The sequence below is a fragment of the Labeo rohita genome, chromosome 7 (genome assembly GCF_022985175.1).
Source record: "Labeo rohita strain BAU-BD-2019 chromosome 7, IGBB_LRoh.1.0, whole genome shotgun sequence".
In the NCBI taxonomy this organism is placed as follows: domain Eukaryota; kingdom Metazoa; phylum Chordata; class Actinopteri; order Cypriniformes; family Cyprinidae; genus Labeo; species Labeo rohita.
The window spans coordinates 43,007,425-43,265,148 of NC_066875.1; the positions used below are offsets into that span (position 1 = coordinate 43,007,425).

The window sequence follows — 257,724 nt, forward strand, 5'->3', positions numbered from 1 at the left end:
AAAGGTCCGTCCGGTGGGGTCAAAGGTACACATCATGGTGAAACACACACTGAAGATGACCAACCAGTTACAAACCACAATTCCTGTTGAAAAAATAAATAAATGAATGAACAAAATAAAACAAACTCATTTAAATGTACCATATACATCTTTATTTGAAGCTTATAGATACAGTTCAGCAGGAAGCTCTTTACTGTAAAACAAACCAACTGTCTTTTTTTCTTCTGTGTCTCGTATAGACAGATGATTGGCATGGAAGTGAAGTGTGCTATTATGGGATGGGGGTGGACAATGAGCGACACTGATTCATGGTCGGCACAGACGTGTCGAAAGCTACACTAGGCGTATTGTTAGAAACCATGCGTTGAGATTCCGAGACATAAATAGCTATAAATGATTTTCAAATTTACAGGAATCTGCTGAGATTAACAAGGGGAGGCTTCATGAGATTTTAACACGCCACATAAACATGCCTGGACAGCCTCATGCTGTAAGGACATCACACGCCACATTCTTTGAAGACTATTTTGTTTTTTCAACTTGCTGACGATAGCGGTGATGGATGTTAGGGCTCCCAATCCCACAAAAATATTAACAACACTGACAATAATTAATAAATGAGTACCAAAGATAAATAAGCAGCAAATCAGCATACTAGAATCATTTCTGAAGGATCATGTGGCATTAAAGACTGGAGTAATGATGCTGAAACTTCAGCTTTGCATCACAGGAATAAATTACATTTTAAAATAAATTCACATAGAATATTTTTTTTTTTATTAAAATAATATTTTAAAATATTATTGTTTTTACTGCATTTCTAATGCAGTCTTGGTGTGCATTAGAGATTTTTAATAACATAATCTTTCCAAACTTTTGACTAATGTAAGTTTGTGAGACTATTAGTGGTAGGTCTGCTTTAAAATATTTAAACGTAAGAGTGATGGATAAGGGCAACATGAAAATGTAGAGTATGATGTGTCCCAGTTTAGCTTTTCACTGTTGCTGATCGACAATGCAACTTGCCACATTAATACAGAATTTAAAAGAGCTTCAAACATGGCTCGGATCCCAGACTTATGATACATTTGTTATGAATAATCTTATCTTTTGGTCTGCATTCATGCAAATTAAAATAGAGAGAAAAAGATCAAATGAGATACACTTTGATCCAAAGCGAGGAACAAAAGCAATCTGCGAAGGAGCCAACTATATTCATAATATACAATGACAGGTTTATTTGACAACTAGATTAGGAAGCAAGTTAGAACCTTTAGTTTAATTTACTGGATTAGCCAAAAATAAGCAGTGGTTGTTACAACCACATGGTTGCTACAATCTAAACTAGTAACTAGAAAACAATAATATTAGTATACATACACTATTAAGATGATTAGAATATTACTCATACCCTCGGATTCACAGACAAGGCTTAAGCTAAAGTCCCTTTAAGGCAAGTCGTTTCACTCAGCAGTCATCTTTGAACGCTGACTGTTTCCATAGCAACCGGGCGTTCTAACGGCAGCTGCAGTGATGCGCTGACTTTACTAATCAACAATTGGCTCTTATATTAAGAAGGCGGGGCTTCATGGCCGTAACGAGTGTTGCATTGTTCCCCATTCAAAACTATACGAGAGACAAGTCTTGGGTAATCCATAGCCTTTGGCTTAAAGGGGTCACCGGATGCAAACTTCACTTTTACATGTTGTTTGAACATTAATGTGTGTTGGCAGTGTATGTAAAAATCTACCTTATAATGATAAAAGTCCAGTGGTTTTTAATTAATCTGTAAAAACATTATCCCCTTTTTCAAATCGAGCCATTCTCAGATGCCTGTCGGTGTGGCGTCACACCAACAGAGGCCACTCCCACAATAGTTGATTGACAGGAGCGTCTTACCTCAGATCAGCTGTAACAGTCTGACCTCCATTGCTTTATTTATGAATCTCTGCAATCACCTTTTCTAATAACGTGCAAGTTAGCAAGTTTCGCGGCTAAACGCGCTAAATGTGGCTAAAGTAAACAATCTCTCAGAGCAGCAAAACGAAGAGAGGGGCGGGCCGAGCAGAGCTTGTTTGCATTTAAAGGAACAATCCATTAGAATGGGATGATTTTTGCAGAGCTCATTTTGACAAGGTAAAAAGGGTGTTGTTTTACACAACTACTGAGAATTTTTAACCAAAGTACATTATAGACTTTTCATTAAGACCCTAAAGAATCATATCAACTTGTGGAAAATTGGCATCCGATGACCCCTTTAAGCCTAGTCCCAGACTACAATGCAAGTCTGAGCTCTTTTAACTGAATGAAACTTGCACTGATTGATCTTAAAACATGGCTTTTTTGTTTTGTCTCAAGATGCACACCAGTAATGTTTTTTCTAAGGAATGTTTATAAAAATTTCCTAAATGTCCTAATTGAACTATGGCCTAATCCTGGCTTAGTCAAAGCACTGCCTGTGAAATGTCAGACGTCAAATGCCATAATGTCAGAATTTTATCTATATGTCACTTATTGTTTTTTTTATTATTGTCTTACCCAGGGCGAGATTCTTGGCGGTGATGTCTGAGCAGGGCTGGTAGTACTGCACCAACCAGGCGATGCCCACCACTGCATATACCAGCTCCACAAGCAGGATGGCTGCAGAGAGGAAAAACAATTAATGTCAAGCGTTAAATGAAGGCCTAACCACACACAGTATGAGTTTTTCACTGTAAATTTGCAATGAAACAATGTGCAACCCAAAAAAAACTGTCTTATGGTAAGCATCAGTATTATTATTGCTCATAACTTGTTTATTTAGCCAAACCTTAAAACCTGGTCAAATGTAAGCTTGTTTCTGCCAGGGGACAAGAAAAAAAACAAAAAAACAAACTAATTAACCTTCTTTCTTACAATTCAGATTTTTTTCCATCTTAATTTTGAAAAAGTCTGAATTGCAAGATGCTAAAGGGGCCATATGATGGGATTTCATGTTTTCCTTTGTCTTTGGAGTGTTACAAGCTGTTTGTGCATATATAAGATCTGGAAAATTGCAAAGATTAAAGTCTCAAACCTAAAGAGATATTTTTTATAAAGGTAAAGTCACGCCCTCTTAAAAAGGCTCAAGCAGCGCCAACAGACTTGATTAGGGGATAAAGCCATATTAGGCTTAGTTCGTTTGACTGACACTTTGCCAAACCAATGGCACAAAACACAACGTTAAAGCCGTTTTATGTTAAAATGAGCAGTATAAATATAATTTCGGTTTATTATGAAACTGTGGCAGGCCACCATGGTCTAGTTAATGAATGGGAAACAGTTAACACTGTTTCAGAAGAGCACAGCTCAAATATCAGAGTGTGTGCAGAGCATTTTATGGAGGAATGTTTCCTGAAACCGGGAGAGTAGCCTAGAATGCCGGCTGTGCACACTATAAAGTGGGGCAACTCCAACTTTGCAAGGACAGTCTGGCACTTCTGACTCACAGCCTGTAAGTACATTTTCATATGTAAAGAATTTGCTACTGGCTATTTAAACGTGAGTTTTGAGCAGTGTAGGGTAGTGCTTGTTGTTTGTCGTTTGTATGATCACAAATGCAGACATGTTGTTATGTTACGCGGCGTGACAACGCAATTCGTATGAGTCATTGTAATCAGTAATTATTATTATTAATAATTATTTATAATGGGTTTTATTGTTTTTGTCATCGCGTCATTCGGCCAATCACAACGAACCGAATAGCTGGTTAATCAGAGCACACCGCACTTTTCAAAATGATGAGCTTTGTAAAAATCGAAGGTGGGGCAGAGAGGAGCAACAATAACGTATGTGGAAAATAACTTAAACACATTGCATTATACCAGATACTCTTGTTCTTTTTAGCAACATCATATGACACCTTTAAGGTCTAATCATTCACAGTATGAGTTTTCATCGTAAAATCATGTTGCACTGTAAATTTTCAATGAAACAATGCAACCCAAAAAAATCTTCTTATGTAAATATCAGTTTTATTATTATTGCTTATACTTTGCACACTGATTTGGTCAAACCTTAAAACTTAGACAAATGGAAGCTTGTTTATTATCCATGGGATAATAAAGGGTTGTTGTGAATCAACCTTTCTCAATTTTTTTCCTCACATTGTTTTTTCAATATTAGGAGGGAAAAAATCTGAATCGCAAGACATTAACTTGCAGTTGCAAGTTTATAAGTTATAATAGCAACACAAACTCACAATTCTGACTAAAAAAGTTGACAGAAATATGCAATTACCTTTTTTTTAATTTTATGGCGGAACCAAAAAAAGATGTAACCTCAAAAATTCTGCGAAAAAGTCAGAACTGCAATAGGTAAACTAAGAAGAATGGGAATTTGCACTTGCGAGAAAAACAATTTTGAATTGTGACAAAAAAGTCGCAAAAACCTTTTTTTCTGTGGCGGAAACAAAAAACAACTCAAAATTCAGGGGAAAAACAACTGAATTGTGAATTCCATTGAAACTTGGGTAAGAAAAAAAAAAATCGAAATTGTGAGATATAAACTTGCAATGGCAAGAAACAAAGACAGAAATGTGACATTAAAAGTCGCAATTATATTTTTTAAAATTCAAGCAAGCTTCCATAAACCTCTGATCCATGTGTGTGTTTTAGAAAAAGCGCAAATGCATGCAATCACTGTAGAAAATAGTCCATTTTAATTAGATTGTTAGAGTTTTGTCCATAGTTTTGATATTAAGAGTTCATGATTTTTTCACTGAGCTCACTGCAATGCATTCTGGGATTGTGTTCTCCACGAAGGAGAACACATCCATGATGCCTCACTACAGCCTATGCGGGTTGGTTATGGGATTATTTTTGTGCCAATAAGAATGAACGTAACTTTATAAAACTGAACGTAACTTTCCAAGAAAAGATCAAAAATATGCCACTGCAAAAGAAGAAAAACACAATGAAAATGAAAAAATGAACTCAGTCGCACGAATTTAACATGCTCTTCAAATATGCTTCATTCTTTGTTAATGATTTTCAAAGAATCGTTTTCGCGAATCATGGATTCTGAATGCGTTGCCACAACTTTCGCTTACGCTGCGCAAATTTTCGTTTGCTGTTTTGGCACAAACCTCTCGTGGGGGCGGGCTTAACAGCGATCTACTCTGATTGGCTAATGAGCTTTTGATGGACAGTTGCTCTCTGACCTGGAAGCACGGACGGTGACGTCAGTGGCGCACATATTGGAAAGTTGTTGCGGTGTGCAATACGTCGTGCTTTGTTTATAAGTATTAATGTTATTAGTATTTCACCTATGGTCGTCTCTTAGTTTCTAAAGATGAGCTCCCAGGAAAGACACGGAGCAGCATCATCTTCCACCTCAGCTTGTCCCTCAGGGCAGCTTGAAGTAGGTTCGTGTTGCTAAAGTAACGTTAATCAATAACATTGATAAAAGTTTTATTCATGTACAGTGTGCAACAGTTCTGATAGTTTCTATAAACAAAGCACGACGTATTGCGCCACTGACGTCACCGTCCGTGCTTCCAGTTCAGAGAGCAACTGTCCATCAAAAGCTCATTAGCCAATCAGAGTAGATCGCTGTTAAGCCCGCCCCCACGAGAGGTTTGTGCCAAAACAGCAAACGAAAATTTGCGAAGCGTAAGCGAAAGCTGTGGCAACGCATTCAGAATCCATGATTCGCGAAAACGATTCTTTGAAAATCATTAACAAAGAATGGAGCATATTTGAAGAGCATGTTAAATTCGTGCGACTGAGTTCATTTTTTCATTTTCATTGTGTTTTTCTTCTTTTGCAGTGGCATATTTTTGATCGTTTATTGGAAAGTTACGTTCAGTTTTATAAAGTTACGTTCATTCTTATTGGCACAAAAATAATCCCATAGTTGGTTAACAGAGCTGACGTATGTACAGAAAGAACTAATGCAAGTTTTTTTTCATGGTAAATGTGCAAGTGTGTGTCTTACCCAGCCGTATATAGAGCACATACTGCACTGCTTCTCTGGGTTGTGTATACAGGATGCTGCCTCTCATGCTCAGCCACATGATGGCGCTCTCGCAGATCAGACAGCTGACCAGGATGCCGAGGTAACCGCGACCGTGATCCACCAGTGTGACCGAGCATGATTGCTCTGAACTGTATGGCAGCCCAAACAGAACCACGGACAGAACCACCAGCCTGCCGAAAGACCACAGCCACAACATCATGTGATCACACACACCTCAGAAATGTAACATTTATAACATAAGCGTTAAAGAGATTTTCAAAATACACGCTGGGCAATTTCATATTTTACATTTTTTTTCCACTTTCCAATTAAAATTTTTAAGTTAGTTTATAAAGAGCCAAAGATTACATCATACAACTGATTCAGTATCTGTGTACTTAATTATTCTCATGCTGACACAGAGAATGATGGGAAATGTAGTTTGACTGCACGAGGTTAACATCACATCATTGTGGAACATCATTGTGGGTCATTCAAATGTTTGGGAACCTCTGTTTTGCATGACAGAAGTGTGCAAAAATGTCTAAAATCACCTTTTATGACTTCTATTTAAGTCAAGGTGCTGGCTATTAGAGCTTGTTTCTCACTGGTCTGATAGCTTGATTCATGCATAAATGTAAAAGAATAAACTGTACAGACAAACACAAACATAGACTCACCATATGCAGTGTAGTATGAACAGGAAGAAAGCCGGTAACACCAGGTCATCACTGCCGACTGACCAGCGTCGCCGAAACAGTACCATGCCCGGCATCACTGCCCTGCAACACACACACACACATAAACACACAAGTTACAGACCGCTTGACACACGCAACTCACACACATACAGAAAGACTTCTCATTTACCACTTCTTCAATTATGCAATAAAGATGAGCACAACTTAAGGCCAAAAGAGAAGAAAAAACCATAGAAGAAAAAAACTCAGCTTATATTCTTAACAAAACAACAGCAGCTTTTCCACACATTTCACATTACAGCACAGGAACATATTCTTGTAATCTGTGACTTAAAAGAAATAGTTCACCCAAAAAAAAAAGAAAAATCTATCATTTACTCACCCTCATTTCATGACAAAAACACCATTCAAGTATCAATTCATTTTGGGGTGATCTATTTTTTAAATCAGTTTTATAATTGTGCATCAGAGATTGAAACTGAACCTGGTCTGATAGGAATAAGACACTAGAGAGAGAGTGAGAGAGAGGATTGAGGGAAATTATGAAAGAGGAAAAGAAAGCCAAAGAGGAAGTGACCCATGAGAATGAAGACAGAAAAAGAAATCAATATTTGTTAAATGAATTGGGAGTGAGAGTTTACCCGTGCTATCCTAAAGCATAATTGCCTACTAGTTTTTTTGTGTGAGTGTGTTTAGATGGTTGCCAGGGCATTGTGATGCAGTTGCTAGGGCATTCTGGGTGGCCAGTCAAGTCAAATCATGTCACCTTTATTTATATAGCACTTTATACAGCACAGATTGCTTTAGACTAACTTTACAGTATTTAACAGGAAAACTGTGTTTCAATAATGCAAGATAATGCAATAATGCATTGCTATACAATTGCCAGAGTGTTTAGGTGGTTACTAGTGCATTGCTAAGCAGTTGTTAGGACATTTAGTCCCTCAAGGGACTCACCTCAGTTGTGGTATTGAGGGTGGAGAGAGCGCTGGTTATTCACTCCCCCCACCTTTAATCCCTGCTGGACCTGGGACTCGAACCCGCAACCTTTCGGTTACAAGCCCAACTCCCTAACCATTAGGCCACAGCTGCCCCCGTAAACTGGATGGCCAGTGCAAGAAATTTTTAGGTGGTTACTAGGGTGGTGCTTTGCAGCTGCTAGGACATTTGCAGCTGCTAGGTGTCCAGAGCATTGCTATACAGTTGCTAGAGTGTTTAGGTGGTTATTAGGACATTGCTATGCATTTGTTTGGGTGTTCTGGGTGGGCAGTGCATTGCTATACAATTGCTTAATTGTTTAGGTGGTTACTAGGGCATTGCTATGCAGTTGCTAAGACATTTTGAGTGGCCAATGCATTGCTATCTATTTGCAACAGTGTTTATGTGGTTACTAGGGCATTGCTATGCAGTTGCTAGGGTATTCTGGGTGTCCAGTGCATTGCTATACAACTGCCAGAGTGTTTAGGTGGTTACTAGGACATTGCTACGCAGTTGCTAGGACATTTTGGATGGCTAGGGCATTGCTATAGAAGTGCCAGAGTATTTAGTCAGTTGCTAGGGCATTGCTATACAGTTAGTAGGGCATTTTGGGTGGCCAGGGGATTGCTATACAGTTGCTAGAATGTTTAGATGGTTACTAGAGCATTACTATGCAGTTGCTAGGGCGTTTTAGGTGGCCAGTGGATTGCTATACAACTGCCAGAGAGTTTTATTTGATTACTAGGGCATTGCTATGCAGTTGCTAGGGTGTTCTGGGTTGTTAGGTGGTTTTTAGGGTGCTGCAGTGCAGTTGTTTGGGTGTTAAGGGTGGTTGTTTGGGTGTTGCAGTGAAGTTGTTAGGATGTTCAGGGTGGTTTTTAGGGCATTGCAGTGCAGTTGTTTGGGTGTTAAGGGTGGTTGTTCGGATGTTGCAGTGAAGTTGTTAGGATGTTCAACGTGGTTTTTAGGGTGCTGCAGTGCAGTTTTTTGGGTGTTAAGGTGTTTGTTTGGGTGTTGCAGTGCACTTGATAGGGTGTTTGGGGTGGTTTTCAGGGTGTTGCGGTGCACTTGCTAGGGTATTCAGGGTGGTTGTTCGGGTGTTGCAGTGAAGTTGTTAGGATGTTCAAAGTGGTTTTTAGGGTGCTGCAGTGCAGTTGTTTGGGTGTTAAGGGTGGTTGTCCAGGTGTTGCAGTGCAGCTGTTAGGGTGTTCAGGGCTGCTAGGGTGTTCAGGGTGGTTTTCAGAGTGTTGCAGTGAAGTTGTTAGGGTGTTGCAGTGCACTTGACAGGGTGTTCAGGGTGGTTGTTCAGGTGTTGCAGTGAAGTTGTTACGATGTTCAAGGTGGTTTTTAGGGTATTGCAGTGTAGTTGTTCAGGTGTTAAGGGTGATTGTTTGGGTGTTGCAGTGCAGTTGTTAGGGTGTTCAGGGTTGTAAAGGTGTTCAAGGCGGTTTTCAGGGTGTTGCAGTGCAGATGTTAGGGTGTTCAGAGTGGCTGCTTATTGGCCCAAGTAAAAGAGTATCTTGTTCAAATCTCTGAGCTAGTAATAATGCTTGCCTCAGCAATCAACACTAACTACAAGATAAAAACAAACAGAGAGAGAGTCTTGCGGTTGTGAACGAGGTCTACTGATGGTTTCCATGGATACCGCTTTCAGTCCAGACACTGTACCGCTCTGACCCAGCAAACTTTCATTGTGTTGCAAAATCGCTCTATTTACAACACAAATCTCACTCAAAACATTTTTATTGATCAACAGGTACTTTCAAAGAACACAGATGATGTCCTTGTTCTTCTGTGTAGTGGAGACAAAACGAGACAGCTGATGTATAATAATACAGGATATGACGACCACATGTTTTGTTGATCTTTTTGTGGATCAGGGTAAAGGGATACGCCCTGGCAAAACACTTCCCCAAAACATTTGTGCTTTTTAGTGAGTGGTTTGAAGCAGAGGTTGCAGTCAACATGAAATCAACATTTACTTCCTTCTTCTATAGTTCACTGGCTTCAAGATCCAAGTTTGTCCAAATCCCAAACCCAAAGTTCACACAAAAGCCATCTTCACGCTCAGGACACTGATAATGAATGTATTTAAACAGGTTTATTAATGCGTTCCGTCAATGTTTATTTAAACAAATAGTCCCGCCCCAAACTCACACAAGTGGTCGAGCCAAAATAACATTTCGAACCCTTTAAACAAACACAGCCATGATTCGAAAGCTCTCATATGGAAAATCAACATAAACGGCTGACCTGTAGTTGTCTCTGCACATTAAAATACTACATATTTTAACATCAAAAAATGAGTTTGCACTTTTAAACCAGTAATCTTGAGGTGCAAGTTAATCATTCTCCCGCCCAACAGAGCTGCCTGATAAAACGACAGATTGTAAACGGTTTCACTGCAGCTGTACAATAACACACACAGTCTATCACACTGTTAGCAGTTCATCAGTTCTCGTCTTCCCATTTCTCTTCACACCTGCGTCTCACTGTTTCTCTCGTTTCTAGCATACATCTATCTACAAAGACACATCCCTAAAACCAAACACAAATATGAAGCCTGTCTGGACACCAAAAACACTTAACGTAAATGCAAAACGATATTCATTTTCATCATATAAACATCCTGCTCACATCCTCAGGAAGACAAGAAGAAGCCCATGAGACTAGACAGATATAAATACAATTAATACTTTTGTTCAGCAAGGATGTATTAATTTGATCACAAGTGAGAGGAAGGACATTTATAATGTTACAAAGGATTTCTATTTCAAATAAATGCTATTAATTTGAACTTTTTTTCTTTTTTCAAAAAAAGTATCACAATTCTCACAAAAAATTATATTATTAAGAAATGTTTCTTGAGCAGCAAATCAGCATAAGAATGATTTCTGAAGGATCATGATTCAGATTTGCATCATAGAAATAAATTACATTTCAAAATATATTAAAATAGAAAACAGTTCACTTAAATTGTAAAAATATTTCACTATATTACTGATTTTACTGTATTTGTTCCTAAATAAATGTAGCATTGGTGAGCAGTGGTTTTAAAATGCATTTGAAAAATTATAGTCTTTCAAATTAAGCAAAATGAACAAAAATGCAATAATGATTATATCACAATCCTTATTCTTTTGATCCAATCACACACTGTCTAAAATATGAATGTCCCTCCTTCTAATACCACCTGCCAGGGACTAACAAATCCAAGTAGCTAAACTTAGTTTTGTCCGTCAGCATAAAACATTGTGTACTTCCTGCCACTATTTCCTGTGTTAACAAAAATACAATACAATATGTGTTTTCCACATGTGGCATTTTGAGGGGACCTCTAAAGGGAAATGGCTCTTATCATGAGAAATCACCTAATAGATAAAGACAATAAAAAAAATAACATTTTAAACCAGAGGAACCATCATATCCAGTTATTATAATGTCTATTAATGGCAAATGAGTGTGTAAAGTCTTTTAGGATTCACTGAAACTTTCTTATCCAAAGACAAACTTTTACAGTTTTACAACTTAAAATCCATTTTTAAGATTCACCTCAAAAATCAGTGGAGGAATCTTTGATTTTATACAATTCAGCATAAGACAGCGTGTTCACACTTACTCATACACATTCATTCAAAGCAGACATACATCCACAAACACAAACACACACCGCAGGTGGAGCTGGAAGATGTTGAAAGAACCGAGTGGGCGGCAGTGAAAGTGAAACATGATGAGGATGCAGGGAAAAGGAGGACTAGCATGAAAATTAGGAGAAAAAAGACAGAAGGCAAGAGAGAGCAAGGGTGAAGGAGGAAGAGAGAGAGAGAGAGAGAAGGAGGGAAGGAAGAATCTGGAGCAAGAGATGAGAGGAGAGGAGAGGCAGGGGAGAGTGGGTGTGTGTAGCACATGGTCCTCAATCTAAAAAAAGGACGAGAGCGGTTGAAGCCAAACTCGGAGTATGGATGAGCGAGATGAAAAGGAGAAAAGACAGAGAAAGAGGGCTGCAGCTACACAGAGATGGTGAAAACACAAGGACATTTCACTGGAGAAATGAAAGAGACGGAAAATGAGTCAAGTAGGGAGGAACCCACAGGATATTAGAAATATGGCCGATAGTACCAAATGGTAACTTTTCAATCTGCACATTAAAGCCTTGATTTTTATAGGGCTGGGCACTGCAAAAGATTTTATGATTTGATTCCAAAGCAGATGCTCTTGATCTGTTTCTTTGAGAATATTTCATATTTCAGGTAAAGTTTATGTCTTAAATAAAATAAAATCCTCCTGGTACATTATACTTGATACATTTTACTGAAAACAAACTATTAAATATTAAACTTATTATAAAATATTATTATTTTTTACACATAATAATTAAAGAAACAACAAAAAAACAACACTCAAATTAAAACAAACATTTAAATTATTAAAAAAAAAAATGCCATTTGCCATCAAAGTCATTTTTTACACCAAGCTGTTGTATTTAAAAGGTGGGTGACAAAAAAAAAAACGTGTTTTTAAGAAAGATTTATGCGAACATACAATAAATAAGATCTTTATTTTGTGTTATAACTAGTAGTAACTTTTGAACTGAGCTGCATAAACTGAGATGACAACAGAGATTAGTCATGCCAGAATAAGGAGCATCAAAATCTGTGATAAAAAAGATTTTTTTTGGTTTGTCAAAAATAAATAAAAATGTATTTAAAAATAATAATAAAAATACATTAGAGTCTGGAAATCTATTTTGTCAAGAATTGTATATATATTTTTTATTGAAAAAATTGCAAAAAGAAATACATAAATAAAATAACAGTAATAATAATAATAATACAATTTATGCATTTATATACTTATATTTATTTTTGTAAACGTAAATGTAAAATCAAGCATCAAAACACACTACAGAGAACACTTTCTTCAAGAGCTCCTGACAACACAAAACATTATTTATTTAAAAAAAAAAAAAAAGTAGGAATGCTCAGATCGGGATTTTTACAGCCAATAACAATGATATTTTGGTCATCTAAACTATCCTAACCACCATTATTTAGCTATTTTATTTAACGCTGTCTATTATTTATTGACACACACATTGCAGGTTGGTTAATTGATACTCAAATCAAGCTCAAAATATATTTATCTTACATCTAAACTTTTTAGGCCTAATAAAAACACATAGGCTTAAACTAAATGTTCCATTTGAGGATTTTCCTAAGCTTTTTAACAAAGAAGTTTGATGATGCACTTATGCGTCATCAAAATGTGATCGTTTACAGTAATAAGCAGTGAAATGAAAATGTCTTTAAAAAAATGTCCCTACGCTGGAAAATGTGCCATTAGCTCATCTATAAAGTCAAAAGTTATGAGGGAAAAATCATTATGTTTGTGACTAACTGTAACTCAAAGTGGAAAGACTGAATGGAAAACACCATCAGAACTGAGAGGAAGGTGAGGGAAAAAAAAGAACAGACATGTGGTTGAATCTGGTCAATAATTGATACGCTAGGCACAAAAAGAAAAAAAGACAGAAGGTAACAGTTCAGGAAGATTGTCATAAAGTGGAAAAATTCAGCGTTTGGCCCTGAAACACATTAAATAAAGTGTTGACTTCATAATGGAAAAGAGGGATTATGTATTGGCATGCCGAGGAATGAGCAGGGGGTGGAACGCAGCGTGTTGAAAAATAAATAGGGCATGACAGGGGGAAAAAAGTGTTGAGCGTGTAGCAAGGAGAATGAGAAAGACAGAGCAGAGCAAAGCAGGATACAGTCAGCTGGTTGCTTTCATGCTGCTTCCTTGTATCAACACTGTACTTGTTGTAGGACTGAATATTTGTCTTTGTGCACTCTGGAGACATTCACACGGGACATGTACTTGCGCTCTGCCTGTGCTATTTTGCAATCATTGGTTTATGTACACATATGGCAGATAGACATCTTTGGTTGTGTTTCAGCGTCTCCTGACAGAAGCACGTCACAGCAAGTTAAAAATACTTGAGACATACAGCACATCATCTCAATTTCAGGGCACTGCAAATTAATTGGTGGCATGATAAAAATCAGATTATACTGAATTTTAATAATGACGTGAATAATCTTTTCATACATATACATCCATTCTAAACATATACATAACTTCTAAACACCCTTATGATATATAAATATATTTAATACAAAATATATAAAAACATAAATGTAAAAAGTATATATAAAATATATATACGATTAAAAAAAAGTGTGTGTATATATATATATATATATATATATATATATATACACACATAGACACAATATCATATAATTCATTGTCACTTTGGAAAAGGATCTTATAAATATTTTAATATTTAACAAACATAAAATATATTGCTTAATATTATGCTTAATCAATCGCACAACATTTCTTCTGTTTTTAATTTTAATAGTAAATCCCCCTTATTTGCCAAAAAAAAGTTTGCTTAATTTTCAATAATTAATAGATCAATGAAATTAATGTTTTATGCCTTCATTTGATAACTAGAAAAATTTAAATACACAACACAGAATAATTTCTCAAATAGTTTAACATGCTAAAACACAGAACTTGATAACAGTAAAATATATAGTGAGAAAAAATACAACATTTCATAGGGCCCTAAACTTGTAATTTTTGTTAAACTTTTAATAAACTGATGTGAAATTGTACAAGTTTCATCATTTTAATTAATTATACATGCTTTTTGATTAGTAAAATTTTATTTAACCATTAAAAAAGAAACAAATCCAGCAAAATGAAAATGGAAAAAACGGAATTTGTGAAAAAAATAAAACAAATCTCATAGGGCCCTATGGCTCTAAGTGAAAGTATCCTATAGCATAGTATGTTTCATTTGCGTCATTCACAGTGCTTCATGGGATGATTCGTTCACATACTTTTCTCATGTGTTATGCTTTTGTCTTTTTCCTGATTTTCATACATGACCGAGCTTGAATATTTGCACAATACTTAATGCATTAAATTAAAGGTTGTAATGTTATGATTTATCTCTGAGCTAGCTGGTTTGGTTAGAAATTCCTATGGAGAGAAAATAAACAGGAAATATACTTCCAGAAGCAAAGCCACAAAAAGTGGGCAGTCACTCCTGCGCTCTCCTGTGTGTGCAAATTAGCAACCGTGTGTAGTTGTCTGCAACTAAAAAACGAGTCTTGTAGCCTGTCAATCACCTTCAGACTGCCACACCTCCTCCAGAAATATCTGCTCCATGACTATGCAAACATCTCGTAATCACATAATCTACTGCTTCTGTGGGTAAACCACACTTGAAGACAGAAAATTTCACGACCAGATCACACATATTTCAAACAACCATCCTGTTGTAAGATGGGATTTCGGATGACTTCAAAGTCATACAACCCTGATAAAGTCTCATTTAAGCATCAGTGGGATACCATGACACCCACTTATAGAGGCCCCCGAAAAGTGCTTGAGCCACACTTGAAAACATCTGAATGTCAGTGCATTAGATAGCAAAATAATAGCTTGTGAAATGCTTGTAGAAGTGCATCCAGCCTCACTCAGTGGCCTTATTAATATGAATGATATGCTAATGCATGTATTATGAGATTGTACATCCATAACACCTCATCCAAATGAGTCATAAATGAAAGCAGCCTGAAGTGATGAGAAAATATTTTACTATTTTTTTCTGGTCTCCGTGTTGTCCATCTCCAACGCCGACTATAATCAAACCGGTAGCAGCTCACAACGAGACGTTTTTTTTTTTTTATATACATATTATATACACTACCAGTCAAACGTTTTTGTACAGTAAGATTTTTGATGTTGTTTAAAGTCTTTTGCTCACCAAGCCTGCATTTATTTGATTCAAAGTACAGCAAAAACAGTAAAATTTGTAAATATTTGTACTATTTAAAATAACCGTTTTCTTTTTGAATACATTTTAAAATCTAATTTATTCCTGTGATTTCAAAGCTGATTATTACTCCAGTCATTTAATCCTTTAGAAATCATTCTAATATTCTGATTTGCTGCTGCTAAAAAAAAAAAAAAAACATTTATTATTATCATGTTGAAAACAGTCGAGGATAATTTTTCATGTTTCTTTGATGAATAGAAAGTTCAAAAGAACAGCATTTATTTGAAATAGAAATATTTTGTAACATTATAAATGTCTTTATCATCACTTGATCATCACTATCATCAATTTAAAGCATCCTTGCTAAATAAAAGTATTAATTTCTAGTTTCTTTCCACAAAAAATGGTAGTGTATAATATTACAAAAGCTTTTTTTTATATTTTATATTTCAGATTAACACTGATCTTTGGATCTTTTTATACATCAATAAATCCTGAAAAAAGTACTCAACTGCACTCAACTGTTTTAAATATTTATAATAATAATAATAATAAAATGTTTCTTGAACAGCAAATCAGCATATTAGAATGATTTCTGAAGGATCATGTGACCCTGAAGAGTAATGATGCTGAAAATGTAGTTTTGATCTAAGAAATAAATTACATTTTAAAATATATTCAAATAGAAAACATTTTTTTAAAGAGTACAAAAATGTCAAAATTTTACTGTTTTGCTGAACTTTGGATCAAATAAATCAGGCTTATTGAGCAGAAGAGACTTCTTAAAAAAAAAATCTTACTGTTCAAAAACATTTGTCTGGTAGTGTATATTATATTTGTATGCACATTATAATTAATTAAAAAAATGTAAAAATACAAAATATATATAGCATTTAATAACAAAATAAACAACACGAGAACAATTAATGACAGCAAATAAAATGCACACAAAATTGCTAAAACAAAATTAACTGTGATAGTAAAACTGCACACAATATTTATTCTAAATGGCCATTATCCACCAATTCATTTGCTTCTGGGTCTATTTTTGGACATGACGCCATATAAACCGTTTGGGAGACAATAGAACACATGCAACTCAAATGAACCCTCAATACGGTGTCATAAAAATGTGACACTTACTATGTGAGATGATTAAAAAAACACTGCAAGCTGCAAACAATGATCTGTGACGTCCGTCTGATGCATGTGTAAACAAAAAAAAAATAAAAACAATTACAAAATAGTGCAGACAGAATGCAAAAACGCACAGTCTCTTGTTCTACTTAAAGCACGGGAATATTTCTGCGCTATTATTATAAGCTTTTTCGAACACGAACGCACTTTGACACATGCATGGTGATAACACCAAAGAAAACGTCAATCAATGGACTGATTCATACATGAATCACTTTATAACTCAAGACATTGACTGAAAAGCCTGACTAGAGATGTAAGAGCCAGCACTGATGGAAATCCTAAATAATCCGTGCCCATTATAATCAATGTGAGGTGATGATTAACCCCCAGAGTCAATTACTTTAAAATAAAACACAGATTTGCCTGAACAGTTTCATGCTGTGAGATGAACAAAGTGCTAACACAGACTGTTAAATTCAACCTGTTGAACCGAGAACAAACAACAATGACCCACATTAAAAAAAATCCATATTTGTCAACCACTAAAAGCAATCTAGTTTTTCAAAATTTAGGATGCAATCAGTTACGTTAATAAACTTCAAAGCGATGAACTTTTGCAATTTTTTCACCGTGCCATGGAAGACATAAAGGAAGAGCTGTGATTAAAATTTTCTGAGGCCTGAAGATCTACGCATTGCTCAATAATGTATTACAGAAGCTAATATCATTTTAAACAATACAGCCGCTATATTTCTCTAGGCCGCAAGCAATTTTTTTTTTTTTGTGAGAGACTACAGGATGTTCAGGGGACAATGTCTCTGTTGTTCTTGCAGAAAGCTGTATTTTCGGGAACATTTGCATGCATCATATTGCACAGACTGGACATCACATACACACACATGACATCAGTGTTTTATCACAACAGATCTGCAAATGTGAAAAAGGTTGTGAACTGCTTAAGATCAAACACTAACATTGGATTTCATTCATGAAACATAAGTGAACCAAACACATGTATGAATTGTTCAAATTATTCTCATTTAAACTGTTGCAGTCAAACTATTATTTTACAAAAAATATTTGCACTAAATTTCATTTTGCTTGGGTTTCAACAATGAGGCCCAATAGCAGTTATTACAACACTAGTGATTTTAATGGTTTTATTAAATAACTGAAAATTATTTTTTATTTTATTTTTAGTAAATGTATAATTTGTAATGAATGTGTAAAAAAAAAAAAAAATCTAATAAACGTTTTATTTACAATTAGCATTGCTATAAGCATTACTTCTCCAATCACCATACAGGGTGCACCAGGGGAAATGCAATGTAATCTTGCAATCATTTCTTAAGTATGTCTGTTGCATGACTGTGAGCAAAGACTGGAAAGACCCAGGTCAAAATAACAATTACTCTTCATGAACTGTATCATCATACAAAGGGCATCCTTTGATCGGACGATTGTTTATGCTGTGAGAGGCTTGACTGGCCGGTTGCAACTGTGCTCTGTGCAGTCCAATATTGGAGATTACAAGAGAGGTATATAAGCCTGCTTCAGAAGGCCAAGTGGAGCCTCCAGGCGATTTCAAAACCCAATCTACAACTCAATATGCAGTACCACACAAAACATTCAGCATCTGATTAAAGAATAGCGTTGTTTTGCTTGTTCTTCAAGGAGGATGGTGGAAAAGCAGGGCTGCATGATAAAGGTTAAATCATCTCCTGATTTATTACATTTAATGCATACATTGACATACTCTCTACATTATGAAAACTGGTAAAACCCTCTCTTAAAAGCAAAAACACTGAAATTTCTTATATAACTTCCAATAATTCCAAATTATTCAAATGCTTTTCTATTAAAACAACAAGAAAGACTTTGGATTGTCACACAGAGGTTGCGTAAGTGCATTTATTCAGGAGCCACAATCGCAAACATATTTGAGATTCGCATTTGGATTTATTACAGTAAGAGTACGTCATGGAGAATGTTTGCTTTCAGATTTAGTTGCAGCAAATTGCGCAAGAACCTCGTGAAGGAACACAGACTGGCTGTACACATTCATTTGAGCAGAAAATCGCAATGGAGATCGCTAAACTCTTGTGCAGACAAATGCTTGTCTGTGTTTTCAGATCATCAGCGCTGTTTTGATATGCGGTCGCAAGGTTGGGCAAATCAAGTAAAACACGGGGTGGAAACTAAATCGGTTTAAGAGGAGAGACCTGATTGCGGGATTTTTAATTTCCAGTATGTTTAATTAGTCCATCTCGGGTTTTTGTACATGAAAGGATGCTTGCATATCATCTTCTTCCACAATGTGGTGAATTTCCAAAGTAAAAATAGTACAAGAAATTGTAGAAATTTTAATGCCATGTCAGCAGCTGAGGCTATAACTATGGGAAGTCCCATTTAAGATGTAAAAAAAACAATAAAACCGAACAAAATAAAATAGAAAAATACAATATATTAAAACTGCATAGTCTTTTTAAATGTATAAATTATAAAAATAATTTTTAAAAGACAAAAATGTTTTCCGGAAGTCTTTAAGAGATCTTACTAAATAAAATTGTTGTCTACGTCCATTAAAAGCAAAGCAGTCCAATAAGATATGCTTAATAGAATTTTCACAAGAAAAGCATGAAGAGTTTATCTGCAAAAACAGATAGCTCAGTTTTTGTTTTTTTTTAATTTTCAAAAATCATGTTTTTATTACATTATCATGTTTTTATTGTGTTAGTTAGCTTTATTTTTACCTTATAAAAATAACCCAACTGCAGTTTGATTGAGATTAACTGGAATGCACAATGAAAAAAAAAACATGATATTTGAAAATTGTTAAAAACTGAGTTATCTGTTTTTGCAAATGAACTCTTCACATGATATTTCCAAGTAAAACCGGGGGAAAAAAAACGTAAGGTCTCAATTTTATCCATCTGGAATTAATTGGACTGTAAAAAGTGGGCGTTTTATACGAGAATGGAGCCACACCTGAATGAAAGTTTCAGAAAAATAATACTTTTTAAAGACAAACTGTTTTTAAGATCAGGAACATGTATTAAAAATGTATACATAATCAAATTTGATTAAAGTTAGTTCACATCCTTAGTACACATTACTGATCTATATCAGCCCAGCAGATTAATCACCTGATATTTGGCCATACCTGCATCAGTTTCAATTAATGTAAGTAATGCTTAGAATCATTTGTGCTTTCATTTTAGCAGCAGTTTTGTATGCATCTTATTTGCAACTTATTTCCCCATATCCGTCAACAGACACCCTGCTCACTAGATAATGGACATTGGCCACTGAAGATCCCATAATCTGTTCAAATACAGCTCAAGGGTTAAATCAGCTTAATGACACATCAACAAAATGATCCTAAAACATGCTTTTTGTCCATATACAAAAAGCCGCACTCAGTAATTAACAGCAATTTCCTCTCTCAGCGAGCATGCATTTGCTGGCCCCTTCAAACCTCTGATGGGCTTCGTCCAGCCTAGAAGATGCAACCATAACCTCTCCATTAAGAATTAAAAGCCTCTGGTTCTGAACTTCACTGTCCTTTTCACACCACGTCTGTGCTGTAGACATGAAGATCTGCAATACCGCTGTCAAACAAGCTCAAAACAAGCAAGAGTCAAAAGACAAACATCCTTATCCAGCATCTTATCCATTAAGTAAAACACTCTAATTCACCACAATATACTGTAGTTACTTGGTCATGTATCAGAAATGCTGGGTGCGCTCACAAGCCTGCAGCAATGCAAAACTCTTTCTTCATAAACACACTGTTACTCATACAGGTTTACAAAGTATGACTTTAAAAATTACTAAACAGTACAATGGGTATCACTAAATCTGGGCAAAACACACCAGTATATTCAAAGAAACACCATGGTAGCACGTTCAAACATTTCTGTGCAGTAACTGTTTTAAATATGATATTCTGTTAGAATGTATGTCTTATGAATTTCATATTCTATATGAAACTATGGTAAAAGTTTCATTGTACAATCATACACTATGGAATTTAAAGGATCTAACGTACTTCTAAGAACACCATGTTAGTACCACGGTACGTGTAAAGACATGGTAATTTCATAATACTCTCATATGACTTACTGTGGCATCAAATGGTACTTTTTGTAAGTAATTTAACATTGTACACAGTGATTACCATATTCGCATACCATGCTATTAGCTCCTCAAAGAGGATACCACAGTACTACCACGTTATATGGCCGAAAAACATGGTAATTTTGGTGCGGTAACAGTATTAACGGTTTTCTGAGGTAATCAGGCTATAGTTATTGTGGTCAAGTGTTGTACACAGTCACAGACAGATGACAGTACCACAGTACTGAATGTACTCAGAGCGATAAATGTGTAAATGTACAATATCCAAACAAAAACGTTTGGGTTTTTTTTCCGTTAGCGCAATAACTGTAGTAACTACGCTTTTCTGGCGGAAACTGCGGTTACCATGGTAAATTTTCATATGGGTCGCCCGTACGGAGACTCACCTGTAGTATGAGTGCGTCTTCCCGAGACCTTCTTCTGCATGGACTCTCTTAAATCTCCCATCCTCCGCCAATACACACACACACCGAGCCGCAGAACCGACCCAGATGACGGTTCCGAACCAGCCACAGGTCTCAGAACAGCAACAGTCCCGTTAATGCGGCGTCCCGTTTGCATTCACACAAACACATGAAGGAGTGAGGATGTGTTTAATTCGGGCTGTTCCTGATGTCCAGAAACGGATTTTTTATTTCATATCGATCGCCTCAGTTTCATTGACATTCCGCCGTAACGTCACCGATATTTTCACGCCTTTCCAAGCGCGCGTCGCGTCACAAGCCGCTCCATATTCCCTTCAAGACCGCAAAAAATGTTCACGCACACACGAATCTAGCATTTATTCCCCAGGCTCGGTCGTGACATGCCCTCTCCACGTAGTAAAATCGTGCGGTAAGTCCAGGTCCCGCACTGTCCGCAGCAGCAGCAGGTCCCAGTCAGATTGATTGCTGTGTATCTTCGCTACGATCTTTTTTCCATACAAGCAACGTCGTTGCGATTCTCCATTCCAGTTGCGCATACTGGACTCGGATCCCGTTTCCTGCCTGCGCTCCTGGCGTGTCTCACGTCATCCATTGGTTGCCGTAAGAGGCGCTGCGCTATTGACGTACGACGCTGCAATTTTCCGCTGCTTAGGAACCACTGGCACACTGCTGGGACGGGCTTAGTGAATACAGAGGAGACTCCGAAATAGTATGCTGGGCGTGGAACAACGTCATTTCCTGAATTTCTTAAGCCTTTGTAATCAGCAGGGAGTGCCAATAGATAAGAAACAAATCAATTAATCAATTCATGCATTTATATAATACTTCATTGCATAAAATAGATAGATAGAAAGATAGCTAGCTAGCTAGCTAGATAGATAGATAGATAAATAGATCATTTATAAACACAATATATATTCACAGACAGTTTATGTACACAATATATACTCTAGATAGATAGACAGATAATATACAAAATATATACTCAGATAGATAATTTATAAACAATATATACTCATTGATAGATAATATATACTAATAGATAGTTTATATACACAATATATACTCATAGATAGACAGATAGATAGATAGATAGATAATGTACAAAATATATACTCATAGTTTATATGCACAATATATACTCAGATAGATAATTTATACACAATATATACTCATAGATAGATAATATATACTATTAGATATTTTATATACACAATATATACTCATAGATAGATAGAAAGATAGATAGATAATTTAAAAACAATATATACTCATAGACAGATAATTTATGTACACAATATATATTCTAGATAGACAGAATATATATATACAAAATATATACTCATCATTTATATACATAATATATGCTCAAATATAGATGGATAATTTAAATACAATATATACCCATAGATAGTTTATATGCACAATATAAACTATCTATATATTGTGTATATATACAATATATACACAATGTATAGATAGATAGATAGATAGATAGATAATATATACTCATAGACAGATAGATAATTTATAAACAATATATATTCATAGATAGTTTATATGCACAATATATACTCATAGATAGATAGATAATATACTCATATATACACAACATATACGCATACATAGATCATTTATATACAAAATATATACTCATAGATAGATGGATAGATAGATAGATAGATAGATGATAGATAGACAGATAGATAGATAGATAGATAGATAGATAGATAGATAGATAGATAATTTATATACACAATATATACTCATAGATAGATAGATAGATAGATAATTTATATATACAATATATACTCATAGATAGATAGATAGATAGATGGATAGATAATTTATATACACAATATATACTCATAGATAGATAGATAATTTATATACACAATATATACTCAGAGATAGATAGATAGATAGATATTTAAGGTCATGATCTGGCTCTTTAATTACATGAACAGGTTCATACCAAACAGTCTTTGAGGTGTGTGTAAATTTGACGTAACACATCTTGACCAACACTGCAATGCAAGCAAGCTTGTCAAACAGTTCTCGCCAGGTAAAACCTGTTCAGGCACTCCCCAAAAATGCACCTTCTCTTTTGATTAAGGAATGTTGCCCCAGGACAGTAAATGTCTGTTTGCAGCGGACTGTGGCACCTATATGACGTCAATAAAGTAAAATTAAATAAAACTTCAATGTAACAACCATTACACCAGTTCGAGCCAAACAAAAGCACACGCACCCCAGCTGCACTGCGCTCCCCCTGTTCTCACTGATGGAGTGGTACATCCCAGTGCCTCTTCTCCTCCTCCTCCTCTTGCTGCTGTGTCCTCCATCACTCCATTTCCTTTGATTCTGTTTCTCCTTGAGGACGGATTCAGGCCTCCCTGCAGAACGTATCTCTTGGTTTCTCATCCTCCGTCTCTCCACCCTTCTTTGAAAAGAAGAAGAGGTGAGCAAGGATTTTAAGACAGCATACAGAAGGTACGTTCCATCAATCATCATCTTTCCATCCATCAAAACTGGAAAAGAACATGATGCGCTGCTGTGGCCTGTGCAGCCATCATAACTGCATCACTACAGAAATCAGATCTATCCATCGCATGCTCTATTAACCTGTTTTTTAGTCCATCTTTTCAGGTTATACATTCTCTCCATGGCTCTGCATGGCCTCAGTCCTTTTTGTATAGCTTTTATGTATTTTTAATGTACAGTGCTCCCCTCCCTTTTACCTGTGTATGACTCATTCAGATTCACAGGGATATTTCTGCATGCTGCAGATTAACTCCTGCACGTTTAATGCCACGGAAACATCATGCAGTATGTTTGGTGGGTGCATAAGGTTACATCAAAATGACTGATGTTAAGGGTTACTTGTCACTTTTGTCCCACATACCCTAAAAAAAGAGCTCCTACGCACAAACGACGCACATGCTTTTTTAAGGAAGCAACGACTAATGGATGCTGCTCTTTGGCTGTCTATGACAAGCATGTGATAGTCAGTAGGCCACTGCATATAATGTCATTGCCATATCAAGGTCAAAGGTTCAAATGTTTTTAATGTGATGTACTTCTGTTTTGAGTGACAAAAAAAAAGTTAACTTTTTTTTTAATTCTAAACCCATTTGCATTTTCTGTGAAATACAAAAGGAATTTTTTTAAGGACTTTTTAGACAGCTCTTTATATATATATATATATATATATATATATATATGTATGTATATATATATATATATGTATATATATATATATTTATAGAAATAAATAAATAACAAAAGCAATCCATACTATATCCATCTATATTTTAAGACTTCTAAAATATTTTTTTTGTTTTATTTTGTTTTATTATTATTATTATTATTTTTCCTTCCCATAGCACTTGAATAATTTACAAATTAGATGGAAATTAAAATAAATAAATAAATAAAATAAAAAAAAACTGTCTTTAACACATGAAACTACATTTAATGCCACTGATGCAAAAATTTCTGCTACTTTTATAATGCTTTTTGGAGCTTGACAGCCATAGTCATCACATGAAATTATTAGAATTTTACCAACATGTTTTTTTATTTATTTATTTTTTTTTAACGTTTTTTTCTTGTATCATTCTGCATATCATTTTTTCATAGACTACCGTTTGGAGTTTAAATTTTACAAATAACTGCTGTTCTTTTAAACTTTCTATTAATAATAATAAAAAAATAATAATAATGGGAAAAATATATTACAGTGCACCAAATATTAAACAGCACAACTGTTTTCAACACACACACATATATATATATATATATATATATATATATATAAGGATGATTGTGCACATGGAGAAATGTAAAAACTCAACCTCTCTCTCTTCTTTATATTTGTATTCCTAAAAGAAACCCCAGGAAAACCTGACGGATCCCTTGACCCCTTGATCCCACTCCCACATGGAAGCAAAAGCCAAAGGATCATCAAAGTCTGCCTCCAAAGCAGAGAAGAAGGAGGCAGCACCACCTCCAAAGCCAGATCCCGTCTCTGCTGAACCTGCAGAACCCGAGAAGCCGGCGGAAGATGGAGCGACCAACCAAGAGGGGGCGGCGGAGTCCGCAGGAAGTTGCTGTGAAACCTTAGAAAGTTTGAAGCCTTTCCTTATTGGAGGAGCTGTTATTGCGCTTGGAGCTGTATTGGTGGGCGTAATCTTGTTAGCCAAGAAAAACTGACCTGAGGCCTATGATTGGTTGTTAAACAGTGGGGTTGATCAATTCACAGACTATTCAAAGTTTATATAAAGGGGTGGGGAGTCACTAGTAGAGTGAACATATATCCTCTTTGTCCTGGACATGTCCTGTTCAGGATTTCTAAATGGCCTAAAATGCCCAGGTTTTGGCTTGACTGAAATGTAGTTTGACCAATAGCGTGCAGGCATTGTACATCATCGACCAATTGCGGCGCACGAGAAGAGACTGCACCAATAGGAAAACAAAGGCAAAACCCTGGCATTTCAAGCAATTAAGAAATCCTGGCCAGGACATGTCCTGGAAAATGAGTACGTATGGTCGCTCTACACTCTAGGCGTCTTAATTTTATGCTGTATTTTAATTTCAGTGCTTGTGGTGACCTTCCCGCCAGCTATTAAAGCAAGCTAGAATTGCATTTAGGCCAAACACTTTTTCATATAACATTAAACAGTCGTAGCCGATGCACAATTACACCACAATTTCATCCTAGTCACTTTGCCTGCTGGTTGACGCTCAGAAACATCCTCATCCATGCCATAATCTTGATATAAAACCAATTATCCAAAAATGATTTCAGTTTTTCAAGCTGGACTTCAATAGCTGAATCCACAACTGCCAACTGTAAAATAAAACAACACTAAGATGCATGATTCAAGTTTAAAAAATACAGACGTTTTCTGTCGTTTATAAAAATGAAATGCTATTTATGTCTTGATACTAAAAAAAGCAATTGGTTTCATATTTAAATGCTTGTGCAAATCCATATGTACATATCAAGCCACTGACATCTATTACAGCTAGGCCTGTATTGTTGAAAGAAGGCGTAGAAATGTAAAGAAAATCTTAGTTTCAAATAATGTATATTATATGTGTTCATTCTGTATTTGACATCACCTTCCATCAAACAAACACAAGCCATTCACTAATTCAATAATCTTGCCTGTGAATTTGCATACTGTAGACCATGTGTGCCATTTCAAAATCCTAGTTTCTTGTCTGAACGACGTTGACGATTTTTCTGAAGTGGGCCAATGGAAATAGATGCGTGATGCAACATAGATGCAACGTAGATTATGACGGCTCTCGGCCAACAGCTTTCAATTTCGCAGTTACACTACGATGAGCGCTACACACAACAGAAACAATCCCTAAATGCATGCAGACACAGACAATATACACTCACACGTCACATGACATACTGTTACAGAAAATTACATTTTCTTTAAAGTGCGTATATAATGCAATAATTCAAATAGAACTCTGTATTTAAAAGAAAGAAGACTGTGTATTAGTTGTGATACTGACGGTAACGACGCGGAGGGTGACGTGGCAACATGGCGGTTGTCTCGGTGGTAATGATGACGATGATGAGTGATTATGATTTTATTTGTTTGTTCTAATGAAGTCTACCTGTTCCTCTAATGTGGCCCCTTTCCTCCTGCCATATGTATTTATTTTGCACACAACCTCGCCTGCTGCCTTTCTGCTGTTCCTCGTGTGAATTAAAACAAGATGGCTCCCTTGTGACTTGATGACCTTATTAAAGGACAATGAACCATATTTTCCCAGACTCAGTGTGGTTTTTTCTCCAGTTATTTTTGGACAGAATTCAATACTTGTATCCTATTTTTTCATACTTGTGACAGATGTCTTTGCTATTTTTCCTTTCTCGTATTTACTAAATGAAGCACAGTGACTATTAAGTCAAGCTTTATTGTCATTCCGCTACACGTGTGCACATACAGTGGAACGAAATGTCGTGTCTCGCAGGACCACAGTGCTACATAAACATAAATATGAACATACATACACTAGACGTTGAAACAATTGTTTAAGCCTATACATGTAACTATACATATACTATAAATAATTGACTATACACACACATAACCTAAGACAGACTATACAAGTAGTTTACATAACAACTGTGCATGATAATGTGCAGAAGAGATATTTAAAGGTTAAGAAGCAAAATAGTGCAATATGATTTGTGGTGCACTGACAAGTAAACATTTGTTAAGTCCTTATTAGGTCCTTGTAACGTGGAGTGTTAATAAGAAAGTGTCTGGTGCATAGAGAGAAAAGAGTGTTTCTACAGGTGCTTTGTCTAGCCCACTCACCTGTATGTAGCACACTCAGAGGTGCACAGTGTTTTCTGCGTACATGTAGTGTTTATAGGAAAGTGTCTAGTGCATATAGAGATGAAAGAATGCGTTACTACAGGTGGTTTGTCCAGCCCACTCACTTGTGTGTAGCACACTCAGAATTGCAAAAATTGTGTTTTGAGTTTTCCAACAGTTTACATTGTGGATAAGGTTTCAGAGGAGGGTGAGGTGGTTGGAACTGAGGGCTCTCACAGCCTGGGTTAAAAAGCTGTTGAGCAGTCCTACAGAGCGGGCTCTGATGCTCCTGTAGCGTCTTCGTATTAACAAGGAATTAGTGAATCTGGTAATATAGACATGCATCTATCACTGAGAAAAGGGAAAACAACAACAAAAACATACAAAGGTCAGAGGTGATGTAAAATACTTTACCCATCAAAGGGTAAAAATCAATCATCAAAGGACTTATACAGCTGTGTTTAAAACTCTTGCTGCAATCTCACAAAAAAAATATCTGTAAGTAATTTTTTTTAAAGTACTGACTGAATTTGACACTATTATAGATTCATACGGTTTCTGAAGTCATGAGATAAATTGTGATTATTTTATTCTAGCCCTAGTTTTTAAAATAATTAAATTATATTATTTTAACAGCCCTAGTTTTTAACAATACAAGACAATAATAAAATAAACAATAAACAAACAAACGTCAGAACGTTTGACCATCAGAAACTGCTGATGTAGAGAAAGTAGCAACTGGCTAAAAAAAGCTAAAATATAAAACACAATATTTTTCATAGTTTTATGCATGTTGTTACAGATATCGGATGACTCTAATTTATTTACAATTACTGTAAAATTGCTTTAGCGGATGGAAGAATGAATTGAAGATATTTGCGAAGTCTCTTGATTACATGACTGACAGAATTTTTTATATAATTTTAACACCTTTCCTATACCTATACCTTACCTATAACACCTTTCTTTTTCTTTTTTCCTGTTTTATTCAGCTTTTTTTTTTTTTTTTTTGTTGTTTTTTTCAATTTGGTATATCAACATTATTAATCTGTTTTCGGTTTTTGAAATGTGCCGTTAAAGTGTATGCATTAATAAAAAAATTATTTACACCAGTTATTGTAGCTTGACACTGTAGCTGCTCACTTATGTACTTCAGAAACGCACGGATCGCGTCTCCTGACCTTGCTTCCGTCCGTGCGTATTTGACAAGCGCAACACGGAAATGACGCAGATGTAATGCGTTTGTTTTAAGCGGTGCAAGAGGAACGTGTGTAGCGTGCGAGATTGTTTTGGTAATGTTTCTTACATTTTCTGAATATCTTTGAACTTTTTGAAGAAGAATAACCGGTTCTAATTGTAGGAGTTTAGTTAAGGATTCATAACTAAGTATATCGATAGTTATGTCGAGCTGAGCGGCACTATTACACATTTTACTGTCTGCTTCAAGCTGCTTACTCGGTTTTGTAACGTTTTCGGTAAATATTATTTGAAAAAAATCAGCAAAGACAGTACAATTTTTTGCTGTAATTGTATTGTAATTTATAATTTTTTTTAAATTTATTTCTGTGATTTCAACTGAATTTTGTAAGTGTAATATGCTGATTTGCTGTTAAAGAAACATTATTGTTATTATTATTATTGTTTAAAACGGTTGAGTAATTTTTTTTTTCAGGATTTTTTGAAAGTTTTTTTAAAAAAGATCCAAAGATCAGCATTTATCTGAACTAAAAAGCTTTTGTAACATTTGTTACATTTTGTAAAATGATACACTATATCATTCAAAAGCTTGGAGTAAGTATTTTTTCTATAATAAGAAATGATAGAAATTAATACTTTTATTTAGCAAGGATGCTTTAAATTAATCAAAAGTGATTATAAAGACATTTATAATGTTATAAAACATTTCTATTTCAGATAAATGCTGTTCTTTTGAACTTTCTATTCATCAAAGAAACCTAAAACACATCTGCTTGGCTGCTTTTTAAAAAATAATAATAATAATAAATGTTTTTTGACCGGCAAATCAGAATATTAGAATGATTTCTGAAGGATCATGTGACTGGAGTAATGATGCTAAAAATTGAAACATGGAAATCACAGGATTAAATTCAATTTTTAAATGTATATAGAAATCAGTTATTTTAAATAGGAAAAATATTTTTACATTTTTACTGTTTTTGCTGTCCTTTGGATCTAATATGTATGCTTATTTTAATTCATTAATATAATAAAACCATTGCTTATCTTAATTCAAAAGCTTGTACCTGACATGCAAATGGAAAACCTGCAATCGCTAGGAAATTCTAAAAGTCGTTATCTGATAATTAGAAAATGACTGGAATCATCTAGTCTAAAACTGTGGAAAACATATGCATGTTGTCTAATAAACACTTACGTTTTCTTCATTTTAGGCCTCTCGTCCTTCACCATGATTATCCCCGTTCGCTGCTTCACCTGTGGGAAGATTGTTGGGAACAAATGGGAGGCGTATTTAGGTCTTCTTCAAGCAGAGTATACAGAAGGGTGAGTTGATGAAATTTCCATTTAGGTTTGATTTCTCTGCATGTTTTACTTAAGCATTGAACTAAATCTCACTTTGCTTATTTTCACAGTGATGCTCTTGACGCTCTGGGTTTGAAGAGATACTGCTGTCGCAGGATGCTTCTGGCTCACGTGGATCTTATTGAGAAGTTGTTGAATTATGCACCTCTGGAGAAGTGAGGAGCTTTATGTGCAGCTGAAGATGACATTTAGCCTCTCCTCATATTTTCAAAGACTTGATCCTAATGGAAGAGATACAAGTGTTGGGTTCAACCCAGACATGGCTGGTTTATTTGACAATATCTGAAGAAAGCTTATGATGTTGAATTTTTTTTTTTTTTATTAGCATTTTGTTAAATAAAGATTGAAATGTATCTGTTGGGTGGTTCATTACATTATTTAAAATTTCACAATATATTGGAAGAGCAAGTATAAGCTGGATACATTCTTTGCTTCTCTTCACCTTCTTCTACTAGTGGTTTCAATACATTAAGGAAATACAGTGTGGACTTCATTGACTCTACAATCTAGTGTATGTTTTTTTTGTTTTAAAAAAAGAAATATCCCAAACCTTTTCCTAAATTTGTCTGCTGTTATTTTTTCTGTGTAACACAAAAAGAGGATTTTTAAGAAAACTTTTGCAGGTCTTCATTATATAACAACGGTTCATGTCGACACATCTGTTAAGTGTTGGAATGACAAAAAAAAAATTAAGAGAACAGACTGCAAATTAAGTGATTTTCACTGATAATCATACCATGTTGCCTTTAGTAATCTCATTATTAACCAAAACTTACAAACACACTTTTTTCAAATGAAAAAGCTGAAACAAAAAATATAAATATTAGATTAAAATTTTAAAAAATTATAAATGTTGCTTTGCCAAGTTTAAGCTGAAGCACTAAAATGAAACTGGAAATAAAACTAAAATAACAAATTATCTTTATTTACCAAAATGGTAATATTTAAACAGCAACATTTTAAAAACATATTAAAATGACTAAACATTTAAATGAAAACTGAAAATTTTAAGATAAAAATTGTAGGCGTATATAAATAATACTAAAATAACTGCTATGTGTGTTGCCCAAAACTTATTTGAACATTAATGAAATCCATGTTTACTTATACTCGGGTATTAACAAATAAATGTAACATTTGTCTAAACTTTTAAAACAGACCGATAAAGTCAAGAGCCTGAATATTTACTCATTAAAGTAAGTTTTATGAACAAATTTAAGTCATTACGACCAATGTAATTTGTATTTTGGAGACTGATTAAACTGTAAGTCGTAAAAATAATAGTTTTAGGCATGAAATATAATTTAAGTTCATTTAGTTTTAAATATTAAATAGGTTTTGTGCTTATTTTATAATAAACGTAAATCAAATGGAATTAATATGGGATTACTGTCTCTTTAAAAATTTATATAACAAAAGCTTCTATCCGCTTTCACAAGTGCTCACTGAAATACATTCCCCAAAAAACAAAACTTAGCTTACAATATGTTTTACTTTTATTAAACGCGTGTCAGCCCAAAAATCAAGGACAAACTCAAAGGTTAAAATACACACCTGGTACGTCTGCACGACATAGAAACAAATAACTATTCAAAGCAACATTCAAATAATATTCAAATAAAAAAGTGACCTTACCAACATGGCGTCCGCTGCGCGGCGCTTCCTGCTTTGAGTGTGAAACAGTTGCATAAACTCTCCTTCAAAAAAAAAAAATTCTCAGACAAACACCTGCCCGGTCACACATCACTGAAGATACTCCACGATAACATGTTTTCAGCAATTGTCGCACGAAAGGTACGTTTTTTTGTTATGAATTCATAAGTGTCGACGGGTTTTAAAGATCTCATTTGACCTCATGTGTCTGAAGTGAGGTAACAAGGTCCTTATGCTGCAGCTCATCATGCTAATATTATACAGCTGATGTATAACGTCCAAATAAACACAGGGGCTTGGGGAAAACTCTGTTGTTGGATTTACATCCTTTTATCTTATTTTGTCTGAGCAAGGTCAGATGAGGACCCTAACACAAACTGTGCTTCCAATTCATACATAAGAATGATTTCAGTCTTGTTATAGAAGACATGTCCTGAGCAGGCGTTTTTACTTGTTAATGAACAGATACTTAAACTTTTGAGACCCTTTTTGTTTTTTACACAAACCAGGGTTATTATAATGAACCAAAACTATATATTCCCAGATTGTTCATTCTGTTTGCCGGGCATCACTTCGTCCAGCTGTCAGTACAGTGATTTCTCGGGGATACCGCGGTGATGCCCCAGAACCGACTATCATTGAGATCCCTCTGCCTCCATGGCAGGAGAGAACAGGAGAATCCCTGGATATCAAGAGAAAGAGACTCCTGTACGAGAGCCGCAAGAGAGGCATGCTGGAGAACTGCATCCTTCTGAGGTCAGCAGGTCAAGAAGACATCTAGATAAATGCCACTGACTTAACAGACAACAAAACTTACTTTAACAGGAAAAAAGGAAAAGTCTGAGCAACAACATGTAATACTGCCAAAAAAGTGTATTTATGTTCAGGATCAGAATCAGAAAGAGCTTTTATTGCCAAGTATGCTTGCGCATATTAGGAATTTGTTTTAGTGTCATTAGCTTCCAGTACACAGAGACAACAACAACATACAGACAATAAACATAAGATGAGAAAAAATACACACATGTAAATAAAAATAGACGAGCTTAGAAAAATAAGATGAGAATAAAATACACATATGTAAATATAAATAGACAAAAATGTGAAAAATAAATTGAGAAATAAATAAGTGGCATGTACAGTTGTGCTATAGATGTCAGAATAGAATAGAATAGAATGGAATAGAATAAAAAGAGGTAGAGATGCAGGGATGTGCTAGGATGGGGGTGGTAACTAATAAATAAAAAGTTATTGCACATTATATTGCACAATGGGGGGAACATTTAACTGTTCATAAGGAGAATTGCCTGGGGGAAAAAACTGTTCTTGTACCTGGTTGTCCTGGTGTTTGGGGCTCTGTAGCGCCAGCCAGATGGTAAAAGTTCAAAGAGATGATGACTTGGATGTGAGGGATCTAGAGTAATTTCAGAGTGATTCACTCTGGATGAATACAGTTCTTGAAGGGTGGGCAGGGGAGCACCAGTATGAATTCTAGTGAGCTGTATACACTAAATACTGCATACTTTTTACAAATGTAGTCCAAAAATAAGCAAAATACTATAGAGGGTTTGCACTTACATCACTTTTGGTCAGTTACCCGGATCTGTAGCCTTATTGGCAATGCTTGGATTTAAACAACAGCATAGACTGCATGGTGTGGAAGCTGCTAAATCATATAGAGAAGAACTTAGTAATCAGGAATTGGTGCAATATGTTAACAAACTAAACTTAAATGGTGGTAAAGATACATACAAGCAGTGTTAATTAAGATATTAGCCTAATATTTTACCTACCTGACTAGAAATAAGATCAAACACAAATTTTGTCAAGATTCTTGCCCTGAAAATCCTTGTTCAGTTTGGCCAACCACAAACGCCTTTTTGTTCCTCAGACAGTTTTTTGCACTCTTCTTCTTGATTCGTTATAACTTTTGGCAGTCTATAAAACTCCAAATGTTTTTCCCGGTCTGACTGATTAGTACAGCCATAATATTTTTAGAGTGCATTTAAGTTTGTTCAGGATGAAATCTACTAAGCTGTATACACTGAATACTGTTTACTTTTTACAAACGTTGTCCAAAAATCACCATAAATCTTATTACTACACTGACCAAAATTATAAACGCTACACTTTTGTTTTTGCTCCCATTTTTCATGAGCTGAACTCAAAGATCTAAGACTTTTTCTATGTACACAAAAGGTCTATTTCTCTCAAATATTGTTCACAAATCTGTCTAAATCTGTGTTAGTGAGCACTTCTCCTTTGCCGAGATGAATGCGGTTGTGAGGCCGGTTGGATGTACTGCCAAATTCTCTGAAACACCGTTGGAGACGGCTTATGGTAGAGAAATGAACATTCAATTCATGGGCAACAGCTCTGGTGGACATTCCTGCAGTCAGCATACCAATTGCACGCTCCCTCAAAACTTGCGACATCTGTGGCATTGTGCTGTGTGATAAAACTGCACATTTTAGAGTGGCCTTTTATTGTGTCCAGCCTAAGGCACACCTGTGCAATAATCATGCTGTCTAATCAGCATCTTGATATGCCACACCTGTGAGGCGGATGGATTATCTCAGCAAAGGAGAAGTGCTCACTAACACAGATTTAGACAGATTTGTAAACAATATTTGAGAGAAACAGGCCTTTTGTGTACACAGAAAAAGTCTTAGATCTTTGAGTTCAGCTCATGAAAAATGGGGGTAAAAACAAAAGTGTTGCGTTTATAATTTTGGTCAGTGTATATACCAGGGTTCCTCAAATCTTGCCCTGAAGGACCAATGCGCTGCAGAGTTTAGCTCCAACCCTGATCAAACTCGCCTTCCTGTGATTTTCGAATGATCCTTTGATCCACTGATTAGATGCTCAGGTGTGTTTGATTAGGGTTGGAACTAAACTGCAGGAAAGTGGATCTTGTGGGCCAGATTTGAGTATCCCTGCTATATACTATATAACTATTCTGACTGTTACTTTTTTTGTTACCAGTCTTTTTGCTAAGCAGTACCTGAACACAATGAGTGAATCTCAGCTAAAGCAGTATGACAGACTCATCAATGAACCCAGCAATGACTGGGACATCTACTACTGGGCAACAGGTATGTATGAATGGAAATCTTATCTATTGATTTATTCTTTATAATAACATGCATTGGTGTGTCATGCACAATAAGACCAGGAATGTGTATAAAGGAAGTAAATGCGGTCTAATATGAGTTTGCACATATTTATAAATACCGTCTTCCTCCCGTCAGAGGCTAAGCCGACACCTGACGTGTATCAGGGTGAGGTGATGGACTTGCTCATAGAGTTTGCCAAGAACAAGGATATGGAGCAGCGTCTGGATGCACCGAATCTGGAATATCTGGACAAGAACAGTTAAAACTCACCTTTCTGCCAGAGACTGTCATAGAATCAGAACTGAACTCACCTCAGACACGAGACATATTCAAAATCTTTTTTCAAGGATCCTGGGATTAAATATTTCAAAAGTGGCTATATAAAATGCACATCATATATCGGACCGTTTGCATGCACACATAAATAAAATATTCAACAACTTCTATCATCATACATGTAAAAAACAGATCCTTTGATTCATATTCATAATATATATATATATATATATATATATATATATATATAAATGTTTGTTATATATAAATATATATAAATAAATATGCATAAATATTTTATACATATATACCAGTCAAAAAAGTTTTTTTTAAATAAGTCTTTTCTGCTTACCAAGCCTGCATTTATTTTATCCAAAGCAAAACAGTAAACTTTTGAAATATTTTTACTTTATAAAATAACTATCTGAATATATTTTAAAAATTATTATTATTATTATTATTATTATTATTATTATTATTATTATTATTATGTTGAAAACAGCTGAGTAGGATTTTTTTTCAGGTTTCTTTGATTAATAGAAAGTTCAGAAGAACAGCATTAATCTGAAATGGAAATCTTTTGTAACAATAAATGTCTTTATCATTAGTTTTGGTCAATTTTAAGCATCCTTGCTAAATAAAAGTATTAATTTCTATAATTATACTGACTCCAGGTTTTTAAAATGGTATAGAGTATAATGTTACAAAAGATAAATGCTGCTCAGAGAATCCTGAAGAAAAAGCACAGTTTCAACTCAAATAATGTTTGAACAGCAAATCAGCATATTAGAATGATTTCTGAAGGATCATTTGACACTGAAGACTGGAGTAATGATGCTAAAAATAGCTTTGATCACAGGATTAAATTACATTTTAAAATGTATTCAAATAGAAATCAGTTATTTTAAATATTACAAATACCAATATTTCACAATATTACTGCTTTTGCTGTATTTTGGATCAAATAAGTGCAGGTTTGGTGAGCAGAAGAGACTTTAAACATTAAAAATGTTACTCTTCAAAAACTTTTAAATTAGTAGTGTATAAAATGTTAAATTATCAATTATATATACTGTATATATAAATATTTAATAAATTATATATACAGTAAACATACACACACACATATATATATATAAAACAAACTGCAATTCAGATTTTGAATAAACTGTGTAAAAGTGACTGTGATGTGAAAATACCAGTTGTATTAAAGTTTCTCCTAATTGATGACACTAGTGTTTATGTTTCAACACGTTTTATAACAGCCACAGTAATAGTACTTTTAAAGATTACTGTCACTTAAATATATTATTTCTGTGTGTCACGACATGGAAGTGAAGTTGCGTGAAGTTCATTCGATAAAAGGTTTTACAGTGCTTCGCTACAGGCATTGAAAAGTTCACAAGCATGAATCATGTTATTTTCTTAAGTAGCCCAATTTACAACAAATTAGGGTGTATTCAAAGCTCATGCACAGAGTTGTGCTAATGCACCATTTAGCTCTGATATGCCTGAATAGAATAGACTGATTGCATCCATTTGTGTAGTTATAATTTCAAATAATTGACATTGATTTGTCCATACACAAAATGTGAGTCCTTGAGACGTGAATTCAAGATTTAAAAGGGCTTTATGCACAAAAGAGACCTGATGAGATCTAAAAGGTGCTTAAGACACTTCAGACAGTGTTGTTGTTGGTCAGAAATATTATCACAAGATGTATTTGGTCATTTGGCACACTTAAAAATAAATTTCACTGCATCTTTGTCAAATGCAATTACATGCATATCTATATATAATGTGTTTTAAGTCTCTACCAGAAGATGGCAGGCTTTTCCTTGCTAATAAGATGAATGTAAATAGATGTGCAGCCAGCGACTAATGCCGTTTCCTCCCTGTTAAAACGCATCCAAGTATTTTGACTAATCGAGTCTTTGACATCACACTCAAGCAGCGGTTGTTGGCCGCAGGAGCGAGCACGCTTCGCACCAAAACCGATCCGACACTGCCCTGAATGCTAAGGTACACAGACGTCAAAGGGCATAGGATTTGATGGCAGTGAGTTTGTAGTCATGACAGTTTTCGCCTTTAAGCGAGCACTGTCCCAGATATGTGTCTGTACCTGTGTACCCTGCATTTCTGAAAATGACTAAACACAGCCACTCTCACTGCTAAAAAGCACAGATGCCACTGGGATGTGGTTTCATTCACATAACAGGCTCCAGAGTGACAACATATCAGTTTCTTCAGAAAATACTTTATTGTTCTTTATTGGAATCGATGATTCCATAAATAAACTCTAAATTAAAACTAAACCTTTTCAATGCAAATGTTTTTAAGCGGTTATTTAAGACCCCCTGTAGTGACAATTAGGGGAGAGCAGGGATGGTTGCAATGAGGGGCAGTTTCAACATGGCTTAATTCTTCAAGCAGGAATAAGCTACAGTGATGATATTCATACTCTATGCTTTATTGCCCCCTCATCCTTCCTGGAGGAAATCAGCCACGTGTGACCATTCCTTCTACAAAAAAAAAAAAAAAAAAAAAAAAAAAAAAAAAAATAAATAAATTCATGGTAATAAAGTATTTTTTAAAAGATCAGATTTTTGGCCATAGTGTCTAAGTCAGGAGTGCTCAACCCTGCTCCTGGAGATCTGCCTTCCAGCAGAGTTCAGCTCCAACCCTGAACCAACTAATTAGGACCTGAAGGAGCACTTGATAATTACAGACAGGTGTATTTGATCAGGGTTGGAACTAAACTCTGCAGGAAGGTAGATCTCCAGGAACAGAGTTGGGCACCCCTGGTCTAAGTTGTTTGTGTGATGCATTGTAAAAACATAACATTTTAATCAGTGTTTTCTGAGATTCTAATAGGCATAGCTAATATACCAAGTTTTATCATGGCTATCAGTGTAGGGACATGCTGTCAACATGCAGCAACATGCTGTCCCTTACCGCAACATTGATTTAAAAGCTTGCCATAACATTACACAATTGTAATTTCATAGTTTAATAATGAACCCCTTTCAATAGTTAGGTATCCTTTTTAGTGAATAGGTTAAAAATCTACTTGTTACTTGAGAATCTTTTTCCATTTACTATTCTTTGGTTTTATACAGCCAATTTACCTTATTGAAGACCCTGTCTGTGCACATATAAAATAAATTGCAAAATGATATTTAAGAATGATTTAATTCATTTTAATAAATGTTGCAACTGTCCCCTGTTGTGGGGTCAGATGCAACATTTCACTTTGTCTATTGTATACATACAAGTGTAAATTGTATGTATATTATCATATGAACACATTGCAGCAATGTGGTTAAGTAGCTGACAGATGTGGCTTTATTATAATTTTGGCTTTCTAATACAAGCAGTCTCTGAGACTCTAAAGGAAATGCAAAAAGTGTTGTAACCTTCCCTGCTCTCCCTAAGATTTTGCCATTGTTTACACGTTTATCTGGTGGTTTTAATGTGCTCAAAAGCAATCCATGTACAAATTCATCAGTCTACACAATTTCTGAGCATTTTCTCCTTAAAACTGCGCTGCCTCAAAAATGCATTGCAGTCTTGTCAACTTGCAGTTTTGGGGATTATTCATTCTACCTGAGTATGGTGGTTTTTAAAAGCTATGTTTCTGAGATGGCAAACGAGAACATGGTTTGTGAACAATAGCAACACATTATTAGCTGTTTGATAATGTAGTCAAGGCAAAGGCTAATGATAGGCCTATCAATTACTGTTACGTGCTTGACTTTGTGGAGAGCCATACATAAAATGTATTACCTTTCTGATACGTGGACACGTGTAGACTATGGGATTATTTTTGTGCCAATAAGAATGAACGTAACTTTATAAAACTGAACGTAACTTTCCAAGAAACGATCAAAAATATGCCACTGCCAAAAGAAGAAAAACACAATGAAAATGAAAAAATGAACTCAGTCGCACGAATTTAACATGGTCTTCAAATATGCTTCATTCTTTGTTAATGATTTTCAAAGAATCGTTTTCGCGAATCATGGATTCTGAATGCGTTGCCACAGCTTTCGCTTACGCTTCGCAAATTTTCGTCTGCTGTTTTGGCACAAACCTCTCGTGGGGGCGGGCTTAACAGCGATCTACTCTGATTGGCTAATGAGCTTTTGATGGACAGTTGCTCTCTGACCTGGAAGCACGGACGGTGACGTCAGTGGCGCACATATTGGAAAGTTGTTGCGGTGTGCAATACGTCGTGCTTTGTTTATATTAAGTATTAATGTTATTAGTATTTCACCTACGGTCGTCTCTTAGTTTCTAAAGATGAGCTCCCAGGAGAGACACGGAGCGGCATCATCTTCCACCTCAGCTTGTCCCTCAGGGCAGCTTGAAGTTCGTGTTGCTAAAGTAACGTTAATCAATAACATCGATAAAAGTTTTATTCATGTACAGTGTGCAACAGTTCTGATAGTTTCTATAAACAAAGCACGACGTATTGCGCCACTGACGTCACCGTCCGTGCTTCCAGGTCAGAGAGCAACTGTCCATCAAAAGCTCATTAGCCAATCAGAGTAGATCGCTGTTAAGCCCGCCCCCACGAGAGGTTTGTGCCAAAACAGCAAACGAAAATTTGCGAAGCGTAAGCGAAAGCTGTGGCAACGCATTCAGAATCCATAATTCGCGAAAACGATTCTTTGAAAATCATTAACAAAGAATGAAGCATATTTGAAGAGCATGTTAAATTCGTGCGACTGAGTTCATTTTTTCATTTTCATTGTGTTTTTCTTCTTTTGCAGTGGCATATTTTTGATCGTTTCTTGGAAAGTTACGTTCAGTTTTATAAAGTTACGTTCATTCTTATTGGCACAAAAATAATCCCATAGTAGACGAGCTCTTTCTCTTTGGAATCAGTTCCTGGTTTAACCATGAATGGCCGAATAATGCTGCATTCACGCCATGCCATAATTCCGAGATGAAAACACGTGGCATTCTACTAATTATGTGTTTCTATGGCAACACTATCAACGCCATGGCTCGCACGTGCTTCTGAACTCGTAATTACAACTTGTAAACTCGAAATGTTCTGAGACTTGGACCAGTGACAGACGTACCACGTGACTGCTGCCAGGTTCATTTTGGCGCTAAATATGGTGCGTTCAAGTCATGTCGGATAGATCGTATTTACGAGTTGAACGCACATTAACGCCACCACAAAGTCGTTATTAAGAGTGGGAAACTAATTTTATTTAAGCCCAGAGTTTCTGATTTGGGGGCGTGTCACCCTGGTGAGAAAAACCAGCATATGCTGGTAGGTATGTTTTGATGCTGGTTTATGCTGGTCCTTTGCTGGTTTATGCTGGTCCTTAGCTGGTTTATGCTGGTCCTTGACCAGCAACATGACCAGCAAAAACCAGCAAAGGACCAGCTTAAACCAGCATCAAAACCTACCTAACCAGCATCCCAGCATCAAAACATACCTACCAGCATATGCTGGTTTTTTCACCAGGGCAGTGAAAAAACGTGTCGGATGCAATGGATGCATCCAAAGACAATAGATATGCAGCGTCCGTATTGACCGTAAATTTGTTGAAATTAATAAAATGAATTTTCTGGTGAAAAAAACAGCATATGCTGGTTAGGTATGTTTTGACGCTGGTTTAACCTGGTCCTTTGCTGGTTTATGCTGGTCCTTGACCAGCAACATTACCAGCTTAAACCAGCAAAGGACCAGCATAAATAATTCAATTAGCTTCTTTAGCTAATTGAAACACATCCCTGTAGCAACCACCTAGCAATGTGCTGAACTCCGAAATTCTTGTGAGTATGCACTTATTTTGAATAAGTAATTACTTTGCATGTTCTATATAGTATGAATGTGTGTAGTATAAATGTAATCTGGATGTATTAGATTCGTTGTCATCGTCACGTGAGCTTCCAGTGTCAGTTGCGTCGCTTCACTGCCATTCACAAATCCTCTCTGGTGGCCTCATGTGATAGTAAAGTACCTACTATTTTATGAGTTTTTGAATTTGGATATACTTCTTTTGTCACATACCATTTTCACTTACTATTTCACCTACTATATCCACCTTTTTCTTACCATATTATTTTAACGTATTATGACACTGGTTTGTAGTGCAAACAGTTTTAGTGTTTGCTGCATGTTGTTAGTCTTCTTGTTATTTCCCTATAGCCACAAATGAACTGGAAGTCTCACCCATAGGCTTATTTCCGTGTTGAAGAAAAAGGTGGACAGTAGGGACGTATGCGATTTCGGATGCAGCCCAACTCTGAACACCTCCGCAATGACATGGCAATGGCCTTGCGAACACACACAATGCCAGCACTGACAATATAGGCAAGCAACAGTCACAGAAAATGTAAAAATTCACTGTTTTGCTGTTATTTTGAGATAATGTATGCCGTGCACATCACCCTAAATCCTGGACAGGAGCACGAAGGGAGGGTGAAATTGTTATATAGCTTTAGGAAGGAACTGCTAGAACTGTTGCCAAACTGTAGAGCCATAGAAAATGAAGAGGAAATAGTGGAAGAAGAAGGGAAAAACATATACAAAGAAAAATTAAAGAGAGAGTGTGTTTCTAAAAAGTTTGGGGATGGTAAGATTTTTTTATGTTTTTGAAACTTTTATGCTCAACAAAGCTGCATTCATTTGATCACAAATACAGTAAAATTGTAAAATGTTATTACAATTTAAAATAACTCTTTTCTATTTGAATATATTTTAAAATGTAATTTATTTTCTGTCATCAAAGCTGAATTTTCAGCATCATTACTCCAGTCTTAAGTGTCACACGATCCTTCAGAATTATTTGAATATGCTGAATTTCTGTTTAACAAACATTATAATTAAGTTGAAAATGGTTGTGCTTAATATTTTTGTTTTCTTCTCAGGGTTCATTATAAATGTCTTTCTGGTCATGTCTGATCAATTTAATGCATCCTTGCTGAAAAAAAATATTACAATATGCAACATTAACATGACATGGCTGAATTTGAACCATTGTAAATGCAGAAAAAACAGCAGAAGTGTGATTTACCAGCAAACATACAGTACAAGCATCAGTAAGAACAGCAGCATATGACTTCATTTTACTCAGTGTCCGTCATCTATGTATCTATTTTTGATTATAAGTGTATAATATAAAGTTTAATTGAATCTGATTTATATCTTTGACATGCTTTTACTGTGAAAAAGAGACCTCTGAGACCTTGTTGTCTTATAAAGGACACAATCTTACATTTTTATGAGAGCCTGGTAGACCTGGTATGTATGCACACACACACGCACACCTCTCAGACAGCGAGTCTGTGTGATACCTGGCTCACAGGTGAGCTCTGCCTTTATATAGCATTGAAAGAGCCTGCTGTGTGATCTCGCTGACCTCTGCCATCTGTCTCTATGGAGATGAGGAGAAATGGAGCCGGCGAGAGCTGCTGCGTAACACGTCCACATATAACCACTGAAGACATGTACTGCAGCCAAACCATCCAACACTACAAAAACTTCGAAAAAAACACACACACACATAAAAGTGCTTTCTGAAGGTTGGGTACTGTGTAGGTTTTTGCAGAAATACTCACCATATTCTGAGAACTGCATTAAAAAAATATAAATTTTAGAAGCAAAAATTGTTCATGCTTTTTCCATTGTATTATGTACAAGGTACAGGGATGTTATCACTAAATAAACCTAAAACCATAAAAGAATTTTTACTTAAAAAAAGAAAAAAAAAAAAAACAACAACAAAAAAACTATAAATAAATTTTATTTTAGCTATAATTGGCAAGGCAATATTTTTCATTTTTGTTTAGTTTAACTTAAAAATACTAAAGTGAAAATATATATGATATAAAAATATATAATGTAATTAAAATATAATAAGTAAAATGTGTAAAAATAAGTGAAAGCTGAAATATAAGTGGCTAAAACATAGACATATATATATATAAAAAAAAAACACTTTAAGTGAGTGAAAACATAAATATGAAAAAAAAAAAAACAATATCAAAATCAAAATAATAACAAAGACTGTAACTGTACATCAATAATACTAATATAACATTGGCATGAAATAGCCTACATGCATTATTATATATTTAATTAACAACATGCCTGTGTATGGAAATGTGTATTTGATGTAAACTAAACCATTTAAAAATTGTTACCTGAAATAAAATAAATGTTAAACTTATTTTATTTTAGATAGCTGGGAAACATTTTAAAGTTTCATTCAGTTTAACTTGATGTACTAAAATAACAATAATTAAAATAAATAACCCACAGTTTGAATGAAAAATGAATAAAAACTATATAGATATTTTTTTAGAAAAGCAATGACTATTAAAAATGACAAAAACACAATACACTTACTAACACTTTGCAATTAAAATGAAACAGAAAATGTACAATGGAATGGAAAAATAAAAATATATTTAAAAATATATATAAATAAAATGAAAAAAAATATATATTAAAAATATTAATTAAAAAACTATAATAGTATCTCTATGATAGTAAAATAACAGAATCAGGGTAAATGCCATACTTAATTTGACTTGAATGAAAATGTAAGAAAATGCAAAAAGGAATAATAAATAATCTAGTTAGTGAAGTAAAAATAGAGCACCAACATTATTGATCTCGTTGACGGCAAAATGGTGACGAATGAAGAGTTTAATTAGTCATATAATCAAGAATGGAATGGAGTTTCATCTGACCTTGCACTGAGATGACTGATGCATCCTCCTACTGCAGACCACTGACGTCAGGTAAAGTAAAGAGATCTGTTTGAGCTTTCTTAGTTTGAGTTAATGTGAGTGGCTTTCAATCATGATGCGTTGAGATGCCGTCATTACCTGTGAGACCTGCTTCTGAAGTGCCAGCCATCGCAAGAACAGACTGATGGTTTCTTTGTGTGATGTGGAAGACTGCGGTGATTGTTCTTGTTAGAGAACCACATGATAAGAAGTGTTTTGTTTGAAGTTGTACTTCTGAGACTCAGTAATGCTGTTATTTTAGGATGGGAAATTGCATGTTGACAAACTAACTTTTAAGTAGTAGTTGTTTACTTTGGAATCACATTGAAATTCAAGTGGTTCTCTAATGTGAGTTTTAACTTACTATTGTAGTTTTTTTTGGTCATTTATTTAGTCAGTTACCCAGATGCATGGCAATATTGGCAATACTTGGATGTAAACAACAGCATGGATTGCACGGGTAATGCAATACGTTGTTCTGCTAATTTATGCATGGAAAAATCGTGTGGAAGCTGCTAAATCATATACAGAAGGACTAGTAATCAGAAAGGGTGCAATATTTTGACAAGCTAAAGTTAATAGGTGGTAAAGATACATATGAGCAGTATTAATTAAGATATTAGCCTAATATTTCACCTACCTGACCAGAAATGATAAGAACAAACATGAATGTTGTCAAGATTCTTGCCCTGGAAATCCTGGTTCAATTTGGTGAACCACAAATGCCTTTTGTGCACTCTTTTTGATTTGTTATAGATTTTGGCAGTCTATAGTATTCCGAAGGTTTTTCCCGGGCCAACTGATTAGCACAGCCCAAAACATGACAATAAATGATCATTTTCAGCAGCAGTAATAATCAGCAAAATATGCAATATCACAATTCAGACTTGTTTTTTAGGAATTGTGAGATATATATAGTAAAATAAATTGCGAGATATAGATTTGGAATTCTCACTTTTTATCTTAGAAATTGTGTGATATAAACTTGCAGTTCTGAGTTAAAATCAGGATTGCGAGACATAAACTATGGAGTGAATTTTGTGCCAATATTCATCAAACAAATCTAGCGTTTTGCAAACAAACAAAATCTGCTTTGCAAAGAAAAACTTGACTTTCAAACAAACACAAAGTGATTTGCAAACACAAATCTCTATCTGAGAGAAAATGCAGCAGTATGGAGAAATATATGTATTGTGTATTACAACTGTGAGACTCATTTGCCTTTTTATGAGGAAACGGCTTGATTTTCTCACAAATGCATGCAGGCAGATTTTCTCACAAATGCAACTGAGCAACTTCCTTTTCCAAAAACAGCAGATGGTGCTGTCGGTCCATTTACTCTAGTCTCCTGAGACCCGAAACACCCACTTACCTTTTCAGGGAATACAGCAGACCAACAGGAGTGGAAAACGTTTCTGACTTACTATATCTATAATTAACCATTTAAATGTTTTCAAAAAGCGACCCTATACTACAATGTCAGTGAAATTCACAGTAAGTGCTGTAAAGTTGTTAACATGATTGATTTGGTCAAAAATCAGTAGAGACATGGCTAAACATTTAACTACGCAGTTTTGTATTTGCAAATCACTTTGCGTTAGTTTGAAAGTCAAATTTTTCTTTGCAAAGCAGATTGTGTTTATTTGCAAAACGCTGGATTTGTTTGATGAATATTGGCACAAAATTCACTCCATAATAAACCCACAATTCTTTTTTTCTCAGAATTCAGGTTTATATCTTGCAATTGTGACTTTTTTTTTCCCTCAGAACTGCGATGCATTTACACTCAATTGCGAGTTAAGTCAGAACTGTGAGATATAAATTTGCAATTCTGAGAACATATCATTCTTTTTTTCCCTCAAAATTGGACTTCATAAGTGCGAGTTTATATCTCACAATTCTGAAAAAAAGTCAGAATTGTGAGAAATAAACTTGCAATTGTGAGAAAATGTTTATATCATGCAATTCTGAGAAAGAAAGTCAGAATTGTGACTTCATATCGCAAAATTCTAAGAAAAAAAGTCAGAACTGTGTAAACGTCAGAACTATGTAAACTTGCAATTCCCTTTTTTGTTTTTTAAACAGTGGCGGAAACGGGCTTCCATACTATAGATTTAAACTCTTTTTTTAATGTATTTATTTATTTTTAAAAATCTTGTCTAGTTGAACCTTATATAACTTAAGTTAAAATTGGTTAAGCTGCTTTGTTTAATGGAAAACATCATACTGATTATAGAATTTCTTACAGTATTACTAGTCACTGACAATTTTCATCCCACAAAGCATTTTAATAGGCAATAAATAAATAAAATAAATAAATTTAATTAAATGTAACGCCACGCCAGCAGAGGGATCCCTCAACCATAGACTGTCTGTTACCGCTCCATCTGCTGCTTCTACAGTTACTTCCTGTTTGGCAGCCATATAAGGCAGGCCATGCCAAACAAACCCTGCGAAGTATTGTTTTGCTGTGTGGACTCTACTAAGCGTTTCTCCTGTTTCATTGCCCTGTTTTGTTATTTTCCACAGTTTTGTTTCTTGTCATAGTTTTGCGTTGTTTTTGCCATTGTTTCGTTCTGTTTCTTAGCCATAGTTTTGCCTAGTTTCATAGCCTTGTTTATTTTGCTTCCTTGGACTGCTCACTTGGACTTTGACCCTCTCCCTGTTTATTTTGGATTTTGCTTTTGTCATTGCCTACGTGTTACTGTTCGTTTGGAGATCGACCCTGCCTGTCTTGACCACGTTGTATTCATTAAAGCTCGCATCTGGATCTATTACGCTTCTCACAAGTCATCGTTACAATAAATTAAATGTTGCCTTTGCAACTAAAATAAAAGATTAAGTACCACAATTACTAAACTAAAACTGAAATATAAATAAATTAAAACTAAAAATGTTACAAAATGGCAAAAGCACATAAAAATTACTACAGCTTAAACTAAAATAAAAATAAAGATAAAACAAAAAAAATCAAATTAAAAGCTAATTCAAAATATTTATAAATACTACAATATGATACAAAAATAATATTGATAGGGTATTTTTGAAAAGTAATAAAACTTCTCCTTAAAAAAAGCCACATGATTTGAGGTTATACTGAAAGTTGTTACAGGCTATTAATTATTTTCTTCCATTTAATGCAAAAGAAGATATTTTAAAGAACGTTGCCACTAAAACAAAATTGGACCCCATTGACTTTTTGATATTACGTACAAAAAACATCTGTGACCCCGGACCACAAAACCAGCCATAAGGTCAATTTTTTATAGATTTGAAATTCATAAGCTAAATAAGCTTTCTATTGATGTATAATTTGTTAGGATAGGACAATATTTGGGATACAACTATTTGAAAATCTGGAAAGTTGTAAAGTTGTCCAAATGAAGTTCTTAGCAATGCATATTACTAAACAAAAATTAAGTTTTGCTATATTTACGGTAGGAAAGTTACAAAATATCTTCATGGAACATGATCTTTACTTAATATTCTAATGATTTTTTGGCATAAAAGAAAAAAACTATAATTTTGACCCATATGTATTTTGGCTATTGCTACAAATATACCCGTGCTACTTGAGACTGGTTTTGTAAATATCTTCTTTTAGACTATAAGGAAGTAAGTCATGCAGGTTTGGAACAACACAGGGTGAGTAAATGATGACAGAATGCTTATTTTTAGGTGAAATATCCAGTTGGAAGTTTGTTCAAGTCACTAAACCCACATATGAGCAATACTAACAGCGAGCACCGCTAACAACTTCCGATCTCAACAGCGTCTCCAAGGTTTCGGCAGCCCTCTTCATGGAGCTCTAGACATCAGCTGGTGGGCGTCTACTCAAGACAAGTTAAAAACAGCTTCTGCACTAACCAGCATCTTGTGCGCAAACTCTTTACATAAATGCTCAGTATCCATGGAGAAGCCATTATGCAATTGTTTCTTCCACCAGCGATTGGCTGCATCTCCACCTGTCTGTTTCCCTTGATCACTTCCCAAACTTCTCACTTCATTTGTTTTTGTGTACACAAATTGCAATTTCTTTTTTCCTAAACACACACCTGTGGATTTAAGGGTAATAGTGTTGAAAGCACGCGGCAGATTTCTGCGTTTGCCTACAGCTTGTTTGGTGTGTGGATCTGCCGTTCGCCCACACATCTCTCTGACATGTTCCTGTCATCCTCCACCGCGGCGAGCATGTGCGTGGTCTGTGTTTGAGTCGTGACAGCCGTGTATTTCATCGTTTGCCCTCGTCTCTCTCAAAATTGCTCCTCTGTTTCTCTCTATCCATAAATATGCAACACTCTTTGCTTGGTTTGCTGGTGTAAATTGTGTTAATGTTCCTCTGGTGTTCACTAAACATGCAACGGAGTCAGACGTGAGAGGCTGGATGGGAAACGCAGGGTTTTGTCAATTGTTTCTCAATGTGTAACACCTAAAATCAACATGAAATCAAAACATTTCTGCTCGTACTGTGTGTAATTCATCAGTGCATGTGTATTCTAATCAAAGAAAGAATAACATGCACTTGTTTACCTCAAAAATGGCGTTTTTTGATCAACATCTTGAATTGCTCATACTTTTTAACTCTTTTTCTCCATCTGCTTGGCTTTTATTCTGTTATGGGTGCCAATTTTCATGATCTAAAACCTATAGGAAATATATCAGCTTTGGATGTACAATGGGTTCTTCTCATAATCTTCTCATAAACAAAATCACCTGATGTTTTTATTACCTCAGTTACTTTTTCTAGGCGGTGAAATGAAATAGAAAGATTTGCTTTGGCATCTTAGATTTGTCTCTTGAGGAAAAGACAGCAGTGTTGTGTCTCTTAAAGATCTCAACATCTCAATCTGTGCTCAGATTTGCCAAGATACCAAAGATTGTAGTCAAAAGTGAAAGATCTGAGCAATAATATTCACATTAATTTTACAGCTCTATTCTCTCAGGCACTGTTCACACAGAATACATTGTTTTTTTATGTTAACATGCACTAAATGTATGTGCTTGACCATTGTGCTTCTCACAGAAGTTTTCAGATTTAAAAAACAAAACAAAACCTGTTTTATGTTTTTAAATGCAAAAACATGTTCTGTGTGAAGGGCATTCCACTCTCAACTGTTGTCTCATTTGTGCCTACTTTTACCCTCAGGAAATTTTAGGAGAAACATCAAAGACAGTCAATGTGAAATGCTTTTCACAACCCATTTTACAGTATTTTCCATAATTTGAGACTTCACCCACTGATTTTACAACAGATTTCCAAACAACTAAATATTCACAAAATAATAGGATGAAACTTGACTTTATCCATCCATCCATCAATTTCGCAACTCATTTTATATCCATAATTTGACAAATTCAGAAATAAAAAAACTAAATATTCACAAAATGTAGGACTGAACTTGATTTTATCCACTTGCCCATCAATTTCACAACCCATTTTACTTTCATAATTTGACAAATTTTCAAACAAAACAACTAATATGCACAAAATGTAGAATGAAAAATGACTTTATATATATGCCCATCGATTTCACAACTAATTTTATATCCATAATTTGACAAATTCTGAAATAAGCAACCAAATATTCACAAAATGTAGGATGGAACTTGATTTTTCTGTTTACCTATCTATTTTGCATCCCATTATATATCCATAATCTGACCAATTTCTAAATAAAACAACTAAATATTCAAATATGAAATTTGATTTTATCCATCTGCAATTGATTCTGCAATCAATTTTACTTACATATTGCAACAAATTTTCAAACAGATATAAACAAAATATAGGATGAAACTTTACTTCCATAATTTTACAAATTCCAAAAATAAGCAATTATAGGATTGATTAATTATAGCAAATATAGGATCAATTAATAGGATTGTACATTATTTTATCCAACTCCCCATCAATTCTCGCAAATTTATATCCATATGTTTTTATCCAGATAAAACAATTGAATATTCACAAAATATAGAATGGAACCTTTATTTTTCTCTCTGCCCATCGATTTCGCAACCCATTTTACTTCTTTATAATTTTGACAAATTTAAAAAAAAAAAAAAAAAAAACCTAAATATTCACAAAATGAAGAACGGAGCTTGTTTTTACCTATTCATCTATTGATTTTGCAACCAGTTTTACTTTAATAATTTGACTAATACAAATTCCAAATAATACAACTAAATATTCACAAAATGTAAGATGGATCTTGATTTTTTCTGTCTGCTTATCGATTTTTACAACTCATTTTACTTCCATAATTTGACAAATTTTCAAACAAAACAACTAAATATGCACAAAATGTAGGATGAAAATTGACTTTATACATATGCCCATCGATTTCACAACTCATTTTATATCCATAATTTGACAATATCTGAAATAAGCAAATAAATATTCAAAAATGTAGCATGGAAATTTTATTTTTTCTGTCCACCCGTCAATTTTGCAATCCATTTTACTTCCATAATTTAAAAAATTTCCAAACAAAACAACTAAATATGCACAAAAAGTAGGATAAGACTTGACTTTATCCATCTTTCTATTAATTTCACAACTCATTTTATATCCATAATTTGAAAATTTTCCGAGCAAAACAACTAAATATTCACAAAATGTAGGATTGAAGTTGATTTTATCCATCTGCCAACTGATTCTGCAATCAATTTTACTTCCATAATTCAACAATTTTCCAAACAAAACAACTAAATGTAAACAAAATATGAAACATGACTTTATGCATCCATCCATCAGTTACTCAAGTTCATTAAATATTTACAAAATATAGGATTGAATATTATTTTATCCAACTCCCCATCAATTTAGCAAATGTATATCTATAATTTGACAAATATTTGAACAAAACAACTAAATATTCATGAAATGCATTTGTCTATTGATTCTGCAACCTACTTTACTATAATAATTTGACTAATTCCCAAATAAAATTAAATATTCATGAAATGTAGGATGGATCTTGATTTGTTTCTGTCTGCTTATCGATTTCACAAGCCATTTTTAATTCCATAATTTGACAAATTTCCAAACAAAACAACTAAATATTCACAAGTGTAGGACAGAACTTGTTTTCAACCACCCACTGATTTTGCAACCGATTTTAGTTTAATAATTTGACAAATTTCCAACTTAAACAACAAAATATTTACAAATGTAGGACAGAACTTGTTTTTATCCATCCACATACTGATTTTGCATCCATTTTATATCCATAATTTGACAAATTTCCAAAGAAAACAACTAAATATTTACAAAATGTAGGATGTAACATTATTTCATCCATCTTGGCCTCAACTGCAATTTTATATCAATAATTTGGCAAATTTATTTTGTAGGACGGAACTTCTTTTTATCCATCCACCCATTGATTTTTCACAACCCATTTTACTTTAATAATTTGACAAATTTCCAAATAGTAAAACTAAATATTCACAAAATATAAGATGTAATTGGACCTTATCCCTGCGTCCATCCATTTCGCAACCCATTTTACTTCCATAATTTGACAAATTTCCAAACAAAACAACAAAATATGTGGTTTCATCAATCCATCCATCAACCGGGTTGTGAAAAGTGAGTGTTAAAAACCAGAATCAGATGGCTGGAGTTTAAAACGAAGCATTTTGGAAGTCAGCTGAAAGGAAGAGTTGTTTTGGGCACAAAGTAAGTGATTTCATTTTGGTAAAAGGTTATGAACACCCTTTCTTATTTGGAATAATGTGCAGAGATAAATTGTGCAGAAAGTGTATTAAGAAAGTAATAGCATCAATTTCAATCTCCATTATGTTTCCTGAGTTATGAAAGAGCGACCTCTGAGCAATAAAGCTTTCCTCTGGGTGCATCCATCCAGGTTATTTTCTACTCGTGATGTGCGTCAGCGAGGACAGGTGTAGTGCCCTGGATGACCGTCATGAGATGAAAGCCATTCGTCACAAACTAAAAGAGGATGTGTGTTTTCCACCAATTTCCGTTTATTAGCATCAACTTTATTCTCTTTCAACAAAAGACAGACGAAAACTCTGATTCATTTCGGATGCTGGTAGCACTGTTGAAGGGTTACAATTTGGGTCATTGTAAATGAATCAGAAGAACTCAAGAGTCAATTTACGGCAAAAAAGGTGGTGCAACATCGCAACAATTGTCTTATTTTGTTGAGTCCGAAACACACACACGCTCACACGTTATTTCTTGAACTGAACAATGCTTTTTTTTTGTATTTTTTGATAGAAAAACCCTACAGAACATCTGTGCAAAGACAAAATCAGATCACACAATATAACAAAAACAAGTTATTTAAAGAAAGAAACAAAACCGATTCTATCGTAGAATTACTATCAGAACTGCCTTTTTAAGCAAAGTGAACTCATTCTCTCAACTTGTAAATCAAGAGACTCCAAGAAACATGTCAGTTTCCTTTTTTTATATACAGGTTTACATCTATTTACACTGTACATTTATGCCAAAATAAATCATCAGTATGTCAAATCATATTGTGCACACCACAGAGATGCTGAGAAACGTCAGGGGTCTTGGTCAAAACTCCCCAGGTAACATTAATTTTTTTACAAGCACACACATAAGTTCACACAACGTCTTTAGATGGGTTGTCGTCACACACGTTAGAGTTCATTTCCAACTCAACTTCACATTCAGATGTCCGTAACGTCTCTGTGACGACAGACGTGACCGTTCCAATGCTGGTTGTTTCAAACCTGGTTTGGCATTTTGTTTCGTAAGGTCAAAACATCTGCAACCAACAGCTAAGAAAAACGAATTTGAACGCAAATTTGTGGATACGACAGTAAAACAGACAAGCTCACATTAGCCGCCTCACCACGGTGAGTCACACAACTAGACGAGACAAAACAAAGCATGCCGCTTCATGTATTTCATTTTCACGTCAGGTGCTCGTCGTTTTCAGCTCGCAAAGCAAAACTCACTCAGATTTGGACTGTAAACACAGGACCGTCGAAACCTGGAAAGGTTCTTCAGTGAAAGAGGAAAAAACTAAGCAAGATATTTGATGTTATTCTGTTAAACTCCTTTGACAATATTAGGGGCATAATGACACCCTTTTTTATTTAGCCATGTTCTAGTTTTTGTTGTTACTAAAAAAAAAAAAAAAAGTTAAAAATATATATAAAAAACAAACAAACAAACAAACAAACAAAAAAAATATATATATTGAATATATGAATATATATGATGAATACACACATATATATATATATATATAAAACCAGTAATAATAAATAAAAACTAATATTCATACATATTCCTCCTCTTCTTATTCTTAATAATAATAATAATAATAATAATAATAATAATAATAATAATAATAAGTACTTTAGCTTTAGTTAACTTTAATAAAACCAATATTAATATTTACATATTCTTCTGCTTCTTCTTAATAATAATAATAATAATAATAAATAAATAAGAAGAAGAAATGTTGCCATATTCCATCTTCCAGTTTTTGTTATTATAAATAGTAAATAAATGAAAATTATCTTAAATAATAATAACAATAATAAATACTTAAAGATTAAATATAAAAAAAAATCTTAATAACAGTAAGAAGTAAAACTAATATTAATAAATATTTAATTGTATATCTTCTTCTTCTTCTGATAATAATAATAATAATAATAATAATAATAATAATAATAATAATATCACAAGACTATATTTAATATTTTATCTGATGACTTCAGTGTAAGTTAACAACATTTGTGACATAATTTGCCCAAATCATCCATAGGTTATTATTATTATTATTATTATTATTAGTTATAAATAAATAAATACATATTTGAATTTAGTATTAATAATTACAGCTACATTTCAACTTCAACAACTTCAAAACATAACTTGACACATTTGAGATTTAAAAATGTGCTTGGATTTTTATTAAAAGCAATGAACTTTATATTATTAATTTATTCTTTATTTATTAATTAAAATATGATTTTTTTAAATCCAAAATTGTCCTTTCTAAGGTGGGGATACTGTTTAAGGTGGATGAACATCTGGTTATAAAATAAAATAAAATAAAATAAAATCTCCATTGTAAATCTGGACATTATGCCACAAATGCTGTCAAAAGACATTAAAAAAGTAAAAAAAAAAGTGTTTGTGCTGCCTTAAAATTTGAAGTTTAGTCAATGTGAAATGTTAAGTTGTACTACATGCCAACTTGAATATTTGAATTGAGAAAATGTAAAATTTTAAGGTGCACAAACACTTACTTTTTTAAGTTGAAACAACTTTTTTTTTTTTTTTATTTTAGAGTGTATGTGATCCAGAACATTTTTAAAAAATGACACGTTACATGAAGCAGAATTTGTACCATTAAGATCGCACTGTGGGCGGGGCCACTCAACATAAATTCAGACATGTAACAGAAAACGTGCATCGTCTGATGCTTTATCAAGTCACAAATTCAACTACGAGTTCAAGCGACGGTCCTGCTCACAAGTCCAAATAAACGAATCCACACACATTTTCATCCGTCCTCTCTATTTTCACTTTAGTTACTTCTTTTGAACCGACTGGGAAACACAGTACACAGTAAGTTTTTCTGAAGTGCTTGAATATTTTTTTAGGTCTTGCTCTCACTTTGGTCTGTTTTTTGGCCTTTAAACTCTCGCCTCCCACTCTTCCTTTGTGTCTTTGAGGACGCGTCTGTCACAGCGTGTTAGTCGGGGGGAGGACAGGCTGTGAGAAACGTCTGGCAGTGATATTCACGTCGAACGTCTGCTCTGACACTAAGAGCACAGGCATATGGAGGGGAGAAAGGTGATGGATGTTTCGCTTCCTGAAGCACTGCGTGTGTGTTTGTATGTGTGTTTCAAGTCGAACGAATATGAACGGATGTCCTAACCCTGAAGTTAACCCTTACATTACTGTTGTACAGAAATATTGCTTATCTACGGTACATTGCCTTATGATTTCAAGTAAGCAGCTTGCTTCTTCGAAGAAGTTGTGTCGTCTGGTATAAGAAGTATAGCTATTTCTCCTAATTTAACTGTTGACATGGTAACAATTTGAAGTCTTCCCTTTCTATATTTGCCTTTTCTCTGTTACATAAGTAACACATTAGGAGGCGACAGAAATCGCAAACGCAGCATACAAAATGTTATTCAAAAAGCAAAATGTGATAGTATTGCTATTATATCCTGCGGACCTGCCATTTATAACTCGTATCATCCTCAGCGCCAAGCTAATGCTGCCTTCAAGTCGTGCCGGAACGATCGTGTTTACGAGATGAGACCGTATGAACGGTGTCGCAATTAGCGTAATTATTTTCATTGAGCGCACACTTTGTGAGTTGAGGGCATGTTGATTCAAGAATTATGCCAGAATCTAATTGCCATCATAATACGCTCTGTTTGTGAATGTTGATGGTATAATTCAGTTTGCGCACTGCTCATGAAGAATAAACAAAAATAATACTCATTTAATTGTTTTATGAGCTGACAGGTTTGTGCAGCTAAATGACATTTTATTTGACATTCATTCTCTAAAGCAGAAATTTCAGAAACATTTTAGTCAGCTGAACATCTTTGATCTAAAATATGTACTTAAAATACCCCTGAGATTTTTAGATAACACATCAAATAATTAATCATTGAAAAATATATTCGAATGATCATGGTTTTGTGATGAAGGTTAATGGTCGCATGATAACTTTACATTTAATTAATTATTAGCTTTTCCCACATTGGGAAACACTGATGAATGCTCTAAATTAATGCACTGAATTAATGCTCTAAAGCATTAATTACACACATTTCCATCCAAGTTAACTTGAGCAAAAAATAAATAAATAAATAAAAAGAAAAAAAGAAAGAAAGAAAGAAAGAAAGAAAGAAAGAAAAAATAGTTTTGTTTTTTATGTTTGTTCAACATATTTTTTGCAACATTCAGATTTAATTTAATTTAATTTAATATAATTTTGGCACCAAAATAGAACTATTTTCTATATACTATTTTTATAATAAACTTAAATGTAATGAAACAACAACAAAACAACAAACAAAACCATAAACAAACAAACCCTGAATATTGCAACATTCAGAATTTAATTTAATTTAATTTAATTTTCAATACTTCTGTCACCAAAAAAATAATAGAACTATTTTCTTAAATGCAATAAAAAAAGAAAACCTGAATAATGCAAAAATAATTGTGAACAAAAAGAGTTTTGTTTTTTATGTTTGTTCAAAATTATTTTTGCAAGATTCAGAATGAAATGAAATGAAATGAAATGAAATGAATCAATACTTCTTGCACCAAAAATAGTATAACTATTTTCTGAAATGTAATACAAGTAATAAACAGAGCTGTTCTCCTAAATGTAATACATTTAATGATTCATGATAATGAATAAAACCCTCTTTATGTAATATATATATGTACAGTATGCAATATTGGTGTGCATATTGAAACTAAAATTAAATTATTTGTAAAAATTTTTGCACAAAATTAAATAATGAATACTAAAGAATTTATTAAGCAAATGTTAGTAGTTTCCATCATAGTTTATCAATGTCTTATATATATTTAATGTCATTTTCATGCTGTTTTCATCCAAGTATTTAATGTAATACCCTAAATTTCACTTAAAATGTAACACCTGGATGGAAACCCAGCTCTTTGTACTATAGTTTGCTGCTAAAACCTACTGGAATAAACTTTATGACTATTTTATTTCAGCTAATATCATGCTGTAATTCTCAAAAGTCACACAAAGGCTTGAAGGCAGCATAAGTACGATAAGGAACCAATGGAATGGCCGCTGTGATCCAATCCTCAACACATACACAAATACGAACAGCGACAGACGCATACAAACACACACACTAAGCCAAAGACGCACAAACAATTACATAACTTACTATATTTTCCAGCTTCTGCTCTTTTTCTTCAGTTTAGTTAGGTTCTAAATTGCACGTCTTATTTTGGAGGGACACTAAGAACTTCTTCAGCCCTTTTGGAAATGAAAAGAAATGAATTGCGTTTTGGCAGCGTTGAACTCACATTGGCAGTGTCGTTGCATACTGGTTAAGTGGTTGATGCAATCCTCTGCAAGATGTGTACGTTACATGAGGAATGCTAGTTTAGATAAAAGGATCTCAGTGATTCTGCTTCTAGCACAGCGGCGTATGTGCCGACACACGGGCTTCAAACACTCACTCCTATCTTATCCATCGCGTTTCGTTTTAGAAGAAAAATCTGTAACTACGCAAGTACACAAATGCTTTGGCCAATGCATTGCAAGCACAACATCATGATATATATTTATATCACAATGTTATGGGTTTGCAGTGGTAAGAAACCTCAAGGGGGTGATAGAGTTCAGATGCTTGGGCCAATAAACATGAAAACGTGAAAGAGGAAACTGACAATAGCGCCACTTGTGGTAACACTGCTAATGCTATGTGTTCTTGTATTGTGTTACTAAGGTCCTATTTACACCTGGTATTAGATGCGCTTTCATTGATCCAATCACAATTGAATGAAGTTAAACACGGGTCTACAACTTTTGAGCATGTCCACTTTCAGTAACACAAACGAGACAAAGTAAAGCATGCTGCTTCACTATGAAGTAAATATTCACTATAAAAGCAGGACTGTCAAAACCATGGAAGTTTCCAAGAAAATGCAAAGCGATGAGACACAATCAAAGCCAATAAGATTATATTTGATATTATAAGTTCTGTATAAAGTTAAACTCTATCGACAACATTTGGGGCTGAAATCGTTCAGTTTTCATTATTATTATTATTAAAATAGTAAAGAAATAATATTTAATTAATATTCATGTGAATAATAATAATAAATTGCATAAAAGGCATAACTATAACCAGTCAGTAAATATTTGGTGTTTAAAGACATGTTGTGAATTCAGTATAAGTTAACTCCCAGTGGGGAATAATGGCTAAATCATCTTGCAGTTATTATTATTGCAATAAAAATATATATAATAAAATTACATGCATTTCGCAATTACTAAATTCAAACATTTTTTTGAGCTTGTCCACTTTTAACGACTTCAAGAAGTAGTCGATAATACATTAAATCAGACTGCTTTCGTTGTGACTATCAAAGTTTTTATTAATATTTTGAGGCAGTTACTATTTTTATATTTTTTCTTTTCATTTTAGTTAGTTTTAGCCAATGCCGATACTGATTATTACAGATCAGGTAGGCCGATAACCAAAATTTTGAACCAATATATATATATGTCTAGCGTAAAAATAAAAATTAATGTCAAAATTCAGAATAACAAGGGCTCTGACAAAAACTTCTTTAAATGTAAATTTTTAATTATTTTAACAACAATCCGGTTTTGAAACCAACCGATAACCATAAAAATGCTTATTATCGGTGCTGATAATTAGCCAAGCTGATATATAAGTATACTGTAAATATACACATTGACTGCTTTTGTCATAACTATTATAGTTTTTATTAATATTTGGAGTCAGTTATTATTTTTGTATTTTTTGTTTTCATTTTAGTTTTAGTAGTTTTTGTTTTATATTTCTATATTCTTTTAAATATATTTTTTTTAAACGTATAGTTCCGGTCTTTGATTCTGACTGGCTGAGGCACATATAGAGGTATATATATATATATATATATATATATATATATGTGTATATATATATATATATATATATACAGTACTGTGCAAAAGTTTTAGGCCACTAGTATTTTCACCAGCTAAAAAATGGTTTAAAGTAAGTTATTTTTATCTTTTTCTGTAGTGTGTCAGTAAAAAATATCGGTTTACATTTCCAAACATTCTGTTTGCCATTAATTGTAATAATCCAGTGAGATTTTTGTTTTCACAAGGAGTCTGACAACAGCCAGTGCTCCACACTGATCCAATCTCATCATCATCCAGTCTGTCTGGAATGACATGAAGACTCAGAACAAAGTGAAACAGAGTAAATCCAGAAGAACTGTGGCAACGTCTCCAAGATGCTTCAAGAGACCTACCTGCAAAGCTACCTGAAAAATTTTGCGCAAATGCACCTAGGGCAAAAGCTGCTGTAAACGCAAAGAATGGTCGCACCAAATGTTGATTTCATTTAGTTAATAGAAGGTAATTGATAAAGAAAATCTATTTATGACAGCATCCTCATTTTACAGCATTTTTACACAAGTGCCTAAAACTTGTAACAGTGCTGCAGCTTTGCAGGTAGGTTTCTTGAAGCATCCTGGAGACTTTGTCACAGTTCTTCTGGATTTAGTCTGTCTGAGTTTGTTCTGTTTCTTCATGTCATTTCAGACAGACTGGATGATGATGAGATCAGATCTCTGTGCAGAGCACTCGCTGTTGTCAGACTCCTTGTGCAAACAAAAATCTCACTGGATTATTACGATTAATGGCAAAATGAATGTTTGGAAATGTAATCTGATATTTCCTACTGACACACTACAGCAAAAGGCCGACTTTAACTGACTTTAAACCATTTTTTAGCTGATGAAAATACTAGTGGCCTAAGACTTTTGCACAGTACTATATATATATATATATATATATATATATCATTAGATTTTTATTTTAAAATATGTTTTTATGGTTTAAGTTTCAGAATTTTCAGTTCTAGTTAACCATCCTCCTTTATCTTCCTGTCTGGCTTCCGGTCTCATCCGTGCCCAGCTATTTTTAGCTACAAAACAGCTTGTTTTGCTGCTTGATATTGCAAACTGGTGTGTCTTACCATTTTATTTTAACATAATATTATAATTATGAACACACTGGTTTGTAGTGCAAACAGTTTTACCGTTTACTGCACGTTGTTATTCTTCTTGTTTTTTCCCTATAGCGGATAATGAACCAGAAGTCTCATTTATATGCTTTCTTTTCTTATTGAAGAATAAGGTGGACACTGCTGGTGCAGACACTTGTACGGTCGAATGTAATCAATTCAGACTTCACTATATTGTGCTAGAACACGCAGATTATGATCAAAATCTGTTACCATTCATATGATTTCCATTTGCTTCCTTTCCAGCTCGTTTGTAAGCAGCATAATGGCTTCTTTCATTCAACAACAGTATGTGTGTCATTCTCTGCGTTTCTGCAAAAGCAATATAGGAGTAAACAACTGTGATCGGATCACTGAAAATGCATCTAATATCAGGTGGAAATGCATTTAAATAAAACATACATGGCATTCATGCATTCATGTACTTGCGTAGACCCACTAATGAGGATTGTTACAATTCTCATTTTTTTGTCCCTATTTTGTTTTATACACTTGTTGGAATGTTCTAAAACGTATTTCCCTTACGCACTTGAACTGATCCAGTCAATTAAAGTGAGTTTGAATTTTATGTTTTTCTCCGTTTTTTTTTTTAAACAAGACCTCTTTTTTTCTGTCACATAACAGCACCCACAGCACATACAGACGACGAAGAGTTCCAGCGAAATTTCTACACTGTTCCGAGAAAAACATCAAGAGGTGACGAAGTCCAACACACAACACGTTCATCCCTCTTTCAGCTAGGTATTGCACTGTGGTTGCGATCCTTTCCGGATCGTTCCGTACGCTCAGAGGGACGGTGAGACACAAACATGGCAATAGAAGGGTCTGTTCGGGAGATTGTTTTCAGCCGTTTCAAGTTCAGCGATTGAAGTTCGATGATAGAAGTCACCCTGTTCCACGGTCCAGCTGTTCAGAGAACAGTCGAGTTGTCAAACTTTTTTTTTTCTCAAGGAAGACGAGTCTGTTTACCTCTCTCGGTTACGCAAGACTTTCTCTCCCAGTCTTCTTGGCAGTGCTTAGCCTCTTTTTGGTGGGAAAAAATAAAAGCAGTGAATAAAGGAAGGGTCTCCATAAACAAACTGCAGGAAAAAAATTGAGAAGGGAGGAAGAGAGAGAGACAGAGAAAGACAGGGAGAGAGAGAAAGAAAGATAGTTGGATGGCTTTTGGTACCCGTGTTTAAACTTGTGCATATCAACAGGGTTTTGAAGGTGTTGTTTACTTTTGGTGGGCGGGTCCTTCAAGCTTTGAGAGCGTGCCATTGGGCAACGGCAGTGCGCGGATGACTCATCATGTCTTTCCAATGCTTTACCTCTGCTGGGCCACTCTTCCATGACAGATAGATCTAGAAATATGACATGAAAAGAAAGAGAAGGTGGAAAAAAAATAAAGATTGTGCTTTCACTGAAGTACACTGCCATTCAAAAGTTTGCGATCAGTAAGATATTTTAATGTTTTTTTTAAAGAAGGTTTTTATGTTCATCAAGGCTGTATCTATTTGATCCAAAAAAAAAAAAACTGTCATTTTGTGAAATATTCTTGCAATTTAAAATAACAGTTTACTATTTTAATATGATTTATTCCTCTAAAGCAAAGCTAATATGCTGATTTATTATTTATTATTAATGCTGTGCTACTTAAATTTTTTTGCGACCTGTGATACTTTATTCAGGATTCTTTGATAAATAAAAAGTTATAAGGAACATGGTTTATTCAAAATATAAATTTTGTGTTACAATATACACTTAAATTTTCAGCATTTTCGCATCCGTCGAAAACATTTTGAGAGGTGTTTTGACACCTTGAGGTTCTGTGCGTGACGAATTTTGATGAATACAAAAAAACGCAAATTTTGGACTCAGTGTGCAATGATCTTAAGTGTACAATGACTTTGAGTCCGAAATTCTCATTTGAAATTTTTGCACATTAAAAAAATAAATACAACCCGTTGTGTTAATCATGTTTACACACTGCCTGCTTAGATCAACATTAATTTTCTGCGTTTCCACATACGTAGCATCCATTTTGAGAGGTTTTTTTGACACCTTAAGTTTCTGAGCGTGACAAATGTTGACGAATACAAAAAACTGTATACAAAAACGTCAGACTAAAGGTCACTGCACACTGAGTCCGAAATTTTCACATGTGCTTTTTCAGTTTTTTCGTATTCGTCATCCTTTTCTATCAAAATGCTTGTTACGGATGCGAAAATGCAGAAAATTGAACCTGATCCGAACTTTCTTATGATTGACGAAAATTTCGGAGGCAGTGTGTAAGTGTGACTGACACAATGTGAGGTTGTATTTATTTTTTAACATGCAAAAATTTCGGAAAAATTTTCTTGAAATTCTCATTCAAAATTTTTGCATATTAAAAAATAAATACAACCTGTTGTGTTAATCATGTTTACACAGTACCTCTCAAACTTTAATTTTAACTTTAATTTTCAACTTTTAATTTTAACTGTAAATTTAATTTGAATTTTCTGCGTTTCCGCATATGTAGCATACATTTTAAAAGACGTTTTTTGACAAGTTTCTGTGCATGACAAATGTTGACAAATACGAAAAAACACACATGAAAATTCAACTAAGTGTGCAATAACCTTGAGTCCAAAATTCTCGTTCAAAATTTTTGCACGTTAAAAAGTAAATACAACCCGTTGTGTTAATCATGTTTACACAATGCCTCTAAAATTTTCGTCCGTCATAAAAAATTTGGATCGGGTTCAATTTTCTGCATTTCTGCATATGTGGCATCCATTTTGATAGTTTTTTGACACCTTGAGGTTCTGTCCGTAACAAATTTTGGCAAAACGAAAAAACACACATGAAAATTCCAGACTAAGTGTGCAATGACCTTGAGTCAGAAATTCTCGTCTGAAATTTTTGCACGCTAAAAAAATAAATAGGACCTCACGTTGTGTTAATCTTGTTTACACACTGCCTCACACCGCATCCGCAGCAAGCATTTTGAGAGGTGTTTTTACACATTAAGATTCTGTCCTAATAAAAAGTGATAAAAAGTAAAAAAAGAACAGTGTTTATTCAAAATATATATTTTTTTTCTTACAATATACACTACTATTTTAAAGTTTGGGGTCAGTAAATTTATTTTTTTTTTTTAAGAAATTAATACTTTCTTACAATACAAGGATGTGTTGAATGGATAAAAAGTGATAGTATAAGACTTACATATTGTTAAGAAAAGATTTTATGTTATTATGTTATTTGTAACTTTTTATACATCATAAATCAAAGAAAAAAGAATCCCAGATTCTAAAAAAATATTAAGTAGCAAAACAGTTTCAACACTGATTAAAAAAAATCAGCATATTATGATTTCTGAAGGATCATTTGACACTGAAGACTGGAGTAATGATGCTGAAAATTCAGCACTGCATCACAGAAATTATCATATTTTAAAGTATATTAAAATAGGAAACCAATATTAGAAACTGCAATAATATTTCACAACATTACTGTTTTTTCTGTATTTTTGATCAAATGACGAACATAACAGACTCCATTAAAAAGCATTAAAAATCTTACCGATCCCAAACTTTTGAACGGCAGTGTAATTTACCAATAAATCTACAAACTGAAAAACACAGTATAGTTAATTCCCATTATGTACACTATAAAAATGATTTTTTAAAGTTGTAAGTAAAACCAAGATTACTGGAGCACATTTTACAAGAAAATGTTTTGTCTTTTAGATAATCTTCATTACATTTAGTAAATTCAAGTTATCTTCATGAATTAGTATATACCACCAAAATACCAATATTTACTACATATATTTAATAAACAGGATTATTTACCAAAATATAGATTAGGGGTTGACTGATACATGTTTTTCAGGCCGATTATTACAGATCAGGTATGTCTGATCCATATGTCTGGTATAAAAATGAAAATCAAAGTCAAAATTAAGAATAACAAGGGCTCTGACAAAAACTTTCCTTAAATTTAAATTTAAATTCCGATAACCGATACCGATACCCATACCCATACCAATAACCATAAAAATGCTTAGTATCAGCAGTGACAATTGGACAGGCCAACAGATATGTACACTGTAAATTATAGCTGTAATTTTGATTCAAGAGTTATGATTCTTCTTCATGAATCAGTAATAAAAAATACATATATAAATATAACATATCTATTTATATAAGGTTTTTTTTATATTACAGTGAAAACAGTAATATTTTGAATTATTACCATTTAAAATAATGTTTAAAATATAATCTATTCCTGTGATGGTGAAGCTGTTTTCAGTGTCACATGATCCTTCAGAAATCATGCTAATATGATGATATATTATCACTGTTAAAAATAGGCATATTATATTTTTTTTCTTTGATGATTCTTTGATTCTTTATCATTTCTATCTTTATTCATTTCTTTAAAAAAAACTAACTAAAAAGAAAGCAACAAACTTTTGAATGCTAGTTTATATTGTTACAAACAGTTTCTAATATTCCAATATTTCTGTGTAGTTTGTGACATCACACCTTTCCTATGACATCATTGCGGCTCAGTCTGTCCTTGTCCATGACTGTGATGACGATGGTGGTCTCTCTGAGGACGTGAGCGGGGACATCAAAAGGAAAGGATTCATTAAAGACAGGGTTCAAACACCTCTTCATCACCACCGTCTTCTTCTTCTCCACTCGTTTATCTTTGTTCATCAGCCACACTTTGACGTAGGGGTCTGAAATGCACACAAACAAAAAGTCGAGTCGCGTCCAGGGAAACAGAATTCCTGCAGTGAATTCTAAATTACACCAGAGACGATTACTGCGCAGATGGCACCTTGACAAGGACATTTTCACAGAAATCCCATAAGCACTCAGTGCAGTATAACTATATTACATTCATTTAGCAGATGCTTTGTGAAATAACTTACAGTGCATTGAAGGTAAACATATATACAGTGTGTCCTGTGGGAATCAAACCCATGATGATGTGCTAGTGAGCTACAGGAATATGACTAGAACATAAAATGTTAAATAAACAGTGATGTTTTATTGGGTATGTTAATACCGGATGTTCCCCCGATGTCCATGGCTTTGAGATTGCGTGCCTTGATGATGCTCACAGTGATGGTGTTGGCAGTGGGATTGTAACACAGAGACACAAGCAGGTCTCCTCGACTTCCCTGAAGAAAAGAACACAGTAGGTCAGTACCAGACTGGGTCGTCGGTTCAAACCTCACTGTCACGCAAGCTGGTTCATATGAGGTCAATTCTGAGAAACATGAAAAACACATATAATTCTAGAAATTTTTCGACTAGTCAGTGTTTCCCCTTTATAGCATTTTCAATGTTTGATGCTGATTTTTTGTTGTTTTGTCTATTATTATTACATTTGAATAAAAAAATATAATTATTTTATTCAGCTTTACATTGTTGTGTACACTAAATGATGTACTTCCATTATATATTCACTTGCATTTAATTTATATTAATATACTTCATTAATTCTGTTTTTTTCCTGACTCATTGTATTATTTTGTATTTCACAGAGTGTGTCATAATTATATTTTATTATTTCTGCTACCATGTCTTTTTGTCTCCACATATTAAAATAAGTAAAAAATTATATATATATATATATATATATATATATATATATATATTATAAACACATACTATTTAATGATAGCAAGTCAGACACACAAAAGCTTAAATTACATTTTGAAATTATTTTTAAATGAATAACTTTTTATTTCACGTTCATTTTCTTGTTTACATTAAAATTAGTATATTATTCAGTACTAATATTTATTATGTATGTATATATACATATACATACAGTGGTGTGAAAAACTATTTGCCCCCTTCCTGATTTCTTATTCTTTTGCATGTTTGTCACACTTAAATGTTTCTGCTCATCAAAAACCGTTAACTATTAGTCAAATATAACATAATTGAACACAAAATGCAGTTTTTAAATGAAGGTTTACGTTATTAAGGGAGAAAAAAAACTCCAAATCTACATGGCCCTGTGTGAAAAAGTGATTGCCCCCCTTGTTAAAAAATAACTTAACTGTGGTTTATCACACCTGAGTTCAATTTCTGTAGCCACCCCCAGGCCTGATTACTGCCACACCTGTTTCAATCAAGAAATCACTTAAATAGGAGCTACCTGACACAGAGAAGTAGACCAAAAGCACCTCAAAAGCTAGACATCATGCCAAGATCCAAAGAAATTCAGGAACAAATGAGATAAAAAAAGTAATTGAGATCTATCAGTCTGGTAAAGGTTATAAAGCCATTTCTAAAGCTTTGGGACTCCAGCGAACCACAGTGAGAGCCATTATCCACAAATGGCAAAAACATGGAACAGTGGTGAACCTTCCCAGGAGTGGCCGGCCGACCAAAATTACCCCAAGAGCGCAGAGACAACTCATCCGAGAGGTCACAAAAGACCCCAGGACAACGTCTAAAGAACTGCAGGCCTCACTTGCCTCAATTAAGGTCAGTGTTTACGACTCCACCATAAGAAAGAGACTGGGCAAAAACGGCCTGCATGGCAGATTTCCAAGACGCAAACCACTGCTAAGCAAAAAGAACATTAAGGCTCGTCTCAATTTTGCTAAAAAACATCTCAATGATTGCCAAGACTTTTGGGAAAATACCTTGTGGACTGACGAGACAAAAGTTGAACTTTTGGAAGGCGCGTGTCCCGTTACATCTGGCGTAAAAGTAACACAGCATTTCAGAAAAAGAACATCATACCAACAGTAAAATATGGTGGTGGTAGTGTGATGGTCTGGGGTTGTTTTGCTGCTTCAGGACCTGGAAGGCTTGCTGTGATAGATGGAACCATGAATTCTACTGTCTACCAAAAAATCCTGAAGGAGAATGTCCGCCCATCTGTTCGTCAACTCAAGCTGAAGCGATCTTGGGTTCTGCAGCAGGACAATGACCCAAAACACACCAGCAAATCCACCTCTGAATGGCTGAAGAAAAACAAAATGAAGACTTTGGAGTGGCCTAGTCAAAGTCCTGACCTGAATCCTATTGAGATGCTGTGGCATGACCTTAAAAAGGCGGTTCATGCTAGAAAACCCTCAAATAAAGCTGAATTACAACAATTCTGCAAAGATGAGTGGGCCAAAATTCCTCCAGAGCGCTGTAAAAGACTCGTTGCAAGTTATCGCAAACGCTTGATTGCAGTTATTGCTGCTAAGGGTGGCCCAACCAGTTATTAGGTTCAGGGGGCAATTACTTTTTCACACAGGGCCATGTAGGTTTGGATTTTTTTTCTCCCTAAATAATAAAAACCATCATTTAAAAACTGCATTTTGTGTTTACTTGTGTTATCTTTGACTAATAGTTAAATGTGTTTGATGATCAGAAACATTTTGTGTGACAAACATGAAAAAGAATAAGAAATCAGGAAGGGGGCAAATAGTTTTTCACACCACTGTATATATATATATATATATATATATATAGAATATTTTTACCATAAAAATAAATATTATAGATAATAATACATGTATTTTATATACACTTATAATTTAATAATAGTAAATCAGACACGTAACAGCTTAAATTACATTTTAAAATAATTTTTATATCAATAATTATTATTACAATAATTATTTATTATTTCATATTTTATTTTCTTGTTTACATTATTTTTTTTATTTTACTAATATTTACTAATACAGCACTAATATTTATTATGTGTGTATATTTTACTATTACAGTACTAATATTTGTTATGTGTGTATATATAATCAAAATAAATATTATAAATATAATTTTTACAATAAAAATAAATATTATAGATATTAATAAAAAATGGGTCAAAGACTTTAAGACGTCAAAAGAAATTTACAAAAGTGATTTTATGTCCATAGAAAGCGTGTCCAAGATTTTATGTCCAAGTAAAGTGTCTACTTTTAAAGTTTCAAATAAGTTTTTGGAGAATAAAATGTCAAAATTTGGTAGAAATAATGGTACATTGTCATTCAGTGTAACACAATGTTTATGTAAAAATTCAAACAACATGCTTATTCTGACCTGTACATATTAAAATATATAAAAGAATAAGGATAAGCATATTAAATTTTATTGTGTTTTAAATGAGTAAAATATTCTTACTGACAAATGGGCAAAATCTAGGATAGTGGCAAATTTTAAAAACATAGAATTACAACTAATTAGTATACGGGGTGAAAGTAATTTGTCTTTTAATATGTCATAAATTGATTTTTGTTGTAAATATGCCTGACAAGACTGTTACACTGAATGACGTTTTAATGGGTGTCTTCTGTAAAATTAGGGCAAAAAGAATTTGTATTTATTTTTTTGCTAAGAAAAACAAAAACACAAGTAAATTAAACAGAAAACTTTTTAATATATATATATTTTTTGGAAAAACAACAATTTAAAGCAGTATTACATTAACATTAACATTGTTTTATGCTTAAAAACTTTTTCATCTTTGACCCATATACTATTTAATGGTAGCAAATCAGACACACACAAGTTTAAACTACATTTTTAAATGCTTATATGAATTACTTTTTATTATTTCATGTTTTAGTTTCTTGTTTACATTAAAATGACTACATTGCATTATATTCAGCACTAATATTTATTGTGTGTGAATATATAATAAAAATAAATATTATAAATATTATTACTAAATACAAATTAATCAGCTAATGATAAAAAAAAAACGTTTAAATCTGACCAAAAAATTGTCTTAAAAAAGTACAAAAGTCAGCCAATTAATATATATCTGAACCATATATGGTCCGTTACTAAAATAGTGTGCAGCAAAATCTTTCCATTCCCTCCATAATGATCACACATGCAGTCCTAATCACCTCATATTAACTGAGTGACTTCAACTGCATTTCACAATTCATTTGTCACACCACAGGACCATTTCAAAGAACTGCAAAGTTTTAGTCCAAACCCTTTAACTTTAAACACCAATCACAGCACCAGCAATGAACTTTCACGCTGAAATCAATAAACCTGTGGGAGATCTTTTGGACACCTCATGCCAAAAAACCCTACCTGGAAAACTTCAAAAACCCTGTATGTTAACGACACACTCGTGCTTCTCTTGTTCTCGTGTAAAAAGGCTAAAAAGGGCTAAAACATTTGACGGCACCCAGCGCGCCATTACTTCAGGCTCTGCGTGTCATGTTCTACCCACTGAACAATTAACATTGCATTGTTCCTGTCCCTAGCCAACTCCTTTCAGTCACTTCATCTCTTTGGACGCTTTATTATTATTGGCGTCTGCTGCTCCCGCTTTCGGTTTCTTCGGCTCCTTCCTCCTGCCTGTGCAGAACTTTCTTTAAATGTCATAATGACAGAAACGCTCATTTAGTAGATCTACTCACACTGCCATCGCTGCAGGGTTTCAGCTCCTTCCAGAAGGTCTGCATGTGGGCCAGATCGATCTTGTTCAGTGGGATGGACACCTCTCCTATAGGGTCATTCCTGCTAAAACGGTCATAATCTAACACTTGCAGGTACAACGTGCGCTGGACCACCTTCTCATACGGGAACCCTGGGAGGGAGAGATGAGAGGAGGATAATTTTAGCTCACTGAAATTATTTACAGCTCAATATGGGGTACAAAAATACTGTGAACCAGCCCCTTTCATTGACCGTTTGATCCATATTGCATGCATAATTGCATACTTTTGTTTCTGCTGGGAAATGTTTCCTGTTTAGAAGGTGCTGCTATGAGCGCTAGTGAGGAAGAACTAATACACAACTGATGATTTATTTAATATACATTCATTACACAACACATTTGTCGCTAAATGTCGGGCAAATGCGATGTAAAAACCTCATGGTTTTGACTTGACACTTCATAGTGAAGTAAAAAAAATCATTTACATATCTGATCTACATACTACTGTTCAAAAGTATGATTAATACTGTAATACTTTTTTAATAATTCATATTTAATACTTTTACTGAGCAAAGATGCAGTTGAAAATTGACCAAAAGTGACAGTAAAAGCATTTATAATGTTACAAGAGATTTTTGTTTTAAATAAATTATAATAATAATGTTTCTTGAGCAGCAAATCAGCATATTAGAATGATTTCTGAAGGATCGTGTGACACTGAAGACTGGAGTAATGATGCTGAAAATTCAGTTTTGCATCAGAGGAATAAATTACAATTTAAAATATATTCAAATATAAATCAGTTATTTCAAATAGCAAAAATTTTTCAGAATATTACTGTTATTGCTGATCAAATAAATAAATGTCTTTATAAATGTATTTAGCTGCAATGTGAATTTAGCTTTTTAATGCCAAGTCAAAAGTCTGCCAACATGAGAAATCACAAGACTAGGAACTCTAAACACATAATAATGTACTGTAGATGAGATATCAAAACATATTGACCTTCAAACAGGAAGGTCTCGTTCCAGTGAGGGTTAAGGTTCTTTCTTTTGACCTTGGTCTCAAGTTTGTGCTTCTTGTCTGGCAGAAGGTAGAGTTTGACGAACGGATCTGAAGTGCCGGAGAAATCTTTCGCAGGTAGATCCTGACCCTTCAAGATTTTCACTGTCAGTGTGGAGTCCTGAAAACTGTATCCCACGCTAAACTGGATGCGTCCCAGCTTCTCACACACGGGTCCTTCGTGTTCCTCTTCCTCAGAGCCTGGGGACAACTTACAAACCAAAGTGGACAAGAGCGTCATTAAACAGCTTAATCGCTTTATATTAAATCATATTAACAAAACCACATTTCATTGTGTCCTGCACCATAACTGAATTGTGTAGAGTGGCTAAATAAATTATTTTAACATTATTTGTATTACATTTTATGAAATAAAAGACTGGGTACGCATAATAATACAAAGAGTGAATTAAAACATCTTTCTATTGTGTCTTTGCTATTAAAATAGTTTTTGTTGACTGAGATAAAGATGAAATAAATATGAAATGTAATAAAAAAAAGAATTAAAAAAAGACATGAAATAAAAATCTAAAATAAAAACCTTTTATAAAATATTAAAAAAGGTAATAAATATAATAATTATTATATAAAAACACATTTAAATAAAAGAATAAAAGATGATTCCAAATATTAATAATTACCATCAGCAGTATATAATACTAAATAATGAATCCGATTCATAAACAGATGACTCTTATGAACAGATTCTCTTTTAATGAATCAGTCAAACGCACTCACAAACTCAAACGTTTGCGATACCAAAGCATTAAAAAGCATTACATACTTGCCAATTATGAGACAAAAATGTTACAGGCAAAGAGACATAAAATAAATTAAAGTAATAAAATTACTAAAACTGAAATAAAAATGAACCTAAATATAAATGTTTATAAAAAACAAAAAATAATTAAAAAACCCCACATTATAACATTACTGAAACTCCAACGTTAAATAAAACTGAAAAGCCAAAAATAAAAGGCAATTCAAAATATTAATAAATAGCAGTATATAATACTAAATAACACCTCTGAATCTGCTTCCTGAACAGACGACTCTTATGAACAGATTCTTTTAAAGAATGAGACAAAAGCACTCACAAACTCTTAAGATGTCAGTTTAATAATACCAAAGCATTAAAAAAAGTGTTAAATAGTTGCCAATTATAAGACCAAAATGTCAAAACCTAAGAGAAATAAAATGTTAAAGTACTAAAATTACTAAAACTGAAATAAAAATGAACCTAAATAGAAAAATTAATAAAAAACGAAAACTAATAAGACAAAAACAACTAATAATCCAACCGAATCTTCAACTAAAAATAAATTTGAAAATACAAAAATAAAAGGCAATTCAAAATATTAATAAATACTAGTACATAAACAATACTAAAATAAAATCTGATTCCTAAACAGATTTACAAAAGCTAAGAGAAATAAAATACTGAAATTACTAAAACTGAAATAAAAATGAGCCTAAATAGAAATATTTATAAAAAAACAAAAATAAACAAACAGTCGAGTTTCTTGTGCTTCACAATATTTACATGTTAGTAACTACTGGTTTGAACCAGGCTTACTAATGCAACAGACTCACCTGCTGTCTAAAAATGACCAACGAAACACTACAGGTGTCAAATATAAGACAAAAACATTGGCGGGATGCTCTCTAACGAGTTGTGAAATGTTTTTGTCTTCACTTTAATATGTGGTGAAGGGCGAAAAGTTGGGAACTGGTTGGTGGTCTTTACAAACACCTTAGTGATCCATCACTTGAAGTGGTCTGACAAGCAGCAGCATATCGAATTAATGAACTCCCATCCGTGTCAGGACCTTGGCTAAAAGTTGGGCTTAATTTGACATGCCATGCCCCGACGCCCGGATCCCCCCCAGTGGGATTCAGAGCTGCGAGAGGATGGCGCTTACAAGAGCTTCTGGCACCCTCTTAAAGAGGAAGCACCATCATTAGCCCTCATCACATCTCTTTAAAAACGCCTTACCACCCACGTAATGACACGTAGAACCTGTGAAGGCCGTCGTCTGCGTCCCCACAGCACATTGTACCAGTTCTAATTACGGGGGCTTTTGTGGAGGTAAGTTCCCGTTGACGCATCTCTCTGTGTGACTGACTGCAGTAAGGGAGAACACCAATTACACATGATGCATCCCTGTGTTTAAAGGATTCACATCAAAACTAGTGCTGCTTTAGAGAGGAAAACAAGAAGAAAACTATAGCTCATTGCCACCATGGAATACAAATATAAAAACAATTTCTTGCAATCTTGACTTGCAGTTGTGAGACATAAACTTGCAATTCTGAAAAGTCTAAATTGTGAGATATAAATTTGCAATTGTGAGATAAAAAAGTTGGAATTGTGAGATGAAGTAACAATTAGCTTTTTAATTTTTATTTATGGACATAATCTCAGAATTCTATGAAAAAAGTCATAATTCTGAGATGTAAATTTAGAATTCAGAGAAAAAAGAAACAGTAAACTCATGATTACAAGTTTGTTACTTGAGATATTTTGAGATATAAACCGACAATTGTGGGGAAAAAAAACACTCATGATTACAAGTTTGTAACGACTGAAATGTGAGATATAAACAATTCTCAAATGAAAAGTCAGAATTGTGTGGAAAATTTGAAAAACAAACAAACAAAAAGAGAAAAAAAGAAAAAAGTAAAAAAAAATGTGAGAAACTCAGAATTAGGAGAAAAAAGTCAAAATTTTGAGATGTAAACTTACAATTACAAGTTTATAACTTGCAATTTTCAGATATAAACTGGCTATTGTAAGAAAGATGGAAGATATGAAGATCTGAAATGCAAGATATAAACTTGCAATTCTGAAATGAAAAGTCATAACTGTGAGGAAAAAAAAAGTCATATCTGAGATAAAAAGTCAAATCATCTTTTTTATTCAGTAGCAGAAACAAAAAACAGCGAGAATGTAATCGAGATGCAATCTCAGATTTTAAAAAAAAGTCAGTTTCAAGGTTTAAACTTGCAGCTGTGAGATATAAACTCAGAATTCAGAGGAAAAAGGAAAAAGTGTAAATCAAACTCAGAATTAGTAGAAAAAAGACAAATAAGTGAGATGTAAACAATTACGAGTTATAATTTGCAATTGTGAGATATAAACTCTCAATTGTGAGAAAAAAGTCTGAATTGTGAAATAAAATTCACAATTACCTTTTTTTAATTTTTATGTCATTGCAGAAACAAAAAAGACAGACTAGCCAGATGTAATCTCAGAATTCAGAGAAAAATTAGAGTTTTCAGAGTTTTCTGATGTAAACTCACAAATACAGTTTTATAACTTTCAATTGTGAGATTTAAACTCACAAAAAAAGAAAGAAAAAAGAAAAAAAAAACAGAACTGTGAAGTAAAATTCACAGATTTTTCACACCTTTTTTATTTTTACTTCATGACAGAAAAAAACAACAACAGCAAGATGTAATTTCAGAATTACATCTACAAAAAAAATCTGAATTATGAAATGTAAATTTACAATTTCAAGTTTATAATTTGCAATTTTGAGATATAAATTGGCAATTGTAAGAAAGAACTCTTGCAATTCTGAAATGAAAAGTCAGAATTGTGCGGAAAAAGTCAAAACTGAGATAAAAAGTTGCAATTGTGTTTTTTATTCAATAGTAGAAACAAAATAACAGAAATGTGAGATGTAATCTCAGATTTTGAAGAAAAAAAGTAAATATTTTGAGGTGTAAACTTGCAATTGTGAGATATAAACTCACAATTGTAAAAAATAAAAAAAGTCTTAATTGTAAGATAAAAGTTGAAATTACCTTTTTGAAAAAAAAAAAAAAATAAATAAATAAAAAAAAAAAAATAATAATAATAAAATAATAATAATAATAATTATTATTATCCTGTGGCAGAAATAAGCTTAAATAGAAAACAGTACACAACCAAAAGTTCACGTTACCATCAGCATATCACTGGTGACAGAGTTGGCCAGGTCTGAGACGGAGGAGTTAGCGTCTGTCCGGCGACTGCTCTCGTCTGGGGTCTGACCTTTGGGGCTGCTGCCTGGTTTATTAGATCTGGGGAAGAGCCACAACAGAAAAGTGTCACTTTTTATAGCATGTAGCATTAAACACTTCCTCCTGTCTTATGCACCTCATATGCACAGAGAACAGCAAGTCCTCTGTTGTCTCCAGCACTGTCTGTATTATTTGCTAGAAACTGGGTTTTGGGTTGCACTGCATTGTTAGAATCTGCTGGTTGATGCTGTAACTACAGTGCGTTCTAACAAAATAAAAAACTACATATAGTACCGTTCAAAAGTTTGAGGTTGGTGTGATTAATGATTTAAAAAATAATTTATTACATAAGAAATACAGTAAAAACAGCAATATTGTACAATATTATTTAAAAATTAAAATAACTGCTTTCTATATTAATATACACCGACCAAAATTATGAACACAACACTATTGTTTTTGCCCCCATTTTTGGATCTAGGACCTAAGACTTTTTCTATGTACACAAAAGGTCTGTTTCTCTTAAATATTGTTCACAAATCTGTCTAAATCTGTGTTAGTGAGCACTTTCTTCTTTGCCGAGATAATCCATCCACCTCACAGGTGTGGCATATCAAGATGCTGATTAGACAGCATGATTATTGCACAGGTGTGCCTTAGGCTGGTCACAATAAAAGGCCACTCTAAAATGTGCAGTTTTATCACACAGCACAATGCCACAGATGTCACAAGTTTTGAGGGAGCGTGCAATTGGTATGCTGACCGCAGGAATGTCCACCAGAGCTGTTGCCCGTGAATTGAATATTCATTTCTCTACCATAAGCTGTCTCCAAAAGCATTTCAGAGAATTTGGCAGTACATCCAACTGGCCTCACAACCGCAGACCACATGTAACCACACCAGCCCAGGACCTCCACATCCAGCATCTTCACCTTCATCGTCTGAGACCAGCCACCCGGACAGCTGCTGCAACATTCGGTTTCCATAACCAAAGAATTTCTGCACAAACTGTCAGAAACTGTCTCAACCTGACTGCAGTTTGTGGGCAAATGCTCACATTTGATGGCGTCTGGCACTTTGGAGAGGTTTTCTCATCGTGGATGAATCCCGGATTTCACTGTACAGGGCAGATGGCAGACAGCGTGTATGGTGATGTGTGGGTGAGCGGTTTGCTGATGTCAGCGTTGTGGATTGAGTGGCTCATGGTGGCAGTGGGGTTATGAAATGGGCAGGCGTATGTTATGGACAACGAACACAGGTGCATTTTATTGATGGCATTTTGAATGCACAGAAATACCATGACGAGATCCTGAGGCCCATTGTTGTGCCATTCATCCACGACCATCACCTCATGTTGCATGTTGTAATTTATTTTTGTGATGCAAAGCTGAATTTTCAGCATCATTACTCCAGTCTCCACATGACTCTAATATGCTGAAACATTTCTTATTAATACCAATGTTGAAACAGTTATGCTGCTTAATATTTTTGTGGAAACTGGTATGTACTGTAGGTAGAAGACAGCAAAGCAGCTCATTTTGGAACAGAGCCTTAGTGAAGTCACAGTGAGCTGAACTGTCTGGAAAGCTTAAAAAATACTGCCATAGTTGTAATACAAGGACATTACAGTTCTGTGGAGATTTGGAATAAATAATAAATGCAAGACAAAGAACACAGAGTGAATCTGACAATGTTCCGCTTGAGTTGAAGTGTATGAAGAAAGGACACAACCAAAATGCTGTTGTGAGACAAGCATTACGTCCACTGTTTACTTAGTTCAGAACAGTGAAGAGATAAAAGGATGGAAAACCTGTGGGATAAAACAGTGCTTTTCATAATATTTTTTGTATTAAAAAAATTTGGATCAAAAGAAAGCCAAAGCACAAACATGATTATCATCACAGCTAAAGGCTCTAACATACGAATTTTGATGAGAAAACAGTAACGGATAAATTGGAGTCTAAAAAACAGAGATGTCGGAGGCCAGTATGTTGAGCTTATGCAAACGAATCTGTCCTGCATCATTTAATGTCCTATTTCTGTTCTCCTATCAGTGGCAAAAAGGCAAAAAATAAAGGAAACAATGAGGTAACTAACAAAACAACTGTGAGAATATGTAGAGCAGAAAGCAGAAAGTGAACAGACACATGGACACATTAACAGATCAATAAAAGCACGGATGGGAATTGAAAGGAATGTAATGATTCCATTTCAATTTCCAATTCCACTTACTTATTTCTTAATGATTTTCAAGCAACTTAAGGGTCCCTAATGATTTCATTAACGATCCTTTGGTGCTTTGGAGGAAGTAATTCGGTCCTAACTATACACTAAACAAAAACAAAAGCGAATTGCTCCAATAAACACCAAGGCTTTGTTCAAAAACCTAGTGAACTGCTTATGCAAACAGCATTTTTAAGGCACTGTAAGTGCGTTCTTGAAGCAAAAGGCTTTAAAAAGTAGTTTGCATGAGCATGCTGCCTTCTAAGATGCTATATTTTGGTCCCAACTTTGCACTATGAACCAAAAGCAAATCTAATATAATTAAAAACATTTTTGGTAATTGAAATAAAGCTTAAATTTAAACAAAAATGAGAAATTATTAACTGAAATAAACGGAAAAAAATACTACTAATCAAAAATGACTGAAATAAAAATATAATTATAAATATTAAATCAAAAAAAAAAAATCACAAAGCAGATAACAAAATTACTAAAACTTAAACTATAATTAAATTATAAAAATAAAAGCAAGTTCTAAATATTAAAATATCTAATACTATAATAGTATATAAATGATACTAAACTGAAATAACTGAACTAATTCAAATAAACTGAAATAAAGTACTAATATGACTAAAACAACAAAAATGACTGAAATAAAAATATAAATATTAAAGCAGAAAAATATGACAAAAGCAGATAACAAAATTACTAAAACTTAAACTAAATGAAAATATAAAAATAAAAGCAAATTCAAAATATTGAAATATTAATAAATACTTTAAAAGTATATAAATGATACTTAACTGAAATAACTGAACTACTAATTGAAATAAACTGAAATAAAGTACTAAAATTACTAAAACAAACAAAGAAACAAAATCACAAAAGCAGATAACAAAATTACTAAATACTAACTGAAATAAAGTACTAAAATTGCTAAAAGAAATTCAAAAGCAAAGTCAAAATATTAAAATATGAATAAATACTATAATAGTATATAAATAACTGAACTGAAATAAACTGAAATAAAGTACTAAAATTAAAAAAAAATAATGAAATAAAAGTATAAATATTAAAGCAGAAAAATATGACAAAAGCAGAAAAAAGATCACAAAAAAGGTAACAAAATTACTAAAAACTTAAACTAAAATTAAAATAAAATTTAAAATATTAATATATAAATAAATGCTATAATAGCATAGAAATTATACTAAACCCGAGACTCTCTCTTGCTATAAAAGCACATAAATTTACTACAAAACTAAAATTAAAATAAACATACTTTTAAAGAACTTTTGTCATTATAGTGATGATTAAAGCACATTACAAAATTATTAAAATAAATGCTTCTAAATAATAACTAAATAATACTAAACTAACATTTAAATGAACACTAACCACTCAACAAAACTCAATAAAATCACAACAAACAAAGAATTGGAATTGTGAGAAATCTAACTGTAAAAATTAAATAAGGTATAAAAAGCATGGTTGCAATTCCAGTTATTTTTTTTAATTTTACTCCATTTATTCCATCAAAACTTGTTGTGAACGTGTACCTTTAACTACATATTAACCAGTCAGATTTGATCCCAAAGCCTTGAGTAAACACAACACAGTAACAAATCTAGTTTGATTTTCAAGCTTATTACATTTCATTCATTTAAAAGATGAGACATGAGCAAACAAATCATTCACAAATGAATGCTAGAAACACATTTTCGTACTCTTTTCAGAAGATAAATGCACACATTCACAAACCAGCATTTCTGTAAAAACTGAAGCCAGGAAGCGGTTGATGATTTCCAACTATACAGAAAAATCGGTGCGCAAATGCGTGCTAACACTAACGTCACCCCTCCAGTTATTACGAGTCACAGTGGAAATGAAGAAGTCCAGACCTAATAGACCTATGATGAGTTTGTACTAATATGGCTGCCAGAGGGGGGAGACGAATAGCCGCCTTTGACTTTTCATCCCCGGGGAAAGAAAATGAGAAGAAACAAGTGCCGTTGGCACGGCAACGGCTGGGGAGATGGCGAGTGCACCTGGTGTGTGGAATGCTGGGAGATACGGCTGGAGTGACAGGCAGACTCATGACGGGGAAGACAGACATGCCGTCTGAAGAGTGATGATCCACCCACCCACAAACACGTCCTCATGAGACAGCCACAGTCATTTCATAACACCCTGTCTGAATTTGTCTCTGTCAGAGAAATCCTGCAAGAGTAATTTCCTCTCGCTGTAATGATGATCAGAATGACACGGTCAGGGTCTGAGGGGTTATAGTGACCACAGATGCTCCTTACGTTCTGACTGACATGACAGAAATCTTTTCAAAACTCCCAGCCGTATGTTTCTATTATACAGTACAGTCCTATATGTAGTTATGATTTGGATACTACTTAAAGGAGAAGTCCACTTCCAGAACAACAATTTACGGATAATGTATTTACCCCATTGTCATCCAAGATATTCATGTTTTTCTTTCTTCAGTCGTAAAGAAATTATGTTTTTTGAGGAAAACATTTCAGGATTTTTCTCCATATAATAGACTGATACGGTGCCCCGATTTTGAACTTCCAAAATGCAGTTTAAATGTGGCTATAAACGATCCCAGCCGAGGAAGAAGGGTCTTATCTAGAGAAACGATCGGTTATTTTCATAAAAATACAATTTATATACTTTTTAATGTCAAACGCTTGTCTTGTCTTACTCTGCCTAAACTGTTTTTTTTCCGGTTCATGACAGTTAGAGTATGTCGAAAAACTCCCATCTCATGTTCTCCCTCAACTTCAAAATCATCCTATGTCGCTGTTTTACCTTTTTGTTAAGGGTGTTTGATCTTCTTTGCATGTTCACTTTGTAAAGACTGTGTCGGTACTTCTGCAGTGATGTAGGATGATTTTGAAATGATTTTTGAAGTTGAGGGAGAAAATATGATTGGAGTTTTTCTAACTGTCTTGAACCAGAATACAGAGTTCAGGGAGAGCAAGACAAGACGAGCATTTGACATTAAAAAGTACTTTAATTGTATTTTTTTTAATGAAAATAACCGATCGTTTCTCTAGATAAGACCCTTCTTCCTTGGCTGGGATCGTTTACAACACAGTTGCGAGATGTAAACTGGCAATTCTGAGAGAAAATGTCATTGTGAGTTCATTTCACAGTTCTTGACTTTATTTCTCAGAATTGCAACTTTATTTTTTAGAATTGCGAGTTTATATATAAATAGGATAAATTCAGATCTCGTAGAGTATTTTCTTACTAGACAACACTGATAATGTTTCTTTCAGCCTTTCCAAGACATGCATTTAGTTGCACATCAGTGTTCACGTCCCAAGTTCCTATATGTTTCCTCCCACCATATCAATTATGCAATATCCAAGGTTTCCTGTGGATTTTTACATAAGCATGAGTGCAGTAACCGCAGGGCAATCTGGAACACATGCGGCCTTTGTTCACATCCATACTTAAAGTTTTTATATCTAAAATCCTTCCATTGGTGGAAGATCAGGAGGTCATCGCAGCCTTCACTGCATTAATGTCTCCTGCAGGGCTGGATGGAGATTGTGTAAGCATCAGATTTTAACCAACAGACTCTGCTAAGGTTGTTATAACCTTTGAAAGCATGTTTAAGAAGTTCTATTGTGATACCAAGGTCAACATTGGACTAAAAGCAAAACAAAATGATTGCATTTGCATTCATACTCATTTTCTTGGCAGGTGGTTTGGCCAAAGTGACCAACGGGGGAGCATACATTATGCTATGACAAATACATCAGGTACCAAAATACAGTCTGGATCTAGATTGACGTGTGGCTCTCTGGGTGACAGGAGACGGCCAGCTGGGTGATTATTTATAAACTGTGTTGTGCACAATTCAGAGGCAAAAAGATTTTTTAAAACTAACATACTGAGCAGCTTGGAATAGCCTGACATTATGACACTGCCATTATTTCAGTGCTTTATACGGAAAGAATGATAAAGCACAAATAAGGTCTGAAACGCTTACAAACAGAATTAGAAGTAGAACAAAAAGAGAATTCCTCGCTTCTTTTTTAACAAATAGCCAGTGAATGAGGCACTTAACTTCCCAAAAATATTGTTCGTCAAACTCAGGTACTAAATTTACCATCTAAATTTTATGTGAGCCATATAAAAATAGCAACAACTGGAAAATAGCTCAAAAATCATTTTGTGTTCCAATTGAAAATAATACAGTGTGAAATGTTATGAGGCTGAATAAATTATTTCAGTGCACTAGCCATTTAATCTCAATCACAAAAACAAAACACACACTTCAAACTTTCCATCAAAATCTGAGCACTAAATTTCTCCACAACAAACAACATCAACACATAGCTGCTACTAACTCAGATAGATAGATAGATAGATCTTATAATACATTCATATTTTTATTAAAAAATATGAAAAAAAATCAGCTTTGTATCACAGTAATAAATTACTTTTTAAAATATATTAAAATAGAAAGAAGTTATTTTAAATTTTAATAATTGTAATTGTAATTATTACTGTTTTTTAAAAGTATTTATTTTTTTAATTAAAGCATAAAAGATTTATTCTAAATCATAAAACAAATCTTATAGACCGTAAACTTCTGAACATATATCTATATCTACAATACCAGTCCAAGGTTTCTGAACAGTAAGAATTTTAATGTTTTGAAAATAAGTCTCCTCTGCTCACCAAGTCAGCATTTATTTGATCCAAAGTACAGCAAAAACAGTAACATTTTGAGACATTTTTAATATAAAATGTAATGTAAAATTTAAATATATTTCAAAATGTAATTTATTCCTGTGATTTCAAAGCTGAATTTTTAGCATCATTACTCCAGTCACATGATCCTTCATAAATCATTCTAATATTTTGATTTGCTGCTCAAAAAACATTTATTATTATTATTATGTCGAAAACAGCTGACTAGATTTTTTTCAGATTTCTTTAATACATAGAAAGTTCAGAAGAAATAGAAACCCTTTGTAACACTATAAATGTCTTTATTATCACGTTTGATCAATTTAAAGCATCCTTTCTAAATAAAAGTATTCATTTCTATAACCCCACCCCAATCCAAAAAAAAAAAAAAAAAAAAAAAAAAAAATACTGACTCCAAGCTTTTGAATGGTATAGTGTATAACGTTACAAAAGCTTTTTTATTTCAGATAAACACTGATCTTTGGCTTTTTCTATTAATCAAGGAATCCTGAAAAAAAATGTACTCAGCTTTAAACATTGATAATAATAATAATAATAATAATAATAATAATAAATATATCTTAAACAGCAAATCTGAATATTACAACAATTTCTGAATACTGGAGTAATGATGCTGAAAGTGTAGCTTTGAACACAGGAATAAATTACATTTTAAATATATTCAAATAGGAAGCAGTTATTTTAAATTGTAAAAATTTTTCACTTGTAAAAATATTGCTGTATTTTGGATCAAATAATAACGTCCCTGTAGGATGCTGTTGTTTTTGCTTTATTCTAATGTTTTGTGGAAACCTTGGAACTTATAATTGCATTTACTGTGTTTTTGTGATCACTGTAACACTTGCTGAATAGAAGTATTACAAAAACTGCCCAGCCTCGTATTTGCTGAATAAAATCTAATACTTGATCCTTACTAAACCTGAGGAAAATTGCCTGTTTTGTCTTACAAAATATGATTTTTGCTTTCAACAATTGTTTGTAAGGTGAAAAAAGTTTCATATTATCTCTTAATAACTAGAAAAACTGCCACAAAGACATGATTCTGAGCCAGGTTACAACTATTTGTTCAATTATGATCCTGCTTTTGCTGTATTTGGATCAAATAAATGCAGGCTTGGTGAGCACAAGAGAATTCTTTAAAGGGGTCATCAAATGCCCATTTTCCACAAGTTGATATGATTCTTTAGGGTCTTAATGAAAAGTCTATAATATACTTCGGTTAAAAATTCTCAATGGCTGTGTAAAACAACACCCTTTTTACCTTGCAAAAATCAGCTCTGCAAAAATCATCTGGTCTGGTCGAGGCTGCTTTAAATGTTAATGAGCTCTGCTCGCCCCGGCCCTAGCCGCATTTAGCCGTTAAACTTGCTAAACTGCACGTTATTAGGAAAGGTGATTGCAGAGATTCATAAAAAAAAACCTTATACTCACTTCTGCTGTAAGTGAAGCTGGATCACAAATGATTTGCGCGAACATAGACGCATTTATGTAGACTGGGAGGCGCATTCCATTCACAAACAAACTTATGCCACCACTATGTTCCTTATTACATCCAGCAACACAACACCTCAATCGCTCAATCAGAGATATTCTTGTCTAACTTACGCCCCTGCTCCGGCATCGAAACAATGGAGGTCTGACTGTGACAGCTGATCTGAGGTAAGACGCTCATGTCAATCAACTACTGTGGGAGTGTCACACCGACAGGCATCTGAGAACGGCTCGATTTGAAAAATGGGATATTATTTTTACAGATTAATTAAAAACCACAGCATGGATTTTTATCATTGTAGAGTAGATTTGCACATACACTGCCAACACACATTAATGTTCAAACAACATGAAAAAATGAACTTTGCATCTGATGACCCCTTTAAAAAAACATTAAAAATCTTACTGTTCAAAAACTTTTTTTTTGTTAGTGTCTGTCTGTCTGTCTATCTATCGTTTCCCCCCACATATATCCCTCAACAAAAACTCTCAAAGTGCAGTCTCTTAGAAATGAAATCAGTTTTACAGATTATCTTAAGTGACGCAGTGATCTGCTGTGTTTGTTTGTCACAAGTATATTCAACAGGAACAGCAGCAATCCCACTTTTAGTGGAAAGTGTCTCGTAAAACTCATGCAAAACTGAATTCACCTGCCGCTGGCTGGTGTGACAGTTCATTTCAGACTCCATCTGCACCTGTTGAGAGCTATTCCCAAAACAAACCAAAACCAAGCCCTGAAAGTTGCATCCCAGGGTCATTTGGCAATCCGTCAAATGCTGTTTTCCTGACATTTACTTAGAAGCAACACTTCCAAGTACCCACCAATCATTAATTCAAGGGAGTAAATCTCAGCCATGCTCCATGAGTCTGCAATTATCATCATCATTACTGCCAATTCGGCCACACAGCAGAAAGGCGATATCATTTCACTGAAACAAATGTCAGAAAGAGTGGGTGAGACAAACAGAGGAACAAACCCGGTAGAGCATCATTAGAGTGGCCAGCGCTCTTCAGTGGTGATAATTGTGAGGATGGTGCAGAAGTGCTGAGGATGTGTGTGGGAGGAAGCCGTGTGTTTTTCAGAATATTCCAGCTTCTGCTTTAAGCACATCGGCGTTTGGGATTTCGAACAGTGGATTCATTCTCGTCCCTCAAGCAGAATATCAAAGCAACATTTTTAGCAACAGGCTAGAAACGTCCCTGTGGGCTTTAGTGGTTAAAAACGCTGATATGTTTCACTGGACTCCAGACTTTGTCTTTTTGTCTCTGAGAAACATTTTTATTTAATTTACAGTTCACTAAAGACAAATCTAGAAAGATGCTGTTGTTTTTGCTTTATTCTAATGTTTTGTGGAAACCTTGGAACTTATAACTGCCTTTACTGTGTTTTTGTGATCACTGTAACACTTGCTGAATAGAAGTATTACAAAAACTGCCCAGCATTGTATTTGCTGAATAAAATCCAATACTTGATCCTTACTAAACCTGAGGAGAATTGCCTGTTATGTCTTTCAAAATATGATTTTTGCTTTCAACAATTGTTTGTAAGGTGAAAAAGTCTCATACTATCTCTTAATAACTAGAATTCTCCTAATAACTGCTACAAAGACATGATTCTGAGCCAGGTTACACTTATAAAAATAAAGATGCTTCAAAACGTTCTTCAAACGATGCCATAGAAGAACCATTTTTGGCTCCACAAAGAACCATTCAGTCAAAGGTTCTTTAAAGAACCATCTCTTGCTTGCCTTTTTATAATCTTAAGAACTTTATTTGCCACAAAGAACCTTTTGTGAAACAGAAAGGTTCTTCAGATGTAAAAGGTTCTTTATGGAACCATTTAGACAAAAAGGTTCTTCTATGGCATCGTGAAGCACCTTTTTTTAAGTGTACAACTATTTGTTCAATTGTCAGCCCATTTTAAGGACAGAATTATAAAAGAAAATGCATCAGGAGCAAAAACATGAGTCATGACTACATCTGAACTGTGACAGAAAATTACAGATTTAGTGAAAAAAAAACTATTACTTTAAAGTTCAGTGACATTAAATAGAGTTTTTGAACATATTTTTCCACCCCTTTGTTGACTGTAAGTTAAATGACACATTTTGAATACTTTTATCTGGAAGTAAAATCAAAACTTGTGACATTTGTCTGCTTTTGTTATTTTGTTAAGTATATTAAAGCTGACATGCACATATAACTTGAAAAATCTTTTTAACCGATTGGCTTAAGTGGTTAAAATCGCTGATGTGTTTCACTGAACACTAGACTTTGTCTTTCTGGTCGTCTGTTGCTTCCAGACAAACATTTTTATCGCTCAGCCATCACTCTTTCAGCATGGTGCTGTTCACTAGAGACAAGTCTAGAGAGATTCTGTTGTTTTTGCTTTATTCTAATATTTTTGTGAAACCCTAAAACTTATAACTGCCTTTACTTTGTTTTTAACACTTGCTGAAAAAAAACATTGTATTTGCTGAATGAAATCCAATACTTGTTACTTACTAAAACTGAGGTGCTGATTCAAAAAAAAAAAGCCTGTTTTGTCTTTCAAATATGATTTTTGCTTGCAACAATTGTTTGTAAGGTGAAAAAGTCTCATATTATCTCTTAATAATTAGAAAAACTGCCACAAAAACATGATTCTGAGCCAGGTTACAACTATTTGCTCAATTCTCTGCTAGTTTTCACAAGTGTGACATTATTTTATGCCTTTTCCTTATTTTAAGGTTACAATTATAGAAGAAAATGGAAACATGAGTCATGATTACATCCAAACTGTGACAGAAGATTAGAGATTTAGTTTTTAAAGTTCTTTGACATTAAACAGAGTTTTTGAACATATTTTTCCACTCCTTTGTTGATTGTAAGTTAAATTACACATTTTGAATACTTCTATCTGGAAGTAAAATCAAAACTTGTGACATTTGACTGCTTTTGTTATTTTGTTAAGTATATTAAAGCTGACATGCACATATAACTTGAAAAATCTTTTTAACCGATTGGCTTAAGTGGTTAAAATCGCTGATGTGTTTCACTGAACACTAGAATTTGTCTTTCTGGTCGTCCATTGCTTCCAGACAAATATTTTCATTGCTCAGCCATCACTCTTTCAGCATGGTGCTGTTCACTAGAGACAAGTCTAGAGAGATTCTGTTGTTTTTGCTTTATTCTAATATTTTTGTGAAACCCTGAAACTTATAAATGCCTTTACTTTGTTTTTAACACTTGCTGAATAAAAGTATTATAAAACTGCCCAGCATTGTATTTGCTGAATGAAATCCAAAAAAAAAAGCCTGTTTTGTCTTACAATTATGATTTTTGATTTCAGCAATTGTTATTTTTATTATATAATTTATTATTTTTATTATATCATATTATCTCTTAATAATCAGAAAAACTGCCACAAAGACATGCCAGGTTACAACTATTTGCTCAATTCTTGGCCAGTTTTCACATGTATGACATTACTTTATGTCTAGTCCTGATTTTAAGGTTACAATTACAGAAAGAAGTGCAAGCATGAGTAATGACTACATCCAAACCGTGACAAAAAAAAAGAAAAAAAAAAAAAATTACAGATTTAGTGAACAACAACAAAAAAAAAAAACACTCCACTAAATGGAGTATTTGAACATATTTTCCCACTCCTTTGTAGACTGTAAGTTAATTAAAATCAAAACTTGTGACATTATGTTGCTTTTATTATTTTGTTAAATGCATTAAAGCTGACATGCACATATGTGACCCTGGACCACAAACCCAGTCATAAGGGTGAATTTTATGAAATTGAGATTTATACATCACCTGAAAGCTGAATAAATAAGATTTCCATTGATGTATGGTTTGTTACTATAGGAAAATCTGGAATCTGAGGTTGCAAAAAAATCAAAATATTGAGAAAATCGCCTTTAAAGTTGTCCAAATGACATTCTTAGCCATGCATATTACTAATCAAAGATTAGTAGTATATATCATTAGTTTTGATATATTTATGGTAAGAAATGTACAAAATATCTTCACGGAACATGATCTTAATATCCTAATGATATTAAGAAAAATCAATAATTTTGACCCATACAATGTATTGTTGACTATTGCTACTTATGACTGGTTTTGTGGTCCAGAGTCACATATAACTTGAAAAATCTTTATAACTGGTTGTCTTAAGTGGTTAAAATCGATCTGATTTGTCTTTCTGCTCATCTATTGCTTCCAGACAAATATTTTCATTGCTCAGCCGTCGCTCTTTCAGCATGGTGCTGTTCACTAGAGACAAGTCTAGAGAGATTCTGTTTTTTTTTTTTTTTTTTTTTTTGCTTTATTCTACAACACCACCTTCTCCTCTCAGTTCACAGCGGTTTCTCTGGGATCGTCTGGACATGCTCAGTGGCCCAATGTGGCCCAGCTGTCTTATTGAATCCATTAAACAGGGTCTCTGTTCACCTTACCTACACCACTGTGAGGGTGAACAGGCGGGACGCCGGTCTCCAGGACTACAGTATGGTTTGGATGTAGTCCTGGACAGACCTGGATTCACAGCCTGCACAAGGATTCAGAAACTGACACTCAGTAAATGATTGTTAATACGCATTTTGCACTGCTTAGTACAGCATTAGAAGCACTGCTCGCCCAGACCAGCTGACTTACACCAAAATTTTCTTTTGTTTTCTTTGGGTCCGGACACAACATGCCCCAGGGTTTGTAGCAATATATACTTCCTCATTACACTGACATTTACTCATTACATTCTCATTCATTTGAAATGATTAATTAGTTTGCATCCATCAAGTTACAAATAAAAAAAGAAAAAGAAATAAATATAATGGTAACACACTTTACTGTAAGGTTCACCATAGTGAACTGCATTATTTAACACGCACTAAGAATGAACAATACTTCTACAGCATTTATTAATCTTAAATAATGTTAATTTCAGCATTTACTGATGCATTATTAAAATCACAAGTTGTGTTTGTTAACATAGTTAATGCACTGTGCATGACCCCTTATTGTAAAGTGTTACCAATATAATAAACACGAAAATAACCTTTTTAAAACACCTAAAGGTTTATAATATGAAAAATATTATTTTATTATTAGTAAATCAGCTAATTCACTGCAGTATTACGTCAAGTAATTTTTGCTCTTTTATGCTCACCAAGACTGCATTTATTTAATCAAACAGTAAAAAAAATTGTAAAATATTATTAGAACTTAAAAGACTCATTTCTATGTGGATGTATTTTAAATTGTAATTTATTTCTGTAATGCAATGCTGAATTTTCAGCATCATTACTCCAAGTCTTCAGTGTCACATGATCCTTCAGAAAGCATTCTAAAATGCTTTTTAAGGATTCTTTGATAAATAGAAAGTTCAAAAGAAAATAACTTATTTATTATGTTTTTTGAAGAAAACATTTCAGCAATTATCTCCGTATAATGGACTTCTATGGTGCCTGGAGTTTGAACTTTCAAAATGCAGTTTAAATGCAACTTCAAAGGGCTCTAAATGATCCCGACCGAGAAATAAGGGTCTTATCAAGCGAAATGATCAGTCATTTTCTAAACAAAAATTTTAATTTTTATACTTTTTAACCTCTAATGCTCATCTTGTCCACAGCTGGGATCGATTAGAGCCATTTAAAGCTGCATTTAAACTGCATTTTGGAAGTTCAAACTCACGGGCACCATAGAGGTCCACTATATGGAGAGAAATCCTAAAATGTTTTCCTCAAAAAACATAATTTCTTTATAACTGAAGTAAGAACAGCATGAACATCTTAGATGACAATGAGGTGAGTACATTATCTTTATATTTTTGTTCTGGAAGTGAACATTTCCTTTAAACAGTCAAAACAATCCAGTCACTGGGTTTGTCCATATTTCATCCAGCACTGGGTTGTTTGTAACCCAGCATTTTTAGAGTTTAGTTTTTGTGATTAATTTAAAGCACAATTTCTGCAAGTATTATTATTATTAATAAAAGTACTTCTAAAAATCTTTGACCCCTGACATTATCGGCCGATGCAATAACCTAAAAATAGCCATAATCCAGCTGATATATCAATCTATCTTTAAAGTACTGTATATGACAGACTTATGGACACAGTCTGTGACAAGCAGTACATATTACACTGCAGTGCATATAAACCTGTGGCCATGTGGTTCTGTGGCCTTCAGGTGGGTTATCTGTAACTGTCATAGTAGCAGAATCACAGAAACTAATGAGGTGTTTACTGTATCGGTGTACATATGTGTGTTTGTTTCCTCAGAGCTGTTTGAGTGTCCTGCTCTGAACTGAAGGCACAGATAAATCGCTCCTCAGCCTCGTGGGCCTGACACTCATGTGGCCTGACAGCTCACCGCCGCCGTAACATCAGCCGCCATTCAGTGTGCCAACAGCCACCTAGAAGGGTCTGATCTTCAGTATAGCACAGACCAAAACCATTTAAGTAATTTTGTGTCACTGGATTTTTCAGAAAATATTGTTCTTCTTGATGGAAAATCAACAAAAAAAGAATATACACTACCATTCAACAATTTGGGCTTTGTAAGTTTTTTTTTGTTGTTGTTGTTTTTTTGATCAAGGCTGTGTTGCTTTGATAAAATACAGCAAAAACAGCAATATTGTAAAATATTATTACAATTCAAAATATTTGTTTTCTAATTCGACATATTTTAAAATGAAATTTATGTCTGTGATTCAAAGCTAAATTTTTAGCATCATTACTGCAGTCTTCAGTGTCATGTGATCATTCATAAATCATTCTAACATGCTGATTTGCTGCTCAAGAAACATTTCTTATTATTATAGATGCTGAAAACTTGGATGCAAACCAAAATAAAAAGATTATTCACTTCAAATGAATGATAAGTTTGGCATCAGTGCAAAAACTTTCAGTGCTTCACATTGTGAAACACTTCAGTTTAAACACAACAAAACTAATATTATAAAACAGATGCATTTCTAGTTGGATGAGTCACATCTGAAGCTGTAAAATAGCTGATATGTCAACAGAACTCTGTATTAATGCGCCAAGTTGCACCGTGCTGTGAGATGGGAGAAAATGATATACATTTTAGAGGAAGAAGAAGTAGGAAAAGACTAGGATGGATGACTGAAGGGTTGGGGTGGGAGGAAATGAGAGCAGTGAACATATGAGGCAGGCACGGAGCGAGAGATGAGCATGACAATGTGGAGGCGTGTTGATACACACGTGCATGATGCATGGAGCTAAACTGTCAACATGTGGACAGACTGGGGGTGAGACGCCAAAGATGGTCACTGCATGATGGATGATGCTCCCATGAATATCCAACCGCCTGTGGAGAACAGAAACCCACATATGAGTGAACTGCTGGATCCACTGGTGCTAAACCACATCATTTCTTGATGGATGGAATGATATGTGGACAGTTTGACAAGTGTTTCTTTCAGCATGGAGCTCATGGCACTAAAAAATAAAAAAAGCAGCGCTCTTATCAAAAAAACATAACGTGTTCTGCATTTGGTCTAAAACAGAGATACTTGCTGAAATCTTGATGCACTTAACAGTGTGAGACTGTGCACAGAATACCACTATACTGCATGTACTATTTCTGCAGTGTGCATGGTAGGGTTGCAACAATTAAGCAGTAAAGCTTTTAAAAGAAATTTAAATAGCAATTAATAGCATACGCATGGAAAACATCCATCAGCCACATTCCTTTACAGGTGCAAATAACTAATTTCTATTGACAAAATCGAAAAAAAAGTGCAAAAGTTTGATTCAAAAGCATTTGATTCATATTTTTCTTTGTTTCTTTGTTTTTTCCTTCTCTGTAAATTTTAGAAAAGACATGAAATATTAATGATTACAAATTAATGTTAAGTTAATGCTAATGCATACTGAACACAGTATTTGAATTTTCTGTATGTATAGAATATCCAGGTCACCTAATATGTGACCCTGGAGCACAAAACCAGTCTTAAGTAGCACGGGTATGTATTTGTAGCAATAGCCAACAATCAAAATGATTGATTTTTCTTTTATGCCAAAAATCATTAGGATTTTAAGTAAAGATCATGTTCCATTAAAATATTTTGCAAATTTCCTACTATAAATATATCAAAACTTAATTTTTGATCAGTAATATGCATTGCTTAGAACTTCATATGGACAACTTTATAGGCGGTTTTCTTAATATTTTGATTTTTTTGCACCCTCAGATGCCAGACTTTTAAATATATGTATCTCGGCCAAACATTGTCCTATCCATACATCAATGGAAAGCTTTTTTATTCAGCTTTAAGATGATGTACAAATCTCAATTTTAAAAAATTGACCCTTATGACTGGGTCCAGGGTCACATGTATTTGCAAACATGTGCAGAACACAATGCATGGAATTCTGTATCCCACAATGCAACGTGCTTAAACATCGTTGGTGCAATAAACAAACAAATCAGATGTAGGCCTAATATCAGTTGTATTTTATCAGTTGTATTTTTTCTCCTTGATCTGACTGGCAAAAGAGAATTTGAGTGACTTTTTTACATATAGTTTGCCTATAAACAGGGACGCTCAAACAACAGTCATTAATAGTGCAGAAATCACACATTTCCCCCTTTGAGGTATGTTCCTCAAAATTAATTTAAAAATACAAAATAACTGGATATCACTTGCTGAATTAAACATGCATAATGAGGTCATGTAACAATAATGTAGGATTCTACTGAAATGTTCATCCTGGAATAGCACATATTTTCATAGTCTTCAAAGTTGTAACAGTAGGCATTATGCAGTAGACTAGTATTCTATTTCTGTTGCTCTAAACTCAGATCGGGTTAATCCAGCCTCTGCGGGGGAAGCCTTCAGCCGCTTGTATTACCCGAGGAATTTCTCACATGAATTAACAAGCTGAAGTTTGATTCTGTGATCTAGTTTAAGACTTTTCTGTGTTGCTCATCTTTTATTGGGCCCATAGCATCTCACTCTCTGTTAATTAGTGGTTTCTGGTGCACAAATCACTGTTATAACAGCTCATATTTAGGTTTAGGGGTGTGAACAACTAATCCAAAGTATTAGAATTCTGCATGCACCTTGTGCTCGAGATGAATGATCTTCACTTTAGATCAAGCAGCATGCTGAAGTGAGGACAGCTGTTACTTTTTCAATTGATTAGACTTACAATGCTCACTTGGTGGACAAAACAAGAGAAAACTCACATAGAATTACGGTGAAGCTGTATCTATGGACCATAATATCACCGAGACTTAAACTTAGAACACAGTGGCAACCACCAAAAGCAACCCAGAACACCCTAGCAACCACATAGCAACATTCAAGCAGAACACATTAGCAACCACCTAGAACACTTTAGTAACCGCACAGCAACCATCCAGAACAAAACACCTCAGTAACCACCCAGAACACCCTAGTAACCATCCAGAATAAAACACTTCAGCAACCACCCAGAAAACCTTAGCAACTACCTACAGTAGAACACCCTAGCGACCACAAAAAACACCCAGAACACCCTATCAACCATCCAGAACAAAACACCCAAGCAACCATGCAGAAAACCCTAGCAACCACAAAAAACTCCCAGAACACCCTAGCAACCACCTAGAACACTTTAGTAACCGCACAGGAACCATCCAGAACACCTTAGCAACCACCCAGAACACCCTAGCAACTACCTACAGTAGAACTCCCTAGCAACCTTAAAAACACCCAGAACACCCTAGTAACCATCCAGAATAAAACACCTCAGCAACCACCCAGAAAAACGTATAGCAACCACAAAAAACCCACCCAGAACACCCTAGCAACCATGCAGAATACCCTAGCAACCACAAAAAACTCCCAGAACGCCCTAGCAACCACCTAGAACACACTAGCAGCCACACAGCAACCATCCAGAACAAAACAGCCCAGCAATCAGCTGGAACACCCTAGCAATCACATAATAACCACCCAGAACACCATAGTAACCACCTAGATCTCCCTAACAACCATCCAGAACACTGTGGTTACCACATAGCAACCATCCAGAACCCTAGCAATCCCAAAAAAAAAAACCCAGAACACCCTAGCAACTACCTAGAACTCCCTAGTAACCACATAACAACCACCCAGAACACTCTAGCAACCATCCAGAACAGAAAACCACAGCAACCACCCAGACAACCCTAGCAACCACACAAAAGACCATAGCAACCACATAAAACCACCCAGAACAATCTGGCAACTACCAAGAACTCCCTAGCAACCACATAACCATCCAGAAAACTCTAGTAACCACATAGCAACCATCCATGACAAAACATCCCAGCAACCACCTAGAACACTCCAGCAACCACCTAGAATACCATAGCAACGATCTAGAACCAAGCACCCCAGCAAGCACCCCTAACACCTTAGCAACCACCTACAACACCCTAGCAACCACACAGAATACATTAGCAACCACATAGAAACCACCCAGAATAAAACACCTCAAAAACCACCCCAAATACCCTAGCAACCACATAGCAACCACCCAAAACAGAACACCCTAGCAACTACATATCAATACCCTAACAACATGGTGATGAGTTTTCCACAAAATTCTATGCATTTTTACCCACAAATTCATAAGTGACACATCAGTACTGTCCTTTCAAAGATGCAGTTTCCATCATCATTACGAAATAAGAACAAATTATAAACAGAAGCGATCAAAAGTAACACATCTTCTGCAGCACTGCTGTTGTTGAGCGTCATATTTGATGTGTAATTGTCATTTGTGAAACGCTGTTGGATGAGTGTGTCCAGAGAGCAGCTGCAGGAGTGTAAGGATGTTTGGAGACATGGTCAAGACGCCGCTGACATCTCCCCGTCTGCTGCTCTCATTTGATCATGCTGCACACCTCATTTACAATTCAATTAGTCTACGTTCCACCGCAATTAAACGCCCTCTGACACCAACACACACACACACACAGTGGATCCTTAAAGTCACAGGATTATGCAACTACTATTAGACTTGGGTTTTCTTTTGGCATAGAAGGTTGGAAAAAAGACTGATGTATCCACCTTATTCTTTAACGTGCAAGTAAGCCTATGGGCGAGACTTCTGTTCATTAGCTGCTATAGGGAAATAACAAGAAGAATAACAACATGCAGTAAATGATAAAACTGTCTGCACTACAAACCAGTGTTTTCATAATTAATATAATACATTAAAATAATATGGCAAGACACACCAATTTGCAATATTAGGCAGCAAAACAAGCTGTTTTGTACAGTTAAAAATAGATGACACTGGAAGTCATACCCATAAAATTTACAAATGGTCACGGGACTATTCTTATGGGAAGAAAAGGCAGATAAATTCTGTGTAATTCAGAATACTATTATATTTCTCATCAATAACACTAGCATAAATCGAAATCCTAGATTCTCTAGAAAATATTTATGTCGATTGTGATATGGACAATGTGATCCACTGTAAAAAAACAGCAAATATAAGCCTGTACTGTAGTTTCACAGCATAATAAGGGCATTTAGGTGAATCTCATGAAAACATAGTGAATACTATTATAAATACGATTATTTATTAATAAATAATAAAGGAAAATTGTAAGAAAATGAAGCCATTTGAAGGAAATTTAAGACCATTTTGTTTTTTTGCAGTGCAACAATACCTATGTTTCCATCACCCTGTGTTTATGCGCATTTTGAAGTATCGCATCAGAAATGACAACAATATTTGAAAAAAAAAATCCCATAATTTGCAAAAAGTTTTAACATTTGCTTGAGGTGGTTTTTGAATGGTGCGAAAAAGGGTTAATGCAAATAACGAGAGATGGAAAAGCATTTTGCGAATTAATTCCTCCATACGTACCAAAAAAGTCATGTGACTGGGTTATGGGACGGGATAACTTGACTAACTGACAGCATCTGAAATGTTGTTATGGTCATTCTAAGATGCCTGAGCAAAGTCTGCCATCAAATCATTTTTGTATAATTGCCTCAAACTGTCTTACAAGACTGCATTACCAAACAGCTGGCATCTGCCTCTGAAAGCAATGACCGCATATATTGTTTCGTCTGCTCTTTCTGAATTGCAAGTAATTTATTATATGTGATTTATTATATTTAGTGGCTTCTCCTACTTTTCTTAGTGATATGTAGTGCCAATTTATCAGGAAGTGACGATATTGTTCTCTTTGAATGATATATAATGCAAATGTAACTGTAATTTTAGGGTAAAATATAACCCGAACATGTTCTTAAAAGATTTTGAGATATTTGCCAATTTGTCTCAAATAATACTGAAAATAAAATCTTTATTTACCCTAACGTATAAACCTTTAGCAAAATCAAAAGGGCCTGCATGTGAAATGTCACCTGTGTAATAGTCCAGTAATTAATTTTAGTATTTCTGGAGCATTTTTTGCCTACCAACTTTTGTTTTATTTCCTTGAGAAACCATTAACCACTACAAAACACTGCCTTCAGCAGACAAATTTAAAAGGGGTGCTATTATGCTTTTCACTTTTTGAACTTTAGTCAGTGTGTGGTGTGTATCTTTGGGCATAAAAAAGATCTACAAAGTTACAAATCTCAAAATCCACTCCAAAGGGAGATATTTCGTTTTTAAAAAAAATCCCTTTTCAAGAACTACAACGAACGGCTCCTTTGGACTACAACATTTTTTTTTCCTCATGCAATGATGTCACAACGCGGTCCATTAGAATATCATTAAATTAAATCCCGCCCATGGAAATTCGAATTGTTGTTGGTGTAGGAATGAGGTGGGGGATTACCCTAACGATGCAGCGCGGAGAGCCACGAAAACACATGCCGAAGCCATGGTGTACTCCGATTGCGCGTTGGAGCCATAATGCGCCGCAGACATATGCAGTGTGTGGTAAGAGATTTATTCATCATACAGTGTAGATAACGTTAGCTTCACTTATAACGCAGCTGTTTTTTAAAATGCATAAACGTGCACTAGAATAGGCTAGGCTGATCAGTGATGATGTTCTTTGATAATGTTAGGCTGCTTTTAGCCTTATGCTGGAGCTGGTTTCGGGCAATGAAACTAAGTTTGTAAATAATTAAATACATTAGCACGATAATATCATGTATTGGCGATCTCGCAGGCAGATGATAGGACCCAACACTACTGTAGTGCATTATTTACTCACCCTCCATGCATCCTAGGTGTATATTCCTTCTTTCAGACGAATGCAGTCGGAGTAATATTAAAATTTGCCTCACACAGCTCCGGGGGGTTAATAAAGACCTCCTGTATCGAATCGATGCGTCTTTGTAAGAAAAATATCTATTTTTTTTAAACGTAAGAATCACTTTAATCTAGCTTGCACTAACAGTTGTACACAGAACTTGCTTCTTTGACAAGGGGCGAGGCAGTATTGAAACGCCGTCTAAGCTGTTGGCCAATCACAACGCAGTGGGACAGCTAACCAATCATAACACATTTCATTTTTGGAAGGCGGAACCCAGAACTAATCGAGTCATTTGTGCCAGGCTGGGAGAAATGTATTGTAATAATGTAAATTATGTGAAAAATAATGTGTTTTTTGAACTACCAAGCATGAAAGCATGTTCTAGTACACCCCCAAAACAAAATCAAGACTGTTAAAGAGCATAATGGCCTTTAAGGCCATACAATAATAAATAGCTTTAAAAATGTGAGCTTTTACAAAAGGCTAATTATAATGTGCCAAACTTAAATGGTCATATTAATCATAACAAATAAATTCCAATTTTTGTACAGTTTCACTTTTTAAAAACTGATCATTTTTAATCTAATCGACAATCACAGACTTCAACAATAAAAATGCTTTGTGAAATTAAAAACCTAATGTTCATCTTTCTTTCCTTGTGACACATACATTATTCATTCAAGAACAGTTTGTATTTCTGTTGTGCATCTTTCTAGGGAGCTTCTCCTCGGCACTGTTGTCTTCAGCTGCTCACTGGGGTTTTATGACTTTATGATCTGTTTGGAACAATATTCATTGTGAGAAGTTCAAAACATATATTTGAATTAAAATTTGTCAGGTTTATACAGCTAACATTACTCTGAATGTGGGTACAAAAAAGATGGCAACATAAATCTTGCAGATAATGTCACACAGCACAAAACAAGTCTCAGAAAAATGGTACAAATGCTGTCACTGGGGTAGTACCTTTTCAAAAAGTGCACCTTTTTTGCAATTTCTAATAAGAAGGTGCAAAAATGGTACACACTAAGACCTTTTGAAGGTGGAACTGACCAACCTTTTTTCTGAAAGTGTACATAAAAAGGCAATAAAGTTCGAGAATGCTTGATCTAAAGCACTAAAGCTGTGAATGATGTAACAGAGTACATCGTATATCCTAGACAGACACAGTCCAGCACACCAGACAATCATCCCTTATAAAAGCTGCCGATGGCCTGTCGGACACAGATGCAGCGCGCACCGTTGGAGCGCTGAACCATATAGCCTAGCGCACATTAACCCGTCTTCCTCCATGAACCCTGTCGCCAAACATGCGGGAGAGAGTCAAAGCTGTATTTATGTCGTGTGTGCGTCTTACTAAGCCCAATGCTGTCATGCTTGGCCGCTCTTTATTTCCATATCACTAGGAGGGTGATATTGAGCCGGCCCGGCCCAGCCTCTCTGGCTGAGCGCTTCCATCTCTATCTGTGCACGTGAGAACGCGAGAGGGAAATCGTGAAACGCGCGTGTGCGTCTGACAGTGACTTAAGCTGTCCGTCTCAGCACGATGCTTCTGCTCTGAAATGACACACAGCAGTGAATCTGGCAACAATGAGGAGGACAGTGGTGAGGAAGATTTTTCTCGAGATCTGTGTCTGATCTTGTGTAAGACTGAGATTTTACCTTCATTAACCTTTGGAATGACTGATCGGATTGCTGAAGCTGACAAAAGGGTCAACATTTAATAGCACTTGAGCTTATTTTTGTACTTTTGATAAAAGAAATGCAGCCTTGGTGAGACTTATTTCAAGTTTGTTTTTTTTTTAAATCTTACTTCCAACGTTTAAACAGTTTCTGAAAATTCACGTGATCAACAAACAAAAATGTAAATAATTATTTACTGAATTTCTTTCTTTTGACTACAGCAGTAATTGAAATCTTTATCAATCAAAAGATTCATTGAAAAGATCCAACTCAAAAGAACAATTATTTGAATCAGATATTTTTAGTGATTCTATTTGATTCATTTATTTTTAGAAATTGTAATAATATTTTACATTACTATATTTTTGATCAAATAAATGCAACCTTGGTGAGAATAAAAGACTTCTTTCAAAAACATTTTTAAAAATTATATCAACTCCAAACCTTTAAACAGTTTCTGAATATTCACATGATCAACAAACAAAAACATAATTAATTATTTACTGAATTTCTTTCTTTTGACTACAGTATGTAACTGAAATCTTTTTAAATGAATCAACAGATTCATTGAAAAGATTCAACTCAAATGAACAGTTATTTGAATCAGATCTATTCAATGATTCTATTTGATTCAGTTCTTATTACAAAGTGCAATAATATTTCACAATATTACTGTATTTTTGATCAAATAAATGCAGCTTTGGTGAAAATAAGACACTTCTTTTAAAAACATTTTTAAAAATCCGTTTTGACTCCAAACCTTTGAACAGTTTTTGAATTTTCATTTGTTCAACAAATAAAAATGTAAGTAATTATTTACTGAATTTCTTTCTTTTGACTACCGTATGCAGTTTGAAATCTTTTTAAATGAATCGAAAGATTCAATGAAAAGATTCAACTCAAAAGAACAATTATTTGAATGAGATCTTTTCAGTGATTCTATCTGATTCAGTTCTTATTAGAAACTGCAATAATTTAATCATATTTTTGATCAAATAAATGCAACCTTGATGAGAATAAGACAATTCTTTCAAAAACATTTAAAAAAAATCATATCAACTCCAAATCTTTGAATAGTTTTTGAATCTTCACATGATCAGCAAACTAAAATGTAAGTAATTATTTACTGAATTATTTATCGAAATTCACTACAGTGCATAATTGAAATCTTTTTAAATGAATCAAAAGATTCACTGAAAAGATCCAACTCGAAAGAACAATTATCTTTTCAACGATTCTATTTAATTCAGTTCACAAAAGCAGTCTGAATAATTTGTTAAATGATTTGGTTATTAAAGAAATTTAATAACATTTCACAATATTACTGTTTTTACTGTATTTTTGATCTAATAAATGCAGCCTTGGTGAGCATAAGAGACTTCTTTCAAAAATATATATATTTTTAGGTCTTACTGACTCCAAACCTTCAAACAGTTTTAGAATCTTCATGTGACCAACAAACAAAAATGTAAATAATTACTGAATTCCTTTCTTTTGACTACAGTATATAATTAAAGTCTATTTAAATGAATCAAAAGATTCATTGAAAAGATCCAACTCAAAAGAACAATTATTTGAGTCAGATCTTTTCAACATTTCTATTTGATTTAGTTTAAAAAAGTAGTTTGAATAATTTTTTCACAAAAATCAGTGATTTAGTTTTCAAGTTAACCAACTTACACAATGATTCAATTCAGAACAAATTGAGGACAACTCAATTTGGGTGTGTTTGTCCCTTTAACCCCATGTCTTCTGAAGATTTATGGACTACATTATGATGATTTTATGGTGCTTATGTGTGCTTTTAGATCATCAAAAGCTCCAATGCCTATTCTCTGTAATTGCGACATTATTCAAATTACTCAGAGCACATTATTCAGAATGTGTCTTTTTGTGGAAAAACGAAAAGTCATACAGGTTTGGAACAACATGAGGGTGAATAAATGATGACAAAATGATCATTCTCTTTAAACTGCTCAGACAATATCAATAAAAACCAGAATACAGTAAAAAGATGTGTGTTATCAAGCCCTTTGTTCTTACACTCCTAAATCCCACCTGCGGTTCGCTCAACAATGGCAGAATATCTAGGGATCATCGCTTGTACCCAGCCTCCCGTGTACCAATCAGTGCGTCTCCGCTGCAGTGATTTCGGCAGCACAGACAAACAAAAATACATGACTGGAACAGCAAGCTGGGAAACGACACACACCTTAAAACACTTCAAATCCATTATGTCACGATGCAGTCAAGGGCTCCACTTCAGGGACGCCTTGAAAAGGAAACTTCTCTTGTTTCTCTCTCTCTCCACAGACACAGACTGAGGCTAAAGCAGACGGCTCTATTCCTGACTAATGGCATACAATGGTTTATTCTGTGCAATTTTAGCGGCACTTTATGATTGCTGCCGTACAAATGACTTCACCGCAATTAATCGGCTGTCACGGACACTCTGCAGGCGGGCCATGGGTGGTCGTCTAGTGCCGCCAAGGTGGCTGGCTAAAATAACTAATTTCCTTTAGTTACATCATAAGAGAATCAGCACGCATATCTAGAGGATCACGCCTACTCTGTATATCACTATGTCAGCATCTTAGGTGGTGGTACATGAAATAAATACAGATAGTGTGTAACAAATTAACTTTTACAATACTGTATTAAACAAAATATTGTATGAGTTGGCCAAACAATATGTTTGTCATATATTGTAAATGCGATTTGGACTTCTTATATTGCAGCTGCTTAGATATCCAGAAAAAAACTAAAACTAAAACAACAACAACAACAACAACAACAACAACAACAACAACAACAACAACAACAACAAAATTCACATTGCAAAGACTGAGGGATTGCAAAACCCCCCACAATGGTTTCTACAATGTTCCCTCCAAATTAATCTTTTGCTCACATTCTTCTGCCAATACCATTAGTTACTTTTTAAAAAGTGTTTTTTTTTTCACTTTATAGTCACACTGTTGTTGTAATAATAATAATAATAATAATAATAATGACAACAACAACAACAACAACAACAACAACAATATAAAGCATTTGTAATTACATAATAATAATAATTATTTTTTTAATTATTAATTTAAATTATATATTTTAAATTACATATTTTAAAAATATTATTATTAAAAAGTAAAATTGTAAAATAAATTATAATATTAATTATTATATTATTATAAAATCAAAGAAATATTATATTACAAATTTAGTTATAATAATATTATTGTAAAATTAGTCTAATATTATTTTAATATAATACAATTCAAAATTATTAATAATAATTTTTTATATTCATATTATATATTGTTATTGTTATAAAAATACAACATATTACTAATGTAAGACTACTACTGTACTATAAAATAAATGTAAATATTTATTAATAATAATAATAATATTAAAATAATAATATTACTACTACTACAGTTATTATAATAAAATATATTTGCTTATTTTTAATAATGATTGAAATAGAACCATTGAAATATTAAAATTTTACTGTAACTTTACTGTTACTTTTTAATAATAATAATAATAATAATAATACATTTTATTTATTTTTAAATTAATATTATTAAAAACTTATCATAAAAATAAGAGAAATATAAGTAATATTGCAATATTAGTTATATATTGTAATAGTATTGTAAAATTAGTCTAATATTATTGTAATAATAATAATATATGCTGAAAATTTCCAAATTATTTTAATAATTATACACATTTTGTTTTTAATATTAATATTATTATTGTTGTTGTTATAAAAATATAACAAGTGTATTACTATTTTAAGATTACTATTGTACTATAAACTAAATTAAAATATTCATTAATAATAAAATCATAATAATAATAATAATAATAATTATTACTACTACTGTTATTATTATAATAATATATATTTGCTTATTTTGAACAACTACTGAAATAGAACCATTAACATATTAAAATTATACTATAAATTTTAATATTAATAATACATTTAAATTTAAAATTAAAATTATTAATACTAAAAAGTAAAACTGTAAAATAAATTATAATAATTATTATTGCTAATTAAAATATATTTCAAATTAATGTTATTGTTGCTGGTGTTAAAAAATTACTATTAAATTATTACAAAAATATATAATAATAATAATAATAATAATAATAATAATTATAACAGTTTTATTTTATTTTTTAATTTTATAGTACCATAGTAATATTACAATAGGTATACAGTATATCCTCACTTTAATGAGTCAAGGCCTCCTTTTTTTTTTTTTTTTTTTGGCTTCTGCACACAAAAAAATATTTGAAATATGTAAAAAGCATGTGAATCTGGCACTCTGTGTTTCAATTCATGGTCACACATGTGTCACATGAATGTTTGATTACTGTTTCACTATTATGTTTTAAATGTGGTAGTCTTGTTTTTTTTTTTTTTCTTTTTAAGTTTTATTCTGTAGAGCACTTTGGTCACCCTTGGTTGTTTTAAATGTGCTTTATAAATAAATATTGCATTCTATTGTATTGTATGAACGGGACATATTGTTTGGGAAAATAACCAATGCTGTGCCTTTTCCCAGTGGTCCCCATTTCACATCACATCACTGTAGCTCAAACCATCATGAATCACAGCACTGTAAGCACACGAGAGACGTGCAATTGTGTGCACTGCACAATTAACCGTGAAACAAATAAACTCCGAATGCATGAGCACTCAGTAGGGGCCACCGGCGGTACAGACTACATCTGATGCCCCGCTGCTTGATTCACAAACCCGAATGGCCTTTGCGACTCAATGGCGATCCATAAACGTAATGCGGCTTCGTCCTCTCATGAGCACACATCATCCGAATGTGCTTTCTGCTATTATAATCATACTCATAAGTGGCTCACACAGGACAATATAATGGAAAGCTATAATTGAGCTGTGGCAGGTGGATATTGATACAGATGCATTTCTCATATTGCGCGAGCGTTACGGCCGCGGCGTTATGCTGATGAATGGCTTGTTTTTCAAACAGATTGATTCGGCGGGGCTCCTGGGGAGTGGCGGCGGTCGATCGAGAGGCTTCGGGGCGCTGTTACACCGTGATTCATTTCAAACTGGGCCACGGGAGGGCGGAGGAAAGAGAGCGAGGGATGAGAGCGTAAAGGAGCATGATTATTTTAACACGGAGAGTACAAGCGCTTTGATGAAGAGCTCGGGTATCGGGGGAGCAGGTTAAGGCACCGTCTGAGCGGATCTTACTCACTCTTCCTCTCTGGTTTTATCCTCAGAGGAGTCAAGTTCGTCTCGCGCTTCTCTTTCGCTGTGACGTACAGGCTTTTATGAGCCGTGTGTGAGAGACAGAGACAGCGCTAAATACTGTAATGGAGATCAGGGTTAGGGAGTTTCTAACTGAATAGCAAAAGGTAAAGAAGTGACGCTATTAACACACTGTACTTTCTTTTCAAATGCAATGCAAGTGTAAATGCTACAATGTTGTTTGTAAAGTTTGTAAGTTCAGAATGTTCAACTTAATGCAGTAATTTAAAATTATTCATGTTTTTATACTTACAGTTAAATGTGTTTAATAAAACACTGATTTTTCAACCAGAATATGTGAGTGTGGTGGAATGAAAGCATAATATCGTCAGAAAACTAATACTATTTTTATTTATGCATTTATTAATTTATTAAAGATGCAATACACTGATCAAAAAAGTAAAGATGCTTAATTTGCAACAAAGATTCTATTGTTTCAAATAAACTGTGTTTTTAAAACTTTCTTTCAATCACAGAATCCCCAAAAATGTAACACTGTCTCCACAAAAATATTAAGCAGCACATTAACATTGATACTAATAGTAAATGTTTCTTGATCAGCATATTAGAATGATTTCTGAAGGATCATGAAGACTGAAGTAATGATGCGCTGAAAAATTCTGCATTGCATCATGTGAATAAATTGCATATTACAATATATTCAAATAGAAAACAGTTATTTTAAATTGTAAAAATATTTTACAATATTACTAATTTTACTGTATTTTTGATCAAATAAATGCAGCAATATGTGAGCATTTAAAAAAAAAAAAAAAACAATCAAAATCTTAAAGACACCAAAAATTGTAATGGTAGTATTATTATTATTATTATTATTATTATATAATTTAATTTGAAATATAAAAATAAATAAATAATGACTATTATTATATAATTTAAAATGTTATATATTATTATATATTAAATGTTATAAATGTTATATATTATTGTATATAATTTAAAAATGTAATAACATTTTACAATATTACTGTTATTACTGTATTTTTGACCAAATAAATACAGCCATAAGTGAACATAATTCTTTCAAAAACAATCAAAATCTTAATGACACCAAAATTTTAATGGTAGTATATATTATTATTATTGATTATTGATTATTATTAGTATTATTATTTAATTTGAAATATAAAAATAAAAATAAATGAATAATGAATATTATCTAAATTAAAATGTTATATATATTATTATTATTATATATTATTATATATTATAAATACATACAGCAATAAGTGAGCATAATACTTAAAAAAAAAAAAAATCTTAATGACACCAAAATTTCAGTAGTATATATTAGACATTGATTATTATTATTATTATTATATAATTTAATTTGAATATAAAAATAAAAAGAAATGAATATTATCTAAATTAAAATGTTATATATTCTTATATATTAAATGTTATATATTAAAATGTTCTATATTATTATATAATTTAAAATTGTATATTTTACAATATTACTGTTTTTACTGTATTTTTGACCAAATAAATACAGCCATAAGTGAGCATAGTTCTTTGAAAAACAATCAAAACCTTTATGACACCAAAATTATAATAATTATTATTATTATTATTATTATTATTATATTTAATTAATTTAAAATAAAAATAAATGAATAATAAATAAAAATGCATATTACAAACATACATACATAAAAATACATCTGTATCTTTAAATATCTTCGTTAGTTACATTTAGGTACGTTGTACTCTCAAATAAGGTTTGCAATACACAACACTGAACTGCTATATTGGAAGCAATGTCTAGTTGTTGGTGTTAATGTGCTGTGGTGTTGAAACAGGAGATGCAGGTTAGATTCTGACCTACTGCATCCCATTTTCTTCCTATTACGTCCCTGTCCTTCTCTGCTATGTCAATTAACAAAAAGCAGGAACTCCATTAAAAAAAAAAAGAGAGGAAAAAAAAGACAAGGTTGATGATTGGTGGTTTGTGTGTTGTATGATAATGGAGGCTGGTGGGTGTGACCCTGCTGTTGCCCTAGTGACAGTGCTCTGGCTACTGAGTGGAGTGATTGAAGGCAGTTATTAGTAGAGCAAGGACACTCTCCATGGCGACCATTCCAGACGGACCCTGGAGGGCCAGGGTGAGCTTTGATCACAGTCTGATGCTTTGACAGGCACCCTACCCCAACAGAGTGCCAGACACACAAAGAGAAACACACAGAAAACTTGAGGCATGTTCCAAAACCCAAAAAAAGCCACATGTTAAGGTATCTATAGTTGAGGTCAAAAGTTTACATACATCTTGCAAAATCTACAAAATATTCATTATTTTACCAAATTAAGGGATTGATGCATGTTATTTTTTATTTAGTACTGACCTGAATAAGATATTTCACATAAAGACATTCACATATAGTCCACAAGAGAAAATAATAGTTGAATGTATAAAAATGACACTGTTCAAATGTTTACATACACTTGATTCTTAATACTGTGTTGTTACCTGAATGATCCACAGCTGTGTTTTTTGTTTAGTGATAGTTGTTCATGAGTCCCTTGTTTGTCCTGAACAGTTAAACTGCCTGCTGTTCTTCAGAAAAATCCTTCAGGTCCCACAATTTATTTTGGTTTTTCAGCATTTTAGTGTATTTGAACCCTTTCCAACAATGACTGTATGATTTTGAGATCCATCTTTTCACACTGAGGACAACTGAGGGACTCATATGCAACTACTACAGAAGATTTAAACACTCACTGATGTTTCAGAAGGAAACTTCTTACGTTTTAAATATGGATGTTTTTCTTACAAAAACGCATCGATTCGCTACAGGAGGCCTTTATTAACCACTCAGAGCCATGTGAGGAACTTTTTATTATGGATCAATGCATATTATTGGACTTGTTTTGGACTGCTGAGGAGAAACACCCGTCTATGTTATTCTAAAGCTTGGGAGTGCCAGGATAAATTGTAATACAACACCGATTGCATTCTGAAAAGACGGAAGTCCGGAGTAGATCGCGGCTTCAGCATGCGTTTCGACCCCCTGTACTGCACAAGTCTGCGGCGTGTTACTGCTCTGAAGTGGCCACTCTAGTCAACGCTTGTGTTCCGCGCTGCATCGCTAAAGTTAGGCTAATCCCCCACCTCGTCCCGACCCAGTCCCCAACAATTAGAATTTCCGTAGGCGGGATTTAATTTAATGATATTCTAATGGACCGCGTTGTGACATGATTGCATGTGGAAAACAAACGCTGTAGACAGAAGGAGCCGTTCATTGTAGTTCTTGAAAAGGGATTTTTTAAAAACGAAATATCTCCCTCTGGAGTGGACTTTGAGATTTGTCTTTTTTATGCCCTAGGATACACACCACACACTGACTAAAATTCAAAAAGTGAAAAAGCATAATAGCACCCCTTTAAATTTACTTTGATCTTCTAATTCAATTTTTTACCCCCTGGCTCTTAATGCATTGCGTTTCCTTCTGAAGCATCAGTGAGCGTTTGAAACTTCTGTAATAGTTGCATTTGTGTTCCTTTAGTTGTCCTCAGTGTGAAAAAATGCATCTCAAAATCATACGGTCATTGTTGGAAAGATGCTGAAAAATCAAAGAATTTGTGAAACCTGAAGGATTTTTCTGAAGAAAAGCAGGCAGTTTAACTGTTCAAGACAAACAGGGTCGTTCAAAATTCAACTATTATTTTCTCTTCTAGACTATATGTAAACGTCTTTAAGTGAAATATCTTATACAGGTCAGTACTAAATAAAAAGTAACATGCATTTTGTATGATCCCTCTTACTTTGGTAAAATAATTAACATTTTGCAGATTCTGCAAGGTGTATGTAAACTTTTGACTTGAACTTTAAGTACTGAGTGACTGTATAAGCATACAAGCTGCTGTCCAAGTAGAGTCCCAAATCAGTCACTTATGAGGTCCCACTTCTGTCAGGACTGATGCTTATGCAGACAGTAAGAAACAAGGCAGTTCACTAAAGTTCGGAACAGCTTTAGTCAAGATGTCAATTGTTCTTCAGCGTGATTGGACACAGAAACTCTGAGTGGGCGTGTCTGAGATGTTGTTGTGGATCTCATCCAGCTTGCCACAGGCCGCTGGGTGTTACATTGGTGCTGTTGTGTTTCCTTAAAGGAGTCTAATACGTCAACATAAGGCAGAAGGACAGGCCGTCGAGAGGCGAACTTCCTTCGAGGATAAATGACTGGGCTTGTTAATAGGTTTGTGGAAAACAATAGCTGAGGGCAGTCAGTTCCTGACACACATTTTCGTGGGGAAGGACTGATGCAGGATAGAGCTAGTCAAGACTTCCAAAAACTGTGGGACCACATTAGGTTTGCTTCAGTGTTATGAGCGTAGTTATGAGAGTAGTTGTTATTTCGTTAGTTCTTCAATAATACATAAGTGAAGGACAGTTTCCCTGTAGCGTTGGGACACACTTCCATGAATTAATTATTTTGAAATGCTTTGTTCATTTAAAATAAGAATCAGTGATTCTTTTACAACTAGAGTTGAACTGAAAAATAACATTGTGACACAATTTAAAACCTGTAAGTCTTCCTTTTGTGAAAACCAGATATAATGTCAATATAATGAAAGTCAATGAGGTCGAGTGTTGTTTTAGACCTTATTGATATCTAAAATATTTGATTTCTTTTGAGTTCCACTGACAAAAGAAAGTCTTACAGATTTGGAACAACTTGCATGTGAGTTCACGATCAGCGTCCTGAAATCTTCGGTGCACAACATGCTGTTTACAGATGGTTATTTAAATTATTTAATAGTTTTCAATAACTTACACTTTCCTGTTTACCTTTCAAAAAATATAACATGCAAGCTCTGTTCCAAAGCATACTAAGCTGCCTTGCTCTACATAGGCTACATGCCTTCTAAGGGAGCATCCTGACTGAAATGGAACCTTAAAAGTGAGTGATTTGGAACTCTCTACAAAGCAACCCTATTAATCACAGAAATATAACTCCACACATAGAGTGCACAACAATAACAACTGATTTGAATGCAAGCAAAGCGAGAGGAACAAAAGTAATGCTCTAATATGCATAAATATACAGTTGTCCTCCAAAAGTTTTGAAACGCCCTAGGCAAAGTGGGGTTTTGGACAATATCAGCATAAATCCTTGTCATTTTAAATGACATTTCATTGAAAAATGAAAAAAAAAAAACTTAAAACATATTTTATTAAATAAAAATGAATGAAGAGAAAACATAAAATATTTTTGTACTTATGCATTTATGCCAAAAAATGATTTATGCTGATTTTATCCAAAACCAGACTTTGCCTAGGGTTTTCAAACATTTTGAGAACGTTATGACGTTTCATGGGTTTTTGATGGTTTTAAGATATTATATTTAATAATAAAAATAATACTACTACTAATAACAACAACAATACTTTTAAAACAATAATTTTTAAGCAACAAACAATAGCAACAATAATAATAAATAATAAAAAAACTAATTATGACCTTTTCTTGGAGATTAATGTTGTTTTTTTTATAAAATAAATAAGTAGATAAAATAAAAAACAAACAAACAAACAAACAAACAAACAAACATAATATTTTCTTCATGCATTTACATCAAGAAACGATTTATGCTGATTTTATCCTAAACTATTATCCTAAATTTTTGCCTAGGGTTTTCAAATATTTTTATTTTCCTGGAAATTAACATTTTAAAACAAGACTATTTTTTATATTTCCAGGCTTTTCTTGATCAAGAAGCAGTATAAAATAAATAAAACAAACATAATTTTTTTCTTTATGCATTTACTTTAAGTAAATAATTTATACAGATTTTATCCAATACCTCACTTTACCTAGGATGTATCAAAACATTCTGAGAGCACTTTTTATGTCTTTACAATAATTATAAGATTTTATTATTTAAGAAGAAAAAGATGATGAAGACGTATGAAGAAGACAACGAAGAATTGTTGTTATTATTAGCAGAATAGTAGTTGTATTGTTAGTGTTATTATTAAAAAAAATATATGACTTTTCATGGAAACTGGCATTTAAAAATGACCTCACATTTCCAGGTTTTCCCTGATCACGGCAGATTGTGGGAATGGACCTCGACAGAGCAGACGGGATGAAATGATTATAAATTGGAAGCAGATGGACACATAGTAAAATTCCCGGGCGGGTGGGGAATGAAACTTGCTGGGCTAAGATGGAAAAATCTGTCCTGTTGCGGACTTCTACACTCCAGTTTAACTAGTCTGAAGCAGAGAGACTGTATGAACTCCTGAGAGTGTCTGATATAAAGTGCTGTGTGTGTATTTGTGTGGGTTGATGTGTGTTTAAAGAGTCAAGACTTATTCTCCCGGCAGAAGCCAGAACGGGGTGTGTGTGTGTATGATACGTGTCTCAGCCAGACGGAGGAGGGTGTATTTTTAGTTGGGACTACACTCTCTTATAATGAGCACACCCCCACTGCGATCCCGACACCTCGCTGAAACGCGGATCACAGTGAGAGAGAGAGACAGAGAGAGAGGGCTACCAAAGGGAATGTGTGATGATAGCAAAAAAGTTTAAAACGACAGACCAAATGAGCCAGACGAGGATTCAAGAACAAACTAGCCAAAAAAACAAAAACAACTCAATAAGATTACTCACATTAATAATAAAAACCAACATTAGGAAGAGCTCATATGAATATTTTTAGCATGCAACCCAACAAATTCCAGGAAAGTCACAGTTGTTGCTTATACTTCCTGCATGAGACAAGAGTCATTATAACAGGAATAGCTCACCCAAAAATGAAAATTTGCTTGATTTACCCTCAAGCTAGATGTAGAGGAGCAGATTTGGAGAAATTTAACACATGAATACATCACTTGCTCACCAACTGATCCTCTGCTGTGAATGGGTGCCGTCAGAATTAGAGTCCAAACAGCTGATAAAAACATCACAGTACTCCACACAAAACAAATCCATCATTAAGGATTTCAAACCACTGCTTCCAGGTAAAATATTAGTCCTCTATCCATAAAATTGCTTTCTTCAGTGAAAAGTTATCTAAAATATTTCAGGATTTCTCTCCATATAGTGGACTTCTATGGTGCCCTCGAGTTTGAACTTCCAAAATGCAGTTTAAATGCAGCTTCAAAGGGCTCTAAACGATCCCAGCCGAGGAAGAAGGGTTTTATCTATCGAAACGATTCGTTATTTTCTAAAGAAATTGCCAATTTATATACTTTTTAACTTCAAATGCTCGTCTTGTCTTGCTCTGCGTGAACTCATTTTCTTCTCCAACTTACAAAATCATCCTACATCGCTGCACAAGAACCGACCCAGTGTTCACAAAGTGAACATGCAAAAGAATATCAAACGCCCTTCACAAAAAAAGGCAAAACAGCGATATAGGATGGTTTTGAAGTTGGAGAAGAAAATAAGATGAGTTCACACAGAGCAAGACAAGACGAGCATTTGAGGTTAAATAGTAAATAAATTGTAAATTTTTTTTTTTTTTTTTCAGAAAATGTCCAATCGTTTCGCTAGATAAGACCCTTCTTCCTCAGCTGGGATCGTTTAGAGCCCTTTGAAGCTGCATGTAAACCGCATTTTGGAAGTTCAGACTAAGGGGCACCATAGAAGTCCACTATATGGAGAGAAATCCTGAAATGTTTTCATCAAAAAACAATTTCTTTAAGACTGAAAAAAGAAAGACATGAACATCTTGGATGACAAGGGGGTGAGAAAATTATCTGTAAATTTTAGTTCTGGAAGTGAACTTCCCCCTTTAAGCAAACTTTTTAATTTTTGGGTGAACTATTCCTTCAAGACAAAGTCAAACGTTGAAAGCAGAGGGAGTAAACTCACTGGTACGACTCATTGACACCGTGATTGATAACCGGGTAGGATACACAAGGACGACCATTGATTTTGTGATAAGCTTGTGTGGATGGAGTACTTCATTAGCAAAAAACAGACCTCGTACTTCAGGACTTGCCAATGACTAACTGCTGATTGGTCACGTCCACTTCCTGTGGCGCTAACCAAAAGCTGAGACGTGACATCAAGGACAAAAGCACACACAGACACAAATATAAACTCATTTAACACTTTAAAAGCGCTCCAAAAAAAAAGAGAATAGCCCACTGTAAAAGATCTACTATGATAGAATAAAATATTCTGCATTGCAAGAAAATTAGCTCATCTGTTTTATAGCCCAAAAAAAAAAAAAAGTCATTAAAAAAATGGAACGGCTTATTGAACCTTTACACAAAAATTGTATCATATTTGATAAATCAGGCTTTTATGGCTCACATAGTGTGACAGTGAGAATATGAAGCTTGTACTTGAGGAGGAAACTTAAGTATTTGAGTTCAGAGGCTCAAACTGAGCAAAAAATACAATTTGGTGCAGATGCTGATGTTTATATGGGCAAAAAGTAAGATGAAATTCTGTTTGTAATGTAAATCAGTGAGATCTTTATAACAGTATATCAGACTTGCATAAAATGCATATAAATATCAGTTTGTGCATATAAATATCACTCTGTATCTTCCAATAATATGTCTTAGTAAGACAATATTTAGGCTCTGTAGTTAAAAATGTACAGTATAATGCAATGCAATACAATGATGATTGGGAGATGAATGAATAAATAACTGTTCCTCAAAAGCCTTAAAGGAGAAGGAGGTCACTTCCAGAATAATAATTTCCTGATAATTTACTCACCCCATGTCATCCATGTCTTTTTTTCTTCAGTCGTAAAAAAATAAAGGTTTTTGAGAAAAACATTCCTAGTGTTTCTCTCCATACACTGGACTTCAATTGGAGCCAACGGGTTGAAGGTCCGAATTGCAGTTTCAGTGCAGCTTCAAAGGGCTCTACATGATCCCAGCCAGTGAATAAGGGTTTTATCTAGCATTACGCGATGTTGAAAAGGTCACACGTAGACGGAAGTACATACCAACTCAGTGTTTACAAAGCGAAAGTGCAAAGAAAGTCAAACAGTCTTTACAAAAAAGGCAAACGATGTTGGACGACAAAGGAGAAAATGACATGAGTTTTTCACCCTACCCTACCTTTTTGAACCAAAGTACACAGATGAAGAACTAACCACATGTGACCATTCCAACGTGATTGCGTAATGTGTGAAGACGCTAGGGCTATCCCCTGATAGTCGACGAGCAGAGGCTTGGTCGACCAAAATTGTATTAGTCTCTTAGTCGCATAAAAAAATATTCCACAGGAAGTGGTGAAGTTGCAGTGACGGATAGATCGTTAACGGCTAGTCTATGTAGTAATATAATACATCGGGCAGGACATCCAAAGGCTCACCTATCATTCATCGACCTCAAATATGGCTTTACAGTTAAGAGTAATACATCTTTCGCTTCTGTAAAGACTATGTTTATTTGTGTGCACTCACAATAACAACGAAACGTTGCGCTTTTGTAAAATAATTAAAGCAAACAGGGTGTATTTTCGGCCGTCTTGGTCTCTGTGCACTGGAGTTCCAAAATTTTGAAATTCTGTGTAAATTTGCATTACAGAGTGAAATATCTACTTTCAAATTAACAAATTCAAATAGAAAACAAATAATCTCAGATTATGTAATCTGTATGAAACATGCATACAGGCGCATCCACTACTGAGGAGATGACAAGTCAGTGTTGCTGCAAAGAAAGCACTAGTTTATTAATAAATTATTAAAACGTTATTGCAGTCTCCTTGCTGTTTTCCCCAGACACATTCATAATGATTATATCTGCCAGTGCACTATGGCAAGTTTTTTTTCTTGCACTTGAGCGCTTATTAGGCTATGTAGGCAATTAAAGGCTCATTATTATGATTTATATGGCTTATTAATAAACGTGAGACTAATAGTCGACCAAAGCTTAAAATGAACGACTACTAGTCGACCAGAAAAATCTTTAATCCTAGAAGACGCAAATGCGCATCACAGAGCTAGTGCAAACTGAGCATTTGTGGTTAAAAAGTGTATTATTGTGTAATTGTGTAAAAAAAAAAAAAAACTGATCATTTCAAAATCATCCTACATCGTTGCAGAAGTACCGACCCTGTCTTTGCAAAGTGAACATGCAAAGAAAATCAAACACCAAAGGTAAAACAAAAAAGGTAAAACAGCGATATAGGACAGTTTTGAAGTTGAGGGAGAACATGAGATGGGAGTTTTTCGACATACCCTAACTGTCATGAACCGGAGAAAAAAAACATCCAGGCAGAGTAAGACAAGACGAGCGTTTGACATTAAAAAGTATATAATTTTATTATTTTTATAAAGTTAACCGATCGTTACACTAGATAAGACCCTTCTTTCTTGGCTGGGATTGTTTACAATCGCATTTGGAATCGTTTGAAGCTGCATTTAAACTGCATTTTTGAAGTTAAAAATCAGGGCACCATATCAGTCCATTATATGAAGAAAAATGCTGAAATGGTTTTCCTCAAAAAACAATTTCTTTACGACTGAAGAAAGAAAGGCATGGACATCTTGGATGACATGGGGGTGAGTAAATGATCAGGACATTTTTATTCTTCTCCTTTGACAGTCTTTTTTGATACTCACTTTTAAACATGATTTTTTCCAAAAAATGATACATGGAAATTTACTTGCAATCCAGTAGGTGTTAATCTTGAAATTAGTAACCATATAAAAGCTATTCTTACATTTACTTCATTAAAAATCTGTAAAGATTTTACAGCAAAAAGACACATGAACCACAAGCTGAAGGTGGACATTTGTACAATTATACTAAAAGGCCTTTTACTTGCTAGAAAAGTATAACCTATCAATCAGACGACAGAAGGCATGTAGTAGATTATGTGCAGCCATTTCTTCAGCCACATGTTCATAATTTAGAGGTCTTTAGAGGAAATGCATGTTTCAAAAATGATACAGTAGGCCTTATTAAATGTCCAGAAGTGGAGAAATATGGCTTTTATACCTCCCCAGATGGCGCACTTACAGCATCTACCAGCAAGGGCAAACTGTCAAACACCAACAAACCCCTTACAGAAAGCACTGTATTGGACAAAAACTGCTCATGGACAGCAGAGGATGTCAATGATATTTCTAGCCCAGAGAAAGCAATTTAAAATGTATTTATCTGCTTATTTTAAGACTTGCATTTAACAGTTAAACCAGCCATTACCTTTTGTCGGCAGGAGGTGTTTCTTTGTTGGCTGGCGCCTCCTGTAGATCTGGAAGGTTGGCGAAGTCGTCTTGTTCGGCCAAACCGATCGCGAGGGACAGTACGACCATCTTCCCCTCTCTGTCACAAAACACAGAATCACACAAGTGGTGAGGAGAAGCCATTATGAACTAGAAAAGGAAAACTGAAAATGAACTTGAATGCTGACTTGACAAAGTCTGACTGAAAGCTAGGAGAAAAAAGTTTTAAAAGGCTTCAAGTGTAAAAGAACAGAAAGACAGAAGGGATTACGGTTTCTAAAAATAGAGATTGTACAATAACCGTTCAACTTTTTTTGAAGGAATTTAATACTTTTTTATTCAGCAGGGATGCATTAAATTGATTAAACATGACAGACATTTATAATGTTACAAAACATTTCTATTTCACATAACGGCTTTCACATAAATATTAAAGAGTGCACCCATTTTTGACATTGATAATACTAAGAAATGTTTTTTTGAGCATCAAATCAGCATGTTAGAATGATTTCTGAAGGATTGTGTGACACTAACGAGTAATGATGCTGAAAATTCAGCTTTGATCACAGGAATAAATTACATTTGAAAACATACTGAAACAGAAAACAGCTATATTAAACTGTAATAATATTTCACAATATTACAGATTTTATTGCATTTTTGATCAAATAATTGCAGCCTTGGTGAGCAGAAGAGACTTAAAATCAAAGAACTTATCAACCCCAAACTTTTGAATAGTGGTGTTAATGAGTTCTCTCCAGTATTTTGATTTGAGACAAAGTTGATGCAGTCATTTGAGACAATTTATGTCTCTGAAATCTTGTAGGAAATAAAAATTAAAAATGAAACAGCAATTAGAGTAAAAGAAGACTTCAACAGAGATCTCAACAATGTCTCAAGCTGTGTTCAAATTTGTCAAAGATGCAAATGCATGCAATAAAGAAGTATGATCTATGCCTCTTCTACAAATTCCTAAAAAAAAAAACATCTGAGGCAAAGTTGATACCTAAATGAAACATAACTGAGAAGCAGTGTTGGGCATGTTACTTAAAAAGTAACTAGCTATAGTTACTAGGGGTGTGACGAGACACTTATCTCATGAGACAAGATGAGACACGAGACGAGAAGATTTTTAAACTTTTCTTAAGAAATCCTTAATGATGAAATATATAGGGAAAATACTCTTTTATTCAACTGAAAAAGACAAAATGCAAAAAAAAAAAAAAATAAATTAAAAAAAAAAAAAAAAAAATTAAGGTGCATTTTGAACTTTATGAAATGAAACTTCCATTTTAATGAATTATACGCAGTAATAAACAACATTTAAACAAGAGCTTCACGATTCTGGATAAATTGAGAATTCCAGTTGTTTTTAATAAATTGGGGACCATGATTCTCTCATGATTCTGGAGAAAAAAAGATAAGAAAACTAAACAAAATAACGTCATTTACTAGTGGCTCTGACAAACTGTTCATTGCTTAAGTCCTTTAAAAACATATTAATTTAAACAACAACAACAAAAAAACATTCAATGAAGGAGACACTGTCTCATTTGGTTAAGACTTGTTTGACTATTGAAATCTCCTGAATGAATGATTCAGTGACATACTTTTTTTTTAAACGGGCAGTTGTCGCCACCTACTGGCGGAAGAGGATAAGCGTTACTATACATACAAGTGTTAAGATACTTTCGTTTTGATCGCTACTGTAGACAGTGTGTTTATGTCTACAGTAGTGTTTATACCCAAACTATAAACTTTTATCCCAGTACTTCTATTATTTAAATGTCTGTAACACAGAAATAATGATTATAATGTGGTTGAAAAGACTGTGTTGCTCTTTCTGCTTTCACATTTACCCCGACCCTCTGATTCATTAACATTAAGCGACAAAACGTGCTTCTCACGCTCCACTGACACTCACAATGTGAAACAGTCCTAATAGACATAGCTAAATAGTTGCCATTCAGGAATAAGATCGCGTGGATGTTTGAATCGAGATATCCATATTTTAATGATTAATGGTGCAGCTTTAATGTAAACACTGCTAAACGTTTTGCGAGGATATCGTCAGGAGACCAGTCGGATCTCGTGAGACACATCGGATCTCGTCACATCCCTAACAGTTACTAGTTTCTTCTCACAAATAGTAACTGAGTTACATCATTACAAAAGTAACTAATTACCAGGCAAAGTAACTAGTGTTACTTAAAAAAAAAAAAAAAAAATCTTCAAATATATCAAACAACTTGGATGCCCCCAATGTTAAATAAATAAAATTTTAATTAAATTAATTAAATTTTTAGTATTTAATTTTTATATATTATTATTATATTATATAAAGCTTAATGGCACAGTTTTTTTTCAGTCAAGCTTTACAATACGAGATTATGATCATTTAGCATTAAAGAATAAGAATATTAGAATTATTATTATTATTAGAATAACCATGTATGAATACTTATTTGTCATGTTGACTGAACTTAGGACTGGTTGTGGTGCTTAAAATATTGTCTGTAATTTAGTGTTCCTATAAAATTAGTCCCGCCTACTACTGGAAAAACCGGCAGTTCTTAAAAGCTAAAAGAAATTCCAAAGGAACTCTTTTATTATTTTGAGAGGAAAATACAGCAAAGAATATTGTTTACATGTAGCGTGTCAATTCTGCATGGTATATAGGACTCTCTCACTATGTATCTTTCTTTGCATGTGTGTGAGACAAAGCAACGACTAGTCGTGTACCTTCACACTAAAGTTTACGGTTCGTCAAATACAGGTATGCTGTGCATCAATTTAGATGAACTAAAAAATAAACTGATAATAATATAATAAATTATAGTAATGCCACTTTTCATTGTCAGTAACTGTAACAGCGTTGTAATGAGGGAAACAGTAATATGAGTCATTAAAGTAATAACAACGCCGTTATTCCCATCACTGCTGAGAAGTGTATTTTATCTCCTGAGCACTGAAAGAGCAACCTCTGAGCATTATCCTCCATCTCTCTAACTACAAATGTTCCCCTTTCTTTCAGACACCATTAATCAACTGATTTTATAACGATTTACGCTCATAAAGAAATCAGCGGACTGGCATGTAAAACATGCCTTGCTGCGGGCTACGACAGAATCAGTGTAACGCAGGAGCGCATTAAACCCACACACACTCGTTTATCGATTACGGTGTGTCTAAAACATCACCCTTACAAGGGCTGTAAATGGCCTTCACAAGAGCCATCAGCTCAAATTCACAGCAGGGTCCTAAAGGGAGATCCACACAGCGTCGACAAGATTCGTGTCTCTTGTCTGATTTCATCTCCAGATAGCGGCAAGTCAAACACAAGAGGGGTCAGGGCTGGGAGTTTCATTTGAAAGAAGTGATTGAGTACCGCACACAAAATGGGATTGGTAAACTTAAAAACAAAGGGCAAAAATGCATGACAAAACAGCAAGAAAGTAATATGATTTTTTTTCCAAAAATATTTTAATATAAATGTACTAGTGTCATGCTGCATTTTAATTTTTTTTTTTTACATAATTGCTTTTAATAAATCTTTTAAAATATATTTTTCAAGTATTTTTTGCATTTTTTAAAATGTTTTTGTTAAAAAAGAAACTGTTGCACATGCATTTCATGTTTTCATTTTTGTTTAATTTTTAATATATATATCTATATATATTATATTTTAATTATATATATAAAACTTGCAATATAAAACTTGAAATATTTTAAAAACCAACCTTATTATTTTTTACAATTATTTTTAGCTGTTTTTTAAAGTAGTTTTTAAGTTGTCTGAATGTTTCATGTTTCATGTTTCAATGGAAACTTTTTTTAAAATAATTATTTTTGTTGCAAAATACAACCTGAAAAACTTGAAAAGGTCCTGCAAATGTATTTTTATTTTTTATTTTAAACTTACCTTTTTATTTGCTTTTATGTTTTTAAATTTTAAAATAGTTATTTTCCATCCATTGAAAACAAGCATTACATATTTTCACTTATGTTTAATTTAATTTAACCATTTTTAAAAACAAATTGTTTGTTGTAATATAAAACTTGAAATATTTTAAAAACCAACCTTATTAATTTTTTACAATTATTTTTAGTTGTTTTTAAAGTAGTTTTTAAGTTGTCTGAATGAGTTCAATTTTGCAACCTTTTTTTTAATAATTGTTATTTTTGTTGCAAAATAAAACCTGAAAAACTTATATATTTTGTTGTAATATAAAACTTAAAAATGAAACTTACCTTATTTGCTTTTTTGGAATAGTTTTAAAATTATTTTCCATCCATTGAAAATAAGCATTTCATATTTTCATTTTTGTTTAATTTATATATATATATATATATATATATATAAAAAAAAAAACATTTTTAAAAACAAATTGTTTGTTGTATATTCTTGAAATATTTTACATTAAGTAATGTTTTCAAAATTCAAATTTGCAATCTTTTTTAAAATAATTGTTATTTCTGTTGCAAAATAAAACTTGACAAACCTCCTGCAAATGTATTTTTATTTATTTGTAATTTTTAAATAGATTTTTGTTGTAACATAAACCTTTAAAATGAACCTATTTGTTTTTTTTGTTTTAAAATTGTTTTAAAATTATTGTCCAGCCATTGTCACTGTTATTGTTACAAAAGAGCCAATTTTTTTTTAATGCAAAATAAAACTTGAAAGATGTATTAAAAGTATAATGCATAAATACATTCGTAAGGGCTTTCATTTCAATATGTATAAATTTGTATTATTTTTCCCATGAATACATTTATCTGTTTTTCTTTAAATATGAATGGGATGCTTTCTTTCTTTGTTTACATTCACAGAATCTGTTTATCACTCATTTGTTATTGTGTGTGTTCAAATCAATAAAGCGCAGCACGGCTATAGTCCACTAGAGTAAAACGTGAGCGCTCATAAGCCCAGAGCTTCACGGCTCCAGCGCTACAGCACAAATCACTCACGTCCCCTGAGCAGGCAGCAGCTTAATTGCCTGTCAGACAATCATGGTATCAGGGAATTAGAGCTGGAGCCGGTTACAGTTACACAATCCTGTAAAGTGAAAGATTATTGCCAGTGTGCTAAAGGATATTAACTCTGCTGGAGATTAAATTTAAACTTGTTGCACACAAATATCTATTGAATTTGAAGTTCAATCTACACGCCTCACACATTCACACTACCAGTCAAGAGTTTAGACACATCCACCCAATCTTATGTTATTGCTATTTTCAACAGTTTGGGATAATAGTAAAGCCATTAAAACAAACTGAAGTATAAGAATAATAAAGAATGTTAAACTAATTAAAACTCTCTTATATTTGGGCTTCTTATTCATCTAGATTACAGCTTGGCTCACTTTGGATATTCATTTAACCATCTTAATTAAGTGCATCTTGGAATACTTTTAAACTGTATTCAGTGAATTACCATTTGTTGGCTTTTTCCTTTCAATAGCTGGTTCAGACCATTCATTTAGAAAGAAAGAAAGATTAAATAAATAAATAAAAATAAAATTAACAAATTAAAATAAATACAATTTAAATAAACAAAATAAATAACTAATTAAATTAAATAAATACAAAAAAAAAAAAAAATAAATAAACAATGTAAAATAAATTAAAACAAAAACTTATATTATTTAAAAAGTAAATAAAATATCTAAATAAAAATAAAATAATTAAAAAATAAATAAATAAAATGTAAATAAACATTAAAACAAATAAACAAATACATAAATAACGTACAACAATTAGATCAAATATGTTTTTCTTTTTTCAAATACAAATTTCAAACCATTTATTTAAAAGAAAGAAAGTTGAAAAATAAAAATTAAATAAAAAAATAAAAAAATAAAAGGAAAATTAACAAATAAATACAACTAAAATAAAAAAACATAAATAAATAATAAAATATAAAAACAATAAAAACTATAAAAAAAACTATAAAAAATAAAAATGAAATAAAATGAAATAAAATAATAAAATAAATAAATAATAAACAAAACATAACAACAAAAAAATAATTAAATGACAAATAAATACATTAAAATGTAAATGAACAAATACGAATAAAGAAACCTAACAAATAAATAATAAACAACTGTTACATCAAACATGCTTTTCATTTTTGTTTTCAAACACAAATTTTAAACCATTTATTTAGAAGAAGCTGATAAAAAAACGAAAATGAACAAATAAAAATTAAAATAAATAATAAATAAATAAATACAAAATAAATAAAATGAAAAAAATATTAAACAAAAAATGTAAAAAAAAAATTAAACATACATAATAATTAAATAAATAATAATACAATAAACAGGTAAAATAAAATAAAACAAAAAATATTAATTCAAAATAAATAAAATTGTAAATAAAAAATTAAAAATGAAATAAAACAAACAGATAAATAACTGTTAGATCAAATATGTTTTTCAGTTTGATTTTCAACCACAAATTTCAAACAAACACAAAACGAATGTATAACTTGTACACTGTAAAAAATAAAAAAACACAATTTGTTGAGTCAACTTAAAATAATTTGTTACCCTGCTGCCCTAAAATTTTAAGTTCAGTCAACTCAAATTTTAGTCAACTTGAAATGTTAAGTTGTGCTAAGTAACAACTTAGATATTTGTGTTTGCTAAACTTAACAGATGGGTAAGTAACCCAGCTGCCTTAAAATTTTAAGTTGAATCAACTCAAATATCTAAGTTGTCACTTAGTATAATTTAACATTTCAAGCAGAATTAACTTTTTTTGAGTTGACTGAACTTAAAATTGTAAGGCAGCCAGGTAACAAATTATTTTAAGTTGACTCACCAAATAGTTTTTTTACAGTGTAGTGTGAACCACCAGGATGGTTAAAATGACTTTCTTTTAAAGACGGTAACTGAAAGGTAGAGCACAGCTTGTGCTCTTCACTGTTCCCTCAACTAAAATGGCAGAAACCTTAAAGCAAAGCAAAAAATGGCTTTTCTTTAACTAAATGGAAATTGTACTTGGTTCCTCAGACCTGGCGAGAACCGTCTCTTTCTCTTTACTCCTCCATGACAGTTAATCATGGTAGTAATGATGGTGAGGACAGGAGATCAATGCTGTGTAGAGTTGATCTGCCAGCAGACAACACATACTGACTTCTAAACCACTGACCACCCACACACACACACACACACACACACACACACTGTGTCAGCTATAGGGATTGTATGCTGCTAAATGACCTTGGTACAGATACACTATCAAACAGGCTTGTGTGTAAGAAAGCAGGTGCACAAACACACACACAACTGAATTGTAAATACTGTGAGTTGATAGAAAAACAGTTACTTCTTTCTCCTGTCTCTCTTCCTTTCTCTTTTGTCCGACAGGAGGAGCGTTAAAAATCACTGAATGAGTTTCATGAAAGACACTGGATATTTGATCTAGCCATAGTTGTTAAGACCTGAATTTCTGAGCTTTGCTTTGGATCAGTACTTCTAACTATACAGTGTTTACTGCACCACTATTCAACATCGGCAAACAAATAATATGTTGATTTATTTTATATTTGTCTTGCACAGTCTGAATTGAATGTGATGAGAAAGACTGAGTGTGGCAAAATAATTCAAAGAAACAATATGGCTATTTATTTGCTGGCTGCATGCAAAAACAAACATACGATCAGTCTAGTCTGATTCTTGAAGAAATGACTGAAAAGTCCAATGTCAGTCTAACAAATGACTCAGTCAGAGCGGTTGCTGAATTAACATCCAACTCACTCATTGACTGTATGTTTGTCTGATATTGTGCAGTTAGAGGTGAAGTGCGTCAATTCTGCACCAGTAGGATCAACACACAGAACTGCAAAAATAATGGCTAGTTTCAAACAGGTAATAAATACCCCTCATCCGCTATTAAAATAAAATAAAATAAAATAAAATAAAATAAAATAAAATAAAATAAAATAAAATAAAATAAAATAAAATAAAATAAACGTTGCATTGGCAACTAGCTGAAATTAAATATATTTAAGATGAAGTACTAAAATTACTAAAACATAAAAATAAAATATAAAATGAAATGAAAACCCTAAAATAATAATAATAAAAAAAATGTTACATAAATAAATAAATAAATAAATAAATACATACATTTTGCCTTGGCAACAAGCTGAAATTAAATATATTTAAGATGAAGTACAACAATAACTAAAAAAAAATAAATAAAATAAAATAAAAACTGCTACTGTACTAAAATTGCTAAAAAAATAAAAATAAAATAAACATTCAATGAAAACCCTAAGCTTAAAAAAACATGTTACATAAATAAATAAATAAATAAACAAACAAATAAATATATTTTGCCTGCAAACTGCAAAAATAATAGCTGGTTTAATAATGGCTGGCTCGCCAGTAAAATAAAATAAAATAAAATAAAATAAAATAAAATAAAATAAAATAAAATAAAATAAAATAAAATAAAATAATAAATGGCAACATTCAAGGAAAAAAATCAATGAAAACCTGAAACTCAGAAAAAAGTTATATAAATAAATAGATAAATAAATAAACAAACATTGCCATAGCAACTAGCTGAAATTACTACTAGTTACTAAAATGACTAAATCTAAGACATAATAAATAAAATAATAAAATAAAATTAAAATAATTAAATTATTTTATATAGCAACTAAAACATAAAATTAAAATAAAATAAAACAAATATGTACAAATATATATATATATATATATATATATATATATATATATATATATATATATATTTTTTTTTAAATAAGGTGAAGCACTAAAATGACTAAAACATAATAATAATAATAATAATAATAATAATAATAATAATAATAATAATAAACAATAAAAATTCAATGAAAATCCTACACTTAAAATATTAAACTAAATTTTAAAAACTGTTGCCTAAAAGCTAATTCAAAACATTAATAAATAATATAATACTTCATAAATAATGCTAAAAAAAAACAATGCGCCAAACAAACAGCACTAGTTTGGGAAACATTGCTGGTCAAGATGTTTGATCTTCTAATTTTTTTCATTTTTTTGCAACTTTAAATTATTATAATTTGGCATTGTTTATGCTGTAGATAAATCCTGATTCATTTAATCAATTAACTAGCATATCATGCATATTTAATTCAATAAACAATTAACTGTCAACTTCAACATCTACAACATTACACACTTCACCTTTAAAGACACATTCGCAACAGTGATTAAAAACACATTGTTAGTTATAGATTAGGCTCCAGAACAACACAGGTCCACTTCATTAGATTCAGTGGCTGTGTTTGAACAGCTAGTCAACTCAGACGTGGATAAACACTCATCGATTATGTAAAGAGATTCCCTCCTCTACGCCACAGACTGAAATCTGTGTTCACTTAAAGATAAAGATAGACACGGTTGAATAATCCACGTCCTCGGGCTCCTCTTCTACCCCGCGGCGTACAGGTGACAGGTGTAGAGCCATGAAGAAGACGACGCTCAAACCAAACAGATGGGCAAACAGAGAGAGAGACAGAAGGGCACAGAGAGAGACGGGACGCGATCAGGCATGAGTAAGTGACGGAGCACGACGAGAAACAAAGAGCCCGGGCAGACACGAGCGTGCAACAGTGCGTAAGAGAAATCATGAATCAAGCATGACCAAGTGACAGAGCGTAAAGAACGGACGGCGCATGATCGGATGGGACACAGGCCTGCTCAAAAGACGCACATGAGGTGTGTTTTGGATGCTGGTGTCTCCATCAGGCTTCTTAATAGCTTAACCAACACAAGGGAGACATTTCATCAACAGTTTTGGCTATAATGGCACAACAGAGCGAAACCATCATGGATATCTTCGCTGGTCTTTTCAGCAGAGTGAACACGTTTGGATGCAGTAATGGTGTCCTAGACATGAATATTATGAGGATTCGCTTGAGGGCAAAAACATCAATTACATTCAGCGTTCATTAGAAATGAAGAAGTTACTATGGAAGCATTAATAAAGTGATTGGTATAGCAACCCACAGTTCATCAGATACACGTGAAGATCACGGAAAAAAATTTATATTCACACAAAGAGAAACGCATGCTAGACTCCAGAAACAGGACTATCTAGGGACCCTTTTTCTATCTTAAAAAAAAAAAAAAAACAAAACATTAAAGCAATGCTACATTTTTTTTATATACTTGCTATTATTAACTTTTTGCACAATATGAAGCCTTATAAAATTCAGAGGATCAAAACAATTTTACAAATAACATACTTATACAGTACGCTAGAATGCAACAACAAATAGCAAATACCTTTTGAATAAAGCAATAAATGACTTATGAGTAATTTTACTGCTTGTAGCAAAGATAATTTACTTTTTATTTTATTAATATTTTTTTTATTATAAATAAACATATTATAAATAATTATAATAAAATAGTTAAATTCCAGACTGATATTTTTATTCTAAATATATGATGGTTATTGTGTGTGTGTGTGTGTGTGTCTATATAAATATATATACAATATATGTAATAATATATATATATATATATATATATAAATATTATACAAAATAGAGGTAAAAAAAGCAACATTAAAAGCGAATACATTTTGAATAAAGCAATAAATGACTTGTGAGTCATTTTACTGCTTGATTCAAAGATAATTTGCTTTTTACTTTGTAAAAAAACAATAAAATAAAAATAAATATATTTTTGATTATAACTGTGAAAATAATTAATTATAAATAATTCTAACAAAATAGTTACATTTTTATTATATATATATATATATATATATATATATATATATATATATAATAAATATCCAAACTAGAGGTAAAATAAGCAACAGCAAACGACTCATGAGACTTAATTGATTCAAAGATAATTTGCTTTTTACTTAAACTACTACTACTACATTTTGCTTAACTATATTTTTGATTAGAATAATAATTGTGAAAAAATATATAATTAAATAGTTAAAATCCAGGCTGATAATTTATTATCTTTTTTATCCGTTCATCAAGTTACCCGTTCTTATCTTAGGATAACTTTGATGAACACTTTTTTGATCCACTTCAAATGCTGACTACTGTATATACATATATACATATATATGATCCAAAATAGAGGTAAAATATATGCACCCTCTCTCTGCCTCTCTGTCATCCACTTAGAATTTTATAATTAATACAATCTTATTTGAATTAATATAATTAAATACACATTATGCAAAATACAGTTTCAAAGTGGATCAAATTTATGCACCCCCCCTCTCTCAACTTTTTTTGAAAGCCCGACATCGACATAATTTTAATTGTATAATTAATATAATCTTATTTGAATTATTAATAATATAATTAAAGCTATGCAAAATATAGTCTCAAGGGGGGCAAATATATATGGATTCTCTCTCTCTCTCTCTTGAAATCCAAACCTCAGCTTCAGCATAGGTCTACTGTATATAATATGTCTTATACTATGGATTATCAAAATAGCAGTTCATTATAGCCCAAAACAACCACGCCCACCATTACCACCTGTTCAACACCCCTGAATGCAGTACAATACAGTCTTGAGGACTTGAAGTAAAATCAACTAATCAACTTGTAAGATGAGCCCCTAAAACTGAAGATTTAACAGTGGCAGAAAGCAAGACAGCATCATGGGTAAGTCCACTTAGATTGACTAAATAAATGCATTTTAGTTTCAAGGTGAAGTGTGTAACTTCATACCTGTACTTTCTTACTTTCTCCAGTCCCTGTTTAGTGTGGAGAGAAAACTTATGTAGCTCAGTTTGTCTGAGCAAATTTGACTGACTGCCTGGAAACACTCATAATAATTACAATTCCATTTGATGCCACTAGTGGTGCTAAAATGACACACTTCACCTTTAAAGTGCCCCTGTTATGCCATTTCAAATGTTACCTTTTTTGCTGTGTATAATGTAGCTGTGAATGCAAACAATCTGCAAAGTTGTACTTTGATATTATATTGAGTATTGTGACATCCCTAATAAATACCCCTCATCCGCTATTAAAATAAAATAAAATAAAATAAAATAAAATAAAATAAAATAAAATAAAATAAAATAAAATAAAATAAAATAAACGTTGCATTGGCAACTAGCTGAAATTAAATATATTTAAGATGAAGTACTAAAATTACTAAAACATAAAAATAAAATATAAAATGAAATGAAAACCCTAAAATAATAATAATGATAAAAAAAAAGTTACATAAATAAATAAATACATATAAATGTTACCTTTTTTGCTGTGTGTAATGTAGCTGTGAATGCAAACAATCTGCAAAGTTGTACTTGGAGCAGACGCTTTGAAGTAGTGCAGACCATGCACTCACACAAAAGTGACCACAACAAATTTTAACTCACACATTTTAAAAAAAATTGTTGCAAATGCGACCATTTTGGTCGCAGTCTAGAGCCCTGCTGTACGTCACGTTGTAACATATTTGCATAATACCTGCTTATGTTCTACATTGGCCAGCCGTTAACAACTTGACCCGCCCTCAAACACGTAATTTTACTGACGATTGCTCCTCTAATCTCTGAAGGTTCAACGTAAGAGTCACAAAACGCTTGATCTTAAAAGATGGCTTAGTACCCAGTTTATTTTGACCAGCTGTCTCCACTGAATCACAAACTGTAAGTATGATAAATAACAGATTACAGTAGGTGTATCGTTTCTGACACATGCTGTACACGATAGACCAATTACAACAGACTGGGCCATCTGTCCAATCAGAGCAGACTCACAAAAAAAAAAGGGGTTTAAAGCAGTGGTTCTTAATTCCAGCCCTGGGGACCCCCTGCTCTGCACATTTTGCATGTCTCCCTTATTTAACACACCTGAGTGAGACCATCAGTTCGTTAGGGGAGAGATCCATGAACTAATGAGCTGATGATCTCAATCAGGTGTGTTAAATAAGGGAGACATGCAAAATGTGCAGAGCAGGGGGCTCCAGGAATGGAACTGAGAATCACTGGTTTAGAGAATCTTTGAACTGCTTTGAATGAATTGTTTGAGAAATCTCTGCAAAATGAGATTTCAATATTAGGAATATTAGGAACTTTAAAAAGGGGCACTTTAAGATCAACATTTGTAAAATCAGTATGAACTGGAAACTGATACTCACAGGAATGACTTGACGTCCATGCCTCTGTTCCGGATCTGTCCCATCACGTGGTCCCAGCTTCCGGGATTGGAACGCGATCGTGCCCCTCCACCCGACCTGTAGCGGGACGCCCCTGCCCCAGCCGGGCTACCACGCACCCCCCGCGGGCCCCCCCGGTGGCCCCCACCCCCGGGCCCAGTGTGCAGTTGGCCCAGACTCTGGGAGGTGGCTGGGGGGTCGTTGGGGCCTGGCGGGGGCTGGTGGGTTAGGGGCTGCTGGAGGCTTTGCTGCCTGACCAGGGGCCTGGGGCGGGCTGCTGAGGACGGGATATGCTCCAAGGTGGAGGTGGTGGAAAGAGAGGGGTCCCCAAAACTGGCACCGCATCGTATGAATGGGGCCGAGTTGTGGGACGAGAAACAGGGAAGTCACAAGATAAAGGGAAGAGAAGGTAGACACGATTAATGAAGACCAGAGAGACCCAGGAGGAGGAGGGAGAGGAAGCCAGATATGAAAAGACGACAGAATGAGGAAGAGTGTTGGGACAAGGAAGAGAAACAAACGAGATCGCAGAGTTGAGGGAGGGAAGGGTAGAGAACGTGAAGGAATAGACATTTTAGGACGTCCATTGGGGGGGACAAATGCATGATGAGGGAATGAGGGAAGAAAAAGAAAGCAAAGTTAGCCAGCAACATTGGCAAAATATAAAACATACACTACATTCCCCCCGCTTTTCCACTGACAGGGTGATGGTGCTGGTACTGGAGTTGCATATTTTTTAATCAAAAATGTAGTAAGTTATTGTGATCTTGTTTAGTGGCACCAACACCAAGGTCATGGGTCTGATACCCAGGAATTGCATGAACTTGCACCAAACTGGTTCTGATGATGTTTACAGTTACTCAGGGACAAGCCCCTGCACCATTTCAATGGAAAAGGGGCAGTTGTGTTTCTTGAGGCATAACCAGACAAAGGCGTACGTCTTGTAAACCCAACTTCCTTCTGCTAAAGACCTCTCTACATCTTCCAACATCTCGATTCAATTATCATTTTTATCCACCCCTCCCTACATCTTCCTTTGCTCTGCGTCATGTCTGATTAGTGCAAAGTCCCGTTGAGCTGTTCTGTTTGATGCTAATGCTCTGCTGGAGGATTTACTGCACCGGGGTTAAGCACCACACACCCCTATCAAGGTCCCAGTGCTGTAATTCTGGCGTCCCTGGTGAAAGTATTTGTGAAGGGGATGAATGTCAGCAATAACTCAAACTCTGCTACTACGCTACTTTTTATACACTTGTCAAGGTTGTGAAAGGAACGGCGGCATGTTAATGGACATGAATACATGTAGATGAGTTAAATGAAGGAGTTACTACTGTAGAGTCTGTGATTGTTCTTTGAATGTTATGATGGATAGCTAGTATGATTATTAGAGTTAGTGAGTAGGCATTTTTTACTGTAGGGCATGACGTGATTTAGCCAAGTAGGACGTGTTCCTGAATCAACATTCTTTGTCAAACTATTACACTGTATAAAGGAGATTATGATCCTATATTAAGTAATTTAACAGATTGACCAAAATAAAAAGATCAGAAGTGACGGAAGAGCGCGGTGCAAACGGCTTACTGAAACTATTACACTGTCTCATGGCAATTTGTAACTATTTTATGGTTTTGTGAATATTTGGTTAATTTGTATCAGTTTGTACAATCTTTTTTTACACCAGGGTTTAGATACTGTAAAATAAAATTTCAGGACTTTCAAGGACTTCTTTTTTGATTTTCAAGGACTTTAATCAGATATCTCACTTATGGTTTGATGTTTTCTACTGTTTAAGAAAAAAAAAAACAGAAAAAAAAAAGTCAAATGATTCACACTCTACGCTCCTTCCGATCTAAAGCAAAAGATTTGCGAACCCACTCCAAAGTTGCAATCTAAATCAAGTAATTTGCGATCCACACTCTGAAAGCCCGATCTGAATAATGAATAACCATCATTTCATATCAGGACTTGGAGCACGAATCGCGGAATTTGCTAAATGATTCAAGAACATGCTACAAAGTCCCAATCTCAAATCAAATGATTTGCCATATGCAAAGTTCCGATCTAAATCAAATGATTCGATATGCGACTTGAAGTTCCGATTTAAATCAATTGATTTGTGATGCATTACAGCTCCGATCTAATTCAAATGATTTGTGAACCCGCTCCAAAGTCCTGATCTAAATCAAATGATTTGTGATACGCGATTTGAAGGCCCGATCTGAATCAAATGATTCTCGATCCACGTTCCGATTGATTCACAAACCATAATTTCAGATCAGGACTCGGAGCGTGGATTACGGAATTCACGGAATGATTCAAAAACATGATCCGAAGTCCTGATCTGAATCAAATGATTTGCGATACGCAAAGTTCCCACCTAAATCAAATGATTCATGAACCTGCTCCGAAGTCCTGATCTAAATCAAATAATTCGCAATATGCGATTTGAAGGCCCGATCTGAGTCAAATGATTTGCAATACGCGATCCGATTGGAATGCTACAGAACAGTGAATCATGTTGTGATGCAATGTTTTTTAAAATCATTACAAGTGATGTCGAAATTTGAAAATGAATGGCTCTTCTAATTTGATTGATTTTTGCTAGTGAATCGCTTGAAATTAAAAGAAGTCACGAGTTTGAATCTATCGGAGCGGTTCCAGTTTAAATTATTCACTCAATTGATTGTTTTCCTATGTTCCTCTTATTGCGTCTTCAGCCATGTTTACATGACACTGTCAGTACTACTTCTGGCATCAAAAGGTGCACTGAAGCCCTGAAGTGAGTCATTTGAAAGTGTCTTTAGCTAAACCCTCAGCTATAATTTGATTGGTTAATACAAATTTTGGTCTAACAAAGAAGTTGGTTCATGCACACGTCCTATTTTTAAATCACATTTTAATGCCACAGGCATTGCGACGGCACTTGTTTCACACATGATTGTTAGATACCATTCCATACATATATCCATATATGTACATACAGTATATATGCATGTATGTAATGCAGTATATCATCCTGCACTTACACCCATTACGCAGCTTGAGCTGTCATTAAGTATCTTACATTCCCCATCTACTCGTTTTCTCATCTCATCTGCTTCAGTTCTGTGTGTTATAAATAGGTTTAGAAAGCAAGGACGAAAAAGAAGCGTGTGGGGGTTGAAGACTCCGTCGAAACAATGATCAAAGCGAGAAACACACAGAAGCAAAAGAAAGCGTCAAAGAATGAAAGAAAAATACAGCTCTCCAAATGAAGTTTTGCTGTCTTTAGAGGGAAAAAATGAAAGGTTTTTCTCGTTGGATTCGTCTAGCCTCTAGCCCTCACCAGACATGAATACTGTGTGAAATTCAACATTAAAGTACAACCGCTTTGTTAAAGACTGGGCTTGAAAAACCAATTTTAAGCAATTTTAGGCCAGTACTTCCTCAGATGAACGTTAAATATTCAGTGGCAAACTGAGAGACTGTGCATCACATTACTGATGTTTCTGTCACATCCTCTGTAACGCAGCAGCAATTTCATATTAGAAAGTTATAAGGTTCTTATCCTCTCAGGGCTAATGCTAAGTTTAAGGTGAGACTAGCAAGCACACTGATTTAATAAAAGGAATAGTTCAATAATAATAAAAAAAAATACTGGCATTATTTACACACCATCCACTTTCATTATAAGGAAAGGGGTGGCTAGGATATTTATTAAAAATAAAATAAAATAAAATATGAAGGATAAATATCTCAAATAAAAAATCCTGAAGAAACATGCCTAAAATAAAATAAAATAAATAAAATATGAAGGATAAAGGTCTCAAATAAAAATTCCTGAAGAAAAATGCTTGAAATAAAATAAATAAATAAACAAACAAACAAATAACTAAAAAAAATAATAAAATAAAATAAGGATGATAAAGGTCTCAAATACAAAATCCTGAAAAAAATATGCTTAAAATAAAATAAAATAATAAATAAAATAAAATAAAATAAAATAAAATAAAACAAAACAAAAAGAACAAAAATCTCAATACAAAATCCCGAAGAAGCATGCTTAAATAAAATAAAAGATAAAATAAAATATAATAAAATATGAAGGACAAAGGTCTCAAATAAAAATTCCTTAAGAAACATGCCAGAAATAAAATGTAAAATAAATAAATAAATAAATATAAAATAAAATAAAGATGATAAAGGTCTCAAATACAAAATCCTGAAGAAATATGCTTAAAATAAAATAAAATAAAATAAAATTAAATAAAATATAAAGGATAAAGTTCTCAATACAAAATCCTGAAGAAGCATGCTTAAATAAAATAACATATAAAATAAAATACAATATGACGGACAAAGGTCTCAAATAAAAATTCCTGAAGAAACATGCCTGAAATAAAATTTAATAAATGAATAAATAAATAAATAAATACAATACAATAAAATAAGGATGATAAAGGTCTCAAATACAAAATCCTGAAGAAACATGATTAAAATAAAATAAAATAAATAAAATAAAATAAAATATAAAGGATAAAGATCTCAATATGCTTAAAACAAAACAAAATAAAATAAAATAATATAAAGAGCACCAAGTGTTAAAGGTCTCAAATATAAAATCATGATAAATTATTTTTGAAATAATAAAATAAAATAAGATAAAATAAAATAAAAACAAGTAAGAAAGAAAGAAAGAAAATGTGGTCTTTATCTGAGCTAAATATTTGATTTGTGAGGAAATAGCCTATATCTAATCTTTGTTGTCAAGAAAATCATTTTCTAGACTGCTCTCAAAGCAGTCTTGACAAAAACTGACATTCTGATCTGCACTTATCCAAACACGGATTGAAGAAGTAGTGTTGGCGATTCTCAGAGTCCTCCAGCAAATCCTTGAGCTTTAGCAGAAACCTGTACCTGCTTGTTATTACAGAGCATCAAGACGTCGAGTGAGAGAAACCCTGATGGAGAATGTGTGTGTAAGATGGCAAGAGGAGGAGTAGAAAGATATAAGGGGAAGGGTCGCAACTCTTACCTACCCAAAAATAGAAACCAATTATAGGTCGAAAATGGGAGTGGACGGGAACATGAAATGACAGAAAGTAAAGACCTATGGAGGACTGAAAAGAATGTGACTAAACAGAAGAAATAAACAAACAAATGGTTTTAAATGGCATTTATCGGCAAAATAAAATGTTCTACATTTCAGGTGAATCAATTTTTAAGATGCTTGGTGATGTGAGGAAACACTGCCTAATCAAATTAAGCGACATTGTGAATATAATGGTTTTTAGTTGCCCTTTAAGTTACTTAAAGACCATTTTACATCATTTAAGAGTAAATAAATACATAAATATACTGTGCAAACATCTCAGTAAACATCTTAAATGTTCGTCTTATGTTGTATTTCTCATATAAAAATTATTGCAATATTTGAAAAAATCCTACTTGCACACTAAAGCAAAAGATATAAATAACCATCTTAAAGCAATTGTTTTTTTTGTTTTTGTTAAGCACTGTTGTCCCAGGGCTGAAAGATTTCATAAAATGTATCATTTTCTTAGATTTAGCACCCAGCCCTATCATGTCCATTAAAAGCCTCCATTTATCCTCCAGTCAGCTTGCACTGAAAACAATCTAATATGGTTTATTTCGCTGTTGTGAGTGTAGTCACAAATCACACTTTTTCAAATATTTGAAAGCTGCAATTGACAGCTTAATGTCATCACTCAAGGGCCGTTCACAGCTCAAAAACAGATAGACCGAACGTAATTTAATTAAACACAAGGCGTGTCTATAGGTGCATTAACTCATCACTAATATAAACCATTGTAAACACACATCTAGAAATGTAATTATCACAACCTCAAACTCATCTGAGTGATCCATTATTTCAAAACTGACATTGATTCATTGTGAGTCAAACACTAAAATATTTTGATGGTGTCTGACACTAAAAAAAAAGCAGTGTTAATGATATTTACATACCGACAACTACTATTATCATTTATTATTGTACTGTTGATGTTTAAGTCAATGCAGCTCTATTTTTTGTCAGCTCCAAACAATAGTACCTTGGTTTTATTCCATAAAATAGCTTTCTACTCACATAGAACTAAATTTAACAACGTACATTTAAGTGTTTTAACTATTGTTTGTTATTCAAAGAAATAGTTCACCTGAACATTGTATCATTATTTACTCATACACATATTATTCACATACACTACCATTCAAAAATGTGGGGTCAGTTAGACAAGACTAAAAAAAAAGGATCACTTCCAGAATTAAAATTTCCTTACAATTTACTCACCCCCATGTCATTCAAGATTTTCATGTCTTTCTTTCTTCAGTTGGAAGGAAATTAAGGTTTTTGAGGAAAACATTATAGGATTTTTCTCCACATAGTGGACTTCAGTGGGGATCAACGTGTTGAAGGTCCAAATTGCAGTTTCAATGCCGCTTCAAAGGGCTCTACACAATCCCATCTAAGGAATAAGAGACTTATCTAGCGAAACAATCAGTCATTTGTTAAAAAAATATATTATTTATATACTTTTTAACCAGAAATGCACGTCTTCACGTACGTAATCACGCTGGAAAGGTCATGGGCGGTTCTTCACCTGTGTATTTAATAAAGGTAAAGTAGGAAATAACATCATCTTATTTTCTCCTTCCGTCTACAGTTGAGGTCAAAAGTTTACATCCCTCTTTCAGAATCATTAAAATGTTAATTATTTTACCAGAATAGGAGGGATCATACAAAATGCATGTTACTGTTTGTTTAATACTGACATGATTCAGATATTTCACATAATGTTTACATATAGTCCACAACAGAAAATAATTTAAAAAATTCAAAAGTTTACATACACTTCATTCTTAGGTTCTTACCTGAATGGTCCACAGCTGTGTTTTTTTGTTTATTGATAGTTGTTCATGAGTCCCTTGTTTGTCCTGAACAGTTAAACTGCCTGCTGTTCTTCAGAAAAATCCTTCAGGTCCCAAAAATTTTTTGTTTTTTCAGCATTTTTGTGTATTTGAACCCTTTCCAACAATGACTATGATTTTGAGTCCATCTTTTCACACTGAAGACAACTGAGAGACTCATATGCAACTATTACAGAAGGTTCAAACGCTCACTGATGCTCCAGAAGGAAATGCCATCCATTAAGAGCCAGGGGGTGAAAACTTTTGAACAGAATGAAGATGTGTACATTTTTCTTATTTTGCCTGAACATTATATTTTTTCATTTAGTACTGCCATTCAAATGCTAGAAGAAAATACGTGCGTGTTTCCCAGAAGACAATATAAGTTCACTTTACCCTGTTCTTCAAATTCCAAAAAGTTTTCACCCCCCAGCTCTTAATAATTTATTTTCGACTGAAGAAAGAAAAACATGAACATCTTGAATGATATAAGGGTGAGTAAATTATCAGGAAACCTTTATTCTGGAAGTGAACCAATCCTTTAATACTTTTATTCAACAAGGACTCACATTAAATTGATCAAAAGTGACTATAAAGAAATTTATAATGTTTAAAAGACTTAAAAATCAGCCTAATATAATGATTTCTATAGGATCATGTGACACTGAAGACTGGTGTAATGATGCTGAAAATTCAGCTTTTCATCACAGGAATAAATTACATTTTACGTGTATTAAGACAGAAAACAAAGATTTTACATTGTATTAATGTTACAAAATATTTCTGTTTTTACTGCAATTTTTGATCAAATAAATGCAGCCTTGGTGAGCATAAAAGACCTTTCAAAAACATTTAAAAAATCATACCATCTCCAAACTTTTAAATGGTACAGTACAACACGTGCCAATGCCAACTAGTCTTATGACTTAAAATAACTATTGGCTATTTTTATGGTAGCTTTCTGTTCTTGACTGTCGCGGTATAGAAAATAGTTCACCCCAAAATTACACCATTATGCTGTGCACAACCGTCATGTTTTCTTGCCCCAAACACCTCAAAAAGAAAGGCAGTCAGCCTCTGACACTCACTTGCTGGGTCTCAAGCTGCCGGAGTGCAGGTGGCTCTGGACAGTTTGCCACCTCCCGGACTTGCTGGTCCCTGCGCCTATGCAGCTGTCACTGCGACTGGGACCCCCCACTGCCCCCCCACCCACCCCACCCTTCTCCAGCGATCCGCTGAAAGAGGGAAGAGAGAGATCAGGAGATATGCAAGAACAAACGACAGGAGAACGAAAGATTCAGGCACAGACTGTTCAGCAACAAGGAGCAGCTCGAGCCCCAGCTGTAAACCAAGCAGGTGTGACGGGCCCGTAAAGCGTGCGGGGACCGCCGTTTGGGTGCTGGGAGAGCAAGCAGGTGGGTCTGATTTACTGGGAACGTGGGCGGACAGTTACAGGAAGGAAGATGTTGTTGGAATTGCTGCATCCTATTTGTTTGCTATGTCACACACCTAAGGAAAGTGATACTGATGTGTAACACTGTCCCTGCTAGAAGCCGAATAAATGGCACAGCGAGAACTTGATTAAAAGATCAATTTTTCTTGGTCTGAACGAAATCAAAATAACGTATACTACAGTGTAGCTGTTATTTCTTCTATACAGGGCTGCACGATTTGGTCTTTAGTGATTATTATACAGCTTAAGGCTGTGATTTAATGCATTTAGAATGCAGTTATTTGCATTTTAGCTGTTTATAACCACTAAAATGGTAAATGCTTTATGACCCAAAATCCTACTATAGCAAACATCTTTTTACCATCATCTCACTGTCTGTGAATCAAGTAGGACTACTGGGTCTGCTGAATTTTAATTTTATGACTATGTGTAATTAATATTCATGAGCAAGAATGAAACATTTTATAATTGTGTCCTACTGCAATTTTTATTATTTATTATTTTATTAAATGAAAGATTCAAGCCCTATCAAAAAAAAAAAAAAAGCTTAATCCAGCCTAAGTTAGTTTGCTGGTCTGGTATAAGCGTCTCTCTGGTCTCTCAGCGTAGCTAAGCCAATGCTGTTAACTACACTAAAACTATTACAAATTATTTCAAATAAAATAAATTTTACATTGAAATGCAGTAAAAATAGTGGGTAAAAATTTTCTTAATTTTCATTCAGGTTTTTTTTTTTTAATTTTATGATGAAATACTAAAATTACTAAAACCAAATTGGAAATATAATGAAATATTATAATATTGATGAAAAAATACATATATTCTTATAGGTTGCTTTTTACTATCCCAATCTCTTGAGATGATTTCACATGAATTTTGACTTTGAATTTCAGACTTTGATTTGTATGAAAATGTAAATTTTTTTGAAAAAAATGTGGCCAGGATAAAATAAAATAATAAAAATAAAATAAAATGAAAACTGAACAAATAAAAATGAAAAGTAATTAATAGATGAAGTACTAAAACTACTAAAACTGAAAGCAAAATAAAATAAAATAAAATGACAGGCACAAAACAGAATTACTAAAACTTAAAATTAAACTGAAAACAATTTAAAACAAAGTGAAAACATCTCATATGAATTCAGACTTCGATTTTTTACACTTTTGAAAACGCAACATTTTTTGTAAAAAAAAAAATAATAATAATAAAATAAAAAATAAATAAAATTTTATAAAATAAAATAAAATGATAGGCACATAACATTACTCAAATTAAAATGAAAACTGAACATATAAAAATGACATATAAAAATGAATTAATAGATGAATTACTAAAACTACTAAAACTGAAAACTAAATAATAAAATTAAATAAAATTAAATAAAATTAAATTAAATTAAATGACGGGCACATAACAGAATTACTAAAACTTAAATTAAACTGAAAACTGAAAATCTAAAAATTCTCAGTTATCTCAAAATATAAATAAATACTATAATTGTATATAAGTAATACTAATATATGGCCTGCTAGACTGACTATCTGAAAAGCTCCCAAAAGCCTTTTAAAACCTGTTAACAGACCCAGAACTAACCCGGCTGTTTTTTCACCAGCAGGGCGGGTGAATGCTAAGAGAGCTGAGAGGGATTTCATTCGATGCACTTTTGGGTCAGCTGAAAGAGACAGGATGAGAACTTCAGCATAGAGAGTAATTTGTTCTATCATCAGCAGAGCGTGGTTAATACACAACTTCATTTACAGCCTTCATGTGCTAGTTTGCAGTTTGCACACGCAGTTCATCATGAGAGCTGCTGTTTCAATGAGATTTCATGGCTTCAAAATCTCAGTATTTGTCAGAATAGTTGAAATATAATCATATATTTTCCAAATTGTGCAGCCCTACTTCTAGCATTTAAAAATTTGGGGTTAGTAAGACTTTCATTTAGCAAGGATGCATTAAGTTAATCAAAAGTGACAGTAAAGACATTTTAAAAGATTTTTATTTCAAATAAACGTTCTTTTGAACTTTCTATTCATCAAAGAGTCTTGAAAAATAAATATTAGCAGCACAACTGTTATCGACATTGATAATAATAAGAAATGTTTATTGCGCCGCAAATCAGTATATTAGAATGATTTCTGAAGGATCATGTGACACTGAAAACTGGAGTAAAGATGCTTAAAAAATTCAGCTTTAAATCAAAGGAATAAATTATATTTTAAAATATAGTTACATAGAAAACAGTTATTTTAAATTGCAATAATATATCACAATATTACAAATTTTACTGTATATTATTTACTGTACTATATATATTTTTTGGATCAAATAAATGCAACCTTCATAAGAGACTAAAATATCTTACCAACCCCAAACTTTAAAATACTACATTTAATCACAAACATATTTTGATATCAGTCATTTCTATCAGTACTACATACTGTAAAATAGATATGAGCCACCAGGTCATATTGTGTTTCCTATCATGTATGAATCATTCTTGCTTTCCCTTCATGTCAGACAAGGACTGACGTTCACTAAATCTGGACAATACAGTGACAGAATAAAACCGCTTACACAGAAACAGACCAAAGGTTAACACTTCAAACACAGGTGTCGTGACTAGCATAGATAGCAACAGATCGACGACAGCCATTTAAGACACAGATGACCCAGAATGCAACATTTGTGCTTTGAGCTCAGGGGGTGAACAGAAACAGAGGGGGCTTGACATTTGTTAAAGCAGATGGCAAGGTTGCTGACTGCTCCAAGTCGTGTCTTAATCTCTTTACCTTTATTCTCTAGTCTTTAAATATCTCCTTATTAAAGATGTTCACACTGACAGTGATTTGAGCGACAGGTCAGCGTGAATGAGACCTTTTTTTTCCCCATCAAAATGGTGGGAAAAATGCCAGCATTTTCAATAGGATTGTTATTTTTAATAAATTTAAAACTATTAAATATATTTTTCATCAATTGAATTAAAGCTGAAATAAAAATACTAGATCACAATTTTAAATTTAAAACCTAATAAAAAAAAATGTAGAAACTAACTTAAAGTAAGTTTAAGCTGAATTACTAAAATTATTAAAACTAAAATGGAAATAAATATAATTAATATTAAACATAACTATAAAAAACAGTAATTAAAATATAAATTAATGAATTATGTAAAATAACAATAGTAATAATAATAATAATAATAATAATAATAACAATAATAATTTTTAAATAATAATAAAAGCTGAAAAACATTTCTAAAATTAAAAATTTAGAAACTAACTAAAATAAAATCTTTAAGCTGAATTTACTAAAACTACTAAAACTAAAATGGAAACAAAAATTAATTCTAAACATATATATAAAAAAGCTAATTAAACATGCATTATTTAATTAAAATAATAATAATAACAATAATAATTAAAAAAATGTAAAAGCTGAAATAAAATATAAATACTAGACAAAAAAACTTAAATTTTACAAACTTTTCTAAAATTAAAAATGTAGAAACTAACTGAAATAAAACACGTTTAAGCTGAATTACTAAAATTACTAAAACAGAAATAAAAATTACTTAAACAAATAATAATCACTAATGACTAATAACAAATTAATAATAATATGTATTATTATTATTTAAAAATAAACTAAAAAGCTTTTTTTTAAACTTAAAATAAAATTTAAATTCTAGATGAAAAACCTAAATTTTACAACCTTTTCTAAAACGAAAGCAGAAATAACTGAAATAAAATATGTTTAAGCTGAATTACTAAAATTACTAAAACGGTAATAAAAATTATATATAAAATCTAATTAAAAAAAAAATAATAATAATAGTAATAATAATAATAACAACAACAACAAATGAAAATAATGAGAATAAGAGGAATAATAATCATTTTAAAATAATGTAAAATACATTTAAACGGTAAAATTAAATAAAAATATAAATAAATAAATAAATAACCAAAATATCTAAAACTAAAACTGAAACAAAATATAACAGAAATATAAAAAGCTAATAAATTGTGATTGTGCTAAACATTCAGTTCATTTTATTCAGTCATTTTTAAATGAATTAATGCTAAAAATATTTGTAAAAAATAATTAAAAATATATATATTTTTATAAATAATAAAATTATTTTTATTTAATTATATTAACAATATTAATATATTTTTATAAATAATAAAAAAGTATCACATAATTGTTGTCAATGTAAACACACCTTTATGTACAGCATAATAATAGACATGGAAACGCTTCTACTAATAGATTCTACACTATTAAAATTCAGTAAACATAAGGTGACTATGATAAGTAAGATGTAAAATAAATGATATCTCTTACTAAAAAGCAACTATGAAGAATAAAGAATAATGAAAGGTAAGTGAAAAAATGAAGTTATCAGAAGCAGATCTCAAATGTGAAGATGATACTGATACTGTGTCACACGGGTATATAACAGTACTGTACACACTGAGAGTCAAACTACAGTGGGGAAGTGAGGGGTGACTGGAGAGACAAATACAACAACTACCATAAAGCCACAACAACAACACAGCAACACAGCGCTATTGTTAACGGTCAACCCTCGACATTCAATCAACACCAGATAAGATGGTGAGACACCAGTGCACCTTCAATCAACATGTTCTTGAATGCATCTAAACCTTTAAGGTCAAAGGTCAGAGATGTCGAGGGTTGTCCGTCTCCATGGAAACCGTCCAAAGGCTGGGAGTGAAATATTAGCGGTTAGAGACATTAGTGCTGCTGGCAGGGCTGTAGTGAACAGGGGGCTTGAGAAATGAATTGGGCTATGTAAATGTTTCAGCGATCCATCAGTCAGAACAGTTCACCTGAACAATTCAAATATTGTTATCATTTACAATCCTCTATTTTGTGTAAGATCTGTATTTACTGAATGCACAAGATAAAAGTAGTGCATACGAGTTGTGTGCTGTATTCCAAGTCTTCTGAGGTCACATGACAGTACTGTGTGAGGAACAGGCTGAAATTTAAGTCGTTAATCTTCTCTCAAACTTCCTCTGCAGTTGTAGTTTCAAGCTTGCCGCATCAGAGAACCAAAAATGAAATTTGCAAATGAAATTCGAGAGCTCTAGTGGAAATCCCACATGAAATCTGTGCCTGCTGAAGCATCCACAGAACGGGATTGCACATCTATCACAGAGTTTGCCAAAATCAGCGCAGAAAATGCTAAAAATAAATCTCGCAGATTCTGTCTGTCCACATACGCGTGGCTTTTGAAATCTTACAATACAACATACAAGTCATATATGGTATATATTAGTAATATAGACCGCTTTTTACTATCCTGATCTCATGAGACAACACAAGTATTTTACGAGCTGCCGATTTCTCATTAATTCATGGTTTGATTTGTATTTCATTTGTATGATAATGTAAAACTTTAGCAAAGAAAAAAATGTGGCCAGGACAAAACAAAAGCAAATAAAATAAAATAAAATAAAATAAGCATTAATCATAAGCAAAAAAACCCCCAAAAACAATAAGCAATAAAAAATAAAAATTAAATTAAAAAAATAAGCAATAAAAAAAGAAAAAAGCAATAAGCAATAATAATAATAATAATAATAAGGAAAATATAACAAATTAGCAATAAAAAATAAAATTAAATCAAATAAAATATTGTGCAGTGGATGATTGAACAGTTTGTGGGAGGGATTGGCATAATTATTGATATTTTGAGTTTGTAATTTCACACAAATTTGTCTAATTTGATTTGTACGGAAGTTTTAGAAAAAACAATATTTTGCCAAAATCAGCGCAGAAAATGCTAAAAATAAATCTCACAGATTCTGTCTGTCCACATACGCATGGCTTTTGAAATCTTACAATACAACATACAAGTCATATATGGTATATATTAGTAATATAGACCGCTTTTTACTATCCTGATCTCATGAGACAACACAAGTATTTTACGAGCTGCCGATTTCTCATTAATTCATAGTTTGATTTGTATTTCATTTGTATGATAATGTAAAATTTTAGCAAAGAAAAAAATGTGGTCAGGAGAAAACAAAAGCAAATAAAATAAAATAAAATAAAATAAAATAAAATAAAATAAGCAATAATCATAAGCAAAAAACCCCCAAAAAACAATAAGCAATAAAAAATAAAAATTAGATAAAAAAAATAAGCAATAAAAAAAGAAAAAAGCAATAAGCAATAAGCAATAAGCAATAATAATAATAATAATAAGGAAAATATAACAAATTAGCAATAAAAAATAAAATAAAATAAAATAAAATATTGTGCAGTGGATGACTGAACAGTTTGTGGGAGGGATTGACATAATTATTGATTTGTACGGAAGTTTTAGAAAAAACAATATTACATGGAAATAAGTTGATAAAATAAAATAATAATTAATAATTAATAAAATTAAATAAAGAAATAATAAAACAAAGCAAAGCAAAGCAAAACAAAACAAAATAAAATAAAATAAAATAAAATAAAATAAAATAAAATAAAATAAAATAAAATAAAATAAAATAAAATAAAATAAAATAAAATAAAATAAAATATTCCACAGTGGATGACTGAACAGTTTGTGGGAGGAATGACATAATTATTGATATTTTGAGTTTCTGAGGCAATTTCACACTAATTTGTCCAATTTGATTTGTATCAAAATGTATTATTTTAAATATTGATATTTTGAGTTGGCAGCTTCACACAAATTTGTCCATGATTTGTATGAAAATGTATTTGTATGAAAATGTATTATTACTAAAATGTATATTACTATAGCATTTTTATTATATGAAAATAAGTGAAAAAAAAAAATTATAAAATTAAATTTAATTAAATTTTGAGTTTTTGAGACAATTCCACACTAATTTGTCCAATTTGATTTGTACGAAAATCTATTATTTTAGAAAAAAATAGCATTTTTAATATATGGAAATAAAATAAGATAAAATGAAATGAAATGAAATAAAATAAAATAAAATAAATTGAATATACGATTCTACAGTGGATGACTGATCATATACTGTACTACACAACTGATGTTATTTGTGGGAGGGAAAGAAGGGAATGTAATTATGGTCATGTGCATGAGAAGTGGGCAGGAACCTGCAGTCTGTATCTGTCTCCTATCAATTAGATTCTGATTTATCCCAGGAATTAATCCAGAAAGACTACTTCCCCTCGAAGATAATGACTTCAATTATGCAATTAAAACTCAAGGAAACAGCAGACTGAAGCGAAGCTCACGAGCCTCTGTGGAACTCAAGCCACGTCTCGCTGAGAGTGATGGGCTGACCTAAAGATTGGACATTTCATCTCGTTTCAGGCTAGATTGTGCTGTACGCTGAATGATAAAAAGCCAACTAGAATGCTAGAAAATGACACGGACTGCCCTAGATATAGCTCTTATAGATGGGGTCAATGGGAAATACGACTGGTGCGATTCACAGGCTTTGGGCATGTATTGTGGGTCATGCAAATTGACCTTGAAGAAGTAAGATTTTAAAACAAGTCAACTTTTTCCAGCCTAATTTTAGTCTGCTAAATGACTAAATGTAAATGTAATTTTAAGCATGAGATCACAGGTAGATTTCACAAAACCTAACCTAAGAAAATATGTAATATTTTACTCCAAAAACTGAAATAAAAGATAAGAAATAATATTCTGCATGTTGTTTTTTTTTTTTTTTATAAAAACGTAAAAATGTTAAAATAATTTTAATTTACACTTAATTACATTTTTCACATTAATTATCATTACTGTTATTTTATGAGAATTTGGTGTTTTAAATGTTCTCAATTATCAAAAAACTAATGCAAAAAAAATCTTTAAATTATTTCTTATAAAAATGTCTATGAAAACCACAATCAAAATCATTAATCCTTTAATCATTGTTTTTATAGATGCTAGATATGTATGTATGCATGTATAATAACATTTTAATATTACATATTAATGCTATCATTAATAATATTACATAATATTAGTATTTATGTATTATAGCAACAAAAGGGGATTAAACCATGCTTAACTGTCAAGAAAACAATGCAAAAGTAATATTTTTTTCCTGTTGCATAGATTATATAAATATTAAATTCTATAATATTTTTGGTTGCATAAATAAATAAATAAACAAATAAAAAAAGTGCTCAATTATTAAGAAACTACAGCTAAAAAATCTTAACAAAAAACAAAACAAAAAAAAAACTAAATCATAAAAATAAAAACAACCTATTACTAGGGCTTGCAAAATACAACCAAAAATTATAAACCATTTAATAGTTGTTTTTAGAGTTAGTAGATGTATATGTATGCATATATGTATAATAACATTTTAATAGTACTACCATAATATTATTATAATAATATTACATAATATTAGTATTTTTGTATTATAGTAACAAGAGTTGATTAAAAGAAAATAATTCCAAATGTAATATTTTCTGTCATGTTGCATAGATTATATAAATATTAGATTATATAATGTTATTTGTTGCATATATAGATATATAGACAAATAAATAAATAAATATGCTTAATTATCAAGAAACTAAAGCAAAAAAAAAAATCTAATTATTTTTTATAAAAACATATATTAAAAACTATTACTGGCTTGCAAAACACAATCAAAAATTATAGACCATTTAATAGTTGTTTTTTTAAATGCTAGATGTATATGCATGCATATTATGTATAATATCATTTTAATATTACGTTTTAATGCTACCACTAATTATAATTATAAATAATATTAGTATTTATGTCTTATAGTAACAAGAAGAGGTTAAAACTTGCTTAATTGTCAAAAAATAATGCAAAAATAGATATATTATATATATAATTTTGCTGCATAGATTATATAAAGATTATATAATAGTATTTATTGCATAAATTAATTAATTAATTAATTAAAATGTACTTAATTATCAAGAAACTAAAGCCAAAAAATCTTGAATTCAATTCAAATAAAATATTCATAAAAATAAAAACAGCCTATTACTACGGCTTGCAAAACACAAGAAAAAATTATAGTCCATTTAATAATTGTTTTTTTAAAGATGCTAGATGTATATGTATATATATATATATATATATATTAATAATAACATTTAAACATTACACATTAATACTATCAAAGAAAATAATGCAAAAAAATGGACATTGCTTTGTGACATTCACCTTTATAGGTTTCAAGGGACATAGATTAGTCCCTGTAAGCTGAAGAGGATCGCTGAAACTGAAGGTCAGGACAGAGAGGACTGAATAGACTTCCCCTTTCAGTACAGCCCTGCGCAGAGAGAAGGGGTCCCTTACCAGCCATAACCAAGACTCACTTGGGCGTGAGGCGAGGGTCTCCGTAAGGGGCATAGGGGGACATGTTGAGAAGGAACTCTTTGGGTGGATAGGAGCTCCAGCGCTGCTGCACAGTGCTGCTGTCATTGTTATTCCAAAAGTCCCTGTCAAGATCACTGCGAACAGACAGAAAGACAGTTGAAACAGCCACAGTGTATCTTCAGGAAGAGTCAAACTGAGAAAAAAACCCTGCAGAAACATAGTTAAGACAGACAGACCGTCCAGAGAGAGAGAAAACACTGGTGTAAAACTACAGTAACCGGCTGAGTGGAACGATCCGGCCACAGAGAGACTTTTTAAGAAAAGCCTTCTCTTGTCTAACAGTGTTCCACAGCTCCTGTGTTTTTAAGTGTCACGAAGTCTTGAAAAAGTGAAAGATTTCTGAACACGAGAGCTGATGTAAAAATAGCTCTAAGGGTGAGATTAAAGGGAGTTTGAGATGGATATCTTGCACAAACAACTTAAAGTCATATTTATTCGCTGCTGTCAGAACGCTGGATCTGACTCACAGAGGATCGAGCCTTTCATAACGTACTGAATTTCAACTTCTAATCTCTATAAAAACAACAGAACCAACAAATACAGAAAAAGAGAAAACACAGAGAAATAAGACACCCAATTAGGAGTGAGAAATCATATATGCGACCCTGGAACACAAAACCAGCCAGAAGTAGCTCGGGTCTATTTGTAGCAATAGCCAACAATACATTGTATGGGTCAAAATTATTGTTTTTTCTTTTAAAAATGTTTTTTCTTTTAAAAAATTATTAAGATATTAATTAAAGATCAAGATCCATGAAGAAATTTTGTAAATTTCCTACAGTGAATATATCAGAACTTTATTTGGACAAATTTATAGGCAATTTTCTCAATATTTGATTTTTTTTTTTTTTTTTTTTTTTTTTTTTTGCACAATCAGATTCCAGATTTTTTAAATAGTTGTATCTTGGGCAAATATTGTCTTATTTATTCAGCTTTCAGATGACATTTGTGGTTTTGTGGTCCTGGGTCACATATCATAACAGTGCATCAAACTATATAGTTATTCGTAAGTAAATTAAGCAAAAAATAATCCAGAAACTGGCTGTCACTATCAGTTGTTTCAGTAATTGAGTAATCGGTTGACAGTCAACAGTTTGACGATTGTTTTTACACTTCAGCGCAATCAAATCCTTGTTTAATATTGACTAAACAACACTGAATTCAAATGTCTACCTAATCTTTAATATTTGGCCATTTCCTTATTACGTAAATGCTAATTTCTTGAATATCTGGATATCAAAACTCAGAGTGTTTAAACTTTTATTTTGAAATCGCGATGAACAGTTAGCAAGATGTGTTTGCGTGGGTTTCGAAATGATTTACCTTACAAATCTGATGAAATGGCACACGTTGCGTTCCTAGATAAACGTTATAATAATCCCAAAACTCACAACGATATGCAGAGATGAAGTTTGAGACGCTCCACACATGTAAATGATAAGTGTTTGTATGAAGAAGTGTTTACTGCAAACAGAGCCTTTCTGAGACACCACTTCCTGTATTTTGCAGGTCAATGATTTTTTAAAATCGAGTACTCTAACTGAATCGAGGAATCATGACAGCCCTAATCCAGTAAATACGGTATTTTATCTCATTTTATCATTTTAGAATTTCTTCTGAAACATAATGGATGGCCACAAACCACCGCATAAGATGATTAATAACAAATGGAAAAGTCTGACGTTACGTAACGTACATAAAATACTTTTCCAAACTTTAGCATATTATCCACATTAGAAAGCAATTAAGTTAGAAATGAAGTATATTTTCAAATGGACCATGCTGTGACTTAAACACTGGCAGTCGTGATGTTTAGTGCTTTCATCTGTTCTGACAATGTCTGATTGGTCTCTATTAAAACTCGAAGCCATATAAATGGATCTCCCATTTAATATTTAATTTGGGTCGATGGAGGCATTTAATATGATAATAAAACTCTGAACGTACTGGAGGTGGTCCAGGTACTAATTCTTTTACAACAGTCACACACACACACACACACACAGACAGACAGGGGTACATTAAAACACATGCAAACATACATATAAGTATACACATTTAATACACATAATCTGCACAGAAAGTTAACAATAAACTCATCAAACTGGAGTCATTTTTGAAAGTTTTACACACCAGCTGGCTAGTAACTTGTTTATTTATTTACTCACCATCTGCTTGATAATACTTTCAGTAACTGTCGCATAATATATGATTTAAATCTTATTTTTCAAATGATGTAATGCTACAAAGTAGCAAATTTATATGGCATCATATTTCTGCCAACCAATTCTGAGTAAATTAAATATACTGGTGTTTTAGTGATACTTAAAAAATAGATCAAAATTAGATAAATAATTTTTTTTTTAGATTCATCTCAATTTAGGCCTTTAAATTTCAAGAAACTCTAAAAATATCACTACTTTAATCTAAAAACTGTTATTTGTTGTATGGTAAATCATGTAAAAATATATATTATATACTATATTGATTATAAATATAAATTAAAAGATTAAATATTAAATTAATTAATTGTGATCAGCTGGCAAAAAACTAATACAAATAATAACAATAATAATAATAGCTATTATAAAGACAAAGTACAAAATCCAACACATTACTACGGCTTGCAAAATATAGTCGAAAATTATAAATCTTTTAGCTGGTATAAATGTATAATGCAAACATCTGAATGGTTCTAAAACATGTTTGACTTTCTTCATGCAAAACATAATTTTTTAATTATTATTAAATTTTAATAACATTATGATATTTAATCATTAAAATTCTTATTTTTGATATATTGTTAACATTTTAAAATGTACAGAATATTAAAATTATTATTAAATAGCATTAACACTATTATTATAATTAATCAATAAAAATTTTGATTTTTGGAATCATTTTAAAGGAGAAGTCCACTTCCAGAACAACAATTTACAGATAATGTGTTCACTCCCTTGTCATCCAAGATGTTCTTGTCTTTCTTTCTTCAGTCGTAAAGTGTTTCTTCAGTGTGTTTTTTTGAGGAAAACATTTCCATATAATGGACTGCTATGGTGCCCCGACTTTGAACTTCCAAAATGCAGTTTAAATGCAGTTATTTTCATTAAAAATATACAATTTAAATATTTTTTAATCTCAAAAGCTTGTCTTGTCTTGCTCTCCCTGAACTCTGTGTATTCTGGCTCAAGACAGTTAGGGTATGTCGAAAAACTCCAATCGTATTTTCTCCCTCAACTTCAAAAATCATTTTAAAATCATCCTACATAGCTGCAGAAGATACATAGCTGTACAGACCCAGTCTTTGCAAAGTGAACATGCAAAGAAGATCAAACACCCTTAACAAAAATGGTAAAACAGTGATATAGGACAGTTTTTCGACATACCCTAACTGTCATGAACTGGAAAAAAGGGAAAGAGGTCGGGAAGAGCAAGACAAGATGAGCGTTTGACATTAAAAAGTCAATTGTATTGTATTATTTTTATAAAAAATAGCCGATAGTTTTGCTAGGTAAGACTCTTCTTCCTCGGCTGGGACTGTTTACAATCACATCTGGGATTGTTTGAAGCCGCATTTAAACTACATTTTGGAAGTTCAAATTCGGGGCACTATATCAGTCCATTATATAGAGAAAAGTCCTGAAATGTTTTCCTTAAAAAAAACATAATTTCTTTACGACTGAAGAAAGACAGCCATGAACATCTTGGATGACAAGGGGGTGAGTACATTATTTGTAAATTGTTGTTTTGGACTTTTCCTTTAACATTTTAAAAATGACAAAAATCTTAAAATCTCATTATTTCATTATGCTACAGCTTTATTTTCAAAATGTTATGACTTCATTCTCGAAATCAGAGAATTTTTAAAATTTTAATTTTAACATGACAATAAAACATTAGCATACAGTATCATAACGTATACAAATGTTTCACCTGGTGCTGTGGGCTCATCTCTTCCTTCAGTAAAGCAAATCTAAATGTCTCATTTGCAGGCTGAGGAACACAATGAAACGTGTGGCGGAGCGGCTCTCCCTGCCCTTGCGCGGTCACAGGTGATTAGCTGTCTGGCCTCTTGCACTGATATAAAAACAGTATCCATCTGCTGCGAGCTGCATTGGTGTCTAATTAGAGCATCGCCTGATTAATATTCAGGCTGCAGTGGTTACCAGAGCAAGTGCTCCAAGTGGACCAGTGCTGTAAGTGTGCTGCTTCGCACTGCTGACCTGATAAACATCATCAAGTGTGTGAAAGCCATCATTTCACACACACTTACTATTTTTAAAGTGCTTCGAGTTTATTCCTGTGGTTTGCGCAGAAACACTGGCTGTGTTCAGAATGAAAAAGGCTTTAGAGTTGGCCTGATACCAATATTTTAGGTTTTGTAGCAGTTTTGGTACCTGATTTTAATGGCAAATTGATACGCAAGTATGAACAGCTGGTAGGTAGACCACTGAATATGCATGATAGATTTGCATATTATGTAAAGGGAACATATAAAACCAATGACTAAGCTAATAAATGGCATTAGCCAATTATTGTATAATACCAGTGGTGTTTCAGTATCATTAGCCCTATTCGGACGGTAAATGTTTCTCACGTCTGTAAAAAATAAATTTAAATGGCACATCAGTGATAAAACTCATGGATTCAGATTGCAATTTATTCACAGTGAAAAAGCGGGTTACAACTTTTCAGAAATAAATATGCATGCTAATTACAGCAAAGTAAAACAGTTACCATGTAGTGTTCAGCAGTAGTCAAAAAGGATTTAAACAGTGAATTCAGTGGAGATGTGGAATCAGAGGGCAATTAAAGGGGTCATATGACGAGATTTCATGTTTTCCTTTGTCTTTGGAGTGTTACAAGCTGTTTGTGCATATATAAGATCTGTAAAGTTTCAAAGATTAAAGTCTCAAACCCAAAGAGATATTTTTTTATAAAAGTTAAGACTCAGCCACGCCTTCCTAAAATGCCTCATTCAAACACACCCCCAAAAATCTAAGTCACTGTGTGGGAAAATGTGCATAACACCGCCCAAATGTATATGCAAAGAAAGAAGATGTACCTATTATTCTTGCTGTCTGTAGTATTGTTGCAGCCGCTGCCATGTTGTGGACACGCTGTGTGTTTCGTTGCGAAAGCAAAAGTACTTTGTTTAGCCTTCCACATAAGTACACAACTAGAAATCAGTGGATAAGTTATATTTACAATACTGTTCCAGAACAGTGCAATGCAAATATTCAAGTGGGTGCAGCGCATTTTACGGAGGACTGTTTCCTGAACCTGGGAGAGTAGCCTACAATGCCAACTGTGCACAAATGTTGTTTCTATAAAGTGGGGCAATCCCAACTTTGCAAGGACAGTCTGGCACTTCTGACTCACAGCCTGTAAGTACGTTTTCATATTTTAAGAATTTGCTACTGACTTTTCAAACGTGAGTTTTGAGCAGTGTAGAGCAGTGCTTGTTGTTTGTCGTTTCTACAATCACAAATGCAGACATGGTGATATGTTTAACATTGCACCGCGTAAAAAGACAGTATGAGTCATTATAATCAGTAATTATGTCCCCACTGGATGCAACAAATGCCTCATTTATAATGGGTTTTATTGTTTTTGTCTCATCACAACATGGTAAGGGGCATGACATTTCAGTCACATGCTAAAGGTATTTGGCCATTCAAAACACCAAATACACAAAATAATGTTCTTTTTAGTAACATCATATGTAACATCATACCTTTTAATTACCACACGATCTTGGTGTTTGTCAAAAAACAGTAGGTAATTTGGCCAGGGATTTTTATGCGGGTGGTGGGAGAAAGACGTTCTGGATTCGGATGGCAACAAAATCATGTTGAGAGATATGAGAAATAAGTATAGTTTTTATTTTTTGAATTAGTTATTTTTATATTTTCTGTTTTCATTTTCATTGTAGCTTTTGGATTTTTTTTTTTTTCTGAAATATGTCTATATTGTTTTAAATCAGTTTTATTTTCACTTATTTTAGTACTTCAAATGAAACTGAAAGAAAATGAGAAATTATGCTTTGGCAACTAGCTAAAATTAAATTTAAAGTTAACTGAAATACAATTATTTAATTTACTTAATGTAACTTCTTAATTGTAGTTGACTGTACAATGCTATACAGTATAATTATAAACAAAACTGGATGAGTGCATTCTCTTAAAGTGACAGCACTTTCTTAATATTAATCATACAGCAATAATAAGGAAATCACTCACTGCTCTTGACTGAATAGCTTTTGTAGCTTTCATAAAGATTAATCTTTAATTTACACAGTAAAATATATGCAATGCTATTTTACATTGATTACTTTATTCAGTTTATGTATTTAAAATCTTATGTTACACCTAGCTAAAAAAAACCCTGAAAATCACTGTTTATTTTATTTGTATCTTTACTTTATTGTATTTATGTGTGCTGTTGCTTGTGCTTGTAGTTATTCTTATTTTCTTTATTTTTATTTGACAGTATAGTTTTTCCCTAAACATAGCACATTATATTGTAGCCATATCATCAGCGCATAATGAAAATCTGCATACTGTGCACAGCAAAGAAAGAGCATACTGAAAATATGAAATTATTGTGGCAGGATGGCATTAGCTAGAACATGAGACCATAGCCTGTTTCTGATATTTGCAAACAACAAGCCAGTGTTATCCATAGTACTGACCACGACGAGAGCCACAGCTGTTGTGAGAATGAAATATAACACTTCTGAAACTATAAATACAAATTAACACTCCTGAATAAATTACAAATAAGCAGGGAATATGAAACAGGTTTAAAACATATGAGCATCAATTCATTACAGTTAATAATGACACATTTGCTGTAAGGTAAAATTCCAACATAGGTAATGCTTGGAAAAAGCAAAAAGTGTGATATTTCAAATATTTCCATGCACAAGTATGTGAATTTGTGTTGATATGACAATGAAAAATGTGACCCTGGACAACAAAACCTTAAGCAGCACAGGTATATTTGTAGCAATAGCCAAAAATCCAAAATCAAAATTCAAAATGATCGATTTTTCTTTTATGCCAAAAGTCATTAGGACTTTTAAGATATTTTGTAAATTTCTTACCATAAATATATAAAAACTTAATTTTTCATTAGTAATATGCATTGCTAAGAACTTTATTTGGACAACTTTAAAGGCGATTTTATACTTTTTTTTTTTTTTTTTTTTTTTGCACCCTCAGAATCCAGATTTTCAAATAATTGTATCAACCATACATCAAAAGCTTATTAATTCTGCTTTCAAATCATGTATAAATCTTAATTTGGAAAAAATGACCCTTATGACTGGTTTTGTGATCTAGGGTCACAAATGTAAAATAACACTGTATTTGTTTGGCGCACATGCATACTCAATTTTTGAAACGAATGTGTAGTCTTCACTGTATAGACCAATTAGGAGTAGACGTCACAGTTACGTCACTTGCAGCTGTGCACGAATAGTGGTTGCAGAAAAACACTGCTAACAAGTGGAGGTAAATGGGTAAAATCCATGGAATAAGAGAAAAAAAAAAAAGTAAGCTAAACGCATACGTTTAAACGGATATACTATGAATGAAAACTGCTATGATTACTGTACTTTTAAATCATAAATTTGATTTAAACAATAGGTCTATATAATATTCACATGTGCTGTTCATAGGGGACGTATTGTATTAGCCCTACAGTTACAGCATGACATATTATTTAAACATATTACTATTAACATTTTTACATAACATTTATTTATTTTATCTCAATTCCGACTTTTTTTTCTCGCAAATGCACGTTTATATCTCCTAACTCGATTTAACTTAAAATAGAGAAATCCGAGTTGTTTTTCCTTATTAGAATTGTGAGATATAATTTTGGAATTGCAAGAATAAAGTCAGAATTTTAAAATATAAAATCAAATGTACCTTTTTTTTTTTTATTATTATTTTATTCCATGGCTTTATAGATTGCCATTTGAAAACCATAATTTTCTGTCACCAGATAGGCTCCGCCCACAAAAAAACGTCATCCCTGTTTCGGATCTGTAAGACTGTCCCACTATTTAATGTCAATTTCGCTGAATAACAGTGCTTAACGCTATGTGACAAGCTCTTGTAATATGCAGAGAACATTTTGAAAATGACATCTAATCAATATAATCCATAATCTTTTTAAATGTAACTCTTTTGTGCCGTATCCATGTAATTCTCTAGCTGTAAAGGCTATCTCTCCAGGGTTTTTCTGCAACCATGATGCGCGCGCATCTCGAATGTTTACAAACCGATAATTGGTCGATACTGTGCAGTATGCAGTATTCCATTCGGAACACAGACTTTTGGATTTTCAGTTCTATTACTTTGAGTAGCACAAGAATCAGCGTTTTCCTCTCATTACAGAGACATTAACTGCAATAGTTAAGCCCTGCAGGAGGCACCTACTTGATGGCTTTATTTTCTCCTCGTCCTCTCCCCGACACAGACACCGAGTCTGGGGTCCCCGCTGTCTCCACCCCCGGCTTATTCCTCATCCCCTTCAGAGAGAAAGAAAGAGAACAAGACAAAATGGATGAGAAATTGAAGAGTTCCTAATATAGTTTCATCAGGTGCCATATTTCAGCAAATTCTGTGCAACTGCTGCAAGTCACACGGTTTAATTAATCAGTAAAGCCAGACAGATGCAGTGATAGAGCTAATACACGCCATCAACAGCCAAAGAGGGGTTTTACGCAGACATTAATGACAAATCTGAGACCCTCGGGGTGTTTACACACTAGAGAGGCTCTGATGGAGTGTTTGATGGATTGGAAGGCATAAGATGCTCTTTGAAGATGTGGAAAGAGCAGGTCAATCTGCAAACAAGCGGGAATACAGGGAATTGGATCTGCAAAAGCACGAGCGGATGCCTACATCAGAATATGTCACAAACGTTTACATTTTCTTCATCCTTGAGATGCTCTAGTAAACGCTCTTTCTAAGTAGTGGAGTGAAGAAATGTTTATATATTTATATATATATATATATATATATATATATATATATATATATATTAATATAAAAATATTATATATATATATATATATATATATATATCAAATTTATATTTTATTTCAGGTAACACTTATTTTATATATAACAAGGAAAGTTGTTTTAATGTATTAACTATACTTTATGTGTTAATGTATGTGTTAACTATATAACCCTGGTTTACAGATAAATATTAAAATTAAACTAAACATTTATTCGAAAGAAAAAATTATAATCTTCATTTAAAAAAATTAGTAAACAAATTTGATTTTAATATATATCTCTTTTTTCTATATAATTTACTGAACAAATTAGAGCAATAAAGCACTCCTACACCATGATCAATAATAATATAATGAGACATATATAATAAAAAAATGTGGTAATATTTATTTTAAGCAACAAAAATGTTTTAACAGTTTTAGTTAACTATAACAACCCTGGATTACAGAAAATATCAGTATTTAATACAATATTTATTTATTTAATCTAATAAATATATTCTTAACATTTTTAGTTCACTATAATAACCCTGGCTTACAGATAAATATTAGTATTTAATATACTATTTATTGACAAAAGAATTGATAAATAATCTAAATAAATGTACAAAAAAAATGTACTAGATAAAAAAATATTTTTAGATAAAAAAATTATTTGATTATTTGTTTTTCATCTGAGATATATACACACACACATACATACACAGACACACACCCTGGTTTACAGATAAATATTAATAGTAATTTTTGTAATACTTTTTTTAAGATTATTTAATTATTATTAAATATTTATAATTATTAAATTAATACAATTATTATTAATAATTTATACTTATTTATTATTTATATTAACATTAATTCATAAAATGAATGATGAATTTGAAATGAAATTTAAAATGATAAATTATCATTATTCAAATATTTGAATATACTGACTATTAAATATTGAGTAAATTAGAGACAAAAAGTGCTCTTAAAATAAAATGTTTAAATTCTATAAAATTCTATCAAAAATTAAATGTACAGTATATAAAATATATATATATATATATATATATATATAGAGAGAGAGAGAGAGAGAGAGAGAGAGAGAGTATGTATATAAATTTACTAACTACTAAAAACTAAATTAGAGAGCAATAATATGCTCTTTCACCATTAAAATTTATTTTGACTAATAATGACCTCTTGAATGTGCCTGTGACGCCTAGAAACACTGTAGAAAAATGTACAAAAAACAGACTCTGGCAAATGCTGTGCAAACCCACACTCAGACGAAGTCAGACATGCATAACTAGCCCTAAAACTGAAAAGCTTTGTTTCAATGGACTTTCGAGCTAAAGGACTACAGTTCAGCTTGAGAAAACACTCATATGCTTCCATAACGCACCATATGCAAACAGTTGTTGTATTGGCAGACAACTGAGACAACTCTACTGATCGATGCAACCAATTACATAAAGGCTAATTACATCATTTCCTGTCTGTCAAAGATGCACTCCTCCCCACCATCTCTTGATTGGCCAATCCATCTCAAAGTGATTCTGCAGGTGGAGTATTCATTACAAAGTCCTCTGAAAGCCATCAGCCGGCAGCAGTTGTGTAAGAGATGATAAATGATCCGAACGGGAGGAAGAAAGAGCAGCGTCTTGGCCCGGGTGCAGCAATAGCCTGCCAGTTTCAAGCATTTAAATTACGCCGCCTGCCAGCGTGCAGTCGCTCCTCTGCCATGATCTGTCTACCGACGTAATGAATGGTAACAAAAGAGGAAGTGAAACAAGCGTGTTCATACACAGGTACAAACATCTTGCGATTTGCGACACAAGCACGCTCATTTGCATTAGGAGACATGAGCTGGAACTGGAATTTGTGCCACACCCCACAGGAAGTGGATTTAGGATTGGAATTGCAATGACAGGAAGAAGAATTTAGTAAGAGAAATTCAACAGTCACAGAAGAGATTACATATTTTTCAAAAAATAAAAAGGCACCATTCATTTTGACTAATTATGACTATTCTCGAGATATATAAAACACAGTCAACTGTCAGCATCTGTGATGTACTTTTTTTTTCATATAAATTAGATGTTAAGTTTTTATATTCTCCGTTCATTTGAATTTAAGTTAAAACAAATAATAAAAAGTAAAGCTAAAGCGGTCAAACAATGTTAACATATATTTCAAGTAACTGAAATGTTTTTAACAGTTTAGTTAACTATAATAACCGTGGTTTACAGAATAATATTAGTATTTAAAATAATATTATTTGGAAAAAAATAAAAATAGAGTGTTGTGCTAATATGTCAAACACTGTTAATGTGTATTTATCTCAAGTAATTAAATATATATTTATAAAAGTTAATCATTCTTTTAACTTAACTATCATAACCCTTGTTTACAGACATTTGCACCATCCATTTTGACTAATTATGATTATTATTAATTTTTTTCCCCAAAACAGTCAACTGTTAGCATCTTTGATATACTATTATCTTTTTCATATTATTTTTTTAAAATTAGAGTTTAGTTTTTATATTCTCTGTTCATTTTAATTTAAAATTGTACAGATTTTGTTACATGTTTTTGTCATTTTTAAAAATAGGTATATAAATAGGTATACATTTTTATTTCAGGTTTAGCTTTTTATTGCAAGTTAAACTAAATAAAAATGAGAAAATGTTACTTTTTGTTGTTTATTTATTTTATAAGATTTGATTTAAATATTAAATTATTAAATATTTATAATTATTAAATGAATAAAATTATTCAATAATTTAAAAGATGAATGATACATTTAAAACGATACATTATCAATACTAAAATATAGAAAAAACAAACAAAAACAACAAAAAAAAACCAAATTTGAATATACTGATTATATCACATATTGAATAAATTAGAACAATAAAGTGCTCTTTCGCCATGACCCATAAAATAAAATTTGATAATGCCATATGCATCAAATATACAGTATATAAATTAAATTCAATCTTAAATACAGTCTCTGGAAATGCCCCATTTAATGTGTGTATTTATGGTTAATTTACACACACACACACACACACACACACACACACACACACAAATTAAACATGTTATAAAGAACTATACTTACTGAAGTCGTCTGAACTTTTTTTTTTTTCCATTTCAAATCCTTAAATTACAGTAATGCAAAACCATTGGTTACACATCCATGAGAGATGTACTGAACTCAATGCTTTGCCTTTGAAAGACCTTTGGCTTTTGAAATGACAAAAGTTCATGCAGTACTGGAAACTGGCTAGTGTGTAGTTGTGCTAATGTAAGGTCAACTTACACTGAGAACATACAATTAAAATTAATGAAGAATAGCTGGTCTCATACATATTACCCTGCTCATTAACACTGGGTCAACTTCACATCCAGCTATACTATTTTAGAGTAAAAACAAAGACTGTGCTGAGAAAGACTGTAAAAATAAATCAAAGCTGGCTATACAGTTAAAACAACTTTCACTTGTGTTACTGTTACATCCTCGCATCTGCGCGATTCGCTTTGTGTATGTGCATGTGCTTGTGTGTATGTGTGTGTACAGGTACCCTATTGGATGGACCACGTGGTTGGTGAACTTGGAGCCACCTGATAAAAGGGCGGCGTTTTCAAAACATGGCGAGCTCCGGATTCCAGCGCTACAACGGATCACTGATTGTTTTCTTTTGATTTGTTTAGTTTAGTGTCCGCATTCTGTTAACTTATATCGTATAAGATCTATTCTGTGGTTCGAGCTACAAACCGAACCCTAGTTTGTTTTGGAGGACATTTGTTTAGTTTGCTTGAGATCTTGGAGCGTAGGGGTGACCTGCCCTTTTATTTTTGAATTATTTTTGCGATGTGTTTTCGTTTAGGGAGGAAGGGAAGTTATTTGTAATTTTATTTTCTTTATTTACAGGTTATTTATATGACTTTATTTTCTAGTGGATTTTGTTTGTTATTTTGGCCTTGGTTCACCCTGAAACCATTGCTCCATTTCTTTATATAAATATATTTTCTTATCTATTTTCATTAATAAATGATTTAACTTTATAGTTTTGTGTTTTGGTGATCTGTTGTATCTGGAATCCCGTCACTTACATGCGCACGCGCATCTAACCCCTAGACAACGGGTCGTAACAGTTACTTATGCATGAGAACATGTGTATTATGGAAGTAAATAGAGGTAATTATTATTTCATGTTGAATTTAAGACTAATACTATATGCAAAAACGAATATATATGACAAATGATATTCAGTTTCTGTTTTGGTTCCATAAACGAAAACAAAATATATAGTATGTCATACTTTCTGCACCTCCACTCACGCAGACACAGTTGTTTAAGATAAGAAATACTAGTGTAGATGTCTGACAGGCATGCAGTACGCTATCAAGTGTGGGAAAAAAAGCAAAGGGAAAGAAAAAAATCAAGGAGAAAAACAGCAAAGGCAGAGTAGGAGTGGGTTTTCAAACAGAATTCACAATCACAAAAGAAAGGCGAATGAGCATGGGGAAATATGACATCATTGGCTGATAGAGAAAGCCAGAGAGAGGGAGGAGATCTTTCACAGGTGGTCGCTTCACAACAGATCCAGCTCTTTCTCACATGTTAAGAGCACAGAGAGAGAGAGAGAGAGAGAGTGCTGCATCCTCAGATCTCCTCAGTGACACTCTGCATTCCTCTCCTTCATCTTATTTACATGATTTCATAGTGAAAATGATTCCCACCAGTCACATCAGAAAGAAAAGTGTTAGACAAAGAAAGATGGACAAGAATCTATTAATATAAATGTAATTTATGAAACGGTGTACGATAGAATGAGTGATGAGGTGAGAGAGATCGACAAACAGAAAGATAAACAAAAAAAACATAATGACAACAAAATGACAGAACGATAGATACACAGAACAACAGACAGATGAATAGATAGGTGGATACACAGAACAATGTATAAATAATGAATAGATGGATAGAACAACAGGTGGAGAGACAGATGCAAAACAGCACAGCAAATGGATAGATTGATAGGCAGAATGACAGATGATGGATAGACAGAACGATGGATAGATAGGGGGATAGACAGAATGACAGATCATGGAAAGACAGATGGATAGAACAATAGATGGATAGGCAGAACGACTAATGGTGGACAGATAGATGGATGGACAGAATAACAGATGATGCATAGAACGAAAGATGATGGACATATAGATGGACAGAACAACAGATGATGGATAGGCAGACGGATAGACAGAACGACAGATGATGGATAGATAGATGGATAGAACAATAGTTGGATAGGCAGAACGACTGATGATGGACAGATAGATGGATGGACAGAACAACTGATAGATGATGCATAGAATGAAAGATGATGGATATATAGATGGATAGAACAACAGATGATAGATCAGAACGACAAATGATAGATAGATAGTTGGATAATGGATAGGCAGAATGACAAATTAATGGATAGAATGACAGATGATGGATAGATAGGTGGATAGATAGAATGACAGACAAAAGGATAGATAGGTGGATAGAGAGGATGACAGACGGATAGACAGATGGATGACAGAATGACGAATGATGGATGGATAGGTGGATAGACAGAACAACGAATAATGGATAGATCTGTGTATAGAATGAGAGATGATAGACAGATGGATGACAGAATGACAGGTGATGGATAGATAGGTGGATAAATAGAATTACAGATAGATGATAGATGGATAGACAGATGGATAGACAGAATAACATGATGGATAGACAGAAAGACAGATGATGGATAGACAGAAGACAGATGATGATAGATGGATGACAGAACGACTGATGATAGAATGACAGATAGATAGGTGGATAGATGGATGACAGATGATGGATAGGTGGATAAACAGAATGACTGATAGATGATAGATAGATGGATAGACAAAACGACAGGTGATGGACAGACAGGTGGATAGACAGAACGACAGATGATGGACAGACAAGTGGATAGACAGAACGACAGATGATGGACAGACAGGTGGATAGACAGAACGACAGATGATGGACAGACAAGTGGATAGACAGAACGACAGATGATGGATAGACAGGTGGACAGACAGAACGACAGATGATGGATAGACAGAACGACAGATGATGGATAGATCGGTGGATAAATAGAATGACAGATAGATGACAGATAGATGGAAAGACAGAATGATGGATGATGAAGAGATAGATAGATAGATAGATAGATAGATAGAAGGACAGATAGAGAGATAGATAGAGAGATATATAGACAGACAGATAGATAGATAGATAGATGGACAGACAGAAGGACAGATGATGGATAGATAGATAGATACATAGATAGATAGATAGATAGATAGATAGATAGATAGATAGATAGATAGATAGACAGATAGATAGATAGATAGATAGAAACTGAAAATAAGTCATTATGGATGTAAACATGGATGTATCGATGGTAAGATGGATATAAGGAAAGGTTGAAAGGCTGTAAATAAATAAAAACAGAAAAATCTTGACAACAGACCTTTTCACAGTATGAATGTAAAGCATTTGATGTGCAGTATATAATTTCAGCAGATACAAGACATCAACTTCAGCAGGCTTTCTGTAAAATTTCAACATGCTGATGTCTCGTCTCTCAGCATTCTCCAGATTCCCTCTGCTCAGGGAGTCAGAACTGGATCAGACAGAGAGAAACTCTGTAGTCTTGACCTGAAACCGCCCAGCACTGTCAACTCTATTTGGGAGGAGAAGGAGAAAGCAGGCAGTCTGTCGGCACGGAGCGTGGGGTGTTGTGGGCAAAAAAACATATGAATCATTAGTGAGCCCCGCGGCGTGGCAGTATGAGGTATGAGAAACATAAAGGCCAGGGAGACTCTCGCTGTGCTGCCTTACATAACACATCCCAGCTTATTCACTCATTAAGGATCTGTTGTTCTGCTGCCGTTGATCAAAAGACTGACCGCAGACGCTTTAATTAAAACAACAACACTAATCCCTATTTGCAGCAACAGTCAAAGTCAGTTTGTAAAGTGGTTTGGATAAGGACGACTCATCAGCAGCTTTTTGCTTGAACCAAGGAAATGTGTTGTAGGACAATTACGCTTTCTGGATTGTGATATTATTTATTTGACACTCAAGCACATTTTACCCTCAAATTGGCATTACTGTCATGCAAAAAATCTTGATGATAAATAAATGACTGTAATGTCAATATACACTACCAGTCAAAAGTTTTTGAACAGTAATATTTTTAAGTTTTTTTTTTTTTTTTAAAAGAAGTCTCTTCTGCTCACCAAGCCTGCATTTATTTGATCCAAAGTACAGCAAAAACAGTACAATTTTAAAATATTTTTAGTATTTAAAATAACTATTTTCTATTTGAATATATTTTAAAATGTAATTTATTCCTGTGATTTCAATGCTGAATCTTTAGCATCCTTCAGAACTCTTTCCAAGAATCTGATTTTCTGCTCAAACATCATTTACTATTATTATTATGTTGAAAACAGCTGAGTAGATTTTTTTCTTCGATGAATAGAAAGTTCAGAAGAATAGCATTTATGTGAAATTGATCACTTCTTAAGCATTCTTGTTAAATAGAAATATTACTTTCTATTATTTCTTTATAGAAAGTAATACTTGTATTAATTAAAACATTAAAAAAAACTTTTGACTGGTAGTGTAAATAAATAAACAAGGTGCAGAATTTATACCTACTTTTGACATTTATACCTTTAATTTTGCTGATTTGCATAAAGCCCCTTTTTCCATCAATAATGGTAATTATAAAAACTCAAAAGCAAAACATCTGGATGCATTATGATAATGAGAATTTGCTGTGAACATGTGCTTAATTATCATGAACATAATGTCTCCATGCAAAAAAACAAAAATACTTAATGGTCCTAATCAAAGTATAATTGGGTGTTTCTTCAACAGGACTTTTATTATTTATTTATTTATTTATTTATTTATTTATTTATTTATTTATTAATATTATTATTATTACATTTTTTTTTTGTTTGTTTGTTTTTTTTTTACAAATTACAAAAGTTAGAAAATGTTGTTTTGGCTAATTAAAAATACAATATTTATGAAATATATTTTATAAAATAAAACATATTTAAGCTCAAGTACTAAAATTAATAGAAAAAAAAACAGAAATATAAAAAAAACTAATACAATTGCATTAAAATAGAAATAAAAGCTAATTAAAAATATTAATAAATTCTATAACAATATATAAACCTTACTAAAATAAACAACCACATTCAAAACAGAAACATTCAAAACAGAATCCTTCATGTAATTTTCCTGCATTTCTTATATGAATATTATCCTATTATATTGTATTAACATATTAAATATGTTATTTTTAGATTATATTGTTTTACTCAGACTTTCAATCTTAAAGTACAAAAAAATAAGGAGTATGATATTTAACTTGTTTACCAAATAGACAAGATGAAATATGAAAGCTGTAAATGTCAAATCTCACTAAAAGTGCGTTATTAGAATAAATATCATTCTAGCAAAGAAATTAACCTTAGCAAGACAAAGGAGCCGTACATTTTATTCCAAATATATATATATATATATATATATATATATAAAGCACAGAAAATGACTACATTTTCTTGTGAGACATTCATGTTCACTTTTGAATAATGTTTAGAATGTAAATACATTTGAAGTTGATGAAACACCCATTTTTCATGAGTTTCACACAAGAAATCAGTCACATATGTAATTTTGCATTAATAATCACTACACTGTAAAAAACAATTTGTTGAGTCAATTTAAAATAATTTGTAACCTGGCTACCTTAAAATTTTAAGTTCAGTCAACTCAAAAAAAGTTTATTCAACTTGAAATGTTAAATTATACTAAGTGACAACTTAGTTGAATCAGCTTAAAATTTTAAGGCAGCTGGGTTACTTACCCATCTGTTAAGTTTAGCAAACACAAATATCTAAGTTGTTACTTAGTACAACTTATCATTTCAAGTTGACTAAACTTATTTTAGTTGACTGAACTTAAAGTTTTAAGGCCGCAGGGTAACAAATTATTTTAAGCTGACTCAACAAATTGTGTTTTTTTATTTTTTACAGTCTAGGTTTTGCCAAATAATTGACACAGTTCCCAGGACAACAATCTCAAATTTTCCCCAGTGACAGGCCAGGTCCACACCAAGAAGCTCTAAGTGTGAAAACATCATTATTTTGATGCCAAAACTATTTTGCTAATAATTTTCCGTTCACCAAACAGCAATGAAAACAGAGGCGGGGGAACAATAACATTCTGGTTTAGATATGAAAACAAGCAAAAAACGAGGACGAGCAAAAAATGCATAAGAAAATGTGACAAATGTGAGTTTGTAATCCCTCATTGTAATAACATTAAGACGGTAGATGCCCGCAGGCCCAGGCACGTGGTGGGGAAGCCATTACTGAGTGTAATTAAAGCTTGAAATCTCTTTTTAGCCACCCTGCAGTCTTCCCGTCTGCCTCTCACTCCTCCTCTCATTTCCTCCTTTTCACTTCCTCCGTCTGGCCTGCACTGACCAACTCAAAACCCATCACTTGTCTCAGCTGACGAATGCAAAACGTGGATTTGTATTACGCACGTGTTGTGAACCCATGCCTCCACGTTCGGCCGCTCTTCTAGGCAAAAAGCAAGTGGCACATTAAATGTGTTAAAGGTAATTAGTTTTGAATAATAGGTGATCTGTTTATTTTGGGAAGAGGGTAATTCAATTAAACTGAGCACAGGTGATTAATTCTGTTTGTGGATTCTATTTATCAACTGGCTATTAATCAAAAAGTGGGTGTAGTCACATTTTCATGTTGATATATAAATCATTTAGCCTAATTATTCTTTTTCCATAATACACGTTCTTTCCTCCCTCACGATTCAGTCTCATTTGGCCGCCTTGCACTGAATTGCTTTACATGAGTTGAATGGCAAATCTTGTTTTGCAGATGCTGAGGCTGAATGGAAAACTACAGGCTCAACGACTAATTATCCAGACAGAAAATAAGATTTACAACTGTTGAAAGGCAATCTGGATCGAGGTCTGATGTAAACACAAACTAGGGCATGTCATGCCCCTCCTCCTTCTGCAATACTAACAATACGGCATTTAAATCCTTTCATTACGTTTTTGGTTTTCCGTCAATTCATTTGTGTGCAGAACACCAATTTGAAGAAATGGGAAGCAAAAATAATTAGATGACCCCAAGGCAACTCCCTATTTTTTATAACTGAGCACGCGGCTATAGCAGGTTTAAATTTCAAACTTGATGACATCATAGGTCTGTTCCAAAACCTAGGGAGCTACCTAAATAAGCAGCTGTCTTCTAAGGCAGCATTCTGACTGAAACTGACTGAGTTGGGAGTTACAGTTGAGGTCAGAATCTGCAAAATGTGAATTATTTGACCAGAATAAGAGGGATCATACAAAATGAGACAATAACAGTCCACAAGAGAAAATAACAGTTGAATGTATAAAAATGACCCTATTCAAAAGTTTACATACACTTGATTCTTAATACTGTGTTGCTACCTGAATGATCCAGAGCTGTGCTTTTGTTGTTTAGTGATAGTTGTTCATGAGTCCCTTGTTTGTCCTGAACAGTTAAACTGCCTGCTGTTCTTCAGAAAAATCCTTTAGGTCCCACAAATTCCTTGGTTTTTCAGCATTTTTGTGTATTTGAACCCTTTCCAACAATGACTGTATGATTTTGAGATTCATCTTTTCACACTCAAGACAACTGAGGGACTCATATGCAACTATTACAGAAGGTTTAAATGCTCACTGATGCTTCAGAAGGAAATACGATGTATTAAGGGGGTGAAAACTTTTGGAATTTGAAGATCAGGGTATTTAACTTATTTTGTATTCTGTGAAACAAGTGTCTTCTGTAGCTTCTGAAGGGCAGGACTAAATGAAAAAAAAACATGATATTTAGGCAAAATAAAAAAATGTAGAGATCTTCAGTCTTAAGGCATCGTTTTTCCTTCTGAAGCATCAGTGAGCGTTTGAACCTTCTGTAATAGTTGCATATGAGTCCCCAGTTGTCCTCAGTGTGAAAAGATGCATCTCAGACTCATACAATCATTGTTGTAAAGGGTTCAAATACACAAAAATGCTCAAAAACCAAAGAATTTGTGTGACCTGAAGGATTTTACTGAACAACAGCGGCCAGTTTAACTGTTCAGGACAAACAAGGGACTCATGACCAACTATCACTAAACAAAAAACACATCTGTGGATCAGTAACAACACAGAAATATGTAAATGCATTTTATGTAAAATATCTTATTCAGGTCAGTACTAAATAAAAAACAACATGCATTTCGTATGATCCCTCTTATTTTGGTCAAATAATTAACATATTGCAGATTCTGCAAGGTGTATGTAAACTTTTGACCTCAACGGTAAATACATTATCATGTAGAAGTTTGTGGTCTGTAATTTGTAATTATTTATTTACTTATCTGTTTCTCCTTTTTTAGTCTCTCATGCTCACCAAGGCTGCTTTTTTTTGGTGAAAAATGCAATAAAATATTGTGAAAACATATTAGAATCTAAAATAACTTTTTTTTTTATTTTAATATATTTTAACCCTTTCAGACCCTGCATCTATTGAAATGGATTTCTTCATTAAACCAATACAATTTTATGTTTTTATAATATGAGCAATGCCTGGTCACTAATTGGTCCCTGATCAACCAATCACAATGAAGATTTGACTCCTAACTTAATCTGGTTGAGCTAAAGACATCACAAAAGAGAGACATGATAACCAACTAGATAGAAAGAGGAGGAAACCCACATTTTACCTTTTATATGCAGAGTTATGCAGTAAAAGTTATGTTAACAAAATGTGTTAAAGTGACCATTAAAATAAAGTGAAATGGAAAAAAAAACAGTAGAGTATATTGTTACAAAAGATTTTGAATAAATGCTGTTTTGTTTTGTTTTATTCATTAATTCATTCCTCTAAGAATCCTGAAGTGCATATCACAGGTTCAGCATATTAAAATGATTTCTGAAAGATCATGTGACACTGAAGACTAGAGTAATGACTGATGAAAATTCAGCTTTGCATCACAAGAATAAAGGTCACTGCACACTGAGTCCAGAATTTTCAAATGCGTTTTTTTTTTTTTTTTTTTTTTTTTGTATTTGTCATCCTTTCCTATCACAATGCTTGAAAATGCAGAAAATCGAACCTGATCTGAATTTTTTATAATGGACGAAAGTTTCGGAGGCAGTGTGTAAACATGAATGAAATGAAAATTTCAGACGGAAATTTCGGACTCAGTGTGCATTGATCTTAAATTATATATTAAAGTGCATTAAAATAGAAAACTGTTGTTTTAAATTGCAATAATATTTCACAACATTAATGTTTTTACCTTTATTTTTTATCAAATAAATGTAGCTTTGATAAGCATAAGAGACTTAAAAACATTAAAAACCATACTGATCTCAAACTTTTTGAAGAGTAGTGTAGTATACGCAAATAAAAAAATAGTTAATTTTTAATTACATTATTTAATTAGAACTAAGGCTGTCAAACGATTAATTGCGATTAACTGCATACAAAAAAAGTTTGAGTTACTGTGATTACTGCGTGTAATTATTATGCATATAAATACAAACACATTCATGTATATATCTAAGAAATATTTACAAGTACATGTATTTATTATAATTTTATATCATTTATATTATATATATATATATATATATATATATATATATATATATATTTTTTTTTTTTTTTTTTTTTGTTCATAAATAACATATTTCTTTTAAATATATGCATTAATTTGTGTGTATTTATATATACATAATAATTACACACAGTACACACATATATTAGGCAAACCCAAACTTTTATTTTGTCTGCAGTTAGTCGCGATTAATCATTTGACAGCCCTAATTAAAACTGTTACCAATACAACTGAGGTTAATTAAATGTTTTATTATTATTATTTTTTTTTAATGAGCTTGTTGTACATTGCATTCTCCACAAGACATACTTGCGAAGACTGCCTGGAATCTTAGGTACAATTAAACTGCCTTTCTGTAAATGCTAGGATCATGTTTACAGTGTATTAAAATGTTGCCTACATGGTCAGCCTACTAGGTTTTGGAACAGAACACATGCATTTTTTTATGCATTCATCTTTCAGATGTTAGTAGATTGTTGTCAGGGTGTATTAGACAAACAGCCATGAAACTGAAGACACTACATAAGCATATCAGCTCTTACATAGCTGACTGGATATGCAATCTTACACACTAACAGATGTCAATGTCTATTATCACATCTGTTTAAGACAGTAAAAATGTCCTGTTGTGCAGGAAGTGACATCACTCACCAGTTTGCGTTGGCACCATCCACAGACCCCGCATAGCGCCACCAGCCACACGACACACACGGTTAAACCCACCGATACCAGGAACACACTCAGAGACAAAGAACCTGCGGAGAGACGATTGCTCAACATTAGAGCTGCTGAAGTTAATGCATTAACGCTGCATGTTGCCGTTAACTTGTTAACACATTTATTCAATCTGAGTCATGTCGATGCTGCCTATGCAGAGCGTTCCAAATCAGTCGCTGGTGAGGATCCATCTTGGTTAGGATGCTGCTTTAGACAGCAAGGCAGCTCACTAGGGCCAAGCTTATATTTCAAAATAGCAGCGAAAATGTTTTCAATTTTTTAGGAAATGTTTCGATGCTTAAGGGGTCATTTAGCATTTCAGGGGGGGCACATATTTAACAGTTTATGCACACATTTTTAACTAAATGAAATTTTGCTAAAATGAGTGGCTGTGTCATCTGAAGGACAAAGTGACTCACAGCTTTCTTAGGCACGTATATCCAAAAAAAAAAAACAACATACCAAACTCTCTCTCTTTTTCTTTCTCTTGAAAAAAATAATAAATAAAAATAAAAATAAATTATACTGCATATTCAATTATACTGAACATGCTTCAAAATACATATAAAACAAATAAAAAGTGTGTGTAATGTGACGTTTAAAATAATAAAATAATCTACATTTAAAATGAATAAATAATCAAATAAATATAAATATTAAATGAAAACAATTAGATATATTATATAATAAATAGAATTTGAGTGATGGTCTCATAAAATTCTAAAGAAATGTGCTTTATAATAAAATAATATAAAAAATAAAATATTAAAATAGTGTATGGGTAATAAAGGTCAGGTAAAAATCATAAAGAAACATGTTTAAAATAATAGAATAATCTAAACAAAAAACAAAAAATATATACTGAAATATAACAAATACGCCAAATAATTATTAATTACTTATGAGTGATAATGGTCTCAAGTGTTTTATAATGTTTTATAATAAAATAAAATAAATTAAAAAAAATTAAAAAGTATGCTTGATGAAGTCCATAGTACTCTAAATATATATATATGTATATATATATATATATATATATATATATATAATAGAGTTTGAGTGAAAGTCTCAAATAAAAATTCTAAAGAAATATGCTTTATAATATAACAATATAACAAATAAAATAAAAAAAACTGTATGAGTGATAAAGGTCTCACCAACAAAATCCTGCAGAAACATGCTTAATAAAAGAATATAAAGTATAAAAGTATAAAAAAAAAATTATGAGTGATGAAGTACATAATGAAGAAACATGGTTTAAAAAAACAAAACAAAAAGTTTTACAACAAAATAAATCCTAAAAAACATGCTTTAAAAAATAAAATAAAATAAATATTGTATGAGTGATGAAGTTCTCAAGTACAAAATCCTGAAGAAATATGTTTTATAAATAAATTATATAGTGTATAAAGTATAAATAATTATAGTAATAATAAAAATTGCAAGTGAGTGAAAAACATCTCAAATAAAAACCCTAAAGAAACACGCTTAATAATAAAATAATATAAAATAAAATAAAATACTGTATGAGTGATGAAGGTCTCACATAAATCCTGCAGACACATGCTTAATAAAAATAAATAAATAAATAAAATTAAATAAAAAAAAAAAAAACTAAAAATGAATGAATATTGTATAAATGAAGTTCTCAAGTATAAAATCCCAAAGAAAGCTTTATGATAAAAAAAAGATATATATAAAAAATAAATAATAAGAGTAATAATAATCATAAAAAATGCATGTGAGTGATAAACGTCTCAAATAAAAACCCTAGAAAACATGCTTTATAATAAAATATAAAATAAAATATTGTATGCATGATGAAGTTCAAAATCCTGCAGAAACATGCTTAATAGAAGAATATAAAGTATGAAAAAATAAACAAAAAGCATATGAAAGAAACATGACGAAAAGCACAATGAAGAAAAAAATAAATAAATAAATAAATGGTTTAAAAAATAAATCAAAAATAAAACAAAATAAAATATAAAATCAATATTGTATGAGTGCTGAAGCTCTCAAGTACAAAAGAAACATGTTTTGTAATAAAAAAAATAGGGTATAAAAAAATAAAATAATAAAAATAATAACGTTTCAAATAAAAACTCTTAAGAAACATGCATTATTATAAAATATAACTTCACTGCATTAATAAATGTTTATTAGGCATGGAAGCACATCTAATTCATTATTTGATTAAGTTGACCTGTGATATACTGCCTCATTGGCATTTTTTAATTAGGTGAAGAAACTTTTTTGAAGGACAAAAATTGATTTAATTTCTGTGGTGCAGCAGTGAAGTGAGAGGGGGCGGTGAAATAAAACGCAGGCAGCTGCTCACAAAAGTGATTCATTTTCACTGAGAACGGAGAGCGGCCATCTAATTCAGTTAAACTGACTAAAACACATGTGAAATATATAACCGTCTGGTCAAATATAAGCGAACTGACCCCGTCGTGACATTACAGTCCATAAGAGTTTAGGTGAGGTCTGAGTCACAGAGCGTCCGTAAGACGTTCAGAGCTGAGGAGATTTAGGTGGGAGGTGAGGAGATGTGGTGTTGAAAACCACCAAAAGCTCTGAAAGAAAGCGATCGCCGCTTTCTTATGTCCTTTTGAAACTGGTGTTTGGAAGCACAGTTGAAAAGTTTGAAGTTTGGAAGGGTAATACTTTAGATCCAGAAAAAAGTGAAGAGAAAATATGACAGTAATCCGTGAACTGAGAAGGCGGAGAAAAGAGGGAATAATATATATTGTGGAAGAAAAAAGAAAAAGAACCGAAGAGTTTCTGTCACAAAGGGGGCGGAAGGGAGCAGGATAAATGATTTTATAATGCCTCTAAGAAATATAAAAATGAGCAAAATTACAGTGAGAGGAGGAAGAGGAGATAAATGTGTGTGAGGGAGAGTGTGTGCTGAGGGTTATGGGAATTTTTCCAGCCCTTTATTTAATGTTATCAGCTTATTAGTCTTGTGTAGTCAGACGTCTGACTAACAGCATAGTCTGATTCACATCCCAGCTCAGAACCGCCCACTTAAACAGGAAAAACCGTTTGACTGCACTGCAAAAAATTGCTTTTGTAATCAGTATTTCATGTGTTTAGAGCTAAAACATGCTCATACATTTACTGGAGAAGTAAAACTGTGTTAAGATAATAGACTTTTTAGGACTTTAAAACTATAATTTTTTACCCAATTGTAAATATTTTTCTTGTTTTTCACCATAAATGTAGCAGAATTTATTAAATAAAAAAACATTTGCCAAAGAGGTAAGACAAAAAAAAAAAAAAACGTATTTCAGGATTTATTCTATTACAACAAGTAATATCTATTAAGCTATTTTTAGCAAGTAAATGTATCTTTTTTAGGTATTGTAATATGTAATAAAAAATGTATATAGTATGACTGGTATGACTGATGAAGTACACAATAAAAAGACATGCTTTAAAATATTAAAAATAAAACATAAAATAAAAATAGTGTGTGAGTGAAGTACAGTAAAAGAAACATGCTTTAAAAATAAAATATAAAAAATAAAATATTAAAATAGTGTATGCCTGATAAAGGTCTCAAGCAAAAATCGTATAGAAATACGCTTTACAATAGAATAAAATAAAATTAAATTAAATAAAATTAAATAAAATTAAATTAAATTAAATTAAATTAAATTAAATTAAATTGCCTCAAGTTTAAATCTGGAAGAAACATGCTTTATGAATGAATATGAAGAATTTAGAAGAAACATGGTTTAAAAAAATCAAAAATACACACACACACACACACACATATATATATATATATATACACACACACACACACACACACACACACACACACACTATATGAGCACTGTATGAGTAATGAAGGTCTCAAGTACAATTCTGGAAGAAACACGGTTAAAAATAAATAAATAAATAAACAAAAAACCCGTGCTGAATGTCTTACGTACAATTCTGAAAGAAACATGCTTTATAAAAAATATGAAGAATTAAAAAATATTAAGTATACAAAAATCTACTAAAACATGGTTAAAAAAATAAAATAAAATATTTAAAAAATAAATAAATAAAAGCATGCGAGCAATAAAGGTCAAGTAAAATCTTTAAAGGAGAAGTCCACTTCCAAAACAAAGATTCACATATAATGTACTCACCCCCTTGTCATCCAAGATGTTCATGTCTTTCTTTCTTCAGTCATAAACAAATTAGGTTTTTTGGCTTCAAATGATCCCAAATGTGGTTGATCCCAGCCGAGAAAGAAGGGTTTTATCTAGTGTAACAATCGGTTGTTTTAATAAAAATAATACAATTTATATACTTTTTAATGTCAAACGCTCATCTTGTCTTACTCTGCCTGGACTGTTTTTTGTTCCTGTTCATGACAGTTAGGGTATGTCGAAAAATTCCCATCTCACGTTCTCCCTCAACTTCAAAATCACCCTATATCGCTGTTTTACCTGTTTTGTCAAGTGTGTTTGATCTTTTTTGCATGTTCACTTTACAAAGACTGTGTCGGTACTTCTGCAGCGATGTAATGATTTTTGAAGTTGAAGGAGAAAATACGATGGGAGTTTTTTGACATACCATAACTGTCTTGAGCCGGAATACACAGAGTTCAGGGAGAGAAAGGCAAGACAAGCGTTTGAGAATAAAGAAGTATTTAAATTGTATTATTTTTATTAAAATAACCGATCGTTTCACTAGGTAAGACCCTTCTTCCTCAGCTGGGATCGTTTACAACCGCATTTGTGATCGTTTGAAGCCGCATTTAAACTACATTTTGGAAAATCGGGGCACCATATCAGTCCGTTATATGGAGAAAAATGCTGAAATGTTTTCCTCAAAAAACATAATTTCTTTATGACTGAAGAAAGAAAGACATGAACATATTGGATGACAAGGGGGTGAGTACATTATATATGAATCTTTGTTTTGGAAGTGGACTTCTTTAAGAAACACGCTTATAATAAAGTAAGACAAGACAAAAATGCTGATTAATACTGATTAAATGATTTACATTGCAAAGAGCACTTTTTATGTGATTTGAAAAACATCATGTCTGAAATAGATCACATCAGAATGAAAAACCTGTGTGAGAGAAATAAATAAATTATTTTGAAATAACAGAGTGACATTCAAAAAAAACACAAATATGCATTAGTGATCGTAGTGATAACCATTTCATCTTTTTATCTTCCTGTAGACATTTGCATTCACCTGTGGATGTCTTCGCTTCTGTTGGTCTGCTGGCAACACTCACTGTACCGTAAAAGACAAGAAGCTCCTTCAGGTCTAAAGTGTCTCTGTGGGGTGATATCTGAAAATCGCTCCCTATTGACTGCACCATTAGCAACTTTATCTATCATTCTGGCCTTTTAGAAGCAGAAACAACGAGAGAGAAGACAGGAAGCAATATGGAGAAGATGACCTAAAACGGACAGACTCAAATTTGAATGCTTACTCTGACAGGGCAGAATGCAGAAATGAAAAACTGGCTCCTGTTTAATTAATAAATGTGTGTGCAATTTATTCATGTGATGCAAAGCTGAATTTTCAGCACAACCCTGGTCTCTGATCTGTGATTTGCAATTAGAGTCTGATGATATGACACGACAACAGCCAATTAGTGGCTTAGTGGAAATCACTGATCACCTTTAAATAATGTTGAGAACATCCTCTTGATAAAGTCTGTTATGAGACACTGGCCCAAATAATAACATCCCTGCGGCCCGGCGCATTTTGGGTCATGGCACCGTGTGACAAATGGGGCCGTGTCGTGTCTCATCGGACATTTCTCAAGCAGCGGCGGGAAGGATTCTGACAGGGTTGTGCCAAATATCTGACAAGATTATTTGTGGGTCAGATCCGAAGCAAAGCCACAAGAGCAGATCCTTCACTCGTGTGCGATGGGACATCTGAACGTGTCTAATGGTACTGAGTGATAGACAGCGACGGATTTCAGTCATACTTTCACAGCTGATGATGTACAGTAGGCACATGATTGTTTATTTAAAGTGATTTAAAGGGATAGTTCAGCTGTTTCTTTATCAGGATCCATCTAGTGTATCTCCCTCCTTCAGCCACACAAACTATTAGAATAACAAGGACGAATGATTAAAACTCATTAGGCCTCTGCAGCGTCTGCTGATAAACATTTGCATTTTTGGAACGAGCCCAATCATACACACTTGCTCATCCTGGATGGCAAAAACAGGCTTTTTAACTCTCCTGCTGTGTAAAACCAATCGGCTAGACGCTTGTCTGAGAGCCCCCTATGGACGTCTCATTGAATATCTCAGATCACTACAGCGGAGAGTTCAGGTAATCAAATAAGAAGCTTCTTGGTATTGTTTCAGAAACAAAAGGGGGGAGTTTCTTTTAAAACGAGGAATGCAGCGATCTCAAACGGTTTTGAATCTGATATTGCACATATACCATTGTTCATACATAGGTATTTCATGGAATTGCATGAAATATGCATGGAAATGACAATTTTAGTAACAATATAGCATTGAAAATATTTTTATAGTCACTAATCCCACTCCTACCTCAAAACCTAACCATAACTACTTCTGTACAGTACGAAAAACTTGACAGAAAGATAAACGCACACACAATTCTGATAGAAAAAGTCAGAATCACGAGTTTATTTCTCAAAATTGTGATACAAATTCGCAATTGTTTTTTTTTTTTCAGAATTGTGAGTTTACATTTTCTAATTCTGACTTTCTAACACGCAATTGTGAGTTCACGTCTCACAATTCTAAAAAAGATTTAAACTGCGAGTTTTAATCATGCAATTCTCAGAAAAAAGTTTGAATTGCTAGTTTTAATCACACAATTCTGAAAGACAAAGCCAGAATTGCGAGTTTATATCTCAGAATTGTGTGATACAAATTCGCAGTTGTGACTTTTTTTTATCAGAATTGTGAGTTTATATTTAGTAAATCTGACTTTATAACACACATTTGTAAGTTTATACCTAACAATTCTGAGAAAAAAAGTTTGAATTGTGAGTTTTAATAAGGCAACTCTGAGAGAAAAAGTCAGAATTGAGTTTATATGACAATTCTGGGGAAAAGCCAGAATTGCGAGTTTATATCTCACAATTTTAAGAAAACAGACAAAATCGCAAGTTTAGGGTACATCTCAATTCTGAAAGAAAAAGTCAAAATTGCGAGTTTATATCTTAGTTCTGAGAAAAAAAGTTGCAAGTTGTGATTATATAATTCAGAATTATATAAACTCACAATTCTGAGAATTTTTCAGTTGCAAGTTTATATCTGAGGAAAAGTCTGAATTGAGAGTTTATATCTTGCAATTATGACTTTATAATTCACAACTGTTTATATTACACAATTCAGAGAAAAAACTTCAGAATTGCGAGTTTATATCTTACAATTGCGTTTACATCATGCAATTCTGAAAAAAAAGTCAGAATTAGAAGATTCAATCACGCAACTCTAAGAGAAAAAGTCAGAATTGCTAGTTTATATCTCACAATTCTGAGAAAAAAGTCAGAATAACATGTAATTGTGAGTTATTAATTCAGAATTGTAAAATATAAACATGCAATTCTGAGAACATATCAGTCTTTTTTCAACTGCGAGTTTATATCATGCAATTCTGAGGAAAAAGCTCTGAATTGAGTTTATATCTCGCAATAATGACTTTATAATTCACAACTGTGAATTTATATTACACAATTCAGAGAAAAACGTCAGAATTGCGAGTTTATATCTTACAATTGCGTTTATATCATGCAATTCTAAAAAAAAAGTCAGAATTGGAAGTTTCAATCACGCAACTCTGAGAGAAAAAGTCAGAATTGCTAGTTTATATCTCACAGTTCTGAGAAAAAAAGTCTGAATTACGAGTTTATATCTCAGAATTGTGTGATACAAATTCGCAATTGTGACTTTTTTTTTTTATCAGATTTGTGAGTTTATATTTAGTAAATCTGACGTTATGTTAATTTGTAAGTTTATACCTGACAATTCCAAAAAAAATGTTTAAATTGTGAGTTTTAATCATGCAATTCTGAGAGAAAAAGTCAGAATTTATATCTCACAATTCTTTCTAAAAAAAAAAGGCAAAATTGCGAGTTCAGGGTATATCTCAATTCTGAGAGAAAAAGTCAGAATAATACGTAATTGTGAGTTATTAATTCAGAACTGTAAGATATAAACTTGCAATTCTGAGAACATATCAGTCTTTTTTAATGGCAAGTTTATATCATGCAATTCTGAGGGAAGAAAGTCTGAATTGAGAGTTTATATCTTGCAATTCTGACTTTAAAATTCGCAACTGAGTTTATATCATGCAGTTCTGAGAAAAAAAGTCTGAACTGAGAGTTTATATCTGGCAACTGCGTGTTTATACTGTATCATGCAACTCTGAGAGAAAAGGTCAGAATTGCTAGTTTATATCTCGCAATTCCAAGTTTATCTTACAATTTTGAAAAAAAGTCAGAATTGAGAGATGTAAATTCACAACGGTGAGAAAATAAGTCAAAATTGTGAGATAAAAACTCTAAATTATATATTTTTTTGTTTGTTTTTGTTTTTATTCATTGATGAAATGGGCTTCCATAATTAAAGTAAAAAAGTAGAGTAATCTATCTATCTATCTATCTATCTATCTATCTAATCTATATGCACAAAGCCATTTCAGATAGTATTGTATCACTGTATTGCACCATATTGTATCACATCCAAATGGCTTCACTTATTATTTATATGATGTCTTATGAACTCATCCCATTCAAGTGTAGTGGTTGAAATGCATTAGTACATTCTAGAACAATGCTTTCAGGTTGTGCACCGGTTTCAGGTCCACAGGGAAGCTATTAGTAAACCATGTAACAACAAATGATGTGAGTGCCCTTAAAGCAGCTAAATTACAGCGAGAACTGGGCCCTCTTTGATCTGATCAAAGAAAAAGTGCAGACTGCGGACAAAACGGGATAAAAGCCACAGCTAAAGATCATGAAGAATCACAGGGCAAAGGACCAGGCCCAAAACGCCAACCCTGACAGCGGGTCAGCAGCGAGCACCGCCCAAACAGCAGGAGACGGGAGTGTTCTGGCGCTCTGGGTCTCCAGCAACCTACTTTACAGACGGGCCGGCAGAGGCTGGAGCGGATTCACAGCCCTTCATGTCTGCGCAGCACGTCAAGAGGCTTATTTAGGCTAACTCGGGCCCCCCGCGCGGTCCCCAAAGATCCAGCTGTCTGCTGGTGTCATCAACTTAGTGTCTATATGAGGAACTGTGTTTCTCCATCACTGGGAGATGGGAAAAAACTGGAGCAACTGAATGTGCTTTAGTTCTAGTATTGAAAAAAAAAAAACAGACAAAAATAGAAGAAAAAAAATGGAGCAAACAAATGTTTTTTTTCATTCATATTTGACAAAGACAAAGTGTACAGCAGCCTGCTGTTTTTACTATTTTATTTATTCACTCTTTATTTGTTATTTTGGTATCATTGAGATACCAATCTTTTTACTGGTTGTTGTTTTTTTTTTTTAATTAATATTTTGAATGGGTTCATTTTTTCTATTTTCTATTTTTAATTTTTATATATTTTTTAATATTGTTTTATTCATTTTTATTTCAGTTTACTACATTAGTTAATTAAATTTAATTTAATTTTGTTATAATATGTCTAAATATTTTTTATTTCAGTTTTAGTTTATTATTTAGTCAGATTTACTTATTTTAGTACATTAAGTTATTTTGGCAACCTCTTGGATGACAAAATAAGCTTTTTTATAATATTTTATTTCAGTTGATATTTATTTTATTTCAAGTTGCAATTTTTTCAATAGTTTTAGTTAATACTGTTGATGAAAATCTGATTAGGAAAAATTGTTTGAGAAAAACGTGAAAAACAAAAATGTTTTATAAGACTGGAGTTTTTATTAATATTATAATATTATTATAATATTACATTACAATAATATAATATAATATTTTATTTTATTGTTATTTTTAATTGGTGTTTACTTAAATATTTAACATTTTAATTTTAATTTTAGGTTAATCCTTAGTTAACTAAATTTAATTTTGTAATAATATCTATATATTTTTTCTTTTTATTGCAGTTTTAATTTATTATTATTTAGTCAGATTTACCTATTTTAGAACAATAACTGAGATAAAATATTATAAAAAAGCTTATTTTTTTTCATCCAAAAGGTTGCCAAAACAAGCTTTTTTATAATATATTTTATTTCAGGTAATGTTTATTTAATTTCAATTTACAATTTTTTCAATACTTTTAGTTAATATTGTTGATGAAATTCTGATTAGGAAAAATATAACACTGGAGTTTTTATTAACATTTTTATAATATAGTTTGTATTGTTGTTTTTAATTAGTGTTTATTTAAATATTTAATTTTTTATAATTTTAGGTAAATATTTATTAAATTTGTTGTTATTTTATCAGTTTTATGTGTGTGTGTATGTTTATATAGTTTGTATTATTATTTTTCTTCAGTTTTAGTTTATTATTATTATTTAGTCAGACAGGTTTACCTATTGTAGTACATTAAGTTATTTAGGCAACCTCTTGGATAATAAAATAAGCTTCTAAAAAATGTTTTATTTCAGTTAATGTTTTATTTTATTTGATATAACATTTTTTGTATAGTTTCAGTTAAGCATAATAACCCTAGTTATTATTAAGTACTGTTGATTAAAATCTCATTAGGACAAATTATTTTAGAAAAAAAAAGTTCTGTAAAAAGCAAAATGTAAAAGAGCACATAATATAACTGTACTATCCTGAGAATTTCTCCATCATTGGGAGATAGAAACTGGAGCATCCGAATTTTTTTTTTTTTTGTTCATATCTGACAAAGACAAAGTGTACAGCAGCCTGCTATTTTTACTATTTTATTTATTCACCCTTTATTTGTCCTGACAGGTTATTGGGAACACGTTGCCTTTATAATAACAACCTGGCTAGCAATCTGAAACTCTCTCGGCGGTGATGAAATAGATGTAATTTGCCACATGCTTCAGCAGGGCCGGCTCGGTGAGAAACGTCTGACCCAATAAAGACAATCAGGATGAGCCAATCAGAGATTATGTAATACGGAGCTATGATGCCGGACAGCAGCCCGGACGATCCGGCTTTGCATTACAAGATACTTTCCATCTAAAGATGATCATATTACGTCAAAGAACTTCATCTATTTTTAAAGCAAAATGTCCTGCTGGGGTTTCAGCAGTCATGGGTATATTGCTTGAGCCTGGATGCTCTTACTACATTTGGGATTATTATTATTACGATTCCCAAACACATACAGTATGATTGTACTATGCTGAGAATTTGCCCTGCAAAAGTATACAATATATGTGGACCACAAAACCAGTCATAAGGGCCAATTTTTGGAAATTGAGACTTATACAGTACATCAGCTGTAAGCTAAATAAATAAGTATTCCATTGATGTATGGTTTGTTAGAATAGGACAATACTTGGGCAAGATACAACCATATGAAAATCTGGAATCTGAGGGTGCAAGGAAATCTAAGTATTGAGAAAATCACCTTTAAAGTTGTCCAAATGAAGTTCTTAGCAGATTTCGGCGACACACCAGCATGAGGATTAGCACTATTTTGGTAAAAAGCTATAACAGAGAACAGTTGGATACACTAAAATTAAAATTCTACTTTTAAATGTTACATTTTATTATTATTATTTTATTATTATGTCTAAAATGCTTGTTACACAAGTCTAAATGTATGTAATATTGTAAACTATGTTGTATTCACCCAAATAAATTCAATTTGTCTTGTTTTTTGTCCATGTGTTCTTGCATAATAATAAATGTGTTCGGTCCCATATTTACCCAGTGCTGGGTTGCCAAATAACCCAAGTTGGGTTGTTTTTAACCCAGCATTTTTTAGACTGTGAGAGTCAGAATGAATCATGAATGTCATTGTCTCTAAATCAAGGATTTATAAACTTTCTTGGAAATATGCCATGAGACTTTAAGTTAATATTTCAATCATTTAATTTTGCACGTTCACAGACACGGTTCTCTGATGCGGGTTTATGATCACATGACATGCAGGTAAACACATAAAATATTTAATCTTCTTAATTTTGTTTAATTTTGGTAGTTATGTTAATTTGATTTTTTAAGATTTAATTATGACCTTCTAAATTGAATTACTTAACTAGAATTAATTACTACTTTCTAAAAGTTTAAAAATATATGCTATTTTATGGAATTTTCAAGACAAAAAGGAAAAAATGAATACCGCTCAAAGAGTGTTGGGCTGCTCAAAAAATAAATAAATAAATAAAAAAACGTCCGACCTGAAATTGCTTCCCCTTTTCTTCCTCTATGAGCAAGACCCAGAAACACAGATTCTCACAGCTTGCACTCAAAGATGAAGCAATGAATGCAAAATAAGTTAAAACTAATCTTTTTAACTAATTTCAAACCACAACTTAACACAAAAGGCAAAGCACGTACATATTAACTTGTTCTCTAGGTTTGGGAATGCAGGTATTTCATAAGCAAACAGTGTATTAATATTACATTTACATTACATTACATTTACATTTATTCATTTAGCAAGACGAGGCAATAACGAGAAGTGCAAGCAATGCAAAGTTTCAATCATCATCCAGAATAGCACAAGCTAGAACAGGGAGTTATTAAGAAATAGTGAAAGCATAGAAGTAGTCAGCAGGATGCAGTTAAGTGCTCTCATTATCAACTGTATATTTTTCATCTAGTGGTATGTTATGCACACTCATTCAGGTTATGAATGGAAAACAGTGGACTGACAGCTGTGTGAGTGCAGCTATAAAGCAAACGCGCTGCTAGATCATGAACTGGAGGCGACCTGCCAGCCCGTCTCTGCGTACAGGACCCCTGAAGAGGCCAGATGGGAGCCCTGCTGCGCCCCCCTGCAGTCACGACATGCACAGCCAGAATATTCCTGCACAGGAACATCTCCAAATTTACAGCTTGTGCTTATTCTGTGCCACCTTGTGCTTTTCATAATCCATGCTGAAAAATGTGGGTTAATGTCTTAAGATCCCAGTAAATTACTTTACAGATTAAATATACTTAACTTCAGGTAATTATTTTATCTTTAACTTGATGGACCAGAGTTACTGTTGTTAGCTAAAACAATGAAAACATTTCTTTACTTGAAAAAAATGTTAACTGAAATATCTATTTATTATTTTATGTCATATCAGCATTAAAGGCTATATTCCTGGCAAATGCAAAAATAATATTTAAAAGTGACATAAAATGAAAATTTGACTTTTTTTCACATTGAAGTGCTATAATCGGGTCCCCGGTGCACCTACCATCCCAGAAAATGTGAAAAAAAAAAGAACAAACCAGTAAATTTTTGGCAAGCCTTTCTCTGTTTGTGAAAAAAAAAGAGCTGTGACGTAGAAAGGGGATCTTATTATAATATTACCGCCCCATAATCTGCACGTTTCCACCCACGGCACGTCATTTTGTCACTTTGTTTTTGCAAGTCACAACGATGTACCATTTCTAACAACGTGGCGAAAGTTTAAGCAAAGCATGCTAACCATTCTGTTGTTGGCTGCACAGACAAGCACAGAACACTATTTAGAGTCCCAGCCTCAGATGAGACAAGAGAGCAGTGGATTTATTGATTTATTTACTGTATATTACACTGCTGCCACACAGATCTAATATAAACATGCATTTTTTTCCCAGCTGTTTATGTTCACAGCAGTGTTGGGCATGTTACTTTAAAAAAGTAATTAGTTATAGTTACTAGTTACTTCTCACAAATAGTAATTGAGTTACATCATTATAAAAGTAACTTATCACCAGGGAATGTTACTTAAAAAAATGTTCAAATATGTAAAATAAATTGGATTCCCCCAATATTAAATATGTTGAATGAAATTGACATGAAATGAATGAAAGTTTATTAGTTTACACACCAGACTAATATTAAATATCTGATATACTATTATATAGTAGTCCACATTTAAAGTGGATCAAAAAAGTTCATGTAAGTTGTCCTAAGACAAGAATGGGTACTGTATTGGTTTTAAAACAACTTTAATGAAAGGTTTTGATCCCCTTTACATGTTGACTAGCCTACTATACATATATAAAGCTTAATGGCACAGTTTTTTAAATATCTAAAAGTATTATATTATGACATTATGATAATTTAGGTAACAAAACTACTACTAATTCTACTGCTAATAACAACATAAATTGCACTAAGGATAAATGAGCTGCTGGGTTCATGAATATTAAACACGTTGTCTGCATTCGCTTGAACTGATTTGCTGAAATCAAAACAGGGACGATAATAGGTGAGCGACAGCCAATGAGATTACTGTTTGCGCATTAGCTCCAGAGGAACTCCGTTATTTTGACAGAAAAATACAGCAAAGAATATCATTTACATGTAACGCATCAATTCTGCAGGGTATGTAAGTCTTTCTCGCTCTGTATCTTTCTTCTGTATCTTGCGTGTGTGTGAGACAAAGCGACGGTTAGTCGTGTGCCTTCACACTAGAGTTTACGGTTCATCAAATACAGGTACGCTGTACATCCATTCAGATGAACTGACAAATATAATTATAATATTATAATAAATTATAGTAACGCCGCATTTTATTGTCAGTAACGGTAACGGCGGAAACAGTAATTTGTTTGATTACTCTTATATTTATAACATTTATTTATAACACCATTATTCCCATCACTGCTTAACAGACATATCCGACTGTTTTTGTAGCTTATGTTGTTTTTAACAATATCTTTTGTGTATTTGACAGTTTAAGCACAATAAGGCATGAAAGAGAACTTAGTTTAGTACTCACATGCTGTGTGAAAGCCGCTTTCTGTGCATGTGGTTTGAATATGTGTGCTCAGAAAAACATATATCAGAAGTTTAAACTAATATGTTTCAAAACGCATTTCAGCATGACAGACATGATAATCAAAACCAAACTGATATTTTTAGTAGAGTATCTGATGTACGAGCTATAAAGAAGGCAGGGAGAAGCAGCTCATTTGCATTTAAAGAGACATGCACGAAAACAGTGTGTTTCCACTCAAAAGGCATTTTCACAATGATATAATAAATGATCTGTGGGGTATTTTGAGCTGAAACTTCACAGACACATTCTGCGGACACCTCAGACTTACATTACATGTAAAAAGAGGCATAATAGGTCTCCTTTAACATAACAGTATTTAACATAATAACAATAATTCAATTAATTATACAAAACAATTTGACACTATTATTTTCACAAACATACAAAAAGAATAAAAAATAACTACAAATAACAATTATATACTATTGTTAATCAAAACTGATATTTGATAAATATTCTAATTTTTAAAAGATAAATCTGTAAAAAATGCCCATTAATGTACTTTAAGTAAAAACATTGTAAGTTTACAAAGTAACAAACTAACACTAAAGAACATAAAAAAAAATAACATTTGCTAGATGTCACAAATCCTGTCCGTGGTCTTCCGTCTGTTAGCCACCAGAGGACGCCTTCTCACACCATACAGACTGTTACCAGGGTTTCTGCAGGTTTTATGAGGTAAATTTAAGACCTTTTTAAGACCTTTATAAGACCAACTAAATATAATTTAGGGGGATCTAAGGGAAAACAGTATGGCAATATGTTACCTAAGTATAGTTCGAGTTTTACTTTCACTTTCAAATTAGCAGCAATTCAGCATCTAGCAATTTTTTTGTCTTTAGTTTGTTTGAGTTTTCCCTCTTTTCCTCGCTTTCCTTCAGTTTTAAGTAGCTTGTAAACAGGGCTGCTGCTGGCCAAATGGGTTCCCTAAGCAGAATTGTTTTGTTGTGTCCCCTCCCTCATTATCCGGGTTGCCAACTCTCACGCATTTGGCGTGAGACACACGCTTTCAGGCTCTGTCTAACACTCTCACTCTGCCCATGTACATTTCACGCCAAATTGGCAATCCCACTTGCGACATGAAACAAAGTGTCAGCTTTCAAATTTTGTACGTTTTACTAAATTCAAACCATAAATACCGTTTTGGCGCACTTAAGGTAGCGTCAGATAGTTTATTGAATTCTTCAAACAAACCAGCGTTGACAATACATTTGAATGAGTTTAAGTAGGACAGACGACAGCTTCACCATACAGGCAGCAATTTTTAGTAAACATTACAGCATATTATGCATTGATTATTACGTGGATGACATTTACAGTATCATTTTATTCTGGAGAGTGATTGGAAAGGCAACATCATTTTCATTTGCAATGGCATGGTTTTTAAATGTGAAATTTAAAAAGTTAATAACTTACATCCTTTTTTAAATAATACTCGTATATGTACATACAACGAATGCATGCAAATACTGAATATAACCCAATGGTGCTAAAACAGGCATTTAACAAAACATTTTTATCTCCTTAAATGTACAGTATATGAAGAGTTCAGATGTAAAACCAGCTAAATCCATCTGACGTCTTTCTTTAAAAAATGCCTTTTTATAAGGTTCAGATGTATAGGTTTCTATGTAAGTACCGGTACTTCTGATTGGGCTGAGGCTGGTATTTTAGCGAGTTTGAAGAAAAAGTATTTGATGGACATATAATATGTGTCGAGAGCATTCACTCTGCATCATTATCTCATTTTTGACCGAGATGGCTTTTAGCTGGTTTTGCATATGAACTCTTCATATATTAATTGATATGAAATCGAGATCAAAATATCCAGAAATCAAAAATTACACTTTCACTTCAATGAAACACATTAAGAAACAATTCCTTTCCGAAAATTAATGCCATGATCATATGAATTTAAGACTTTCTGCTCTGACCTTTTCAAGGCCTTAATTCACGGAAAAGCGATTTAAGACTTTTTTAAGACCTGTGGAAACCCTGCTGTTACATATCACCCTGGACTACATTTCCCATGCTTCACTTCACTGACTATACTCTCACCTGCAGCCAATCACACACACCATAAATATTGTACATATTGTAAGCGCTTATCGCAGTATAGCCGATAGCTACATTACAGAGCCAGATCACAGTCCTAATTTTCAAAGTCTAGTCTAGTCTTGTTATACCTGTGTCTTGATCCTAGCCTGTTTATCTCGTCTTGTCTGTCTGCTGTCTGCCCTGCATTAATAGCCTGTCTTGGACTTCCTCTCTTTGATGTCTCGGACTCTGTTTGCACCTTGTCTGGACTATTGCCTGTTTCTGGATTCCCCGTTTACGTTCGCCGTCGATTGACCCTTGCCTGTCTTTGGATTACTCTTTTGTCTTGCCCTCTGTGTCTGATCCTTGCCTGTTTTTGACCACGTCTGATAATGAAATCTTTGCTAATAGATCCGCACACCTCTCGTCTCAGTCATTCTGTAATCCTAGACAGACTTAAGAAAACTAATGAAACTGACAAAACAACAAAAATGACAAAAACTTTACAATTAAAAATCAAATATTGAATTCAATTGTTTAGACTATTATATTGTAATTAATTCAAGATCAAACGAAAAACAATGAATTTGGGAAAAATAAAATAGAATTTTAGAAAAATAGATTTCACAGAACCCTGCTTTTCTCAGAAGAAGCAAGTCACTACTGGCTCTTCACTGAACATTACTGCTAGCTGCGAGATACAACTGAGACATTAGTGACATTTAATATGTGATTATTCTTTCCTAGGGGGTTTATCTTCTCAGACCAAGTATAAAGAAATTAATTCATGAGTAATTAATAACATTCACCCTATGGAAACCTACACACCTCTGCACTTTCCTTCCAACCAATTCACTTCATTATCCTTCTGCAATATTTGCATTCATCCTCATCCAGTCTCCATTTATTCCCTGTGTGTAAGCCGCCAAGAGGATAAAACCGACATTAAATTTAATGCTCCAGGATACAGTCGCACTGATGTTTATTTGCAATACTTGTAAAGCTTTTCCTGTCTTTACACCTAAGCAAAACCTAACACATATGATGCCAAATCCTCTCAGTTTCTCCACATTTTACACACCACGCTTCTGTAGCAGACGACTCGCTCGGCTGCTTTATTCATGCGCTTGTGACGGTCCGTGTTTCAGAGCGGTCCGTTCATTCAGACAAAGTGAGCTAATCAAACACAGCCCAGCATCCCGGTGTGACTGACAGCCGGCTTTATCAGAGCGCTTCACCAGCATTTTGCTCCATGGTTTGCATGTGTGCTCAATGAGGCTTGTAAGCCTTACCCTCGAGGTTCCCACACCTTTGGACAAATCAATTTCCAAGACCATTACTGGCTAAAGAGTTTCGACTATCAACTTCTCAGTTAACAAGTCCAGAAAGTTTCTCTAAAAATCCTTAGGAGAGTGAACTAAAAATAGCCACAAATGAGACTGTAGTTCACATTCAGTAAGAATAGAGAGAAATGAAATTAATGAGTTCACACTTAAGCCGAGTATACTGGGAAAAAATACAATGGAAATTATAATTTTAAAAAGAAAAAGAAAAAATATGTTTCAGTGGCCGGTATTCGCGGTGCTAGCAAATTTTCTTGATTACTTTAAAATGAGCAAATTCTAGAGCTCATATTAAGGGAAAATCAAAATGTCCAAAATGGTTTGTCAACAATGTTTCCATAACATATTTCAAATTATATTTCTATAATATAACAACTGCAATATTCAAAAAGCAAATGAATACATTCTGATTTTTCAGACATTTACAAAAAAGTATAATATAAAAATATAATAATAATAATAATAATAATAATAATAATAATAATAATAATAATATTATATATATATATATATATATATATATATAATATATATAAAATATATTATTTATTATTAGATTATTTTATATATATGTATATATATATATGATGTGTATTATTTTAACTTATTCTAGATTCAAATAATAGAAATACATTCAAATAATATGACATAAATAAAAATAAATAAAAACATGATATATATATATATATATAAAATTTATCAGGTTTTTATTTATTTTTATTTTTTACATCATATTATTTGCATATATATATATATATAAATTATTTTCATTTATTTTCTATTTAAATAATATAAGTTTTATATTTTTTTACATTATTGTTTATTGTTTTCATTTATTTCCTATTTAAATGATATAAATATTTTAAACAAATTTAATATAAAATAAATAAATCCAGTGCTTTGTTCTTCCTTTGAAGTGCTTATTTCTTCAGCACGGTAAAACCACTAATAATAAAACCTGCATGTTGTTACACCCAGAAGCAACATAAAGTCAGTCAATTGTAACTGATCATGTCGGTCAGCACTTACTATTTCTATGGACTAATAGCGTATCGCCTGGAGCTGATACTAACTCCATATTAATCCACTAGCTATACCAGCGCCAAACCAGCCTGGTCCATGTTTGTTTTAAAAGAGGGTGGGAAACATCACATCTTCAGAGATAGAAGGAAGGGAGTGTGAACATCAGGAGGAAAGGTAAGTGAGAGAGTGAGAGATGAGTTAAAACAGACAGATGCAGGATGGAAGATGAGATGAAAAGGCCTGAAGTTAAGACAGTAAGTGCTGTTGAGGATGGAGGAGGGTGGGAAGGTCAGCTGGGAGTGGAGGATGAAGAGGACGGGGGGATGAAAGAGAAAGAAAGTGAATTAAGAGCAGGAGGGATGTGGGTAGAGGACACACCGGAGCGAGAGAGGAGAGAGAGAGTGATGGCAGCTCATGAAGGAGTATGACAGATGAGACACTGAGTGCCACTTGAGTGACAGAATACAGAATGAGAATGAAGGAGGAATGAAGAATGGAGGAAATAAATTAGTGGGAAAGGAAAGCCTGATGCCTTCAGTCTGCTGTATGCCGTAAACCCCAGCTTCTGTAGAATTTAACATGCGTCTGTGTGTTTATATGCTCTACTGCAGTTTAGTCACCAGGAGATGAGCATTAAGAGTGTTAATAAGGCTGTATAATGGTGTATATAATGTGATGGTATAAATGTGTTATACCACAGCAGATATAGATTTGAGATATAGATTGTGAAAGTCATTAAGAAACAAAGAGTACAGCAAAAAAATACAACTAAGGAGACAGGATAAGTAAGAAGCATTTTTAAGTGCCCTCAAAACTACGCAAATATCTATATATAAATATCTATCTATCTATCTGTAATGAGGACTCGTCAGAAGCGTATAAGATCCAAGTGCGAGCTTTTAATAACAGATCGTAGTCAAGACAGGCAGGGTCGATAAACAAACAAACAGTAATATCCAGGGCAAGGCGAGAGCGTAAATCCAGTAAACAGGCAGAGTCCAAAACCAAAGAGAGCAGTCCGAAAAGTAACAAATAAACAAGGCAAAGAACGATGGCAAAACTAGACAGAACTATGGCATGAAACAAAAGCAAAACTATGACAATAAACAAAACCGTGGCAATGACAAAAACAGGGGAAAGGAAACAGGGAAAACCGCTTGGTAGAGTCCGCATGAGCAAAACAATACTTCGTGAAGCCTGTTTGGTTTAGGCCTCCTTAAAATGGCCACCAAACAGGAAGTTACCAGTGAAGCAGCAGAGGGAGCAGCAACAGTCAGTCAGTGGGTGAGGGCTCCCTCTGCTGGCGTGGCGTTACACTATCTATCTATCTATCTATCTATCTATCTATATATATATATATATATATATATATAAAATAAAAAGTTTTATTCTAATGTATTTCAAGATCACATAAAATAATAAAATAAAATAAATGTTGCATGGAAAAAAATATATATCTAGACATGCAGTAAAGCGAAAATACAATACACACTATAAATCTTAGTGAAATTTGTGTTGTATGCAGAAAAATGTATTTTTATTTACTCTGAATTGTTTGAAATGCCTGTCAGTTTTAATAAATGGATATTAAATGTGGTATTTGCATATCAATTTTTTTTCAAGTCAGAATCAGACAAAAATAAACAAAAATGTCTTGTTTGAAAAAAATGTTTGATTAAAATACATATAATAGTCTGAATATTACCATCATTATATTTTATAAAAAATAAAATAAAATAAACATTAAGTGTGCATGTTTATTTTGTTTAAAATATCTGTGTTCCCAATTAGACTTGCTTAAGGATTCAAGTCACAACCCAACATAATTCCAAAATCATACAAAACAAACAAAAAGATGTCTTTTATACATACACACACACACACACACATACACACACACACACACACACACACACACACACACACACACACACACATATATATATATATATATATATATATACACACACATATATATATATATATATATATATATATATAATGTTATTAAATTATATTATTTTAAAATATATTTAAAATATATATATTTAAAATAATTACAAACGAAAAGATGTCTTTTTTTTTATTAAATATTGTGTTATTATATTATATTTTTATGAAATATATTTTAAAAATATTTTTTATGCTCAATTATCACAAAAAAAATTAATTAATTAATAAAAAAAAAAAAAAAAAAAAAAAAAAAAAACACTAAACACAAACCAAATTAGTAAACCTGTATTTAAAATCCAGTCTGGGTCATATTTTACTTTACCTTGTGGTTTTCTCATATTTATGGGGGGAATGAGAGTATGGTCACACAACCCATTAATTTGGGATCTATCTAATTAACCAGCATAAAGTTTGACTGTCATCAACAACAAAAGAAATGGGGACCTTTTTCTCCTCACTATTAATGTTGCATAAGCCTGTTTTAAATATGCACGATTCTAAACTCATTTTATTATTTGCATCCAACATTGTTTTTTCCCTGCCATCCCAATTCAATCATAACAGAACAGTTAAGAACCAGTGATTTATAACACACTTAGAAAACACTGTAAACTTGGTAGCATCAACCTGCAGCATTATTATGGAAAAGCAATCAGATCTGACATTTCACCATCTTCATATAATGGCTAGTGGCTCAATAATAACAGATGAAGCGGGACGTTCTTGTAATTTGAGGAAATAACACCGCCAATGCTGTATTGGGAGAACGCGAGCCTGTCACGAGCAGTTTAAGAGATGTCGTGATGATGCATTGCATGTTGAATTTGAGGACACATCCTTTGAACTGATTTGAATTGAATGAGACAGACTGGAATGTTTACAAATGTCATTTCACAGTCGACTCGAATGGCTGCTGAGAGCAAGATGCCGCTCGTTTATCACCGCTGCACACTCGGAACGTGACGTAAAGACGTTTTTTTAGCTGTTCGTAACAGATATCTGAAATGATCTCACCGATCATGGTGACTGCTGAAAAAAATCAGTGTTTCAGAGGGGCTTTTTAAGTCACATCTGCACCGTGAACACAATTGTAAAGTGTGCGTTGACAGAGTGTTTAGTGAACACATGAGCCCACGACTGCCACATAAGCTTCGGCAAAAACAAAAACACACCCGAGGGTGTGAGCGTGTTACCACTGGATGTTAAATTGTCTGTAGAAAATGTGAACGGTGTTTGTCAGCGCAGAACTCACCGGCATGATGCCAGAGTGTTGCTAGGGTGCTCTGGATAGTTGCTAAGTGGTTGTTTATTGGATAGGCAATCGGTCATGGAAAATGTGCATAGTGTCACTTAAAAGAATTTTTACCCATCCAACAGGAGCAATAATGAGAGTTATGCAACAGGAGAAAGTGGCACAATATTAGCACACAAAATTAATGCTTTTGCCTTTTTTAAAAAATAAAAACTACACTGGTAAGCAGAAGCATATATTTACCAAAACGTTAAAAAATATAGCTGCAAGCAATCGGGGTTCAAGCGCTTTAAGACGTGTACTGTAAAAAGGAGTTATGTTTTATTATACTATAAATAGTCAAGACCATTTACAGCCAAAACAATCAAATCACTAAGGAAATACACTGTTTTTAAAGTTTTTAATCAGTTATAGTGCCACCTATGGTCCAATCTCTATGGAACTCTGCATGCTTGTTTAAAATTATGTTTTGGATGTGCTCACCTATTTTTGAGTGTTTGTTTAGGATTTATAGGCTTTGGGGTATATTTGGCTGTGCCTCTTTTCTAAACTAATTTGTTACAGTTACCCAAAGGGTAAAGTTCAACTTTTTCAAAGATTTTTCAAAGACTTAACCTGGAAAATGTCTTCAAAATTGTATGTAAACATGACAGTTAGAGAGTTAGAAAGTGTTACTTATATGCGTGCTTGTTTAAAATCATGTTTTGGATGTGCTCACCAATTTTATTAAGTTTTGAGTTTAGGTTTAGGATTTATTGGCCATGCCTCCTTTCTAATCGGATTTGTTATAGTTACCCAAAGGGTAAGTTCAACTTTTTTTTTTTTTTTTGATAATCATTGATCCAGAGAGTACAGAGAATTGTACAACAGTAGTTTTATTAAGGTTGAGCAAAGAATAGGACTAGTTCACAGGTTTTTAATGTAAATGAGAATATTTAATGAATCATTTGATTGACAGCAGTGGTTCTTGAGGTAAAGTTGCTCAGTATGAGGAGATCTATCAAATGATATGACTATTGTGTGGATGTGTGAAACACCACGTGATTACAGAGGCGTAAAACTTGTTAGCACCACCTACTGGCCGATTTCTTTCTAAATATTTGCTGACCCTCTAGGTGCCAATGTTTTCTGAGATATGCAAATGTCCTCATAGACACTTGTAGCACTTCGGACAAAGACAGTGCATACCAATTTTCAAGTCAGTCGGACTAACAATTGCACCAAGTGGCCAAACTCCATGTTTTTTTTTTACTGTAACCTCAGATTGAGGTCTTACATAAGTGTTCAGAGTTTGACAAAAAACTGTCCATTCAAGAATAATAAGCGTTTTAGTAAAAGTGGCTCCACCCGTTATGAATGTTTTGGCATTTGGAGTCGAAAGTTCAACTTTTTTATAATTATTGATATTCACTCTCCAGATAATCTTTCTGTACTGGTTTGATTCCAATCGGGTGAAAAACCTATTACTAGTCCGCAAAAAAACCCCCAAAATACCAGAATGTTTTTGGTGGCAATCAACTTATTCAATTAGCTAGCTAGCTACATAAAAACCACCTGTAGATTGAAACAGCTTGCTGGATGACAGAGTTTCAGACTCAGTGTATAACAAACTGGTTGTGTGTTTTCTTTTCGTTTTTTCTGAGCTGGCACAAATGCCAGAAACCTAACTAAATGAAAAAAAAAAAAAAAAAAAAGCTAAAAAGGTAAAAATTTCAACTGATGTCCCCTTTAACAGGCAAACAAACAATAAGCGGTTATGTTATTTGAGTGCCTCAAATAAAACTCTGGATCTTTCAAAGACTTAACCTGGAAAATGTCTTCAAAATTGCATGTAAACATGACAGTTAGAGAGTTAGAAAGTGTTACTTATACGTGTGCTTGTTTAAAATCATGTTTTGGATGTGCTCACCAATTTTATTACGTTTTGAGTTTAGGTTTAGGATTTATTGGCCATGCCTCCTTTCTAATCGGATTTGTTATAGTTACCCAAAGGGTAAGTTCAACTTTTTTTTTTTTTTTTTTTTTTTTTGATAATCATTGATCCAGAGAGTACAGAGAATTGTACAACAGTAGTTTTATTGAGGTTGAGCAAAGAATAGGACTAGTTCACAGGTTTTTAATGTAAATGAGAATATTTAATGAATCATTTGATTGACAGCAGTGGTTCTTGAGGTAAAGTTGCTCAGTATGAGGAGATCTATCAAATGATATGACTATTGTGTGGATGTGTGAAACACCACGTGATTACAGAGGCGTAAAACTTGTTAGCACCACCTACTGGCCGATTTCTTTCTAAATATTTGCTGACCCTCTAGGTGCCAATGTTTTCTGAGATATGCAAATGTCCTCATAGACACTTGTAGCACTTTGGACAAAGACAGTGCATACCAATTTTCAAGTCAGTCGGACTAACAATTGCACCAAGTGGCCAAACTCCATGTTTTTTTTTTACTGTAACCTCAGATTGAGGTCTTACATAAGTGTTCAGAGTTTGACAAAAAACTGTCCATTCAAGAATAATAAGCGTTTTAGTAAAAGTGGCTCCACCCGTTATGAATGTTTTGGCATTTGGAGTCGAAAGTTCAACTTTTTTATAATTATTGATATTCACTCTCCAGATAATCTTTCTGTACTGGTTTGATTCCAATCGGGTGAAAAACCTATTACTAGTCCGCAAAAAAAAAACCCCAAAATACCAGAATGTTTTTGGTGGCAATCAACTTATTCAATTAGCTAGCTAGCTACGTAAAAACCACCTGTAGATTGAAACAGCTTGCTGGATGACAGAGTTTCAGACTCAGTGTATAACAAACTGGTTGTGTGTTTTCTTTTCGTTTTTTCTGAGCTGCCACAAATGCCAGAAACCTAACTAAATGAAAAAAAAAAAAAAAAAAAGCTAAAAAGGTAAAAATTTCAACTGATGTCCCCTTTAACAGGCAAACAAACAATAAGCGGTTATGTTATTTGAGTGCCTCAAATAAAACTCTGGATCTTTCAAAGACTTAACCTGGAAAATGTCTTCAAAATTGCATGTAAACATGACAGTTAGAGAGTTAGAAAGTGTTACTTATACGTGTGCTTGTTTAAAATCATGTTTTGGATGTGCTCACCTATTTTATTACGTTTTGAGTTTAGGTTTAGGATTTATTGGCCATGCCTCCTTTCTAATCGGATTTGTTATAGTTACCCAAAGGGTAAGTTCAACTTTTTTTTTTTTTTTTTTTTTTTGATAATTATTGATCCAGAGATTACAGAGAATTGTACTAGAGTACTTTTATTGAGGTTGAGCAAAGAATAGGACTACTTCACAAAAGTAGGTTTTTAACGTAAACGAGAATATTTAATAAATAATTTGATTGACAGCAGTGGTTCTTGAGGTAAAATTGCTCAGTATGAGGAGATCTATCAAATGATATGAACATTGTGTGGGTGTGTGAAACACCTTGTGTTTAGAGAGGCGTAAAACTTGTTAGCGCCACCTATTGGCCGATTTCTTTCAAAATATTTACTGACCTCTAGGTGGCGATGTTTTTTGAGATATGCAAATGTCTTGCTTATGACAGAGTTTTAGACTCATAACAAACTGGTTGCATGTTTTCTTTTCATTTTTCCTGAGCTGGCAGGAATGCCAAAAAAAAAAAAGCTAAAAAGGTTAAAATTTAAATAGTTTAAATGAAATATCTGATGTCCCCTTTAACAGGCAAACAAACAATAAGCGGTTATGCTATTTGAGTGCCTCAAATAAAACTCTGGATCTTTCAAAGACTTAACCTGGAAAATGTTTTCAAAACTGCGTGTAAACATGACAGTTAGAGAGTTAGAAAGTGTTACTTACATCACAGTTATGTTGTCCACACTGGATGCTCTTTAGGTCTATGCATTTCTGCTTCGTGACAGACTTTTAAAATCACACCATCTATAAACTATGGTAGAAATAGTACAACTGCATAAAACATTTCTCCTGTCACTGTTTTATGGTTTCATTATTGGCATGGTGGCCAGTGGGAATGTGTGCATTTGTGTCTAGCAGCATGTTGATTGAGTGACTGTGAAGGCTGAGTCCATTGCAAAGAGACTGAAACACAAATACATCTGTGGTGATCAACCTATGCCTGTCTGCTTTCTACAGTATGTGTCCTCTAGCTGTCTGTCTGTGCTCCTCACTTGGGGCCCCATAGGGCCTTACAATGCCTGAAGACTAGAAGTAAACCTACAGATATAGAGTCAGCTGCTTCTACCAACAGCCACAGAATATCCGCATAGAATGAGGAATAAATCTGAAACTTGAGTAATTTAATGCAACACGCATTTAAAAATACAAAAGTGAGATGGTGCATGGAGAAGCTCTCAGCAGGTCAGTTTTTATACAATGAGTGCAATGAATATTAATGCATTTTGCATTTAAAGCAGAGACGGATCTCCTCTGGAAGGTTTCATGACCCATCGTAAAGTTTGTATTCACACAAAGGTCAAACTTGTGGCAGACAATCTGTTATTATCTGCTTATTAAAGTAATAGCTCAAGCAAAAATTATAATTTCATTACCATTTACTCACCTTTATGTCATTTGCACCATTTGCTATTTTTCTATAGAAAACAAAAGGAGATATTAGACAGCAGATGCTGATTAAAGGTCAAATAGGACAAAAAAGCATCACAAAACTAGTCAATTTGACTCTATTTTCTAATTCTTCTGAAGTCATACAATGGCTTTGTCTGAGAAACAGATCGAAATAAGATGTAAAATGTTATTCATTGATAATTTCCCTCTCCGCCAGAGCTCATAAACATTATGGTCCATTGCAATCATAACTGAATGTTTTATAACATTACCCTTGCTGTTTTGAACTGATGCCAAACTTATTATTAATTACTGCTTTCTTCGACCAAAACAAAACTGCATAGATAGCCGGCATCTCTCAAAATAACAATAGACTGAGTTCTAGAAAAAATATTTTAAAAAAAAAATGTTTAAAACCAAAAAGTGTAAAAGTGTACTATGACTTGAGAAATGCAAGTGTACTCAATACTTCAGAAACTGAAAAATATTGAGCAGAACAACCTTTTCAGCTGTGCAAATGATTGAAAATCTTTTTTTTGCAATAATTTTTTTCCAAGTGGGGGGGGGGGAATCTGTAAAAATATGTAATATATATTAAAAATAATAATAATAAAAAATAACAATAACAAGGTTATATACATATATAAACAGTGCAATTCACTGTTAAACTCCCCAACTTTGACTCAATCCTCAAAAACCTCTTTTTTTAATGCAGTACGGCTGATTATCATCAGTGTACCACGTACAAAAAAGAACAAACAAACGTATATTTTATGGTAACCAGATCCTGATTATGCTATACCATGGTAGCTGATCACGCCTCTCCTATTGTATCTGCGGCACAAGCTTCTATTACACTGAGCCGCGATGACCGTGAGACCAGCGAGTGCTCAGCCCACTGCAAATTATATATTATTATCATGATAAAACGGCTGATATCATACCTCTGAATCTTGAAGAGGACATTTCTGTAGTCTCAGAAATGAATTATTGTAATAAACTCTCAAATCAACGTCATTCTTCACCCGCCACACGGTGCACCAATTATCATAACCATTCGGCAAAACACACAGCGTGAAATGATAATAATAAACCATGTGGGCACGGATAATCCCGTCTTTCTGTGATGTAAGAAACTCTCTGAACACTAAATTGCTTCTAAATTGGCCCAGATTCCACATGCGAAACAACAGACAGGTGAGTTAGCTTAGCATGACTAACAGCATGAATAAATGCGCCCGTATCAAAGGATACAGAGTACAAATTCAGACACAAATCAGAGCTGAATGCAGGATGTAACAATGAATGCCGTAGTAGCACATTAGCTCTATTTAAGACAATATTTTAATGCTACGCTAATCCTGTCTACAAGATCAAGTCATTTTATCTGCTGCTGAAAGGTAAAGCTTCATATACACATGACAGAGAAATCTGACTACAACCAGTGAAACTTGATGTACAATATGAACAATAAGGGTTCTGTTTCAAGTGAGCTGGCTACATGGCAGACATGCTAACTGAAATGGAACTACATAACAATATGAACCAAACCTAACCTAAGCAAAGCCTAACTTGCCTTGGCCGCTTTTATTATTTTCTAGAATGGGATGCACTGAAATTAATCAGCACTGATATATGGGTCATTCCTGTTCTGCAGCACTATTAGACCTCTCAATTTAAAGAAAAAACACTTTCAAGAAAATGAATATGCAGAGACTACATTAATCATATCTTGACAGATTATTTATACAACAAGAAAATGAACAGGATTCCAAACAGAATTGAAATAAACAGTAACCCATGCAAGCTTAAAGGAGAAGTCCACTTCCAGAACAAAAATTTACAGAAAATGTACTCTTAGTTTTTTTAAAATTAGTTTTTTGAATTCTGTTTGGAATCCTGTTCATTTTCTTGTTGTATAAATAATCTGTCAAGATATGATTAATGTAGTCTCTGCATATTCATTTTCATTTCAGGATTTTTCTCCATATAATGGACTGCTATGGTGCCCCGATTTTGAACTTCCAAAATGCAAAATGTAAACGATCGCAGCTGAGGAAGAAGGGTCTTATCGAGCGAAACAATCGGTTATTTTCATTTAAAAAAATATGATTTAAATACTTTTTTAATCTCAAACGCTTGTCTTGTCTTTCTGTCCTTGAACTCTGTGTATTATGGTTCAAGACAGTTAGGGTATGTCGAAAAACCTCAGTCAAATTCAACTTCAAATTTGTGGACATGCAAAGTGGACATGCAAAGAGGATCAAACACCTTTGGTGATATAAAGCGATTTTGAAGTTGAGGGAGAACATGAGATGGGAGTTTTTCGACATACCCTAACTGTCATGAATTAAAAAAAAAAACAGTTCAGGCAGAGTAAGACAAGACGGGTGCCTGACATTAAAAAGTATATAAATTGTATTATTTTTATGAAAATAAATGATCGTTTCGCTAGATAAGACCCTTCTTCCTCGACTGGGATAATTTACAACTACATTTGGGATCGTTTGAAGCCGCATTTAAACTGCATTTTGGAAGTTCAAAATCAGTCCATTATATGGGGAAAAATCCTGAAATGTTTCCCTCAAAAAACACAATTTCTTTATGGCTGAAGAAATAAAGACATCTTGGATGACAAGGGGTGAGTACATTATCTGTCAATTTTTGTTCTGGAAGTGAACTTCTCCTTTAATAAAGCAGTGAGTTATCTCACATACTTCATTATTTATTTATTTATTTCTTTATTTTAATATATTAATGTAATTTTCTGTAACTGTATTACATTGAAGACAATTAATCAAATTCACTGAAAATTTTTTTAAGTAAGGTAGACTTTAAAAACCAGACAGAAACCTATATAAATGTATATAATTCACAGAATATGTTACCCTGGACCACAAAACCAGTCATAAGGGATTTATACCATCTGAAAGCTTAATAAACAAGCAAAAAAGGTGCAAAAAAATCTAAATGTTGAGAAAATCGCCTTTAAAGTTGTCCAAATTAAGTTCTTAGCTATGCATATTACTAATCAAAAATTAAGTTTTTATATATTTATGGTAGGAAATTTGCTAAATATCTTCATGGAACATGATCTTTACCTTCTAAAGATTTTTGGCATAAAAGAATAGTTGATAATTTTGACCCATACAGTGTATTGTTGGCTGCAGTATTGCTACAAATATATCCGTGCTACTTACAGCTGGTTTTGCTTTCAAGTCATATTGTTTTCCAATTTCATAACTTTTAGAACATACTCTGTCTGAAGCATTCAAATAAGAAAATACTAAAAAATGCCTAGAATATTTATAAATATACCATTTTTTTTGTTATCCTGGTAGGAAAGGGGAAAATAGCTTAAATAAAATTGTGAGTTTTATATTTTATCCAATGCACTAAAATATGATGAGGACATGAAAATGGACTGCACAGTAGGAGTGACCCATATAGCACTAGGTTTTCATTCATATATGATCCTAAAAATCACAGCTAGAATTTTAGTTTAAACTACACCAAGAGATTTTTAACAAACTTTTGAACAAAGGGTGTCATTTATACAAGGCTTATTTACATTTCTGCACATAAACTCTGGTACACACACACTGGTGCACTTTTACAGTATATAGCAACATGGTTTGTAGATAAACAACAACAGTGTAAAAACTCTGTAAATGTTCTGCAGCTCTCAGCACATTGTCGTACACCTGAACAGAGAATTTAATAACGAGATGCAAAACACCTGCTACCTACACAACACAAGCCTCTGTGGTCTTCAAAATTATTTTAAATTGGAGGCAATTCAGGACAGTTGCATTTTATGAAGCATCATGCCACTGAAGATTATGTTTCATTCACATGTTATAAAATTATAATGCTTGAGGATATGTATATTGTCCTGAGTCATAAAATTAGTCCAATTATGAGCACATTAAAGCCTCACCTGGAGCTAAGCATCATTTCTTGGCATTTATCTAACTTCATTACCCTGTCTCTATTAGAACACAGTCTCAGGCAATGAAGCCCCTGAGCTGAGCACACACACACAAAACAACAGAAAAGCCGACTTAAAACTCAGAAACAAGAGATTTAGCTAGAGATTCATAAATGAATGGGCAGCACTTCAACTGGAGTCTATCCACATATCCATTGATTTTCGGTATGAAACTAAAGCCATGTGAGAAATCTTGTGCTGAAATACACAAAGCTGGTTCATTTGTGAAACAAGGAGAGCACAACTTACACTAGCAGAGAGATTTTGTAACCTAGCCCAAGTATTTGCGCACACACACACACACACACATTAAATACAAAGAAAAGAATGGGCTGTGCAATTTGGAAACATCATGCATTTACTGAACAAAAATATTAATTTATTGAAAAAAAAAAAAAACATGCCTTTTTGTCAATTTATTCCCTTGAACTTAAGAATTTAACTGTATATAAAATATACATAAATTATATTATTAAAACAAAAAAATAAACAAAATACTTAATATATAATAAATAATTAAATAAATATAACAATGATAAATAAAAATATAGATGCCAAGCACTAGGCAAGCAACAATCAGAGCAACTGAAGCAATGAGTAACTGAAGCCATGTTAAGGCGATTTTAGTCAAAACGGGTGAAAAATAATAAAAACAACCACTAGTAATGTGATTTAATGGGTTATCACTTTTGACCAATAGGTGGCGCTGTTATCAAATCGATGAGGTGTGTTCAGTGGGAAGTGAGAATGACACACACAAAGTTTGTCAACGTTTTGCAAAGATAAAGCCTCAGAGTCATTTTGGCATCATTGCTCACATTTGTTGCATTGCTATACAAAAACGGTTTCGTCTATCGACACAAAATCCATAACTTTGTGTCAGCACAGTCTGAAGATGATCTGATTCTGAGTGATCTGAGTGAACGGGTTATGGAGGAGTTTGAAAAAGTATGTTTTCAACATAAATGAAAATGGCAGACAGGAAGTTAGGCCAACTATTGAATAATTGGTATTTCTGTTGTCGGCATGACCCAAGGAATATTTTGAGACCAGTTTCATTACAACAGGCTAATGCAAACAAAAGTTATTAGCATTTTTGGAAATGTCATTATTAATGTTTAATGAATGGTGCATTACACACATTCATTTTTAATGTTTAATGAATGTGTGAGTTTTGGCCAAACCATTGAGAAGTTGACTACTCCTGACTACTAGGTGGCACTGTGCTGAAACACTGCAGGTAACCTCAGGTCATGCTTGTTACAACACAAACCAAGTTTGGTCTTAATACGCCAAACCGTTATGGAGATATAGCCTCACGTCCATTTTTGTGTGCTTTTCGTAGAATTAGTTCACACATTATTCGAGAACGGTTGAATTCCTTAACTTTTCGCCTGCATGGTCTGCAAGATGATCTGAACCAATTTTGGTGAAAATCAGACAAACCGTCTAGAACGAGTTCGAAAAAAGTAGGTTTTTCAAACTATTAAAAATAGCGAAAAAACGAAACCTTATGATTTTTACATTTTGATATTCATTCGACTCGGCATGAGCCAATGATTCAGTGGAAAGAAGAATTTCATCCTACTTTTATCCAGCCTTACGGTTCAAAAGTTATTAGCATAAACATGAGTGAAAATTTGGACAAGTGGTGGCACTACAGAGTTTGAGTTAGAGACTCCAAACTTGCTCTGTTTAATGTTGAGACTGTCCTCTATCTGTGTGCAAAATTACACAACTTTCCCGCAAACGGTTCTATGGGCTGCCATAGACTCAACAGCGGAAGAAGAAATGGAAACGGAAGAACAAGAATAACACGAACACCAATGGATAAAAAAAGGTGCTTTCGCACCTTCGGTGCTTGGTCCCTAAATAAGTAGGGTCAGCTATGTTGTTGTAATGCAATTCCTGGCCTACTAAAAACTACAAAACATTTAGGGAGGAGCGAAAGCCACTGTAAAGGAAACGCACGCGTTGGCTTTATAACATAAGACAAACCACAAAATGCAATATGGCACAATACTTGTTTTATCTTGAATATCTTGTTTCAATAATCATTAGAAGCCAAAATCGTAAAATAAAATTTGATTAATTTCCCTTCTCCAGTGTACAGTGTGTAGACACATAAAATACTGTTTCTCTTAATAATAAGTGCATGGCTTTTTGGCTGCCAGCTGATCCACTCTGACTCCAGGGCTGAGACAGCCATGCCAGAGGCCACTGTGAAGTAGCCCTGGCATTTGAATTCTTCCTATGAATCACTGCTGAGTAATCACAAACCCAAGAAAACATCCACAAACAACAGCCATTGAATCAGTGTCCATCCGCCGAGAGATGCACTGGAGCTGTCATTCGCTAAAGGACAGAAGTGCTTACGACTAACCTCATATAAAAACAGTATTGCACATCAAATTTAGGTCAGAATTTTAGGGGTGTATCACTGACTTAGCAAAGGCTGATACTTAATATAGAGACTCAACTATGACAACAATAACATCTGACTTGACTTGTTGACACATGATGATTTTATACACACTACCTGCCCTTATTTTGCAAGCATCGGGGTTTGGGGTGGGTATGTTTTAATATTTTTGAAAGACATCTCTTAAGTTCACCAAAGCTACATTTATTTGATTAAAAACAAAGTAAAAACAGTAATATTGTAAAATATTATTGCAATTTCAAATATGCGTTTTATATTTTAATATGTTTTAAAGGGGTGCTATTATGCTTTTTCACTTTTTGAATTTTAGTCAGTGTGTGGTGTGTATCTTTTGGCATAAAAACTTCAAAGTTACAAATCTCAAAGTCCACTCCAAAGGGAGATATTTCATTTTTAAAAAATCTTTCCAAGAACTACAACGAACGGCTCCTTTGGACTACAGCGTTTGTTTTCCACATGCAATGATGTCACAACGCGGCCCATTAAAATATCATTAAATTAAATCCTGCCCATGGAAATTCAAATTGTTGGAGGGAGGGTGGGTAGGTACGAGATGGGGAATTAGCCAAACTTGGCATGGAGATCCGCTTCAACAAGCACCAGCGTGGCAGGTATAAACACAAGCATTGACTAGAGTGGCCGCTTCAGAGCTGTAACGTGTCACAGACATGTGCAATACAGGGGGTCGAAACACATGCCGAAGCCGTGATCTACTCTGATTGCCACGTCGAAGCCGTAACGCATCGCAGACGTGTGCAGTATTCATCATACTGTGTAGATAGCTTCACTTATAACGCGAGTGTTTTTTACAATGTATAAACTTGCACTAGAATAGGCTAGGCTAATCAGTGATGATGTTTTTTGATAATGTTAGACTGCTTTTAGCCTTATGCTGGAGCTGGTTTCGGGCAAACTTTCGAAAAATACACAATTTGACTGACTAATTTTCTGATTGGATGCCATACACAATATTAACAACACATATGCAGGTGTATCCATCCATTTGACTTAATCGCCATAGATCATTAATCTCACAATCATTCAACCAATCACAAGCAGGCACATATCGATTAGCCAATCAGAACGCTGTGTTCTTTACCAGCACCTCATTTGACATCTAAGTCTTATAAGTCATACGTTATCTGTCACTGCATGCCTAGAGGGAAATTATTCAGTTACGAGGGCCATTTTTAGCCCAAAATATCCTCACATTTCTCTCTCACTTTCTCACCCATAAAAAGTAAATTAATTAAAACACACACACAAGCTTAATCATACTTTTTCCTTCACTTTTCTTCCATTTGTACCTTTGCCCCTGGCAAAAACACATCATCAAACGCACATGCAGCATAACACACATGAACACATGCACAAATACACACGTGGTAAACATACACAAACTCCCTGGCAGGCACGAGGGAATGCACTGTGTGCAGCAGATATAGGCTTATTATTCACAGCGGACTGCTGCTTCTGCCGATTAGAAGGTCATTTCCACTTCTGTCAAAGTTTCATACCTTCTCCAATAGTTCAATCAGTAATGCAATATCATTTTCTTTAATATCCTTTCAATAATTTCCAGGCAAATAGCGTAACGCTTTTTCCCTCTAATCATTGCAAATGGCAAGATCCATATACGTGGCATAATGGCTCTGTTCCAAAGCAGCCTATGTAGACAGCATTTTAAGTCATCATATTGATTATGCCGCCTTTTAAGATAGCTTCTTAAGGCCAAATTCTGAGACACCATTTATCCTTAATGCACAAGGCATAATGCAATGTAATGCTAAAAAAAAAAAAACATCTAAATTGCATAATTCAAGGAATCACACAAAAAAATCTGAAATTGTATTAAAAAAATATTATATTACTCAATACGTGCACACATTTTTCATGCTTATTAGAGTATCACATGCATAAAAAACATGTTTCAAATCAGTCGCTTATGAGTTCCATTTAGACAAGGACGTTGTCTTAGAAGGCAGCATGTAGGCAGTAGGCAGCTTACTAGATTTTGCAAACAGAGCCAGTACTCTGTGGCTACACATAACAGCAGCCTGAAATGATATGCCTTTTATGGTGTAATCTGTAGAGTCCTTAAAAAGCCTCTTGCTAGATTCCCTGAATAATTCACTGATCTTCAATGAGCACCAGCATCTGCAGGCCTTTCACAGACCTCCACCACATCCTCTCCAACGTGCACATGTGGCTCAACATGCACCAGCAAACACACACACACACACTCCAATAATTGGGCTACATTTGGAATTGCATACTAAAATACTCTATAGTATAGAGGGTTTTCACAACGCATCAACAATCGACCATATTGGCGGCAATAAACATAATGCCACTGAACCAAACGAAACTCACCTGTTTTACTGATTATTGATACTGAAAATGGTCAATTATTGTCATGTTTTGGGCTGTACTAATCAGTCGGACCGGGGAAAACATTTGGAGTACTATAGAACACCAAAATTGATGATAAATCAAGGAGAAGAGTGCAAAAAACTGAGGAAAAAAGCATTTGTGGTTGGCCAAACTGAACCAGGATTTCCAGGGCAAGAATTTTGACAACATTCGTGCTTGTTCTTGTCATTTCCAGTCAGGTAGGTGAAATATTAGGCCAATTTCTTAATCAACACTGCTCATACGTATCTTTACCAGCTATTAACTTTAGTTTTATTAAATTATTGTGTAAATTCCTGCTTGTCCTTATCTATATGATTTAACAGGTTCCAAACATTTTTACCATGGTTTAGGTTATAAATTAGCACCAAAAAAAAATATATATACCGTATATATGTATATGTATTTAGTAACATTAATCATGCAATCAATGCTGCTGTTTACATCCGAGTATCTCTAATATGGCCATGCATTCAGGTAACTGATCAAACCGTGACGTAAGGGCTAACCCTCTATTAAAGTTGCAAATTTAGAGTTGCAAATTGCTATTTAGGCTCTCTTTAGATATATTCATCAACACTCAAATAAAACCACTGTAGCCTGTATAAACATTCAAACTTTCTAATGATATAATTATGTTTCTACACTGATTTGTTATTAAAATATAAACAGTTAAATGATGACCATCCTAAAAACTTTATTAAAACACAATAAAGTTGACATCACTAACAGACTAAGTAAAAATATAAAAAACACAGTGCATATTCAGCAAAATGCTGCTGTCTAGATTTATGTTTCTTTGCTAACCAACGAGTTATGGATACTGAACAGCTTAAATAAAACAAGTTACGTGCACATTGTTAACAAGCTGTTTATACTGATATCTTTCTGCGACTGAATCACAGGTTGAGCAATTATATGTGACACAAAACATTTAATGAAGCTGTACTTTTTCTTTCAACATACCTTTTGATGTTCATCCGTGTTTTAATTTGTGTTTAAACTAGTAGTAAACAGCCAAAAAGATGATCGGATGTATCCGTTGACTTGCGCGCCCTGTTCAGGGATGCCAGGTTTTCACAACAAAACCTGCTCAATTGCTACTCAAAATTAAGGAGAGAGGTCCCCTATTAAAAATCGCATTCTGGGGTGTAAAATAAACGTTTTTGTCGGGGTTCCCCCGGTAAATTTGCATTCCAGGGGATAAATATGAAGTTATTGGGGTCGGTTCAACCCGCAGACATAAAAACATAGGCCAACAACAGTGTTAAAGTAGCCCAAGTCCGCGGGAAAACTGCGGACTTGGCAACACTGTCCATGCTGCCGCTTAGACTGCGCCACTGCAGTGACAGTCACGTCACATTAAAGCGCGCCAAAACGGTATTTATTGTTTGAATTTAGAAATAAAATGGACAGAATATGAAAGTTTATACTTTGTTTAATATCAAAAGTAACAGAACAAAGCTTATTGTAAACGAAGATTTGTTCACGCATCAATACAAAAGATCAAGAATCAATAGTTCATTAAAATAAATACATATTATAATCAGTGTTGTCAACTTAGCCCCAATGTTTAATTAAGACTTCGAGCTTAACCATTAACAGCTTTTTCAAACAAGTGCAAATTATATAAGATGTTAGTGCATGTGAGTGGATGAGATTTGTTTGCTTAAAGATTCCTTTACATCTAAAACATCAATACAGACATACAGAATGAACAGGCAGATCCTAGATGTAATTTTCTGTTTCTTCTTAAAACTGAGGGTTTTTGTGCATTGTGGATTCTAGACAGAGAGAATAAATTCATTAGGAGGACAGAATTGAGAAGTCAGAGGCGGTGGGAGAAGGAAAGGTTGTTTTGGTCTCTCTGTAGACCACCCTGTTTTACAGTAGTGGCAAAGCAAACAGCAGACGATAAGCAGTGTGTTCCAGCAGTGAGCAGACTACTGATGAACCTCGGGGAACCGAAGGGGTCCACAACGGCGGCAGAGATTGTGTGTGCATGCATGTGTGTATGTTTCCAGCACACATGGTGGGGATTACCAAGTTGTTGTCTTTGGGTCTGTATAGCCATTTCATGCAACATTTAATATTGTGCTACATTGACAAAGCCAATGTAATGTTATAGTACAAATCTATCTAAAACAAAATCACTTTTTAAATTAGAATTTTTTTAGTCTAGTTTTCCAAGAATAAAACATCTAAACATCTTTATGAACAGATACCGTTATTGAAGAAAAATGGGGCAAAATAGTAAGCTTTTTAAATTATTACGGCCCGAGCACTGATGGGAGGAACTTGTTGGAATTGCTCAGATTCTTCTTCTTCTCCAAAATGAATCACATTTTTGAGAGCCTAAACATGCTTGAAAACTCATGAAACTTTGCACACATGCCAAAAGTGGTGAAAATTTACATCTGCTATAGGTTTCGGAAGTGGGTTGATAGCACCAGTGATAGGAAGTTCGGATCATTTTACCAACTCAGACCTTTGAGTCTCGTTCAGCAAAATGAACAAATCTTTTTTCGAGTCATTTCATTCATTTAAATATAATTTAAATGTTACGTGTTACCTCCCTAACACATCTACTACTTACACAAACGTTGATCACACTACAAACAAGATAAAACTATAACGCTATAAGACACAGAAAAGATTAATTCATTGTTTACTTGGGTCTTTAGTCTATGATTAGCTCACCTCACCTCTTATCTGACAAGTTTTCGGGTTCGAGTCATTCGTTCATCACGTGACAGCCCCATCAGATGAACGAACGACTCCAAAAACCCAAAGACTCGAAGCAGGTGAACTAATTCCAGTACAGAACCTAATAGGATGTTGCGCATGCGCGACTGAACGAATCACTCCCCGAGACGACTCGTTCGTCCCGAGTCACATTAAAGATTCATTTAATCGTTCAAGAACACCAATCGTTCAAGATAGCACCACCTATAAAATTTCAACAAAGCGCTCCCTGAGCTGTGTTTCACATACATGTACAAAATTCGGTAGATACACAAAACAAAAAAGTCCCCCCGATACAAAGTCCGAAATCCAACAGGAAGTGTTATTTTGAATTTTCTCAGCAAGTTTTGTGCCGCTTTTGTCATTTCAGGCGTTGTATTTAAACAAACTCCTCCTAGAGAATTAAACAGATCAACACCAAATTTGGTCAGTCTAATCTAAAGCCCCTTTTGATATTAAATTGTGAAGATCTTGAGTTTTTATTGAGGGGTGTGTCCATGGTGGCCTGACAAACATCGATGTTTCGCCATGAAAAAAGAAGTTGTGGCAATTCAGGCATACAATGACCAATCTGCACCAAAAATTCATATGCTTGATAAGAGTCCTGTCTTGAACACATGCCAATGACCATATTCAGTTACAGACATTGCACCACCTGCTGGCAACAGGAAGTGACATGTTTTACGCTTTAACAAACTCCTCCTAGAGATTTTATGACATCAACATTATATTTGGTCAGTCTAATCTAAAAGCCTTTGTGATGTTATATGGCAAAGATCATAAGTTTTCGTTAAAAGGCGTGTCCATGGTGCCGTGATAAATTCGATGTTTTGCCATGGGAAAGTTGTTGTAAATAAAAGCCATAAAATGTCTGATCTGCCCAAACTTCACATGACTTCTACATCTATTCAGTTACAGTCATAGCACCACCAGCTGGCAGCAGGAAGTTTGGCACATATAAATGACTTTGACATATTCCTTCTATATTTACCACTTTAAATGCATATTGTTCACCATTCGCTGTTTTCTTAAAGCCACCAGATGGCGGTGAGCCCGTGTGTGAGGGCCCTTTCAATGCTGCTTGCAGCTTTAATTCAACTTTATTTTTTTGTCCTAAGGGCAAATGGATCACTTGTTTTTCAAAAATGAAAATAAACTCAATTTAAAATCTATTCTCTTTTGACATGTGTCTTCATAGTTTTAAGCTATTTTAAGCAATTAATTTAAAGAATCACCTGCAGAAAGAGGAACTTACACAAGTAATGCATTCTGGGGGAAAATTAATATATTAAATACTATGAAATATATCAGCTGAAGACAAATTTCTATAGGCATTTTAAACATCTATCTATGTGCAACACCTCAGCAATCTCTTAGTAATGCCTTTGGGGTCAAAAAGATTTTTTAAAGCTGAATTTTTAGCATCTATACAAGTCTTTACTGTCACGTTTAGTCAATTTAATGCATCTTTGCTTAATACATATATTCATTTTGTGTCAAAAAAAAAAAAAAAAATAATAATAATAATCTTACTGACCCCAAACTTTTGAATGGTATAGTATACAAACTAATGATTCCCTAATAGTTGAATGCTATTAAAACCAATCAACTGAATCTCAAGTCAAAGCCATGGAAAAGTAAGGCCAAATGACATTCTCGTTATCATCTCTAATTGTTCTTCCTAAAAGTCAATAATATATTAAAAGGAGTGGTAAGAGGAGTTAAAATATACTCAGGTTTGCTAAGACACCAAAGTCTGCAATCAAAACTGAGCTCAAACACAAAAGCTTAGCAATCAACATTAATTTTAAAACACTGTACAGTTCCTGAAGTTTCCAAAGCTATGGGCCTTTACCTCTAAGCAATAACATTTTCATCTCAGCATTTGTAACCTTTTCGGAGTTAACTTACTCGAAACACATTAGTTTTTCAATCACAGTGGAGAGTTTCCATATTGTTTTTATAAAGAGCTAATGATATTTTCTTTCTCCTAACCCTACACTTCACGCTCACAAGCCTGTCTATATTTTTACATTTTCATTAAGACACTAATTAGTATGTTTATTATGAAGTTTCTCATGGGGACTGTTAAGTTGGTCCACAAAATGTAGGAAATTTACAGCCTTTTGGGGGAACAATGTAAACAAACCTGACCAACACACACACACACATAATCAGTCAGTAATGAATTCAGGTGACGTCAGTGATTGTTCATTTTTATGATTATACAATTAGCTATAACTATGTGTATGTGTGTGTGCAAGCATTTGTCTTGTACTTTCACAGTCTGTGTTCGTATACCTTGCCAGCCTGTCTGAGAATAGATGCGTCTCACCATCTGTTTCTTGACAAGGGTGAGTGTGTGCATCTGTCTCTCAGTATATAAGTGTGTGTGTGCGTGTGCATTGATCAGAGCTCCTGTCCACTGTACCAGCTTGTCACAGGAGCAGAAGGCATGACCAAAATATCACAGTATGAATTTAATATCCCCAAAACGCCATGTAACAAAATTGTTTATTGGGTTTTTTTCCTGGAAATTCAAGAAAATGGTTTATTTTTTTGGTAATGTCTATTGTTGAATCATCCGGTGAAATAAATCATTTGTTTAAAGGTCAGTATTATTTTGTTTCATTTGGAGTATATTTTTACTTAGCAAATATGTATTAAATTGATCAAAAGTAACAGTAAAGGCACTTAAAATGCAGTTCTTTTGGCCTTTTACTCATCAAGAATCCTGAAAAAAATATATCACGTCTTACACAAAAATATTAAGCAGCACAACATTGATAATAAATATTTATTTGAATCAGCATATTATAATGATTTCTGAAGGTTTATGAAGACTGGAGTAATGATGCTGAAAATTCAACTTTGCATCACAGGAATAAATTACATTTAAACACATATTAAAATAGAAAGCATTTATTTAAAATAGTACAAATATTTCACAATTTTATCTGCATTTTTGATCACATAAATGCAGCTTTAGTGAGCATAGAGGGTTAATATATAAGTATAAATACATTTTATTAGCCTAAACTTTTGAACTGTAGTATAAATACTTTACAAATGAAAAATTATTAATTTCATTTGAATTTTTAGTGGTTTTATTTAGAATTTAGATGCAAACTACAAGATTGCATTTAACAATGGCCATTAAAAATGGTGTTGTAGCACTTCGCCTCTACTGCTTTATTTTAAATGAGTATGTTTTGGTATGTATTTTCATGAACTGCATTCTGAATCCTCCTTGTGTCAATGCCATTTGTCATTTTCTGCTATCTGTGTGAAATTTACAAAGTGCCCATAATTTCAAGCTGCCCAAACTGTGCTACTGACCTCTACTTGGGCGCTTTCTCCTTTTCTGTCCTCCTCTCACTCCTGCTGCCTGGTTTACAGATAAGCGTTCGCTTGACCGGGTTAATTTCCATTCAGAGGATTTTACACATACTTTGAAGCCCATAGCTGGAATCCTTACAAATGTAACAGACATCAGAATGGATTACATTTTATGGAATAATTTCCACCAAAAATGAAATTTCTGTCTTCATTTAATCACCTTCATGTCACTCCAAACTCACATGGCTTACTTTCTTCTGGGGAATACAAAATACAAAAATCACAGTTTACCAAAACAATATATCAAGAGCTTCAATTCTGTTCTGTTTTTCACAAAAAAGATCTTGGAAAATACTGCACACAAACCATAAACTTTTATGGTGTTTTTATCCATTTTGGAGCTTAACAGTCCATTTAATGCTTTGACTATATAGAAAAAACAGCATAAACATTTTTAAATGTAATTCTGTGTTCCGCAAAAGACAATTTACCATACAGGTTTTGGACAACAGAATTATTTTATTATTTTGGATAAACTATTCCTTTAAGGTGAGACACTGCAGGTGAATAGGGTAAAAAAAAAAACAAAAAAAAACAAAAAAAAAAAAAACTAATAGTCATCACCTTACTTACCCAGCTGAATGATAACATTGATAATTGCAAACATTTTTTGCAAGTTTTCTAAAATGTTAGGTTTAAATATGCAAATGAGGCGTTATTTAATGAAATATGTGCTAATTTGCATACATTTATAGTACAAGAATCTAAACACTGCATGAAGTCAGTTTCAAAATTCTTTTTTAATTTTTTTCAACATATTAGAGTAAAATGTTTTTACAGTGGGAATTTTGGGTATCTCATTTTTGTCAGTCCATAATTCAGAAATAGAAAATTATATTATTTTCACAATTTTGGGGGGGGAATAAAGTATATAATCTAGCAAATTATATATGAACAAATCCCTCTGAACAGGATATAGACAGGAGTAAAAATGTAAAGTTTGGTGTGTTTATAGTTCAGTGTAGGAGAAAAAACTAATTTTGCGAAAACGGCCTTTAAAAATATGAATTGTAATTGAAATCTATTGACGCAAATAGATAAAGTGCTATAAAAGAAACACTTAACAGTGTCTTTTGATTGTTTTCTTTCCATTAGTCTGAAAAACACTTTATGAAAAAAAAAGCCCAAAATCTCAAACTTGACAGGTGCATGAAAAAACTGTGTTTTTGCCTGCAGTGTCTCTCCTTAAAGGTGACGTGTGTCAGTTTTGATGTTAAAATACTTAAAACAAGTAAGCCTTTTGTACAATAATTCCTATAAAAAGTATATAAACACTGTGCATCCCAACCAGCACAACAGCAACACTGGCTCAACCAATAGCATTCGTTTGGGGGCGGAGCTATCTGTTTGTCAGACCAATGAGAAATGTAGTGAGTGTTATGGAAATCTGCACAGAAATGACACACTTTACTTATAAGACAAGCACATGTGAATTGTTTTAATATGTTAGAATACCCTAAAGATAAACCTTCGGCACTCACAGCCACTTGTGTTCTGACAGACGTTCATTTATGGTAGAATCTCATCAAATATTTATCGCTACTGACATGACAAATAACACCAAAAACTGGCAGATATTACAGTATGCTGAATTTTGTCACTGAATTCACTGAGTGACAGTACAGCCTCATTTCTTTCCTAAAACAAATGCTTGAAAATTCAGCGGTTCTCTCTCACATAGTGCCTCGAAAATCATCAATCCCAGACTCCCACTTCTTGAATTTCCCTCATTGCCTCCAAACTCCTTGACATGAAGACAAAATGCCACTCGCATGGCTTGAAGCTTTGAACAACCATTTTCTCTTTCTCAATCCTTTATATCACTATTTGTTTTTCTACAGTATTTCCATCTGATCTCTCCTGTTATTTGACCCCAGTTTCAAATATCACGATTTCTGAAGACTGCGCCATTAGACAAGTATTGCAAGACTTTTTTCTAAAATATGACTCAAGTAAGCAATTATGAGAGCTTAATGCAGATGTTATGACAGTAAAAATGGCATTTCAGGTGTCTGATTCATTTCCATAAATGAACTGATTCAAAACTCTGATTCAGTGATTTATTACTGATTGATCACTGCTCAAACATGCTCACATTTCAAGTCTATGAGTGGCATTTTTTATTTATACAAATGTTCAATAAATAATAATAATAATAATAATAATAAATAAATAAATAAAATAAAACTAGATTAAAAAAAGTTTGTCTATCTATCTGTCTATCTATCTATTTGTCTGTCTTTCTATCTATCTCTCTCTCTATATATATAGGTGCATATACATAATAATATAAAAAAAATAATACATTTACGTAGTTTGAAACTGTGTTGAAAACATGTCTTTATTATTTTAATAGAATTTTTTAAATGTTTTAGATTTTAGTACCAATGATTGTTAAAAAATAAAATAATCAGTATGTGTTTTCAAAGCAAATACATAAAATTAAGATTATAATTATTATAACTATTGGCGTAATTGACATAATTATTGCCATTTGCTAAAACAAGCATTATTATTGTATATTCCTAAACTTTGTCTAACAAATCCTAAACATAACTCATCCTGCACCGTTTCTGCTATGGACATGAATGGCACATACAACCAAAAAAAAAAAAAAGGGGATCGACAAACATGAACATTCTTGTGAACACAAACAAACAGCCCTCACATTTGCTTGAGGATATGACCTTGCTCCCGTCCTCCAATATGAATCGTCTCTTTTTCCATAACGCTTTTCTCTATGCTGTCATTATTCATCCATGGTCTCCCTGACACAGTAATGGTAATTTTTATTTTCACCATAAAAAGTCGAAATAAGCATAGACAAAAGGAGGGCGACAGACGTGCTTGCTTGGAAGATAAAGAGATCAACAAAGCAGAGAGAAACTGGGCTGTGCCGACGTACAGAAACGTATCCCAGACTCCCAGTGTGACTGAACTGATCTAGAGACGGTTACGTAATAAGACCAACACACACACACACACACACACACAGATGTATGCACTCAGCCTGAGATCTCTCTCTTTCTCGTCCTCTTCATCCTGGGATCCAGAGGCCCAGCTCTTGGATAATGAATGAGATGAATGTAGTGAACTACATCAGACCGCTGTGTCCTTTGGAGAACATCTTATTAAATGGATTGGTAAGGGAAGAAGGTTACAAATGTCAAAGTTTATTCTAAAAAGGTCCACTCACCAAAAATAACTGGACAGAAATCAGATTTTTCTACTTGGGTTTCAATTCCAATTCAACTTTTGTTCTTTTGAGGAAGCAATTTTATACAAAACCTGGAATTTCCTCAATTTTTCAATCAGACGAACTCCTTTGACCTAAAATTTTAAAAATACCCCTGAGATGTGAAGTTAATATTTCAATAATTTAACAATGTATTCTCATGTTCACGATTCTCTGATGTCGGGTAATGGTCAAATGACATGCAGATACTGTTGTTATTGTTAACTAGAACTAAAAGAATGAAAATCATTTTCACTAATCAAAATAAAGCTGAAATAAAATTAACTAGATGAGAAGTGTAGAAATGTTGTAACTGAAATTAATTTTTATTCAGTCAGTAAATAAATTAATAATTAAATCAATCAATAAATACATTTTTAATTTGAAGTACTAACATTACAGAAACAAAACTATATATATATATATATATATATATATTTTAAATGCAATTTCAACAAAAAAAACTAAGTAATGCTGAAAAAAATTAGAAAATTTTGATGGAAAACTTAGAAATGTTTAAATGATTTATATATATATATACACACACACACACACACACACATTACACTGAAAATTAAAAATGTAAAAAAAATTAATAAAAATAGTATATTATATTATATTATATTATATATAATTAATACTGATACTGATATATATATATATATATATATATATATATGCACACACACATATTATATATAAAAATAAAATAATTATAATATCAATATTATAAATATGATAAATATTTATAAACAAATAAAATATATTATAGAATTATTTATTTGTGTACTATTTAGTTTCATCACTAATAATTGTTACTAATAATTAATTTAATGATAATTAACTAATAATTAATTTCATCATAAAAAAGGGGAAAAAATTATATTTAACAATCAAAAAAAAAAAAAACACTTATTAAAAAATATGACCATTAACCAACTTCAGAGAACTATAAACATGCAAATATTAACTTAAAATCTTAAAATTACTTCAAATAAGTATATTAGGTCAAAGAGATTTGTCCAACAAAACTTTTTGGACTATAAGACCTCTTTAGACTTAAAGTCAGTGTAAAGCTAAATCTTTTCGCTCTAATTTCAGAATAAACAAGGAAAAATGATAAATGTGCGGTTTGTGAGTATAATTCACCTTGTACAATAATTCTTCACTAAATTAGTTTGTGCTTCACTAGTTGTTAATCTGAAATATAATTAGACTAAATACTGCACTTTTTTCACAGTCATCACAAGTTGCGCTAAAGGATAAAAATACATTTGAGACAGCCATTACTCACAGCACCTGACTAATCGCTGCTATTGTCTCTATCTCGTGCTCCCTCCCTCTCTCCGTCTGTCTGGTTGTACCTCACGTCACTCTCATTTGTCAGCAAAGCTACTACTCGAGCTGTTTGCTTCTCGCTCGCTCCGTCTCTGAATGAAATATTAATAGGACCTTTGACAACAGGACTGGAAACAGCCATTAACACGCAATTACCCAGAGACGTGATGTGTACAAACTACAAGGTCAACCTGCGTCTGTGTTTTTCTTCCAGTCTCTCGCACTCGTCTGTCGTCTTTGTCTTTCAGCCTCTGACCTAGACTGGCAGGTTTATCTCAAGCGCTGCACTCACTGCATGATGACCGTAACAACTGCACCTTAAACCACAGCCATGTCTGTAGATTTATAGCGGTGGTGAGGGCTGGAGGACGGTTTCGCGATAGCATCTTTACGATATGTTACTTAGGAGGTCTGTCAGTCACCTTGTAAGTGGACAAAGATGAGACACTACATAACACCAGGGCCCAATCAAGCTCTGTTCTGCTGAAGAAAACGCACAAAAAAGTAGCTGTGAGAGCAGGATAATGTCCGAATCACATGATTATCAAAACTGTCTGACTAGACTTGCGTTAAACACAAGTTGATGGCATAAAACTAGACTGCTCCATTTATAATCAACAGTCTTCAAAGTTTACATACGCTTGATTCTTACACTGTGTTGTTACCTGAATGATCCACAGCTGTGTTTTTTTGTTTAGTGATAGTTGTTCACGAGCCTCTTGTTTGTCCTGAACAGTTAAACTGCCTGCTGTTTATCAGAAAAATCCTTCAGGTCCCACAAAGTCTTTGGTTTTTCAGCATTTCTGTGTATTTGAACCCTTTCCAACAATGACTGTATGATTTTAAGATCCATCTTTTCACAATGAGGACAACTGAGGGACTCATATGCAACTATTACAGAAGATTTAAACACTCACTGATGCTCCAAAAGGAAACACAATGCATTAAGAGCCATGGGTGAAAACGTTTTGAATTTGAAGATCAGGGTAAATTTTGTCTTCTGGGAAACATGTAAGTATCTTCTGTAGCTTCTGAAGGGCAGCACTAAATGAAAACAATATGATATTTAGGCAAAACAAGAAAAATGTACACATCTTCGTTCTGTTAAAAAGTTTTGAGGAGCTAATTTTAAGTTTTAGATTAATGTTGGGCAACAATTATTTGCGATTAATCGCATCCAAAATAAATGTTTCTGTGTATAATATATACTGTATGTGTGTGTACTGTGTATATTTATTATGTATATATAAATGCACACACTTTCATGTATATATATATATAAGAAAAAATGAAAAAAATTATGTTTATATATTAAATATATTTATATATAATATAAATTCTATGAATATAAATATATATGTAAATATTTTCAAAATATATATTGTATGTGTTTGTCTTTGTATATATGTAATAAATATACACAGTACACGCACATATATTATGTACACAAAAACTTTTATTTTGGATGCGATTAATCATGATTAATCATTGCCCAGCCCTATTTTAGATATTTTTGTTTTTGCAATTGTGTAAGGTTTTAATATGTCTATACAGACTTTAAGTATTAATTTTTAGCTTAAGTTTATTTAGTTTTAATTATTTTAGTACTTCAACTTAAACCAAACAAAAATGCAAAATGTTGCTTTGGCACCTAATTAAAATATTTTTATATATTTTATTTTATTTTAGTTAATTTTTTAAAACAAATTTGTATTAGGGCTGTCAAACGATTAATCGCAATTAACTGCATACAAAATAAAAGTTTGAGTTTGTCTAATATATGTGTGTGTACTGTGTGTAATTATTATGTATATATAAATACAAATATAATTTATATATTTAAGAAATATTTAGAAGTATATATATTTATTATAACTTTTATATAATTTATATTATATATATATATATATATATAAAAATATTTTGCACATAAATAACATTTCTCTTAAATATATACATTAATTTGTGTGTATTTATATATACATGATAATTACACAGTACACACACATATATTAGGCAAACTCAAACCTTTATTTTGTATGCGATTAGTCGCAATTAATCGTTTGACAGCCCTAATTTTTATGTATAAAAATTTTGATTTTATTTAGTTTGTATTATATTTTAGTTTATGTTTTATTATTTCAGTTAATTGTATTTTAAGTAATAAATGTTTTTTAAATGGTTTTAATTAGTTAACAATAATAACCCTGCTCTAAAACAAGTATTGTAAAAAGCACTATATAAATAAATTTTGATTTATGATTGGATTCATAAATCAGTTTTGATTGAATTGGGTTGATTTGATTTTAAATCATCCAAAACTTCTCCCCATTGCCTCCATTGTGTACACATCTCACTGCAACCTCTATTTTTGCTTTTTTGAAGGAAACAAGGACGACTCAACATTATTTTTTGTGATAATGCTCTCGATTGAGTTTGTATTGAACCTAGAATATCCTTTACGTCAGTAAAGCCATTTTCAGTTTTCAAAGACATGGGCTGGAAACACAAACTGGTTCTCAAACGGGTCTGGTGATCAGTTTGGCTGAGCAGATCATTTTGGCACAAAAGTAGCAACAGAGCTCACACATAGGCAGCTTTCATTAAACTCTCAAGAAATATTCTCACAAAATGCACAAATTCATACAAGATGCACAGCACGCTCTAAATGCAGAAGCATCATCTGATCCCTAACTGGCCATCCGAGATCATCGACGCAAGCTAAAAGCATTACAAACTCACAATGTCACTCCAATCTGAGAGGAAGTGATTGGCGAGCCTCCAAATGCACCTGTGCGTCCGTCGCATCCCTCCACATTCTGCCTGCTCAGTCCAGAGGTGTCCTTCGCCAAACCCTCCACCATCCGCTTTGCGGCCGCCACTTGACCTTCTCGCTGTGTTTGTCTTATCACGCCGCTGCTACAACATCAGAACATGCCAGGAATGCCAATGACATTAAGATCCTATCCAGGAAACAACCCCGCATCCAGTTTCAACTCTACAATATGTCAAAGCTCTTCTGCTATCAGCGGTCTGAAACAACTGTTGTTATCGCCTGCAAACTTCAAACGCTATGTGTTTGGGTTGGGAGCACATAAAAGGGCTTCTAAAAAGTACATACAGAGCAATATCACAGTTTCCGTGCTGAATTAGCTAGACGCGTCGTCACGTGTAAGGACGTCTAACGCGGAGACAGAAAGATGGCTTAAGGGGTGTGAAATTATCTGATGTGATTGAAATCTTGCCTCTGTCAAAGATTAACCCTTGTCAGTGTCTCATATATATACGTTCTTATCGTTCGTTGCACAGCGGCACTGCAAAACCACCGCTGGGCAGGTCTCTGCGAGAAGTATCCTTGAGCTGTCAGTTTGATCTTCAGCTGTCCTTAAAGGAACAGTTCACTCAAAAATGAACATTTGCTGGAGCTTTACTCACCCTCAGATCATCTACAGATTCGGAGAATTGAGCATTGCATCATTTGTTCACCAGTGGATCATCTGCAGTGAATGGGTGCCGTCAGAACGAGAGTCCAAACAGCAGATAAAAACATCACAACAATCCACAAGTAAGCAATTAATGTCTTGTGAAGTGAAAAGCTGCATGTTTCTAGAAAACAAACCCATCATATTTGACCTGTGCATATTTCTCTTCTGATTCAGACCAAATTACTTATTCACTGGAGAAAGCAATATTATGGATAGAGGACTCATATTTTAGCCAGAAGCAATGGTTTGAATCACTTAATAATGGATATGTTTCTTACAAACAAACAGCTTTTCTCTTCACATGGACTCTCATTCTGACGGCACCCATTCACTGCAGAGGACTGGTGAGCAAGTGATGTAAAATTTCTCCAAATCTGTTCTGATGAAGAAACAAACTAATTTTTGTTTGAAGTATTCCATTAAACATGTTATTATGGTCATACAATTAAGAGTCCAGTTGCCTAGTCAGTGTTTTTGAAGCCAAATATCAGCATTTATCTCTCTAGATGAGTCTGTTTTCACTTTTAAAAGCATTAGTCTTCATGTCTGTCTTTAAAAAAACGGAGGAAATGCTTCTCTGCTCAGCTGACTGGGCTAAGCATTTCTTCAACTGGATATTCCCAAATCCGTGCTTACAAAATGTGCTTTTGTCTAGTACAGCATGAAATCTCTGGCAATACATTCAGCTTGAGATTCCCAGCTGAATTCACATTAAGACGAACTAAAGCTGATTACATCCACAGTGCTAATAAAACTTCTAAAACACATTTGCGAGCCTTACAAAAAAATACCACGGTAGTGCAAATAGCTTATGTTTCTACAGTTAGTTTTACTATGATGTGGGAACATGATATTATCCACCAAAAAGAAAATTAATTAATTAATTACAGAATGCAAACGTGTTCTCATATTAACCTGCCTAAACTACATTAACTATGTCTCTGATACACAAAAATATTATGCTTTTTTATTTCTACTCTAAAAGCAGCCAAAAATGACAATCAATCGATCAAAAAAAAAAAAAACATAATTATTTTTTTTAAAGTTATTTAAAATGTGAATTAAAATAGACATTAAGTCTGAACAGTACAAAGACATTTGTTTGTGTGAGAAAACAGAATTATAAATACATTTTAGATTCAGGTTGTCCCTGATTAATGCATCTTGCTCAAAAAACATACAAAGTTTAATGTCAAGACAGAAACACTGCTGAAATACCTCTGTTTATTTATTTATTTTTGCTTTTGTCAGGCATGTCTAGTGGTCTTGACTCAATTATGGCAGAGACTGAAGAAAAATTGCAGAAGGATTATTACTGAAATCACATCTGTCAGCTTTACAGTAATATTCAGCACACCTCTTGTGCTTTTGTTGAGACCCATTGTCCATTATAATGGGAAAAAAAAAAAAAATCCTGCGTAAGACATGTAGCTCTAATATGTGACTCCGGACCACAAAACCAGTTCAAAATTTATTGAGATTTATACATCACCTGACAGCTGAATAAATAAGCTTTTATGTAATGTATGGTTTGTTAGAATAGGACAACATTTGGCTGAGAAGAGATACTATTTGAAAATCTGGAATCTGAGGGTGCAAAAAAATCTAAATATTATGAAAATCCCCTTTAAAGTTGTATAAATGAAGTTCTTAGTCATGCATATTACCATTCAAAAATTAAGTATTGATATATTTACGGTAGAAAATGTACAAAATATCTTTATGGAACATGATCTTTACTTAATATCCTAAATTTGACCCATACAATGTATTGTTGGATATTGCCTCAAATATATCCGTGCTACTTAAGACTGGTTTTGTGGTCCAGGGTCACATATGATATGATATAATATTGCCACACAATTATGCCATATGTTTTTGACTTGTGTCAGAGTTCAAATAAATATTTATGGCATTGCATCGACAGGTTCCACTTAGTTATCCTTCAAGATTTGGGTGAGACAAATGACAAAAATCATTAAAAATGGAGTCAATAAAAGAGTTGTATCAAATGTATGATTCATTTAGAAATCAGGCATCATTATGCAGCCCATTTGAACAGTTCATTTAAAAGAATCTACGCAAAACAGTGATTCATTCACAAACAAGCATCGCTAACTTTGATTCTAAGCAGCCAACAGAAAATATAACACACTCACAACATGATTAATGAAATACTGTCTAAAATAATGTTTCTTAGATACAGTATACAGTGATCAACCTTCTCAGACAAGAATAAATCAGTAAAATTAGATGAAATTGGCTTGGTAAATGGGTTGACCGTCATGACCGCAGGAACCGTGGGAACAACGATTGTAGAAAGAATCTATGCTGTTGAGGTGGAAACAACAGTTACCATGGTAAGAAAAACCAAGGCTACGGTTTTTAATGCAGAAAACACTTCTCACAGTAAGTTTAAGTATTGCCGTATAGCCACATATCTTGTAGAAACAGCTTTTTTTCCCTGTAGACTTCATGTTGTAAGGCTTTTCAGCAAAATTAAACAGTAAAACCTGAAACAGCAAACAAGTGGAGAACAGAAATATATATTTTTCTTCAAATTCCATCACAAAGAGTTACCAACTTAACCACCGAGCAGAAATCAAAGCTTTTCTCTCAAGCTCAGTGTGAAAATCACATCAACATTAGACATTTCTACAAGAGTTTCTTCAGTATTGCAGATTCATAGCTATTCCCAACTGTTTACTGGTAGAATAATATGTGCTGTATTCAAAATTTATATATCCTGGCAGAGGGGAGGAACAGTGAGTGCCAGAAAATATCTTTAAGAAATATTTCAAGTTACACTGACCCTGGAAATCTTTCAGCATATAGTCATTGGAGTTAAAAAACTATTAAATTGTAAATAAAGCAACATTTTGAATACAGCAATGATGATCACTGTAAGTAATTTTAACAACAACAACAACAACAAAAAATGCAATAATGTTATATTAAAACAGTTTAAGTGTACATTGCCTTAATAAAGTATAAGGGCGATTTAAAGACTTTTAATGTATTTTAACAATAAAAGAAATATTAAGTAAATAAGATGTAGAAAATGTACATAACATACATCTGCTATTGTAAAAACCCCACAAGAAATTCCCAAGGGTACTCAAGACGAATTAGCCTTCCGGGTTGGTCTATAAATTGACGTCATGACTGAATTGGCGTGTAGCCATAAATTTAGGTATTTTATGCTCCTGACATTCTAGGGTTAAAGTAAAGGCTTTTATTTAATTTATTTCTGCCTTGGCAGCCCGCATCAAAAATTACTGCTTAATTATTAATTGGCGTCTTGCAAAAACACGTTTGTTTTCCTGCCACAGTGTCTCTTACAAATAAATCAAATGACAGCACTCTGTGCACACACACACACACACATCACAATTGACCATCGTAATTTCACCACCTGACAAATCTCGTGGCGCGCAACAGGAGGGGGCAGAGGCCAACGCATGTCCATTTCCCTTCGTCCTCCTCATAATGACCCATGCACACTTCTCTCACTATTGCATATGAAAAGTGCGCTTTTAATGCATTTGTGTCAGATACAATCGACAAGACGAGCACACGCACACTCAGAACAATAAACGCAAGCGCAGACAACCCTATCATGACTGTGTGATGAGAGATGATGACCTTGCGTGTGCATGGATGACAACTCCCTCAAAGGCACCGGGGTAAATGTATTTACCTTCACGGTACGCAACACAACAGGTGCTGCAAATGTGTGAAAACGCGAACGAACGAGAAACGTGCTTGCACCTGTTTGCACGTTCGGCAAGTGACAGTTTGCAGTTGAGGATAAATCGAAGCGAAATCCAATCGAAATGACACGGTACTGACCCGTACGCGAGCGGTACCGGGTGCCGCCACAGCGTCTGCCATTCAAGGGCGGGCGTTCTCGCTGAAAACAAACGAGAGGAATCCACCAAAGTATCTCACCTTTTCCGTCCTCGTCCTCCCGATTCAGGTGCATGGCTGTTCGCCTTTGGCACGCCAACAAACGCTTGTTTCTTCTCTCAAGTCCCCTCCAAGAAAAAGTCGAATCCAAAATGCGCTCTAGAGCTTCCAATGGGCGAGTGACCATGGAGCACCGCTCTCTCCTCTCCTTCCCCGCTTATTTCTTTCTTTCACTCACTTGCTTTTTCTTTTCCAGTCCCCTCATTCGGCTGATGTCGGGAGATGGCAGTGAGAGGGTTTGAAGGGAGGGATGAGGGCGAGGAGTGGTGAGTTGTGTGTCCGTGTCACCGCCAGCTGATGGCACGAACACTAACATCTCAGTTTATGTGGGTGAAGTCGAGTAAAACGGGACGCGTTTTGGCCAGTCACCGAGAGCGCCGTTAAAATAGCTCTGCAGGCTGCTCTCGTGTTCATTTTATCATCATATGTTGAAAATGTCACAAAAACTGTTTAAGACCGAGCCATTTAAATGTCAGAAGTCACAGTGTTAAGATACAACAGCCAAACCAAATCGAACATTTAAAGCAAATAAAAATCTCATAAAAGTATACGCTTATGGCATCAAAATAAATTTTAAAATGTTTGTATATTTGCATATATTTGAATACTGCATTCATGCGTGTTTTTCTTTATCGCGTAAGTAAGCCTGTGGGCGAGACTTCCGGTTTAGTAGCCGCTATAGGGAAATAACGAGAACGTGCAGTAAACAGTAAAACTGTTTGCACTACAAACCAGTGTGCTCATAATTAAGAAAACACTTTAAAATAATATGGCACGACACACCAATTTGCAATATCAAGCAGTAAAACGATCTGTTTGCAGAATGCGGAAAATAGACCCATAAAATTTACAAATGGCCGCGCCCATTCTCAGGGGAAGAAAAAGGTAGGTAGCTAAACACTACGTGTGATAGCTAAACACTACAAGTTCATTAAACTACAAACCAGTGTGCTCATAACTAAGATAATACATTAAATAAATATGGTAAGACACACTAATTTCCAATATAAAGCAGCAAAACAAGCTGTTTTGTACAGCTAAAAATAACTGGACCCTGATGAGACCGGAAGCTAGACCCTAGAAAATTTACTTTTTCTTGCCCACTGTTACGGGAAGAAAAAGGTAGTTTGCTAAACACTACATGTGCAATCTTGAATTTTCAAGTTTTATTGGGAAAATCGTCAAAAATATTTTAGAAGTTCATTAAACTGTCCCATTTTAGCTGCTAAAATGGAACAGCAAGCAAAAGTTTTATCACCCAGCCTCTGTAAAGTCTTGCCTAGTTTAGCCAACTCAGACCATCAAATCAATTCACACATGTCAAGCATTGTTTGGCAAATGTTTCCAATCCACCTTATTCTTCAATCGGAAATATGGGCAAGACTTCCGGTTCATTAGCCACTCTAGGAAATAACAAGAAGAATGACAACGTGCAGTAAAGAGTAAATCTGTTTGCACTACAAACCATGTGTTAATAAATAAAATAATATGGTAAGACACTTATTTGCAATATCAAGCAGCAAAACGAGCTGTTTTGTACAGCTAAAAATAGCTGGACACGGATGAGACCAAGAAAAGCTGGACCAAGAAAATTTACAAATGACCGTGGCCACTCTTAAAAAAATAAGGTGGATATTTTGCAATTATACGCAACCGTACTGATGTGTTTTTGTAGGCCAACCTGGAAGTTTGCATCACCCTGGTTCCCTGGACATAAACCCAACATGATTTTTCCTATTGGTTTTTGTATAATTACAGAAAATAAGCTCTGTGACCAACAAAGGTTCTTGGTTCCTGCATGATTTGTTAATCATGATAAAATTCACAAATAAACACAACATTCCTGACTTTGGAAGTCTTAATACAACCAGAAAAAAAGCTGTAGGCTATAAATGAACTACACCACAGATGCATGACTTCAACATCGCCATCATTAACCTTTAGCCAACTCTTTTTGAGTCTTTTCCCTGGAAATGAGTTAGAATAGTTTCCAAGAACATGATTATATAAACACAACAAGGCTGTAAAAGCAACTAGTGAGTAGATGAGTTTATGTGTTTGCCGTGATTACATTTAAGGCCCCCGATAACCTCTGTATTCCCATTTAGACAATTGTTAGCAACCACCTTTTTCAAGACAAGAAAATCTTTAAAAATCACAGGGGGGTTACTGATGTATTTTATGTTGTTGATTAAAACCTAAAAATATATTGCGCTTGTATGCCCCACAGACCTTATTTCAGGCATTTAACCAAAAACAAAAGTGAATCAGAAGTGCTAAGTGCTTTCCAGGTTTTGGCATCGATGACTGGAAAATAAATCTAAAAGAACTCCAACCTACATTTAAACATTTTTTGCACATGCTAAATTACTCTTAATCTCTCATTTGCTGAATGAGAGATTAAAATGATGCATAAAAATGCTTTTTAACACATCAGAAGAAGTAGATGAGGAACTTCTTGGCTTCATTTGATGAAGTGTTTTTGTAGAATGCAAGTGGGTTGTAAGAATAAGCTTCTGGACATACCACATATGTTTTGTACATATACCTTTAACCCACACATTCTTTGAACTGTGACATGACATTTATGCATTTGGCAGATGCTTTTATCCAAAACTGAAGATTTTTCCTTCAGTTCCCTCAGAAACAGGCCTATATGACCTTGCTACTACCAGACTCACAGTTCTTCATGTTATATTTTCCAATCTGACTGCTTTTCAGCTGGGAAAGTCGCTGTTTTTTCTTCATTCATGATGTATCTTTCTTTTTATATTTCAGGATTGCTGCTGAAGCATAATTTATGCTGCTTTTAAGGGAGGTTTTTTAAATGCGTAGTTGTGGCCTTGATCTATGACACTTGGACTCTTTATATTTATCAATTTTATTACACCTAAAGGAATAGTTCAGCTAAAAAAATATTTTTTTGAAAATTCTCAGGCCATCCAAGATGTGTTTGGACCAATGGATCTTCTGCAGTGAATGGGTGCCGTCAGAATGAGAGTCCAAACAGCTGATAAAAACATCACAATAACCCACAAGTAATCCACATCGACTTTAGTCAATCAGTTAAGTCTCGTGAAGTGAAAATCTGTGTGTTTGTAAGAAATAAATCCGTCATTACAGCATTTTAACTTAAAACCAGTAACGTTAAGACAAAATACTTGTCCATAATCTATAATAACCTTTCCTTCAGTGAAAAAGTCCATCACCTGTTGTCCTCACACATCAAAATCCACCTAAACATATTTGTTTAGAACTATTTTAGACTGTTTTTTCTTGTAAACAGTGCTTGATGTGTGCATATTTCTTTTTTTAATCAAATAAAAGCTTTTCACTGGAAAAAGCAATATTATGGATAGTTAAAAATGTCTTAATGATGGATTTGTCTCATACAAACACATAGATCTTTGCATCACAAGATGTTAGTTGATAGACTGGAGTGGTGTGGATTACTTGTGGATTATTGTGATGATTTTATCATTATATTTGGACTCTCATTCTGACGGCACCTATTCACTGCAGAGGGTGAGTTATTAATATTCTCATAATTAATCATTCTGAAGTAGCTAAATAATATAATTCATAACCAATTACAGATCTGAGTTGAACTGCATTTTGAAGTGGCTTTGAGCACAGGTTGATTTGAAAGAATAGTATCACTTTTACAAGGCCTGTATTATGCAAGATTTGAAACCTTACCTTGAGAGCTTATCAATTTGGTCTTCACTGCGTGTAATTAGCCAGGGTTTTGCCATTCCTGCTGATTTTTGCAAGCTATTTAGCATCTCTACTTGACGTTGGATGATTGACAGCTGCTTATGCTAATTATACCTTCTGATGCGCTGATGACAGCATTACCTGCACCCCCCACCGAGTGCCATCATACTCAGTGCGTCCTCTAAACATGCAGAAATGTCTGCTTTCATGAAGTCAGACTCGTCTGGGATCACACACTACATTGTGTGTCTCCTGAGACAATCTGTTTTCCCAGCTGGTGGAACAGCACAACAAACCAATTGACTCTCAGCTCACGGCTGCAGGTTCAGATCCGCCAATGAAACCCAGTGATACTGACGCCCCCTAGAGGATCTTCACTAGAGTTGCATTAGAATTCTAATGGAGAGGAAACAGCAGCATGTCAAGCAGCTGCCATGCTACAGAATCAGAGTGTTTTTGTATTAAGGTACCGCCTATCCACCTTATTTTTCCCGGAAGACTAGGCGTGGCCATTTGTAAATTTAATCATCCACGTCCAGTTATTTTTAACTGTACAAGACAGCTGGTTTTGCTGCTTGATATTGCAAACTGGTTTGTCTTATCATATTATTCTAATGTATTATCTTAATTATGAACACAGTGGTTTGTAGTGCAAATCGTTTTAATGTTTACTGCATTTTGTTTTCTTTTCGTTATTTCCCTACGGTGACACAATAGAAGAAAACAGCTTACTTCCGCATTGAAAATAAGGTGGAGCTTTAGACATACCAAGCCACATATTTAATTAATAATGTATAATAACATTATTTTTGCAGTAAAAATTGAATAATGCCTTAAAAAATGTAAAAAGTGCAATTATGCAGGGTGTGCATCAGTGTTATTTTAGCGAAATGCTATTATAGTTTTTATTTATTTAAAAGAGTTCTATTTTTAATTATTTTACATTGTTATAATTTTCAATTTCATTTTAATTTTGTTGTGTTTTTGTATTTTTATAATTATTATTTTATTTTTTACATCTATATAGTTTTTATTAATTGCATGCCTTTCATGCCTAATTTAATGACACATAATGACAATTATTTTACTATCGTTGACCTACTATTATAGCTTTTATTAATATTTTAAATTAGTATTTTATTTAATAAGGACACTGAGGGTATATTTGAGAGTGTTTCATTTTCATTATTTCCAGTAATTTTTCTTTTATTATTATTATTTACATATTTAAAATAATAATAATAATAATAATAATAATAATAACAAAAGAATAAAACATGACAAATTAAAAAAAAAATACATTTATGGAGGGTTTTAGTTCAAGTTTTAGTCATTTTGTCATATTTTTCTTTTATTAGGGTTTTTTTAATGTCTATATCGTTTTTTCACACCATAAGAATTTTTAAAAGGACATTTATGCTTGGTGTAATCAGTATTATTTTTGTATAATTGAGATACTGAGTTTTTATTAATATTTTAATTTATTTTTTATTTTATAGCTTTTTCATTTCAATTTTAGTTTAAGTTAATTTTGTTCTGTGTAATTTTTAATACTTATTGTTTATATAAATATGTCTATATACTTAAAAAAAATTGAACCAGTGTTATTTTAGTGTTTTTTTTTTTTTTTTTTTTTTTTTTTTTTTTTTTTGGTATAATTGAGATATTATACTTTTTATTCATTGTTTGTACAAGTTTTTGTTTTCATTTTCTATTTTCATTTTGAAGTTTTAGTTAATTAAATTAGCGTTTTTTACATTTTTATTTGTTTTTTTTTTTCTTTTGGCTTCAGACTGTCAATCCCAGAGTAACCAAAATGTAATACTTCATGTGGAGTCTGAGATTCACTGACTCAATAAGAGTAATGTTGAGCATCCTTGAAAGGCCTTGAGTATCTCTGTGTCCTTGTGAATAATGCATTTATCCCCCTAACCAAGTAAAAGCATCCATATGCATCTCATGAAGTCCAACTGCAACCTGAAAACAACCATGAGTTTCTTATTACTTCAGAGAGATCGGTTAGAGTAAAATGTACATCGCATTCTATTGCTTCATGTATTTCCAAGGACAAAAACTAGCTTGATTCATATGATCTTCTGACTTTGGTTGCAAAGTATTGTTTTTGCATGAATAAGGTTGAAAAGGGAAAACAGACTGAGGGGATCGGGCATCAGTTGACCTCTCGATTTGTGTGTGAGTTTGTATCTGCTGGTGGCTTAACCTTGACTTAGAGAAGCCAGACACCTAAGTGAGAGATAGGACCTGATATGCTGGCGTCTGGTCATTGCCGCTGGCTCATCGATATCACACGATCACTCCTACATCAGTCTGTCTGTATCTCTCTCTCCCTCTCTCTCTCTCTCTCTTTCTCTCTCTTACACACACAAGCAAATGCATAAACAAAAACACTCTTCTTGTTTAGCATTTATCAACTCAGGCTTTCTCAACCCACTTGACTCCAAATTTCTTTTGTAAAATCCATTAAGTTAAATTCTTGTCAACATCCTTGACATTTACCTATAATCCTCACATCACCTGTTAGACTTTAGCATAACAAATTCTGTGAATAAATCACATTTTATTCATTCTGGCTTTCTTCCAAAACCTAGTGAAAAAAAGATTCACATAAAAGGAGCGACAAAAGCTGTCAGTGGGGCGATACATTTTGAAAAGGTTAACGTTTGTAACTTATTTACCCCTAAAGGGTGCATATTGGTGCCTTAAAGGTACATATTAGTACTTAAAGTGTAAATATTAGTACCTTTTGAAAGGTTGTACCATTTTTGTTCCATTAGGTGCAGGTAAGATACAGGCATCGATCATCCAATAAAATCCATATCGAGACCTTGCATTTTTTCCCATTCTGTTTCTCACGTCTTGCAAATCAAAAATATGATCAGTGTGAACGACCCCTTAGAAGGCAGCTATGTGGACGGTAAAGAGCAAGGCAGCTCACTAGGTTTTGAAACAGAGCTCCAATCTTGCTCCCTTTGAGGTAAATATTCATTAAGCTGTCTCGCTGGTTGCTTCAGAACTCAAGTCAACAAGCGTGCCTTTCATCTCTCACTGTTTTCATGGGTAATCAAGCACAAGGGTCTGGCTAATTTTACAGCCTTGATCTCCCGGTTCACCTTGCATACAGCGTATGCAGTACATCATATAGTTAAACAACTGCACACTTTTGCCGACATGTTGCTTTTACAGGCTCAGATGAAATTCTGTATAGAATAGAAAAACTAGGCAGTGTATTTTATGCTATTGTGAAGTGTGGATTAGTTTTCTGGGAGTTCTGAAGAGTTCAGGAAAATGGTTAAAGCCCTAATAGGATCCTAAAATGTAATGTGATGCGAAAGGCTTCACATTGCAAGCAAAACTCGATTTTTACATTTTCTAGAAAACGTGATCGGTGCTCGTCACTGCCATAATGCTGATTACTGACCTCATGTCTTGATGCTATTCCAGTCCCTAGATATGATTAAAGTGTTGCTTTTTTTCACTTGTTTTAGTGTCTGCCAGGTGAAATTCTACTCCAAGTCTGAATGCTTGCAAAAATAATTGCACATGTTTCTTAATCAAGTTAAGCATTCAAGATTTCTGTCTCTGCAGAACAGAAATACTTAGTGATGAGCAAAATAAGCATTTTTCAACTGCTTTACACAACTTGCTAAAAGCATGAAGGCCCATTTCTGTCATCTACAGAGCAGTGCTTTTATGACTTTGATAATACAATAAAATATTATAAATACTAGTTTGCAACATCAGGCAGCATAACGGACTGTTGTACAGTTTAAGTTATAAATGCCCATACCCACTTGGTTAAAAATAGAGCAGGTTATGGGACAAAAACGTGCAGACTTAAAATTTCAAACCAAATATTATTTCTCTTATCCTTTCAAATTCTTAAAACTGTCTGCTAAATAATTAAATGCATATACATGTTAGTTATAAGTGAACTTTTTTGTCTGTGCAGGTCTATAATGAATTTTTGACATAAAAGCTTTATGTTTTTTCTGAATGGAGGAACAACTGATGCTGTATAGGGTACATGCCAGTTGAATTGACAAATGTAATATGTCCAAATAGAACATACTTTTTAATAGCTTATTCTAAAGAAGTACCTACTCAGAGATTTAGGACACAGCTGTGAATTTTTTTATTATCTATTTTTCAATTTTGTGTGCATTCCTATTGGAATAATTGGATTTTCGCACACAAAATTTCACAGTGCCACTTATAAGTTTGACCTTTTAAAAATACATCTCTCATATGAAGCAAATTTATGTGACCAACTTGGAAATAAGTGAAACCTGCATGGGGAAGTTTTTCACCCTCATACTAAACTCCCAATCACATGGATTCCTATTGGAATGACTAGAATTTGCATGTATGGATTCTTCCTGGAATGAATGGATTTTGCATGCACGGATCCCTATTGGATTGACAGGATTTCACATGCATGGATTCCTATTAGAATGACCGAATTCTGCATGCATGGATTTATATTGGAATGACTGGAGTTTGCATGCATGGATTGCTATTGGAATGACAGGATTTCACATGCATGGATTTATACTGGAATGACTGGATTTTGCATGGATGGATTCCTATTGTAATGACAAGATTTCGCATGCATCAATTCCTATTGCAATGACTGGATTTGTCATGTATGGATTTCTATTGGAATGACTAGATTTGGCAGGTGTGGATTCCTACTGTAATGACTGGATTTCGTGTGTATGGATTCCTATTGGAATGACTGGATTTTGCATGCATGGATTCCAAATAAAATGAGTGGATTTTGCATGCATGGATTTCTATTACAATGATGGAATTTTTCATGTATAGATTCCTATTGGAATGACAGAATTTCGCATGCATGGATTCCTATTGGAATGACTGGATTTGTCAGTTATGGATTCCTACTGGAATGACTGGATTTCATGTGTATGGATTCCATTTGGAATGACTGGATTTCACGTACATAGATTTCTATTGGAATGATTGGATTTCAAGTGTATGGATTCCTGTTGGAATGATTGGGTTTTGCATGCATGGATTCCTATTGGAATGACTGGATTTCACATACATGGACTTCTATCGGGATGACTGGGTTTTGCATGCATGGATTCCTATCAAAATGTGAAATCCAGTCATTCAGACGGCTGGATTTGGCATATATGGATTCCTATTGGAATGACTGGATTTTGCATGCATGGATTCCTTTTGGAATAACTGGATTTTGCATGCATGGATTCCTATTGGAATGGCTGGATTTGACTGGTATGGATTCCTATTGGAATGACTGGATTTGGCAGTTATGGATTCCTACTGGAATGACTGGATTTCACGTACATAGATTTCTATTGGAATGACTGGATTTCAAGTGTATGGATTCCTGTTGGAATGATTGGGTTTTGCATGCATGGATTCCTATTGGAATGACTGGATTTTACATACATGGACTTCTATCGGGATGACTGGGTTTTGCATGCATGGATTCCTATCAAAATGTGAAATCCAGTCATTCAAACGGCTGGATTTGGCATATATGGATTCCTATTGGAATGACTGGATTTTGCATGCATAATTTCCCATTTGAATGACTGGATTTTGCATGTGAAACTTCACAACACAACAGTAAATGAGACTTATAAGTTCTACTTAAAAAAAAAATGCATCTCTCATATGAAGGCCCCTTGTGAAGATTTAATCCCCACCGTTCCCAGCTCCTCTATTGCATCTCAGTTACAAAGTGACTTCACTGGCTGCACATAAAAAGATCTGGCTTCATTATGAGCAGAAATCAGAGGAGAATGTAGACGGCAGACAGATATTCCCCAGGGCACAGACAAAGACACGAGCACAGTTATTAGAGCTGTCCATGCATCGCATGTACTCCGCTGCTCTGTGTTCTTCCTGCGACTTCGCAATCAGCGCCTCGAGCTCGGCCATTTCAGTACTATGATATCAAGATGAAACGGATCTCCCAGAATATGTTTGCGCTGTCGCCACTTCTGTCTTATGCTATGAGACGAAATATACTTCCCAGCGCACAAAACATACAAAAATCAATAACGGTGGCCACCAGGGAGATAGAAAATTTTTCCGAGATGAGGCCAGAGAGGTATGATTAGAGCAGAGAGGAGATGGCAGAGATTAGAATGAAATAGAGAGACGGCCACTACAGTGCACCGATGAAAATAGCAACCGGTGGAGAGTTCAAAATGTCCCTTTGGACAGTACGATGTGAAAGCTATTAAAAGCCTGCCATGGAAGGGAGCTCTGTGGTCCGAATACTAAATGTGATCTAAAGCCCCTGCAGATACAATCACATACCCAGCAATCAATGCATTTCTCCTGCCACCTTGATTTGCTTGAGTGCTTAGCAGCGTGTCTGCCCACAATCCCTTCTGTTCGCTCGTTGTACATGTGCTTCGAAGGCAGAACTGTATTAATATTCCTCACACTGCAAAAAAAGATTTTCTTACTCAGTGTTTTTCTCTTGTCTTCCAGTATAAATATCTAAACATTCTAAAATCAAGATATACTTCAGAAGCAAACTGATATAAGAAGTCTTGTGTTCAGCAAAATGTATAGTATTCTTTGAGTTTATGCTTTAAATGATTAAAATCAATAAATAAATACACATTCTGCCATTGGGGTTAAAAATAAAATTAATAACAAAATTGTGCCCCCACTGACAGATATTTGTTTCTAGATTTAGACATGAATGTGCTTAATTATGATACTTTTTTCAGAAAACAACACGTAGTATCTTAAGTTATTTTGCTTCTAAAGTATATCTTGTTTTAAGATTGTTTTGATGTTTGTACTGGAAAACAGGACAAAAATATTGAGTAAGAAATAGATTTTTTGCAATGCAGATACTTGTAATTGTAACCCTAAGCAGCAAGTTCTGCAATTAATTCAGTCTGTAACATACAGACTTCATTTAAAATGTGTTTTGAAGATATTCATAGCTGTATGTGTTATACAACACCATCCTTTTCACGTAAATCGCAAAGGATTATGTTTTAACGCAGACACAAGCTCAAACAAAGCTGCTCGTCTCTTTTGGTTCTGATAAGACTTAGGTAAATAAAATTCAATAAAACGCTGCACTGAGGAAACTCGCAGTGCTTGATTTTAATCAAAAAATCAAGCTTAAAAATTAAGCGCTTTGTAATTACCAATTTCATACTACAAAGAAACATTCTCACTCATTTCGGAGAACATTTGAACATGAATTAAATGGTTTAATTTATTCATAAATGACTTATTCTGAACATATCTTTTAAAAACTTTGCAATAATGAAATAGAAAATATTCAAAGTGGCTGAAGATATACACAATCTTTTTAAAAAAAAGTGGTATCTGTAAGGTTTTTTAATGTCTTTTATGCTCACCAAGGATGCATTTATTTGATCAAAAACACACACACACAAAAACAGTAATATTGTAAAATATTATTCCAATTTAAAATACTTGTTTTCTGTGAGAATATATTTTAAGATGTAATTCATTTCTTTAATGCAAAGCTGAATTTTGAGCATCATTACCCCAGTCTTCAGTGTCACATGATCCATCAGAAATCCTTCTAGTTTGCTGATTTGATGAGCAAGAAACATCATTATCAATGTCAAAAAAACCAGTTAAGCTTCTTAATATTTTTGTGGAAACCCTGATACATTTTTTCAGTATTCTTTGATAATTAGAAAGATTAAAAGAACAACATTTATTTGAAACCTTTTGTAACATTATAAATGTCTTTACTGTCACGTTTGATCAACTGAATGCATCCTTGCTGTGTTTGCTTGTATTTTCTGATGCAAAACACAACTACTCTTTAGCTTAGCTGTCATAAACTAATTTGTGTCATTTGGAGGCAATTAGCTGTTGATTTTAGCTTTAGCATGGAATAAAGTGTGGCCTTTGAACAACTCAAGCCAGTCTATATGTTCTAGTGCAAGGAAACATTAGCTCTGTTCTAAAACATAATGCTCTCTAGCTTTAAGAGCTAAACTAGCTTTTGGGTGCTGAAGTTTGAAAACTGGTCTGCAATGCTGATCTGAAACATATAACAATTTATCATCTGATTAGTCTGAATACAAGAAGCTGTTCCAAGATCAGCGCCTTCATCCTCCATAGAGATTCAGTGTTTTTGTCCAGGCAGGAGGCTGAGAACAAATTCACCAACTCCTAGGAAGTAAACCACCTGTGCGATGCCAAACAGCGGAGCGATGACCAGTGCGCGACAGTACGAACCCTTCAGGAATGCAGAGGGACCCTCGTGACGAAGAATCTTACTGATGATGAGATGTTCAGAGAACAAAAATGAGAAACATGGTGATGGAAAGACTTAAAGGAGAAGTCCACTTCCAGAACAAAAATTCACAAATAATTTACTCACCCCCTTGTCATCCAAGATGTTCATGTCTTTCTGTCTTCAGTCATAAAAAATTATGGTTTTTGAGGAAAACATTTTAGAATTTTTCTTCATGTAATGGACTTGATTGGTGCTATAATTTTGAACTTCCAAAATACAGTTTAAATGCAGCTTCAGAGGGCTCTAAATGATCCCAGCCGAGGAAGAAGGGTCTTATCTAGTGAAAAATAAAAATTTGTGTACTTTTTAAAAGCTTGTGTAGCACAGGCTCTGGGATGCACATTCACGTACTATTGAATCATATCGAAAGGTCACACCAAATGTAGGCGAAACTACAGACCCAGTGTTTACAAAGTGAACGCGCAAAGACTAAGAAAGTGCAAGTAAGTCAAATGCTGTTTACAAATGAAAACCTACAACGATGTCGGATGATTCTGAAGTTGTAGGAGAAAATAAGATGGAGTTTTTTCGCCATACTCTACCTTTTTTAGCCGGAGTACACAGATGATGAACTTAGACGTGATTCATAGTAGTGATAGGAAGTTCGGATCATTTTACCGACTCGGACCTTTGAGTCTCGTTCAGCAAAATGAACAAATCTTTTTGTTCATTTTGTTCATTTCGTTAATTTTAGCAAAATATAATTAAAATGTTATGTGTTACTTCCCTAACACATCTACTGCTTACACAAATGTTGATCACACTACAAACAAGACAAAATTATAATGCTATAAGAAACAGAAAAAATTAATTCATTGTTTACTTGGGTCTTTAGTCTATGATTAGCTCAAATCACCTCTTATCTGACAAGTTTACGGGTTTGAGTTGTTCATTCATCACGTGACAGCCCTATAAGATGAACGAATGACTCAAAAAAACCCGAAGACTCAAAACAGGTGAACTAATTCCAGTACAGAACCTAACAGGATGTTGCGCCTCCGCGACTGAACAAATCACTCTCCGAGACGACTCGTTCGTCCTGAGTCACATTAAAGATTAGATCAAAATGAACGAATCGTTCAAGAACAACCAATCACTAATTCGTAGCATCGTGAACGTGCATCTCAGAGCCTGTGCTACACAAGCTTTTGTGCTTAAAAAGTATACGCATTTTTATTTTTCGAAAAAAACAACAGATCATTTCACTAGATAAGACCCTTCTTTCTCGGCTGGGATCGTTTAGAGTCCTTTGAAGCTGCATTTAAACTGCATTTTGGAAGTTCAAATTCGGGGCACCAATGAAGTCCATTATATGAAGAAAAATCCTGAAATGTTTTCCTCGAAAAACATAATTTTTTTTACGACTGAAGACAGAAAGACATGAACATCTTGGATGACAAAGGGGTGAGAAAATTATTTGTAAATTGTTGTTCTGGAAGTCGAGTTGTCCTTTAAATGAGTATATAAGCATAATTTTACCTGACACAGTCTGTCACACCGCCGTAAGTGTCCTCATGACGTCCACGGGTCAAAGACTGAAGCCTGGTCTTTACCACTGCAACACAAACACACACAAGACCGTTAGTCTGCAGTCACAAAATTCTGTTCTCTCTTAACTATACTGGTGGTGCTGTAATAATACTGGTGACATGATATAATGTTTGCTGATTTTATTAGGAATCTTTTATGGGAAATAAGGAAACTACTACTTTTAATACCACATATACCTTTTGAGATACTTAGGTTGCTGCTATGTATTTGTTTATCAGAAAGAGCTTTATTGGCAAGTGTGCTAATTTAGTGCACTACTTGACTAAATTAAAGGATTAGTTCATTTCCAGAATAAAAATTTACAGATAATGTACTCACCCCTTGTCATCCAAGATGTTCATGTCTTACTTTCTTCAGTCATAAAGAAATTATGTGTTTTGAGGAAAACATTTCAGGATTTCTCTCCATGTAATGGACTTCTATGGTGCCCCCAAATTTTAACTTCCTAAATTCAGTTTAAATGCAACTTCAAAGCCGAAGAAAAGGGTCTTATCTAGCAAAACAATTGTTTATTTATTTGATTATTTTTACAATTTGTATACTTTTTAACCTCAAATTCTTCTCTCATCTAGCTCTGTGTGAACTCAGTTTTTTTCCGATCATGACAGTTAGGGTATGTCTAAAAACTCCCATGTCATTTTCTCCTCCAACTTCAAAATCGTCCTACATTGCTGACCCAGAGTTTACAAAGTGATCATGGAAAGAAGATCAAACACCCTTTACAAAAAAAGGTAAAAAAGTGATGTTGGACGATTTTGAAGTTGTAGGAGAAAATCAGACGTTTTTAGACGTTCCCTAACTGTTATGACAGGGAAAGAAACAGTTCACACAGAGCTAGACAAGGCGAGCGTGTAAGGTTAAAAAGTATATAAACTGTACTTTTTTTTTTTAGAAAATAACCACTTCACTAGATTTCACTAGATAAGACCCTTATTTCTCGACTGGGATCGTTTAGAGCCATTTGAAGCCGCATTTAAACTGCATTTTGGAAGTTCATATTTGGAGGCACCATAGAAGTCCATTACATGGAGAAAAATGCTGAAATGTTTTCCTCAAAAAACATAATTTCTTTACAACTGAAGAAAGAAAGACATGAACATCTTGGATGACAATGGGGTGAGTAAATTATCTGTAAATTTTTGTTCTGGAAGTGAACGTATAGTATTTTAAAAAATGTAACGTATATTATTATTAATTATAATAATAAAATTAATTATATTATTTTTATGATGTATTTTTATGCTTGTCATGTGTTGTTACAATACTGACCTAAACTACACTCTACTGAAATCAGCTCAAATCTCCTGTGTGCTTCATGTCAGGAGTGTTATTTGTATAATGAATGGAGTTATTATGCATGTAGAGTGTCCCAAATCAGTCACTTATGAGGCTCCATTTCAGTTAAGATGCTGTAGGACACAGACAGCAAGGCAGCTAACTACATTTAGGAACAGAGGAAGAAAACACTGAGGATTCAACTTGATATACACATTTACAGTATTGCCGTATTTTCATGATTTGTGTGTATTATACCCAATCCTGGTTTTTGGATATAATCAGCAGCAAATCAGCATGTTAGAATGATTTCTGAATGAGACATTTTATGTGACATTGAAGACTGGAGTAACGATGCTGAAAAACTTTGCATCACAGGAATAAATTACATTTTAATATATATTCAAATAGAAAACAGCTATTTTAAATTGCAGTAATATTTCACAATATTACTGCTTCAACTGAACCAACAAATGCAGCCTTGGTGAGAATAAGACTCTTTCAAAAATATAAAAGAAAACATATCGACCCCAGTCTTTTGAACAGAGCACATCTCATTAAATTCACCCATTCATACATCATAGGCCATCTCACCGTCCACAGGGTTGACCGCAACGGCTGCTGTACAGCCTGCAAAACAGCCAGCGAGGAAGGAGATGTAAAAAGGAGCTGAACCATCACTGTTTCTTCTGCCCAGGCTATTCAGGTTTGCAAACAGTGGGAAGTAGATGATGGAAAAGGGCACATCCCTGAGGGAGACAAAGACAGTGAACACCAGTGTGAGATAAAGGATGGAGAGAAAGCTCATTATGGATAAATGCATCCCACAGTACGAGTGACTCTGCTGGACTACCGTAATAGAGTGGCCCCCAGTCCCTTATAGAGACCAGCGATGCCTTTGTCCTTCAGCAGATCTCTGGAGAGTTGGAGGGCCGTGGGAGACTTCAGCCGCACAACATTCACTTTGGCTCCGCCTCCTCTGGTGTGCTGGCCAATGAGCTTCCGCTGGGCCTCTGTCAGAGATATGAGATGTCAGAATAGCATATTACTTATACTATTTCTAAAGTATATACACAACTGTTCAAAAGTTTGGATCTTTTAAATAGAAATGAACGTTTTCATTCAATGAGAATGAATTAAATTGATCAAAAGTGATATTAAAGACATAATGTTACAAAAGATTTCTATTTTAATATATGCTTTTCTATTGAACTTCCTATTTATCAAAGAATCCTGGGGAAAAAAAACAACATTGAAAATAATAGGAAATCAGCCTTTTAGAATGATTTCTGAAGGATCATGTGATGCTGACGACTAAAGTAATGATGCTGAAAATTCATATGCTGAATAAATTACATTTTAAAATATATTCAAATAGAAAACTTTTTTTTTTTAAATTTATATTTCCGAATATTACTGTAAATACTACTAGTAAGAGGATCATACAAATGCATGTTATTTTTTATTTAGTACTGACCTGAATAAAATTTTTCAAATAAAAGACATTTACATAGTCTACAAGAGAAAATAATAGTTGAATTTATAAAAATTACCTCATTCAAAACTTTACATATGCTTGATTCTTGTGTTGTTACCTGAATGTTCCACAGCTGTGTTTTTTTGTTTTGTGATAGTTGTTCATAAGTCCCTTGTTTGTACTTTGTACTTGTGTATTGGAACCCTTTCTTTTCACACTGAGGACAACTGAGTGACTCATATGCACTCATATACTGAGGAAAACACAATGCATTAACTACTGCCCTTCAGAAGCTACAGAAGATACTTACATGTTCCCCAGAAGACAAAATAAGTTACATTTACCCTGATCTTCAAATTCAAAAAGTTTGCACCCCCTGGCTCTTAATGCATCGTTTTTTCTTCTGAAGCATCAGTGAGTGTTTGAACCTTCTGTAATAGTTGCATATGAGTCTTTCAGTTGTCTTCAGTGTGAAAAAATGGATCTAAAAAATCATACAGTCATTGTTGGAAAGGGTTCAAATACACAAAAATGCTGAAAATCCAAAGAATTTGTGGGACCTAAAGGATTTTTTTTTTACTTTTATATAATTTTTATACATTCCTTTATAAAATTATTTTAAAATAAATTATTTTCTCTTATGTAAACTATGTGTAAATGTCTTTTATGTGAAATGTCTTATTCAGATCAGCACTAAATAAAAAAATAACATGCATTTTGTATGATCCCTCTTATTTTGGTAAAATATTTAACATTTTGCACATTCTGCAAGGTGTATGTAAACTTTTGACCTCAACTGTATATGATGCAGTTTATGCAATAGGCAACATTTCATTCTCTGCTACACTGTTGTCACATGCCTACACTGCATGTTTAATTCAGCAAGCAGAGCCCTGTTATCATCCATGGTTCATATTCTAGTCAAGGTCAAGTAGAGTGCATTGCACTGTGGGATGCAACATTACACGAAGTGTGCTCTGTTGTGCATGCCACATTTGCCAAAAATATTACATCATTCAGTATTACGTGCATACAGACATTTTGTATCTTGCACATATTGCACACTGCAGAATAGCATGATCTTTCACCTATTCTGCCGGCATCCTGCAACTGGATCTTTAGCATCTCCATAGGAGTGGTTATAATCACCTGCCAAAACACAAACCGCGTACAGACAGAAGTTACTGTTTCCATTTAAGACATTTCGGTTTAAGAGCAGATATGTGGTGATTATTACACACAAATGCATGTTATTTGAGCTGTAAAGGCATGTAAACTGTCCTTTTGAGATGGGGTCAGTAATTGATAGAATAATTTCTGAAGGATCATGTGACACTGACTGGAGTGATGATGCTGAAAATTCAGCTTTGCATCACAGAAATAAATTACATTTTAAAATATATTAACATAGAAAACAGTTTTTAAAATTTTTAATAATATTTTACTGCATTTTTGATCAAATAAATGCAGCTTTGGTGTGCATAAGAGCATTCTTTCCGAAACATTAAAATCTTACAGACCCCAAACTTTTTCTGACTATCATTTCTCATATTTCTAAATAGATCTGGAAAACATACGCTTGTACATTCTGCCCATCTGATTTAATGTTTCATGAAAGAAAGAAAACAAAATGGTTTTGCAATGACAAATTTGCATTTTGGGTGCACTGTGCTCCTTCTTAGCTGTACTTACGCCAGAACATTACTTTAAGAAACTCATTACTTTCAGAAAAATAAGCTGTTTTGTGTGTGTGAGGAATGTGGGTCCTACGAGTGCAGCAGAGACACTAACTTGGCAGGTACCGGCACCGCAGCCAGCTAACATTTCTCTAACCAACGTCAGCTTCTGTCTGGGAGAGAGCCAGAAAAACAGAAAGATAAAAAGGGAGAAAGAAAGAGGAAGAGAGCATTATTTTTAGATGTCGATAAGACAGTTTCCTCTTGTTTCCTGTAAACAAGTAGCTTTGGGGTCCGACCCTTTCCGTGTGATGACATCACACCCAAACACACACACTCACACACTTATTTCAATAATTCATCAGTTCATTGCAGTCTACTGGACTCTATTAATCAATAATTTAGAAATCTAGCTATTAGTCACCACCGAGATGCTCACCACAGCTCCAGGTACTCAAGGTGTACTGAGTTATACTGCAATATCTATCCATAATGCAGAAGCTTATGGGCGGCTTTTATCAGATTGTCTCTGTTTTTAAAACTCTGTGAGCAAATCCAGAGGCTGTGTGGATTCTTTCCTTGACAAAATAAGAAGTGGATGTGAGATTTCATCCAACCTAAATTATGCCCTGAGCCAAAAAGGAATAAATTAAAAAATGAGCATTGCTCTTTCTAAATCAGTGCAACTGTTAAATAACTTATGAGACCCCCATTACATCCCACCACTGAGCACATTCACGGCAAATGAGCAAATTTATTCATTTTAATGAATACGGATCGCTGAAACTATATAATGAAGGTTTATTCCGAAAGGTTGAACTCTGGTTGGGCAAAAGGCTAATTCCATAATTGTTAGGTTGTTGCAAATTGTGTTTGTAATGACAATTTCTGTTCACCAAGCCATGTATTTTAAAGTGATATGTTTTTAAATTCTTTGTTATTCACTAAATTTGGCTGAAAAGAGCTATATTTAGTGCTGTGACAATTTAAAACATAAAACGTAAAATATAATTACATAATATAATACAAATAATTTATAATATAACATACATGAAAATATAATAAAATTGCATATATAAAAAATATAATAATGTTATTTTATATATACAATTCTGGTCTTGAGAACCAAATTAAAAAATGCATATTAGAATGATTTCTGAAGGATCATGTGACACTGAAGACGGGAGTAATGATGCTGAAAATTCAGCTTTGGATCACAGAAATAAATTACACTTTCAAATATATTTAAATAGAAAGGCATTATTTTAAATTGTAAAAATATTACTGTTTTTACTGTAACGTCTCTCAAAGTCTTAAACAGTGCAGAATTCAATTTTAAGTATCTAAGCAAGAGAATTAAGTCAGAAAAAAAGCTATGTTTGTTGTTTTCCACCCATGCATTTATATAAGAAGTTGAGAGTGTTTTTATTCTCACCCATCCTTGGAGAGCTGGTGTCTGAAAAAATCATTGGCAGCCAGTTTGATGGCCTTTTCTGGAGTTACCAGAGTCAGATTAACCGCAGCTCCTAGAAATCAAAGTGTGAAGGAGGGATATCAAGAAGTAAAAGGGAATAGATAATGGAGTTTTTCCAAGCATGAACAATTCTGAATGATTTAAACCAACACAGACATTGTGAAACAGTGCATCACCTCTGTACATCCCACAGAATCCCTCCGATCGGATGGTTTTTATCAGACAATCAGACCTGTGAATGAAACACAAAATTCCAAACATGTACACAAGCAAAGGCGTTCCTAAAAAGAGCATGAAACATACATGCTAGTGTAGATCCGAGATCCGTTTTGCTGGTTTTGGAGGCGTGTTTTTGCCAGATCAATTGGAAAGACACAAGTGACGCCAATCAATCCAGCAATGCCTCCGTTGATGAGTTTAGCTGGCAGGCTGAAATAACATTACAGATTACTCTAGGATACAGAAATCACATTAAAGGTAAAGCTGATCATTTTTTTCAGTGTTAAATATTTCAATCTTGCTTTTGTATATTTGTGTAGTTTATATTTACGGTCCAGTGTACACCAGTCAAAAGTCTTTGAACAGTATGATTTTTAATGTTTTTTTATAGAAGTGTCTTCTGCTCACCAAGCCTGCATTTATTTGATCCAAAGTACAGCAAAAACAGTAAAAAACTGAAACATTTTTATTTAAAATAACTGTTTTTTCTATGTAAATATATTTTAAAATGTAATTTATTCCTGTGATTTCAAAGCTGATTTTTTTAGCATCATTACTCCAGTCACATAATCCTTCAGAAATCATTCTAATATTCTGATTTACTGCTCAAAAAACATTTGGGTTCAAGTGCGTAGTGCTGAAACAGAAAACTTATGTAAGTCAGTGAATGGAGCAGACGAGCGGTTTTGTTTACTACACACACTGAAGAGCACGTGACGCTTGCGGTGATTTCAGCGTCTGTCGTCTCACTAAATGAGGACATAAATACATAAATTAAGTATGCATTCAAATAATTATACATGCTAAAACACAGAATTTGATAACAATAAAACATGTGGTGAGAAAAAATAAAAGCTTTCATAGGGCCCTAAACATGTCATTTTTGTTAAACCTTTTTTCATGATTTTAATTAATTAGACATGCTCTTTGGTTAATAAAATTTAATTAAACCATCAAAAAGGGGTTGAGAAAAATTAAAACAAGAAAAATGGAATTTGGGAAAAAATAAAACAGATTTTATAGGCCTTAATCTTAGGGGCTTAATTTGAAGTCACGGGGGGGACATAAAAATGGCTATAACTGCACAAGCATTTGAATGTGCACGGTCTTGGTTCGAAGTGCCACAGGTGTCTATAAGGACATTTGCGTATAAACATGGCCAACATTGGCGACAAATTTTGAGCACCTGTTAGACAAGGTTAACGGAGGCCGATCACAACGAAACTCGGTGGGCCCGTTCGACTCATTTTTCAAGAGCATAAACAATTGTACGTTGCGCATTTTTCGCACATACATGCGATATTCATATCATATGATAGAACTCCTCATTCCGGACAACTTTGCCTCTAGAACCACTGCTGTCAATCAAATTGTTTGTTAAATGATTGAGAAGATATAAAAAACCTACTTTTGTGAACTAGTCCTTGGTTTTTCAATCTGGAAAAACCACTGCACTACAGCTTTCTAAAAGTATTAATTAATATATATATATATATATTAGAATGATTTCTGAAGGATCATGTGACACTAAAGACTGGAGTAATGATGCTAAAAATTCAACTTTGCATAACAGGAATAAATTAATTTTAAAATATATTAAAATAGAAAGTAGTTATTTTAAATAGTAAAAAAAAACTTCTGCTTTTTTTTTTGGATTAAATAAATGCATGCTTGGTGAGCAGAAGAGAATCCGTTGAAAAACATTAATAATCTTACTGTTAAAAAACTCAACTATATCAACTATATTTTTTACAGTGAGTAGCCATTTCCCTCTAAATAAAACTCACCTGATCTGCTTGTCAGCCATTTAAAGCAAAGCAATCAGTGACAAAGAGCAGATATAGTGGAATCACATTTGCACATATTTTGAGTGTCAAAAACTTGTTAATCTAAATTAATTTGTGCAGCTGATGTTGAAGTTGAACACATTTTTATTACTGCTCCAGTTTGTAGTCATCAGGAATGTCCAACATGCCCAGAGAGAACATGGAGATGATCAGGACTTGAACACCTAGAAAAATCATAATAAAACTCACAAACACTACCATACCAGTTAGAATTCAATACATTTTTTTAAAAAAATATATTCAATGCTTTAATGCAAATTTGCTTCTTAAGAAAACTAATCTTTTTTAAGGCATGTTTGTACAAATATTTGTACAGAACCACATTAAGAAAATGATATTTTTGTAGTGCTGCATGAAAACTCTGCTCAAGGATATAGAGTGAGTTTCTGTAACCATGGCAACTGCTGACTACACTACAAACATCACAATGTTTTCTGGACTTCAAAACCATGTGCAGCGAATTCAGGGAATCGACACTTCAGAGTGGCAGGATGCGGGATCAAAGATGGACTGTGACAGCAGTGCAGACGCCATCAAAGCCGCTCACGTTCACTCTGGCCTGCACTAGCCTCCATTAGTGAAAACGCAGCACAGTAAGAATCAAAATAATACCAGAGACAATGGCAGGATATGCTCGGTTCTCTATTCTGTATTCAGAGAGGATCTCTCTAGAGGCGCTGTGGTGTGTGAAAGCTTGATAAAAGCAGATTTTTGTGTGTGTGATGGGAAAATGACTTGTGACACTCTTGCTTTTGTTCATCCTTCTTAATTCTGCTCATTGAAATGATACTCATCTGACCCAGCCTTAATCTTTGTGCTTTTTATGAATAATACAACCATTTCACTCTGTTTCTGTGTGTGCGAGAGAGAAAGAGGGGCGTTACATAACTTAATGAGTTATGAATCTAAAATCCACATGAATTATTGCTACTTTCCACAAGCAATGTAAAAAATACACCTTGAAACTCTTGAAAAATTCAGTGAAACTTGGTTTCTTATTCAACACAGTGTGAAAGATGAAAAGAGGTGAAGTAGTAAAGTCCCAGCTAAACCTTCAGAAAATGTTGTTTTTTCACCTTAAGAGGTCAAACTAAATATTACACGTTGTTTTTTCCCAAGTCTTGCCTGAATATCTAAATTACAGTTTAAAACCCTGATTGTGATGTTTTATTATTCACTAACATTAACTAACATAAAACTTAAACATATTAAATGAATATTGTAGATAAGTGTAGATAAGTTTATGTCTTCATAGGAACAGATGTGAAGAAATTTACACTGTAAAACATTTTTACCAGTTTCAAAAGTTAAATCAACTACAATAAAGTGAGTTAAAATGACTTGTATTTTTAAGTTGATTTAACTTATTAGTTGAAATTACTTGTACTTTTAAGTTGATTTAACTTAAAATTTTAAGGCAGCTGCTTAGCTAAGTTTTTAAGTTGAAACTGGTGAAAACTTTTTACAGTGTAGCATTACATCACTTACTCACCCATGGATACTCTGCAGTGAATGGGTGCCGTCAGAAGAAGGGTCCAAACAGCTGATAAAAACATCACAATAATCCACAAGTAATCCACACCACTCCAGTCTATCAATTAACATCTTGCGAAGCAAAAAACTGCAGGTTTCTAAGAAACAAATTCATCATTCTTAACTTTAAACCATTACTTCTGACCATAATAACATTTTCTACAGTGGAAGAAGTTGTCTTGTCTGAATTTAGATAGAAATATGCACAGACCAAGCACTGCTTACAAGCAAAAAACAGTTCTAAACAAGTATTTCAGTGGATTTTTATGTGAGAAGACAAAAGCAGAAGGGCTTTTTCACTGGAAGAAGCATTATTATGGATTATGGAATTTTGGCAGTAGGGATGGTTTAAAGTTAAAAACACCTTAATAATGGATTTGTTTCTTACAAACATGCAGCTTTTCACTTCACAAGATTTCAATTGTTGGACTGGAGTGGTGTGGATTACTTGTGGATTACTGTGATGTTTTTATCAGCTGTTTAGACTCTCATTCTGATGGCACCCATTCACTGCATTAGCAAGCAAGTTATGTAATGCTAAATTTCTCCTACTCCGTTCTGATAAAGAAATAAACTCATTTACATTTTGCCTGAGGGTGAGTAAAAAATATTAAGCTTTAATATCAGCCTACATATAAGGCTAAATTTTACTCAGTATGGGTTAGTTATTGTATGTATTAAGTTACAGTTTTTGCCATATATTACAGAAAAAAATAATTGGTGCATTACATTTGTGCATTTAGCAGATATTTATATCCAAGGAGACTTAAAGTGCATTCAAGCAATAGATTTAATCTAAGCATTGTTTTAGAATCAAAGCCAAGATCTTTGCATTGAGCACAATGTTAACAGCTGAGTTAGAGTTTAACACATCTAACAGTTCTCTCTCTAATGAACAGAATTTGTACTTTCAGTGCTTCCAAAATAATGGGAAAGTGCCAGTTAAGATATGCAAAAGCAGAAAAAAGTCATCAAATACAGGTGCAACGTTTTGTGCATCAGTTTTCAATTTCCTTTTAATAATAGCCTAAAAATGTCTCCAGTTTACAAGCTAACAAAAACATGGCAACAGCAACACTGGTGGCTGATAAAGTGTTTTGTGGCTGAAGCTCCAGCACAGCATTTCATTTAAAAGTCATGATTGACAAGTGAGGATTTGTGGCAGTTCTGTTAAGATGGCTCCTTAAAAAGTACAAATGAAAAACTTTCCATAAAGTAGCTTTTTTAGAGGAACTTGTACATTAAAACTGTTTCTTAAAAAGAGAGAAATAACAAAAAAAACACCCTCTTAATATCAAACAACAGCAATTCAGAATCAAATGGAAACCAGCTTTCTCTTCAGAGCAAGATAAAGTCTGTAATTCTCAAAATGAACTCATTATTTCTCATCATATTTGTCCAAAATCTGATCCATCTGATTTGAGCTGCTGTTTGCAATCATATAACCATTCACAGCTCTAAACAATCATCTCATTTGTATCTGTTCTTATTAATTCTAAAAACTAGGAGAAACATTTGAGGCCAAGTTGATACTTACCTGAAACCCAACCGAGATCTTCATTAAGTCTCCTGAGCTATGAACGAGCAACACTGAGCGACAAATTTTTCTTCTGGGTAAAGGCTTTGAGGTTTTTTATTCTGTGCACTACAGCTGAAACAAGACTGTTGAATGATGTGACAAATAAAACTCTGGCAAAGCCAGCAGACTCACATTTATCCTGAATCCACAGGCAGCCTCCACAATGCATCCCATTGAGAGATTATGTTCAGAAACCCAAAACCAGCCATTGATAAGCTTACAGGAACAGAGGCTGCTAGTGTACAAGGCAGGTAAGAGAGAAAGTAAATATAAGGGTGTTCAAAGGGGACAGAGAGAGAAAAGACATGGGAGGGAAGATGAGAAGATGAGAGCAGAGCCCTGAACACGTCTCACAGACATTAGCCTTCAATATTCTATCTGCTTTTCTTTTCTTTCCACAAGTTTCCCCAAAAGAACAAAATGTATTGCAGTCTTTCTATATCTTATTTACCTTTGCAGTCTGATTCAATATACAGGTGGACAATAAAAAAAAATATTTGGACAAAATACCTCCAAGAAAATACTGCAGGAACTTTCCTTAGAACTAACTTCACTTTTTCTTATCATTTTTGTGAATGTGTAAAGTCGTTTCTCCTCAAGTCTTACCTCAAATGAACTATGGACATGCACCAAAACATTTTTACATTTGATAAACATCATGTGAGAGTCAGAGCGTGTGATATTGCTTTTAGTTTAATAAATAAAATGTTTGTACTGAGTAGCTTTTAGCTTACCTTTTATCTTTTTGGTTACTTTTTCCCAATCAATGAAAATAGTCCCAAACAAATCCACAGCAGTAACAGTGAATCAGTTGAGTGAACGATTCAATGACTCACTCATAATTCAATGACTCACTTGTTCTGTTCCTGAATGAATCAGTGTGTTTGAATAAATTGGATGAGTGAATGATTCAGTGACTCACTCATATGGTGCATTCCAAATGGGATACATCACCATTCGAAGGGCACTTCGGAGTAAAAACAATTGTGGCCGCCATATTGAAGGGTCATTCCAAACCAAAGTGCTTAAAACTGGCCACTTCAAAGGGCCCTTCAGAATGAAGGATTTCGAAGGGTACAACTGATGGACACTTCAGGGCCTCATGATTCTTTGCGCTGATTCTTTCCATGTGGTCACGGGATGATGACGCAGAAGGGCACTTCAAGAAACGGTTGTTTGTTCCCCTACACTCTTCAACCCTTCGAAGCTCTCACTCCGGAGGGTAAACCTTTGAAGGGATTAGGGCATAGGGATGAGCCCTTCCGAATCGAACGCAGGGACAATAGTCGCTTGTTCTGTTCCTGAATGAATCATTGTGTTTGAATAAATTGGTTGAGTGAATGATTCAGTGATTCACAAATAACAGCGACTTGATTTGTTATTGAATGATTTTGTTTGTTTGAACGAATAGATGATTTAGTGACTCGCTTATAATAGTCACTTGTTCTGTTCCTGAATAAATCAGTGTGTTTGAATGAATCTGTTGAGTGAACGATTCAGTGACTCACTCATAATAGTCACATGTTTTTTCCTGTATAAATCAGTGTGTTTGTATAAATCTGTTGAGTGAACGATTCAGTGACTTACTCATAATAGTTACTTGTTTTTTCCTGAATGAATCGGTGTGTTTAAATAAATCGATTGAGTGAACGATTCAGTGACTCACTCATAACAGTCACTTGTTCTGTTCCTGAATGAATCATTGTGTTTGAATAAATTAGTTGAGTGAATTATTCCGTGATTTACTCAGTCACTTGATCACTTGAATTAATTGGTTGAGTGATCAATACAGTGAGTCATTCATAATAGTCACTTGTTTTTTCCTGAATGAATCAGTGTGTTTGAATAAATTGTTGAGAGAATTATACAGTGATTGAATAGCTATTAAATCATTTTGCTTGTTTGAATGAATCGGCGTAGATGATTCAGTGACTCACTCATACTTGTTTTGTTTCTGAATTCATTCAGCCTTATTGAACATTATTTTATTTACTCTTAAAAACAGTGGATTGTTTGTTCCTGAACAAATCAGCGTTTTTAATGAACTGGTTGAAATAACAAGCAAAATACTCACTCATAAAGACTTGTCACCACCTACTCGTGTAACATGCAGAAACAATCACTGTATTATTTTAGCTTAATTATTATTATTATTCACTTTCATTGTATGGATATTATTATTATTATTATTTTCTCCATACAATGGAAGTGATTTCATACACAGTACTTGTACAACAGTCAGGGCATTCAAACAACACCTTTGCATTTCAAAGAAAGAAAGTCATCTATGTTTGAACAACATGAAGGCAAATAAATGATCATTGAATTTTCATTTTTGGTTGAACTATTCTTTTACTGCTTTATCATTCAGCCGTCACATATTTGTCTTTTTGTCATCTTTAAATCCCACTCTCACTCTAACATCATTATGTGCTTTTTACATTCTCATATTCTCACCAATTTCTCTGCCTGTCAGAGACCTTTTCATTGTGATTTTATCGGTGACACACTTGGATAGCTCACCCAGAATATGAAAAATCTGTCATTATTTACTCACCCTCATGTCTTTTGAAATGAAATTGCTTATTCTGAGAAGCAAAAAGAGATGTTACAGGCAGAATGTGTGAACTGCACTTTTGCAGTGAAGCTGGATGATAATTTATACTGTCAAACTCTAAAAAGGACAAAATAATATCATACAACTCCTTAAACAGCTTTGTGTGCTGAACATATTAAAATACATTTACAGACAGCTATATAATCTAACAAAGACAAAGACCAGCTTGTCTGTTCTAGTAGAATGTCTGCTAGTTTTAAGGCTACAGCTACAGCTGTGTTTAAAAATGGTAAGAAAACAATGTTCTCATAAAGATAAAATCCCCCTGAAACTCATTTCCTGGGGCCAGTTTTTTGGTTTTTAATATAAAAGTTATTTTCTGACTCTCTTGTCTTTGGATATGGTTTTGTATAAGATGCTCCTACTCTGGCAAGAATACCCTCCAAATATTAAATTACTTCCAAGTTTATTCAAAAAACAGTGTTTTGTAAGCACTGTTCATAAAAAAAGCATGGCTTGAGTGTAAATCTGTATTAAATAAATATAATATGTTTCATAAATATGATATAAATCCACTGGTCCATGTGAGCTATATCTCAGTCACTTTATATGATTGGTTTATATGCTCTTGATAAACAATGACCTCTGCTGGCATGTTTTGTTAGTAGACTAGTGGCGCATTCGGTGCTTTCGATGGTTTAATTTATGAAAAAACTAAATAATTTGGAATTTATGAATTTATGAAAGAATGGCCAATTTTGTTCCTGGACACACACACACACACACACACACACACACACACACACACACACACACATATATATATAAGAAGTTGGCTTTTCTGCTCGCCAAGCCTGCATTTAATTCAAAGTACAGCCAAAACAGTAAAATTTTGAAATATTTTTACTATTTAAAATAGCTGCTTTCTATTTGAATATATTTTAAAATGTAGTTTATTCCTGTTTTCAAAGTTGCATTTTAGCATCATTACTCCAGTCATATGATCCTTTAGAAATCATTCTAATGTTCTGATTTGCTCCTATATATATATATATATAATAATAATAATTTTCACACCCTCACCTTATTAATTTATTCGGCCACTTACAATGACCAACAGTGGACGTGCATGCGTGACAGAACAATTTTTTGGCCATTTCTCTAAAAGTTTTTTTAATGATTTTTGTGTTCTCTTTTTAAATATTATTGTCGTAATATGTTGTATAAAACTGTGCGGAATTTATTAATAAATATATATCGCATCTAAATCCGGAGGGAAAATAAGTGAAGAAACTCCACCCACACCATCGTGATTGACGTGCTTTTCAGCCTTTCGATTTGCTCCTCGCAGGTGACGTCACCACCCGTGTCGTTTTTCCGGTTTTCGCCACCTTTCCGCTTCCTTTCTGCCTGCACGAGCCCGCTAGTGAACACGCGAGACTCCTTCTCTCCGCCAAGTGAGTGAATAAAAACACTAATTTAACGAGCGCATATAGATGTCAAATGAGCAAATAATGAACGTGTTTGAAACAATAAAGCCCCCAATCCTTCAGTTTGCGAGACTGATGTAGTACAGACGCTCAGATTGATGTATTGATACACGGTCTGCTAACTGTAGTACACTTAGCCATGTGGCATATCTCTGAACTACTAGTAAAAGATGCCATTGTTTAAGCTTAAGTACACTAAACAATATTAAATTACCTCTTGCTCTTTAAATAGAAAGTACTTTAGTACAGAAGAGCTCAGTTAGTGGTAATGTAAACGTTTTTGTGTGCGCATTTATGATGCCTTTTCTTTATTTCACGAACATGGTGAACTGAAAAAATACCGCGTGAAGTTAAGGTTGTTTTAATCATAGCAGTATTGTTTGCTTGTATTACTGGGACTTTCAGCTGTAAATAGCTGTAAACTGTTAATGCTTCCTACGTGTTAATGCATACATTTATTTTTATTTATTATAGGATGCGTTACGTCGCTGCTTACCTGCTCGCTGCCCTTGGAGGCAAAGAGAGCCCCAGCACAGGTGACATCAAGAAGATCCTGGATAGCGTTGGCATTGAGGTTGATGACACCCGTATGAGCAAGGTAATGGCAAATGGTGTGCTTGTAAGGGACTCTGACCATATACCTGTAGCTTAAGTGCTTTTCTTTAATGTTGACTTCTGTGTTTGTAGGTTGTGTCTGAGCTCAATGGCAAAAATTTGGAGGAAGTGATTGCCCAAGGTAAGTTGGTTGTTGTTTTAAACTGTTAGCATAATGTTACAGATGTAAGGAAATCTTTGATTTGAAAATATAAACCCAGTTCAGTTAAGGCATGGGTTCTTTAGGGAATGGAAAACTTGGAAAATGTCAGGGGATTTTAACACTTTCTTCAAAACTTGAAAAAAGTATTGGTTATGGCATGAACCTGCTGGGTACAGCTGGTGTAGGAACTATTTTCACTCAGAAATTGCTAATAAATTGCCCAAAGAACAAAATTGCAAGTAATGTATTGATTTAAATGTGAATTTGAGAAACTGAAATTGTTTTATTGTAAAATGTACTCCAATCTTTGTTTTATTCACAAGTGTATATTGAGAAAAGACTGACAAAGACATTTTTAAGACTTATTTGCATTTAAATAACTTTGGGTACGCTGGACTAAATTTGGTGTAGGATTTACTTTAAAATACACTACCAGTCAAATGTTTTTGAACAGTTTTAAGTGTGTGTGTGTATATATATATATATATATATATAAGAAAGAAGTTGGCTTTTCTGCTCACCAAGCCTGCATTTAATTCAAAGTATAAATATTTTTACTATTAATAATAGCTGCTTTCTATTTGAATATATTTTAAAATGTAGTTTATTCCTGTTTTCAAAGTTGCATTTTAGCATCATTACTCCAGTCATATGATCCTTTAGAAATCATTCTAATGTTCTGATTTGCTCCTCAAAAACATTTGTTGAAAACAGCAGAGTAGAATTTTTTTTTCAGGTTTCTTTAGTGAATAGAAAGGTAAGAACAGCATTTATCTGAAATGGACATTTTTTTGCAACATTATAAATGTCTTTATAATCACTTTCATCACAATTTAAAGCATCCTTGCTAAATAAAAGTACTAATTTCTTTAAAAAAAAAAATCATACTGACTCCAAGCTTTTCAATAGTATAGTGTATGTTACAAAAGCTTTTTTATTTCAGGTAAATGCTGATCTTTGGATCTATTCAAAGATTCCTGAAAAAATGTACTCGACTGTTTTAAATATTGGTGATAATAAGAAATGTTTCTTGAACAGCAAACTGGCATGTTAAAATGATTTCTAAAATGATTTCATGATTTTTAAAATGATTTCATGTGACACTGAAGACTGGAGTAATGATGCTGAATTTAAAATGTATTCAAATAAAAGTTAATTTGAATAGTAAAAATATTTCTCTACTGCTTTTGCTGTATTTTGGATCAAATAAGTGCAGGCTTGGTGAGCAGAAGAGAATTCTAAGAAGAGAAAAGCTATAGAAATCTTACGGTTCAAAAAGTTTTGACTGGTGTGATTATTATTTTTTATTTATTCTTTTCACTCAGAAATTGCTAATAGTTTTCACAAATAATTACAGAGAAACGACATTGAATTAACATGAGATTTCAAAGTAGAAAAATTAAGAGTTTTCTGTAAAATGTACTTCAGTAGTCTTTCTTTTTTAAAATACATTTTTTGTGTAGTGCTTTAAGTTTCATTTCTCTGTACAGAATTTTGTGTACCTTGGTGTTTTTGAAAGCACTTTATAAATAAAGGTTGAGTTGAGGATATTAAGTATGGAAATTCCAGATCTAGAATTTATTAGAAGATAATTTTTTGTGAGTGTGATCTTCGTAAAATAATTGCCAAAAAACTTTATCCAGTAATCCCTTCTAAATCGGCGGAAAGAGTGCATGGGAACCCTGTAGGGCCTTTGAACCTCAGGTTGCTCCAGTAAAGACGTTTCTGCAATTACTTAAAATGTTTGGACACACACACACACAAAAAATGTGTGACAAAGCAAGCATAATTTCTGGTATATCAGCATGTAAGCATCATGGATGAGAAATGAGGGCTTTAAGAGGGTAAACAGTTTGGGTGACCTGACCTTTATCTACATGAGCATGTCTGAGAGTCTGTGTTTGTGGCCTTCTGACAGGTTTCAGCAAGCTGGCCAGCGTGCCGTCCGGTGGTGCTGTAGCTGCTTCCAGTGCTGCCGCCCCATCCGCTGGAGGATCTGCTGCTGCCCCTGCAGGTCGGTGCCTTCTCTTTTTCTGAAGCCTCTCACTGGCTCTCTAATAGAGTTGGACGATACAGCTCAGTGTTGTTCAGTCTAGATCTACTTGCTCTTAAAAGGCCATCATTTCAACCAAATAGCCATTACGGGCAAGTAGATAAACCTCAGTGCAATGTAATTTGTCTTATGCTTTTGTTATGGACAAATAATTGTAAATTGTTAATTGGTTTTCAGTAGGTCCTGTAATGTTAATGTCTATTCTGTTTCTTTTTCCTGCAGCGGAGGAGAAGAAAGAAGAGAAGAAAGAGGAGTCTGAAGAATCCGAAGATGACATGGGATTCGGACTCTTTGACTAATCTGTCTCCTCGGGACCAAAATAAAGTTTATTACAAAATGATTTCTGCTGCTTTGGTCATTTCATAATGTTCGAATGAGGGTTATAATGAGGAATAGGATGATTGATGGGAACATTCCCTTTTCTCTATGTAATTTGAAAATGGCCAAACTTTAATTACCAGGCTTACCTGGAGACACGCTTATGAGTGTTTTCAATCATGTTTATACCTTTGTTCAGGGAATAAAAATGTAGGCCTTTTCGTAACGATCATGTATTATTGGTAGGATACAGATAAATTTCCATACCACTTAGTCAGACAATTTGACATCATGGGTAAAATTTTTACTGCTGTGTTGACACCACTCAATGTTTCGCCTTAATTTATGAAAGTATTGGTTGAAGGCCTAAAATCATTGTCTAAATACACATTTTGCTAAATTTTGGTGACCATGTGTTTCATGGCAAAACAATTTATTAAACAGCAACAGTTTATTAAAATGGTGGATTTGTTTCTCACAAACTCGCATCTTTTCACTTCACAATACATTAACTGATGGACTGTAGCCGTATGGATTGCTTGTGGATTGTGATGTTTTTATCAGCTGTTTGGACTCTCAATCTGACGGCACCCATTCACTGCAGAGGATCCATTGGTGAGCAAGAGATGTAATGATACATTTTGCCAAATCTGTTCTGATAAACAACCTCAGCTATGTATTGGATGGCCTCAGGGTGAGCAAAGTTTAAGCAAAACTTCATTTTTGGGTGAACTATTATTTACGTATTCCCCTTAACATTTCTTAAAAACACATTCCATATAGATATAATAGGATTTCTGCATGTAAAAAGTGTAAACTAAAACCTGAAGCACAGCATTCTTAAATTGGGATGTTGAGACATTATCTTGTATCTTTTGGCTGAATCAGGTTTTTCCAAAGTGGGATTAGCCGTTTGGACATGGGCTGGGCACGGAGTTTCCAGTTGTGCTGTGCCATAAATATTTTGGTTCTTTGAGCTGATTCCTCTATTGCACAACTATTTCTGGAAAGTCAGAGAGGCAGCTGTGATTATTTACTTTCTTGTCTAATTCAGATCAGAAGGGGTGAAAAAGAGGTCAGACATCTTTACTGATGCAAAATCATTATTTACCTGAATAGTTTATATCTGAAACTATTAGTAATTTGTTTTTATTGCATTAGGCAGACACTTTTACCAAAGCGACAGTAATTTGTGAGTTAAAATGTAGGAATATACTTTAAAAAAAAAAAAAAACTCCTTTTGAATTTAAAGCAAAGTGGTTCTTTAAGGCTTGAAAGTTAGACTTTATGCACACATGAAATGTTTCATACTTTAAAATGTTTTTATAGTTTATTTTGAATATATTCCCACCTTGCAGCCTTCCTGTGTTGTTTGATGCTTTTGTGTCTGATGCAGTTGTGCATTCAACCTTATGTCAGTAAAAGTTTTAAAGTAAAAATGCTTTTACCTAAGTGTGAAAGTGAAGGTAAGAGTAAACTATCGTACACTGTTTGCAAGTGTTGGCTACGTGTGCAGGCATCTGGAGTTTCCATGTTCTGGGATGATTCACACCTCACACTAAAAGAACAAGCAGTTTTAACATCTGGGAATACAAACAGCAGCAAAAACACTGCGATTATATTCTCACTTATTGTAGCCAACACAGTAAACAACTTAAGTCAGTCAATGATGTAATTTCATTTCACAAGATAAAAATACCACTTATTTTGGATGTACATTGTGTGTGTGTGTGTGTGTGTGTGTGTACTTGTTTTTGCTACATTGTGGGGACCAAATGTACCCACAAGGATAGTAAAACCTGAAATTTTTGACATTGTGGGGATTGGCCTGCGGTCCCCACAATGTTAAAAAATGATTAAAAATAGTAAATGATGTTTATCTGAACGTGTAACGATGCAAACATGTTTACTGTGAGGGCTAGGTTTAGGGTTAGGGTTGGGTTACCCTGGTGAAAAAACCAGCATATGCTGGTAGGTATGTTTTGATGCTGGAATGCTGGTTAGGTAGGTTTTGATGCTGGTTTAAGCTGGTCCTTTGCTGGTTTATGCTGGTCCTTAGCTGGTTTATGCTGGTCCTTTGCTGGTTCATGCTGGTCCTTGACCAGCAACATGACCAGCAAAAACCAGCATCAAAACCTACCTAAGTATAAAATCTATAGAAGTCTATAGAAAGTCCCCACAATTCACAAAAACAAACATGTCTGTGTGTGTGTGTGTGTGTGTGTGTGTGTATGAAGAGTTTAAAATAAGCATTTTCTATCAGGCTCCTATGTATAGGTTTCTACCTAAGTACCGGTACTTCTGATTGGACTGAGGCTGAAATTTAGTGAGTTTGAAGTAAAAGTATGTGTCAAGACTCCAGAGAATTCAGTCAGTATCATTATCTCATTTTTGACTTAAGTGTTCTTGATGTGCTCTAATGGCCAACTTGAGGCGCTCCAACATAAACAATGAGCGACATGAATAAACATGCAAGCTGTTTTCTGGTAATGTGTGAGACTTCCGGTTCATAAGCTGCCGCCGCCGTAGGGAAACAGCGAGAAGAATAATGAAGTGCAGTAAACGGTAAAACTGTTTACACTACAAACCAGTGTGTTTATAATTAAGATAATACATTAAAAAAAATGGTAAGAGACTCTAGTTTGCAAAATCAAGCAGCAAAACAAGCTGTTTTGTACAGCTAAAAATACAAAACCAGGGACAAAAAAAAATGGCCGCGCCTACTCTTACGGAAAAATGGGGTGGACAGAAGCATTGTTTACTCAAATTCTAAAAACATATCGGATAGACATTTATCTCACGATTTCTCGTTATTATGTAATCCTATCAACCCATCTACAACTACAGTAAAACAGAAGAAACAGACGGAGATGTAGTGTTTGGAGGGATACATTGTGACTGTAGTGAGGTAAGCATTGGTTTATATACCCTTCCATTATAAGGATCAGATGGATAAAGGTACTCTCAAAATGTAGTATATATGTACTACATTTATATAAATTAATCTATTTATTTATTTTTGCACAGAAATGCAGTGCAAGCAATCAGTATTTTTGATAAAAAGAAATTAGGCTCACCCTTTTATTTTAGTGTAAATCAAATCAATGTAACAAAAAGATGTAGTGTTTGGAGGGATACATTGTGACTGTAGTAAGCTAAACATTGATTTATATACCCCTCTGTTAAAAGGACCAGATAGATAAAGATACTAGATAAATATGCTACATTTATATAAATTAATCAATTTATTTATTTTTATTTATTTAGAAATGCAGTGCAAGCAATCAGTATTTTTGATAAAAAGAAATTAGGCTCACCCTTTTATTTTATTGTAAATCAAATCAGTGTAACACAAAATACAGCATTTTGATGTAATAAATGCAGATTTAATTAGCTAATCAATACAAACAAGACAAAGACAGTGGTAGATAAAAACAATGTGGTTTAATGACCAGCTGGTGGCGCTCCAACATAAACAATGAGTGATGCAATGAAAACAGTCACACAAATGATGAATAAAGTTATTCTCTTTATTCAGACACTAGAGCGTGTTACACAAATAATGCTAAAACTTTAGCATTTTTCATGTCATAAATGCAGATTTATTTAAACTAATTGCTAACATGTAAACAAAACAAAAAAGGAGAGAATAACATGGTTTTATACAAAATTGAATCAAGCAGTTTTACAGTAAAAATGATTTCATTCAATTTCTGTCGCACTGATGGTGGTCTTCTTTTCAGTACTTTTTGGGTAGGCCTTTCGGTCTGTAGCGGTTGGGGTCACCACCGTTACGCCCCCAGCGATTAGCAGCCTGGTCAGCTGCAGAATCCGCACGACCACGGCCCGAATTACCGAATCCCTGCACAGCCTCTCTTGCGTCACTGCACATATCAGAACAGTGATTTAATGCAATTTCCATGCACTTTAAATGTAAACATTAACATTAGATATTAACATTACAATTCAAAATCCCACCCAAAAATGTAAACATCCGTAATAAGACATTGAGCTGCTGTTCTGAGGAATAAAATAATGTAAAATCTGCCACAGATGACATACCTGATTACTTTAGCTGCCCATCTGCCTCCAGGGCCCCTTTTTGCAGCATCATAGTTCCCACGTGCATGGAAATACTTGTCTGAGTTTTTCCAGTTGGCCTGCCTCATGTCCCGGTAAGCACGCCACATGTCCTTTGCACCTACAAAACACAGT

General features: G+C 33.5%; 7 protein-coding genes and 1 long non-coding RNA gene across 11 annotated transcripts in view; 4 read left to right on the plus strand and 4 right to left on the minus strand.

The window, feature by feature from the left end:
- dagla (diacylglycerol lipase, alpha) overlaps nucleotides 1-21,854 on the minus strand; it is a 44,956-nt gene extending 23,102 nt beyond the window's left edge. Inside the window, exons 1-5 of one of the 2 annotated variants that reach the window (XM_051115823.1) lie at nucleotides 21,177-21,854; nucleotides 6,657-6,758; nucleotides 5,956-6,167; nucleotides 2,539-2,640; nucleotides 1-83 (exon numbers count right to left, since the gene is read on the minus strand). The exon at nucleotides 1-83 is cut by the window's left edge and continues 56 nt beyond it. In XM_051115823.1, the coding sequence (XP_050971780.1) occupies nucleotides 1-83; nucleotides 2,539-2,640; nucleotides 5,956-6,167; nucleotides 6,657-6,751 (492 nt within the window). In that variant the 5' untranslated portion in view covers nucleotides 6,752-6,758; nucleotides 21,177-21,854. The remainder of the gene's footprint in view (nucleotides 84-2,538; nucleotides 2,641-5,955; nucleotides 6,168-6,656; nucleotides 6,759-21,176) is intronic. The other variant, XM_051115824.1, reaches the window with a different exon arrangement.
- A 1,693-nt stretch (nucleotides 21,855-23,547) lies between these two features.
- LOC127168930 (uncharacterized) lies at nucleotides 23,548-27,008 on the plus strand. The gene is made up of 2 exons (XR_007828165.1): nucleotides 23,548-23,708; nucleotides 25,107-27,008. It is a non-coding gene; the product is annotated as an uncharacterized LOC127168930 (long non-coding RNA).
- Nucleotides 27,009-28,753: 1,745 nt separating this feature from the next.
- polr2l (RNA polymerase II, I and III subunit L) lies at nucleotides 28,754-30,667 on the plus strand. Its single transcript, XM_051115370.1, has 3 exons — nucleotides 28,754-28,860; nucleotides 29,980-30,091; nucleotides 30,181-30,667. The coding sequence occupies exons 2-3, from the start codon at nucleotides 29,997-29,999 to the stop codon at nucleotides 30,287-30,289; spliced, it is 204 nt and encodes a 67-aa protein (XP_050971327.1). The 5' UTR covers nucleotides 28,754-28,860; nucleotides 29,980-29,996; the 3' UTR covers nucleotides 30,290-30,667.
- A 1,099-nt stretch (nucleotides 30,668-31,766) lies between these two features.
- On the plus strand, nucleotides 31,767-36,402 carry sdhaf2 (succinate dehydrogenase complex assembly factor 2). The gene is made up of 4 exons (XM_051113604.1): nucleotides 31,767-31,924; nucleotides 32,328-32,539; nucleotides 34,769-34,878; nucleotides 35,035-36,402. The coding sequence occupies exons 1-4, from the start codon at nucleotides 31,898-31,900 to the stop codon at nucleotides 35,160-35,162; spliced, it is 477 nt and encodes a 158-aa protein (XP_050969561.1). The 5' UTR covers nucleotides 31,767-31,897; the 3' UTR covers nucleotides 35,163-36,402.
- A 23,087-nt stretch (nucleotides 36,403-59,489) lies between these two features.
- syt7b (synaptotagmin VIIb) lies at nucleotides 59,490-222,036 on the minus strand. Of its 3 annotated transcripts, none has more exons than XR_007828082.1 (13): nucleotides 221,643-222,036; nucleotides 167,495-167,598; nucleotides 153,479-153,570; nucleotides 144,965-145,099; nucleotides 127,228-127,578; nucleotides 114,042-114,161; nucleotides 74,157-74,274; nucleotides 70,150-70,417; nucleotides 69,125-69,294; nucleotides 64,792-64,906; nucleotides 64,260-64,459; nucleotides 60,914-61,085; nucleotides 59,490-60,765 (listed from the first exon to the last, which is right to left on the minus strand). XR_007828082.1 is itself a non-coding variant. In XM_051114754.1 (13 exons), exons 1-12 carry the CDS (start codon nucleotides 221,785-221,787, stop codon nucleotides 60,981-60,983), a joined length of 1,923 nt encoding a protein of 640 aa, XP_050970711.1. In that variant the 5' UTR covers nucleotides 221,788-222,036; the 3' UTR covers nucleotides 59,490-60,821; nucleotides 60,963-60,980. The 3 variants fall into 3 exon arrangements, 2 of the variants coding, with proteins under 2 accessions (XP_050970711.1, XP_050970710.1); XM_051114754.1 differs by having other exon boundaries at nucleotides 59,490-60,821; nucleotides 60,963-61,085; XM_051114753.1 differs by having other exon boundaries at nucleotides 59,490-61,085.
- A 10,728-nt stretch (nucleotides 222,037-232,764) lies between these two features.
- On the minus strand, nucleotides 232,765-246,390 carry slc25a22b (solute carrier family 25 member 22b). Its single transcript, XM_051114755.1, has 11 exons — nucleotides 246,293-246,390; nucleotides 243,163-243,386; nucleotides 241,460-241,585; nucleotides 241,333-241,388; nucleotides 241,118-241,208; nucleotides 239,798-239,855; nucleotides 239,095-239,155; nucleotides 237,383-237,542; nucleotides 237,124-237,278; nucleotides 235,183-235,258; nucleotides 232,765-233,683 (listed from the first exon to the last, which is right to left on the minus strand). Exons 2-11 carry the CDS (start codon nucleotides 243,180-243,182, stop codon nucleotides 233,530-233,532), a joined length of 957 nt encoding a protein of 318 aa, XP_050970712.1. The 5' UTR covers nucleotides 243,183-243,386; nucleotides 246,293-246,390; the 3' UTR covers nucleotides 232,765-233,529.
- A 3,825-nt stretch (nucleotides 246,391-250,215) lies between these two features.
- On the plus strand, nucleotides 250,216-253,531 carry rplp2l (ribosomal protein, large P2, like). Its single transcript, XM_051114756.1, has 5 exons — nucleotides 250,216-250,348; nucleotides 250,856-250,979; nucleotides 251,069-251,117; nucleotides 253,057-253,152; nucleotides 253,414-253,531. Exons 2-5 carry the CDS (start codon nucleotides 250,857-250,859, stop codon nucleotides 253,488-253,490), a joined length of 345 nt encoding a protein of 114 aa, XP_050970713.1. The 5' UTR covers nucleotides 250,216-250,348; nucleotide 250,856; the 3' UTR covers nucleotides 253,491-253,531.
- Nucleotides 253,532-257,025: 3,494 nt separating this feature from the next.
- Nucleotides 257,026-257,718, minus strand: saa (serum amyloid A). The gene is made up of 2 exons (XM_051114757.1): nucleotides 257,572-257,718; nucleotides 257,026-257,393 (listed from the first exon to the last, which is right to left on the minus strand). Exons 1-2 carry the CDS (start codon nucleotides 257,697-257,699, stop codon nucleotides 257,249-257,251), a joined length of 273 nt encoding a protein of 90 aa, XP_050970714.1. The 5' UTR covers nucleotides 257,700-257,718; the 3' UTR covers nucleotides 257,026-257,248.
- Between the last annotated feature and the right edge of the window lie 6 nt (nucleotides 257,719-257,724).

Bases quoted from the DNA above. Each gene is read 5' to 3' on its own strand.
- saa (XM_051114757.1), bottom strand. From the start codon at position 257,699: ATGTGGCGTGCTTACCGGGACATGAGGCAGGCCAACTGGAAAAACTCA. The intron at 257,394-257,571 runs GTATGTCATCTG...TGATATGTGCAG, and splicing joins TGGGCAGCTAAAGTAATCAG to TGACGCAAGAGAGGCTGTGC.
- sdhaf2 (XM_051113604.1), top strand. From the start codon at position 31,898: ATGTTTTCAGCAATTGTCGCACGAAAG. The intron at 32,540-34,768 runs GTCAGCAGGTCA...TTTTGTTACCAG, and splicing joins GAGAACTGCATCCTTCTGAG to TCTTTTTGCTAAGCAGTACC. The intron at 34,879-35,034 runs GTATGTATGAAT...TCCTCCCGTCAG, and splicing joins CATCTACTACTGGGCAACAG to AGGCTAAGCCGACACCTGAC.
- rplp2l (XM_051114756.1), top strand. From the start codon at position 250,857: ATGCGTTACGTCGCTGCTTACCTGCTCGCTGCCCTTGGAGGCAAAGAG. The intron at 251,118-253,056 runs GTAAGTTGGTTG...GCCTTCTGACAG, and splicing joins GGAGGAAGTGATTGCCCAAG to GTTTCAGCAAGCTGGCCAGC. The intron at 253,153-253,413 runs GTCGGTGCCTTC...TTTTTCCTGCAG, and splicing joins ATCTGCTGCTGCCCCTGCAG to CGGAGGAGAAGAAAGAAGAG.
- slc25a22b (XM_051114755.1), bottom strand. From the start codon at position 243,182: ATGGCTGACAAGCAGATCAG. The intron at 239,156-239,797 runs GTTAGTGTCTCT...GTGTTTTGGCAG, and splicing joins GCGGTGCCGGTACCTGCCAA to GTGATTATAACCACTCCTAT. The intron at 233,684-235,182 runs GTAAAATTATGC...TCTCATCATCAG, and splicing joins GGTGTGACAGACTGTGTCAG to TAAGATTCTTCGTCACGAGG.
- syt7b (XM_051114754.1), bottom strand. From the start codon at position 221,787: ATGGTCACTCGCCCATTGGAAGCTCTAGAGCGCATTTTGGATTCGACT. The intron at 74,275-114,041 runs GTAATGGCTGGT...GCTCTTCCCCAG, and splicing joins ACACCTCCTGCCGACAAAAG to ATCTAATAAACCAGGCAGCA. The intron at 70,418-74,156 runs GTAACGTGAACT...TTGGTTTGTAAG, and splicing joins TCACCAGTGATATGCTGATG to TTGTCCCCAGGCTCTGAGGA.
- polr2l (XM_051115370.1), top strand. From the start codon at position 29,997: ATGATTATCCCCGTTCGCTGCTTCACCTGTGGGAAGATTGTTGGGAAC. The intron at 30,092-30,180 runs GTGAGTTGATGA...TTATTTTCACAG, and splicing joins CAAGCAGAGTATACAGAAGG to TGATGCTCTTGACGCTCTGG.